Source organism: Vulpes lagopus, chromosome 4, assembly GCF_018345385.1.
Source record: "Vulpes lagopus strain Blue_001 chromosome 4, ASM1834538v1, whole genome shotgun sequence".
NCBI lineage: Eukaryota > Metazoa > Chordata > Mammalia > Carnivora > Canidae > Vulpes > Vulpes lagopus.
The window spans coordinates 83,912,892-84,201,249 of record NC_054827.1 but is presented as its reverse complement, the minus strand read 5'-3'; the positions used below and the strand labels follow the sequence as shown (position 1 = coordinate 84,201,249).

The 288,358-nt window shown below is 39.0% G+C and overlaps 2 protein-coding genes and 1 pseudogene across 5 annotated transcripts in view; 2 read left to right on the top strand and 1 right to left on the bottom strand.

Moving 5' to 3' along the window:
* The window catches only part of VCAN (versican), a 112,596-nt gene extending 7,520 nt beyond the window's left edge, over window positions 1–105,076 (top strand). For 2 of the 4 annotated variants that reach the window (XM_041752019.1, XM_041752018.1), the window contains exons 2-15: window positions 5,615–5,690; window positions 11,302–11,679; window positions 15,201–15,375; window positions 15,461–15,588; window positions 32,886–33,179; window positions 39,785–42,796; window positions 60,835–66,060; window positions 69,388–69,501; window positions 71,775–71,888; window positions 77,362–77,520; window positions 78,832–78,914; window positions 96,164–96,308; window positions 103,086–103,268; window positions 103,414–105,076. In XM_041752019.1, the coding sequence (XP_041607953.1) occupies window positions 5,621–5,690; window positions 11,302–11,679; window positions 15,201–15,375; window positions 15,461–15,588; window positions 32,886–33,179; window positions 39,785–42,796; window positions 60,835–66,060; window positions 69,388–69,501; window positions 71,775–71,888; window positions 77,362–77,520; window positions 78,832–78,914; window positions 96,164–96,308; window positions 103,086–103,268; window positions 103,414–103,541 (10,209 nt within the window). In that variant the 5' untranslated portion in view covers window positions 5,615–5,620 and the 3' untranslated portion in view covers window positions 103,542–105,076. Of the gene's footprint in view, window positions 1–5,614; window positions 5,691–11,301; window positions 11,680–15,200; window positions 15,376–15,460; window positions 15,589–32,885; window positions 33,180–39,784; window positions 42,797–60,834; window positions 66,061–69,387; window positions 69,502–71,774; window positions 71,889–77,361; window positions 77,521–78,831; window positions 78,915–96,163; window positions 96,309–103,085; window positions 103,269–103,413 lie in introns of those variants that run through there. The other 2 variants (XM_041752020.1, XM_041752022.1) reach the window with 2 other exon arrangements.
* A 51,279-nt stretch (window positions 105,077–156,355) lies between these two features.
* Window positions 156,356–232,764, bottom strand: HAPLN1 (hyaluronan and proteoglycan link protein 1). Its single transcript, XM_041751407.1, has 6 exons — window positions 232,698–232,764; window positions 232,083–232,279; window positions 189,535–189,660; window positions 168,617–168,988; window positions 160,330–160,632; window positions 156,356–158,270 (listed from the first exon to the last, which is right to left on the bottom strand). Exons 3-6 carry the CDS (start codon window positions 189,632–189,634, stop codon window positions 157,981–157,983), a joined length of 1,065 nt encoding a protein of 354 aa, XP_041607341.1. The 5' UTR covers window positions 189,635–189,660; window positions 232,083–232,279; window positions 232,698–232,764; the 3' UTR covers window positions 156,356–157,980.
* A 2,720-nt stretch (window positions 232,765–235,484) lies between these two features.
* LOC121488808 lies at window positions 235,485–275,737 on the top strand (annotated as a pseudogene).
* The last annotated feature ends 12,621 nt before the right edge of the window (window positions 275,738–288,358 follow it).

Here is a 288,358-nt window from a genome sequence, read left to right as displayed (position 1 = left end):
AACAAATATGTTTTTAATCATATGAGAAATTGCTCAGCCTCATTCATAATTAAAGAAATAGTAATTAAAAAGCAATGATGTATTGCACTATTACTGTTTTGTCATCTATCACAGCAGTCCATTTAAAAAAGTTTGATGAGAGTTTGTTTCAGCCAGGTTGTGGGGAAAGTGGATCTCTCACATACTACTGTGGCAAATATAAATGGGCTCATCTTTTTTACAAAATGATTTGGTAATAACTACCAGAAAAATTTTAAAATGCTTATACTCTTTGACCCAGCAAATCTCTTCTGGATATTGTCATATACATGCTGGTACAAGTGTCACCCAAGACAAATGGACAAGATGCTCTTTGCAGCATTGTTTCTAATAGCAAAATCTGGAGCCAGCTTAAAGGCTTATCATAGGAAGTGGTGAAATAAAAGATGCTGCATTCATCAAATGGAAAACTATACAGCTGTTAAAAACAATGCAAAAAAACCTATATTTGCCGATTTGGAACATTTTCCGAAGTACAGTGTATTTTAAACAAAGAAAGGAATGTACCAAACAGTGTTTATAATATGCAACTTATTAGGTAAAAAAAAAAAAAATTAAGCATATTCATTCATTCATTCATTCAGCAAACACTTACTGAGTATCCTGAGCATGAACAAAACATCATAGATTGCTCTTCTGGAGCTTATATTATGGTGTGTAGAGAAAGGCAATCCTTCACCCCTCCCCCCCCCAATAAAATATATAAAATGATATACACTATGATGAAAATAGAGCATGGTAAAGGGAATAGAGAGTGCAGTGTTTTAGAAAGAGTAATGAGGAAGAGGTTAGCCAGGCAGAGAAAAGAGCAGTACTAAAGGACAATGACGTGAAAAAGCTTAGCTCAGTCCCAGTTCAGGAATCTAGTTGCAGATTAGTGATAAATTCACATGGCACAGTTACTCCTGTGAAGTAAATATATAAGATTACCTGTTTAAACCATGAAATTTCTCTCTGCGTTGCAGTGATTCTTTTGTGAGAAAGCACAAAGAGCAAAATGGTAGATAATACCAATAATGGAAGGTAGTTGAGGTGTCCTAGACAACTGGTTGTCTAGGGTAACGATTTTGAAGACTAGAAAACAAAATCGCTAATTCTGTGTCCTTAAGTCACCCTTTGCTCAGCAGATCTTCCCCAAGATTAGTCAAGGCAGCCCATCCTTGGCATGACGCTTACCGTCTTTGCAGACATTTCTCATGGATAGGTGTCCTGTTAACCTTGTCTCTTGTGTCTCCCAGGCAATTAAACAGCCTCAACCAACTGTGTCTTGATTGTTCGATGACTTTCTCCTCTTCTTACTGACTTCACTAGAGTGAAGGCTAAATATAGACACTGGCTTTCCTATCTCCCAGGTCTTTCTATGCAGACAAACTTGTTATCACTAGCAGATTATGCTTACAAGACTGACATGGAAGAGGAAAGAATATAAGTGGGGGTTAGAGTGGTGCTAAAAAAAAAAAAAAAAAAAAGGAGGTTTTAGAAAGTTTCCTATTTAGTAAGGCCTAAATGCAGAAGGTAGATAGTATGTCTTGACAAACATGAACGTGAACATAGCCTTAAGAGAATTGGAGAAATGGAATGAGTGCCCCCAGACTCCAAGGAAGAGTCTACAGAAATGTAATTCTAAGGCAGTTAAGATCAATAAAAGCATTCTGAGATATTTACTAAAGAAATAAATGACCATTGTTTAAAGCAAGTGTTGCAAACTTAGGTTCTCTACAGGGAACAGGCAAGGAGTAGCAATGGATGAGAAGCCCAGTGGGGCCAGTGATCACCTTGAGCACACGGAGCCAAGGTGAGAGCCTGCTCCTTGCCTAGTGCTGATGACTGGCCAGCAAGAATATGGATGTAGACTTGTTTGATCTGATTTTTTTTAAAAGATTTATTTATTTATGATAGAAAGAGGGGGGGGGGGGGAAGACACAGGAGGAAGGAGAAGCAGGCTCCATGCCAGGAGCCCGACGTGGGACTCGACCCCAGGACTCCAGGATCGCGCCCTGGACCAAAGGCAGGCACCAAACCGCTAAGCCACCCAGGGATCCCTGATCTGATTTTTCAAAGTGATCTGAGGCTTATGACAACTCCAATTTTTAAATGTTGGGAATTTATTCAAATATACTTATGTAAATATATTTAAAACATGATTGATCTCTCCCTTGTATTTTTAATGCACTGGATTCCTTCCCTAGCCTTGTCTTGAGGCAGTTTTAAGGCAAGTGATGAATATATTCGTGATGTAGATGAAAGACCATTTTCCTCCCTCTCTTAAAAAAAAAAAGAAAAAAAAAAGGAAAGACACTTTTATAAGAATGAGCAAGGCAGAAAAAGTTAGACTTTGAATATCAGCCTTAGATCGGAAATTAGGATGCAGAAGACCCATTCCTGGGTCAAGGTCTCTGATTTTATTATGAGATCCAACACTCCAAATACTGATAAACATCAGATATCATTGTGACATGATGAATAGTCAACTGTACTGTTTTAAATGTATTTCAGGTATAATTAGCTTACTTGCCCATATTCAAGAGGTTGGCACTTTGCTCTAAAGCATGTTTTAGAATAAGAAATGGAGGCAGTGATCCTGCATTCAGTCTATAAACCTTCCACAAGGGTCTACTCTGAAGCTGACCCTGTGGAAATATTACAGGAATTAGTAAATTGAATGTGATATTAGGTCCGTTCTACAGAGCCTACTGTTCTACAGAGGGGATAAAATATGTTTATAAGTAATGACTCAAAGCACATAGCAAAAGTTATAGGGGATTGTCTTATAAGCATAAACTTACCCACTGCTTCTATAGTGGTAACCCAAGTGATAACTTTCAAATCCAAGAGCTTCAAATACTTTTCTTTTTACTATTAGTGATATGAAAGCAGGAAGAGAACATCTGTAAAAAATCCTGAATTAGCTAGTAATTTTATTGAATACTGAATACACTGTGTATTCTTGAGCTATATTTCATATGCATTATTTTATCAATCCTCACATTCAACAGTTAAGTACTACTTTTCACAATAAAGAAGCTACTGAAAATGAGAGAGCTAGTAATTTACCCGAAATCACAGAGTATTGGTAGAGGATTCAGAACTTAAATTCAGGTTGAGACCGGACTTAACATTATGCTTAGAAAATAAAAGTTTCCTGAAGAAAAGAAAAAAAAAATGAGGACAATTTTTTCTCTAATGATGATAGGAAATTATTGTTTATATTTATAAAAAGGTTTCTTAGTCTTAGATTCAGTTAATACTGAAAGAATGCATTTTCTTTAATAGATTTTTTTATGATACAACCTGAAATTTCACCTTGGCAACTTTAAACTACAGAATATGTGGAATTGAGATCTTTATTTTTTTCTGAAATACTGTAATAACATTGAAATATAGGTGTATACTTCCTAGTTGCTGTAGTATTTGTAAGAAAGACAGAAATGGGGCACCTGGGTGGCTCAGTCAGTTAAGCATCTGCCTTCGGCTCAGATCATGATCCCAGGGCTCTGGGATCGAGCCTCATGTGGGGCTCCCTGCTCAGCAGGGAATCTGCTTCTTCCTTTCCCCCTCCCCCTGGCTCATGCTCTCTCTCTCTCTCTCTCTCTCTCTGTCTCTTTCAAAATAAATAAATAGAATCTAAAAAAAAGAAGGAATGTAAAAACCAAAATTTCCGGTTTGTGTTTAATAGTGTCTACTATATATCCCAGTAATGTTATGATAAATAATAAACTTAATTTTCAAGGTTAATCTGTATCAAGGATTATCAACTGTGTGCTTTTCATTGTGAGTTGTCAATGGCTTAGAGATGGAAAATAGATACATAATTTATTAAGTTTAAAAGATGCTCTTTAGGATTTTGTTGTAGAGAACTTCTAACACTTATTCCAAGATAAATAAAATAAAAGCAATCAAATGGAGAATATCATGGAAAAAAAGAGTAATGTCATAATAATGAAATCAAACTTGAACCCAAACTGGACTTGATTTTTATAGCATTTACTTCTTTTCAATCTAGATTTCCTAAATCATCCAGAATTTATATACTTTCTAAGGAAGATATTAGGAAGTTATTTAGGACACCATTTCAAATGTGTCAGTACCTTCAGCTACAAGTAACAAGAATCCCTCATTTTATTGGGTATAAATAACAAATTTATATTGGGTTTATTATTTCATAGAAAAAGTTCAGACGTACAGCCTACTCCAGGCTGAATGGTTGAGGGCTTAAGCCCCAGCTCTCCTGATTCTTTCTTAACCTCATCCCCAGCAGGTATCTTACACACTCATGGATGCAAGATGACATAACAGTAGGCGAAGAAATACCCTATTGTGTCAATGAAGAAAAGTAACCATCTCTTCCTTTCTTTCTATTCGATGAATGTACCTTTCCCAGGAGCATCCCCTCCACCCTGCGGAGATCCCCTCACATCTCATCAGTTAAAACTGCATCATCTACTCATCCAAAACCAATCATTGGCCAAAGGAATGGGAGAGTGTGACTGACTTAGGATAATCAGGATCATTCTCTTGGGCTGGGTTTGACTTAGGCTCCTCTAAAGGGTATGGCTGGGTGAAGGAGGGTAGACAGGAGAGTGGAATCAGAGTTTGGTTAGAAGGGAGAAAGAGGAATGGTTACCGGATAGCCAACCAACAATGGCTGTTACAGAATAGTTCTAAATGTAACAGAGAAGGGAACAAGCGTGGGGATCAAATAATCTGCAGTTCTTCTGAGATTGGCTCTTTGCTTTCCAAATGGTCCCTGACACTGGTACTTATCCGCCTTATAATTACAGCTCCGTAGAAACTCGAGCTGGAAGGGACCATTCTGAGACCCAGACTGTTAAATGTCTTCCCCAAAGGCACACAATAAATTAATGGCAAAGCCAGGGCAGGGTTTCTTGACTCTCAGAACAGAGTGTTTTCTTTCTTTTTTCATCCTTCAGACCTTAGAACTGTTGGAACTGCTTTAAAACTCATGGCAAGCACTGGTCTTTTTGTAATTAACAGCTCCTTATAATACATCTGTTTTGTTTGTTCAGCCTCCTAGAAACTAAATTGAGTCTGTGCTTTAAAAAGCCTGCTGAAGCCCTTATTCCCTGTTTTGATACCAAATGCGGGAACCACCACCATGTTCCTTCACCTCACGTTAGATATGAATCCCCTTCTTTCAACATCTCTCCCTATTGTTCCTTCGTCTTCTTGTACCCTGTGACCAGCTTCCTGTTTCTAAATTGACACTGTGGTCACCCTTCCCTCTTTGTGCCAGTTCCTAGCCACTAGTTCCTTGGCTGTGGTTAATTGTTCTTTCTATAGCCTACCCAGTTGTGGCCGCCCCGCACATCCATATTGTTATATGTTCCCAAAGTGGGTTCTGGGATTATTTTAGTAGCTAAAATGGGTGAGAGTCAAACTAATAATTAAAGTGTCAGGATGACTTTTCCTATTACAAATTCTCTCTTGTTTTTACAATCTAGGAGGAGCTACTCTTTGTACTCTTATTACATACGCTGCACAAATAGCATGTGATCTCTGGCCTGCCACAAACCTGAATGCTTATGATTTCCTTTGTGTTTTTCTTCATTCCTAGGACAAGATGTTGATAAATATAAAGGGCATCTTATGGATGTGTTCTACCTTAATAGCAGCCCATGCGCTACATAAAGGTGAGTGTGATAATTTCTTTGGTGCTTAGTGAAATAAAAATTTAAGTATCAGGGCATGGAATGGCAATATGGTGTCACCAAAGTAATTTTTTATCTGTTCATTGTCTTAGAGTGCTGAACACTTTCAGCTAAAATATTTTTTATTTAATAAATGGTTTTCAATCAATCAATCAAAATGAAATAATGAACAGGATGCTAAAGAGGCAAGTAGGTTTTCAGTAAATTCCCCGATTACTTTCAAGCTGCAAAAAGGCTCATATATGGCATTGGGCATTTATTTAAAATCCATCTTCTTCAATATACTCAAGGACTTTCCTATAAAGAAAAGAAAGCCTATCAAACCCTCAGGAGGCTAGAGTACAAGAAGAGTCAAAAAGACAAAGACCAGGCTAAGAGCCAAGTTTTTACCCACACCTACATTTCTTTGCTTTGCTTCACTTTTCTCAAAGTAACTGGGTAAGTGCACATGCACTGTTTTTTCTCAGCTTTAAATTATATATCTACCTAATGAAGGTTCTATAATTCCAAATTCCTGGACCATAATCCATGAGGTAAGATACTGCCCTGAATTTCAATGATCTGTTCCTCTCTAGACTCAGCCTCCACTTCTTTCTCACCCTTACTCTATACTTCAGACTTTCTGAACTAATTTGCAATTCCACACATAGACTTCAATGTTCCTTGGTTTTCTACTTGTAATTCCCGCTTGGCAGTCCCTTCTCCTATTCTCTACAGTTCCTCTTTAATTCACTCTTTTTTTTTTTTAATTTTTATTTATTTATGATAGTCACACACAGAGAGAGAGAGAGAGGCAGAGACACAGGCAGAGGGAGAAGCAGGCTCCATGCACCGGGAGCCTGACGTGGGATTCGATCCCGGGTCTCCAGGATCGCGCCCTGGGCCAAAGGCAGGCGCCAAACCGCTGCGCCACCCAGGGATCCCTTTAATTCACTCTTGAAGACACAAAACTTAAGTATCATTTCATTTATCCATCCATTCCCCTATCCATTCATTTATCTACTCGCTAACAATATTGTTTGAGTACCTTCTATATGCCAGGTTACATTATGGGTGCCCAGGGATATACCAGTGGACAAGCCATACATTGTCCTAGATTTCATTAAACTCAATCTCCTACTTACATGATGCAAGCAATAAACAAGTAAACTAACAGTCCAAGTACTTTCAGATTGATGAAAATAAAACTGAGTGATATAATAAAGAATGGCCTGGGTCAGGGGAAGGTGGGAAGACCTCTTTGAATAAGTAACATTTAAACCAAGATGTGAATGACCAAGATGGCTGTCAGAATTTAGACTCCACCAATCTGTGAACAGCCCAGGTGGTATCTTCTTCAGTGTTTTCAAGAAGTAAAGTGAAGGTCACAGACAGGGAAGGATAATAGCCTCCAGGGACAACAGAGAACACAGAAGGGAAATATGGAAAATGGAGTTGGTTTAGATGGGTAGTAACAGAAGGGGAATAATAGAAGAGTGGGAGAACCTTGAGGGACACTTAAAACAGAGTTCAGACTTTCTGCTTAAAATAAAGAACTCACACAAACAATAGGGGAAAAAACACTTACGATACCTTGGCGGTATTTTAAAAAAGTAATAGTAGGTAGCAATACTGAATAATTTCTCCATGTCAGGCCTTCTTCTGAATATTTTGCCTAATTTATTGAATCTCAACTCTTCAATGAGACAGATGCTTCTCTTCTCCCCATTTGGCAGATGAGGAAAGTGTACCATCAAAAGGTTTGGAGGCATAGCTATAGAAGATTAGTCATGGAGGCTGGAGTTGAACCCAGGCAGTCAGGCTCCATAGTCCATGCTCTTAACCACTGTATGATACTTTATGCCAAGAATCAAGTTCTTTGTAAATCTGTGATCATGATTAAGAGATGTAATTGGTTGGGGGCTGATTTCAGAAGAGCTTAAGTTTTTCATATGATGGGTAAAAATTGAAATATAAGATTCATATAAATCAGATTTGCCAAGTTCATAGTGGGATACACTGCAGTAACTTGTTATGAGTCAACACAAGTATTTTCATCTTAAGCCTTTATCTGTTTATTCCTAGGCACTCAAAAGATCAATAACTAGTAACATTAATGAATGCCTTGTCCCCTGGTTATTGGCTTTATTTTAATGCATGAAGAGCTCTGCATTTTAACAATACCTATTATATTGATTATCTAGTGTTGACTTGGTTGCTTGGATATTCCTCTAATATAAGTGAATGAGTGATGCACAGTTATGAGTAAATGAATGAACAAGAGAGTGATATTTATCATGTGAGAGAGTAATAAATTCCCATATTCTCAATCTGACATTTATTTGGCCAAGGTGTGTGTGTGTGTGTGTGTGTGTGTGTGTGTATGTGTTTGGTCAAATTGTGTAGATGGAATTTACATCATTCTCCACACAATTTAGTGACAGAGAATGAAAGATAATTGATTATTCAGAGTTTTATCCCTTACTCTACTCATTTTGACCACAAACTATCCAGTGGAAACAGTGAACTTTTTGTTAACATTCATTTTTATTACTTGCATTGTTCATAATTTCAGACTAGTTCTTGCAGGTAGCATTTTTTAAAAAACATGCATGATCTACAAACATTATCTTCTGAACTACTAAATTTCTTCCTTAAAATATTTAGATTCAGTGAACTTAGTTCTTGTGACCCATGCATTAAGACTCAAGATTTTATACACAAAAGACTTGACCACACAGCTTCTTGTTAATCCTGTTGTTAAGACTGAATTCTACATGAATATATATTTATATCCAACCGAAGCTTTTAATTTTCTTGTATCTATAAACATCTAGCACAATAAATAACCCTTGGGAAATTTGCCTTTTGACATCATTTTGTTCCAATATATTTTTTTTCATAACAGCACAGTTATTGAGCAATGCTCTGAGTTTCAAAAGCCACCCAACTGGATAGATTGGACTGAATCTTGTTTCTGCCTTTACACATCTAAAATTGTGAAAAGAATTATAATTTAGTAATACATATTATGGGATTGGACGTTAGTTTATCTTAAGCTCATTTTTAAGGAGATGATAAAGAATCTCATCATTTTTATCATAATTGAGGTTGATGGTAAAGCTGCTTATGCTGCATTAAAAGAGCGATACTTTGTTCATGGTGCAGTAAATCATCTAAATAATTCTCCAGGAAGGAAGAAGAGATTTCCTAGGACATATGATAAATGTAAATTAGGAGAATTTAGATCACAGAATTCTCACCCCTTCCCTTCTCAGAACCCCTATTCTTGGCAAACAAAACAAAACAAAACAAAACAAAACAACTTTGTTTTCATTTCCCTAATGGGGCCCAAATTAAAGGATTATGAATCAGGTAGGGAGTACCCTGTGGAGTTTATAGATTTATTTAAAAGATCATGAAATTACTAACAGCTGTCAGTGTAGATAGCAATTAAAGAAATAGGATGGGATAGAAATAGAATGGGTCTAGACTTTGCAAAGGAACTAGGGACAGGGGAAGAAACCAATAAATACCAAAGCTGAAAGATGCCTTGATTAGTTTTGAGGAGACTTGCCTTCTCACCCAGGTCTGTCACCAGGCAGCTGGGAGGTTGAATGTCACTTCCTCTCAGGGGAGAATCCTTAGTAAGGGATTGGACTAGCTTTAGTCTGAGGGTCAGCTTTATTTAAGAGAATCTATTTTGTAAGCCAAGGATTAAACAGAATGGAATTGTTCCCTTGATATTATATTCCAAGAAGAGGGTGATCTTAATAACTTAGTGCAGTTAATAGTATACTTTATTTTTATTTAATTTTAAGTGCCTTCGATCCTGTTTTGGGACAGGTTATATATAGATTAGTAAGATGATAAACAAGTGCATGACAGCAATAACCATAATAAATAAGAAATATGTGAGAGATTTCTGTCAGAAATACTATATATACAATACTGTATTGATTATTTTAGATTTATTTGTATCATATGAAAGGTTTTATAGACCAGTCTTTTTGAAGTTAAATATCAGTCTTTAACAATAGAGATGATTTTTTTCTTAAACTCCACAGTATCTCCTTATCGTCCTGCAATTTTCAAAATAACTTATATCCCACTGAATCCTCAGTGCATGTTGACAGCTAAATAATTTCCAATGAATGGCTATATTCAGATGTGTGTTACCGATACCTTGACTACTAATACACTAATTGTTAGGCACACATCACTTTAATTAGGAATTATTATTTCACTCCATCTGCAGGCTACTATTAACTTGTTCATCATATTTTCATGAAGATTGCTTATGTGTCAACATAATTTCTATTGTTTTGGGGTTGTTTTTAAAGATTTTATTTATTTATTTATTTATTTATTTATTTATTTATTTATTTATTCATGAGAGACACACAGAGAGAGGGACAGAGACACAGGCAAAGGGAGAAACAGTCTCCCTGCAGGGACCCCAACGTGCGACTCGATCCCAGGACTCCAGGCTCATGCCCTGGGCCACAGGCAGATGCTCAACAGCTGAGCCCCCCTGGCATCCCCGTAATTTCTATTGTTATTGCCAACACATTATCTAGCCAATTAGCAGGAACTGGAAGATGGTGAGGAAAGAAGAGAAAGAGGGATGGATTCCTGTAAAAAAACATTTCTTTTACATGTGATAGTGTTAAATTGCAGTCGAGGTGTTCTTTCTCATTAAAAGTTTAGGGCTTAAACAGAAGGACATTGTTCAGATTAATACTTCAGGTGGGTTAGGTGAACAGACCAAAATTCTACCCCCCAGGATACAACTGAGGGTCAGTGTTTCACTGCAAAGTGTTTGCAGCTGGGTTTGTCATTATGATGAAAGCCTTTGGTTCAAACACTGAACCAAATGAAGGTCCTTCAACTATTAGACTTCCTCCTGCTTCAGTCTACTGAGGGACTTTTTAAAATTTTCACTTCCTATTTGCATTTTATTTTCATTTGCTCTAAGGTAATATGGCAGTTATCTTAAATGATTTTCCTCTCCTGACCCCATAGATGTAAATTTGTCCTTCAACTGCTCTTCCTAACATTGGTCCAGTCTTTCAAATCTGCATTACTGATTTTAGTCTCCTTTTGCCCTTGATTGCTTGCCTCCCTATATATGCCTTATTCTATCGCATGTTTTTTCCTGTTGAACACTAAGTTACAAATACTTCAAAGTAAATGCCATATTTTTAGTACATAAACATGACCATTATCAATCCCTGTCTTCATTGTAAAATGTTCGTAAAATCGTATACTATTCTTGGGACATCTGGGTGGCTCAGCGGTTGAGTGTCTGCTTCTAGCCCAGAGTGTGATCCCGGATTCTCGGGATCAAGTCCCACATTGGGCTCCCTGCATGGAGCCCGCTTCTCCCTCTACCTGTGTCTCTGCCTCTCTCCCTGTGTGTCTCTCATGAATGAATAAATAAAATATTTTTTAAAACTTGTGTACTCTTCTTTGTATATATAATCATTCTAATTATCTCATATATTGAAGATGCAACCAAAGGAAGGTAAGGTTTCTGATCCATTCACTTATTGAATAGACTCAGTTGAGGTTTTTTAAGGACTGATAATTTGGTATTTTTTCTTTCTTCTAGCCAAAGTGGAAAAAAGCCCACCTGTTAAGGGCTCCCTGTCTGGAAAAGTCAACCTACCTTGCCATTTTCCCACTATGCCTACCTTACCGCCCAGTTACAACACCTCCAGTGAATTTCTCAGAATCAAATGGTCTAAGATTGAATTGGACAAGAATGGAAAGGATTTGAAGGAGACTACCGTCCTTGTAGCCCAAAATGGGAATGTCAAGATTGGTCAGGGCTATCAAGGAAGGGTGTCCGTGCCTACACATGCTGAGGTGGTGGGGGATGCCTCCCTCACCGTGGTCAAACTGCATGCCAGTGACGCGGGCCTGTACCGCTGCGACGTCATGTACGGGATTGAAGACACACAAGACACGGTATCGTTGGCGGTGGACGGTAAGGCTTTCCAAACTGTGACAGTAGTGTAACATGACACCTGGTCCAGAAGTGTTGTGAAACAGCACCCGAAGTAACTGTAGTTCACACTTAGACAAGTGCAAGAAACAGTCGTTTCAACAGTTTGTGCCTTTCACCAGACATGAGCTGTTATTTCTTCAAGGGTCAAGGAAGGTGACCTTTTGGCACAGCAATGTCACTGATTCAATACAGTGAAGTGCAGTATCGTGGAAATGATGACTACCTCAAGCCATGAGAAATAGCTCAGGAATTATTACTTCATTATTGAGACCTGTCAGTGATCATTTTTAATACCATGAAGGCTGACCGACAGTTTAATATTTACAGTGTGTGTGTATGCACATATACACACACACACCCTTTTCTTCTTTTTTTCTCACTGTCCTAACGTGATTATAAAAATCTTTGAGTTTGTTTTTTAAGAAATATAAATTGTCTTACTTACATTGGAGAATTAAGGTGCCTAATAAGTATCATGGTGCCTTAGAAAGGCCAGGACTTGATAAACATTTGAATTGGATCAAAATAAAACTCAGTGAAAATTTTTTTAAAGGTCAATACGCTAGCTCTTATATATTAAGTCTTGCGATGAGGCATTTTCATTTTAGCCCTCTTTCAGTGGTGGTTTATATGTCATTTGAATTTAAGTTAGGAAACAAAGCAAAGAAAAATCGCTTTAATTGGGTACACACATAATACCATAGCTCTTGGAAACAGAATATTTTGGCAAGTTATTAAGCACAATTCTAATACCCAGACATGATGAAACAGATTTTTCTTCCATCCCTCCATTCCCTATAAAATATTTACCTTTCAGAAATATATACAAAGGGTTTTATTTAAACTTTCTTGTGTAGCCAAAAGGAAATACTTTGAATTTCAGATGCAATGAATTAATTTTCTGTACATCCTTTTATGTACAGATTCTGTTACTCTCTCCTACCAATCTATTTTTATGTTGTCCATGCATTCACTAAGTAACCTGGGCTTTTCATTCTTTTAGCGTTTTTTATTATTTATCTTAGTTAGCCTAGGACTGTTTTGCTCTACTGATGTTCTCCTATTTCTCTTTGTGTGTGTGTGTTTCTATGTGTGTGTGTTATATTTATATCTTGTATAAGCATATAGATTATTAATGAATTATAAATAAATATATATATGGTAGTGGTAGGTACTCACTATGTATAAATTTATATTTATGTTTTTAAAATCCCAAAAGGAGTTTAACAACTTCTTACTATTTTCATCGTTAAAGAATTAGCAATGGATTTGCCCCTTGCCCCTCTGAAACAATGAAAATCCTCTACTTAATCTCCTTAGCCCCATGAGGTCTTCAAATTATCCCAACAATTGCAGATACTTACACCCGCTGATATGCCCTGCCCTGCTCTTGGAGGCCCTCTTATGCCCCCTTACTGCCAGTCTTCAGTGCACAGGGAAGATTTTTAATTACCAAGAGGACTATTTGAAGCTTTGATCAACATAAGACTAATTTAAAACCATTCAAATTCTTGCTAATCCTTAGAGATCATCATAAACTACCTCATACTTACCAGATAGCACAATATATACTTCCTGACAGTTTTAACGTAGTTCTGTAGAGGTACAAATTTTCTGAAAGGCGTTCGATGAATTTTCCATTGCAATATCAGAAATGGGAAAGTTAATGTTAATTATCAGTGCATCTACTTGGTGCCTGTGCTGGTCTTCTTGTGTTGACACTTTTCAGAAGTGCTCATCTACGACATGGCTAGTCTGACCCCTGTAGTTATTTTATTGGCATATACCTGTCTTGGGAGGAGATAATGGGCATGTGGAAGACAGTCTCGTCTGGCTGTGGGATATAGATTGTCATCAACCTCAATGAATTATTAAGAATAAAATGAGAGTGGGAGGTATCTTGGAAACCAAAGTTCATTCTGGATAACAACAACAACAACAAAAAAGTAGTCACAGACAATCCTTTTTTTTTTTTTTTAAGTTTGTTTGTTTATGAGAGACAGAATGCATACAAGTGAGGGGAGAGACGGAGGGAGAAGGAGAGAAGCCCAAGCACTAAGCATGGAACCCGGAGTGGGACTCCATCTCACCATCCTGGGATTATGACCTGACCCCAAATCAAGAGTCAGAATCCTAACCCAGGTGCCCTTGTGATAAGACTCTTAATAAAATCTTAATCCGGGATGTCTGGGTGGCTCAGCGGTTGAGCATCTGCCTTTGGCTCAGGGTGTGATCCTGGAGTCCCGGGACTGAGTCCCGCATCAGGCTCCCTGCATGGAGCCTGCTTCTCTCTCTGCCTATGTCTCGCCTGTGAATAAATAAATAAAATCTTTAAAAAAAAAATCATGAATAAATAAATAAAATCTTAAAAAAAAAATCTCAATCATAAGACCCAGTTGCCCCAATTTCTATTTCTTAGTGACTTCCCAGGCACTTTACCCTGACTTACTTTGCAGTGTTATAAAAATGAGTCACCATGTTTTCTCCAATTAAAAATGGAGATGCTCTTGTTGAAGTTGGGGGAGGGGACCAACCCCCCTACCATCCTTCCCTCAGCCCATTGACAATTCCCTGAGCCCCAGAGCACAGTTCAAGAACCACTAGATTATGCGACTCCTAACATACAGTAAAGTGGAATTTGAGACAAGTGCCAAGATGCCTAGCTTCAACTCAGGAGAGTCTCGGGAACTTTATTTCAGGCCTTCTTCAGGACAAAAATCGATGGTATATTTTATCTGTCTTAGTGGAAGCCCCCAGTTATGCTAGTCAGATGGTGAATAAGTAACTACTAGCCTATCCAACATTTTTAAAGCCTTTACATAATTTGACTTTCATATCAGATAACATAAGCAACATTTGTTATACTTTATGGTGGGGAGAGATTAACAAACTAGGGATTGGAACAAGCCTTCTCACTCATACATAGGCCATTGTCTTTTCCATCTTTTCCATTGTTTTTACAAGTAGATATCTTCATGTTTTATGTTTGGAGGAAGTGGCATTAGTGAATGTTCCATGTGCTTCTATTGAGTCACTCCGAGGCTGACTCAATAGAAGGTGGGTCACCTCAATAGGTGCCCATGAAGTAGGGCAAATTGATCTGTGGCTGTCTTAACTCTTTGTGTCTCCTGCGGCACCGACTCCCTTTAGTTGTCCAATGTTCTCATGGTAGTGTGAATACTATCTGTGATCAGAACAACTGTCCACCACTTGGGATTTAATGGCTTAAATCTTTTTCTTAGATTGTTTTCATGAGAACATAAAATTCCTGGCTAGAAAACTTTCTAATGGAACAGAATGTGACACCTGGGTGAACGGCATTTCTGGGGCTCCTCACATCCCCATAATTTTGTGTAATGCTTCATCAAGTGAAAATAAAGAATCACCATGGTGTTACTACCATGTGAGCGATTAATTTGATATATTGCTCCATAGGAAACTTTGCAAAGTATGGTGGGATATTTGAACATGCCCATGATTGTTCACTGCTCTCTTTGCAGGGGTTGTGTTTCACTACAGAGCGGCAACCAGCAGGTATACACTGAATTTTGAGGCTGCACAGAAGGCTTGTTTGGATATTGGAGCAGTCATAGCAACCCCAGAGCAGCTCTATGCCGCCTATGAAGATGGATTTGAGCAGTGTGATGCAGGCTGGCTGTCTGATCAGACCGTCAGGTGAGAGGTCTGGGGCCACAGGCTGTCAATTTATTAATTTGAGAATAAGAATAAAGTGCTACTTAATAGTCCTTTATTTCCCCAGGTATCCCATCCGGGCTCCCCGAGTAGGCTGTTATGGAGATATGATGGGGAAGGAAGGAGTCAGGACCTACGGATTCCGTTCGCCTCACGAGACTTACGACGTGTACTGCTACGTGGACCACCTGGATGGTATGATGTTTACATTTCTCAAGCTTCATTCGAACTAAGAAAATTGAAGAAAGACTGGAAACACGTAGGAGTTGAGCAAGTTTTCATGCTTGTTTGGATTCCAGACAAGAGCATTTAGTCTAAATGACCGTATGATTGTGGTGAAATAAGCTTAAATTAAAGTGGAAAGAGAAGGAGGAGTGTACAAATGGTTATGCAGGTTAGAAATGTCTTCAGTTAATGGCAGGTTTTCTCTCAGGCATGCTGCTGTTGGACTGTTTCCAATACGCTTTTAGAGCATTAAGAATAGAAAGCTGTAAGGGTGGTACCTATTCTTGTGAGAACTTCAGGTAAAATCCTGTGATGACAAACCACTGTCCATCCAAGTGCTGATAAACACCCTGAAGCTCAACTAAATAGCCTCAACTAGCCCAGGAGGGAGTCTCAGGTTTTACTTCTTCTCCTGTTAACTTTGCTATGCTACCATTCAGAGCATTCATTCGTTCATTCTTTCATTCAAGAAATCACCGACTGGATGCTTGGTACTCTGCTACTTGTTAGGGATGTGAAGCCAGAAAAGATGCTTCAAGCCTGATTGATTTTGGCACTGTCATTTCTCACTTGGCTTGAGTAAGAGGCTCTAAAGACAAGTATGAGTTCAAGAGTGGCATCAAAGGGACACGATGCAGTTTTATTATAGACACATGGAACAGAAGTGTCTGGGGGTTTTGAACTGGAGTGTCATTTCTATTAGCAGGCAGCTTAAAGTCTAAATATATAAAGAGGAGTATTGAATTGAGTTATATTTTCAGTTTTGGCTCGGTACATAGCGGAAGGATAATCTCAATTTTCTTATGTGTAAAATAAAAAGATTAGATTAGATAATTTCCACAGTGCCTTTCAACATTAAAATTCTATGATTCTGTGAATTGAATAACAACCTCAGAGACTAAAAACTACAAACTAAGCAGCTTATATTTTCCTAATGCCCTGATTAAATTTGAATAAGAAGGCTGGCTTACCAGAGGGCTCCCTAAGTGTGGTTCCCTAACATCTTAACATTCTTATTATAACTATCCTTTAGCACTGTAAATGTATTTTCTAAATTAGAATTTCAGATACTAATCATTTCCATTTTTGTACAAAGGGAAAATATACAAAATCCAACCTATGATATATATGTGATACATATATATAGAATTTTGAATATAAAATATACGTATACATACAGAATTTGAATGTTTTTGTTTGGGTGCATAAAAGTTGAAAGAGAAAGAAAAATCAGTATAAATACTAATTGAAGCACACTGAAATTTCTGGTGAGCAGAGTAACAAGGCTTTATTAGTTTTATAGAAGGAATTTGACAGTTCTGAAGGATATTCAGTATGTTTACAGTGACATTATTCTGGAAATGTTTTCTTCCTTGTTTGTTGTCCCTTGGAATAATTTGCAAATCTTTGGATACTGATTTTTTTCTCTGTTGACCTGAAATTGGACTGATGTTGTTGAAGAGATTAAAGAGGCCCTTATGGACTGGGGATATATGAGGAAGATTGCAAGATCTTGTAAAGGTCTCTCTCCTTCCTTTACTGAAGCATGCCTCTCTTGGAAGTAAAGACCATTGGCTAAACTTTGAATTGATACAAATTCTTGGGGAAAGTTGACTATATAAAGTTGCATCTGATGTTTCAATTGCCACGTTGATAACAGATTATTTGAAATTAAGCCAGATTTCCTCATAAGAGAGCTTTATTACCATATTCATGGGTATCGTAATTACCACCTATATTTTATTGTTTTTGACAGCCGTGTGTGTGTGTGTGAGAGAGAGAGAGAGAGAGAGAGAGAGAGACAGTAAAAAACTAGAGATATTCATGCATTCAGAATGCCTTTGATGGAACACACAACCAGTTATGAACTAAGGTACAATAACATTAAATCAGAAGCCAAATGATTCCAGATGGTCTAATGAAGAAGTCAATTAAGTATAAAATGAAGCGTAGTTTACAAGATAATTAATTTTGTTTTAATTTAGTCATTTAAAATGGAAGATATTTAGTGGATGGAATATCAACCCTCTTTTTTTTCTTCTTCCTTGTTTTATAATGTCATATTCATTCTGAGGTATGAATTTCTTTATAAAACTCAAATAATTATACTCTATTAAATCCAGCTAGTTTAGGGAAGGAAAAAGTGCTAATCTGGTTCTTATTCTAAGATGACGATTATAGCACAGTTATACATATGAATATAGTATTCAGTTCTATTAAAAAAAACCCTAGTAAATGTACAACAACAATTGTATTAGCTATATCCACGAGCCAGGATTCCAGTATTAGCCTGTGTTCTTGGAAATGGTCTAGACATTGTGGTGGCTTATTAGCCATGTTTCAGTAACAGGACACTGTTACCAAGAAATTAATGGAATTAAGATTCTGAAATAGGAAATCTAAAAATTAAGATAATATAATCACAAAATAATCCGTATTAGAAAGTTTAATCTGTATTTCCTGGTGAGGTAGTTTTGGAAAGCATTAAGAGTGTTCCTTATTAGGAAATTTAATTTGGGTTTCCTGGAAACATAGGTTTGGAAAACTTTGAAAGCATTTAGAATAGGGTTGAGATGATCATAGAGTTCAGAAAATTGAGTCAAGGATTGGAGTTATTTTGGATTGGTAAGGACAATGCTGAGAGAGCAGTCTTGGGAGGCAGTTAAGATCCCCGTAATTAAGAACGGGAAGGATATCAACTGAATCCCAGCTCTGTCACTTACTAGTTGTGAGATCCTGAGCAAGGCTTTACCTCTGTTTCAGTTCCTTCTTTGAAATAGAGACAATTGAATACTTATTTTTTAATCATGGTATGAAGATGAAGTAAGTTAATGTATAAAGCTTTTATCACAGTGCTCAGAGTAGGTGCTCAGTAAATAATAGCTTATGGATAGTGGAAAGGTTCTTTATTTCTACTGAATTCATAAAAAGAAGAAATGAGTTAGTTGGGGTGACTGCGTGACGGGCACTGAGGGGGACACTTGACGGGATGAGCACTGGGTGATATGCTATATGTTGGCAAGTTGAACTCCAATAAAAAAATAAAAAATAAATTTTAAAAAATGACTTAAAGTTGCAACCTTGTGAATTAGGTTCAATATAAGGAAAATTTTTCTGACAATGAATACTGCAAAATGTAGAAATAATCCTGACAGACTGTAAAATTTCTTCTCTGGAATTTTCTTAAAACTTGAATTTTTCTGAGATGTTCTGATTGCAGTATTCTGTCAAGGTCTGAGTTTAGTACTTTGAAATATATAGAAAATAACTGGAGATGTCTCACTTTTTTTTTCATGTCAAGGCATTTTGAATACCATAAATTGCTTGAATATTACTGAAGAATTAAAATTAATACAGTGGCAAAAACAGAATTCTTGTGTTATCCCTCCTAAATTGTTTAATCAGTTTATTATCTGATTAGAACATTATATTCTTGAGTAACAATGTTCAGGAATTAATCTGGTATCCAATTCCCCATAGGAGGTCATGCAAGTGGGAGATTTAAATAATCCTGGAAGTGCTTTGTGAATTAATGCATTTCTGTGCTAAAACCTGGCAATTTGATAGAAAGTATGTGTGTCATAGCAAAAAAAAAAAAAAAAAGATATCCTAAATAAGTTAGATAAGAGAATGTTGGAAAGAAGGGAATACAATGTAAATATTTTGTCTAAAAACCCCACTCAAACATTTTAGGAATCTTCATTTGTTTCTTTAATAAAACTAATAAATTGACCATTTGATTTCTTTATGGTAGCAGGTACTTGTAAGAAAACAGTTTCCTTTATAAAGGGGTTTAATCCTCTCTGAAGATGAATCATGGGGTGGTAGGTGAGGTCAGACTGCTTTCATTTTCACAGGTGACCTGCCTAGTTTCCTTGCAAATGAGTCCATACTTCCAGGCTCATCCCTAGACCTGACAAATGATTGATCTAGTAGCTCTGATATGGGCAACGTGGGGACTTACATCTCATCCTTCTATGGCCCGCATTTTCTCTGTAACCCTACCCTTTGGCTATTACTTCACCTGAAATAACCACTACCCTCTTATTCTGATTTCCTGGCTTTCACGTAAGGCTCCCAGCACTTTGATGTGTCTGTACTATGGGCTTTTTCCTTTTCATCTCCTGTATTCTTCCTAAGTCCTAGTTGTCTTTCTCACCTTTACATCTCTGAACCTTGAATATATGACCTTAACCACCCCCAAATGTTTGCTTAAGCCTCTCTCCCTCTCTCTTTCTCCCTTAAGACTTTGGCTTCTGGGAGGGAAGGAGTCATGTATATCCCCATGATGCTCTTGGCACATAGTAAGCGCTCCACAGATAGAGTTGAAGAAATGTGTGAATTCCTGAATTAACCTCCAGACTAGAAGTGCCCACTCTATTCACCTTGCTTTGCGCTTGCCCTCAGGATAACTTCACCTCTCTCCAGACTTAATCACCATTCTGCTTACTTCCCAGATTTTGATTACTCCAATTTCCTTATCAGTTTGTTTAATTTAAACTTGTTCCTTGTAGGTAAACCATAAGTCAAATGCCTTGTAGGAGGAATGGGGCACACAAGTATACCAAAATAACGAATGAGTGAAAATGGACATGTTTCTAGTTTTGCATGGAATTCTCTTCTGAATGCCATACCCGTGTTTCTAGTTTGTGAGTTCTTTCTGTGTCTCACCTCAGGTTTTGATTCTCACAGATAATGCCTATGCCTTTAACACACCTTCAAGGGGCCTGTTTTACAACCATCAAAGCGCTCAACTACTGTGTCCATGTTCTTCTCCTACTCAACATCTTGTAGTAAATTTTCTTTAAGACTTTTATTTATTCATGAAAGACAGAGAGAGAGGCAGAGACAGAGACAGAGGGAGAAGCAGGCTTCATGCAGGGACCCTGATGTGGGACTTGATCCCCGAACCCAGGATCACACCCTGAGCCGAAGGCAGACACTCAACCACTGAGCCACTCAGGTGTCTCATCTTGTAGTGAATTTTTTGTCATCTTTCTCCTCAAGCATAAACTCTGCATGATCTTTGAAGCCCCTCAAACCTGATTAGAGAATAACCACTTCAACCCTGTTTCTGTCTTTCTAACACGATCCGTGTACCAGCCCTCCACAGACCCTGTGCTTGCTCTTACCTGCAGTTCTGCTTTGGTCCTCTCAGAGAACATACACGCGCCCCCTCGCCCCAGCTTTCCAACACTGCTCATCCCTGTGCCTGAAGATTTACTGCTTCCAAGAGCCCATTTTTGGCTCTTCCAGCTCAAGCAGAGATTTCCTTACTCTGAACTCTCATTTTTCATAGAGATAGTTCCACATACTTGGTGTTTAACTGTCCTTTCCTTGCTTCATAGTCACCAAATACAAAATGTGATCTGTTAGTTTTGTTTTGCAAAACTTCTGTAACCGCTGGTAGAGATAAGGCCGTAGACATCTCTACCTCTCTCAATCGCAATGAAGGACCTATCCCATTAATACAATCCTAATAGTTACTCAAGAAATACTTGGTGGCAATTGCATTATTTCTTCAAACTTTGTCTCTTTTGGGGTACAATTACCACTACCCTTCCATTTCTATAATATTTGAAAAAATGCTTCACTTTTTCACCAAGTTTACTAAGAATCTATTTTTTTTTTCCATCTTTATTGGATCACCATGATACTAATTTTTCTCTTTGAATTGCTCCTCTCACTCTTCCCCATGGTGTCTCTTAGAAAGAACTCCTTCCTAGAGATACTTTTTTTCTCTTTTCCAGCTTCTCACAGTAATTTCCCTTTCCTGCCACCCTAGCTAATCATCCCTCCCTGGGATTGGTTCCTTTGTACCTATTCACAATTTACAGGTTAATTTTTATACTGCTTCTTCATGTCAAAATCCAGGATGATTCTATCACTTCCATGATTTGTGTAATACTTCTGTGTCCTCCTTGTGTCTGGCCTAGAACCAAAAAATAACCTTTCCTTTTTGCTATCATATGATCTCCTTTAGATATGCAAAACTAAAACTTTAGGTAAAGGCTCAGATGTCATTAAACAGGTCTTAAGCAGGGCTTGAAGGGTCAGGCTTTTTTTGGAGGCTCCGACTGGACAAAAATCAGATATCAAATCTAGAAACTCCATGATTTCGCTCCTGTAGATTCTCAGATTGACTTTTAATTTTAGTGGAATCTACAGTATATAATCTACAAAATACTTCACTGGCAGGAGTTATCTAAGAATTAGTGATACTGGTCTTACGTAGTTAAGAAGTCCCATGTCAGCTAGAAGAGCTTCCTGCTGGGTCCATGGATCAGCGGATGATTCAAATATTGATTCTAGATTATAGAACCTCTTCACTTTGGTTCACTTTGGTTTGGTGCCTTCTAGAAGATGCTAAAAACTTCTCATTTATTCTCCACAGAACTGCTGGAACTACAGATCATAGCTGTGGCTGTGGCTTCTTATGTAGGCCTTGCAAATTAACGTGTCTTGCTAGGGACCTGAAACTGTACTTGGAAGATATTCCAGCGTAAGTGTTAGAGTAGCGTAGCTAAGAGTCAGTGAGGAAAGCCACCAGGCATGGCACAATGGCAGCACCTCTGCAAATGATGTCCTCATTCAGTCCAGTGATTTTCATAGACTGACCATGAAGCAGCTCCATGGGTAAGATAAGGAAGGAAACTATTTATTGTTTGGTTGTTATTATTGGTTAACTTAATCCTCATGAAAACCTTGTCAAGTATTTCTTTTTCTTTTTCTTCTTTTTTTACCCTGCTTTTTGCCATAAGGAAAGGCTACATAATTGGATATGTGCTTTTTCCTATTCCACTGCAGTAGACTCCTGTGGCCACCATGGATTTCCCAGCAAAGCAACAGACAGTCTTACTAGCCAGGAAGAGATAAAGTTCTCTCCAGGCTCCCCCAAATCTCTGATTTCTCGCATTAGAATATCTTAATTCTTATCTGAGTAATGATTGCCTTGTAATGATTAGAATTGCTGGATTAAATGGTAACTCTATTTTTTAACTTTTTCAGGAGCTGCTAGCCTGTTTTCCAATGTGGCCACACCATTTTAAATTCTGACCTGCACTCTCTTAGGATCTGATTCTTTCGCTTTTTTTGCCAACACTTGTTTTTTATCTGAGTTTTGATTATAGCCATCCTAGTGTGTATGCAATGATATCTCATTGTGGCTTTAATTTGTATTTCTTTTATGGCTTATGATGTTAAGCAACTTTTTATGTGCTTATTGGCCATTTATATATTTTCTGGAGAAATGTTTATTCAGTGCGGCTACCAGATGAATAAGTCATGGAGATGTAACGTACTGCATGGAAACCATAGTTAATAATATTATATTGCATATCTGAAAGTTGCTAAGAGAGTAATATTAAATATTAAAATATTCTCATCATAAGAAAATATATCTGTAACTATGTATGGTGATGGGTATTTTTTTTTTTAATTTTTTTTTTCATTTATTTATGATAGTCACAGAGAGAGAGAGAGAGAGAGAGAGGCAGAGACACAGGCAGAGGGAGAAGCAGGCTCCATGCACCAGGAGCCTGATGTGGGATTCGATCCCGGGTCTCCAGGATCGCACCCTGGGCCAAAGGCAGGCGCCAAACCGCTGCGCCACCCAGGGATCCCTATGGTGATGGATATTAACTAGACTTAGTGTGGTGGTCATTTTGCAATATATACAAATATCGAATCATTATGTTGTATACCTAGAATGAATATTATGTATGCCCCTTAAACTTCAATTTAAAAAATAATGAAATCTTGGGGCACCTGGGTGGCTCAGTCAGTTAGTTTCTGACTTTTTTAAAAAATATTTTATTATTTATATATTTATTCATGAGAGACTCAGAGAGAGGCAGAGACCCAGGCAGAGGGAGGAGCAGGCAGGGAGCCCAATGGGGAGCCAATCGGGACACTTGCAGGGAGCCCGACGGGGTACTTGATCCGGGGTCCCCAGGACCACACCCCGGGCCAAAGGCAGAGCCAAACCGCTGAGCCACCAGGCTGCCCTAGTGTCTGCCTTTGGCTCAGGTCATGATCTCAGGGTCCTGGAATCGAGCCTCATGTCGAATGAACTCCCTGCTTAGTGGGGAGCCTGCTGTTCTGTCTCCCCACCCCCCCACTTGTGCACCCTCTCTCTCTATCTCAAATAAACAAATAAAATCTTTTTTTTTTTTTTTTTTTAAAGAAAGAAATGTCTATTCAGAACCTTTGCCCATTTTTAACTGGGGTGTCTTTTTGTTGTTGAGTGGAAAGAATTCTTTATATACTCTAGATTTTAAAGTGTCTTTTCAGAAGATTTGTACATATTTTTTTTTCATTTCATGAGTTGTCTTTATTACTTTCTCAGTAGGGTCCTTTGACATACAATTTTTAAAAACTTTAAGGAAGTCTAGTTTTTATTTGTTCTTTGGTTGTTTCTGCTTTTGGTGTCATATCTAAGAAAACACTGCCAAATCCCCAGTCATGAAGGCCTGCTTCTGTGTTTTCTTCTACAAGTTTTATAAGTTTTAAGTTTCACTTTTATTTTGATTGGTTTTGAGTTAATTTTTGTATGTGGTATGAGGTAAGAGTCCAAATTCATTCCTTTGCATGTGGATATCCAGTTATCCCAGCATCACTTGTTGAAAAGACTATTCTTTCCCCCATTTAATGGCCATGGCACCTTTTTGAGAATCAACTGATCATAGATATATGGGTTTGTTTCTGGACTCTCCATTCTATTCCATAAATCTATGTGTCTGTACTTTATGTCAGTACCACATTGTCTTGATTACTGTTGCTTTGCAGTAAATTTGAAATTGGGAAGTATAAGACCTCTGTGTTCTTTTTCAAAATTATTTTAGTTATTCTGGGTCCTTTGAGTTCTCATATGAATTTTAGGATCAGCTTATCGATTTCTACAAAGAAGCCAGCTGGGATTCTGATAAGGATTGCATCGACTCTCTAGATAAATTTGAGGCATATTGGGATCCCTGGGTGGCGCGGTGGTTTGGCGCCTGCCTTTGGCCCAGGGCGCGATCCTGGAGACCCGGGATCGAATCCTACGTTGGGCTCCTGGTGCATGGAGCCTGCTTCTCCCTCTGCCTATGTCTCTGCCTATCTCTCTCTCTCTCTCTCTCTGTGTGACTATCATAAATAAATAAAAAATTAAAAAAAAATTTGAGGCATATTGCCATCTTAGCCATATTCAACCTTCTGATCCATGAATATGGTATGTTTTTCCATTTCTTAAGACCTTCTTTAATTTCTGTCATCAGTGTTTTATAGCTTTTAGAGTATAAGTTTTGCAGTACTTTTGTCAAATTTCATCCTAAATATTTTGTTCTTTTTGATGCAAATCAAAATGGAGGGTTTTTTTAAATTTCTTTTTCTGATTAGTTGTGGGAAGTGTGTGGAAAGGCAATTGATTTTTATATGTTGGTCTTGTATCATGTATTCTGCAACTCTGCTGAACTTGTTTATTAGTTCTAATAGCTTTTTAATGGCATCCTTAGGATTTTCTATATATATAGTTCCTTGCATTTATAATCTTACTGTACGTAAGTAGACTTGTCCTGACATATGCCCCTTGAGACATGTGATAGTCGTTTGCTGTAAGGTTTTGATGTCAAGATCTCTTAGAGTTCTGAATTGAAAGTGCTTCTTTGTAAATACAGTGGCCATTTACGTTTCAGCTGTGAAAAGTAAAAAAAAAAAAAAAAGCTAAACTAGGCTGATCGTCCTGTGTTGACCTGCAGCCATACTGTGCCTGTCAAATCAAATAACACGTTCAATCTCGTATATTTTGAAGACTCAGACACCCAGAAATTTTTTAGAGCCTCCTTCTCACTCTAATTAAAGTCTTACTGCTCTGTCAGTGGGAAAGAATGAGATCTGACACCCTGAAAAACCATTAAATATATTTAAATTTTAGTGGGGCTTCCTGTCTCTGAAGCCTTTCAAATCAACATACAGGAGATCTTATATAATAACATACTTACAATCCTGTGGATTCCTTTTCTCATGCATTGTTATCTGACTTAGAGCATGTTAACGGACTATCAGAGCCAACTGATGACAGGTCTTTACTAATTAATTAGAAGTTAAAAATGCAAAGTTCTATCTATGCTACAAGCCACATCATGCTTCTCCTTCAGCCTAAGACAAGTAAGAAATCTGAAAAGTGCTGATCTCTCTTTCCAATCTCATTACCCCTAAATTGGAAACAATGCCAGCCTAGCTCTAGAGATGAAGTGAAGTTACGTTGGCGGCCCCTGAGGCTTTCTAGTCCCCACGAACAGAAGGCTGGCCTCTGTGCGGGTTAAAGGATCAAATCTTAGGGGAACTGACATGCTTTTGAATTATCTTCAAATATCGGCCCTCAAAAGATTATATAGCAGCGTATGTTAGCTGTTAATCAAACATGTACAGCTGATGGATTTTGTGATCCAGAGTATAATGAGCATTAGTCTTCAATGCTTTGATTGTGTGTGTATATAGACACAGTCAAAAAAGAGCAAGAGTGAAAGAGTGAGAGAAGACAAGAGAGACAGAGAGGGGGAGAAAGAAAAAAAAAAGAAACCTCCTTTGAAACTTAAAAGTTTAAAACTTCAAAGCTAATAATAATTATGCTGAATTGCTTTTATCACCAGGCTACTTGCCATAAGTGGTTTTATTATATCAGCATTTAGAAGCTCATTTTACGTGACTACTTCCAGCTCATACACTCTAGCTACTTTTACATAATTTATTGCTTATTTTAACTTACATAGCAAGGAAATGTAGTCACATTTATACATCTTGAACTTCCTTAAAGTGAAAGAAAATCAGAGAATTCTTTTTTCCAAATGGGTAAAGGGAATCATCATTAGTTTAGAACTTATTTTCAGACCAGACAGTTCATTATAGAAGGGATATGAGGACAAATAAACATTAAAAAAACAACAACAACAAGTACTTAACATACTGCCCAGCAAATATACTCAGCAAGAAAACAATGGTGGGATCCCAGCTTTGGCCACCTGTCTGCTGAGTCCAGGAGAGATTGCAATAATTATGTATGACCTGCTCCTGCCAATTCCCCCTTTCTCCTTGGTGTTTACAGGGAATTGTCGGCAGGAGAGGAAGATCTTATCCTAGCTTTGCCCTAGAACTAAGCTCCTTAATAATTGTGTCAAGTTACTCCTGGCTATAAACTCCAGCTTTTGAACAGTGTGGGTCATTTTTAATGTTTGATTTGTTTTCATCATTGCTCGCCTTTTCAGTATGTGTCATTTTTTTTAGTCTGCCAAGAAGCCACTTTTCCATTTAGCAATCAGAAGTGTGGAAAAAAAAGAACATGCATGGTCCAATTTTCAGGGAGTCTTGTAGCAGATAGTTGTCAGATTTAGTATTTTTTTTTTGTCAGTATTTTTTTCCTAATATTTCTGATGATGTTAATTCCCATGATTAAGGTAAATTTAGTTTGTGGGATGTTACCAGCTATTAAAGTCTCGCCAGCAGTGTCTTCCAGTTTCTTCTAGGACATCCCTAGAAAGCTGAAACAAGAGGAATACCCCAAACCAACAACATTTAACTTGAGATTTTAGAAAAAATATGCATTAAGATACTGCATATATGTTTTTCACAAGAATATGCAAGTTATCCTATGTGTGAAATCCTCTGTTCTGCATTACTACCTATCATGTGTGTACATATGTGAGCACGTATGTATACACCTCAACAAATTCTTACTTATGCTAACTTAAATTAACTTGGCCTTTTATGTTAAGTAATGTGTTATTTTATACATGTGAATCATTTTCTGTATTTCTTTCCTGACATTTCATTTGTTTTCTTTAGAGAAAAAATTAAGTATTCTCTCATAGGTAGATAACATCTACAAACATGTTCCAAATCTATACTCTAGTTACAAATTAGATGATAAGTGTCTTATACATGTGGCTGCCCTGAAGAGGCTACTTCTAGAACTAAGACTCGACTCATCCTCATCGACTCATTGTCAACTTGTGAAAGTAATGTTTGCCTTCCAGGAAGGCAACTATCCAATAAATCTGAAATACACGAAATGGCTCAGTTACAAGTATTCAAGGGTAGAAACACAACACAGCCTTGTCCTATGCTAATGAAATAGGCATTTTCTCTCGCAAAAGGTTTTGCTTTCTCTCCCTTTCTAAAGGCAGTACTGTGATTCAGAAGGAACTTTCATTACCTAACCTACATCAGAGGCAAGGAGGTACCTTTAGGATACCTTAGGGGCAGGAACTTACAAAACCTGACCAATGGAGACCTGTTGTAGAGAGAGAAACTAAGCAAATGCGCGGAGTTGCTTTGTTTGATTTCCTATGTTTGTTTTCTCTTTCTCTTGATTCTTTGGTGCCTGATTTGCCCTTGCCTCTGGACTTTAGACTCCAAAGTTTTGATGCATCCTCTTAGGATCATCCATTTTTGGACCAAGGCTGGAGCTACATTACTGTCACTGGCCCAGACTTCATAGCAGTCTCATTTCACTCCGCTTCACTATAGTTTAGGACATACAATTTGACCTAGAAATAATTTCTGACTATGGTTTTAAAATTTGAAAGTAGGAATGCTTGGGTAGCTCAGCTGTGGAGCGTCTGCCTCAGGCTCAGGGCGTGATCCTGGGATCTGGGATCGAGTCCCACATTGGGCTCCCTGCCTGGAGCCTGCTTCTCCCTCTGTCTGTGTCTCTGGCTCTCTCTCTGTCTCTCATGAATAAATAAATAAATAATGAAAAAAAATTGAAAGTAGATCAGTGGAAACATTGAAAATCTTAACATCTTGACTGCTTTCTCATTGTGAAAGTGGACAGTGTTTAGCTTAAAATCTGCATTTTTTTTTTTCCTGTGGGATAAGCTTTTATTCTCTGGGAAAGCTTTGTGTCTACAATTTTTTATTGAGGAGAAAGCCTGTTTTTATATGTTGTTGTTTGGTTTACTTTTTTCAAAAAGATCTTATTTTAAGAGATGGACTTCTTGGGACGCCTGGGTGGCTCAGCAGTTAAGCCTCTGCCTTTGGCTCGGCATGATCCGGGATCCCGGATCAAGTCTCATATCGGGCTCCCTGCAGGGAGCCTGCTTCTCCCTATGCCAATGTCTCTGCCTCTCTCTCTCTGTGTCTCATGAATAAATAAATAAAATCTTTTAAAAAAGAAATGAACTTCTTCTGTGGTCAGCTTAAATACCATCCTAGATGCTGCATCAAGGCCCTCTGCTTTTCCCAGTTCTCTGTGCTCACGGGCAGTCTTTGAGGCAACCCTGGGAGGCAATGGACTTCATAGGCCCTTTGCTTTGTACTCTAGTGTTTTGGCTCTTGCCTCGATGCTGTTTGGTTCCCTGGTCCACTTTGCTTCTATCTTAAGCAGGTTGACACGTAGGCAAGCAGAAACTTAATACTAAATTATACTTCCTATGGATCCATTGAGTTTGGAAAACTATTCCATGAGACAGGTCCATGGACTGACTATTAATTGTATTCTATGGGGAAGGAGAGTTCTCTGGTCAAATGCTTTACAAATCATAACTTCCTTGTGGGGACTCTCAATAAATAACCTCTAATATCAAATGCTCTGAGAAGTCTTACAGAAACTTGCCGGAAGACTTGCATTTGTTCTCCAACTGCAGTTGTCCGTGGAATCTCTTTTCTGTAGAATACTATGGACATCTCAAGGATCACCAGTGTTCTGTAGAAGACATTTTTGGAAATTATGTTCTTTGAACTTGGACCATAAGTTAACAGTCTTTCTGATTTACATCTTCAACAATAAGCTTTTAATAATTAATTCTGATTTAAGCAATAGGTCACCTACATTTGTATTATGTTAGATAAAAGATATATAGTGTTAAAGGATTATCTAATTAAAACCAGGCATCTAATGGATAAAATAATACAAGACAAGAGGTCATAAGTTAGTTCAATTACTGCTGTGTGTTACCTATTTTTTTTTAAATATTTTGTTTATTCATGAGAGAGAAAGAGAGAGAGAGGCAGAGACACAGGCAGAGGGAGAAGCAGGCTCCATGCAGGGAACCTGATGTGGGATTTGATCCCGGGCCCCCAGGATCAAACCTTGGGCTGAGGGCGGCGCTAAACCGCTGAGCCACCCAGGGATCCCCTGTGTGTTACCTATTGACTTACCTTTTCTATTTTCTGGGTTGGGTATCAGTATAAAACTGATGCAAGGCTATTCTGGCGTATGTTAGAAAAGTATAAGATGTCCTGGCCTTGATATTCTGAGGTGGATACGTAGGAAGGGCAAAGTTTGGATGTTTAACTTCTCATTTTTGGTATGGATTGAGTATTAATTGTAACAGCTTCGAGATACAGTAAGATAATTCTATACTGCAGGATGCTTTACTATATTATTAGATTTTCAAAGTGGGCAAAGTCATGTTCGTGTTAAACAATCATGATTTAGGAGGTCTTAGATAGGTACTTTTTGGAACAGAGTTAAAATGAGTATTTTTCTTTTCTTTTCCTCATCTTGAAATAAAATTATTTGCCATATATAGCTTTATAAATAAATTATTTTGATTCTCGCCTTAAACTCAGTGCCAGTTAATATATTTCAAATCTGAGTTGAATGAAGCCCAATGGTGATATCAATCTTCTTCAATTTTTTTTTTTTTTTTTGCAGTGTTTGAAAAGTTCCTATATATAAAGGAAAATAGGTGGCCTTGGGGGACAATAGAGTTTAATCAAATAAGTAATATGATCATTTTATGGGTATTGGATAGCTGGATGGAAATTATATCCTCCAAAAAATGAATTAAATAATTGACTGCAATGTAAAGTCAGATTTAACAAGAGTTTCTATATGAAAACTTTTATAAGTAGATCTTCATCGACTTTTTAAAAAAAATATTTTATTTATTTATTCATGAGAGACAGAGAGAGAGGCAGAGACACACAGGTAGAGGGAGAAGCAGGCTCCCTGTGGGGATCCCAGTGTGGGACACCATCACTGGAATCATTCCCCGAGCCCAAGGCAGACCCTCAACCACTGAACCACCCAGATGTCCCAATCTTCATCAATTTAATAATAATAATAATAAGGGAATTCTCTTTTTTAACCTACCAGCATCTTCTGAAACCATTCTTCAACACCCCAAACATGTTTGCTGTTTCAAAGAGGGAAACCAGTTACCCATGAAGCCATGCAGTCAGTCTTCTGCCTTAGCTCTTTGGCCACACTAGGAGAAGTACATTTCCCCCAACACACAGCCCAGCATCACTGCCTGGAGCAGCAGACTTTTACTAGATCAATTATATGTCTCTTCCTGCCCTGGTTGGCTGATGGCTCTTCTTAGTGTAAAGGAACAGTAGTTTGGCCTCAGAGCTGAAGTACTTCAGGAGGCAGGGAACTAAGGCAGCAGAAGGATCTTCCAGCTGTAATAACAAATGCAAGTGTTCCACCTTGGAGGGAAGCATCTTGGCCTGCTGCCCTCTTTCACACTTGCATTCCTTTGAAGTGACTGAGTCAGGAGGACACAGCAGCAGCCTCTCTCTGCCCCCCACCCCCACCCTGGGTTGCTCTAAGCCACATCCACAGGTGAGATGGGTTGGCTGTCTGGCCAGCGGCTCCCCAAAGCTCTGCTGCAGCAGCTTCCTCCAGTGCACTGCCTGGGAAGGGAAGGATGGAGGAAAAAGAGCACCTGTTTCTTACCAGGAACTTGAAATGTCACTCACTTAGCAAAAATGTGTACTAAGGAAGTGGTGGTTTTAAAGCTTCTCAGGGAAGGAGGTGGCTCCCCAGGAATGGGGAGCAGGAACTTACATTCTTAGAGTGTACTTCTGGCTTTGAGGTCACAGTCTTTGCCGGCCTCCACAGTTAAGGACAGAAACCCATCATCCCCTCTCCCTTTTTAAAATTTTTTTCAGGCCAGTAAAAGTCATTTCGCTGTCTCTTCTTCAAATAGCTCTTATAGGGATTTGGCCTGGTTTTGTCACCAGCGTTAGAGTCATAGTGACAAAAGCAGACGTGTGTGATCTGGCCATTTTTCCCATGACTGGCTTTTTCTGCTCTATAAAGCTCTCCCACACTGCGAGAGAGTAATGGCTCTCTTCATTTTAAATAATTGCTTGTTGCATCTGGCTTTAGTTAGGTGAAGAGCCAGATCCAGAGAGCTGGAGTCCCCCTTGCCCGGTAGATCGGAGAGTCAGAGAGCGGCCTTGGTGAGGTGCATGCAGGACTTGCAGCTGCTGCAGTAATTGGCCATCAATATTTCTGCTGCCTCACAGCCTCATTTTCTATTCCCCCTGCCTACTGTGTTCGCTTAGGTATCCTCTAATTCTGCCCCTTTGAGCCACTTGTGCTCACATGTAAGAAGCATCCTTCAATTTGCATTGAATTTACTGCAGTGGGTTGTCGTGTTAGCTACCCAAGTACCAATTAACGAACCCCAGCACTTCCAGAATATTTTACTGTGACATGTTAAGTCATTACGAACATACTCTCTGCTCATTGGGCCACGTGACGAGTAAAGAAAAGGTTCAGCCTTTCTTTGTTAATGCACAAGTGCATGTAAGAGCCTCTCCAATCTAGTTAGAGCCCCTGCTAGCACTTATGGTGTCTTTGTGAGACCTGGAAAAAGGTGCCCCCCCCCTTTGGGCAGACGGACTGCAAGAGGTATGCACCCTAGGGGGCAAATAAAAAGGTGCCCCTTCCTCCCTGGGGCCCTGGGTCACTTTGGCCAGATGAGTGGGAGCTAATGTTGGTTGGCCTCCACGCACTCTCACCCCGGCTGACGTAACCATCCAGGCAGTCTCGGGCCTCACACGGAATCTGATGGTGGTCTGTCCATTTTGATGGCTGTGATATGTGAGGAGGAGAGTCCGAGAACTACTGTGGGATTTCAGGTGAAGCGAAGTGAAATGACCTCGGTGACTTTTCGGTACAGTTTTCCTTTCCAGCCTGATCTTTCACTGAAGAGAAAACTCGTTTCCTAGATAGTAATGCAAAGAATCCATTGGAAAGGTTTGTTCATTTTTAAAGAATTAATCGTGACTTTATTATCAGATGGTGGCTTCTATATACCCATAGGCCATAGACATTTGACAATATAAAGTTAATATATGGGAACTTTTCTGTTATGTGTCACACTAATGGTAACAAAATTGAGTAACCGCTGTGTTTCCTGCTTTAAAGTATCAGCAGCAGCTGCCTTGCCATGAAAAAAGTATTATAGACGACCACCTACCCCCCTGCCCCTGCACCCATAAAGTGGAAAGGAATGAATAACATTTTTTTCTCATTTTTCTTCTTTCAGGTGATGTGTTCCATATCACTGCTCCCAATAAATTTACCTTTGAGGAGGCTGAAGAAGAGTGTGAGAACCAGGACGCCCGGCTGGCGACAGTGGGGGAACTCCAAGCAGCTTGGAGGAATGGCTTTGACCAGTGCGATTATGGGTGGCTGTCCGACGCCAGCGTTCGCCACCCTGTGACTGTGGCCAGGGCCCAGTGTGGAGGTGGTTTGCTTGGGGTGAGAACCCTGTATCGTTTTGAGAACCAGACAGGCTTCCCTCCCCCTGATAGCAGATTTGATGCCTACTGCTTTAAACGTAAGTGTTTGATACCTTTATAAAAATTATAGAGTTTTAAAAAATACTTCGAAGACATGCATTGGTGTTCACCTAGCGATGGGAATGGATTCCATGTCTTGCAGTGTATGCACAGAACGGAAACAGTTGAGTGACTTTCAAAAGCAGATAAACAGAATGGCAGTGATACGGTTAACATAACAGGAGGTTTGACAGATGTTCTTTCAGAGGCGATGAGGAAAGGAATCAAGTTCAGGTCTCAACTGTGCTCCATCGCATCTAGAACCACCGAACATATTTCTGATTATTTTTTTTTAACGTTAATTGTGGTCCTTAAATGTAATTCAATTGTTGGTGCTCTAGTGTTGAGGCCAGCTGTGGCTAAGTTGAATCCTTGAGTTCTGCTTATTTTGTCTTTGTTTGGTATGTCTTTCTTTGAAATGGCAGAGAATTGGAATTTCAGTAATTGCAGGTGAGTACTTGGAACAGCGATGGATAATCCTAACATTTCAGTTAATACCTAAGAAGTCACGCCATAAGTAAATATCTCCATTTATCTTATTTTATTTCAAGTGATGGAAATGTGTGCCTTCTAATCATTGATTCTCTAGTATCATATTGAAGTACAGTCTATGTTCTTTGAAAGATGTGATGTAGGCTATCTTCAGTTAGGTCTGCTACTTAAAATTGGACTTAAGTAACAATCTCTCCACATTCGTGATTTAATTTAAATTTTTCAGATGTCCTTAAATTATTTTAGCAATAGTAGTCACATGATATAGTATCACGTTTGTCCAAGACCTGATCAAAGAAGCAAGTAATCCAGAGTCTCATTGTGCGTTTTTACTGAAAGGTCTGTATTGTTGTGCCAGCTAAGCAAAGATTTCCTAGAATATGGGGTGTGTTCCAAGTAGAACCATGTCATGTTGAAATACAGCGAAAGGATTTTACTAAGTTTCCATGACATCTTGTTTTAGCAATATGTAACTGAAACGAGGAGAAAATATTCTAGCTTATTATGTAATTGGTTTCTAAAGTGCAATACACAGGCGGTCTTTATTCACAAAAAAGTCACAGCTAGGATGTCTGAGTGGTCAGCAGAAGAGCCGTTAGTGCAGGGAAAGGCGTGAGTTCACATGCTACTACTTCCCTGTCGAGGTGTCTCTGCCCACATCTCCCATAGACTCAACTTTCTGGGTGTGAAAGCCATGTGTTGTGTGTCAGTGCAATACAAGCCGGCCATAAAAAGCCACTGGAAATACTAACTTTTGTCCTAGACCCTGAAACAACAGAAAAGTTCTTCGTTATTTTCAGGAAAAGAAACGACGATAAAAAGGAAAGCCTATCTCCAAAAGCAGAAAGATGCACATTCTTTTAACAGTGACTTTCAAGTAGTTGAAGCTCTCAAATCAGTTTTACATTAAGTGACTCTGATTAAGAACTGAAATCAGATTGGTGTCAGAAGGCAGGTTAGAGAGGTTTAATTAGGAAAGGAGTGGAATTACCCTGCTTGACTACCTTGCTCAATTGTATTTTCATGTGCTTTATAAAACCGGCTAGAGAAAACTTTTAAAGAAGTTTTTTTTTTTTTTTTTTCCCTCCCTCAGGGTAAAACTTAAACTAAAGGCTGTCTGTAGCCCCAAAGAACTCATCCTGGTTATGTTTTAAATTATTTATTTAAATGAGGAATTCACATGAACACATGAAATGACAAGATATTTAGAATAAATACAATAACCACCTACTAAAAATCTACATAAAATCTGAGAAAAGTTAGAAAATTTAGGTCCAGTTTCTTCTTTCTAACTCATTTGAATCTGTATAACTTGGAAATATATAACTTTCAAATATCATAGTTCAAATTTTGGGTTTTTTTTCCCAAACCAAAGGGCAATCTAAACTAATCCAAGTCTAATCTAAGGGTTAGGTTCTTGTTTATTTCTTCCCTAAGACCTATTATATTCAAAATGTATTCAGCACCTAAAAGATTTAGAAGGCTTAGTCATAACACAAAAATCTTTCTTGAACGACACACAAAGCCAACAGCTTCCTCAAATTTCTAATTCACTTTTCAAGGATTCCTTAATGTATATATTTTAAAGAATTTCAAAAATATTCTCAAAATGACTTGACTGCTGTCACTCAGCAGTGTCACTCAACTGAGTGGTGAGTGGCTGGCTAAATACTTAAGGTGAAGTATATAAGAGTCGTGACCTTAGCAATCGTTCTGAAAGCCATTTCCGAGATGCACAGCTGGTTGGTTAAGTAGAGGAATTTAGAAATATAACCATATTTTCCTTGCTTGCTTTTTACCAAATGTAGAAAGAGTTTTTAAAGACACTTCTTGGTGAATGAGCAATACCAAACCTCACTTTGCTATAATTCTCTTTTCCTTCTGACATCACTGAATAGAAAATTAACAATGGCTGATGACCATAATTAGAATGTATTCATGTCAAGTAGATTTGAAAAATAAGGAAATTTGTATATTTGTGAAACAAAATTTTCCTGTGTGTTTCCCTGTGCTCATTAAACTAAATTGTGCATTTTTTATTTTTCTTTGACCTCAGAGTTAAGTAAGTTCTGTGCAAGTTAGAGACTTAGGGCTTTGAAAAATCACCCATGCATCCCCAAATTTAAGTGAATCAAAGCCACTCAAGACTCATGATAATCTTTCATGTTATGTTATTAATGATCTCTGATATAGGGAGATAGAGCATGCTCCCTAAAAAATCCATTCTAATATCTTATTACCATCATCCTTGGGTAGTTTTTCTAATTATCTAAATTCACTGCATTGGACGTTGAGCCCATTTTTCCTTTGTAAGTTGGAGACCAAACTCTAACAGCCATGTCTACTATTGAATATAATTGTTCAGTTGTCCCTCCAGCATCTTCCTCACCTGAAGCAATTTCCTTGTTTTGAAAGTTTAATTTCTAAGCATCTGGTCATCTATGTGATCTAGCTTTGAACCCTCATTTTTTATATCCCTCTGTTTGATTAAGCTAGGAACTAGAAATTGTGATTTAGAGAAGGCCAAATAAGTTCCCACCACTTCATATGCTACACTGCTTACATATTTGTTCACTTTTAAAGTTGGCCTCCCCTTCTAACCTGAGGGATGCTTATTGTTCTTTTTATGCCCTCGATCATAATCTGACCATAGGCACCAACAGTAATCCTTCCCTAAATGGTATTTTAAATATGTCTTCTGTTTATTGAATTTCAATCTGTTAGCTTTCCATCACTCCTAAAACTTTTTAAAAATAGTTTGTATTCTAATGTCATTGCTCCAGCCATTACTCTTTATTTAACAATAAGATCAGAATCAACTTATTTGAATATTTTCTATCTTTGTGAATTCTCATGCTTATAGTCATTTATGTATAAAACATTTTAATATAGAAGAAACTAATTTGAAATTAGTCATATTCATATAATGGAGGTAGTATGGGTGGGTGTTAAATTGACTTATCATGCTGCTAATAGGGTCTTTTTATTTTATTGGGAAAATCTGCCTTGTGTCTTAGAGGCACAGAGACCATAGGACATAAAATACCATAAGTACAGTGATGCAAAACATCTGTGTGGCAGACAGCTGCAGAGGTTGGAAGGGAGCTTTTGTGGGAAAAGAAATATGCTGATTTCTGTTGGCTTCCTCAGTAATGAAGCTAAAAGGACACTAGTAGTTTTCCAATTCAAAATTTTCTCCATGTGAATTCTTCTGGAAGGACCCTTTTGGAATAATTTGGAGTTGCATTTTCACCTTTAGAATAGTCATCATTAACATAGTAGCATTTATTCTTAAGATATCTCTTTGTGGATATTTGTGGTTTTTAAAATCATTTCCTCTTTTTGGAATGGTTGAAACAAATGGCACAAATGATCAGATACTCTGAGTTATGATGGAAATCAGCTGTTAAGTTGACGAAAAAGCCACCCAACCCCAAAGGAAGTCTGAGGTTCTCTATTCCAAATAGTAGAATTAATTAACTTAATTATAAGCAGATTTTTAAACAGAGCTCTAAAATTATCAAAAAGCCTTGTTTTTGAAAACAAAGTCACGTAAATCCTGGCTTTGTAAGGGAGATTCTCTGAGACATATCGCTGTCAATTTATTATGCTCCAGGACTGGAGGAAGGCAACACAAATGGTACGGTAATAATTGGCAATGACGTACAATTCAGTTTTTTAAATCTGAATCCTTCATTTTTAAAACACTATAAAAGTATTTCCATTGCATTGTAGAAAGCTGCTAGCCCAGAACGTGGGTTAGAACATGGGACAACCCGATCCCTAAGCCTTCTGTTGGGCCCTAATGCCAAAATCATCTCCTTTTAAGTTAATTTCATCAGCCATGGAAAGAAATACTCAGAGGAAAAAAGTAAAATAAGCTCTTTTACTGTTATTAACAATAATGTGATTAATTTTTCTCTAATATGCAGTGTGATAAGTGATTATGCTAGGTTCCATGGGAACTTTCTCTGAATGTACATTTTACTGTTTCCCCCAAAGAAAGCTGTTATAAGACAACCATGATATTTGGCAGTGAAATGAGGTAACAGCTATGGAATTTCAGAGGATAGAGAATTGAATTAAAAGATAGTCAACCACATTTTGGCTTCTTAAGTTGTTCATGTCAATCAAAATAGACCCAATCTTCCTCCAGGAAATAAATATAGGAAAAGCTTTTCTTACAAGGGGAAAAAGAATTATTTAATGTCTTCAAAGAATCCAATTATTCTTTCTTAATTTTGTTCCAGCATAAGATAGTAATAGGCAAATAGTGACAGACTTTGAAGAATATTTAAATGTTACCATAATGTAAATGGCCACCAAGTTTTCATTATAAAATTAGTGAATCTGGGCTTTAGAATAATCTGGGGAATGACCACAGCTAACAAGAGCTCATCCCAGACAAAAATAAAGAACCTGTTACAACTCAAGTCTGATTTATAACAAAAGCACATTGCTTCAGCCTCAAAGGTTTTTGGTAGACTTTAGTTTTTAGACCAGTTTTAGGGTCACAGTAAAATTAGGGGAAAGTGCAGCAATTTCCTATGTACCCCTGCCCCCTCTCATGTATAGCCTCCCCCGTTATCAGCACTGCCCACCAAAGTGGTACGTTTGTTGCAATTGATGAACGCATGTGGACGTACCATAATCAAAGTTCATAGTTTACATAAAGGTTCATCCTTTGTGTTGCACATTCTGTGGGTTTGGCCCAATACGTAACGACATATGTTTATGATTCTTGTACACAGCAGTTTCACTGGCCTAATATCATTACATTTTGACAGAGTAGAGGGAGTTCAAAGAAGCCAGTTTAGTTTTCCAAGGACTCCTGTTTTGGGACCATTGGGAGCTGGACACGGATATTACAGATACCACAGATCTTACAGCTCGTATCAGGGAGATCACGCATTTAGCTAGTTTTAAGTCATACAGGACGTGGCAAGACAATGCCGACAGGTTTCCTTAGAACAGCTCCTTCTGTGTTTAGTGGTGACTAGTTTCTGACTTTTGAAAAAATCTATTTTTTTCTTAACAAACAAAATCTTTGTGTCCTGCTGCATTTTCCCTGCATTGAAAAGGAATCTTGTCTATATACACTGTCACTTTTATACTCAATTTGAATTTCTTTAAAAAGGCCTGGCCATTCTCTGTAAATCTGGAGGCATTATAATGTAGCATTTTTTGATGACATGTTACTTTTTATTGCCTGAGCCCATTCTTTCTGATGCTCAGAGTTGTTTCCAGTGATTTGTAATTAGAGACTGAAAATACATCATGTGGGTACTTTACTTCCTGTTCTACTTTTGCGTTTCATGCTAAAGTAAGCCTGGAACCAGGACCCTTGTAAGAGTTGCAAACATAGTGTGTAGAACATAGAACAAAACGTAGAACTATTACAAGTGCCAAACAGCCTCTGCCAGAAACGTCTTATTGTTTGTTAGAAACCCAAGGCTACACTACAGAGTTGAAACGAAGATGAAGACAAACGTCCCAACACCTGGAACCAAGAGAAGAGTGGTATTAAAAGGTTTAATATCCTGTTTTTATGAAACCCTCTGCATTATGGACAATGTAATAGTTGATATGTAATTCGGGCACATTTGATGTGGCTTTTTTGTTGTTTTGCAATCTGAGGCCCTCCCTCTCCCCTGAGACACAGTGCAGCTTGAGAAGGAGGGAGAAAGCTAGAGGCAGGGTACAGAAGAAGCCTTCAGAATAGCCTTACCATGTTTTCCTACTAGGCTTCAAGCTGCTGCTGGAGTTTCTGATAAGTAACCTACCTCCTGTTTCCAAACTCTGCATTTATATTGTTTTGGACTTTTCCTTATCTTAAAACAAAACGAAAATATTCGTTTTCCTTAACCAAAAGTAGTCATCCATCCTAATGGGTAAAAGCAGTGATAACCCTTACAATACAAAACGAGTGATCAGTCTGACCGTGAAATGTTCGATTGTCTGCTTTTGCATTAATTTAATTAGTTTCTAGACACCCTTCATCACAAAACACTTCTGGGTCACCCCAAAATTCACAGCAGCACTTAACAAACACTGGACGTACAACTTTTTATTAGTGACTTGTCTAATCAACTCTTTGAAATTATTTTTCTAGCTAAACAGAATATATCAGAGGCTACAACCATCGAACTGAATATCCTTGCAGAAACTGCATCATCCAGTTTTTCTGAAGAACTACACATGGTACCCGACAGAACAACACCAGTCATCCCTCTAATCACCGAATTACCTATCATTACAACCAAGTTCCCTCCTGTAGGAAATATAGTCAATTTTGAGCAGAAAACCACAGTTCAGGCTCAAGCTATCACACATGGAGTAGCCACTGAATCGTCCACCCCTGCTGGTAGTACCATGAAGCCTGGGGATATGGACTACTACTCACCTTCTGGTTCAGGACCACTTGGAAAGGCAGACATACCTGAAATTCAGAAAGAAGTGCCCCAGAGTACAACTGTTGTCTCCCATCATGCTACAGAGTCATGGGATGATGTCTGGGAAGACATACAAACACAAGAATCAGTTACACAAGTTGAACAAATAGAAGTGGGTCCCTTGGTAACATCTATGGAAGTCTTCAAGCACATTCCTTCCAAGGAATTGTCTATAACTGAAACACCATTTGTGTCTACAACAATGACCCTGGAATCCAAAACTGAAAAGAAAACAGTAATCACTGTTTCTGAATCTGTGACCACAAGCCGCTATGGATTCACGTTGGGAGAAGATGACAGTGAAGACAGCACAGTTACAGTTAGATCTACTCAGAGCACCTTGGCCTTTAGCCAAGTACCTGAAGTCGTGACAGTGTCAAAGACTTCAGAAGATACCGCCTCCACTCCACCAGAGGACAGGGAGCAAGTCTCAGCATCAACAATTCTTTCACCTGTAACTGTGCCTGACAGTGATGGATCATCCACAGACACCTGGGAAGAGAGACAAACTAATGGGAGGAAAACTGAAGATGTTTTTGGCCCTTATGCGTCCACTACACCTTTCCCATCACAGCATCATACAGAAGTAGAATTGTTTCCTTATTCTGGTGATAAGAAATTAGTTGAGGGAATCCCCACAGTTATTTATCCCTCTCCACGAACAGAAATGGCGCAAGGAAGAGAAAGAACAGAAACATTAAGTCCAGAGATGAGAACAGACACTTATACCGATGATGAGATACAGGAAAAGATCACCAAAGACCCATTTATAGGAAAAATAGAGGAAGAAGGCTTCTCTGGAATGAAGTTCTCTACAGCTTCATCAGAGGAAATTCATCTTACAGAGTCTTCAGTGGAAATGACCAAATCTTTTGATTCCCCAACACCAACGACGGCCAAGTTAAGCGTAGTGCCAACAGAGGCAAGAGATATAGAGGAAGACTTAACAACAACACCGGCTGAATTAGAAACCGATGGCTATCAAGATACTACGAAGTATGATGAGGGTGTTACAACAGTGCCTTTGAGCCACAGCACTGTAAGTGTGGAGGTGGTCACTGTATCAAAATGGGCATGGGATGAAGATGATACAACAGTAAAGCCTTTAGAGTCCACAGAAGATGCAGGCCCTCCAAAATTGCCCCCTGCCTTACTCACCACTACAGAAGTGAGTGGGAAGGATAAAGAGATCCCAAGTTTCACTGAAGATGTAGGGGATGAGTTTACTCTTGTCCCAGATAGTACTCAAAAGCCATTAGAGGAGTTCACTGAGGAAGACTCCACAGACCATGGGAAGTTCACAGTTGGATTTCAGCCAACTACATTAATTGGTATTTCAGAAAAGCCAACTTTGAGAGATTCTACACCTGAGGAAAGAGTTCCACCTGTCACAAGTGTGGAAGGCCAAGTTATATATGCCACCACAGAAGGAAGTGCTTTGGATGAAGAAGCTATGGATGTCTCTGAGCCAGTATCTACTATCTCCCAATTTGTACACACTTCAGATGTGGAAGGATTGGCATTTGTTAATTATAGTAGCACCCAAGAACCTACAACTTATGTAGACAGTTCCCATACTATTCCTCTGTCTGTAATTCCCAAGACCGAATGGGGAGTGTTGGTACCTTCCGTTCCGCCAGAAGATGAAGTTCTAGGTGAGCCCTCTCAAGACATACGTGTCATTAATCAGACTCAGCTTGAAGCAACTCTTTTCCCTGAAACTATAAGAACAGCGACAGAAGCTACACAGGGAACAAGTCCGGAAGAATTCCCTTGGAAAGAACAGACTACAGAGAAACCAGTTCCTGCCCTCAGTTCTACAGCTGCCACCGCCAAGGAGGCAGCAACACTCATGGGTAAAGAGGAGAGTGACAGGACAGCGTATACAGTCTCTGAAGACAGGTTGGTGACAGCTTCAGAGAGAGCCCCAGGTTTAGAAACAACGCCAGTTGGAAAAATTGAGCATGCTATGTCTCATCCACCTGGTGCTGTCACTGAGCACAAAGCAGAAACAGATGAAATGGTAACGCGAACACCAAGCATAGGGCCAACAGTGTCTTTAAGTCCAGAACCTGAACAGAAGCATGAAACAGAAAGTGCTAGTCCAGGGGGATTTGTATCACCTTACAGCACCCACGTTACCCAACTAACAGAGGAAACCACTACTGAGAAAAGAGAGAAAACATCCTTAGATTATACTGATTTAGGCTCAGGATTATTCGAAAGGCCCATAGCCACAGAACTCCCAGAATTTTCAACAGCTAAAGCCACAGTTCCAAGTGATTTCACAGCTGCCTTCAGCTCAGTAGAAAGACTCCACACAACTTCAGCATCCAAGCCATCCTCAGCACCCACTGAGAAACCACCTTTGATTGACAGGGAGCCTGGAGAAGAAACAACCAGTGACATGGTAATCATCGGAGAATCAACATCCCGTGTTCCTCCCACCACCCTTGAGGATGTCGTGGGAAAGGAAACAGAAACGGATATCGATAGAGAGTATTTCACAACTTCAAGTACTCCATCTGCTACACAGCCAGCAAGACCACCCACTGTGGAAGGCCAAGAGGCCTTGGGACCTCAGGCACTTTCCACTCCAGAACCCCCAGCAGGGACAAAATTCCGCCCTGACATAAATGTTTTTGTTATTGAGGTCAGAGAAAACAAGACAGGTAAGTCTTTGCTTTCTAGACATACAAGTCAAGGCAATCAGCATTTTATCTTGAAAATTACTTTTGGAAAAAAAAAATCAACATACCAAATGCTGCCATTAGAAGATAACTGGAGTGTGACAAAATTCTGTATTTTAGCTTCGTATATTTTTACAAGAATTGGAAGAATATGTTATTTGGAAGAATGTTAGATACGATTGTATGTTAAAAGCCCTAAGAAGCCCTGCTTTGTCATCTAATATAACCAATCATCACTGTTGCATCACTTCAGAACATGCAGAACAAAGTGTTTTAATTTCAGTGTCTTTCCATGCATCACTACTCAAGCGTAGTACTAGACTGTGTTAACATTCCATTGGTCTTTAACTATTAACCTTCAGCACTTACATCGTGGACAGCTAAAACCGTATTGCACATCTCTAGGGCTTTAGGAAGACGTCTAAAGGTTTGCCGTGGTTTTTCTCTCCTGGGATTTTATAGGTTTGTTGAATAGCTTGTGGGGTGGGTCCCAGGTCCGTAGTTGAAATGTTCTTTCAATGCAAGTTCAACATACTGTTAAGCTGTTGTCCTGGGGTATTTTAATGAGGCTTTAAATATTTAGAACAAATATAATCTAGCTCAGTTCTAGGAAATGCTAGAATTCATTGCACCACATATAATTTCAGAGATGGGTATGTCATCATTACCTCTGTTCCCTAAAAACCAGGCTGTAATGTTATTTACTTTGTGATTTCATTGTTTCATCTCTAGGAATTTTTCTGATGCCTTCTATTCGGCCCAAATATTTTCTTTTTCTCTCCAGCAAAAGTCTCAAAAACTGTTTCTTTACATTGACTAATACTTGAATTTTCATTATTGAACATGACTTATTCCTTCCTAAAGGTCAGACCACACCACCTTTTGACTTTGGTAAGCTGAAATGAGAACATAGTGTATACAGTTTAGTAGATCAATTCAGGTTTGTATCTTTTTAATTTAGAAGTTAAGATCACTGATTTTAATGAAGTTGCTGTATTCTAGTTTAAATACGTGAATTGAAATAATAAATAGTTCTTTTTTTCCTTGGCTGGGCTCTGAAAGGGTGGGCTAGAAGATTTTTTTTTCTTTTCTTATCTTTTTTTTAAAGCATGTTTTCTCTCTTACTGTTGGGATAGTCCCCTCAGGGTGTCATTTTCTTAAGAGTGATGCTATCCTCATTAGAGTGCTCAGGAATGCACCTGTTGGGAACAAACAGGTAGTTCCATTGTCGGGTCAGCTGGCTTCTGGTGTTGTGGGTGGAAACTTTACACTTAAGTATCCAGAATGCTCGGTGTAAAAGCTCTTGTGGAGCAGTGACTAGAAAAAAATACATTCCCAGAGTACTGCAGTTAATCTCCACCTTTAGAAGGGTTGAAAGAGGCCAGGCATGGACATCATTGTTCTGCTAATGATGCTGCTTCTTGGAAACTATATCATGCTTCCTGTTTCTTAACAGTCCTTTTCCACCTCTTGAAACTGGGCTCAGAGAGAGAAGATGAATTGCCAAGTAGTGAAAATGAAGATTGCTGTTAGTAGGGTTGGAAAAGTAACGAGATGATATTACTATGAAAAAAAAAAAAACAGAAGTGAAAAGGAATTACAACTAGTGGTTAATTTGAGAAATTTTAAAAGTGCTTGAGTGATTGACTATGCAGAAGTTTTTCCCAATTTAGATGACTCTCATGTTAGTGTGGATGCTAAGTTGACTCAAAGAGTATAGAAAACAGGAAAAACTACTCTACTTAAAAACTCTTCCAAATGGGAAACTGATAAGATTAGGGTGATCAAATTACAAAATAGAAAATCTGAAACTTGATCACCCTGGAAGCACTGACAGTCATCAGAAAAAAAAAAAAATTGAAGTTTTGTAAATGGTGACTCAAAACAGAGGGTCTGAGTAACCTGACTCAGAAACCACTTATACAAAGGTGTGTGTTTATATTCAAGTTGTTAACTTAATTCAGCTGGGGCTGAGAGACATGCCTCAGTGTGTCCTCTTCCTTCTTCCACTTTTAAAACATGGGGCTGTGATTTGCTTTCAAGCCAGTTTTTCTTCAGCGTTGATAGCAATAGGTCCAAAAACTCTGTGGAAAGGGAATGGTTGAGTATCTCCATCAGGCCAAGATTCCAGTGCTGGTGTGGTTGGGCGGTGGGGGATGTCGCAGGGTAGAGCTATAGCCTGTTTCTATCTAGTCCCCCCCCCCACCCTTTCACTCTCATTTTTGTATACTTTACATATGTCATTCTCCTTAAGACTAAAAGCATTTTTTATTGTCTTGATAAGATGAAGTTCACTCAGATCCAACTGCTTACTCTTAGTAATTTTACTTGTTTTCTATGCGAAATTTAATTTTTCAAGCATCTTGAACTTTGGCAAGGGAAAACCTTAAAGCAGATGTTAAGTTAATGGGTTCTAAGGCAGGTGTACCTTAATAAGGAAAATACATGTGTGCCTGGAAACCAACTTCTTTATGTATCAGGGCACATTTTTCCAAATTGGAAAATCCTTGGTTCATGTAAGAACTTATATAAATCTATTCAAAAACACAGAACCAACCTCTACCTGTATTGTATGTCCAAGTAAGCAAAAATGCCACCCATGCTACACTAAACCAAGGCATTCATAATTTTTTGCTGAGCTCAGCAAGTCATATAAATCTTGATTGTTTTTTCTTTCTTTTAACTACTATGAAACAAAACATGCTACTCAAGATACGTTTATGTTATATTTGCTGAAATGGATCTTAATAGCAACTTAAGGTGCTGTTGCTGGAGGGCAACTGTAGTTAGCAGTTAAAAAAAATCTGAAGGAACTTTTCAGCTCATAAAAGTTTTATGAGCTGAAAAACGCTATGGGGTGTGTTTAACAGTGGTTCAGGGGATACTGAAAACATGACTCCTGTCTACTTCAGGAGTAATTTGCACACCTGCATTTTGAAAAATTATTGAAAGGTTTTCTTTGTGAACATGTATGAAGTCTACAGGATTTAATGGTGTGGGAGGAGTTTCTTCAATTCTGTACTTTTTTTTTTTTTTTTTTTAAGAACACTCCTCTAAATCATCTGAAATGTCACAAGTTGGTGTGACATAACTGAATGAATTTAAAAACTGGTATGCTGTTATCTTTGAACCAAGGAATTATTGGGAAATGTACAGATATTAAGTGCAAGCACTATTATGCAAATGCTCATAGTTATAACCTTAAAATAGATGGCTTATTAGTTGTTTTTTTTTTTTAAAACAAGTTCATATGTACTACATACCACTTGTCAGGCCAACTGGATGTTATTTGTTTTGTCAAGTATTCTTTTTTTTTTTTTTTGCTAGTTTTATCATTTATATCTAAGTATAGGCAGGTGTAAAGCCAAGATTTTAAAAAATGATACAAATATTAAGATATTGATAAAATTATTAATGCAATGGTATTAAAGATTAATGAGATTTTGAGCAAGAGAATTTTGGCCTCTACCTTAGAATTCATTTTACTCAGTTTCTGTATTGAAAATTATGGTACCTTATTGCTTTCATCATTGAGAACTAACTCTCAGATGATTAATTCCTCCTGTATTTTTTTTTTTTTTTTTTTTTTGTACTTTGGAGAAATGCACACAAAGCTAAAGGTGTTGAGGAGAGGATGAGGATTAAGAGACGGGATGGTTCTGAGAACGGGAGATAGACATTTAGGCAAATGTCTCATTGAATGCACAGTCATTTTATAAAAGGCAATATTCATATAATATTGCTTCATATAACTTTTCAAAATCATATTTTTCATTTCTATGGAGTTGATTATGTAGAAAAATTACTTTCAGATTTTTTATTATAGGAGTAGATTCCTTTATTCAAACAAAATCTTATTAGGGACACTATATCTTGAGCAGATAAAAGGGTGGCTATTCTGGTTAATATTTGATGGGCAGCTCTGCTCACCACTATACCAGCAATGCTGCACTGTTGTGGTTAAAATTTGAGAAGGAAGATCGGGAGCCCCAATTTCTTGGGACCTCCCTCTTACCTTGTGGAGTTTCTAAAATAGCACGTGCCTCAGACCACAGCTAGAAGAAGAATAATAGGATCCAGCTAATTCAAAAGAAAGCAGTAACAATTATTCATTCCTGAATGAGTTGATTTTTTTTTAACGTAAACGCTTTTTTAAGTTGGTCTGATTATCAATACTTTATCTCACTATCATAATACACAGTCAACGATAGTTATCTTTGAGTAACTCTGTGTGATGCTGAAGAAAGCAAATTAACAAATCTAGTTTGTCTTTTTGACTGAAGCTCACACTTAGAGCTTGATGCTTTCAGGGCACAGTTTACATATATATTCATGTATAAACTTCAGAGATCATTTGTGAGACAACAAGAGCGAGTACTGCATATGGGCACGCGTGTAGGTTGAGTTTCCTGCTGACATGGGGCACTATGTATGCTATTCAGATTCCTGCCATGGCAAGAGAACAGCATTCTGAAATTGGTAGCTCTGGGTCTGAGCTGCTTCTTTCCTGCAGAATTTTGGAGCACATCCCTGAAATTGGAAGGGGTTGGCGCTTGCACACATGAGTGGTTCCCTTTGCGGGGCTCCCCCTGTGGCTCCCTGCCACAGAAGCACATTTTTTTCCGCAGGGAGTTAGGGTGGTTTCTCCCATCCCTCCTTGGCTGCCTGAAATCTAGAAAAGGATTGAGTTTTTCTTCTATTAGTCAAAATATGAAAAGGGAAGAGGCTATCTTCCCTTTGTTTCTATACTTTGAAGAAGAGAATTGACCTTAGTGTTTCTAAATGCTTAGTGCAGCAGATCAGATGATTAGTACTGCAGATCAGAGGTCACCTTTTTAAAAAGTCTTTCTAAGTGAAACATTTTGTATGTGTAGCAACTACCTGCGCATGCCACTCACCTATAGACACACCTACACAAGCTCATGATAGACCCTCAATTTTTAAGATGCTCTATGAATGTTTTTTTAACCCTCTCACTTCAAGGAAATATTTAAGAAACTGAATTTGCTTCTTCACAGGCTGAAGTTTAATAAAAGACCTATTCCACACATAGCTAAAAGGAGCTTTATTATCTTCCCGACACAAGCCAATTCTTTCTGAAAATAGCATTTGCAGTTGCAACTTAGAGTTATCCAGACTAGTACTGAGGTGGGGCATTTATCTAAAGACAAATGCCACTTAGTTGTCACTGGCAATGAACTCGAGAGAAAGGCCTACACTGTCTTCCGGCCCAGCCCAGTCAAGCAAGACTTATCTTCAGTTCTAGCTACAGTGTGCATCGTCCTTTGACATATATTAAAAGAGCACAAAATAAGCATAAGCCATAGGCCTTGCTCCCAAGGACTGTAAATGCGTTCTGGGGAGCCAGCATTAACACAAATATAATGGCAGTAACAGAAACACACAGCTCCACACCAGATAAGGTGGTACCAACTATAAATGGCACTCGAGGTCAGCAAAGGAGAGAATCGATGAAGACAGGGAAGTCAGAGGATATTTCATGAGAAGGGAGACCCTTAAGCTGGTCCTTGTTGGAGAGGAAGATCAAAAACAAATGACTGGAAACCAGTTATTAGCCTCTTGCTGCCCAATAGAGACTCAGCAGTAGAGCTAAGGGGCCACAAGCGTAATCAGGCATTTTTCTAAAAATGGATCTTTAATCATTAAATGGTTAATGGATGGCTCAGAGGTTAAGCATCTGCCTTCAGCCCAGGGCCTGATCCTGGAGACCCAGGATCGAGTCCCACGTCGGGCTCCCAGCATGGAGCTTGCTTCTCCCTCTGCCTGTGTCTCTGCCCCATCCCCCATCTCTCTCTCTCTCTCTCTCTCTCTCTCTTCTCTCTGTGTGTGTCTCTCATGAGTAAATAAATAAAATCTTTAAAATTAAAAAAAAAAAAAAAAAACTCTGGGACGACAGAGAGGCAGGGCCCACTTCGGAAGATGAATGCCTTCTTAGCGTTCACCAAAAACCTATACTGGTTGCTGGAAACCAAATATTCAGCCAACTTCTTCAGGAGGGAGTGTTCTCATACACTTTCCTATTCTTCTTTCCTGAAAAACTTTCCTGTTCTTCAGTGATTCATGCTGTTTGACAAAGAGAGCATCTTCTGTAGGTTAAGTATGTTTAACTTCTCAAAATGCATTCCTGTGAACCATCGTGGTTCAGAGTTTCACACTTGTAAAGTTAAATGGCATGAAACTACTTTTTAAAGAGTGGGCTGCATACTCTAACAAGCGAGTTAAAGGTTTATACCATCTTAATTCAAGTGATTTTTGACTCAGAAATATTACAGATGCGAGTGCTGCAAGCTGGAGAGTCTGGAGTTGGTCTCTCCTTTGCTTATCTGCAGTGTGGACCTAGAAATTTCTTAATTTCTCTGTCAGAATTTTTTGCCAGTAAAATAGACATAATGGCTATTATTGTAGAGAAAAACAATTCCTAAACTTTGACCCCTACTCTTTTTCTAATCACAGGGATTATGAAAAAAGGAAGATGATCACATGTGTATACACAGGTGTACACACCTATACATGTGATATATAAATATCTGTTTTCCCATTTATTCAACAAGTTAGTCAACCAATTACCATGAACAAGATACTACACCAGAACTGGATTTTTGAAGCATGCTTTGTGATGTTCCCAATGAACGTGGGGGGATAGGTCAGTTAGTTCCATAAGATACATGGCAGTTGATGCAGTAGAAGGAGCCTTTGGAAACAGTCCTGGGTTCATTGTCAGCATTGTGATTTCAGCCTGTTTAGTCTTCAAAATTGCTTTATCTCGATAGGCCTCAGTTGTTATAACATTTAAAATGTATAATAATACTACAAACTCACCAGGTTGCTTAGAGGAGAAAGGGATCTATCTCTTCAAGGGCTTGCCCGTGGCTGTGGTAGGCACATCACACAGTTAATACTCCATGACAACAAAGCAGTATGCATAGTGCCTGGCACATGGGAACTACTTAGTACAAATTAGTCCCCTCTCTGCTTTAGTAGTTATTTTATTCTGGACTTCTAATTGTAGGAACACTTAGATTGTTTTGTACTGTAAATAGGTAAAAAATTGAGTTATCTTAAAATTCAACTTTTATACCACAGGAAACCAAATATAATTATACTATAGTATCTGCGTGAGTGTAAGAGCTTGTTAAAATTTTAATCCTCCATGAACTGTGTTTGTCTAGGATGATGCCATTTTGGGTGCAAATCAGAAGCAGCTGCAACCCTTATTTAAAATTTAAATACAGTATTGATTCTACAGCACCTATATGTAGAGTTCATTAGCTTTCGGCTCTTTTTTTCATGTGTGAGAATTGGGCTTATGATTTTGATAAGTACCAATTTATTTTTTTTTCCAAAGAAAAAGATCTTTTTACAAATTCTTTATAAATTTTTCCAGGTACTAGGCTTAGTCTCTTCTTGCATATTCATGGAATGCATGGGCATTCCCTGCTGTCTTTTTGTTGTTGTCAAGGAAACCCCCAGCTCTCTACACAGGGATTACATTCTTCCTTCTTAATAGCTCTTAGATCATTCATTTGTGCAATGAATAAAAAATGTATTCATGGGCCCAGACGGTGTTCAGAACGTTTTTGAGGGAAGGGATGTAGCCAAGGGGAGAGACGTGCATCGTGAGAGGAGCAGTAGGGATAAAAGAAAAGGAAAAAGAAATGCTCTCTGAGGTTTCATTTTAATGAGGTAAAGCTGACAGTTGTATGTTTTTAATAAGGCATTGCCTATTTTCATCAAAATTTATAACATTACACCTCAGTGAGGTCAGTTTGTCAGGTACAAGAAGAGTTGGTGATTCAGTCGCTTCATTGGTAGCAAAATTCTAAGAATGGGAACCTGGCTGGGGGGTAGGGATAAGGATGTGTTTTGGTAAAAGCTGTTGTATATTTTTTTCATTTGTATCAAAGTAATTTGAAGTTTTGACAACATAACTGAGGTGATAGAAATTATAAAAGAGTCTTTCATCCTAGGGCATCGTGTGAATAACCGAGGACCTGTTTTATTGTATGAAAAAAACAGTGTTTCTTAGAAAGATATGCCAGTGTTTAGACTTTTTGAATATGAATCAGGAGGAAAACACCGGTCTATTGGCAAGAAGGTGGTAGTTGTTCTGAAAGAGAATGATTTGATTCTTGGGAGGAAAATTAACTATGGTGAACCTTCTAAATACTTGCTGGAACTATTGTGATAACGGATAAAGTATTTCTCCATAAATAAAGTCTAAGTAGGAAAGAAAGAATGTGGAATGAGAGGAAAAGTTTAATGGTATTTCAGTATCTGAGTCTATGAAAATTTGACCTCTCGTGCCATGTTATTATACCGAGATTTGTTTGCACGCGTGTATAATCAGTACACACTACCTTGACTGCCTTCTATGGCTTCGTCTTTTGGCTCTGTGCCATAGTCTTCTTGGCTTCTCATAGGGTGACAATGTGTGCTACGTATAGAAAGTTTCTGAAGGTTTTGGTTTTTCTAAGTTGAGAAAGGAAAAAGGAAATATCCTAAGGTGTGTTTCTGTAGAGTATAATGGGATATAGTATGGTTATCATTTTTTGCTATGCTGCAATCTTACCTTGCTTTGGTCTGTAGAGAAGCCATTTTACTATCTGCAGATGAAACGTTCTCTTCCCATCTCTTCACACTCGCTTCCAGGAAATAATTGGAGATGTTGAAATAAAGTCATTCAATCAAGCAATTGTGTGGCTGGAGAAAAGGAGATAATACAATCTATTGCTTAACAGGGAAGCCAACTTGAAACAATAAGTGAGCAAAAACACATAATAAAGGCTATTTGCGTTCTTTAGTAAAAAGAAAAAAATGAAGTAATATGAAATAGGGGCGCCTGGGTGGCTCAGTCGGTTAAGCATCTGCCTTCAGCTCAGGGCATGGTCTTGGGATCAAGTCCTGCACTGGGCTCCATGCTCAGTGGGGAGTCTGCTTCTTCCTTTCTTTCTGTGCTCACTTACATTCTCTCAAATAAGTAAATAAAAATATTTTATAAAAAAAATGAAGTAATATGAAATAATATAAGAAGCATCTTTATTTTTTATTTTTTTTATTTTTTATTTTTAAATTTTATTTATTTATGATAGGCACACAGTGAGAGAGAGAGAAGCAGAGACATAGGCAGAGGGAGAAGCAGGCTCCATGCACCGGGAGCCCGACATGGGATTCGATCCCGGGTCTCCAGGATCGCGCCCCGGGCCAAAGGCAGGCGCCAAATCGCTGCGCCACCCAGGGATCCCAAGAAGCATCTTTAGATTTGGCTTCACAGGAAACTCTGGGCACTCATTCCCTCCCCGAGCGACCACCCAGCTTTTCTGGAAGAGTCCAAAGCTACACTAAACCAGGCACCAAGCAGCTTACAGATAGTGACGCCATTCTGAGCATGGAGGTTTGAGAAGATATCAGAATATGGCTCATTGTATAAATATTGCCATCTTAGTTTCTCAACCCTGGCTGTCTTGTTAGAATGACCAGGGGGCCTCCAACTAAAAATACCCACTACCCCATCCCTCATCAGACAACTTGTATCTGGATTTCTAGCTGGGGGATGTGGGCAGCTCAGGCATTTGTACTTTCTGTTAGTTTCTTTTCTTAAATTCACTTCACTTATTTTCCATTACTAGGTATCTGTACTTTTAAATGCATCTCACGTGATTTTGATATATAGTGAGTATTGGATATTACTGGTAAAGTAAAAGCTTTCTGCCCTGCAGACAGCTGGCTGATACAGACACTCCTGGGGAAGGGGACGCTTTAAGTCTCTACTAGTGAAGCTGTACTTTACCAGTTTTAAGGAGAAAAAGAGTATGTCTGATTCAGTCTCCTCTGAGTGAAATGGTGCTCTTTCACCATATTTTGGGAAGCGTATCTTTTGTCACAAGTCTTGGCAACTGTACATAGGGAAGAAAATAGAATTAAATATCATTAAAATATATGTGTTTAAAAGTTTCAGGAATAATTATAAGTGAATCAGAAGTAATGGTAAGAGGTAGAAAATATATCTAGAATTATTCAGGCTGAATATTTCATGTTACTGTATCTGTGTTACCTTCTCCATATCAACATGGAAACTAGAAGCAAATACATATGTTTATGTCTGAAGGATTCTTTTGACTCTACTACCAAAGTGGCTTTGTTCATTATATATTCACATTGAGAAAAACAGTGATTACCACCCTGATATAAGCCCTATGGAATGCTGGATTTGGAAAGAAGGTGAATGATGAAAGAAAGAAAGAAAGAAAGAAAGAAAGAAAGAAAGAAAGAAGAAAAGAAATTGAAACTGTGTCTGCACATTTCGATTATCTGGATTTTTATATCCAGAAGAGTCTTTAGTGTTTGTATTATCTCTATAGTTCTCTAGTTGTATCTTAGAGTTCAAGTGCTACTGCAGTCAAAGGACAACGGTTTCTTCAGCCCAAAATTCCCACATATTTCAAAGGAAATATCAAACTCTAGTAAAATGTAAACATTTTTGTTCTTGATGATAAAAAACCAAGCAGACGTTCTTTCAACTAAACTCTTGAAGAGGGGCTGCGTGGCAAGAGTATGAAGAGCGTTCATGTTTAAAGGATCCCTTCACTCACTTTAATTATGGAACACAGAATTTAGAAAGAGAGGTGACACAAAAATATAAACACAGCTAAGGGATTTATAAATCAGAAACAAATCTGATGGCATACAAATCAAAGACACAAGCAGTTTGGGCTGAGGAGTTTTAGAGAAGATGTCCTGGAGAACTGAGGGCATTAGCTGGATCATTCATAAATGCATGGGTGAAGTTCAAAGGAGGATTTAAGAAGCATTCCAAGTTAGGATGGGAGGGCTCTTCTTGAACAGAAGTCGAGCTGGGAGTGAGGATAATTAGGGACAGGGACAGGGAGTTGCCGGGCTCCCAGGCAGAGAAGCAGAGGATTCTAACAGAGAACTGAAGGAAGAGGATACATATGGGGATAGTTAATGGGACCGTTCAAATGCCCTGTTGAAGAGGTCAGGTGGAGGAGGTGAGCAGAAACTGCTATTGACTTTTGGAGAAAGGAGTAACATAATTAAAAATAAAATGGTGTGTGGTGAAGTTTTTCTTACCAGCTATAATTTAGAGGCCTTAAAAAGGAAGTATAAACATATTTATTTATGAGAGTCATTTGTTTTACTTTACTCAAAGCTTTTACTTAAATTTTAAACCCTTGATTCTGACCAAAGCATTTTCTGGTGTTGAGATATTTGTTTGCTATCTATCATCTATCTCTCTATCCATCTCTCTATCCATCTATCTATCATCTATCATCTATCATCTAAAGCTTTGACGGAGAAGTAAAGTGAAAAAGATGATAAATGTACTGCCTATGGTTGGTTTTTGTTTGTTTGTTGTATCTTAGGGAACTCTGAAATCTAAATAAACCTGGCTTACTTCTCTTTGGCATAGCTCTTTATGCTATTGTGCAGAAATGCTTGAAGGTCCCAAACTTAAGTTATGAAGTCCCCTGCGCCTTTTCTGTAAGTAAGAAGAGCCCACACTTGGTGATATCTCCTTGAGCACACTTAGACCAGATGACTGTATCTAAACACATTCTTTCCACTTGAAGGAACAGCATTATTAGCGGATTATCTCAAGTTGGGGAAAAGAAATGATTCCCATTTATCATCCTTATAGCATGTCTGCCTCTTAAAAGTGAGGCCATCAGAAACGCTTATGTTGTTTATATACATATATTACCCTTTCTGGGTGTAAAATTCATGAATTGAGAAATATCGAGTTCTTGCTCAGCAAGAGGAGGCTGTCAGTGTAAGATAGCATGCTCGGTAGGTGTACCAAGTGAACCTCGGCTGGCAGAGCGAATAGAGGGGTATGGGTCACAGAATCTAATGCTGGTCTCCCAACCTTTATATTAATCTCTCTCATCTCTGGAGAGTTTGAGTATTGATATAAATATCACTTGATTTTTCAGTTATTAAGGTAATTAAAGATGCAGAATTATCTGGAGAGATTTGGGGAGGGTGTTTATATCTTCATTACTAATGTCAATTTTTCTTAACATACTGAGTTGGCACCATTTTTAACGTCTCAAAATTTGAGAATATTGAGAATTTAGGAGGTCTGAAACAATATGATTGAAATATATATTAGGTGGGAGCACCTGGGTGGCTCAGTCAATTAAGGTCTGACTTTGGCTCAGGTCATGATCTCAGGGTCCCAGGATCCAGCCCCCTGTGGGACTCCCTGCTCAGTGGGGGGAGTCACCCTCTCCCACTCCCCCTCCCCCTGCTTGTGCACTCTCTCTCTCTCTCTCTCTCTCTCCCCCCTTCAAATAAATACATAAAATCTTTTTTTAAAAATTTATGTTAGGTGATTTTTCTTTGCTTCCTGAGGTGCCAGCATTTTATTTTAATTAAGAACATATCAAACATGAATGAAATTGAGACATTTTCTATCTGGTTATTGGACCCATAGATATGTATCAAAAGATATAAACATCTTAGAGAACTTCAAACTTTCTATTTAAATCCTGTAAGTATTGCTCAGCCACTTCAGTATGATTGCCTATTGTGTTTTTAAAATTAGGAAACAAAATATTTTTTGTTGCACATTAAAATGAAATCCATTTTACTAAAGAAATGTGATCCTAATATCTCTCTGCTGAGTAAATTGGTATATAGTTATATTTAATTAAAAGCTCCTAAACTTAAATCGTAAAATTTCCCAAAGAGAACGTGAACTTTAGCCAGCTGCTTGTGCATCTTAGCGACTATGTTTTGTGTCTGCTAACAGCATGACTGGAAGACTTGTGCTGTGTGCACAAAGCTCTGCCATGAAGTACTTAAAAATACTTGGTGAATAATTTGGGGTCAGCTTGCAATTAAGCTTTGTGTGAAATGCCATTAAAAAAATCTATTAACTGTGGTACTAGTATATTCAGGTCAAGCTGTTAAAATACATTTGTATAAACATAGAACAGATTATACATACACTGTGTAGAGTTCTGTGGTTTGACTCTTGAAATCCAAATAAAGTTATATTATCCCTAGAATAAAATTCTAAAATAGAGAGTCTTTTATAAGGACTTGTTCATCTAAGAGCTGGGGAAGTTAATTGCCCCATTAGGTTGTACTGTTAGTACAAAATAGAGCAGATCATAATTTTGGAATGAGATACTGGCTTTTACAATAGCACAGGTGTCCCCGCCCCCACCACACCCCACAAAGAAACTTTTATGGTTTGCAATAATTATAGTACTTATAACTCTCAAATAACATGTGTGGTAGGTGTGGGTAGTAACAAGAAAGGGATGAAGAAGTAATTTTAAAGACTGAATAACAAAAAAGGAGCAAATAAGAATATGGGTGAGAAGTAAGGTAGCAATGATAGGAATATGGGGTGGTAGGAAAGAACTCACCCATCTGTACTGGATAGATTTCATAGCATTCACACCCCCTGTGAGTTTTTAAAAGTATGGGAATAAACTAGCTGCACTTGACAGACTACAGTGTAGATTGATCTGTAGAGAATCTGTTGGTAGAAAAAAAATTACCACTAGGGCCTTAAGCCCTAGACAATGAACTTTTCCCTCACTCCCGAATGATATTAAGAAATCTGATAAGGACGGCTGGGTGGCTCAGCGGTTGAGGGTCTGCCTTAAGGTGGAGGATCTGCCTTTAGCTTAAGGAGTGATCCTGGAATCCCGGGATCAAGTCCCATGTAGGGCTCCCCTCGAGGAGCCTGCTTCCCCCTCTACCTGTGTCTCTGCCCCCTCTCTCTCTCTCTCTCTCTCATGAATAAATAAATAAAATCTTTTTTTTTTTTTAAAAGGAAAGAAATCCGATGAAACCATTTGGAAGCTGGCACAGCTTATTTAAAAGATGGGTATTAGTTACTTAATTGTGAGGATAAGGAAAAAGGAAACAAAATAATCTCAACTCTTATTTTGTATCTGTTTAAGAATTCTCCTTTGGTAGAATATTTTTGTAATGCATATCAAATGAGAGCTTTTTAAAATGTATCTTTTCTCAGTCACTGTTGAGTGTGATGTGCTGATAGTTCTTTGGTGGTTGCCAGCTTCAGGGTATAATGAGAAGCTTAAGACAAACAGTTTAAGATGTTTCTACCTTTTCTACTATCCTAAAAGCAAGTCAGAACAGATACTTGGGAGGCAGGTGCAAGAAGGAATCCTAGATTAAACGTAATGATTGGTGCATTTACAATATGTACACTCAAAAATTTTCCTTTTCAAATAAAGAGCAAAAGAGTTTAGTAAGGCCATTTTTCTAACCTATTGGCAAGAGCATTTGTTTAAAAGAGAGAAAGAGGCAGGCAGAGAGGACCAGACTGGGAAGATGTTCTTGGAGGTCCTAGGTCTCTGTATGGAGTTGGTAAGCAAGCATCTGCAATATAGTCTGATACGTAATAGGTAGTACATTCGGTACAATCAGTGGGCTTCTGGGAAGATGGTACAGTGGGGTGGTATGCATGGTGTGGTAGTGAATTTAATTCTGTGTCCAAAAACCAATATGTTTGTTGGGAATATGCAAAGGACATCTCTGCTATGTTTGAATTGCTGTGAGTGAGATATTGCGATATCATTATTTAGGGTAGAAAATGGAAGATATTGCATCTCACAGTTGAATCTTTTGGTAAAATACTGTGATATAATGGTCTAAAATGCTAAGGGAAGTCGCCGTAGATCCATGTGCAATAAGAAATCTTGAGGTTCCTTATCCAAGTGGAAAATGGACTAAAACAATGGAATACTTTGTTCATTGGAACTAAAATTAGAGACCATAAAGTGAATGCCAGGGTCTTTTATTAATTGAATTAAGTAGATTTAGTAAGAATTGATAGTCAATGAAATTAGCATATAAAGTTACAATTATAGTTCTTTGTTTTCTTTCCTGGAGGAAAAAAAAAATCATTTTATTTTAAATTATTCATTCCTTTGTAAAACATTTAAGTGAACATCATGTCATGTCAGTTCCTTTGACACACTGACAGTTGGCACACTGACATACCTTAGCGTTCTCTTTCTTTCTACTTTTCTTCACTCCACTTATTTTTTTTAATAATAAATTTATTTTTTATTGGTGTTCAATTTGCCATCATACAGAATAACACCCAGTGCTCATCCTGTCAAGTGCCCCCCTCAGTGCCCGTCACCCATTCACCCCCACCCCCCACCGTCCTCCCCTTCCACCACCCCTAGTTCGTTTCCCAGAGTTAGGAGTCTCCCTTTCTGATATTAGAAAGGGAGACAGAACACTCCACTTATTTTTAGAGCTACCAACAACATACATTGATGGGACCTCCATTTATATTCACTAAGAAGGTCATGGGATATGTTTTTATCAGTTTTTTTTTTTCTATTTTTTAAGTAAGGAATTTATTTAGAAACCTATATAAACCTATGATGGTGAAGAGTGTTATTTACCCTGTTCCTGGCCTAGGAGTTTATATATAAACAATATCATGCAGTTATTTCCTTATTTATTTTATGTTTGTTTGGAGAAGCTTGGCTGAATGATTGGTTTTATCTCCATTATTTATAAAACAGTACAAATGGGATGGGGCTCCTTTATATGCTTTACACAGACCTATGTTTCCTATTTAAAGTTCTTCTGTATTTAAATGAAAAAATGTGTGAATTTAGTGTTCACGCGTGTGATACTTCTTAATGTGAATTATAGTTTTATTTACACCTCATGAAACCTAGTGCAAAGGGTTGAATATAAAACGAGAGTATTAGCAACTTAAGAGAGGCATGTTTGTGAAGCTCCAGTTAAATGCTGTTAAAGTCGTACAAAATAGTTAAACTGAGTCTGGCTTACCTCAACTATGTTAAGATAGTATTAGCAATGAGAGACTACTTAATTTGGTGATTCGATAAAATTACTGATGTGATATTTCAAAAGATTTATTTGTACAAAGGCATTCTCTTATACATGTATGTACATGTATATTATCTCCCATTTTTTTCATAGCAAAAAAGTGGGCTTCACTGCAAGCCATATTAAGAGGTGTCATTATGTGAAGATTTGTGTCCTCTTTTAAAACGTATATGCCACGAGTCACTGAAAGATCATAGTAACAACTTCAGTGAACAAACTTATGCTTTTAATTATATTTTTTGAAAAAAACATAAGGCATTTAGTCATTTTCTTGTTTGCAGTTAAGAGTTGTTGCAGCATCTGTGGCAGAAATCATTTGTATTTATGTTTTTGTAATATACTAGAGTTATGCGCTGATCTCACTTCCCTTATGGTGGTATTTTTTATTCATTTGAATACGTATAAGCCTTTGTTTACATAGCTGAAAGGCTGAATGTATGAGGTGGAATGGGAGGGAGACTTGGTTTTGGACATATGATCAGGGTAAGAATAACTCAGCCCTATGCAAGTAATAGTTTATGGAGATTATGCGGTGAAGATGTGATGGGATATACAGAAGAGTTTTCTTTTTTGCTTTTATTAGGGTGCAAGGGATAAAGGTAAATATAGTATGTGTCTTCCAGTTACATAAAGGTCTTGTGGTCTTTGATTTTCTAGCAAACCATAGTTAGAAACATAGAGGGGCTTCTTTGACTTCTTATCGATGGTTCATATACTTCTGAATGTATGTTGATGCATAACGACTACAAGACTGGTTCCTTCTCAATAGAGTTTTTTCTCTTCTGACTTATCGGCAAATGCTGGATGTGGATCCTTTCATACATGGAAGGGAGTGGCTTCTTGCTACAGGAACAGGCTCCCTACTGATGGGGGGAAGGGATGGCTCCGTCATAATTATTCCTTCTGTAAGCTTCTTGGGTTTAGCCTGAGCACATGTGGCATGAATGGGGCTGGGCTGAAAATTATTAATTCTACAGTGGTATTAATTCTACAGAGGTATTCCTGGGGTGGGAGAGGGGGATGCCGTATGTCCTCTGTGCTGCTCTCTGTCTTCTTCATGGGTCTTTGGGCCCATGGGCACCTTCTCACAGGGTCGCGACACTGGGACTAGAACACCTGCACCATAGTGGCAAAGCCCTCTCCTGGGACACTTGACTTCCACTCTGATGAAAGTCGGAGCCCCGAATTTCTTCCTTCCTGGTGCCCAAACGGGGAGTTTTGCTGGCCTATTTCTGGAAACAGAGGAGTCCCTTGAGCTTAGTAGTTTGTACCTTATAGCAATTTACAATCTAGGGAGTGCTCAGAGGGTGTGTGTGATTTAAAGTTTGCTAGTTCAGATATTTAGATGTGACTCCTCAACTTCCGATGGAGAACATGTTAATAAAAAGCACTATAACTGACCCGTTCCAGATCATTCCTCACGAAGGACAATGGTGTAAAGTGTGGTGGGCTCTTCCTTCCTGGTGATGGCAGTGAGCTGTCCCTGCGCGGTGCTCCCCCCCCCCCCCCAGGCCTTCCAGCCCTCGCGTCCGGCCTGTGGCTGCAGCCTAGCCTCTAGATCTTGTCTCACTGTTACACTGGGGAGGGGCTGCTGTTGCCCTGTGGAAGGACCATAAAGAAGCCTCTCTTGAACTTCTCAAGATAGATTATGGCAAGAGAAGAAATCTCTTCTCGTTTCCTTGTTGACTAGAGGGCGTCTCAGCCTCCCCTTACCTAAACCGACAGTCACTCAGCTTTTCTGTATGATCTGGTGAGATGGTCTTAATTTTTCTTTTTCTTTTTTTCACTTCACACACATTCAAATTCCCACATTTCACGATTATAATGTGCATATGTGACTCCTTGTTTCATTTGAAGGCTGTAGCTTTGTTAAACATGTTGAGGAGTTTCCATAACGTGTTTCTATGACCTTGTATTGGATTTACTTCTCCTATTGTTCATGTGAATCCGCAGACTTGGAGACTGAGAACCATGTGTTGAAGGGTGATTGTACTTTATGTGAAAAGATTTGAATCCTCTGTGTGCGTGAGTGTGATCAGCCAGGCTTGCTATCGATTTCTTCTGTTCAACACTGCCAAATCTTCTATTCAAGTATTGTGAAAACTCTTTGTTTCTTTCAGGTCGAATGAGTGATTTGAGTGTAATTGGTCATCCAATAGATTCAGAGTCTAAAGAAGATGAACCTTGTAGTGAAGAAACAGATCCAGAGCACGTTCTAAGTTTACCTGAGTTAATTGAAATAACACTGTACCACAGTGAAGAGGATGAAGAGGAAGACGAAGAGTGTACCAACGCCACCGACGTAACGACCACCCCATCAGTGCAGTACATTAATGGGAAACAGCTAGTCACCACCGTGCCCAAGGACCCAGAAGCAGCAGAGGCAAGGCGTGGCCAGTTTGAGAGTGTGGCACCTTCTCAAAATTTTTCACACAGCAGTGAAAGTGAAACGCATCCATTTGTGGTAGCCGAGAATGGATTGTCTACTGCCGTGCAGCCTAATGAATCAAAAGAAACAACTGAGTCGCTTGAACTGACCTGGAGGCCTGAGACTTACCCTGAAACGCCAGAACACTTTTCAGGTGGTGAGCCTGATGTTTTCCCCACAGTCCCATTCCATGAAGGAGAAGCCACAGATGGGCCAGAGTCAGCCCCAGAGAGAGGCCTTGAGCTTGATAATCTGGTCCATGAACCTATAGAACATGTACCTCTGTTTTCTGAAGAGTCCTCAGGAGATGCTGCTACTGATCAGGAGTCTCAAAAAATGATCTCTTCAAAGGCTACTGAGGTGACATTTGGTGAAGAGGCAGAAAAAAGTACTTCGGTCACGCCTGCTCCAAATGTAGTCCCAAGTTCTGTGTCGGCAGATGTTTCAGAGGAGGTATCAGTCACCTTCACACGAAATGTCCTCCCTCATGGTCCATTGTCCACTGTAGAAAGCTGGGTAGAAATAGCCCCTCAAGAAAATGTAGAGCTCTCGGGGAGTCCTTCAATTCCATTCCCGGAAGGCTCTGGGGAAACAGAAGAAGATACAAATACAATGTTCACTGTGGCAACTGATTTATCACAGAGAAATATTACAGATACGCTGGTTTCTTTAGCCACTAGCAAGACCATGATCACAGAGAGTCTTTCTGATATTCCTGCAACCACCTTTCATTCCAGTTCTCAACAACCTTCCACAGAAGTAGCACCTACGAAATTTGTAGGGGAAACAGACACACCTGAGTGGGTCTTCAGGCCACCTCTTGAGGGAAAGAGAAGGAAAGAGGAGGAGGAAGAGGGCACCACAGGCACAGCTTCTACAGTGCAGGTACATGTATCCACACAGAGATCAGATCAATTGATTTTACCCTCTGATTTAGAAAGCTCGAGTGAAGTGACAACTAGCCATTCAGCCTCTGCTACCAGGAACAGTCTTATGTCCTCCACAAAACCCACACAGCCTGAAAAGGCAATGACAAGTTCTGCTCTTGTCTCCACGGAAACAAGTGTTTTAGACCATCTAGGGGCACAGACTGCTAAGCCCAGCAGTAGCAGTCAACCTGGGTTTCAGGAAGGGCTGTCCACTCTTCCGGGTAGGCCTATCTCTTTCTCTCTGGAGCCAGGCTCTGGAGAAGCTGCTGCTGACCCAGAAACAGCCACTGTTGCTTCATTTTCATTAAATTTAGAGTCTGGAATTCCAACCGAAAAGGAAGCAGCTGGCACTTTGTCTCCCCATGTGGAAACTATATTCCCTTTTGAGCCGACAGGATTAGTTTTGAGTACTGTAATAGACAGAGAGGTTGCTGACATTACAAGCCAAACATTAAAAGAAAACTTGATTTCAGAAGTCTCGGGAGAACAAAATCACGGGCCAGAAATAAAGGGCTTTTCTACAGATTTTCCCTTGGAAGAAGATTTCAGTGGTGACTTTAGAGAGTACTCAACGGTAACTTATCCTACAGAAGAAGAAACAGTAATGATGGAAGGCTCTGGGGATGCAGCATCTAAAGATACCCAGATTTCATCATCTGTAGTACCTGCTTCAGATCACAGCAACCACAGAGCTGACCCGGAAGGACCTAGTAGCACCTCCGTCAGCACTTCCGCCTTCCCTTGGGAAGAGTTGACAGCCTCGGCTGAGGGCTCAGGTGAGGAGTTGGTCTCAGCAAGCACTTCTGTGGACCAAGTGTTTCCCAGTACCATGGGAAATGCTTCTGGTACAGATTCCCCATTTATTGACCAAGGATTGGGAGAAGAAGGTGCTATTAATGATGCCAATAAAAGGTCCACCGTTTTACCAACCGCAGAAGCTGAAGGTACTGAAGCAGCCACAACCGAAGGGGAAGTCAGAGTAGATGGCACGGTTTCAGTGACCTTTCCTCAGACTATGGAGCCAGCCAAATTATGGTCCCTGCAAGAAATCAACCCTGTACAGCAGGGAACTGAAAGTGAGACAGCATCAGAGGAAGAGATTGAAGAACCAAACTCTTCTGAATCCCCTCAAAGCTCTGTTGCACCAGGACAAATAAATTTTGATTCACAAACCTTTACTGAAACTGGACTCCGAACCACAGATTATTCTGCATTAACAATGAAGAGAACTGACAGTATTGGTGAGGAAATGGAGAAGGAAGGCATTTCCTTCACTGATGTGTCTAGTCCAGATCCAGATGCAACAGGCTTGGGACCCTATACTGCTCTCCCCGAAGTTACTGAAAAATCCCATCTTTTCTTAGCTACTACCTCAGTGACTGAATCTGTATCAGCTGAAAGTGTAGTCACAGATTCTCCAGTCGAAAAGGAGGAAACTATAAAACCTTTTCCCAAAGTTGTGACGCCAGTAATTAAAGAGGCAGACACTGATCTTTTATTCTCTGGACTGGGATCAGGAGAAGAAGTTTTGGCCACTACAGTGCCAGTGAATTTTACTGAAATGGAACAAATCATTAGCACATTATATCCCCAGGTTTCTCAAATGGAGAGTTCAGAAACCAGCCACATAAGCAATACAACCGAAGACTATGAGGGAATGGAAAATGTAGCACACGAAGTTGGACCACCCATCTCCAAAGCAGACAGCCTCTCTGAAGATAGCGAGACAGCATCCAGCACAACCTTACTAGAAATTGTAAGTGACACCACAACTGCAGGACCTTCTACGGCACCTCTCACTTTCTCCACAGATGCTGAACATCCTCAACATGAGACTCACGGTTGGGCAGAAGAAATCCAGACTAGTAGACCACAACCGATGACCGAACCAGTCTCTAACGAGAATTCTCCAACGGCAGAAACAAAAGAAACAGCAACCCCTCCCTCCGACTTTCTGGCTAGAACTTACGGTCTTGAAATGGCCAAAGGATTTGTTACATCAGCACCTAAACCGTCTGACTTGCTTTATGAACATTCTGGAGAGGGATCTGGGGAACTGGATATGGTTGATTTAGTCCACACTTCTGGAACTACTCAGGCAAGCAGGCAAGGAAGCACCACATTTGTTTCTGATAGATCCCTGGAAAAACATCCCGAGGTTCCAAGTGCTAAAGCTGTTACTGTTGATGGATTCCCAACAGTTTCAGTGATGCTGCCTCTTCATGTAGAGCAGAATGAAAGCTCCCCTGCTCCAACTAGCACACTGTCAAGCACAAGGTCATATGAGAGGTCCACAGAAGGTGCTGCAGATAGCTTCCAAGACCATGTCAGAGGGTTTGAGGATTCCACTGTCAAGCCTAACAGAAGAAAAACCACTGAAAACATTATTATAGATCTGGACAAAGAGGACAAGGATTTAATACTGACAATTACAGAGAGCACCATCCTTGAACATCTCCCTGAGTTGACATCAGATAAAAATACTATCATAGATATCGATCACACTAAACCTATATATGTAGACATCCTTGGGATGCAGACGGACATAGATCCAGAGGTACTAGCCGGACCCCATGGCAGCAGTGAAGAAAGCGCCCAAGTTCAAGAGAAGTATGAGGCAGCTGTTAACCTTTCTTTAACTGAAGAAAACTTCGAGGGCTCTGGTGACACTCTTCTGGCTAATGACACTCAGACAACGCATAGTGAATCGATGCCTTCGGAAGACAGAAGCCGCTTAGACCATACGGGCTTTATCTTCACAACCAGGATCCCTGTTCCCAGCACAGAAACAGAATTAGATATGTTGCTTCCCACAGCGACCTCCCTGCCCATCCCTAGTCCATCTGCCACAGTTACTCCAGAGACCGAGGAACCAAAAAGCGAAGCAAAAGCCCTGGATGACACCTTCGAATCAAGTACTTTGTCTGACGGTCAAGCTATTGCAGACCAAAGTGAAGTTATATCAACATTGGGCCACTTGGAGCCACGGGATGAGTATGAAGAAAAGAAATACGTAGCTCCTTCTTTCCAGCCAGAATTCTCATCAGGAGCCGAGGAGGCACTGATCGATCCTACACCCTACGTAAGTATTGGTACTATCCACCATATGGCTCAGAGTTTGACAGAGGCACCTAACGTGATAGAAGGATCCAATCCCTCGGATGACACTGATACAACATCGGCAGCTTCAGCTTTTGCCAAGTTGTCCTTCCAAACACCATCATCTCCGCTCACCGGCTACGTAGGCGGCGGAGCCTCTGAACAGGCAGAGGGCCCCCAGGCCGGTGCTGTGCCTGGTACAGATGCTGGCATAGCTCACAGGTCTCCAGGAAAACTTGCAGACACTGAAGTGACTTTCACATCATCGAGCGAAGAGCCCTTTCACATAACCGAGCCTCCATCCTTATCTCCTGACACTGGATTAGAGCCTTCAGAAGATGAAAGTAATCCTAAGTTATTAGAACCAACAGAAGCTTCTCCCACAAAGCCGACTGCTGAAGAAGGAACTGAGATTCTCCGAGGTTCTCAAACCCAAACCAATATTCAACTGTCTGGAGAGACAATGAAGAACCATGTTAGAACACCCCAGGCTGGAACTGTGGTCACAACTGCAGGTGAAATTAAGTTAGAAGGTGCTACACTGTGGCCACATTCTACTTCTGCTTCTGCAGTTTATGGAGTTGAGGCAGATGTCATGCCTCAGCCCAGCCCACAGACTTCTGAGAGGCCCACCGTTCCTTCCTCTCTGGAAATAAACCCTGAAACACAAGCAGCCTTGATCGGAGGGGAGGATTACACAGTAGCAGCATCTGACCAGCAAGTATCAGCGAGAATTCTTGATCCCAATAATCAGGCCACAGTAAGCATTGCAGAGTTACATACTGAGCTCGCAACACCGTCGTTTTCCCTTCTGGAAACTTCTAATGAAACCGGTTTCCTGATTGGCATTAATGAAGAGTCAGTGGAAGGCACAGCAGTCTATTTACCAGGTAAGGTCACAACATTGATAAATCTGTTTCCAAACTTGGAAACAGTCCCTTGGTCCTAACACATATATGCATATGGTTTTTATTGTGATATTAAGTCAGTGGAGATTTCTATATTATGCACATGACCACAGCACAGGCCACATTATTGAGTCCATAATTGGATGCAGAGAAAGTAAGTGTAGATTATTTCTGGGCTTCATAGATATTCTTTGTATTTTTCTGGGTTTTAGAAACAACGTACAATTGCAGCATAGGAAAAGTGAAATTGTTAATAGTGTAAAAATTCAATTTGGTTTTATTTATTTATTTATTTGTTTGTTTATTTTTTTCAATTTGGTTTTACTCATTAGTAAAATATTGCTTTGCCATATGCCCCTTATTATACATCTTGTTTTAAAAACAGGAAAAAAAAAACACTCCAATTTTTAAAAAGCTCCCAATGATGGGTGCTATTACAGCAATATCAAAATCTGTTAGGCCTTTAAAACTTTTTGAACAGTAAATAATTCAAATAAACATTCATATAGTTTGTACAATACCAGTTATCAGTTCATACTTTTATGTAATTTCCTTGTTCCAGATAGTCTGCGTAATGCTTCTAACACAGTGCTTAGCCAGAGTGGGTATGTATTTGCGCCCTGCCTGTCAAAAGACGATTTCCGTTTTCTTTTCTTTTTTCTTTTTTTTTACTGAATGGACAGAAAGCACGAATTTGATACTTGTTCGTACAGACTCTCTTATACGATCTTCATAAAATTGCTGTTTTTTAATATCATCATCCCCATATTATTATCCCTACTTAAAAGGGTGGGATGTGGATTTTTAGAGAAGTTCTGTAATATGCCCAGGCTTGCATAGCCACACACACCATAGCATTGGTGGGATTTGAACCCAGATCAGCTCCCCTCCAAAGCCATGGTCTTTTCATTGCTCTTTACTGGTTTCCAATTAATATAGTATTAAAATGAATAATTGATATTTAATGATTTGTAAACCTTTTAATCTGTCTCAATAATGTGGAGAAGTCTATTTTAATGGTGTTTTCTAGTAATGTTAATTAAATAGCAATGTCAGGGAAATCCACAAAAAGCCATTACCACCTAGCCACTACTTAGAAAAAGAGAAAAAAAAAAAAAATCCGTACTTCAAGGGCTGTGTTGTTGAAAATATGTTTTATATTAATGAATATGTTTTACAGCATGGCTATACCTAGAATTATTCTCCCGATCGTTTCAACATTATCTTTTGTGCCATTAATGCTTCTGTTTGTTGTGCTTCAGATAAAGTAAAATAATCAATCATAAAGTGCAACTTTTATAAATGACTTGAAGTATTTTATAAATAAAATTAATCAGAGGTGGTTGATGGATTTTGTTGTTGTTGTCACTCTATATTTAATCTGTAAATGATAGCCTAGTAATCTGGCCAATATTTATTTTTTTATAATTTAGTTGAAAATACTTCAGGTTGGTGAAAATACAATACAGAAATCACTAGTAAGTCATAGAGAGTTAGGTTTGACAGGTGGATGAGAAATGTGTACCAGTAATCCAGACCACAATTTATTTCTCCAGAATGAGAGCTTGCGTCTTCATTGCAAAGCAAATTGTGACTTTAGGTGAATTCGGTAAACAGCAGCTCACTCTGGATTGCCTGGTTTCTCTGTCGCAGGTTCAGCTTTCAGAGAGTAATACAAACTGTTTAGGGAAGAACAAAATTCGTCAAAACAAAACTTTTCTCCTAATCTAAACTATTTTAGGTTCACAGAAAGATCCACTTTCTTGCCAAGTCCTTGTCCCATACTCTCAGCATGGTGTTTCGGAGTCTGTGGTGGGAATTATAATAGCACTTCACATTCGTGTGGCACATCACAGTTTTATCAAGCACTGTCACATAAGTGTCATTTTGGTTTTGCACTGAGGGCAGCCTGTAGATGTGTTGTTGACGGCATCCTTGACATATAAGCAGTGTACGTTCAAAGGCAGAAGGCTAAAATGGCTAGGGAGATTTTACATATTTTTAGAACTATAGGAGAAAGAGTCTTCAAAAAATTGGGGTCCTTTCTGAAGAGTAGGTGTAGGCATCTGAATTAACCTGATTATAATGTTGAACCCGCACATGTGAACTTTCTATCAAGTTTTTCTCCTAGTCCAGAATTTACTTAACACTCATAAAGTTTGAGTTTGACTCTCTTGTGTAGAAAGGCTCAGTTACCTTCTAGAGCAGTGCCTGCATATTCGAATATTCCTTAAGTTCGTGTTTCAAAAGTAGATATCTTTTTTCATGTGTAATTATTTCAGGGTTTTGGGACTGAAGATTCTCGGAAATATGGTTTTTGTTCCATATGTAGCCTATTTATTTCAGTTATTTTGTAACACCTTCCACAACTCTCATCTGGACTTTTAAACATTTAAAAGCATAGGCAATTCTGAAAAAGTACTCAAACAATAAATATAAGTGACTCACGTAAATACAGTTATCTAAGCAGTATTACAGACTTAATATATGTGCTTGAAATATTGTAAAAGTATCTGCGTCTAGGAAACATATTTTAAAGTGTTTCTCCTCAGAAATTTGTGTCTCTGGCCTTTACATTTATCTTCTGGGAGTGTCGATTTTATTTGTGTTTAAATAAGAAAACTGTAATAAAGATTGGGGGTTTCAAAAAATTGGGGGTTTCATTTTAGGTGAGATCTTTGTCTTTGGGTTTGTTTTTATACAGTAGAGTTTAATTTGTGTGTTGCTTTTCTTCAAGTATAGTTTAAAGGAGTACATTTGGAACGTGTTTTTGGAAAAAGCATATTAATGTAGCAGAAGAGACTTCAGTGCACACTTTCGAAGAAAAACAGTTTCTGAGCATTAAGTGGTAAAAGGCAATAATAATTCAAATGATGATAACAAGCCAAACTGCTAAACAGAATGCATGTTTTGTGTATCCAGCCATTTCACATGAACTAACCTCGTTTAAAAGAATACATTTTCCATTCACTGTGCACATATGTGTAATCATTTTTGACTAAAATCAATTGCCATTATCATGCCAACTAAATCTGCAGTAGAATATATTAGTTGCCAGATACTGTACAAAATATTGTTTAAAAATAATGATGACTGAATCCCAGAAATGAATAGATGCATTTTGTAACAATTAGTTATAATGCCAAGAAACACTCCAGAGAGTAAAGTTAATGTTAATTTTTATGCGTAGTATCTAAATTGCTATGGTAAAGCTTGTATTTTGGTAGCAATAAGTGGCAATTTATGCTAAAAAACATTGAAACCTGGATATGAGCCTAATTGCCTTTCTTACTTTCCTGCACATGGTAGGACCCGATCGTTGTAAAACGAACCCGTGCCTTAATGGAGGCACCTGTTATCCTACTGAAACTTCCTACGTATGTACCTGTGTGCCAGGATTCAGTGGCGACCAGTGTGAGCTTGGTAAGATGTTCTTGTCTAAAATAGTGCAATGCTTTTCCAGAAGATGTACTGGGGCAGAACTCATATGCTCAAAGGATTTCAGAGAAACCCATGCGTATATGAATTATTTCTTAAATGACATTAAAATCATAAAGTAATTTAAGTAGAGTCTGGTGACAGGTGTTTACTGAATTTTGTTAAGATACCCAAAACTCAGTGAAGCTTACTGAGGTAAACTGTGTCTTTTATAGTTTTTGCAGATAGGCTTTACAAGTGTAAAGTTGCATCAATAGCAGGGAAATATTTTGCTCTCTTTCCCAACATCTACAAATTAATAATTTAAATACAAATTTTTTTTAAGAGGTTGTATTTTAAAAATGAGGGAGTTCAGTTTTTGTGTTGTGAGCTCATTTGTTCCTCTGAGGTGGGATGGACAAGATCCTTCTCTGGCTGTCTCCAGAGGCCAGCCTAACCCACCTTAAGAAGTTTTGAGGTTGTTGTCCTGTCCTCTTTTTTTTTTGGAAATATTATTATTTATTTATTTATTTATTTATTTATTTATTTATTTATTTATTTATTTTTACTGAATCAGTTCCCTTCACTCTCACTTTTATTTAGGTTTCATTTTCTTAAAAAAAAAGACCCCAGTTCAGATTTGGCTAAATGTAGATAGACCTGTCCTCTGAGAAAACAGAGGGTGGGAATACATTGGCCAGGTGGTCCTTTTAGAGGTACCATAATGGTTTTCTCCTATGATTAAGGAAAGAAGGCCCATGGATAACACTTTAGATTGCACAGAAATACTGAGATAAAATCCTCAACATTCATATTAAAAGAGTGCTCATCTTTAAAAAAAAGAAAAGACCAGGTCAATAGAGCTAGTAAATTCTATCTGTGTGCTAATTAGTAGGGATAGAGAGAGCGCAATAGATAACATTTGAGATTAAAAATCATATTTACATATATATGTATAAAAGCATCTCTTTGGCCCCATTCTGTTTTACATTCGAACCCATTTAAAATAATTTAATGAATTAATATATGTGAAACGGTTAGAACAGTGGCTGGCATCATAAAAGTGTTTGGTATCACTACTATATAATATCATCATTACCTAGGTCATTTCTTTAGGTAGTAATACATTATATACCTCTTGGAAATGTATTTTACTATATATATTTATATATTTTAACTTTCTTCTAAATTATGAGCATAAATTTTTAGTGGAATTGTAATATGCTATGAGAATAGAGCATCAATTTCATCAGAGATCATGGAGGTCTGGGTCAAAAGGTGGCTTTTACTATAGATCTTGAAATTGGGAGGACTTTGATAGCTGGTGGTTGGAGACTCAGGCACAGCAAACAAAAGCACAGACACCACAAATCGCAGAACATATTTGGGCGACTGCAAGTATTCAGGTATGCCTATCAATGGGTTTGGGGGAAAAAAGCATATTGGGAGAAAATCCTTGAAAGCAGCCTCGATCTGCATAGGTCTGAGAAGGTTCTGAATCCAGTATACCAACAAGTTTACCTCCTCCTCTAGTAGAGTGATTTTGAGACTTTAGGGTCTATCAAAGTCATGTGCAAGACTTCTACAGGACCAGTTGTTATTCCCATCCCCCACGGGGCCTCATTCTGTAGGTCTGGGGTGGGCCTAGGAATATGCATCTGACATTCTCAGGTGATGCTGATGCTGCTGGTCCAGGGACTACACTTGGAAGATCTCTGTCCTGGGCAGTTGGGATCTATTGAAGGTTTGGAAGCAAAAGAGTAAATTGTCATGACCATGTTTGATGGAGATGACAATCAGCAGAATGAAGGATGTACTGGAAAGGGAAAGGCCCAAAGGCAGTCAGGCCAGTGACATATTTTCAGTATTGCACAGGTGAGGTAATCAGAACATGAGCCGGGATCTATTGAGGGTGGGAAGACCAGGGAATTCTTTGTCCGTGTCCATGTTAGAACTCATGTGACCATCTAAAAGCAATGGAGACAATGATCCTCCTCTGAATAATTCCAGAATTTTCTTAGGGCAGCCAGATTTAGGAAATCCAGTGCAAGGAAGGTCAGTTAAGTTTGAATTTCAGATTTTAAAAAAGAATTATTTTTTAGTGTAATTAACCCTATATGTACCATGGGATATAGTTGTAGTGAAAAATTAATATTTTTTAAAATCCGAAATTCATATATAACTGGTTGTTCTGTTCTTTATCTGGCAACCTTACACTAAATAGGATCCTTTGACCTTTTCTGAAAGTACTCTTGTGGCCTTTTCTGATTTGATTTCAGATTTTGATGAATGTCACTCTAACCCCTGTCGCAATGGAGCCACGTGTGTGGATGGTTTTAATACATTCAGGTGCCTCTGCCTTCCAAGCTACGTTGGTGCACTTTGTGAACAAGGTAAGAACTGTTGCAACATCTGTAGGACGAACAGTACGGATTTCATTTCAAATGTTATTTTAGACAGCTTTTCGTCATCATTATTTGGATGGCTTTAGCCATGCTGGCCATACTGCATGTTTGTTCCTACAGGGGATATTCACAAGTTACCTAAGTGTGCTCGGTTTCCTTACGTGTCCATAGCCCCTGCCCCCTGAGAGATAGCATTGCCTTAATCACTACTGTTCTGCTGATAAAACAGAATTGCACACAGGCACGCTGAGCAGAATTTAAGGGCATCTAGCCAACAAAAGGAACGTGTTGTAAGTATTCTTCCTGAAGACAAACTAGGCATTGACCTTAATCCACCTGGGTGGCTTGTAGTATACAAGGTGTAGTGTACACCTTGATACAAGGAGTATCAAGTTCAATGCTAGTTGCCTTTATTTTCTCCTCCCAAGCATTTGAGAGTCAATGGGCCCATTTTTCCTAGTCAGTCATCTCTAGAAAGTGCACTGCTTTAGTTGTTAGAACACATTAGCTTTGGCTTAGCAAATGTCATGTAAAAGGTATGGTACATCTGGTCAACAGGCAATTTTCCTATGACACAAGCATCTACTTTTTCTGAATGAAACAAAGGCCTGTGTTCATGACTGCTTGAATCTCATGATCCCTGTAATTTGTATTTTATGGCCAACGTGAGAGTGTATTTTAGGTGGTTAATGGTAACATTTCCTAGTCATCAATCAGAAACAGATTGCACATTCAGCATACTCAGCTTTGAAATGTCGATTTCCTTTACTTAAAGTCATGCGGTGGTTTGGCTTTGACAAAAGCGCCCAGTGCCAAACTCCCGTTCCACCAGACAGAATGAAAACGTATTAGACACTCAGACACATTGTTCTGGCTGCGCATTCTGCTTTACAATGTTAATCCAGACATCACCACAATTAGAACAAAACCTAAAGCAGCATGTATTGAATTGCCAATCAAAGAGAGTGAGTGATGGCTCCATTTGTAGGTTTTTCTTTCTCTCTGTTGTGTAGAATGAGTCTGTTTAGAATTTAAAAGGTAAATATGAAAATTGACTGGGCAAGATCTTCTTAAGGAAAACAGTAAGAAAGAGGCCATTTGTTGAAGAAAACGAAATGGTGAGATACTTGAAATGTCACATGTGCTTAAGTGATTCTGGCTTCCAAGTTCCAAGTCCTAGGAGCAGTTCCAAAAAATCATTCATTCAACAAATGTTTACTGAGCACCTACTACTGTCTTCTGAGTGCTATCCTGGGTACTGGAGGTGGAACTTGGAGCAAACTAGATAACGTCCTGAGTCTTGGTGACTCAGCGTCATTCTTGGCAGGGAATAAAAAGAGATGCTATTTGTTGAATGCCTCATAGTTTACCAAATATTCCCAGGTACATCATTTTGTTTAGTTGACAGTGTTTCTATGTGGTAAGTGGGCCAGAAATTGAGGCTCCAAAAGGAAAAATGATATGTTCAAGATCACACAGCTAGTAAATTGGAGAGTGGGAAAAATGAACCTAGGCTGCCTTATAAAGCCGTTTTTCTAAATATCTTAATAACACACTTTTTAAGTAACTCTCACAGATAAGCATTTTACTTATGTGTAAATTAAAAAGGTTTTGCTTTTGGGCACTTGGGTGGCTCAGTGGTTGAGGGTCTGCCATTGGCTCAGGGTGTGATCCTGGAGTCCTGGGATCCTGCAGGGAGCCTGCTTCTCCCTCTGTCTGTGTCTCTGCCTCTCTCTCTGTGTCTCTCATGAATAAAGAAATAACATCTTAAAAAACAAAAAAACAGTTTTCCTTTTTTCCCCTCTCATTCATGGTACCACTTAGTTTTCAGGTACATTCTATTTTGTCTTAAAGCAAGTTACTTTCATCCACATTATTTGCTAAGAAACAGCTATCCCAGGCTGTTTACCCGATGCAGCTGTGCTTCTGTGATTTATTGCCAGGACCCTGAAAGATTTTTTTCCCCTCTTTTCAGGTTGCCTAAGAACAAATGTTTTTTTCATTACCAGCAGCATTGTTGTCTAAACAGTTTTCTATCCAAATTTCAGTGATGACTGTGTTGTTTCTTCAGCTGACCTTTTCTTCTCTGCATTAGTAACTTCCCAACTCCCAGCAGCTCTGGAGTAAGGGACCTATTTGGGTAGAATGATAACTGATATGAAACTGATAGAAGGGGATCTTAGAACAGTATGGGGACAATTCTGTACACACAGGTTGCCCCAAACCAAAGTCAGTGATGCAGATTGCCAGCAAGAAGTGCCTAAGTGTTGACAGTTTCTTAGGGTTTGACAGCTGTATGTCCTAGATATTGACAACATTACCTGCATGACATAAAGAGAATACATTTTTAGTAAAATTGTTTTTTTTTTTTTTATAGTAAAGTTGTTTAAAAGTGATAGTTTTGGCTTCTGTAGTGGGGACAATTCTGTACACACAGGTTGCCCCAAACCAAAGTCAGTGATGCAGATTGCCAGCAAGAAGTGCCTAAGTGTTGACAGTTTCTTAGGGTTTGACAGCTGTATGTCCTAGATATTGACAACAATACCTGCATGACATAAAGAGAATACATTTTTAGTAAAATTGTTTTTTTTTTATAGTAAAGTTGTTTAAAAGTTATAGTTTTGGCTTCTGTAGTGATGAACAGGAGGCGTCATACCATCCCTCACCACAGCCAACACACACAGGCAGCCAGCACACACACAAAACTAAATCTGGGTCTTTGTAATGTAACCTATGCACTGTAGTAGTCTTCAAGCATAAGTATTTCAATATGTCGGATGATTTTTACAAAAATATCATCCAAATGTGTTGCTTTTAATAAATGAAATGTGTGTCACATTATTTTTAGGTGAGATTGGAAAAACAGACTTCTGATAACTCCTATCAGAATAGCATCCTAGAAGATGCTGCTTGATATCTAGGCCATCATTATGCATTTAGTGAATTCATGAATTATAAAAGTTAAGTAAGTTCACGTGCATATTTGGCTTTTTCTTTCAATAAACAGTCAGTTAAGTGGGATTTGCACATGTATTGATAACCATTAGTAACATAAATCTATGTTTCAGTAGCACAGATGAATAAACAAACAAGCAGTCCCATTTGGGACCTGTGTTCTGATAGCAATACACACCCTTTTTGACTGAGAAAAACACTGTAGCAGTGGTGTGGCCGTGCATCTAAATTTTATGATCATTTGGGGTTTTTTTGGTTTAAGAGAAAAGTACTTAACTATCATCTGTTTTAATGATAAAACACAAAGAAAGATGACCGAACTGAAACTATTGGGTTAACAGAAGATATGAGTGCATAGAATTTTTTTCTAATGCCTTATTCAATATGTTAGGGATCCTCTAGGATTTTAAGCGGTGTATTAAAATAAATATTAATCTCTATGGTTAGGGCAAGCTATGCTAGCATAATAACACATGATTGACTTTGGCAGTAAGAGTTTTCTGAAAATCTTTCCAATTCTCCTCCCCTATAAACTAACTCCCTGATATATGAAGATCGCTCTTCTCACCACCCCTCCTACCTCACCTCTAAATTCTTCCACAGGAACATCGCAAAAGGATAATTACTGCATCCAAGTAGCCAGATTGCACTTCATCCTTGGGGGCTGAATGCTACTTTTATGCTAAACCGTCTAGCTGCGCCTTGGTTCTTTTCCTATGGGATTTGGTGGTCTCCACCAACACTTTAATAAAAGTCAAAACTTCCAGTGCACAGTCTTTAAACCAATTAGTCAGCTGGCTGTAACTAAACAACACGCCCAGTAGACTAAACTGAAATAAAGCCTGCTCTCTGAGATAAGCTGCATCTGTTGTATGACGATGGTTGAAATCCCTGGAGCCAGGAAAACATGAAAATCTCTCCGAATACATACTTTCCCACAATTATAGAAAGAGGAGTGAATGGTGTGAGAGTCAGGAGATGATGTGGCTATCAGTTTGGCCACCAGGTCTGACGTATGAAGCAAGCATTTATTTCATCTAGAAGGTTTTTGTGTCCTTCAGCAACCAGTAAGATTAGGGGAAGGGAGGGTGGTTCTTAGGTAGTTTGGAAAGTTTTCTGGGTGCCTAAAATTCTATAAACGTTGCAGCTTTGTCAGTGTTTGCATGTAACTAGCTTGGTACTTTTGTGAGGTGTGTTTGTGATAGTCAAAATCATTTCCACTGATCATCACTGAATACATACTGTTGACCCCACCTGTGCGTGGATGACTCTGTGGGAAGGTTGTTAGCAAGAGTATGGGACGATGAGCCAGGCTGCTTTCCTATGAAAATATATATACTTTAAAATATTTTTTAATTTGTTTATTCATGAGAGAGAGAGAGAGAGAGAGAGAGAGAGAGGCAGAGACACAGGCAGAGGGAGAAGCAGGCTCCCTACAGGGAGCCCGATGTGGGACTAGATCCCGGGTCTCCAGGATCACACCCTGGGCTGAAGGCAGGTACCCAACTGCTGAGCCACCCAGGTGTCACCCTTTTTTTTTTAAAGATAGATTTATTTATTTATTTATTTATTTATTTATTTATTTATTCATTCATTCATTCATTCATTCATGAGAGACACAGAAAGTCCTGTGAAAATTTTTAAAAGCAGACAACCTAGAATCTAGATAGTACAGCTGAAACTTCCTGACAGTGTAAAATTTGGGAGGATTTAAAAAATGCTCTCATCCCCCACCGGGATAGTGGTTATAGTGTGCTCATTACAGGAGAGAAAATACACACGTACGTACATAAACACAGACACGTGTGCGCTGGGCCTAGTGGAGCGTGGGGCATGCCGTTCAAGAACTGAGGCTGTTTCATTCTTAAGAAACTTCACATACTGGTGCCTTTGCGCGGGGAGTCCCCTCTCCTTCCTCTCCTTTGGGGGAAGGAGGCCTGCAGTCGCAGCGACATCCCAGATGCTGACTACCCGTGAAGGATTCTTGGGCTCTCTTTGTAAATCTTGACAAGAGCCTGTGGCCACCCAGCTCTCTCTCTGGGAAGTAGTAGAGGAACTACTCACAGAGCCTTTGAAGTCCTTATTCAAATAGAGCATTCATAATCCTATTAGCTGGAATTCTTATCTTATCACTTGAATGATTCTCTTCAGAAAAGTTGTGTTGTGAGGACTTCGCCCTGGGTCCTTCACCCGGGAGTCAGTAGACACTGGGCCTGAGAAGTTTGGTCTGGCCCCTCTCTGCATTTGCTTTCCTGCTGAAACTGGCTCTAATCAAGGAAACTGCAGTTAGCTCCTTGCCTTTTTGGTCCAGAGACGTAGAGCCACCCACTCGGCAGGAGTCAGCTGTCTTTGTCATCCTTTGTCATCGCCACCAAATTGCATTAATACATAACTTCAGGGTCATTGCGTTGATGCCAGCTTAGGCCTTCTTCCTCACGCTTAGATCCATGAGGCCAGAGTGAGTGACGTGGGTGAGATTAAGGAGACCCTGCCTTGTCTCTTCCAGACACAGAGACGTGTGACTACGGCTGGCACAAATTCCAAGGCCAGTGCTACAAATACTTCGCCCATCGGCGCACGTGGGACGCAGCTGAACGGGAATGCCGTCTGCAGGGCGCGCATCTCACAAGCATCCTGTCTCACGAGGAACAGATGTTTGTGAACCGTACGTACCAAACACACGCAGGCTTCCTGAAGCTTCGCTGGGCCTCCCCATCTTCCTAGTGTTCTCCGTATCCTATTCTATAGATGTAGTCTTCTCCATTGTGGTTCAATTTCTCAAATCTCTCAACTACATAAAGTCACCCCCCCCCCAGGTGAGTCCCCCCACTTTGAGAAACACTCAGCGTAACAGAGGAAGGCGTTTCCTGGTCTGCCAGCAGTCCTGGGTGAGACGGCATGCGATAGCTTGAGTCCCATGACCCTGCCACTTGGTCATTCTCTGTCTTCTGGAAATGGCCCCTTCTTGTGGTTCCTTCCATCTCATTCTTCTCATAGCTGCCTTTGTAGTTCTAGTTCCAAGATGTGCATATGTTGTCTGGCCTTAAAGAGAAAATTGCTTTCATTATTTGTATTTTCATTATTACTTATTTTTATTTCAGTTATTTTTATCTGACTAATTAAAATTGTAATTGTTGGCAGCACCCCAATCCTACCCTCTGCACAAAACTGGTTCTCATCCAAGGTGCTAATGGTTTTAGGCCATAGAAAGTGGGCTTTCTATTAAGAACATGAAAAAAATGGGAGACTGGAAGCCAGTGAAACTTACTACCAGAGCTGTTGAAGAACTCCTTCAACTAGAGCAAAGAGGAAGGCGGCTACCTTTTATGTAGTGGATATCTACAAGTTTTTTGCTTATCAAGTATTGTTTGATGCTCTATTAAATATGTTCCCATAGTGCCTGCCATCTTTTAGAAGTCTGAGTGTTAATTTGCAATCTGTATGGAGGCTCATTGTGACTTTTTGCATGATATTCTTGCCAGCGACTCATCTCATGATGAAAGTAATTATTTTTGAAGATAATTTGGTAGAACTGTCTCATCTAGGTGTTCACTGTTTAAAGTGCTTTGAGAAGAAACATGTGGTTTCCAAAGCCAGACTAGCATGGGAATGATCTGTGACATTTTATTGGGTCACTGAATTTTTGCCAATGGCATAGCTTAATAATAATAATATAGGAAAGTTTTTATCATGAGTAAGGATGGAAAATATTAATTATAGTAAACTGCAAGAGAATTGTTTTCTTATGTCTGATATTTTACTGTTTCTCAGTCTTTGTGAATTAGTTTTTTAGTTTAAAGCACATTGGGCAGAAGAACAAAAGATAGTTAGACTATGAGAGATTTTTATGAGCAACTAAACAAAAATCCAGCCAGAAAAGAGGATGCATGATTCACTCTGAAAATAATTTTCTTTGCTACATTTCATCCATATATGGGAAAGGTAGTAAAAATATCTGTTATTTCCCTTCTCCTAGGTGTGGGGCATGATTATCAGTGGATAGGCCTCAATGACAAGATGTTTGAACATGACTTCCGTTGGACCGATGGCAGCACACTGGTAAGTGGCTCATGAAAAATGATACGGTTCCCGGAACCTGGGAGGGTGTACTGATTGCATGTTGAGGGTGTATTTGCTTTGCCTGGAGGCCAGTTAAATGACTTGCTCAGGGTCACTCGGTAAGGTAAATGAGTGTTAGAATAGGGTCCATGTGAACTGATCCACTACCAGCGCTCCAATCACGGTGACTCTGAACTGGAAAACCAAGTAATCAGGAGAAATGCCTCAGGTTTGTCTTTCAGATGGTTGTCTTTGCTTTTTATAGCTTAAAAAAAAAAAAAAAAAAAAAAAGGTGGGGGGAGAGAATAAATGCAAGAGAAAAGGCCTTAAAAAAAATACTTTTCCCTCTTACATGATTGCATGGGAAATCTATGTGGCATGGCTCATTTTTATCCAAACCAAAGGGCTCATTTTTTCAATCTTAAAAAAGATTGCTGAATTTTGATCTGTGGATTTTCTTCCATTCAAACTCTGCTGACTAAATATGTAGTTTTTTAAGCTTTTTCTCTTTCTTAAAAAAAGGAGTGCATTGGTAATACTGGCCACAAACTTGAGTAGGCTGAAATAAGATTCTTCGGACAGCTGAACCTGTTCTGAGTCACCGCTCTGAATACATATGAGTGTAATTTTTTAGAAATAGTCCAAGTGTGGTTAGCTATACTAGTGGTTCTAGGCACTGGCTGTTCATTAGAATCACCTGGGGAACATGATTTAACAACTGGTGCCTAGCCATCAACTCAAGCTCATTAAAGCAAAACCTTTGGCAGCTGGCTATATTTTCCATGTGTTCTCCAGGTGATTCTAAAACGCAGACAAGTCGGGATCCCCTGGGCTGGACAGTAAGTTAAGTTTAATTCTAAATTAGATAAATAACAGGAAAAATTGAAAATAGTGTTTAAGCTCTTTTTGTGTCTGAGTTATTTAGGTGCCTAAATTTCATTTATTACTTGCCACTCATCTGGATTTAATGAGTTTGGCACAATGTTAAGTTCATCCTAGAACAGAGGCCAAAGGACTCTCAGCTTTTGGAAGTTCCACTCTGTGCTTAAGAAAGCTATTCCGTGTCTTTATGGACATACTCTTTGGTTCATCTTTGTGTCAGTTGCTATACTCAGCACTTTCATTTGTTAATTCCCCATGACGACCTTTAAGGGAATATGAAGTGTTTCACAGGTAAAGAAAGGGAAGGTAAGTTGGGTTGAGATTTTTGCCTGGAGTCACAATACTATTAGGTGGTGAAGCCAGTCTCCAAAGCCATGCTTTATTCTGGCTGGCACCTCCTTGACTTGAAAAGATTTCCCTTATTACATTTTGCCTTGAGCAACCCTAAAATAAAGCCTGGCCTGCTCTCTCTCTGTCATCACTCCTTATGTTTAATCAGCACTATTTGTCATTCAGTTTCATAAGTAGGTCCTTTGGCAAGATGCAGAAAGAATAGCGAAGGTAGATTGTCCATAAAATATATTCCCAGTAAGATACATGAGCCACAGCCTCTGGATCAATACTCATTGTTTCCTAATTGTCCTAACTGGATGGTGTATCTGCAGTTGTTGCATCTGTAAATTTTTATTTTGCAAAAATAAATAATGATTTCAGGGCAGATTATTTTGGTCAGTTAGATCATAGTGACTGGTAAGGGCATGAGTCCTTCTAGATGAATTTCAGTGGAAAATGAACTATTTTGATTCTATTCATTTAATTTATATTTGAACATAAAAGTTAAAGGATTTTTTCTGTTAAAACTGTTTTTATAATTTTGTTAATATGTTTTACATAGTATAGGCATTTATCGAGTTTTCTTTTGTTGAATGAAAACTTCGTTTCTATGGAATAAATTGGGTCTGAAGACCCACTCTTAATCCTCCTCCCACACACTTTCCCTTACACATAGCCCGCTGAGAAGTGCAGGTCCTGTGAGGTCCCCACTGTATTACAGAAGCTAGAATGCCAGGAACTCAGGTGGGGTTTGGTTGGTACTTACTTGTGCCTTGCAGACCTTGACCATGACTTATCTCAAAATGTACTGGTATGTTCCTGCCCTGAACCTAGAATAGCTGTATTTGGCCAGGTGTGCTGTGTATTAAGTGTCATTTTTTACATACACACCAACCTGATTGGGTCAAGTCCCCAACTTCCAATCTGTTGTTGATTATATAGAATTGATCTGTTTTTGTTCATAGAGTCTTTGTGTGTTTCTAGATATTTATTCTGGTCATTAGGAGTTCAGCTTTTCAAAGAAGTGGTTCTCTTGCTTGCTTTATATTTCTTATGGTGTCTAGGACAAGGCCCTGTACCACCTATGAGCTTGGTTAACGACACTGAATATCGGCTTATAGCTGGCAGCTGTGTGAGGCCTGTAAAAATATCTTAGGGAGCTTTTCTTTCCTGCCAGGTTGCCATTCAGGTGAGCTTCACTCATCAGATGTCATTATTCCACTATGCCAAAGCAAGCCAGTGCAACTATTTTTTTGTTCATGTCCATTAACTTTTAATGGGCTGTGAAAAATACTGTAAAAAAAAATTACTTAATTGTCATTTCCATGGTCTACACTGGTCCTAAAGTTGGTCAATAAATGAGCATTGCACTTTGCAAAAAACGAATCTTGATCTTCCCAGGAAATTTTCAGAGGAAGATGACATATCTCATGAAGATAACAGTACAAGGCAAACAAGAGCCCTACTTTAGTTTACATGTTTACATTTTTACGTTAAAACCTGAGGGTTATGAAGAGAGCATCCAGTGAGGGCTTTAGTTGGAAGAAGGCAGCAGACGAATTATATAAACAAGCAAAGTGTATCAAAGAAATGACACGAGCAAATCCAGAAAGCAATCTGACAGACCTTTGGTTTCTTCTTAATTCCCTCTTTGTGTAAAATAAAAGTGTGCTAAGGAGTGTCCCTAACTTTGAACATTTTGGAACAGAAAAGACCATCTGCCCCACAGCCTGTCTCCCTCCCATTTGACTGATCTCTGGCCCACTCTGCTTTTGTAACCACCCTCGCCTCTTTCCCTTCCTTTCCGAGACAGCCTAGGTGTCTCTTAAACTCGTTTGTAGTTCTTTCTGCAGCCACCAGCCCCCTAACAGGTTCCATATGTTTGCAGGCTTTGAATAAAATAGTTCTTCTTGTTGCGCTGTTTACCCCAAGTGTCTTGCCTTTGAAAATATCCCCGATAGTAAACTCTGCATCGGGGAAGGCAGTGTCTGCTTACACTTGGAAATGGTGTTACCTTGACTGTGTGCAATTTGAAGGCCTTTGTTTATGTTTTAGAGTGATTTCCCCTCTCTCCTCTTTGCTCCCATTTTTTTTTTTTTTGGTTTGAAAGATTTATTAGGGCTTATTCTTCTTGGGAGGTAGAGCAGCATTAAAACCAAAAGAACCTCTGCTGTTTACCGTATGTTATCTTTTGTTATTCAGCCTTACGAGTCAGTAAAAACAAACACGTTTATGTTAGGTTTTTCAGTCTCAATAATGTCTTTTCTTGATGTAATGAAACTATGCTTCCGGTGAACTTGTGGTATAATTATATCATATTTAACATGATTACGCTGTACAGCTAGACTAAGTCAATTTGTATGCTTGTACCAAATGATGTTATTAGGCTGAGTTATCTAATTGCCCTTACTCTTCAGATTCTGATCGACTCCTTCCACGTTATTGGCCCCAATAATACGGCAGCGATCACGCGCCAAATTCTGGATTTTGTTATATATTCAAAATCTTTTTTATTATCACTTGGGGTCTTGACCCATAAGTTTCACTAAAGTGTACTCATGCAGAGATTGAGTCTAGCCTTAACCTTATGATTTCTATTAAGGTTATTTTCTCCTGACACATTTCAGTTTTTATTTTGTCACTTGGTTTTCGAATAACTAGTCACATTTCAGTTTGTCCCTGGGCTTTCTACTAATGAGTTATCCTTTAACTGGACTATTCATCTCTTGAGAGCGAAATGTCCCAAGTACTTTATTAGAAACTCTGACAAATAACTGCAATAATGAATTACTTTACTTGCCACCCAAGTAATGTCTTCAAAGACACTAAGTTAAACCATCCAAGTTAAATACACATTAAAGCTGGCAAACTTAAACAAACATTTCTTATCTAGCTTCTCTACTTTTAGCTGACTTTTAAGTTCTTTCTTTAACCTAATTGTTAAATGAATGACTAGTCTGAAGTGTTTCCCCCAGGTCTGTTTTCCAGGGCCTGTGGCCTGCCTCTCCCTCTGCTCTGAACTCTTGTTACTCTCTTCTTGAAATTCTGCAACACCTTCCCCTTGCCTGCAGTGCACAATTCTAATTATTAGCGTGGCATGCCAAGCCCACCAGCTCTACCTACCACTTCCTAAGCTGTATCATCTCAAAATACTCACAGTTCCTGGGATAAATAAGCCATGGCATCTAAGTCCTGAAGGTCTTCGCATACTCTTGCCCTAGTGCTTAGAATGTTCTCATCTCTTGTCGGACTATATTTAATTAATGTTGAAATGCCTTTTTCCCTCCAAGAGTCTCCTTCTTCCAGGAAGCCTTCCCCTTTGGGTATGACTAGACTTCCTCCACTGTGTTCCAGAAGCCCCTGGTGTCCTTTTTCCATTCTACCACTGACCCTTGTGGGGCTGATTTCCTGACACTGAGCTTTCTGAGGCAGGGATTACCTTTCAGCTCTGTTTTTTCAGCACCTAGCAGAGTTGTTGACAAAAATAGGTACTTAATAAATGTTTTTGAATGATAACATTTAATACATTGCTCCATCAACTTACTCTGTTATCTTTTGAACCATGAAATGACCAAATGAAGTCTTTTGGCCAAACCTCTTTGTGACAATGCATGTTCACCTAAGTTAAATAGTTTATTTAATGTTGTATCAGTGCGAAAAACTTAAAACATAATACGTGAGATTTCAAAAATGGTGAAAAGAAACAAAAACGTTCCCCCAAAACAGATATATATAGCTGAACATAATGCATCTTACAAAAGTTATTAACCCAGAAGAAAACAGATGTGCCTACTGGAAATGATGACAGTGTTGTCCATGGTTGTCCCAAGAATACATTTACAATAAACGCTGGGAAGAAAAAATGGAAAGCAAACTTTTCAGCCTCTGCCTCCCCTGCAGGTTTGAGTTATATCAGGGCAGATTTTCCATGAAGCTTGAGGAAACCACCAATTACTCAGAACTTAGAAGGAAGATTTTTTTTTTCAAGATAGGCACATATTAAACTTTCCGAAGAAAAATGACTTAAAAAAAAAAACCCTTATTATCCAAATCCAAAATGTAGTAAAACAAGCAAAAGAAAATCTTACTCCTGAATGTTATCAGATCGTTTTATTTTTTTATAGATCAGTTGACCACGGGTGAATTGGTTGCCTAAGGCTGGACAGACCTTCATTTATTCACCTTCTGTCCGAGTCTGGTCTTTCAAGCACAGAGGGAGTCAGACATGAGGGAAAACTCTGGAATCATTTTTACGGCCCCATCTATGGGCTTCCTGTCTGAGCAAAGTCATTTTCACAACTTTCTTTTCAACTACAGACCATAGAGTGTCCATGGATAGCACAATTAGGGATTGGAAACTGTTAGGTGCCTTCGTGACACTACTTTGTATAGCGTATCTCCCCAGCCAGATGGTTTAAAATCAACCTGTGGACCTCAGAGATTGAACCTGTTACAGTCTTGCTCCCTCCTCTCTCTGACCCTCAGAAATAAAGTCTCCCAAGGGGAGAATTTGGACCTTTCTCTCTTCTCTTTAGTGAGTTTGTGTAGCACCATCAAAGCTTACTCCTCACCACTGGGGACTGGATGCTTCAGCGGATCAGAAGCAGCCACTTCAAAGAAAAATGTCACCTTAGATAGTGTTGGCCAGAGGTTGAGGATTGAACGGAACTGACAACCCAGTTCCCTTTTAAAATGTTGAGGAACTTTTAGAGAATTTGATTTGTTTGGGGGAGGGGGGGGAGAAAGGGTCCTTGACATTACTCATAGGCATTTAAAAAAAAAACATTTTCTACGTGTCTTTCACATTTTCCTTCAGTCATCCCTACTCTGTGGGCACCTTGCTGCTCCCTGAGAGGCTGCGGCTTGTCAGCTTCCTGGGAGGTAGTCATGGCCTCCTTGACTGTCAGCTTCTGCTGGGGAAGACAGGAAGACTTCTTCTCCCCTGCATTTGTCTGAATCTAACCAGGAAGTTCTCAAGCAAGTTACTAATACACAGAACCAGAAATATCTTATTTTCTAGCTCTGACCAACTCATCTTACCCCTTGACTGTCGTGAAAGAGGTTGCAGAAGGCTAATTGGTAGCCTTCCACGCTTAAAAAAATCCTACTTGAAAAATATTTCTGGAAGATAACTGAATTTTGCGTTTTTTTTTAATTGTCATTTTGATAAGCATGGTTCAGCCCTGGCAAGCTGGCACACCTAGAACTTGGGCCACCGCACCAGGTTACCCTCCTGGTTCCAGTCAATGCATGAGAATAGCCAGGTTTGTGGATCGACTTCAAATACAGAGGCCCCTTTACTTTTTTTCATAAATAAACATGTCAGGCTGTCACGCAAAGTAATGTGAGAAAACCCAGCTTTGAAAAAGAGGTAGGAACCATAAAGGAATAGCCCTTAACTCAGGAAGAGACACTTGAAAGGGGCAGAGAAAACGAGTAACAAGTTGCAGGCCATAAACCATTATTTTTTTCCTGCAGGAATGCATCATTATTTCCCTTTTATAAACACGGAGGTCCCTATCCTCCTCCCTCTCCCAGATGGCTTGGACATGGAAAAGAGAATCAAGAGAAAGAATTAGTTCCCAGTGTTTTCCAAGCTTGTCTGTAGGTTTCTGGTCATTTGAAAGGATTGCCCATGATTTGGCAGAGAACAATGCAAAATGACACCCCCCAGCCAAAAACTTCCAAGTTTTACTTTTTTCTGCCTGAAAACATCAGAAGACTTTCTGCCAGGGATTTGCAGACGGGTGTGTGTCAGCTGTGGTGCAGCCCGAGCTCCCAGTCAAATGCCACTTGTCTGTGAACAAGTCACACTGCATATCAGCAGTAATTTAATTATGTCGAACCTCACAGCTTCACTATATGAACCTACAAGCCAAGGAAAACATATGCTCTTTCCTCCTCCTTCAGAACATTACTCACGAGTGGAAGGGTTCACAGTTTCTGTTCTGCAAAAGACCACTGAGCTCCCAATAAGCATCTTTACTCGTGTTGCAGTTCAATCTGATTTGACACAAAGGACTGGTTGTTGGGGTCCTACGTGTGAATTTTAGCAGGTCCTAGAGTAGTTCTGGGACGTGAAGCCCGCACCCCGGCCTTGCCTTGACTTGAATGCGGTGAGCCCGGGGTGCATCACACAGCTGGAGGGACGGACACTTAGCCATGGCTGCAAAATCACTCCATAATCGACAGGATTATCCTTAAAAAAAAAATCAGTGCAGTAGTTCCTTCTCACTGATGCTTTTCTAGCAGTGCTCTACGCAACTCCCAAATCCCGTACAGATATGGTTAAATGTGATCGCTAGTTACTCTAAGGCAATTCGTGGAAAAGGCAAACAGAAATGTGGAATGGGTCTTGGCAGTCTCCCACTGCCTGGGATGGTTAGCACTTCCTGACCGAAGACCTGTGCAGAGGAGCTTGGGCTGAGGGAGCCACGGGCACCATCTGACGGGGGCAGTGCAAAGGGCTCTGCAGGGCTCTGGCTCCCACTCCAAGGGCTCTCACAGTGGGGGGAACTCACATCCTTTGGAAAATTTGGAACTGCAGCCCTGTAGGGCAGTGAGCTCACACTATTACACGAGACTAGTGCTGGACTCCAGAGCTGCCAGATTGTCTGTCCCGCACAGAGATTTGCCAGCTAGGAAAATAACGGGCATATTGCCACTTTTACAACCATCAGGAGACCCCAAGTTAGCTTTTCTGGCCTTTATATTCATGTTTGTAGGTCCAGCTCCAGCCTGCCAGCCCAGGGCAGTGCCACCAAAACAAATGTCCCTTTCTCCGTTAAAACAAAGCTGTTCTTTAAATTTTTACCTTGTGGTCTTTGACTAAAAGACAACAGCAAGACCATAACCTCCCTTAAAACACATATAAAGAAGGACCCAGACCAGGCTAACCGTAAGCAAGCACAAGGATCAGAAGACCACTCTCTATCTCTCCTGGAAGGCAGGTCTTTTGCCCCTAGGAGTTAAGTAAAACAGAGTTCAATATGCCCCCCACAGACTGGAAACAAATGCCTATTGTGTACCACAACCATCTGGGGGTGGGGGGGGAGGCATTTTAAAGTCACCAAATGTTTTGATTTCTTTAATAAGTAGTCCTCCTAACTTCCTCACAGATAACCGTTTGACCTATGTTCTGAAAGGCTGTGGGTAACCCAGAGTGATTATTCGGAGCTCTTTATTTGGTGAAAAGGTGGTTTTCTTATCAGCATATGTTTCAAATGGGGAGGCAGTCCTCTCAGAAAAGTGTTTTCTATTTGTGGAGGTTGCTTTTGTACTTGGTGGTTGGTTATCTGTTTCCCCTTGGCGTCCACTGCCTTGGGTATGACTTGTAGCTGTGAGAGTCCGGGGCGACACTGACCGTTCCAGGAGACGAGAGGGGTTTGCACACACAGAAATCAGCTTTTAGTACAGGTGCCACTTTTTATGGCTAGTCTAGACTGGGTTTTTACTTAAAAAAAACAACAACAAACCTACATGTGAATCACACTGTAGACACTGATTTGCATGCATGGGTGTTTGCTTACCACCTGCCCTGTTGCGAGGATATGGGGTGGATATTACACATATGGCTTTGCTTTTGATGTGATGTCACCATTGATGTAAATATAAATAATCTGATCATTTCAAAAGACAAAATGGAGAAAACTATTGTGGATGAACTTCCCCGTCAGAAAAATTCAGATTATAGCTGCTGTGACCTGTCATAAAAGAGAAGGCAACCAGTCTGGTTTAGCAGAGGGTCCATCCAGCAAAGTATTCTCTTCATACTTTCCCTCACAAACTCAGAGGACATATTACAGATAACCCTTTAATCCAGCCACATGAAGTGAATAGTCATGATTTGGGAGGTGGTGTAAATTCTGCTAAGTGACTTAGGTGGTCATTCCTCATATAATCGTGGGTGGAGAGTGTCACCTAGTGGCCATATTGTGTTTTGTGTTTCAAGACTTCGCCTCTGCGTTGCTCTGCTTAGATCTAGGAAGAGTAGTATTCCCCATGAAGTAAGTTCCTGCAGTTTTGAGCTTAAAGATTCTAGTATGGCTTGCATTATATTGTGAGCCGGAAAGCTGAATGTGAAATTAGATGATTTTTCAAATGCAGTGTGAAGCTAACACATGGAGTCACGTGCTAAGTCCTAGCAACCAAGGCAAATAGTAGATCCAGTCCTTCCCATATCTTCACTTCATACACAGTCATAGGACACAGTGGAAAGTTTTCCTTGGCCAGTTCCACTGATCGGTGAACCTAGAGAACTTGTTTAGCTTTCTTATGAAACCTTTTCACAATGAATTAAATTTGCAGTGTTTGTGGGGAGGGGGAGCAGTTAGAAAGCAGTGACTGGCCTGCTCATGGAAAAAGATTCTGAATTATAGCTGGAGGACTTAGTAAGTCTTCCCAACAATTACAATAATATATTATGTCATAGGACAGCTTCACTGGACAAATGTCAAGAATGTTTTTTTATCAATGGAATGTGTGTGTTTAATTGTTTCAGTGTCCTTGGCAAAATCCATAAGAGTTCTAAAATATAGAGGCTTGATTGGCCATTGAAGGTGATCTGCATTATAGTGAGTTTTAAGAATAAAAAGTGACTCCATCTAAGCTGAAAAACCACAACCAAATATGTGGATAAGTAGCTGATACATAAATAAATAGATGATAGAGTAAGGCCCTTGGCAGCTGCAGACTCAAGAATTGCAGTTTCAGTTACACATGAGAGACTCTGCAGATCCACAATATGAAGTAATATGTATTTTTTTCTCAGGCACAAATTCAAACTGTACTCAGTGGTCGGCTAGTGTGTAAGAATTGTTCAGTGAGCTATCAAATCTAACGGACAGCTCAGTTTTAGCATCTCAAGAGTCCTATTGCTATTTATTTCTCTATTTAACCATTTTGAATCTTCTGTGTTGTATTTATGGTGAGAACCTATCTGTGGAAATAGGGGCATCTCTAAAGATCTTGGATAATTCTTCCCTAGGGCCAAGAAGTATTATACTTGTGTGTGTGTGTGTGTGTGTGTGTGTGTGTGTGTGTGTGAGAGAGAGAGGTCAATCTTATATCTCAAAAAGATGAACTTCAGTTTCGTCTAGTGTCTGTGAAAATTCTGTTTTCTCTTCAGTGGAGAGGAAGGGAAATCAAGAGATTCTAAAGAGTATCTTAACTTTTTAGGGAAGTAGTTAGTGCCAGTGATTATTCTTTGTAGTTATTTGAACAAGTTAAGAAATTGTAAAAACTCAATGAAAAGACTTGGAAATGGGTCAAATATTATGGAGAAGGAATAATTGTCAATTAAGTTTTGATAGGATAGGTTGCTTTGGAGTCTTCTTCATTTTAAGATGCTGATAAAAGGGAATCAAAAATAAGAGCTTAATGTTCTGGAGTTTCTTTCTCCACTAGAGGTTGAAACATGATCTTGTACCTGCAAAGTTTTGATTTTTGAAGTGACATTCTCTTGTAAAGACTTTTTTTTTTTAACTTGATACAGGAAGACATACTATTTGGAATGTTGCATGGAGGGATAAGACTAAGTCATTGTGTGCTTCAAGAACCTTCCTTGCTCCAGTCTTTCCTTTTCACCACCTAGCTATTTGCATTTTTCTTCATAAATGGATTTGTTTGTATGTGTATTCAATAAAGGACCAGCTGGGATGGGGCTGTCACAGCAGCAACTGATTAATACTGGATATCTTGTTTCATTTCTCTCACTGAGAGCCATGCTCAAAGCTGAACTCAAGAAACTCCTTTTTTAAAGCAAAGCAACTGGTTTATTTCTAGACCTTCTATATTTCTGAAATGATTTTTTTTAACCTCAGAAAAAAGACAGTTATCCATCTTTGCATAAGGAAAAGGTCAGTTAGTCACATTACATTTTTATCATGACTGTTTTGCTCATGCTTGTGACACTAGTTATCTGCTGAGATTTTAGGGCCATTGATCATGGCCGTGTGGTGTGTATTTTAAAGATAAAAGATCGTCTGGTATCTCTGAATGATACTTGGGACTAGACACTACATAATCCGAGATTTAACTTGAAAGGACTTAAACCTTGTCTAACTTTAGTAGATTGCTAATAACCTTCAAAAACAGAGACCCCCACCTCCACCCCCTGCCCACCCCAAAATGCTCACACACTTTACCCTCCTCGGTGTGTTTATGGAATGAAGTTGGAGACTTGCAAAGAGCTGAAAGGAGAGAATAGCTCTTCAGCCATGCTGCTTGAGAAAAATTAGTCGAGTCCCTTGTAGGTCTGTGGAATTGAGGTCACTCTCTGAGAGTGAAGAATTTTGGCAGGCAGGGAAGTCCTGTGTGCTCCAGAAGACCTGCGGATTAATTCTTCGCTTTTATATTAATGTGAGACAGAAACAAATTTTTGACAATGAAATACAGATTATTTGGAAGAAAATAAGCTAAACATATATAAAGTTTCATAGACTTTTGGATCTATTATGAGTTTTTCCTCTCAGTATTAGGATTGGTTCAAAATGAATTCTCTGGTTTGGAGAGACAATTTTCATATGAGAGAAGCATGCATGCTTAGCTGTTGGATTTTGGCCAGGGTGTGTGTGTGTGTGTGTGTGTGTGTGTGTGTGTGTGTGTTAAATATTGTATTTACTTATTTGAGCATGAGCAGGGTAGGGGGTGCAAAGGGAGAGGGACAAGCAGTCTCCCTGCTGAGTAGGGAGATCTTGATCTGAGCCCAAGGCAGATGCTTAACCTACTGAGCCACCCAGGCACCCTGGCCAAGATATTTTGAATCATTTTATGCTTTTGGCAGCCAACTTGTTTGAACCCATTTGGGGGAAAAAAGAAAGAGAAAACAATAACTGAAAAGTTACTAAGTCCAACTTAATTGAATTGGTTGTCTTTTTCGGCACTTTTGTTTTTTACAGAGACAGAGAAGGGTCATCTAACTGGAGCTCTAAGAGTAACTTTTGTCATGTGATATATAACATTAAGGAATTTCACACTGATATAAAATAATTATCTCTTAATAACGTGCAAGTCTGTTGTAGAATATGTAGAAAATTGTATACCTTGAGCCGGCTTTCCTCTATATCAACTAGTTGAGTTTTATGTCATGATTTTCTCTGCCATCGAAGAGAGTGAAAATGCAAAGTAATTTAGAATTCTCTTTTTAGACAGTCTTGACTTTTTTTTCTGGTTTCTGGGGGAGGCAGTGAGAGTTTGGGGTTTGGGTTGAGGAACATGAGTCTCCGAGACACAGACAAACGTGCAGAGGTCTGATCAGCATTTGACTTTGTCAATGGTGTTGAAATGAATTCTCTGCAAACCATGCTGGCTTTTTGGAATAATTCTTGGTTTGTCCATCCAGCCCTAGAAGAGGGTTGATCTAGGGTAGACTACCAAGGGCGTTTGCTTATAATCCCAAAGGAAGAGAAAAATGACAAAATGGGAGTGGGGCATATTTCTCTGCTCATTCCAAGGATCTACATTTCTGTGTGTATAAGACACTGCCTGTATGAGAGAGGCTCTATTACATTCTTATAACTCCGAATTGATTTCCTGAGGAGAGATCTCTTTCTAACGTTTAACTTTAGTGAAAAAAATACATTATTAAACCTGAACTCAACGATTTATTTTTTATACCCTTTCCCTCGCAAGTGATATTAAAAATAAAGCTGTAAAGAATTCAAGAGGAAACAAAGAAAGTTATTCAGAACACTGAAGTTTCCTTTGCTAAGCTAGTTAGGCAATAACATGGAGCAAAATCAAAGCATCCTAGCCAAAATAAATCTGCACAATGGAGCTATCAGATATGAGGTAATAGTGTGACATGCCTGTGGGTATCAGACATTCTTGTAAAAACCACAGGCCCAAAGTTTGGTCCCGCACCATTAAGCCACAGTTCAGCCAAGCAACAACACAGAACGCAGGTTTTAAATCACTGTTGCAAGCCAAATGTAATTCCCACCAAAAACAATTAAATCTTTTACCAGAGGTCTGAGTCTGGGCAGCTTAAGCCCTGAGAATCACTTTAGTGGCATGGAATCTGAATCTCATTTCACTGTGAAAATGAGACGGTCATTGTTCGGATCAGGAGGGAACGTCAGCTGCAGTGGCAGTCAAGTAACTGGTCAGTTGAAGTGCTGTTTGTTGAGGTTAGATTAGAAAAAGGTTAGCTAAGAAATTTATGTTTCTTCCTGAGAGCTGCATAGATCCTTTTACCATGTTCATTTTTACTGATTAGAAAAATAATTCATGCTCACTCTAGGGAGGTGGAGAGCATATAAGAAGGTATAGACTAAAATATCATCTCTGGGGATCCCTGGGTGGCTCGGCGGTTTGGTGCCTGCCTTTGGCCCAGGGCACGATCCTGGAGTCCCGGGATCGAGTCCCGTGTCGGGCTCCTGGCATGGAGCCTGCTTCTCCGTCTGCCTGTGTCTCTGCCTCTCTCTCTCTATCATGAATAAATAAAAAAATAAATAAAATCTTAGAAAAAAATAAATAAAATATCTCTGTCTCATATAACTCAGATATGAACTTTGTCATATTTCACCTCATTTCCTTTGGTTTTTCACAGACATGCACATGGGTACACACACGCGCGCTGCTGTATCTGAGAGTGTGTAGAATTTGGATCACTGTGTATTTTTAGTATTTTGCTTTTTAATTTTAACTTAACACTTCTTTTAGTATTTTGCATCTCCTTGTATATTTTTCACAGACAAGATATTTAATGGTTATATAATATGCCACTTGTCTGACCATACCCATGCCATAATTTATTGAGTACATATTAACTGCAAAAGATTTTTACCCATTTACTGCTAGTATAAATAATATTTTAGATAAACTATTGTTTACATCTCTGATTACTCTTTAGGATAGAATTTTAGAAGTGGAATTTGGGGGTCTAAGGGTTGGAACTTTTTGAGGCTCCTGATAGGTATTACCAACTGTTTTCCAGAATGGTTATTGCCTGTCTCACCATTATTGCCATCTGGGAGCAGCAAACATCTTCAATTAGAAGTAGAAATGGATAAGGAAGACTGCAACACAGGCTGTTGTTCACTATTCCCAAATATCTAATTATTTATTAAATATTACCAGTGTGTGCCAAGCATAGTTCCTGGCCTTGAGGATATACTAGTAAACAAAAGAACCCCAAATTCGTGTCTTCAATGAGCTTACATTCTACTAAGGAGAAGATAATACAATACATAAATTATAAAGGACATTAGAAGTTATTAGTTGTTAAGACAAATAAAGCAAGGAAGAGAAATGAGCAGTGTGAGTAGGGACAAGGAAGCGGGGAGCGTTGTACGTTTGTACATTCTATGGAGATGTTGGAAAATTTTCCATCTTTGAGGACTTTTTACTCATTTCCTATAAGAGGTTAGTTAGAAAGTAACCTAGAAATTATTGAGCTCCAAAATCCATAAGTGTTTGGGGAACTCTAGAACCTTTGGCCATTAAAAATATTAAATACAGATATTTGTTAGTTTCAAGGAATTCCTATTCCTTTATTACTTTAGTTTAGTTTCAAGGAATTCCTATTCCTTTATTAATTTAATTTAGTTTAGTTTAATCATTTTTATTTTGATCCTGCTTTACTTTGTCTGTTAAAGACGACTTAGTTATGTATCAGCAACAGGCTGAATATGATTTATATCCCTGCTTTCTTGTTCCATTTCCTTATTATCTATTTAAAAAGAATAGCAAAACCACACACACACACACACACACACAAGAAAGGCTTCATGGGTGGAGGGTGAGAGATGATAAGGCAAGGGAAGTTCACAAGGAAAAGGAAAATAGAGAATTAATTAGAAACTCATTTTAGAGCAAATATCAGTTCCTGGTTGCAGGGAGACCTGCCAGTCAAAGATGCTTTGGTGAGTATGGTCCTGTGAACATCCTACCCAAGGCTTTCTGGGCAGTAAGTCTGCGGTACCATTGAGGCTATTAGAATTGGATTTCAGTCCATATAATTCCTGGATTTCTACCAGAAAAATAAAAACACTTTTCATTCTGTGTTTTGCCAAAAACAAACAAACCCCAACACCCCCACCCCAACAAAACAAAACAAAACACCACAATATCTTTATTAAGCTTATCTTGGTTCTGTGCATTTTATTACTTTCCAAAGACTTTTTTTTACATAGCAGGGATCTCTTATCTCCTATCTTAATTTTGTCATGATTCAGGAGGATTTTAAAGCAAAGCTAGGCAGAGAGATTGAAGGAAAAGTAGGTAAGTCTCTTAATTTGTAGGCTTTCCAACTTTAGATCTTCTCACAAGTGATTTTATCAAAGATTAAGGTTTTTTTGTTTGTTTTGTTTTTTGCCACACTTTTAGTTTTAAAAGCTATTTGTTTTTCTGAGAAGAAAGAAAAATTACAAATATTTTCTAATCTATATACTATATGGTTTTAAAAGACATAAGAGTAGCCATGATGTTATGTTTTTTCTTTCTTTCTTTTTTTGGGGTGTAGGGGGGCATGCCCTGAATTGGAAACAGTTGCCTTCGTCTTACATACAGTTCTTTCCTCTTGGACTTTATCATTCCCAAATAAAATCTCTTAATTCATTGTTTTAAGCAACAGACTTATTTTAAATATAATTCAAGGAAAGACTTACAAATCTGTAGGCATGGAAAAGATAGTCATATTAGCCATCTTCACATAAATCTGAACCTGTCCTTCTACTAAGTGAAGGCAGTTTGTCCCACCAGTGCTGTCAGTGTTAGATGTGATACACAACATGATAGTAGGCAAAGCGTATTGAAAAAGTGATTCTCAAGTTGAGCCAGAAAGGTAGAAAGACACTGAATAAACGTGTCCCATATCACATTCTAGTTACAAGGAACCCAAAACTAGAAGGTCACTCTCTCATAGTCCAAAGTTTATTATTTTTGAATAGGCATAGGGCCTGTGTTTTTCATATACTTACTAGTTATGGAAAAGCATTTTAAAGTATTAAGAAATTGAATATAAACCTCAGAGTCCTGAGTGCTTTGCATCTCAGAGGCCCAAGTTACCCCAATCCTGTTGGATTCTTGTAAGAGATAATACATACCAAGCACCTAGTAGAGAGCTTCATCCATTATAGGTGCTAAATAAATGACAGGTGTTACTTTGGTGGAAGAGAGCACGTGCTGCACACCTGTGAGTGGGGGGAAGGGCCAGAGGGAGAGACTCTCAAGCACACTTCCCACTGGGCGTGGAGCCCATGAGATCATGACTTGAGCCGAAACCAAGAGTCAGATGCTTAACTGACTGAGCTGCCCAGTGCCCTAAAGTAAGATATATTTTTAAAACCTTATCGTTTATATCAATATACTTAAATGTGATAAATGTTTTTATTAAGAGAATACAACTTCCAGTTTAGATTGTAAACCAAAACTTAACTGTATGGTGTACATAGGAATCACATCTACGACCTTACTCAGGAAGGTTAAATATAAAATGATGGGTATGTGTATATTGGGTAACTATAAAAAATAGAGCAAACATCTCAATTTTTTTAACCAAATTCACGAACTTAGATAAAAACAATCACACAATAAGGCAAGAAAAGGTACATTATAGTGATAAAGATGTTAAAGGAAAAATGAAGATCCTATTGCACTATAATCACAACTACATAACATTACACATGCACTTAAGGCCTAGGAGGAAACATGACAGGGTCACAAGATTAGGGATTCTTTTCTCTACTTCCACTACTATTGTTACATTTAATAATAATAACATGATTAAATTTCTTAAATTGAGCATTGATTATATATTTAGAAATCTAGGATAACTAGAACAAAATTTCTCAGATGTATCTCACTGCTAAACGGGGGCAAATACATATTTGTTGAAGAGAGACTTTGAGATACATAATATATTTTCCACTCAGTGTAAAAATCTCTTTCTTTACCATTAGAATGATTTCAGTTAGATAGTTCATAAGAAGTTGTTGTTGTTCTAATTCCATTGTGACGTCGAGACTTGTCACCTTATCATTTGCTCCTTTTTACGACTCAAGTTAAGCTCTGTTCTTCCTCCATTTTCACAGCAATATGAGAACTGGAGGCCCAACCAGCCGGACAGCTTCTTTTCTGCTGGAGAGGACTGTGTTGTAATCATTTGGCATGAGAATGGCCAGTGGAATGATGTTCCCTGCAATTATCATCTCACTTATACCTGCAAGAAAGGAACAGGTAATGATTAATTAATAATGCACACTTAATCTGCATTATTATCAAGCGAATTCAGGAAAAAATCCACTTTATTACTTCAATACATGAACTGGATGTCACTACAGCATCTCTTGCTGCCCCTGGAATATTTCGCTCTTCCAATACATTTGAAGTTTGTTTTCAGTAATGTCTTTACCTTAGATTTCAGATGCTAAGATAACAATGTAGCATTTATATTAAAAAAAACAAAACAAACAACCAAAAAAAAAAAAAAAAAAAAAAAACTACCTGGCAGTAGCTTTAAGAAAAACAAAGTGTCAGTCCAAGAGCCTATCCACCTGCTTATTCTGATGAGGAGAACATTTAAAAAAATTAGTTGTCAACATTTAAAAACTGGGATATATTATAAAATGATCTGAATTTTTTACTTTTCAAAAAAAAAATTAGAACTGGTACCATTTGGTCCATGTTCAAATTTATCAGTGCTCTGAAGTGCTGGAGCTGAAAACCACTGCTCTCCTTCAGTGGGAACTATAGTCTCTAGCTTTGTTCCTTCTCTCCTTGTGGCAAAATGCCTGGTCTTTGTAGGCATTTGAATTTTTTAACCATTCCCTTAGGAGCTCCTAGCACGGAAACAACATTACTGTATCTCTGGTTGATACCTTCAACACATGATAAAATAATAACATTTGAAATGTAAGCTCTGTCATGAGATTTGCTTAGTCGACATCAAACAGATAAAATGAAGAATGCTGACTTTAAAAAGTGTTCATTACTGACCAATCTGTTTGAATTTCCAAGACACGCTGTGTAGACTTCTTCCTTTAAAAAATAGGAATTCCATCAAAATCTTTTAACCTGCTTACAATTGATAATGGTGTTAGAACATGAAAATTTAGCCTCTAAATGTACCCAGACCTTTTCATCAAGTATGAGTACAAATGCAAAATATGAAATCCACTTGATTTATTTGTCTTTGGATAAAAAAAAAAATAATCAACTAAAAGTACACACTCTGTAGATGTTTTGGCAAAGACTTAAACTCTAATAGTAAGACATTCTATCAGAAGAAAGAAAACACTGAGATGCAGAGAGCTCGGATGAAACTCAGCTGTGAGCCGGGTCACTCTCTCTGCTGTTCTCTTACCTAAAGCAGAAATGATTGTGAACAGCCTTTCTGTGTGAGCGGCTTCCCTGGCTCTGTGCATCACTCGGGCACTTTTGCCACAAGACTTGTGAAAATAGCAAATCAAGTATTTGCTGTTTTCCCTGCTTCTAGCATCAGAAATCTTTAATGAACTGTTTGTCTCAATCTGAGAGTGGCGTTTGCCTGGTTAGATCTCCAGATGTTCCCTGGAGTCATGCTTTCCCCTTTGTGGTCAAACATTCTTCTATTTCCCCTGGGTGTTTTGTTTTGTTTTGTTTTCACCCTAAAGTAGGGTTTCTCAATAGTAGCACTCTTCATCTTTTGGTCCAGAAAAATGCTTACTTGTGGGGGCTGTCCTGTGCACTGTAGACGGTTTCCGCAGCATTTCTGCCCTCGAGGCACTGAATGCCAGTAACAGTCTTCTCCATCCACATCCACCTTCTCTGCCTTGGAATAAGCGTCAGTGTCTCTCAACTTTACCGCCATCCCTGGGGGGGGGGGGGGGGTGAGGAAGAGAACTGCCCCCAGGGTGACCATCACAGCCTACAGCCACAGACGTTTCACAAAAACAGCACGTTGGTTTACATTTCCTGAAGGGGAAAGAGATTTAGAAAACATCAGCTCCACCTCACTAAAGGGAAAACCAAACCAAACAAAATGATTATTTTATTTTATCTTCCTACCATCTGATTTTTAGTCATAGAGACTTAACTTTTTGGTAATCAATACTCTGGGGAATTTTATGAATGCCTATAGACTTTTATAAAAGACTCGTTTCTTTTTTCAGATTATCTTAGACACCTTCAACCAGACAGACCTAAGTAATTCTTTCAATTAAATACTTGGAAAGAGGGTTACAGTATATGTAAAAGGCATTTTTCCCAGTTTTAAGAAGACATAATTGACATTAAGTTTAAGGCATACCACGTGGCAGCTTGACTTACATGTGTTGTGACATGATTACCGCAGGTTGGCTGACATCCATCTTCTCACATAGATAAAAAGAAGAGAAAGAAGAAAAGAAGAAAGGGGAAAAATTTTTCTCCTTGTGATGAGAACTGTTAGGATTTATTATTTTATTCCTGCACATCATACAGCAGTGTTAGCCACAGTCATCATGTTACATTGCGTCCTTAGTCCTTATTTATCATATAACTGGAATTTGTTGTACCTTTGACCACTTACAAATCCCCCACCTCATTCCCCCACCCCCCGCCCCCAACTAGTAACCATGTGTCTGATCTTCTTTTCTGAGTCTGTTTGGGTTTTTTTTTCTCCTCTTCCTGTTTTTTTGTTTGTTTTAGATTATACATATTTAGATTTTTAGATTTGCTTTAGATCCCACATGGAAAGGAAACCATATAGTATGTCTCTTTCTCTGACATACTTCACATGGCTAATGCCCTCCAGGCCCATCCGTGTGGTCACAAATGATGGAATTCCACTTTTTATGGCTGAGCAATATTCCATCGGACGCCTGTGTATATATAGCACAGCTGATTTACGCACTCACTCATTGGTGGGCACTTAGGTTGACTCCCTGTCTTGGCTGTAGTAAGCAGTGCTGCAGTGAACACGGGCATGCGGGTATCTTTTTGAGTTAGGATTTTTGTTACCTCTGGATATGTTCCCAGAAGCAGAATTACTGGATATATGGCAGTTCTATTTTAATTTTTTGAGGATTCCCCCAAACTTCCTCCGACTTTCCTAGTAGCTGTACCAATTTACAGTCCTGCATGGGTTCCCTTTTCTCCTCATCCTCACCAGCATCTGTTACCTCTTGTCTTTTTAATAATAGGCATTCTAACAGGTATGAGTGATAGGTGATTATGGTTTTGATTTGCATTTCCCTAGTGACTAGTGATGTGATGTTGAACATCTTTTCATATCCCTCTTGGCCTGTTATGTGTCTCTGGAGAAATGTCTATTCAGGCCCTTTGCCCCTTTTTTAATTGGGTTTTTTGGAGTTGTCATCAGCCCCACTGGTCAGAGTTGCTGGAAAACTCTCCACAGCAGGTGGGGCTGTGACCCAGCACCTTGCCGGGTTGTGAGCAAACCAGGCTTGAGGGGGGCAAAACTCCTCATTTGAGGATCTGAATCAGGCAGCCAAGTTCCTGATCAGAGTGTGCCTCTGCCTTGGCTCTGCAGGTGAGCAAAGCTGCTGCCTGGGGTTACGGCTGGGGTTACGACTTAGGCACTGCAGGTATGAATCTGCTCTGCCTAGACCCATGTGCTGGTTGTTGCCAGCCCCTCCCCACTTCACCATCACAGTCCGAGCCCCAGTAGCTGGGCCCCAAAGATGCCCCCATCATCCCTGTGGTACAGTGCGTGGTAGGCCTCCAACAAAGCATCCCACGGTGCCGGGGGAGGCTGGTGGTCTTCCCAGGGGAAGCTGGGACTCAGGGAAGACCTCTCCACATGGTGCTGCAGGGTCCTGGAGGAGGAGCAAAGTAGTCCGCGTGTAACCCCTACGTTAAGCCCACTGATGTGGTTTGTCTTGTTCTCAGGTGTAGGGGAGGGCCTCAGCCTCACTTCCATGTTCTAGGTTGCTCTCAGTCACGTCTTGTTCTTGAGTAGTTGCTAGTTGTTCTTGGTAACATCGTATTCAGAGGCATATATATATATATATATATATATATATATATTAAGAACACAGTGAATACCAGCCACGTACCTTTGGAGCATCCTGCAGGTTCCTTACAATCCCATCTATTTATTTCCCAATTCCAACCATACATAATGACTTAATTCCCTTACTTTTCTCTTTAACATTATCACACAAGCTTGTAATTGTAAATAACAGATCACTTAGTTTTGCACATTCTTGAACTTCAGGTAAAGTCATACTGTACGCATTTTGTGACTTGCTTTTTTTTTTTTTTCACTTTTTGTGAGATTTATCTATGTTGATACATTTAGCTGTATTTCTTCATTTTGCTGCTTGCAGTATTTTATGTATAACTAACTATATAATATTTTATTTACCACTTCTCCTGTCAGTAGACATTTGGGTTATCTTGAGTGTTTTTGCTATTACAGTGTTTCTAAGAACATTCTTGAACTTGTTCCTAGTAACTCTTTGTGAGCCTCCCTGGGGGATTTTTCCAGGAGTGACATTGCTGACTCATAGGCTATATGTACCATCAAATTTACTAGAAAATGCCTATTTTTTTCCAAACTAGTTGTACCAATTTACACTCCCACCAGCAATATGTGAGAGTTCCTGTTACTCCACATCTTCTCTAACATTTGATATTATTGGACTTTGAGAGTTTTGCCATCTAGTGGATATAAAATGTTATCTTGTGTGATTTAATTTGCATTTTCTTGGCTGCTTTTCCCTGATTATCATTTTATATACGTCATTCACTTATAACTCTTGTGATGTTTCTGTTTGTATCTGTTCCTTATTTTTTTTAATTGATTGCTTTTCTTTTATATGATGATTAATTGGCATCCTTTTTATATCCTGGTTAGTAATCCCTTGACAATTATATATGTTGCAAATATCTTCTCCCAGTTTATAGATTGTTTACTTTTACCCTGCGGTATTTAGTGATGAACCGAATTCTTCACTTTGTTTTATTTTTCCTTTATGGTTCAAACCTTTTTGTAGCCGAAGAAATCTTTACCTACTCTAGGTCAGAAAGATATTCTATATTGTTTTGTAAATGTCTTATAGTTTTTGCCTTTTATATTTTCTATATTTTTAACTATCTAGAATTGATTTCCTATGTACTCTTTGGAGTATTAGCCAAACTAATACCCACCTGTCCAAGTGAAAAAATTACCTTTCCCTCACTATTTTTGCCATGTTACTTCTGTCAAGTGTCAAGCATATATATGTGTGGGTCTATTTCTGGTCTATTTGCCTGTCCTTTCCAATGCCACACTCATTGAATTATTTTAGCTTTATTATAAGTCTTCATATATAAATAGACTTGGAAAAAATCTGTACATTGATAATGACAACTTTTAATTTGTTGGCAAAGCACATAATCAAGTATAACGAATTATCTAACTGATAGTTTTTTTAACCTTCTATATCTCTTTGGTTTCATTCTATCTGATACTTGCTAGTATCTGGACTAGTATAGGCTACAGATATTTCAGATTGGGGTTATCATTGATCCATATACATAGTGTGGTTCACTAATTGAAAATGACATATTTTTATAGAAATTTCAGCTTATACGAATTTCTGATGATCAAATATTCATATGCACAATTACTTCTAATCTGTTAGTTATAGATAGCATGACTTTATAATTTATTTTTTGGTTATGTCTCAGTAACAATCTCGTATGTGAATTAAAAGATATGCTTGGATTGTGTTTCATGCGGTCAGTAGGTTCCAAGCTGTTTTGTCAGGCAGAAATAAATTAGAGGAACAAAATATTTAAGTGAAACCACATTTGTCATTGCAAAAGAATATAGTTGTAAACAGCCTTCTGAACATGTAAATAAATTTAATATTTGTAAACTTTTGATATTAGGATGTTGACATCCAAACATCTTGGTACCAAAGTTTCTGGTAATCATTCTCCCATTGAAGATTTAAATTATTTCATGAGAGCATATAACATGTTCTGTGGGCTTTGTGATATCAGAATCCTCAAAGTAAACTATTGGAAAGGGAATGCCATTTAGGGAAATTACATTGAAGTTGTTATATTTTTATTAGATATTTAACAAAACATAATCACTTAATAAAAACTAATTTTTGAAGTATATAATTTGAAACAAGCATACTAATGTTGAATTAAACTGTAAGTTAATACAAATTCAGTTGAATCAATTTTCCCATTGATTCAAATTTTCAAAGAATTGAAAATTCAATTTTTGAATTTCAAAAATGCAAGGTTTCTTTTGCTGCTGTTTCTTTTTTATTATTTCTGCATTGCTAGGCTTGTTGATATTCAGAATTTTTCATTGCGAATGAAATCATTTTTAATGATTAATTAATGATTTTTAATCATGGTTATATACTCCAAGATTTATCTTCATTTACCCTTTTCAAGAGCTGATATTTATGAGTTAATTACAAAAATGAGGCATGAATGCTATGCCCTGACTTTCCCCGTTTCTAGGCAGAAGACAGAGCAAATAAACATAAAGGGAACCAGAGATATTTTCTTTACACTGAGGAGTCCATATGTTGTCCATATTTGGTCTGTATTTTAAAACTATGATGTTATTATAGATTGTTTTTTCAGAGAGGTGACTGTGATAGTTAATTGTCACAAATCCATTATTGTTCCAGTTGAAGGCGGGTAGTAAATGCAAACTTTAGGATGCTGATGGAGACAATACCAACAAGCCACATGTTGGCATGAGACACATGCTTTTTAATTTGCAATTTTTCAGAAAATGACCTTTGCAGATGGATAGTTGGATAAATGATCATTTAGCCCAGTGGTTCTTTAGTAAAACACATGGAAGGTGATATGATCTGAGATTCAAACAAGGCCCAGAGCCTCAGTATTTAGTTTTTCTCTTGAAGCATTTCAATTCTTTAATTCTAAATGATTACCTTTGATGAGGGTGCTTTGTTGGATAGCAGAAAAAGGGAAAGAGGGGGAAAAAAAAGAGTTTTATACTAATAGAAATATTTAGATTATTTGGCAATAACTCAATTTACTTTTCTTTAGTTGCTTGCGGCCAGCCCCCTGTTGTAGAAAATGCCAAGACCTTTGGAAAGATGAAACCTCGTTATGAAATCAACTCCCTGATTAGATATCACTGCAAAGATGGTTTCATTCAACGCCACCTTCCAACTATCCGTTGCCTAGGAAATGGAAGATGGGCTATGCCTAAAATTACCTGCATGAACCGTAAGTGGTCCTTTAGAAAGAATGGACAACCGTGCTATAGCAACTACTAAACACCCTCATTTTACGGCTACGGTATTGGTAGTTTAGGGTATGGAGCAAGTAATATTGTTGTGTTTTCTTTCTTTCTTTCTTTCCTTCCATGTAGCGTCTGCATACCAAAGGACTTACTCTAAGAAATACTTTAAAAATTCTTCATCAGCAAAGGACAATTCAATAAATACATCAAAACATGATCACCGTTGGAGCCGAAGGTGGCAGGAGTCCAGGCGCTGATCCCTAAAATGGCGAACATGTGTTTTCATCATTTCAGCCAAAGTCCTAACTTCCTGTGCCTTTCCTATCACCTCGAGAAGTATTATCAGTTGGTTTGGATTTTTGGACCACCGTCCAGTCATTTGGGGTTGCTATGCTCCCAAAACGTTTTAAATGAAAGTATTGGCATTCAAAAAGAAAGCTAACAAAATGAAAGAAAATGAGGGCAGGAGGTAACCATTTCCAGCCTACCTAATTTCTTTAGTTTTCTATTTTCCTCCAGTGCGGACCATTTTATAATGTATACCAGCCTACTGTACTATTTAAAAAGCTCAATTTCAGCCCCAATGGCAATGTAAATAAGATGATTTAATGTTGATTTTAATCCTGTATATAAAATAAAAAGTCACACTGAGTTTGGGCATATTTAATGATGATTATGGAGCCTCAGAGGTCTTTAATCATTGGTTCGGCTGCTTTTTGTAGTTTGTTTAGGCTGGAAATGGTTTCACTTGCCCTTTGTCAGCAAGACTGAGGACGGCTTTTCCTGGACAACTAACACACACACACACACACACACACACACACACACACACACGGTCTTGCAGGTCACTGCGCCAGGTCAGCCGTAGGCGCAGTGTGCTTCCGTGTGATGCTGAAGCCTGGCTAACAGGATCCCAACGGAGCAAGGGACCGCACCATGGAACTCTTCTTTGCTGCATTCCTTTTCCTTCACTTACGAGAAAGGCCTGAATGGAGGACTTTTCTAGGACCAGGAGCATTTTTTAGGGGTCAAAGTGCTAATTATTAACTCAACCAGGTCTCCTTTTTAATGGCTTTCATAACACTAACTTGCAAGGTTGCAGATCAACACATTTCAAATGGATATAGACCTAAGGGTTCTGGAGGGTGGGGGATTGTTAAAACAACAACACACATTCAAAGAAAGAAATTTTGTATATATAACCATTTTAATCTTTTATAAAGTCTTGAATGTTCATGTATGAATGCTGCAGCTGTGAAGCATACATAAATAAATGAAGTAAGCCATACTGATTTAATTTATTGGATGTTATTTTTCCCCCAAACCTGAAAATGGACATAGTATGCTAGTTGTTTTTCAGTGTTAGCTTTTATGCTTCCCCCACACAGTTTGGGACCTTATAATCTAGGTATTTTGTCCCTGATTAAATAATGTGATGGCTAGAACACATCCAGTGTTTATAATGAGAAGAGTGGAAAATGTATAGCTTCCAGCAAATGGTGTTTGCCCATTCTAAACAAGGAGTTATAGGTAGAGTGTGGGCATTTCTTCCTGTTAGGTGGAGTGTACGTGTTGACATTTCTCCCTATCTCTTCCTACTGTGTTTTCTCCCCTTTATTTGAATAAAGTGACTGCTGAAGATGAATTTGAATCATTATCCACTTAATTTAATGTCTAAAGAGAAAACCTGTGATGGAAAGAAGGCATTTAGGAGTCTTTCCCTAATTTCAGTTAAATTTCAGTTAGAGCAACCTTGAGAATAGTAGACAACAAATAAAATACAAAAAGAGCAGACCCAGCATGGATTCTTTTTCATGAAACCTCCTTTGGCTTAGAAGGAACAAAAGTAGCTGCCATCATCTTCAGTGTCTCTGAGCAAGTTTCCTTGGTTGCTGCACTAAGTGTAATCCACCTTTGGGAGTTCCATAGCACAGAACAACACTGTGGTAACCTCTATTAGGGTTTAATTTTCTCTTTCATTACAATGCACATAATATGTTCCTGTATTTATATTATAACGTGTATAGTGTAAAATGTGAATGACTGTCGGTTTTTTTTTTTTTTTTTTTTTTTTTTTTGTGAATGAAAATCTAAAACCTTTGTAACTTTTTATACCTGCTTTTGTTTCACCAAAGAAACCTAAAATCCTTCTTTTACTATACTGTGACTGGTCTGGTTATTTACAACTTGAAATGCTAATGTGCACCAACATTTTTATGGTCTAGTTCCATCACAAAGTTAAGCTGCTAGCTTGGATGAAATGATTTTGTGGCTGGCAGAGAAGTGATTTTCTAGGTACCTGCAAAAACTGAAAAAGTAATTCTGATAGTGTTTATATCTACACAGTTATGCATTAATCTCAAACATGAAAAAAACACGCAATAGGAAGAGAGATACTTCACATTTACAGAATGTTTCCTATGAACCAGGCCAAGTGCTTTATGTGTATCATCTCCCAGCAGAGCCTGTGAAGGAGATGCTGTTACTGTCTAATTAATGGGAGATCAGCTGTAGAAAACCCAAGTCCTTCATCCAAAGTCATATAATTAGTTTGTAGTGAATGCAGGTAATCTCCAGAACGTGCGTGATATCCTCAAGAAAAATACAAAATATTATGTTCAAACTGTTATACATTTAGGAGGTTAATTTACTGGCTAGAAGATTCTATCTAAAAAGTGATCAGAAGATGTCAAAAACATCAAGTTTCTGTCCACACAGATTTTCCTCCATTCCCTCATTTTTCATTCCCTCGCTATTTGTTGAGAACTTCCTATGTGTCAGGCACTGTCCTAGACCCTGGATTCAGCAGTGAATGACCGAGACAGGTCTCTGCCACATAAAGTTTTTATACTGGGTGCATCCCATGGGGATTATTTTACACCCCATTCTATCCAATATACTTCTGGATAATTTGGTCCATGATATGTTCTAATAAGATATCTGAAAGGACAAAAGTGAATTGAAAATTATTTTGAAGTTTCTTTCTTGGAATGCCAAAAATATATGGGAAGTTGGTCATGACTAGGTGTAGAGGAAGAGATTCTTTCCCTTGCTGAGCTTGTCCTTATAATGTGCAATCAATGCACATATAATGTATATGTACATATAATGTATATGCACAGTATGTCATATCTTTTACCCAGAACTTTAAATAGAAATTACTCAAGGGAGTAGATAAGAATTTTCATTACTTGTGCATGTACATTCTTATTTGATGTTTATAAACCCATCAAGTAAATTTTTTATCAACCTAGATGCAAATAAGAGAGTCGTGCGATGCTCCAATACCCAGAATATTGGGACAAAGTGAGAAATTTAAGGAGGCTTGTCGCAGTCCAAGTCAGCCAGAGGTGGTTTTCTGTTTCTAAAGGCTAGGTTGCATATTAGGACGAAGGATGTGCCCCTCCCACTGGGGGCTACTGAGAACAGGTGGTCTTTCCAGAGTAGCTGAAATGGAAAAGAGATAAGAGATTGTATAGGGAGGGATATATCATTTTAATGTGATAGCAAGTAGACCTTTGCTGATCTTAAGTGAATTTTCAATACAGTACAGGAAATAGGAGCTGGGTTAGCTTTGAGCTAATTGTCCAGAAGTCATATATCATGTAAAACCGAGTTAGGGGGTTTGGAAATGGACAAAAAAAAATTTAATAGGTTGCAAAAAGGCTCAAAATACATTTTGGGCATAACCTGAGCATGAATACCTCCCAAGAAAATAATCTACAAGAGAACATATATTTAAGAAAAAGGCAAAGAAGTTATTATCAAGTGGCTAAAGACTCGATGATGTCGAAGTGTTTTAATGTGTTTCTTTTTGTGTTTCCTAATATTACAAATGCAGTGAAATGGTTTTGGGGGGAAAAAAAGTCCCAACAGCAACGTTTTTGTACTGATATTTGGGATTTCTTTTTCTTTTTTTTATGGTGCTGCAATTTCCATTTGCTAAACAAACCAGAATTCAGGAAAATTATTCTTTTCTAAAACAAGTCTAAATAGAAAGTTTATAAAGGTCTTTGAGTGAGTCATTCAAGATTGTATAATCTTTTCCCATTATTACTCATTTCTGTATGTTTGGATCCCAGCTGGACAAGAAAGAGCGAATGCCAAACAAGAACAGAAATGGTTTTTGTTGAGGTGTTTACAGAATAAGCAAAGCTTGAGTTTTAATTAAAATTTCATACAGAGTTCTGTCTGAGTCTATCAAATGATCCCTCCTGAAGATTAAAAATTTGCTGCCTTAAAGCAGGAAGTCTTAAATGATTTTTGACAATGTTTATTCTAATATAGAATTTAAAAACTTCTATGCCCATCACATTATAAGTTGTCAACAAAAACATCTTTCATCAAAAAGTCAGTTGTAAAGGATGTTATATTTGACATATTTTAAATATTGCCATTCTAAAATAAACAAGTAACATTACTCTTTTAAATATATTCAGTGGAATCTAAATACCATAGTGGTTTCCTACCTACTATTACACATTTTAAAAAATGCTTGAAGAAAAACACTCTTTTAACAGCCATTTTCTGTTTCTTTTCTTACTTTTAAATTTGTTTTTATTTCTATTTCCCCCTTGGAATTTTCTACAAATATTATACATTTATTTTTACCTGAAAATCTTCTATTGATTTAGCTATCAAACATCCATACATTAAAATTTACATTTAAAAGTTGGAAATTAATTTTTCTTGTGAACATAAAGGTGTAAAAAGTTTAAAATCTTCTCCCATATTGAAATATCATTGTAATTTGCTGATTTACAATTAATCAAAACAGTATTACGCTCTTAGAAAACTTGAAAGGTAATTATACAAATTGTAAAATTTTCTTAGAAATCTATCTCAGGGGCTGCTGGGTGGCTCAGTCAGTTCAGGGTCTGCCTTCTGCTCAAGTCATGATCCCAGAGTTCCCTGCTCAGCAGGGAGTCTCCTCTTCCCTCTCCCTCTCTTTTGCCCCTCTCCCTGCTCATGCTCTCTTGCGCTCTCTCTCATTCTCTCTCAAATAAATAAAATCTTAAAAAAAGAGAACTATATCTCAGTGAGATGATTAGGGCTCTTTTTCCCAAGTCACATTTCTGCGAGTAAATATTACTTAAAAACTACAATGTGTCATGGCTTAGCATCAGTTCTGTTCCTATTTTGTTTTGACATATTTAAACACTGAGAAAACTTGTTCACCATCAAGAAAATGATGGAAATCATGGTTTTATTATACGTTGCTACTCAATTTTTTTTACCTCTTTCTGAATTATATGTCAAAAATCCCACAGCATTTTATCAAAAGTTATTTTCAATTACCTTTCAGCTGACATCTTAATGAAGTCTTTAATTTTTTTGCAAACACCTGCCTTAAAAATGATTTTATTTGTACACTATCATCAGAATAATTCATTTTGTTTGCCCTTCCATTTGCTCACTGTTTTCACCTTGCATGGAAATGCATCCTAGGACTCAGGATGGATTACAAGTGTGTTTGATGTGGTGGTTGTTTTGCATATAGTGGGAAAAGGCTAATTGTCTGAAGCCTTTGGTTCTCAAGGTTTGTTTCCGGAAACAACACCTTTAGCACCACCTTGAAACTCATAAGAAGTGCAAGACCCCTACTCTATCCTGCTGAATTAGAAATTTTGGTAATGGGAGAGTGACCTGGGTTTTCGAGCATTCCAGATGATTCTGATCCATCCTGAAGTTTATGAGAACTGGTGAAGAAGATGCAAAAGCAGAACCAATAGCCTCCACCACAGACACCTTCAAGAGGCCAGATAAGAATTGAAGTTCTGGAAATCGCTTCCCTTTGTGTGCCCATGTACCTCTTAGGAAGTCTTGAGTTACTTCCAGCGTAAGCAACCCTGGTATGGTGTCCACCGCTCTAAGATACACCATCCTTAAAGTACTTGAAGATTTTTGGTACCTTATCTATCCATGTTTATGAGTGTGTGTCCTATCAGTCTGGTGATGATCACTATCCAAACTTTGAGTAGACCTCTGGTTTTACAAGAAAAAAATGACATCATTTTTCTCTATAGAAAAAAGAAAATAAAGAATAAAGCAGAATGATTAAAACTACTTTTTTCTTAAAGGATAGACCTGCAACAAAGTCTGAAATGAAATGCAGGAATTAAAAACTACATTGTTAGCCAATGAATCATTCTGATGACAAATTTAAAAACTGAGAAATAAAACAAAGAAGATATATTGTGGCTTCCCAGCAACAGTCAGTCAGGAAAAGGAAGTTCACCTTCAGTGGGGAGCCCTAAAAGAGGCATAGATGAGGATAATCCCTGGGAGTGAATTGATCTTTGAGTAATTCCAGTTCCTGAACCAGAGCACCCTCTCCAGTTCCCAATAGCCAAACCAAAGTGAGCGCTTCACCATGTGCCAGGCACTGTGGTAGGTATTGGGGATAAACAAGACAGGCCAAGTCTCTGTCCTGTACAGGGCTTACAGTCATGGGAAAGATTCGCAATGGCGCTAAAACTAGAAGAGGTTTCTCGAAATGTTATCAGAGCCTCCATTCTTGGCCAACTCTTTGTTCTGTCCTCCATCTTTACCTGATTCTACTCATAACCATGGCCTTAACTACTGCCTACGTTATGGTAACTTCCATATCTCTTTCTTTCATGTGATATGTATGTATGCAGTTGGTTGGATTTTGTAGGCACATGAACCTCCATATGTCCCAAACTGAATCAGTATCCACCTCTTCCACTAACCATCTACCCATTTTTTTAAACTAGGAGTTGAAGAGTCCTTCTGCACTCATAATTTAATGCTCATATCCAATCAAGGATGAAATTCTATTAATGTTACCTCTGAAAGTTTCTCACATCCATCTCTTTCTCTTTCTCCCAACTGTCCTCAGTATCTCATATAGTATTGCAATCACTATATGCATCACCTTCAAAATAATCTTTTAAATACTATATTCTTTCAAACATGCAGATCAGAGCTCAGCATTCTCCAGCTCAAAATTCTTTGAAACCTCTGAGCCACAAAATAAAATCTAATCTCCTATGCAGAGCAAAACACTTTGGGAAAAACAAAACAAAATAAAACCTGATCTAGGAGTTATGTGCCTAAGAAGAATGGAGGAATTAATTAAAAAATCTTAAGCAAATCAATCATTAATATTTTTTTTCTGTTAGATCAGTGTGGCTTCCTGTTCAGTCTCTGATCAAAAGTCAACCTCCCCTTGTACCAATTGTGTAAAGGCAGAAATGGAAGACCAGACATGCTGTTAGACTTAGCTGGGAGATAGGTTTGCCCCTCCAGATACACTCTGTACTCTTCTCCTCCTTTGTGCCCCATGAGACTCACTGTACAGATTGTTACTCTGGGGTTCAACCATGGGGAGCAATGGTAGGTGATCACAGGGAAAGAGAAGGCTGACATCAGTGTGTGTTCTCTTTTGGTTTCCTCCCACAGGGTTGGGAAGAAGCCATAGGCTGCCTCTGTCCGTACAATAAAGCCATTAGCCTCTATAGGACCCCATCTCCACATTGCCCTCTCTGCCTCCTAGTTCCCAACTGTTCCATCTTCTCGACACACCAGGACCGAGGTAGTAAGACCTCACCACTATCGGCCCTGGAGTACTGCACTACAAACCGTGAGCCACCCACCTTTATAAATAGTTCCTTTATTAAACTGTCTTTAACTTATCCAAGTTGACTGTGCCATCTGTTTCCTACTGGATTCCTGACTGGCAGAGTGTGTTAGATGCATGGAAGTAACCCAGTTCATATCGGTCATAGGATGGGCACGCTACCTTATGGTCTGGAAGACCACACATCAGTTCCTTTGGGTTTGTTCCACTGCATCTGATTGTGGGCTTTTACACGGCTGTATCTTTAGTGCCTTCCTTACCACCACTAAACACTAGTCATGCAATTGTTGCAACTGCCATTTTTGTGCGTCAGCTGTGCATAAACATAGCCACATGGCAACTGGTTGGTCCTGAGGTGATGTTCTCTGCCTTAAATTTCCAAAATAAAGTATGACACTCCTCAGCTTGAAATCATAAACAGGTTTGGTTTTCAATGCTTGTGACAGAATTAGGAGTGAAGAAAAGAGTAGGAGTCAAGTTACACATGCGCATAACAACTTTCTCTGAGAAAAAAAAAAACCAATATTTTTGAAGCGTTATGGCCATATATGGGGGAAGTGAAAAGAGTAGGGAAGGGAGATTATTTTAAAGCTGCCGGCCCCCTCTGTTTCTCTGAATAGAGGCATGCCTTTATTTTTAAGAGAAGACCTTTTCCCCTTTATTTTTGGGAGACCCATTCCAGTGGGTCTTTGATTTCTACAAGTTTCAGGACACGCTCCTACTTTGGAATGAATTGGTAAAAAGGAGGAGCTGAGCTGTTCTTCATTAAAAAGTTGATGTCATTTTCTTCTTCTACAAAAGGTTTTATTTTTATTTTTTTATTTAAAGATTTTATTCATGAGAGATACACAGAGAGAGGCAGAGACACAGGCAGAGAGAGAAGCAGGCTCTTTGCAGGGACCTCAATTCAGGACTCAATCCCAGAACCCTGGGATCACGCCCTGAGCCAAAGGCAGACGCTCAACCACTGAGCACCCAGGCATCCCAACAAAAGGCTGTATTTTTTTTTTTTAAAGGCTGTATTTTTAATGTAAACTTTTACTTTAAGAAAAATTCCATTTGTTTTCTCTGGGGTCTTAATTCCAAAAAGTGAAAAATTATTGGCAGAAGGGCTTCCCTCTTCAATAGAGGGAAGCAATCTGGTGGTAGATGTGCTGAAAGTAAGAGAAACCTCTGGTAGAGGTGGGTGGAGGAGTCGATAAACTCTGGAAGTAGTCCAGTAGAGTATGCACAGTTTTAAGTGTTGCTTCACTGTATTAGAAATCTTTCTTTCCTCAAATCCTCAGGGTTGTTTGTTAAGGCTTGACTGACCTTTTCAGGAGTAAAGAATGAGCCCTTCCCTTGCTGGGGATAGGGAGGGAGAAATCAGCTCCAGCCCTACTTGGCCACCTACGGATGGTGCAATGTGGTCTGCCATCACATGTTTGTATCAGACTTGTTGGGGTCAGGGTAGCATGCGAGGTGGATTTATGAAACAGACCAATGTGCCAGGAATGTTTGGGGGAAAGGAGACTGCTAAAATTTTTATATATATTTCCTAAGTATCATGTGGTCTTAGGAATATTGTTTTAGCACCAAAGGGAAGTGTAATTTTTTAACACTACCTTTAGGAAAATCTGTATTACGGAGGCTTCCTTATAAGAAATATCTTCAATGCTTACCACGTGGCAATACTTTTGACTTTTAACTTTGAGTCTTTTCTCCTTAAAATATGGTGGAAATTAAGATACTTTGATTACTTTGATTTCGTATAAGGATATATAGGACAAAAGAGTAATTTGGGAGTTTAAAAATGAACGTCATAAGCAAGGAAAACAGGTAACCCAGCAAAAATAAATAGTCAAGTAATTCCTACAGAATGAGAGTAACACAACAATATCATGGTTTCGGGAAAGGACTTAGAAAAGAAAGACCATTTGCTGGGATTTTAGAGGTTGCACTAATTTCGGTAGAGCCAAAACATGTCATTAAATGCAGGTGTTGGGATTTGGTGAGGCTCTGATCATGAATGGTAGAAAGAAGAAAAATATTGATTATAACACCTAGCATCCACAGTTAGGTAAAACAGAAATACTAGAAAGCATTCATACTAAAGAGAGAAAACAGCCCCCCCACCCCCCACCCCCCGGAAAAACAAGAAATAGTTGAAGCTAACTAGCAATTATTGGGCAAATAGTTGTTTGGGAGTTTCTGGTTGTAGAAGGACGGAAACATTTTGGAGTGATTTTTTTTTTTTTTTTATTAAATGCAGGTTTGAAAACACATAAATAACAGTCCTGTCCATCCACAAAGGAGGGGTTCAGGATAGAGACTAGACCAAAGGATGAGAGATGCTGAAGTAACAGAATGAATGAGCTGGAAAGTTCGCATCTGGTCTGAAAAGAGCCTGGGCGATGAACGTTCATGGAATTATTACCAGAATCATAATAACTCTCCCCAGTAGACACCATGAGGTATTTGTTAAATGATGTCATTGCTCTTTTGTTGCTGTTGTTAATTTACTACCTAAGTAACCAGTGTTCATTATAAATATGTTGGAAAATACAGAAAAGCATAACTAAGAAAGGGAATGTTCAAGAGAATATTTGCTTGAGATCACTATTTTTAACCCTCATGACCCCAAAGAGTACTCAATAATTAAGTGCAGAAGGTACTACTTATTGGATGCCATTCTCCTAAGCATATTTCCAATGTTTCTTTTTTTAAAAAAGATTTTATTTATTTATCCATGAGAGACAGAGAGAGAGAGAAGCAGAGACATAGGCAGAGGGGGAGGTAGGCTCCCTCTGGGGGCCCGATGAAGGACTTGATCCCAGGACCCCGGGATCACAACCTGAGCCAAAGGCAGATGCTCAAGCACTGAGCCACTGAGGTGCCCCTGCATCTGTCTCTTCTCACAGGAACGTAAGCTCCATGAGCATAGGGACTTTCTTTTCTGTCTTGATTATCAACTATCTCCCAAACACCTGCAGTACTGCCTGGCATGCAGCGGGCCCTCGATAAGCATTTGTTAAATGAATAACTAAACCACCTTCCTTAATATTCTCCATCGATTTTATTGTCATTCCTATTTACTGATGGAGAAACAGGCACAGGGAGGTTACGGTGACAGCCCCAAGTCACTTAGTGCAGAAGTTAGAATGTGCACCCAGAAAGTCTGACTCTGGAGCTCATTAATACATTTGGTTGTCACTCCTTAGGCAGAGGGGGAGCCTACTGAAATTAAGGTCAGTGGGATGATGTAAATAACACCACACTGAAACTAAGACAGAAACTCATTACCTCCTTGCCACAGGTGCCATCAAGGACTTATGTTTTATTCATTGAGCGGTTCTATTAACCAGTAGCTTCAGGAGCTGGGGACAAAAGAAGAAAAATGTGAAGCTATTGGACTCTCTGTCTCTCACCATTCTGCTCCAGAAATATGTCACCTAAGGTTAGTGACTGAATGGTTTCATAGATGAGGATTATATGGACTGTTGGGATTCCTAGAGTATTACAGAAGTGAATGTTTAGAAAAATCCTGGTGCAATTCTACATACAGGTGCAGGTCTCCAAACGCCTATGTTGTCAGAGTGAGCGTCGGTGTCATTTCATGTCGAGGTCAGTACGTTGGGACTTTCCCTCTTGCCTATTTAACCAAAGTAAGCCTTTGTCGCTAGAATAGGACCGGGATATGCTTTCCTGGGAGATGTGGGCAAATCTCCATAGAGCCAGTTCACTGGGTGCCAGGGATCGAGAAAGCATCGCAGGAAATCTGCAAGTATAGCCCCGTCACAGCCTGCGCAAGAGGGGGGCAGGGATGTACTTTCACCACGTGTCCTGAGAATGTTTGTGTCAGTATGTGAAAACGCACATTTGTGGAGTAAAAATACGAGATCAAATAAAACATCCAACTTCTTGCTTTGTAGCAAAAATAATTATGGATATAATGTGCTTCATGTGTTCATGACCCTTAGAAATCCCTTAAGGTTTAAGCTCCCAATGTAAAAGTACCAATTGGTTAGGTTGTACAGCAATTTTTTTCATTCATTCAACGAATATTTTTTGAGCAGGAACTATATCCCAGGAACTATTCTATTGAACTTCTTGGATTCCTTTCAGGCTTTATTACATCATTATGACAATAGAACCAGGTACTTCTGATTTTCAGTAGTTGCTCCTGAAAAGTTTGAAAGTTTTCAGCTTCCCAGAAAGGATTTCAGAACATCCTACATCTGTGCCAATACTCTGAAAATATGTATTATCTCCTTCAGGATTAAAGACATTTGGGAGCAAGGCAAATTTTGCTGGAAACTAGAAATAGCCTGTGAGTTCAAAATGAAAATAAATGTTTGAGGGTAGGAAGGAGGAGTTGTTTTCAAGGAACACGTAGTTTGTAATAATCCTGCAGTAAGTAAGGACCTTCTTGAAAACATTGCCTCAGATATTTCTTTTAAAGTCATGTCGTCTGCCATCTTGTAAGTTGATTTACAATGTCCTGACGTGGTGCCAAACTATTTTTGGCCAAACTTTCTGTATTTACCGTCTGCCAGTTCCTTGCTTAGGAGTTGGGAACCGTGCACTTAGGCTCCACGTGGGTGGGAAAGCTCCCTTCATATCTGGAACACCACTGAACGATCCTGAGGTGCCCTGGGGTGGGGGCGGGGGGCAGACCATAGGCAGTAGTGGCAGGAAGCAGATGGGCCCCAAATCAGCACGTGTAACATCTTGGGCACCAGCATCTCTATCGGTTATGGAAGGGGCTTCTGGAGCCTTGGTTCCCCCAGGACTCAGTTTGCTCATGTAACATACCTGGCCCCTACGGGGACCTGAGCTGGTGTGGAGGCTCTGGTGGTGCAGAAACACCCTAAAGGGACAATTCCTGGAAATCATGTCCACTTGGATGGGGGATTTTCATTTCACTGAAAACCAAAGGGGAAGGTTTCTGCCTTCTGGTCCCCAGTGAGGAAGTGGGAGGGCAAGGACCTACACCAGCTATTCATTTTTATTTGATTTTATTTTATGTTTTTTTTTTTTTTTTAGAGAATCTGAAACCAAGGCTTACGCAGTGCTGTGGCTTTAGACCAAAAGGGACAAAAATGGGACCCATAGTTGGGGGACAAAGGCAGGGCAAGTTGAGTGGTTCTGGCACAGTGTAAGCTTCAGGGAACATAACACGGCAATAGTGAGAATGTTAAGACACCCAAAAAGAACCAGAGCCTGCATCAGAAACTAGGGATACTGTGAAGCCCTTGGAGGGTAGAAAAAGCAAGAATTGTACTAATTTAGCTCTTTCAGCCCTTGTGAGGCTGTTCTAGTGAAAAGGGGGCAGATGAGGCCCAAAGCATTTGGTTGTAGTAGAGCCCTTCTTACAAGCAGAGCTTATTCCAAAATGACAAAAGCAGAGATTTCTGTATTGAAATGGGAGAACCAGGAACTCCCCGCCCAGCTTACCGGGCACCTGCGGCTTTTACAGCTCCTCCAATGCTTCCGATTTGCAGCCAAGGTTGAGAACATGGTCTCAGAGTAGTGCTTCTCAAACTGTAGTGTGCCTACATGTGGCCTGGGGATTTTGTCAAAATGCAGATTGGGCTTCAGGAGGTCTGGGCTAGGCCCGAGATGCCGCGGGTCTAACAAACCTCCAAGAGGTGCTGATGTTGCCCGAAGGTAAAACCCTCTTCCAACAGCAAGATTGCAGAGTACTGGTTCTCACCCTTCGGTGCTTATCAAGATCTGCTGGAGTGTTTATTAAGACCCGATCATTGAGTCCCACTCTCAGCTTCTGATTCAGTAGGTCTGGTGTGGGGCCTGACAATTTGCATTTCTTGCAGGTTTGCAGGCAAAGTAGCTCCGGACATGATCACATAGGATAAGAGGTCTGCAGCCTGCCCATGCCTGGCATACTCAGAAAGCCTACCCGGTTAGGTACCTCCACTCCTCTCCAGCCCTCCCACCTCCCAGACCCTGCTCTCACCGAATCTGACCCAACACACCCCTGGTCGATCCTCTTGTGCAGTCAGGTTTGAGAACCCTTGCTAAAAGATCTCACAAGTCACATGAGGACTTCAGATCTTATTCTAAATATAAGACTATATACTGGAGCTGATGAACTCCTGGCAGCTAAACTGCAAGCCTTTCCCTGGGTAGATGAGTAAGTAATCCCTAGGAGGCAGATACCATCTTCATTATAATCTCTTTTATTACAAATGAGGTTAGACTCGGAAAGGTTAGCCAGGCAGCTTTTTAATTCCTGCAGAGAAATACATTAAAAGGTACACAAATTGGTTCATTTTGAAACCTACTCATGCCAAACTGACTATATAGTTTTGCTCCTACTTTCTATTAACTTCATTCTGTTCCATTATGGGTTTTGTGGCAGAAGCTAATTACTGGGAGCCTGTGATTTGAAGTGGTAGGTAATTGAAACTTGGGTTCTCTGTGAATATCCCTGTAATGCCTAATACATTATTAAATACTAATTATTTAAAACACAAATGAAGCCAATTGAAGTCAGCCCCAGCAGTTAGTGGTTAAAAATAAAAATTGAGACTACAGATAATTAACACAGGTCCAAAAAAGCTCATTTCCAGTTAGCCTGCAAAAATTATTTTTTGTCATTTGGTATTAATTAGGGCATGCTAATATAGCTATTTTCATTTATTTTAAATTAATTTTGTTTAAAATTATGTTTAATTTTATTTTATCTGCACTTACCTCATGTACTCGGAATAAAAAGCAGAACAAAGCTCTGAATCCAAGAAATAAAGGAAATGATCTATCACACACTTGTATTAATATTTAATCTCCTTTACTGGATTAATACCCTGATGTTGCCAACACAAACCTCAGTGGAAATGGTGACTCTTTTTAGGAGAATATGGAATCGGATTTTAGTTTCAAATGGGATGTTATTATCTTATAAAATTTGATCACTTGATTGTTTTTGAAAATTTGGGGGAACGGACAGACGGAGAGAAAGAATCTTAAGAAGGCTCTGTACCCAGCACGAAGCCCAGCCTGGGGCTCGATCTCACAACACTGAGGGCCTGACCTGAGCTGAAATCAAGAGCTCAGATGCTTAACTGACTGAGCCACCCAGGTCCCCGGCACTTGATTGTTTTCTTAAATGGAAAAATGTCTAATTAGGACAATGGGATGTACACATTGAAGTAAATATCATAAAAATGTAACTATAAATAATATACATTTACATGTAATATAAGCTATCTATCTGTGTCTATATCTGTATCTATAAATTTCCTTCCTGGATTTTTGCTTCTGAAATTGTTCATCTGAAACCTTGGATCCTGCGTGGTGTGGTGTATAATGATGCATCTTGCACAAGAGCAGAAAAAATAAATGTGCAGATTTCTAAAAGTATAGTCAACGTAATTGCTATTGCTAAACATATGTCTATGAAGTACAGAAAAGATTCCAGAATTCTGTAGTGTGCACTTCTCCAGTACAAATCTGCCATCCTGCTATGAAAATAACAGCCTGAACTTCCTCTGACACCTATCTGCGTTGGGGGGTTGGTAGCAAAATCTAATTCTAGGTCATTAACATCCTTATGGAGGCCTTAGAACCCTAACTTCTGGCGTCTAATTTCCTACAAGAGCAACCATGTATAATGCTCGTTATAGTTGTAATGAAAACAAACCTACCAGAGTTGTGAACATTCCTGGCTATAAATACAGGTAGAAACAGTATGTCTTTCTGCCCCTTGTCTGTCTTATTGGCTCTCCTAGATCAATTGATGGATTGATAGTCTTTCTAGGATTTAAAAACAAAACGAAAAATTGATAAAGAGAAGGTTTTCCAAAGGAGCCCCGGCCAAAGAGGGCGCAATGGTTGTGTTTTATGCCGGTAACATTTGACCCAGTTGACCATTCATTTAAACTTTGCTGTAAACACTGTCCATATTGGACTTCCAGGAATCACATTCTCTTGTTTTTTCTTCTACTCCTTGGGCATCTCCCTTCCTTATTGGTGCATCTACATATTTCTTGTGTTAATCTCATCCAGTAGATGTCAGGCATATATGTATGACTCAGCCTGGGTGTCCTCCTTGAACTCCAGACTCACATAGACCATTGCACCTCCTATATCTCCACTTGAATGTTAATATGGGTTTCAAACCTAACACGTCCAAACGCAAACTCCTGCTCTTCCCTTCTATCTCCTCTCTCTATTGTCTTTCCTATCTCAGGGCCTCCATTGCTACCAGGCTGGCCCAAGCCACTGTGCTCTCTTGCCTGGATTAAGCAATAGCCTACTATCTGGACTCACAGGTCCATCCTGGCTCCACTTTGGTTTAATCTTATCAGAGCAGCTAGAGTGACCCTGTAAAAACCTACACCAGATTATGTCATTCCACTATTGAATGCCCTCCAATGGTTCCCCATGTCTTTCAGAATGGATGCCACAGATGGGCTAGATTTGTGTAGGGTTTTTGTACACCTGGCTGATAGTACCTCTCTAATTCCTTTTTCTACTGCTCTCCATCATGTTCAGTCGGCTCCAGTCATACTGATCTCCTTGTTGTTCCTTAAGCATACTGAGCCCACTCCCACCATAGTGCTTTACACTTGGATTTTTTTGTTTGCTTGGACCTCTCAGCCTCCAGATACTTGCTTGGTTTATTCTCTCACCTCCTTCAGATTTGTATTAAAGTGTCACTTTTTCAGTGAAGACTTCACTGAACATCTATTTAAAATTCCAGCTCTCTTGTCCAACACTTCTTGCCCCCTTTGATTTATTTTTCATTTTTAGCCTATTATTTGTTTGTTAATTTCATTTATTACCTACCCCTAATTTGTATGCTCCACGGGGGCAGATATGTTTGTCTGCTTTGTTTACTACTGCATTCATCCCCAGTGGCTCAAGAACACCTGGCCTTTATTAATTAGTAGCCAATAATATTTGTTGAATGAAAGAATGACTATCTCCTTGCATGTGGTTCTTCTGAACACGTGAGCAATGTGTGACTTGTTTTCCAGAACTGTTTTTTAATATGCTTTCTCCCTACTCCTCATTACCTGTATGTTCAAAAAGCTAGGATTCTGTTTTCTTTTCTTTTTTTCATTCAATGCTTACTGAGTGACTGTTATGTTTCAGACCCTATGTTAGGTGCTGAAAAATGCTATAATGAAATGAACATTGTCCCTAGTGTCATGGAGTCTGTCATATGGTTGTTGGAGAAAGATGCTGGATGATTAATAACACAAATCCATGCCAGCTGTAGATTGTAGTGAAAGATTATGAAGGCAGAAACAGAGTAGTATAATAAGAAGGACAATACAGGGCACCTGGGTGGCTCAGTGATTAAGCGTCTACCTTTGGCTCAGGTTGTGATCCCAGAGTCCTGGAATCCAGTCTCACCTCAGGCTCCCTGTGGGGGGCCTGTTTCTACCCTGCCTCTCTATGTGTGTGTCTCACAAATAAATAAATCTTAAAAAAAAAAAAAAAAAAGGGACACCTGGGTGGCTCAGTGGTTGAGCGTCTGCCTTCTGCTCATGGCATGACACCCAGATTGGGGATCGAGTCTGGCATTGTGCTCCCTACAGGGAGCCTGCTTCTGCCTCTGCCTATGTCTCTGCCTCTCTCTGTGTCTCTCATGAAAACAAAAATCTTTCAAAAAAATAAAAAATAAAAAGGAAAACAGAGGAAGTAGGGAACTCTAGATAGCATGAAAAGTCCACCCTAAGGAGGTGACATTAAAGCTGAGGGAAGGTGTGAAGGATAAGGAACAAGTAAAGCAGAACATAAAGTCTGGTGGGGGTGCATTTCTGGGGGAGAAAACAATCCCATGTGAAAGCTCCAAAGGAATGAAGAGAAATATGACATCTTTGAGAAACCAAAAGAAAGCCAATGTGATTGAGGTGAGAGAGACTGGCAGTTCCTGTAGGTTCTACAACATCATATAATGGTAAAGAGATTGGAACTCTAGAGCCAGACCCCTGAGGTCAAATCCAGGCTTCATGGCTTAATTAGCCTATAATATCTGACAGGTTACTTAACTACTCTGTGACTTAGTTTCCTCATCTGTAAAATGGGGATATTTACAGTGCCCACATCATATGGTCGTTGTAGTATCAAATGAGCTGTTGCATGATAGTACTTAGGACAGTATCTGCAGTGTAGTAAACATTATTAAAATCTTTAATAAATTGAAACATGCATTCTGAATTCAATTGCTTCTCACCACATCTACAGCTGCCATTCTGATCCACCAGCATTTCTTGCTCTGTTCTTCAAATCGCCTTCTATTTTTGCTCTTGGTATTCACTCCTGACCCAGTATAATCCATTCTCCATCCAGAAGTCAGGGTGGATTGTTTTCTTATTGAAATTTAATCATGTCATTCACCTGCTCAAAACATGTTTAGATTTAAAGTAAACCCACTTAGAATTAAATACCAAGCTTTTTCCAGGGGCCTTAAGGCCCTCTGTGATCTGGCTTTTGCCCGCCATTCTGGACTCATTTTCTACCAGGTTCCTTTCACTCACTGTGCTCTTCTGTCTCAATCTCATTCTCATCTCATGGGCTTTCAATGTCATGTTTTCTGTATCCAGGATGTCTGTTCTCTGGCTCTCTCCTCCTCGCTTTACAGGTCTATGAGCTCAAATGACATCTTAAAAATAACTTTTAGGCTTATCACATCTAAATAGACACACACTTTGTCTTTGGTCCCTATAAATCATTAACTGTTTATTGTTTACTTTAGACTCTTTCTCAGCTGAAATTATGTGACTGCTTTCATTGTTTACTTGTTTCTTGCTTCTCTTCCTTACTGGCTGTGACAGTCTATAACTGTTGTATACTAGAGATTCAATGCCTATTTGTTCAATAAATGGATTCTTTTACATATCTGAAAACTGAAAGAAAAATAATTGAAGACATTTTCCTAGAAGTTGTGAATTATTTCCACTTTTCAGCCATATGGGTGGAAAGGCATCTTTTTAGTTGTCTCATTTGTTTCTTTTCTCCCAGTGACTGTTGTCTGGTGCTGCCCATCGTTCAGTATCTGAAAACTGTTGTTTTATGTATTTTATCTGTTTTGTTGTTGTTTAAAACCAAGGAGTAAATCTGGTCCTCATTTCTCTGTCTTCGTGGAAACTAAATAATTCCACATATATGATTTCTATGGCTCCAAATGATTGTACTTTGTATGGACTTTAACAAATGGAAAGCATCTCGACAAAGGCAATTCCTGCAGATTATTGTGTTTCATTTCCATTTGTATCAGGTCCCTGATACTAAGTGAATATGCTCCCATCTTGGGATATCATGCGTGGTATTGGGAGTTGTAGGGATACAAATGTAGAAGGGTCTATTTAGCATTTCCTTGCTCTTTTCCTAGGACTCATCTCTGTTATTTCGATCTGGTTGGTTGATGAACCAGGGCAGATCTCAGAGTAGATGCTTCTTGGAGGCCCCAAATCCAACATGTGACTAGATCTTATATGGTTCTTTAAACAGTTCTTGCTAATCTTTCCCTAAACCAGATAGGCTGTTTCTAATTTCAGTGCTAGAAATAGGAACGCACTAAGTGAATATCTGCAAGAATTGAATTGTTCTGAGAGTCAACATAAAGTTTTTGATGTAAGAAGGGTGCCCCTACCTCCAACCCTGGAAATGTACTTAAATGCTAAAATTGAATAGATGTGGAAATTTACCCAATGAATCTAGATTTGGAATATAGAATGTAGTTCGAAATGAAAAGATGTATTTTCTATAGAAAATCAGGCTTCTATTTGATTTCTAAGCAAACTATTTCAACTTAACTATCCTGGAATTGCCTTTCTACAAACTAAGATGTGGATAATTAGACATGAATTCACCCACTAACACTTATACTTTCTATTTTCACTTAGAACTAAATAAATTTTCTCCATCAGTTAAAGGACTGAAAATGGATAATTTTGTTATATCATTTAGCATTATTTGTTATTTAATCCTTTGTGTCATCAAAGGGAAACTCATAAAGAACTCCGATAAAGACTTTGCTATTGGTAATTGTTCTGATGTGTGATGCCAGTTTCTGCATTCAGACCTAATCCAGCTCCAAGAAGTTATGTATGGATACTTTAAATGTATTATTATTATTATATTTATAGAAATAAAGCATGAAGAACATAATGACACCCTGGAAGGAGGGAAAAAACTAATTTAGACTGAACAACTAGTTCTAATACAGAGTGGAGGATATTAAGTAGGGAGGTTTTTATAACATAATTTGAATTTTAGATGTAAATAGAATATCAAAACTTACTCTTCCATACTCCTAGGTTAACCACAATGGCCTGACAGCAGCAGCATCTAGCATTTAGGTGCTAACCTGAACTAAAAGTTTCATTAGAATATTTTGGTTAATAAGTTGCTTGGAAGACATGACTTGTGAAAATCTCATTCATCAGATATCTCTGGGAGACACTTGCCAGAAACAGAGGGAGAATTATGGCAAAGAAGGAAAGGAACATTAATTTTCTCAGTCAAGCTTATGTGGGTCAATCCTAAAATGATAATTTTAAATTGACCTGGGGTGCCAGGATGGCTCAGTTGGTTAAGTGTTCAACTCTATTTCAGCTCAGATCATGAACTCTGGATCCTGAGATAGAGCCCTGCATCAGGCTCTATGCTGGGAATGAAACCTGCTTAAGATCTCTCTCCCTCTCCCCCTTTCCCTTCTCTGTCTCTCACACTTTGTCTCTCTCCCTCTTAAAAACAAACAACAAACAGATAAATAAATCTATCTTTTTTTTTAATATGACATAAAAATATTTCTTGGACCTTGGAACAAAATGCAAATGTACACTCATCCATTCAAGATATATGTAAATACATGATAGGTAAGCATGATGTTTCAATCACTGTTGTAGGGCAGCCCGGGTGGCTCAGCGGTTTAGCGCCTGCCTTTGGCCCAGGGTGTGATCCTGGAGACCCTGGATCGAGTCCCACATTGGGCTCCCTGCGTGGAGCCTGCTTCTCCCTCTGCCTGTGTCTCTGCCTCTCTCTCTCTGTGTCTCTCATGAATAAATAAATAACATCTTTAAAAAAAAAATCACTGTTGTAGGTAATTTTGGGAACAGCAGTAGACAAAAAGAAAAATCCTTGCCCTGATAGAGCTTAGGTCCTATTAGAAGGTAGACACACAATAAAATAAACATAATAACTGAGTATATGACGAAGGAGAGGAAGTGATAACTTTGGGGAAAATCAAAAATCAGTGGGAATAGCAAGCTGGCTGCTGTGTCAATGACGTCTGGGTGAATCACATGTAAGAAGCCTGGTTTGATAAAAAATTTGAAGGAGATGAGGTCCTTAGCTAAAATAGTATCAGAAGAAATAGTGTTGCAAGCTGAGGGAGTGGTCAGAGCAAAGGCTCTAAGATGGGAGACTCCTTGAAGACAGAGGGGAGCAGCCAGGCCTGTGTGCACATAGTAGAAGGAGCAAGTGGGGGTGTAGGGGATTAGGAAAAGATCAGAGATAATACAGAATTAGACCTTTGGGTTTTACTCTGAGAGATATGGTGATTCACCGTGTCACTCCAATCACCTCCCTATTCTTAAAGGATTCTATCCTTGGACACCCTTTTTGCTCTACAGACCTGAAATTAATTACGTACATTGATCATTATGGCTAAAACTGTGCTACTTCTGATCCCAAGTGCCGACCACTAACTTCTCTCCCAGAGCAGCAGCATAGCATCATCACTTACTTTATATTAAGGAATGATAAGTTTATGGTACTTAGGCAGTTAATGAAGAAATTAATAGCAGTAATAGTTTCATAAATTACCTTTTACAATGAGCCAGGACATGAGTCAGCAAGCATTTCTTCCGTAAAGGAGCAGAGAGGAAAAACCGTTTGCCTCTCTGGCCATATGCTGTCTGTTGCAGATCCTCAACACTGCCATGGTGGGGTGAAGCAGCAATAGGCACAGCGTCAACAGATATGCACGGTGGGGTCTAGTAAAGATGCACTTCCAACACCAAGTGGCAGGCTTGATTTAGGCCACAGGCTGTACTTTGCTTACCTTTATCACACGATGTAGGCGATCTATCGGCTTTAGAGTAGGAACCAGGGGGTGAGGAGGAGCAGGGCACGGTGCAGGCAGGGAGCAAGCCTTCGACCCTAGTGTCAGCCAGACCTGTCCTTCAGGCTCCACTCTTCTATTTGCACAGTGCACACAGCAGGTGTTATGGGCTGGATGTCTCTGCCCTCCCCCTGCCTCAAATTCGTATGTTGAAGCTCTAACTCTCAGTGCAATGGTGTATGAGGATGGGGCCCTTTGGAGGTAAGCAGGTTTAGATGAGGTCATGAAGGTGGGGCCTTGTGATGAGACTAGTGTCCTTATAAGAAGAGAAAGAGAGACCAGAGTTTTCTCTATCTCTCTCCATCATATGAGGACGCGGCACAGAGGCAGCAATGGACAAGCCAGGGAAAAGATCATTGGTAGGAACTGGGTCTACAGGCACCTTGATTTTGAACTTTCCAGCCCCCAGAACTGTGAGAAAAAAATGTGTGCTGTTGAAGCCACTCAATCATGACATTTTTTTATAGCTGCCCAAGCTGACTAAGACAGCAGGCATTCAAGAATACGAGAGAATGTTTACCACATAGCAGGCTTTGAGCAAAAATTGTCACTTCAGGATACAATGACGACTTAGAAATAAGGGAGCAAATGTTGCAGGATAGACTGTTCTCTCTCTAAATATTGCCTCTGTCCCCTTCCCTCACGCTTGTCTTCCTGGTTCTCCAGTTACACAGATTTACACCTCCTGACGATGTGGTACATGTCTCTTACTTTGTTTTCGTTCTTCTTAGCTCTTTTTATGCCTCTCTTTTGCATATTCGTATGTACCCGTCTTCCAGTTCGCCAACCCTGGCTTGCATTGTGTTCAGTCTGCTGTAAAACCTACCCGATGATTTCCTAATTTCAAATATTATATTTTTCTATTCTAGAGTGTCCATTTGATTTTGCATGTATTCCAATTTTGTGCTTCATTTAGTCTTTTCTAATATTTAACCAATTTTCTCCTCTCATATGTGAATCACCTGTGAATCTTCTTTGCCCTCCGCTGGTTTTTAGCAAACCTACTGTGTCCTATGGATTAGCATGCCTCATAAGTTTGGATACTGTGGTTTAAAGAAAAGGACTGTAGAGGCCCTGTGATTTCTTTCAAAAAGAGCTAGTTTTTTTTTTTTTGTTTTTGGCAGGCAGACGGATCCTGCTGAGGTGTGATTTTAGGCTTTCTTAGGGCTAAACTGTTCAATTATTTTTACCTTATTTGACCTTATTTCTTGTGGGTTCCCCTTGCTACTAAGGCATGCCCCTTCTGAAGTCTTGACTAAAATTGTGTAATGTTTACAGATGCGTCTCCTCTTTGGTAAGGCTTAAATTCTAACCTCTATTTTCTCAGTATGGCATGCTGCTGAAATCCGTGATCAGATTTTGATCTTTCCAGCTGCTGTCTTCATCTGGTTTGGCGGACTCTCGCCCGACTCGTGCATGGCTTAAACACTGTCCGCCAGCTTGTTGGGCTTGTTGGGTGTACATGAGTTTCTGGGCTCCTTTTCTGAATTCCTCTCACTGTCCAGAAATTTGCCTCTGGCGTGCCTCACCCCTGTGAGACAGCCACTTCCTACGTGGGCCCTATTTCCCCGTGTTTGAATGTGGAACACGACCTCGGAGAAAAAGCCAGGGCAATGTGGAGCTCACCCTCTAGGCCTTCCTCCCTCAAGGCTCACAGCACCTGTATTGCTGGCTCCCTCCAGCAGTCATTTTATATATTTTATCCAGTTCTTATTACAGTTCCCATCATAGCATGAATCCAATACCAGACACTCTGTCATGGCGGGAACTAGCTCCCTGCTACTCTTCAACTCACCGTGACATAATTTCCATCCCACTCCTCCCGTGGAACTGCTCCTGCTGGATTCACGCATGACTTCCACGGTGCTACTCCGGTGGATTGTCTCAGTCCTTATTCTGCTCTCTTAAGAACATTGGATGCAGCTGACTGATTTCTGTCTTTGGCTCTCTCTCACTCTTTCCCTCTCTTTTAAAGATTTCATTTATTTATTCATGAGAGACACAGAGAGAGAGAGGCAGGGCCACAGGCAGAGGGGGAACCAGGTCCCCGAGGGAAGCCCGATGAGGGACTCAATCCCAGGACTCCGGGATCACCACCTGTGCCAAAGGCAGACGCTCAACTACTGAGCCACCTGGGCGTCCCCGTCTTTGGCTCTCTTGCCATACACTTCCTTCTACCTCTGTGACTGTTTTTCCTCAGTCTTCTTGTTGAAGAAACTCTCCTTTACCCAACCTTTAATGTTGGGGCCCCCCAGGCCCTCTGATAGGCTCTCCGTTCTCCTCTCGCCACAGCCCCTTCACAGGTGATCTCATCCAAATCTGATGACTACCACAATATGCTGGAAATTTTCAGGTTTATATTCCCATTTCTAAGCTCCACAACTTAGTTCTAATGGCCTACTAAAGATCTCCCCTTGGATGACTCACAGGATTTCCAAATTTAGTATGTCTAGAGCTGAACTATTTTTGTGCTGTAGGCTGACCTCTCCCTCTTCCCAAGTTCTTTCTCTCAGTACAGGGCATGCTCCTCCTCACCCTCCCTGCCCCACCTGTAGCTGTTGCCAGACACTTGGGAATAACCTGGATTCTTCCCTTGAGGTACATGAGGTTTCTGTAGCTTACCTTTTGCTTAGTCTTTCAACTTCATGAGATTCCATCTCTCTGCTGGCTGATGACCTTACTTTGCCCTGCTCTCGGCCAAGTACACATTTCTGGAGCCCATCAGAGTCTTTTATGTTAGGGTATTTGAGGGTCCAGGGGCTGTGAACCTTGAAATCACAGCATAGGACAGATACAGAAAGTCATAGGGAGACCAAGGTCATCCAATATAGATTCATTTATGTTTGCTATGCTTTGTTTTGCATGTTTGGAACATTTGTGATTAATTTTTAAGTAATTTCTAAGGAACTTCACAAATTTGGAGGCTAACAATGTGGATCCTAAAGTAAATTCTGTAAGGCTTGTCTTATAGAAGATAGGCCGTCTCACAGAACTGCTTTACAAATTGTGGAACTGCTACTAGCAGGGTGGACTAACAATTTATGTTCCACAGACTGAAATTTTAGGCTTATTTTTACTCATGGATAAATGGATGTTTTAGATTTATGTATGCCATGCAGTCTACTAAATGTCTTAAAAAATTAAAATACTTTTTAAAAAGAACAATATATTTTAGTTAATGAGTTTCTAGAGAAATGGTCTACATATAATGATACTCTTTTTTTTTTTTTTTTTTGTTAAGTTTGCCTCAGATCCCTAAGAAGCAGCACAGTATCCGCCAACCCTCGGGGACCTCAGGCAAGTCACTTACCCTCTCTGTCTTTATTGTCCTCATTTATAGCTTGGTGATAATAGTGCCTGCCTCATTGGTTATTATGAGGCTTAAATTATTCAGTATTTATAAAGCACCTACAATAACGCCTGGTGCAGCATAAACACGATGATTGCTATTAGATAAATGAAGTATGCCTGACTTTTTTTTTTTTTAATTTCTGTAATATTTTGTGGAAGAACGATGGAGTCAGCAACTCTGGATTCTCACCTTGGAGGTATTTGTTTAGCCTTGTGGCCTTAGTACACTTGATTTTTAGTATCCCATAGTTTTGGTTCTGTGTCTGTAATGTAAATAACCCTAATTGATGACTTCCCTTGTGCTTCTATGAAGCACTTGACCCACATCATGTCACAACTACATGTCTAGTTAGGCCGTAGGGTAATAATCTGTATTTTATCTGATGTCTAAAGAAGACAATCACTTGCCTGAAGTCACACAGCTAATAAACATGGTATCCAGGCAGCCTCTTTGATTCCAGAACTCAAAGCTCTTGGCCTCCGCTCTCAGATGCTTCATTCTTTCTCAGAGCTGCTTGTTTCTTCCTTACAGAGCTTTTAGGCATTGAAAAGCAGCCCAGATTTCAGCCAGGCCTCTGCCTCCGAAAACGTCTGCTTTGGCTGTAGAAATCCTTGAGATTGTCTCCTTAGAACAGAGTGAGACATCTGCCTCTTGGTGTAGGCTGGGGTCCAGCCCACTTGAGCAGCTCACTAGCTCTCCCCAGAGGTGAGTAGTGCAGCCTGGGCTGGCCTTCCTTCCTTAGCTTTTGGCTCTCTTCTGTCATTGCTTTCTTTCTAGAAGGCATTTGCAATTGTAACAAGGAAATCATGCAGACCCTAAGCCCAGCGTTCTTTCTGAATCATGTCCTAGTTTTCCTTGGCAACCATGTAGCTTGACCCCCACAAAGCAGGTCTCCTGTTGTTTCAGCATTTCGAAACTGAATCCTATTGTCAGTAGAATTGTTGGTTTTCCAGAATCTAGATTAGATTGCAGTGGACCTCAATTGACAATGTATTTGTTTGTCATCAATACCTCTGTGACCCTAATGGTGAGAAAAGCAGGCCAGGAAGGATCATAAGGTGGCAGGGTACTGTTCTCAGACCAGTAGAGTCTTCTGATATCTTTTAAGCCACACTGTGTCTGGGGCGTGGAGGCAGGATTCATCTCCTCCTCCACCCTGGACCAGTCTAGTCATTAACAGTCAGCGCTAGAAAGACTCTCCACTGTAGAAATAAGAAACTCAAGACCACTACAGGCTAATTGCCTTGCTCAAAGTCCTGTGTTACTTCAACATTTGGCCAGGACCAGCCTCCCTGATACCAATGCTCTTGACTCTGCATGGTGTCACCTCTTTCACACCAAACTCATGCGTGTAGCAGGTATAAATCCCAAACCACAGAATCAGGCGCGCAGCCTATTGAAGTGTGCCCCTCTACAAGATATGTTCAAGCCCTAACCCCTGGAATCTGTGAATATGAATAATCAGAAATGGGGCTCTTTCAGATGTGATCAATTTAAGGTAAAGTCATCCTGGATTAGGGTGGGCCCTAAATCTGATGACTGGTGTCCTTATGAGAAGAGAGGACACAAAGGGACACAGAGAAGGGGAAGGCTGTGTGAATGCAGAGATGGAATAGAATACACCACCTTCCTGAGCACTAAGGATTATTTTAGGCTGATTACTTTTAAGAAATGACGGAGGAATGCTCTGAAGTCTGAGTAGAAGTTACCCTTTTGTAAGAGACAGTTACATTTATAAGGGCAATCTTCATTTTGGGGGTGTCTTCCTCTCTAGACAAATCCATAGATTTGTCTATAGTTATCCTCTCTAGCAAGAGGAGGATAACTAAATCTCCAGAGACTCTTACCAGTGGAGAAAGCAAGGACTTTAATCCTCATAGCCACGCTCCCCTTGTTTACTGTGTTTTGCCTGGTGACCTCTCATAACTGCCCTCCCCCCAAATTTCTTTTGTCTTGAGCTGAAGATGGTATTTAAGAGGGTGGCTTTGGCCATTTGGGGAAATTGATTATAGCAGTCCTAGGAAGCTATTATAAGGTGGCTAGTAAATATAATTTTATTTCTCTGTAATCCAACACGAAGTTTCTTTTGTCCTTTTTCCAGGGGGTAAACACTTAAACCCAGTCCATTTAGGTTACCCCCACCTCCCAGGGCTGTGTGTAGACTGCACTGCGTATGTGTCTGTGCAACCCAGTTGTCTGAGGACATGCCTTGTTTCTGCACCCGTGGCCTCTAGAGATGGAATGGCTCTAGCAGCTTCTAACCTACCACAGGGTGTGAGATTCCCGGACAGGTGGCGTACATTCATGCATACTCACTTGAGGTGTTATGGATATTCCCAAAGTGAGTGCTTCTTTGTCATGATGGCTCTGCCGGGAAAGCCTTGGGGCCTCACTTTCCAACACAGACCTGTCTTCTCTCGAATTTATCCCACCTCTGCAGTGGAAAAAAGAAATAGACCCAGTTCCTTCTACCTCAATTTTTGGGACTCTTCCTACACTCGTCGTCTATGACCTGAATCCTCTAACTTCCTAACTTAGACTTTTGGAATATAAAACCCCAAATATTTGCAGGGGTTCAGAGCTTCCTGTCTCTCCACATCCCTCCCCCAGCCAATAAACCCAGAATATTTGTTACAGGGGAGTGGGGGAAGAAAAGTGGAAAATGCTGGTGGAAAAAACAACGAATATTAGTTTATGAAAACTATAATCTGGATGCATGTGATATAGAAGAAAAATGTACTCCTGAAGCCAAAGAGACCTGGAATCAGGTGTCAACAGTGCTCCTTTCTAGCTGTAACTAGGGCAAGTTATAGATGCTCTGAGACTTTGTGTTCTCACTTACCAAAACAAGGAAGCAAAACACCTACCCTCTAGAATTGTTGTGGGTTCTAAATATAGAGAGATAATATATGTAAAGGCACAAAGAGGATACCAACTAGCCAAGTCAACATGGTCGCACCAACGATTGAAGACTGGGTCAATTTCCCAGTTCTTTCTGAAGGAGCCAGCATCCAAGGAGACACCAGCCATTTAGCCTGAAGACCCAATCCACATATTGTGCCCTCCACTCCTATGCAAGATGCTGCTTTGAGGATAGATGGCTCTTTAATGGCCTTTCTTGTGCTAAGGAAGAGTTTGAGGATTGGAACCAGGTTTTCCACTCTTCCCTATCATCATTATTTTCTAGCTTTGGTGCACTTTGGCTTTTGTGCTTTCTTAAATCCAAATAAATACTCAGCAAATAGACAAATGCCTTATATTTTAATCTACTTGGCTGTTAAACTAGAACACTGCTGAACTTTTCTGGGGAATTAGGAGCTGGCGAAACCCAGGCAGAGCCACTGTTGACTTTGCCAGGTTTTCCTTCTCTGAGAAGGAAAATGTCATTCAGATGCAGAGCCACTAGATGTCACAAATGGGGAAGTGTTCTGCTCTGCTCCCTGTGTTTATCCTGCAAAGAGAGATGGCAATGTGCTTTAAGCCTTCTTTAAGAAACAAAAAATAAAACATACATTTTAAACTGACTTAATATTTTTAGAACACTTTTAGGTTTATAGCAAAGTTGAGAGGAAGGTACAAAATTTTTCAAATATCCCTTCTCCCACACGGACAAAGTCTCCCCCTGCATCAACATCAGAATGGTACATTACTGTACCATGTAATGGTACCAGAATGGTACATGTACTCATCAGAATGGTACATTATTTTTTTTTAACCAGGGATGAACCTACATCGACACATGATTATCACCAAATGTCCATTGTTTACTTTAGGGTTTACTCTTGTTGTTGTATATTCTATGGATTTGAACAAATATATGGTGACTTATCTCCATCATTATGCTATTTGCCATCTGTATATATCTTCTTTGGTGAGGAGTCTGTTAAGGAATTTGGTCCATTTTTAAGTCAGGTTGTTTGGTTTCTTAATGAGTTGTAGGTGTTCTTGTATATTTTAAGTAAAAGTCCTTTATCAGTTGTGTCTTTTGTAAATAGTTTTCCAGTCTGTGGCTTGTCTTCTCATTCTCTTGACATTGTCTTTCACAAACTAAAGTTTTATGTTGTAATAAAATCCAGCCAAGCGATTATTTCTTTCATAGATCATGTCTTTGGTGTTGTATCTAAAAGGGCATCAATATTCCAAAGGTCATCTAAGTTTTCTCCTGTATGATCTAATAGGAATTTTATAGTTTTGCATTTTACATTCAGGACTGTGATCCATTTTGAGTGAATTTTTGTAAAGGCAGTAATGTCTGTGTCTAATTCATTTTTTGCTTGTCCAATGGTTCCAGCACCATTTGTTGAAGAAACTACCTTTGCTATACTGTACAGTAGTCCCCTTCCCCATGGTTTCACAGTCTGTGGTTTTATTCAACCCGTGGTCAAACACAGTCTGGAAGCAGATGATCTTCCTTCTGATGTCAGGAGGTCATTAGAAGCCTAACACTTTGCCACAATACCTATGTCATTCACCTACTTCATCTCATCACGAAGGCATTTTATGACCTCACATATCACCGGAAGATGATGAGTAAGTATAATATGATATTTAGAGAGAGAGAGAGACCACATTCACATACCTTTTATTACAATATATAGTTATAATTGTTCTTTTTCATTTGTTATTGTTAATTTCTTACTGTTGCCTAATTTATAAATTAAACTTTATCACAGGTATGCATGTACAGGAAAAAACATAGCATGTATAGCGTTTGGTATTTTCTGTAGTTTTGGGCATGCACTGGGGGTCTTGGAATGTATCCCCAGCAGATCAAAGGGGACTGTTGTACTGACTTTGCTCCTCAATCAAAGATCAGTTGACTATATTTACTGATGTCTATTTCTGGGTTCTCTAGACAGTTTCATGAGTCTATCTTTCCATTCTTTGGCCAACACCTCATTGTCTTGATTACTGTAACTGTATAGTGAGTGTTGATGTTGGGTGACATCAGTCTAGCTTTGTTTTTCTCCTTCAATATTGCATTGGGTGTTTTGGATCTTTTACCTTCCATATAAACTTTAGAATCAGTTTGTCAATATCCATAAAATCACTTTTGGGATTTTGACTGGGATTGCACTGAATCTCTAGGTCAACTTGGAAAGAATTGACATGTGTTTTATGCCAGTCTCAGCCTATCAATAAGCAATGTTGTGGAGGGCCCCACTCCTGCGGTTCTCATTGTGATTGCAAGACACGCTGAGCAATAACTATCAGGAAACTTATTTATTTATTTATTTTAGAGAAAGAGAGAGAGTGTGAGAGAGTGTAGGGGAAGGAGTAGAGGGAGAGAGAAAAGAGAATCTACTGGGTGTGGAGCCTGACATGGGGCTTGATCTTATGATCCTAAGACCAGGATCCGAGCTAAAATAAAAAGTCAGACATTTAGCTGACTGAGCCACCAGGAGGAACTTTTTTTTAAAGGTATGTTACCTATTAGTTCTAGAAATTACATGGCACACTTGCAGGCACAAGGCAGTGGATAGAGAAAGACTGTGGTCTACTTTTGTGGGGGGTGGGAGCAGTAGAGAATTGAAGCTTAGGGTTTTAAGAGCTCACTTGTATTTGTGAATTTTAAAACATTGGAGAGGGAATTCAAAGCACAGGAAGAGAAAAAAACAAAATAAAACAAAACAAAACAAACAAACAAAAAAACACAAGCAGTCCAAACAGTCAGTTATCTACACCAACCAAGATCTCTAAAACAAAGGAGCCATAGGGAGTAGGGGATAGGTGTCCTGGCTCTTTATCTATTGTGGTTCTTACTGGGAACAAATGGTGAAGAGAAGCCAAGAATATGATTAAAGGAGAGCAAATGGCCCTTTTCTCTAGATTGGTGGGGCAGAAAGTGGAAAAGGACTGATCATTTCAGGGCAGGTACTGGCTACTGGTAGGTGTTGCTGCCTTGCCCAAGGGCATATTTTCCTGAGGTGGCTCCCATCCAACAACCACCTGGAATATAAAGGCTCAGTCATTTGCAATGAAAGGCCATTTTAACTTGAGAATTTCCTGCAGGATCACCTGGAGCTGTTTATTAGGCCAGCTTCACAGCTTGTCTTCTCCCTCAACAAACCCCACTTCTTTCTCCCCCTTTCTACAGCACTTTCTCATACCTACCACACATGAACCTCTGCCTCAGAGACAGCTTCTTAGAGAACACATGCATCAGTGTGAATGGAAAAGAGTTTCTTTCTCCCTCTGGAGCAAAACTAGGTATTCCCAGGAGTGAGGAAGTCGAGTGAGCAAAATAATTGAATTGGTATTAAAGAATAGCAGTGGTACTTCTCCTTCTTTTTCTTTTTTAAGATTTAAACATTTGAGAGAGAGTGAGAGAGGACATGGGGGAGAGAGTATCAAGCAGACTCTCTGAAGATGCAGGGCTCGATCCCAGAACCACAAGATCATGACCTAAGCTGAAACCAAGAGTTGGACACTCAACCAACTGCGCTACGCAGACACCCCAGCAGTGGTACTTCTCAGCTGACTATGGCGAAAGGTAGTACTGGTCCGTGAATTACGGTACGCCACACAGAACAATGGGCTCCACAATCCAGCAGGGAATTAATATTTTATAACATTTAATTCTAGATAACTAGATGAACTCTTAGTTCTTTTCAAAATCCAGTTTAAATGCCACTGGCCTTGTTATTCTTTCTATAGCTTTCCCAGAAAAATTAAATCTCTTCTATCACTTTGCTCACACAGCAGTTAGAATCCGTGTCATACCTACCAAAGATGGGAGATGGGAGAGGGGGAGAGCAGTCTGCCCTGGGAACAAGCAGAAAGGGGATACATTGTCTGTGGAAACTTGAAAAACAATTCTAGAACTGACTAGAGGTTAGCTGCTTTTTATTATCACCATGCATTGGCAACTCTAAACAATGTCAGCAACAGAATATTCCTTCCTTCTGTGAGGCGTGCTCCACTGTAACTCATACACTCCTTTCCACCTTGGCCTACATGACTCAGTCTATACCTTAATTATGGCACCCATCACCTCGTATTATACTGTTCACCCCAGACCGTGCATTCTTTATGGCTAATTTAAATATGGCTGATTTTGCTGCCTCTTTGTCATCTCTATATGATGCCTGTTATAATTCCTGACCAAAGTAGTCACCAATAATATTTAGTTGACTAAATAAAGGATAGTAGTTCGATTCTTCATCTACGGGTGGGAGTGTCAGGTTATTACAAGATAATAAAGTCTTCCGGCCCTAAAATTCAACCAACACCCTAAAGCAATGTCATTATTACCCCCTCAAACTTGATTTTCTTTTAATTTTTCACAATCATTAAATCAAAACTCCGCCTAACCTGGAACCACCAATCTATTGGAAGAGATGAAGTTATGCTATTGTAATAGCTTAAATGTCCCTGTCCGTGTCTCTACCTGCCTTCTCAGGACCACCAAACCCATGTATTCATGCATGCACTCCTGCAATGGAAAATTGGCTACACAATGAGTAAATATTGACTACCATGTGCCAGACACAGGACTAGCACCCCTGAAATCTCATCCAAGTATGTCTGACAGTTCCAAGGAAGTGTGTTAGCCATAACTACCAACAGCATAGAACTAAAACACACATTTCTCTTGCTAAGAGTGACTTCCTCCACAATGCAACAGTAATGCATTATTTCCTAACAAGTGTCTGGTGTAATATGAGTCTTTGCAAAGAGTCCTTCCAGGGGTTAGGATTAGAGGGCTAAAGGGAAAGGAAATTCTCTTTTGCCATTTATTACTCTTCATTTCTTCATTCTATCCTTTACCTTTCAGTCAGATTATCTTGTATGTATATGGATAAATTTAAGCCATTTTCTTCACCAAATCTCATCAGTGGTTTCCTATTACCATAAAGTAAACCCAGATCTCATGACATTCAAGCTTAGTTGAAGGAAAAAAAACATACAAATAAATGTCACTGAACCAAAATGACTCACATATGGGAACTCTCAAATTTTGTCTTCTCCCTGTCAACTGAAGAGTGACCTGGCTTTGCCCTGTTTGGGGTTTTCTTTCCCTTTTTCTTTTGAGGAGAGTCCTTCTGGTCTCCTGTGCACAGCCCCTGGCTGGTGGTAGAGTTTGGCGGCTCCCCAAGGGCACCTGGGGCAATGGGGAGTGGCCAGCCATGACAGGTTTGTCCTATTTGCACAGTCCTGCATAATTGGCTTTTGTGATTTAAAATTGGGAGAACATAAGAAATCTGGGCAAGAGAAGAGAAGAAGAGGGGACACAGAGAGAATGGCTAGAGTGGGGAAGGAGGTTTTTAGGGTAGTTAGTGGGAGAAAGGATCAGAGAAGCTGTGGGTCAGTAAGGAAATAGGGAAGAAATGAGATTTTAGGAAGCATTGCTCTTATAAAGAATCAGAGCTAATTGGAAATTTCTTTTGGTCGCTGGACTGTGCTTTCTTTGTCTGCCATAGTGTTAGAAAAATCAGGGCAGGCTGGGTGGATCAGTGGTTTAGCACTGCCTTCAGCCTTGGGTGTGATCCTGGAGACCCAGGATTGAGTCCCACGTCGGGTTCCCTGCATGGAGCCTGCTTCTCCCTCTGCCTCTGCCTCTGCCTGTGTCTCTGCCTCTCTCTCTCTCTCTCTCTCTGTGTGTCTCTCATGAATAAATAAATTAAATTTTTTTTTTAAAAATCATTTTACACTCCAGACTCCATGTCTCGGTCTAACTAGCTAACTGGTTAATTAAGGTCTACAACTGCCTCCCAGGAAAATGAATGTTGGAAGAAGAAATCCTTTTGCATTTATCAGTTGTGTGACTTTAAGAGAGTTAACATTTTTCTGAGCTTCCTTTTTTTTTTCCATCTACAAACTAGGGTAGTAACAGCACCTGCCTCATAGAATAGACACAAGGATGAAGTAAAATCGTATTTATGGAAAGCTCTCTGCTCACTGCATGGCCCAGTGTGAGTGCTAAATAAATGATCATATCTCGTTATTGTTTATGTTGTTAGAAGGGGAAAATAAAACAGAATCTTCAGAAGTCTCTGGGAGGAAATTAGGTCTCCTTGCAAGCTAGATGGGACCAAGAAGAGACCCTGGGGCCTGCTGACTTACGGTGATGAGAATCAAATCATCCTACTCCTGCAGTGGTTCTCTAGTCTGTAGACAAGGCATATTTTTATTTCTAACTGCTAACATGTCATCCTTCCCCGAAGTGGTAGTTTCTTTTGTAAGCTTTTCATGTAATTTTAACATTTTTCTGCATCTCATTTACTAAGTTTGTTTGTTTTTCTTTTCCATATTCCATCTTGTTTACTTGCTCCCTTTCAATCCTATTTCTACTAAGAAGATTTGAGGACTGCACAGCTTCTCTGAACTTGGATTTAAATGGTGAAAATAAGCCTACCACCCCATCCCTCTTCTCTCCAAGCCATCTGCCTTGTCCCTTCCTGGGGCCTACCCCCACCCCCTTCTCTGTTTCTCCCAAGAATCACTTGCTCCTCTAGATCTCAGCTCTCACCTCCAGAGGTAAAAAGGATAGAGGCCTTTAGTCAGTGGGATCTTTTTGTTTCTTATGGAATCAAAAACAATAACATCAAATCCATACTCCTTCAGCAGCTAGATGTAATTATAAGACAGATGCAACTTGCAATTCAGATAAACGTTGAGGCAAAACTCTGAGCTAGAGTGGTCCAAGGGGACTTTGCCTGTCTTCCTTGGAGTTTTCTTTCACTTTCTCCTAAAGCTTGCTCTTTGCTTGTTGTCTTTTGGGTTCCACCCTCCCACATCATTTTCAAAGGCTCAATGTTCTTAATCTGTGGCCTGAGGATACTATGAAAAAGCTCACCACTGGAATCCACAGATGATTCAAGGGGAAAAGACCCTTTAAGACTATCTTAGGGGCTCCTGGTGGCTCAGTCAGTTAAGCATCCAACACTAGGTTTTGGCCCAGGTAGTTACAATCTCAGGTAGTTAGATGGAGCCCTGACCCAGGCTCTGCACTCAGTGGGAGTCTTGCAGATTCTCTCTCCCCCTTCCTCCTCCTCTGCCCCTCCTTGTGCATGCACACTCTCTCTAAAATAAATAAAAATAAAATATTTTTTAAAACTATCTTAAAGGTGTGTGTGTGTGTGTGTCTATCTGTCCATTTAGCTGTTTGTATTTATGTGTTCATGTGCACTTTGTTGGAAAAGGATCATGTGTATTAGTAAAATCCCAAATATCCATCCAAAATTAGTCAAAATATATAGGACTTTAATGGTTTATTTAAATACTTAATTCCATTTATTTCGGTTTTGTTCCTACTTCTGTCATTGCATTTATATTATTTTTATACACTAATAACTCTTTCCAGGCATTGCAGATATCCAAGCCGAAATATTTCTTCCTTATTCATTATCAATTGAGAAGATTAACTCCCTGTTTAGGCCTAAGCATAGACATTTCAATTAAAATGATGGTTTCAAACAATAAGGATGCATGGTGACACAAAAGAGAATTTGGACTCTTGCTCTCCAGGACTTTCTAATATAACAGAAAGGCAGATGTATATTTAAAAAAGAAAAGAAGAAGAAGCACCACAACACCACCATCACAACAGTGCAGAATCATTATATATGGATATATGAGGAGTTAGGGAGGAAAAAAAAAACTGAGAAGGTTTTCTTTCTTTCTTTCTTTCTTTTTTTTTTCTGGATGTTTCTGTATCTTTCTGAGAGAGTGAGGATAGATCTGTTGAAATAGGTGATGTTCAAATGCATCTTGAGGGATGCCTGGCTGGCTCAGTAGGGCAGGCAACTCTTGATTTTGGGATTGTAAGTTCAAGCCTCACATTGGGTGTAGAGATTACTTAAAGATAAAATCTTTTTTAAAAAATGTATCTTGAAAGGCTTTGGGGAATTTTTACAGACAGAACAAGTGGGAATGAACTTTTTTGGCAGGAATAGAAGCATGGTTAGTTTGGGTGTATCTGAGGCCTGAGGTGAATTAGCAGGTGTGGGATCTGTGGCTGGTAAGTTAGGTGAACCATTCCAGGTGAATGACTCGGGATTTCAGGTAGACTCCTGCATGTGTGTGTCCTTATACGTACGCCCATCTAAAGAAAATGGACCTCTGCTCAGTGCCAAGAACTTCCAGGGTGTGGGAGATGAGGAGGCAGAGAATGAGGACAAAGACACCATTTGGGAACTGAGTGATCCAGCATCTGAGCCCTAGAAAGGCTCAGGTCTGAGGGAGAGCTAGGGGACAGGTCCCTGAGCTATGAAAAAGGATCCAAATCTGTCAAAAGGGAAGGGAGACAAAGCTGCTGTGAACACTATTTAATACTATGAGCACTTTAAAAGGCATCCATGAATATAGACCCTTAAAGGCTTCTCAGTTTGCTTATTTAAACTGGGAACTTCCAGCTTATTTTATCAAGAAGCATCTTGGGTTTTGTGAGGCGCATTGTGCAGACTGCACATGGTTTAGGTCATGCAATTATGTTCCAAATGAAACTCTATTATTCCCTTGTAAAGGTCAGAAGCAAAATGACTATTTTTGAAAAGGTGACTTTCACATAATTCTTTTGCATTTTAATAGCACGTTCGTGGACACTTTATTCTGAGCACATCTTTAGTGCCTTGGCAAACAGGCCTACCCAGTATTTTCACTGATAAACACATTACTGATGGCAGGGCCTATAGACCAAAGAATGTAAGACTAAACATTGTGAAGTTGTTTGTAAGTTATGGCTCTCCTTGAAAGAACCAGACATTTGTATCCTTTGCCTAAGGCGGCTTAGAGACAGTTCAGATGTCAAATAAAGTCACTAAATGGGCTTTTAATTTACTGTATATATCAGAACCTGAGGATAATGTTGCAAGTATCTGAGAATTGGCTTATGGAAGAGGCTACGTTTGGCTGTTTCAGGTTAAAGGGCCACATGTGATTCCTTGTTTTAGTTTGCAGAACTTCAGTATTTTTAAGGAGGTGCTGAGATAATATATTTGAATTAAATATGGTGGGCAGAGTAACTATGGGAAAGATTTTTGCTCTGAAAATGGCTTTAAATCAGATAAAAGGACTTAGGCCCCCCCTTTTTTTTAAGATTTTATTTATTTATTCACAAGAGACACACACACACACACACACAGAGAGAGAGAGAGAGAGGCAGAGACACAGGCAGAGGGAGAAGCAGGCTCCACGCAGGGAGCCCGACGTGGGACTTGATCCCGGGTCTCCAGGATCACACCCTGGGCTGAAGGCGACGCTAAACCACTGAGCCACCCCGGGCTGCCCAAAGGCCCTTTTTCCGTGAGGAAAAAAAGGAAAGAAAAGAAAATGCATACGCTGTTTTTTGTTTTTGTTTTTGTTTTGTTTTGTTTTCCCCACTAACTAATATCTACCCTCTATCTTTCTTAGTGACACAGGCCTTCTTTCTTCCCATTGTTACCATTGATGATTTTGGCTAGGCATGCTGCAATGTAAAGGTTTAAATCAAGAAACACTAGGGATTTGCAGGCGGGAGGATGCATAATCACATATTACAGGTACAGTCACAGAGCAGAGAATTTGCTAGAAGTGCACTTGTTTGAACCTCACTTAGGTAGATCTATCTATGGGCTGTAGATACTTGCTTGGGTAGTGGCTTGAGAAAAAGATCTTAACCACCCACAGTGGAATTTCTGTTAAAGGGAGAAGTGTCTTTATGTAGGGAAAGCATTTGTGCAATGGACTAGGGTTAGAGATGAGAGCATGGAGGCAAATGAAGAGATGCGGAGTGGTTGTGCGTTGGGAATAATGCACAGAGACGTGGTTGAAGCGTGCACATACCAAACAGCCGTTCAATTTAGGTACTCCTGATGCTCAATTTAAAATGTTATGTTGCGTGCTGCACATCTCATCCTTGCTCACGAAGACAGTTGAGGTAGTCAGCTGGGTACCTCCAAGGCTTTGTGTAGTTGCTAAGACAGCTCTTTTTTTTTTTTTTTTAACTTTTATTGGTGTTTAATTTACCAACATACAGAAAAACACCCAGTGCTCATCCCGTCAAGTGTCCACCTCAGTGCCCGTCACCCATTCCCCTCCAACATGCACATGAGAAAATGCTCTGCATCACTTGCCATCAGGGAAATACAAATCAAAACCACAATGAGATACCACCTCACACCAGTGAGAATGGGGAAAATTAACAAGGCAGGAAACAACAAATGTTGGAGAGGATGCGGAGAAAAGGGAACCCTCTTACACTGTTGGTGGGAATGTGAACTGGTGCAGCCACTCTAAGACAGCTCTTTTTATGGCCATCGGAGTCATATGCAAATAATAGAAGAATAAAAATATGTGCAAGTGTTTGACATCTGTTCTTCACCCCTTTAAACACAGTTTTAAGATGTTAAAATGTTAATCAGAATGTTAATATACGTATTGTGTTTAGGACCTTTGCAGAATTAAGCAATAGCTAGAAGTTATTTGCAACTGTGCTTTTCCATTTGTTTTCATTTTTTGATAACTCACTTGAAATTGTGTCTAGATTCTTCGAAAAGTAATTTTACCTGGGGGTTTAAAGTATCTTTATCTTACTTCTTTTTTTTTTATCCTACTTCTTATATGGTAAGTTATGACGGTTATTATTTAGAAAGCAATTTCTTATTTCAATTTGTCAAGTTGTCATAACCAAATCATTTTGGATGCTGGTACTCTACTATGATTTCTAAAGCCTTACATACCCTTTGCATATACATTGTTAGCTAAAAATATTTTGTCCAGAAATGTTACCAATCAGCAATTTAATTCTTCCCAAAGGTTTCTCTTAAGTATGAAATCACAACTTAAAGTTGTATTTAAGCACTATTTATCCAAAAACAGAGTTATTTTAAATTGTGGAGAAACTTAGTCACATAAAATTATAGGATATTATATAGTTCAAAATATTACCACCTTTTCCTAACAAACTTAGTATCAGCAGTGTATTGCCCTGTATGTTAGAAGAACCCTAGTTGCTTATTTAGAAAACTTTCCTCTAAAGCCAGAGATGCTGTCAATGCTAGTTCGAAAGGATGTTAATTAGCATTTGGTGTGTGGCATGGGATGCCTGAACACTTTTTAAACATGACATGAGCTAACAGATACAAATAATCCAAATAGTAATTTTTAAAATGAAATTAAATCAATGCATCTAGGTATATATATATATATATATATATATATATATATATATATATGATTTTAATTCTTTTTTCTTTCTAAGTCCAGGCTTGAATTGCTTGAACATGTTTGCTTTGTATCTCTGCCAACCTTAATCCCATTTCTCCAGCCTTTGGCTCAGCAGTAGTCCTATACTATCATGAGGTTGTCACCAATATTAGTTTAAAATTCGCTTTGCATTCACAAAGTTTCCCTGCTCTCAACACTTAAAAAAAAGGTCTATATGTGAAAAAAAAAGTAAGTTCCTTTTTAATGTCTATAGGGAAACTGCGTAAAATGTTTATTTCCATAATTATCATTCTATGATGTTATTTGTGCACTTCCATAGCTTTAGATTTTTATTGGAACAGAATGCATAACAAAAGAGCTGTTAAAAACAAACATTTTATTGACAAGGCCAATGTACATCAAAATCTTGAAAAGCAGTCATTTGACCTATCAGATAACAAATGAAGGTAAATTAGCTATGGAAGCCATAGAAAGCCTCTTTTGGACAGATTGTTTCTGGTAAATAGCGATGGTGCAGACGTGCCCCCTCCATACTGCGGCACCGACCCAGAGTCCCTTCTAGCAGGAGTGCTGCTGCAGCCTGGCTGCTCCCAAGTGCTCTGCAAGGCTACAAAGGAAAAAAAAAAAAAAAAAAAAAAGAGCTGGAATTTTAAAATATTGGCTCAAGGTATGGTCAGAGGATCAGGATTATTTTAGAATAATTTATCTTTTGTTACTACAGGGTTGTCAGGGTTGAAAGAAGACCAGAGACTTGCCAATGATGGAGGAAGTTAAACTTGAAGCCTGCTGGATCTCTTGTCTGTGGTTGGGGAGGAGGAAACCATGAGGAGGACTGGGAAGGGAGCATTTGTACAGTTTGAATGACACTGAGCGTGGTCCCCACAGGGCTTCCTTGCACAGTGACCCCCCTTCCATGTCTGGGAAGCTGGCTCTGCCTCACGTGGAAACCTGCAAAGGTGACGCTGCCTCTTAAGTCGTGGGCCCAGCATGCCATTGGAGACAAATGATACTAATGGTTGCAGGCAGGGTGGACAGAACCCGATTTGGAGAGGCGCTCGTGCTCCCAGGGAATGGGCACATTGTGGAAAACTCCCATCTGAAGCCTTCCCTTGGAGTTGGTCCCTGCTGGGGGCTCCTTGGAGCAGCCTGCACCCAAGGCCTGGTCAGTTCAAGGACATAGGGACCTTGCGCCTTTCTTAGTTCAGGACCAGCATTAACTCAGGGAAGTGCATGCTAGCTAGTGAGTGCCTGGGGGTGGGCCAAGGCCTCTGAGCACACGCCTCACAGTGGAACAGTTCCCTCTGCTGGCTCTGCTCCTGGGGCACCCCCTCGCTTTGTGATTCTGAGAGCACCGCTCTCCCAACTTCCTGCATGCAGATCTGCCCCTTAGAATCTGGATGGTTCTAGAAGTAGACCTGAGACAGTTGCTGCCAGCACTAAGCCACAGAAACGGACTCTAAAATAAAATATTGGCCCTGAATGCTGGGCTGCTGGCTGGGGGTAAAACCCCACCTCTCCGCTCACAGGGAGAGATTGGAGAGCCCTTGGCTGATGGGGGTATTGCAATTGTGAAGACTCCCCAGCGGTGAATTGCTACGGATTTGGGGGGAAGGAAATGCACTCATGTGTACAATATCTCAAAAGTTCCAGAGATCCAGGGAAAAATAATCATCATCAAGGCTGTGGAACAGGGGTAACTCCTGCTAGTGACCCTGGTACATTAGCGAAAGACCAAGAGAAGCTGGGGGTGATTAATCACCACCTAAAGGCAAAGTGTGAGTCCGCAGGTGGTCTCGGACGCATGTGAAGCAACTCAACCTTCTGTTCCTGCGAGGCAGGGAAAGCTAAGGATCGGGCTCAGGACTTAACTGGAAGAGTAGCTAAGCTGCGGAGAAGCAACGTGGAAATCCCATCCCCAGCAAGTCTCTGTCTCAGGGTGTGGGCTGCCGGGGGGAAAGTATGGGACCCTGGCACTGGTGTTCGGTGCACTGAGGCACCTTGGATCTGTGAACCCTCTGAGTCTGCAGAAAGGACCCACTCCTCCCCGTAATGGGCCAGTGCTCGGCCCTCGTTCTAAAGGTGACGTGCAGGCCTCTGCCCTGGGAGGCCACCAGCACCCCATTTAGGACACAACCCACCTCTGCTACCAGCAAGCAGCTGGGTCGGTAGAGCTGACTCACAATATAACCCGGCCAGAAAGTGCCAGGCCCCCTAAGGGAGGAAAGCCACTGTACTTTGAAGAAGCTGTGGGACTTGGCCAACATGTGCCACCGGAGGCTGGGAGTCCATGGATTGGACCAGATTCTAAGGGTGCTGGATCAGGGGAATAGAATTCAAAGTAGGGTAAGAGGTAGTTTTTCACCATGTGGCACAGGAGTGACTCTGACAAGCACCTGGGAGTCTGGAGATGGTTCTTAGAAGCTTGGAAAAAGGGATCCCTGGGTGGCGCAGCGGTTTGGCGCCTGCCTTTGGCCCAGGGCGCGATCCTGGAGACCCGGGATCGAATCCCACGTCGGGCTCCCGGTGCATGGAGCCTGCTTCTCCCTCTGCCTGTGTCTCTGCCTCTCTCTATCTCTCTGTGACTATCATAAATAAATAAAAATTAAAAAAAAAAAAAAGAAGCTTGGAAAAAGTAATGGCCCACGCCAAGGGCAGCAGGAATGTGAGAGCAGCTGAGACAAATGAAGGGAAAAGAGGAAATACAAGCTTGAGGTGAGTGTGTCCGATGGGCATAGCATTTAAAAGCAGAAAACCCTGGCTTGATTGAATTTGTAAAGAAAGACAAAGCTTGTCCTGTATCCTACAATTCCAGGTGGGTGTCATTCACCGTCAGTGCCTCTATCTGTCACATTCTGAGCCGCCCTTATTAGTAGGTGGTTAATAGGCCATTTCTGTTGCCATTGGCTTTATCTCACCACATGTGCATCCTGAGAGAGAGCGTGGCAGGGCCGGGCCTTCCGTCTGCCGCAAGCTGTACACATCTGCTCAGGGGTGGGTGGGTGGGCAGGCAGGGTCTTGGGGTGCAAACCCCAGGGACGGTCGATGCGAGGCAGTGGGCTGAACCCTGGAGATGGATGGCATCAGTTCTTCCTGGCACAGGCCCAGACCAGTCCTCCTGGTTTTCTTGACCCCCTCTCCTGCATCATTTCTTCTGACCCAGGGGAGCTGCAAACACCTCTGCAGGCATTCATCTGAGGCTCTCAGCTCTTTTAGGCCAGAGTGTTGTTGAAGAGTTGGGTATCGTGGATCTCTTTTTTGGCTCTGTGTAGGTGACCTGTGTCTGCCTCTGAACACTTGAGGGTGGGGGGAGAAGGCCTCGGGGTGCAAGTGAACAAACTCAGTACTTGGAAGGAAGGACGGAAACTGTTACTTCAAAATATTACTGCACCGGGGCACAAAACTGTGTGTTGTTCGTGGCGTGTGAGGTGACAGAGATAGTTGGAGAACAGTTGAAATGCGTTGCATTGACCAGACCGATCAGGAAATGTTTCAGTCAAGTCAAAAAGTTGGTCTGCTTTTAAGACTTGTGGGCTCTTCTACGTTCCACTGGCACAAGTTACATACGTGTCCACTCATTCATTTGCCAAGCTCAGGGGCATCTTGCAGACTTAGAAATTTATTTTAGGACCCTAATTTCTTCCCATCATTACCAAGATTAACTCACATTAAATCACCCAGCAGAACCTGGACAAGCATCAATAACTTTTTTCCCCTTATATGATTTGCTTTTCATTAAGGGCTACGTGAAGAGGAGAGACTCAATTATTTTTAGATAAAAAGTTCGATTAGCTGGAACTCTGTATATTTGCCAGCCATCTGGTTCAGTCACAAACACCCTGGGGATCCTGAACATATTTGCAATGGAAAAGAATTTGAACTTGAACGACTTTTAAATTGGGACATAAAATGTGGCAACCAAGACTGTACACAGATACTTAGCAAGGACTAATGAATACATCTATTTTGAGCCTTATGCTCCATGATGTTGTTTTTTTCTTCAGAGGGATTGCAAACACTTGTGAATATTGAGTTAAAACCTCATTGCCTAAAATTAAACCGTACCTGCAAAATAGATTTTGAATTAATCCGTTCACTAACCAAACTGCACTTATCTCCACTGAGGGACTGAGCCTTTCCTCACACAGGCCCAGACAACAAGGTCTCAGGATTGTCATTTAATGATATCGCAGAACTTTCATGCATATAACTGACAGTGAACGTTAAAGGTTCTATACTTCAAACAATCAATTCCAAAAACCATCATAGATAATAACGGATATAAAGCCTTTGAATATTTCCCCAAGTTAAGAGGGTGTCTGCAGTTTTTGTTCTACTGTATTCTTGTATGTTTTTATTTGTACCTCACGGTTTGAAGACCATTCATTACAGTTTTCCATCCCTGTTAAAATATCAACTCTTCAAGTGGAAATGCTAATTAAATTGAATTGGATCCATCACATTGGATTATGTATAAAATGACAAAGTTTGGTTATTTAAAATTAAAAAGTTAAATCCAGTGCTTTGGTTTTGTTAAAGATTTTACTTAGCGTTCAGTTTTTTGTTACTGTTTTTAAAAAATAATGAACTATCAAAGTTTGACCACAGGCTGGAGCCCGGGATAACAGTGCTGTAATTGAAAATGGCTTTACTCTGAAAATTAGGTTAGTGGGTTGGTGTAAATTATTTATTTTTGCTTATGTACTTTTGTTTTAAAGCTTATTTACCCTAAGGTTTATTATTAATTTTGAATACAGCAATTTTTTAAATGTTAAAAAAAAAACAGTGAACAGTTTTGAGACAGTTGGCTCTAATTCTAAACCCCAGAGGGAGGATCTTTGATCAATGAGAAAAAAGCTTCCCTTGCTACAGGAGGCTATGCTAAGCCAGGAAAAAAAAAAAAAAATTTTGGTTTGGGTGTCACTCATCTTATATTTTGCGGAACTTCAGTCAGTTCAGCCCATGAGAAAATTTGCAGAGCACATGGATGCATACATTTTACATTGTATTTGACTTTACAATTCAATAATTGTTTGTAAAAACGTATTTGTTAAGAATTTTGGTAATCTTTTTTGAAAAATACATTGTCAAGGACAAAAATCATTGTATCTATTAGAAATATGGGTACAACTTACAGGGCTCAAATTTTGACTGTGAGGCAAGAACTGTTTAAGCCTTAAGCTAATCATCACCAGACTAGAGAAGGAATGACTTGCTTCGTACAGAGCATGGCATATAGTAGACTAAAGGGTAACCATTATATGCTTTAGGCTCGGGCCTTTGGACAAAATTGCTATTTGATAGACTGAGCTTGCAAAAGAAATCACAATTGATGAGTGTGATTTTACTGATGATGAATATAGCATTTTTTGATCACTTAGTAATGCCAGAGTATAGCATTTATTGAACACTTAGAAGCGCTTACCCACATGAACTGGTTTAATTAACAAATAATCTTATCCAATGGGATAAATGCTGAGATGAGTTTATTTCTTTCATAATTGAAGGCACTCTGAAAAAGACTGCAACAGATTAAAGATTAGGGTTGGGTAAAATATCCAGGGACTTCTTGACTGAGGCCCATGGCGGTGGCTGGCTTAGGGAGGAGCATCCCCATCCAGCTCTGGTGGACGTTAAGGTAGGAACTTGGTTGCGGCCATCTAGCAGAAATAATGAAGGTCCACTGGGGAACCTTTCCTTCCCCTTCTACTCAGACCTTCCACATTGTAATAAAAAAAGTCAGGCAGTTCTCAAAAAAGCCACTACTGCCTATGTTGGGGATGTAGGGAAATGTGTGATGTGTTTTGAGTTGTTATGATGATTAGAAGGGAGTAAGTAATCTCTAGCAATGAGTGTCTTGAAGGGTGAGGGATGTTAAGTGTCCTGAGAGGTGAGATAATCCCATAGAGTAAAGAATTACTTTATCTGAAATGCCCATGACACTTCTCGAGCAACATTGGAGGTAATTCGGGTCCTCAACAAGAAATATCAAAGGTGGCTTGATAGTGGCAAAACTGGAGTAGAGGATGACATGGGGGCTGGGGGTGGGTAGGAGTGTTTAGAATTAAATATGAAATGTTTATTCCATTTTTTTGGGGGGGGAAATTGTGATGCTCCAATGCAGTAACATTGTGGCACATTGTTTTGTTAAATAACCTTTGTGTAATATACCTTTGCTGTGGAGACTCGAGAAGTAGGCCTTTTACTAGGCCTGTGAACTGATTGATCACAGATAGTTGAGATCATCAAGACAACAGACTTTTTAAAATTGATGTTTTTGATAATTTGCATAGAAGTGAAGAACTTTGGTAGCCTCAGATCAATACCGTATGCTTGTAAATGTTAGAGTTTTTTGAAGGCTTCTGTATATGAAGAGTCATTAAATATTTACATTTCAGATAAGAGTAAGATTTAATCATATTTGCTGTGTTTTATTTATCCTTGTATCAGTTCAAACAAGATTGGAGGGAATTTATTTACATTACCTGTCAAAACTGACTGGTGCAATAAAGCTTTAGCCAGTAAGATGCAGGCATTTCTCTAGACTACTTGTCACCTGAGAGCTTTCTTCCATGGACTCTATAAAACATAGGCCGCAGTCTCTAGACACTCTTAAGCAGTTTACTGGCTCAGTATTTCTGTTTCCAAAGTACATCCTAAATAGTGTTCTCGCACCAAACCCTCTGAACTCTGATACCTCGACTTTCCTCCACAGAGGCTTTAATGTGGAGTCAGTTCTCAATGTTTTGTCATACTTCGGTGACTTCCTGTGTCTTTTTTGGTATGAAGTAACTGCAGTTATATGGTTAGTGCACCTTTCTAATGAATGCTTATTCTTTTTAATCCAGCCAGCCAACTGGTTATCATTCTTTTTTAAAATTTAGAATTAGTATTTCCACTAGAGAGGATGCAAAATAGAACTTTCTTTTGCATAGGAAGTATTCTGATAGGAAGTCTTTATGTCTTTAGCCCCTAATCTTTCCTTTGTTTTGTCTAAAGTTAAGGATGGAAGGGGTAGGCCTTTATCACTTTTGTCAATACCTGGCCGCTGGCCTCAAGTAGCTATACCAGACCCATAAGCCAATTAGGAAATCACGTGTAGTTTTATTAATAGCATAGCTTTTACATTTTATAATTTGTAGAATTAATGAATTAGTGTATTAAGCATCTAAATAAAATCTATAATCTGATTTTTTTAAAGATTTTATTTATTTATTCATGAGCCACACAGTGAGAGGGGAGGGGTGCAGAGACACAAGCAGAGGGAGAAGCAGGCTCCATGCAGGGAGCCTGACATGGGACTCAAACCCAGGACTGCAGAATCAGGCCCTGGGCTGAAGATGGTGCTAAACTGCGAGCCACCTGGGCTCCCCCTATAATCTAATTTTTAGTTAGAAATTTGACCTATGCAGATCTATAATAGAAAATATGATATGATAAAACAAAATTTAACAGTGATTCCACCTTCTCTGAGTAGTTAGGTTATGAGCGAGTTTCACTTTTTGAGTGCTTGTCTGTATTTTCTGGTGTTTTTACTACAAATATGTATTAGTTTATGATAAAAGCATTACTTTTCACTTTGCATCTGTAACACTATGTTAGACTTTGAGGTGAAGTATTATTAAAATAATATTGTCTGTGCTTTTGGAAAAGTATACTTTTGCATATTGACCAAGAGATTATGCAGATAAAAATTTAAATAGTTATGTATTAAAGATTTACATAGTGACAACGTGAACAATAAAGATACTTCAAGGTAGTATGTAATGATGAGTGATAATGAACTTTATGCCTTTAAGTAATCTCATTTAATTACGAGAAAAATGAAGTTGTAATGTTGGAATCGTGATTCCTTTTTTCAGATGAGGAAACAAAGGCCTGTTTCTCTGCTTGACTTGTGAGACTATGTATAGACGCTAATATAAGAAGAGCTAATACTTAGAGTGCTTACTATGTGCCAGGAGCTGTTTCATCATTTTCCATGAGGTTAAATATGGTGCCGTGGTTACAAGGGCAGCTCTTTGAACCATCTGCTTTATTTAAATCTTTATTTTGCTACTTCTAAGAAGCTTTGTGATGTTGGCAAGTCATTTAACCTCTCTGGACCTTTTTCTCCTTGTAAAAATGTAGGTAATGATACATATAGGGCTAAGTGGATTAAACAAATTGTATATGTAAAGTACTTCCAATATAATATGGTATACTGTGTTAGCTAGTACCAAAATATATTAACTCAATCAAATTCTATAACCCTATGAGGCAGGGCTTGATGAAATCATTAATATTAATATCTCTACTTTTAGATGGGAGGAAACCAAGACCAAGAAATATTATATGATTTCCCCAGAAACATCTATGGCAGAGCTAGGGTCAAACTGCTGTAACGTGCCTCTGGTATCAGTGCTCTTACCTACTGTATGGATCTCTGTCTTTAGACTATAAATAGACCAATATCTTTCATTTGGTGAGTGAATTAGTGATAAAGTATGAAGGAATGCATGCCATGGAATAAGCATGCTTTTGGAAAATGGCAGTATTTCTATATTTTAATGGATACTCTTAGAAGTTTGAAAAGTGGACAGTTGTCTCTGGTACTCTATTTTAAGTGAACCATATGTCCTTACTCAGGGCAGGGATAGAATTCTTTCTCTTCTCTTCATTTCCTTTTTCTCTTATTCTTTGTATCCCCTCCATCTCTGTACCCCCAATCCTCTTATCTTTCTTACTGGCAATGTGTTGGCTTTTTTTTTTTTTTTTGGTCTGCATGTCCATGTTTGTAAAGTAAAGCTCATGGTGGACATAGGAATAGGACTTTTTTCTGAGATATAACTGGAATCTCAGAGGCCATTGACTTCAACATGTAGTTTCTTGTCCCCAAAATGTTCTCCACAGTTACTGTTGTAATTCTTGAATATCAGTACTTTAGATAGGATAGAGTTTAATTTCAGGAGTACATATAAATGGCTTCAAGTAATTTTTATAGAAGGAGTGACAATAATAGGTCAGGCAGGTGGAAAAATAGCCTATTAGTTACACATATGCTGACATGATAGGGACCATCACTAGAAGAAAAAGCAAATCGAATGAATTAAATATCTATATTTGAAGTATATTGTAAGGTCAATACATTAAAATGAATTATATTGGCCTAAAATTAATTTTAATTGTGAGGTATAAATATCAAATGAATCATGCGTTGATTGAATGGCTTCAGTTTTTCATCTTAAATCTCTTAAGGCAGGTTATCAGGAGCACCTGGGTGGGTGAGTTGGTTGGGTGTCTTGTCTCTTTGTTTCAGCTCAGGTCATGGGGTTGGGCTGGCATTGGGCTCTGTGCTTGGTGCCGGGGTCTGCTTGGGACTCCCTCTCCTCCCACATTTCTCTCTCTTCCTTCCTCAAATAAATGAATAAATCTTTAAAAGAAAAGAAAGGGCTGGTGGTTCTCAACCTGGGCTGCATATTAGCATTGACTGGGGTTGAGAGAGTGGTTTAAAAATTCCCAAAGTCCATATTGCACCTGTCACCATAATCTGCTGGGGACAGAGCTCAGTGTTTTTCTAAAGTTCCCCAGTTGATTGCAATATGCTGAATACAGTTCCCTTAACAGATTACTAAATTTTCATGTACATTGAACTTAAAGGTTGGCTTTTAAAACATTTTTTGACATTTTAAAATTTTTTAACAGATTTTATTTCTTTATTTGAGAGAGAGAGAAAGAGAGAGTGAGAGCACAAGCAGGGGGAGAGGCAGAGGGACAAGCAGACTCGAGGGACAAGCAGACTCCTGAGACAAGCAGAGTGTAGAGCCCCACTCAGGACTTGATCCCAAGACACTGAGATCATGACCTGAGCCAAAGTCAGACACTTAACCAACTGAGCCATCCAGGCGCCCCTAAAAACATTATTTCTATCAGAATGACAGAGTTTGCTTCTCAGTCACTTGAAATTTGGCTCTCATCAGAAGATTAAGTATCTTCCCATGGAATAAGGATCTTCCTTTTGGTGGAACTCAAACACAGGAAGAACCGTAAAGGACTTTATTTGTCTTTTCTCTGGGCTCACGGCAATCATCACACATGAATGTGTTTATTTATCAGAATAATAAATGAGTGGTTCTGCAAGCTTCATTTTAGATTCACATGCAAGATTCTCAGCATCTTCAAAAAAGAGCCTTTCAGAGACTCTAAAACCTCAAACTCAATTGCTTTTTATCTTTTTCTGCTCTCTACATACATGAGTTTTGACAGGCCGAATTTTCATTGACCAAAATCAAAAGGAGAAACATTTTAAAACAAATTTTTAAAACCCAGATATTTCAAGCAGGATAAAGAGCTGATGATTGGGCCCATTCCTTAGCAAGAAAAGAATGAGAATAAAATACTCTTAGAATCCTTTTGCCATCCAAGAATCTCACGTTTGTTATTAAACGTGAATAGGTTTTCATTGTTAGGTAATGAAGAATCTGAGCTTTCTCTCCACCTTGTAAGTATTTCCCTAAATAAACAGAGCTCAGCCTGTAGTCAGATACCAAATAAATAAAGAGCCATCTTTTAATAGCCGAAGCATGTGATGCTCCACAACCCCAGTGGACAGAGAAGAGCTGAGAAGGAAAATTGGTTGATTTCAAGAAAGACACGGAATCACCCTCTGGGATGACCCAAGTTGTTTCAGATGATGAGTGGCTATGGAGGTGACAAACTTTATTGGCCAAAAAGAAATATAGAGAAAATAAGTAAGCTTTGTTTGCTTCTTAGTGGAAAAAAAAAATGTGTGTCATGAATTTCCTCCTTAAGATTGGGGTGTGTAGCCTGCTGACAGTTTCCTAAAATACCACCTCCAGAGAAAGAAGTAAAGGCTACAGAGCCATCTTAAGCTGTGCCTCTCGAGAATTCTAAATAGAGAGCTCAAGAAATCAAGACACAAAAGGAAATATCCTTTTCTTACACTTTTGATATCATCTCCTTCTTAGTCCATACTTAATTTCCTCCTACTACCTTATAATCCTTGACTATTTCTAGTTTCCTTGCATATCTGGCCATCCCGGACAGGGGCCATTCTACTCAAGAATGGTCTCAGTATTAGGTATTATCACTTGGTAGGGAACTAAGGGCATCACGTGCAAACAGTTTAATTTATTTTTACTTAACCACTTTGAAATTCCATAGGACCCTTTGATAGTTGTACCAAACGGGCTTTGTATTTGGTCGGGCAATAGTCACATGTAAAATTTGCTGGCAAACCCGAAGATGGTATTCTTCATCTCTGTCAGAACTTAAACGCTGATTATTTTAGAGATTATTTAGTTTCATATTTACTCTAGGGCTTTCTTCTCCAAGGTTGTGTACTGTATTCCAAATAAGTATGGGAAAAAAATTTATTATTTTATTTTTTATTTTTATTTTTTAAAGATTTTATTTATTCATGAGAGACACACAGAGAGGGGCAGAGACACAGGCAGAGGGAGAAGCAGGCTCCATACAGGGAGCCTGATGCGGGACCCGATCCCAGGACCCCATGATCACGCCCTGAGCCAAAAGCAGATGCTCAACTGCTGAGCCACCCAGGCGTCCTGGGAAAATTTTAAAGTGTACTTTTCTGTTTGAATGTCAATGACTCAAACTGTTTTGAGTGTGTTTGCATTCAAGTCATTATACCAGCATTGACTCTTGTAACCTAAGAATTGCTTTCTATATGCCAGCGATCTCCAGAAAGCATTCTCCATGTGGAAAATTCAGGGAAGGTATATTCCTTGTTTTGGGGGTATAGGGACTTTACTCTGAAAATAAGCATCTTTCTTTTAGTTCAGTGCTAATAATTGAATTCATAATGCATGTCAAGCATATTAATTTGATCACCAGTACCACAGATTTCTGGGATTACTAACCTGCTGAGCAAAATAAATTAAGATTTGAAGCTTATAAAAAGGAAAAAAGCCAATAGATTTTGCAATATACTATTACTGATTTAGCATTACCAAAGACATGCACCTTTTTCTCCCTTAACTTTGCAAAAATAATAGGAAATGGAAATTTTGTTATGTTGTTTGCAGTTTGAACTGAAATGTATCAAAACAAGGATGGGTTAAATGTCTTTTCTTGAAATAATGTATTTGTAGAGTTTGACCAAAGAATAATAGCTAAGATTCTACAACTCAGACGAATCAAGATACTGCGGTAACACAAAATTGACTTTTAATGTTTGTTTACCAGTTCATTGTATCTTACAGAAAATGAAAACATTTTTTTTTTTTTGGTAATACAGATTGGTTCTCCTCAGATTTGTATTCAGTAGGTATTAAATATTGGTTTTTCTTTTAATCAGGTGGTTGAATGACTTTTGAATTTTTCATTTCCTTTGTTGTACATCGTTGCCTCTCTGGCAGTAGTGAGCTATGATACAGTTCACTTCTAAACAAAACTATATCAGTTATCCATTGATTGTTCTTGATGCATTCTACGCTGAAAACTGATAGGTAATTCCCTTTTACTCCTCCCCTCCTTAGTGGTCAGCTATTCCATGAGACCACCCTATTCTGAGCACTGAAATCAAGAAACCCAGTATGGCTGCCAGCAACCAAATTGGAATCTCCTTTGAGACTACTTCTAATTGCCAAAATAATAAGCGATTATATTATTGCATAAAATAAAGCTTAAACAGGTACCGGCCCCCTTCCTATGACAGAAAGTTTAAATTTACAAATACCATATTTGACTAAAATTTACCGTGATAAAATATGGCAGCAGTCATTTAAAGATGGTTTCCAGTGTTAATATGACTTCTTTTCATTCCTATTCCTCCTTTTCATGTGAACCATTTCTTTTTGTCTGTGTTCTCAGATGTTGGTATCTCAGTGAAATTTGCAAGTCAACTTCGTTCCTTAAGTGGGCCTCAGTTGTTAGTTATGGACAAAATGATTAAAACAAAATTTTCTAACCCAGACTCCCATCTCATCCCTCTGATGCTCTTGGAACCCAAGTCTGAGGAGCACTTTCTGAATTCGATAGTGTTGTTACTGAGTTTCTTTTAGGAATTGTGTGTATTGGGATAGCTTCTCTTTTTTAGAAATACTCAGTGAGATATGTTGGAAAATGAAGTAGGAAAATAGATATTGGTGGAAAAATGGCAAAATAAGAACATTAAAAATACCCTTACTCAGATAGGAGTCCAAAGGGGCAAGGGGATTCTGATCCTTTGGGGGAAGTCAGAAGATAAAAATTCTGCCCAGCAGTATTCATTCTGTTAATTTTTTTGTTTTTGTGTTTTTTTTTTTCCTTTTACAAGCATGGAAAAATGGCGTGCAATCAGAATAGGTTTTAATTAGCTAACAGTCACTCCAGAGATTTTGAACAGCACCAATTCCAATACTAGTAAGTATTCAAAAGTTAAGAAATGCTACGATGCTTAAAATATTATAAAGGTAGAGTTCTGCAGCAATAACTGAAATTTACATATCTGCTTCAATAGAAATGTGTTCCCACTTGCATTCCCGATACAATTCTTATAATGTGGGGCATAATCATTCAAGTATGGGCTTCCTCCAACATGCTAACCCCCATATCTGAGGTGTTAAAGTTGCTATTTTGGAGATAGTCCCCTCTTTAAATAATATATTCATCTTATCCTAGACCATTCAGGTATTTTTAGGTTAGTAGTTTGAGTTCTAGTTGTATCAGCAGTGTCTGAGTTAAACTTTACAATCTCTTTGGATTTATATTTTTGTACAATTTGCATATCCAGCCTAATGTAAAAATGTGCATGCATACATTGTCCTCTTTCAATATTAAAGCATCTGAAATTTCCCAGATACGCTTCAATAAAAGAAATGATCAACTCTTATTTACAATATTTTGTCTAGATAATATATGGATATAATTATGGTTTCATGGGCTTCCAATTGTTCTATACCTTCTACACATGTTAACTCTATATTTATAGAGTAAATTTATTAGAATTATTACAGAGCTTTAAATGCAACCACAATCAATTCAGGAAACAGATTTATTTACTCATGTTCATGGGAGGGAAATCTACATAAAAACATTCATGAAAGCATACCAGCTATGTCATACTTGGATTATTATACTAAATCCCATTTATTAGAACTCATTGTGAAACAATGGGAAACCATGAAATGTAAATTGAATACAAATATTGGTCCCTGCGGGGTCTCAACAGTCATAAAAATATAGGAAAACAGAGCTTTATTTAATATTGGAGCTGCTAATGTCTAAAGTTGTTTTTCTGAAACTGGCCTTACCCTTTCATTTAAAGCCCTGAAGATTTTAGTGTAAACTCTTTGATGGGAGCTTCTGCATTTCATTTAAGCCTAATGATGACCAGCAAGGAAAGTGACATCACTGACCACATTTTCTATATGGAGGAAGGTTTAGAACTACTTTGTTCACTTGTTTCCCCCCACTCACAGGTACCGGTTGGGCTTTCTAGTATGTATACAAAGTAGAATAATAGAAATTTTGAAAGTTGGGTCTATATTTCTTGGTTAGGCAAGTGTATAGTTACTCATTCCTTTTGTGATTTAAACTTTTTTCGTGTAAGGTAAAGAAGGAAATATTAAATAGTTTAAAGTTATTTTTATAGGACAATATATTTCATAGGCTAACATAAAATCAAGCTGCTAAATTTTACAATTTTTCTGTCCAGCAGTTTATCTATATAACTGCCCTGAGTAGATGCTAATGGCTGCTTAGCAGACGGCCTTTAGAATTTAAATATAACTCAGTAAAGCTACTCAAAAGATTTAACAATTTTTCTCAGGTACATGTCATTTTAATTAAAAGAATATAGGAGTCTCTCATTGGTTAAATATTATCTGCTTATTTACGTTTCATACTTCATATAAATGGGGTTATTAAGGAGTTTTAACTGTGCTTGTTATTATGCATTGGAGTCCATATGAATTTTTTTTTTTTTGGTCAAAAAGGCAGGATTTTATAGACTAAAACATTCTGTTTATTGCAGACTTGAAATATTATCTTTTAGAAAAGTGTAGCTTGTTCCCTTGTGAAACTGAGTTTTGTGCAACCTCTCGGAATCTCAGTTTATGTAAAGAAGCCTGTATTTCAAATCTGTTGCTCTAATTTGTATATTGTAGTGCATTTCAAAATTGTACAAATGTGTAAAATTTGTGCTTGTGGAAGCTGCTGCTCCAAGTAGCTGTACTTTCCTCAATTTAATCCTAGCAAACCTCAAGCTATTGCATGCCCCGTTCATGAAAGGATACTTCACTGGGATGATGTAGCCTAAACAGTTGAGCTCTAAAGCCTCCTTAATATAGCGCTTCCCTTAAAATTATATTAATTTATAATATATATTGAATGATAGCTTTACAAAAACAAATCAATGAATTGGTCTTTATGAAAATGACTCTTTACAGTAAGTAAAAAAGGGTTATCACAGTTTTGGTAACTTGCATGAGTTCATATTGAAAAAAAAAAAAACAACAACAACCTTTCACATGTTCTTAATGACTTTAAAACTGATGTGCTCCAGGGGCACGCTCAGTTATATGCTCTGAAGCAGTAGACACCGTACAGCTTATGCTTTTTATCTGGGAAACCCACGAAGCGCACCGCAGCCTCTGTAGGACTGCAGCGCCTTCTTGGCCTAGAGATGGGGTAGCGGACGCTGCCATCTGCCAACCAGCCCGCATCGCAGCGGTCATATCCCAGAAGTTTCCAGGCAGCGAATATCTGGCCCACTTTGGCGATCTGAGCACCATCGTTGAGACAAGCCTGCACTGCTTCATCATAGGTCAGCTTGGTGGGGTGGATAAGGTAGTAAAACCGGCCTGTGGAGAGAAGGGGAGAGAGTCAATGGGCCTGTCTGCAGCTGAGCTCCACAGACATGGAAGGAGCCCAAACCCAAGTGCTTTTCCATGAAGGGGGGGGGGGGCGGGGGGAGATAGAGCAATGGCTGTCAGGTTTGGGACCATGGGGTTGTCCATTAAACATAGCACCCCTCAGTCATTCTCTGCTAGATGAGTTTTTTCCTTGCCCCTTGCTATGCGTTCAGACATGCCATTTTACAGCTTTGAAACAGAGAAGGGAAATGACAGATGCAGTTTCTGTTAGCTAATTAGGGACTAAAAGGGCCCTTCTGTAGCACTAGAGAAGACAAAATTCCACGTTAAAAGCAAGAGCTATTTAAATTCTAGCTGTAGCAAGACTGAACCCTCGCACAAGTTTCTGGAGAGGCAAAATTTGAATGTGAAAAGATCAAAACACATTCCTGACATAAAAGTCCATTTAAAAAAAATCAAAAGCCCTCAAGTCCTTTTCACTACAGGTATCAATAAGACATTATTCTGATTCAAAGACTACAGTATGAAAATGCAAAAAATACAGGAAGTCACTTGCCATAAATAATGCAGACTCAGAATGTGAACCCCAGCCTGTTCAGTTCCTAGCAAAGAGGGTGCATTTATTTATTTTTTTTTTCAGCTTTGCTCCGTGGGAGCCCTGACACCTAACCATTTCTTGATTTCACAAGGAAGAGCGTGTTAGTCTTAACCACTCACTGAATAAAGTTAATTACTGAACTGCCTTTAATGTATATTAAATATGCCTACAACGTATAAAGTGCGACATCCATTGGCTGACGTGCTACATTGATTGAAGATTTTCCCAGACTTTGAGGCTCATGTGGAGTGTAATCAGACTCTCTAGTCTGATCACAGATTGTTATGGGCTGCCTCTTTGCCCTCCATCACATACGGGTTATGGAAGTATACATTCGAGCTTGCCAAGTCTTTCTAGACTAAGACAATGTGATTTGAAGGAAAGGCCGAGGCCCCTGCAACATTAGTTAGAGGTCGGCTCTATCATCCGTACCACAGGGAGGTCCGCAAAGTCTACAGCACAGGAGGAGTCAACAGAAGTTTTGTTGGAACACAGCCACAGCCATCGCTTTAATACTGCTTGTGGCTGTTTTGCATGACAGTGTATGGAGCTACATTGAGTAGTTGCAACAAAGACTGTGTGGCCCACAAAGCCAAAAGTATTTATCACCTGGCCCTTTACAGAAAGTTCGGCCATCCCCTGTCCCTTGCTATTTTTCCCAAAGCATGTCCCCAGGGAACTAGAATATAAAACGACAGGGCCAGGGTTTGCTTTAGGAGTGTGCGACCTGTGCAGTTACATGGGGCCCCACGCTTGTTTAATATGCTGCTGTCACCATCTTAAAATCCTTGATTTTTGGTCATGGAACCCACATTTTCATTCTGCACTGGGCCTCACAAATTACACAGCTGATTCTGGACAGAGCAAGACAAGGTTGGGAGTTATGGTGAAGGTGACAGATCAAGTCATCAACACGGAGGCCACCTGGATCTCTCTTCTTCCACTTTTGCCTCCAGTCCTATTGCTACTTATTTATTTTTTGCAAAGTTCTCTTTACTCTGAGCTCTCTCTTTATTGTGCATTTGGTTGATCAACTATGAACATACTTGACTTTGTAATTTAGAGCAAGAGAGCGTGACATAGAGGCTGGTCTCACTTTAGTTGAGAACTCTGTAGCCCAGGGCCTACGTGTCTATCACACGCAGTGGCGGCAAGGTGTTTGTCAATAAGAAAGAGACCCCGTAACAAGTTTGCAATTTAAACTGTTTTATAATTACAATCGGATGCCACGAACCTAGGAGTAGTGGAAATACGCATTTTTGCTTAGGGGGATTTTTTAAAAATTATGAATGTTACAGAACTTTGCATCTTTTCAAACTGAGGGCAACACGTCAAGGCCACATTCTGTTCTTTTTTTCCTTAAGTAGGTAGGATTAAAAATTGAGTGTTTCATTACAATACGTATTGATCCCCTGGACAGGAAAGAAGGCAGTGCAGTTAGTGGCTTACCATTGAAGTTAGATGTAAAACAGAAAACATCGTATCTGCTCTTGTCTTTATCCCAAAACCCGTAGTTCCGGACGCCGGGCACCGTGTTCTGGCCTCCGCACGGCTCTCTGGGCTTGGTGATGGGGTACTGCACGGAGCCGTCACTCAGCCAGCCAGCGTTGCACCAGTCCAGCCCGCCCCGCCAGGCCTCGTACAGCTGGTCGAAGGAGGCGATCACAGCATCCTGGTCCAGGCAAGCCTGCTGCGCCTCGTGAAAATTGAGATTGTAGCGCCCCAGTCGTGGAAAGTAGGGGAACACCACACCTGTCCAAAGGAGAGGCCAAGGGGTTAGTGGTGCAGTCAGTAAGGACCAGGAGCAAATGCCACTTGACTGGTGAAAAGGCAATAAAATCTCCATCAGGTCAAGTTAGAGTTTATGGTCACCTTACGGTGGTTTCTCATGGTCCCTTTCACCTACGAACAGCCTCTCAGCTCCAAGCATCTCACAGTTAGCTATGGGGTTTATCTCAGTGATTGGTCCTTTTGCCAAGAGCTCAGTTCAAGCCTTACAACTCTCCTTTCTGGAATGATTCATCCACAGGTTATCTTTTTTAAGGAGCTTCCTTGAGAATCTCCCTTCTGCTACTTCTGTTATTAACCCTAAAATGGATTACTACTGAGTCCTTTTCAGTGAGGAAAAAGTCAATATTGAATACTAATGGCGGCAGAGGATATAGAAATCATGCTCAGAGAGAAGTTATTTATTAAAATTCTCCATGTTTTTATTAGTAAGTATTCTAATATAATTAGTAATTAGCTTAGGATAGCCCTTTATATTTCATTTTTTTAAAGATTTTATTTATTTATTTATTTATTTATTTATTTATTTATTTATTTATTGAGTGCCCCTGAGCAGGGGAGGGAGGGGAGGGGGAGAGCGAGAGGGAGAGAGAATCTCAAGCAGATTCTGCCCGTGCTGAGCGCAGAACAGACTCAGGGCTTGATTCCACGCTTCTGAGATCATGACCTCAGCCAAAATCAAGAGTCAAATACTTAACCAACTGAGGCACCTAGGTGCCTGGCTTCCTATAGCCTTTTAAATGTATAAACATATGTGGTAACAAATGAATCAAGTGTAGCTATATACTTCCTTTTACATATGCTCCTAAAAACTGATCTAAGGACTTTTCACTCAGGAGGCTTCCTATTTGGAGAAACTCTAAAGTGAGTTTATCTAAGTAACAGAAACCTAGTTAAGCAGCCTTAGTTCATATTAATAAGAATTGTTTACAGTGAGGCATACCTCACTCCATACTCCATAAAGAGTACTCTGTTAATCTATTTCAACTTCTAGCGTGGTGGCCCTTCTTCTTATTTTTTTTCTGTTCTTGAACAGCACAACTGAAATGAGAACTTTCATTTAAAAATAACTTTTCAGCTTCCATATTCATATGTCGCAAATTGAAACTAGCTTTTGAAAACATTTCTATTGCAAATAGAAAAAAAAAAACAAAAACAAAAAGCAACCTTCCCAAAGCTTGTCCTGTGCAAGGTAGATACAGAATAAACATTGATTTAGTTAATGCCAAAGAATTGAGTTAAGTATGTGAGAGGGCAAAAACCCTTAACTAATGTGAACATTGTGATTTGGCGCTTGACTTTGCCTGGGAAGATGCAATGGCTTCCCTAAAGCATTCTTTTTGGTCAAATAATCCCTGGAGGTGATTGAGCCATCTCCTGACTTTCTGTGCATTTCCCTTAAAGGATGAGAATTATGTCATAAGAAAGCAATGTTGTATCATTTGCTGACTTTAACAGGGACCACTGCCTCAAAACATCTCCCCAGAAAAGACAGTTAATTCAGAGTGGTTATTTAAGGTCCTGCCTTGGATTTTTTTTTATTGTAATTAGTAATATTTAATACTTTAGCATGTGGAGGGGCACCTGGGTGGCTCAGTCAGTTAAGCATCTGCCTTTGACTCAGGTCATGATCCTGGGGTGAAGCCCTGCATTGGGCTCCCAGCTTCTCTTTTTCTCTCCCTCTGCCCCACCCTTGCTCATTCTCTCTCTCTCTCTCTCTCTCAATAATAAATAAAATAAAATAAAATAAAATAAAATAAACAAATGAAATCTTTAAAAGAATACTTGGAATATAAAAGTTGTCCCACTGACACAGTAATTTGGTGGGTTATATCACAAGTGTTATTTTATGAGACTGCAGACCCTATGCAAGATGAATGTACAATTCACTAATAGTGTAACCAGGACACAGGAAATGTTTTCCTTTTATAAATTGTCCTGGAAGACTCTACAAGAAGAAATTTCAATAGCCTAAATCAAGTCATGTCCACCCAAGGACTCTGCAGGACACGTTTGTCCCTCCAGGGCAGTCCAGCTGGCACCATTCACTAGAGGCAGGGATCCAGGAAGGCTTCCTGATTTCATCCTGCCTTCTCAGGTTCTTGGCTGAAGGATCTGTAAGTTGAATCAGAGCCAAAAGGAAGGAGGAAAAGACTCTCTCAGTTGTCACTGCCCCCTGCAGTGGTGGGGGTGGAGGGGAGCCCGAGATGGTTCTATCTAAGAAGAGCTATTTCCAGGCATCCAGCTAAGAACCCAGTTAGCGCTGGGAAGGAGCTGCTAGAGCTCTCACTGTCCTCTCATGCCTTTCATCCTCATTCCTCAGAACCCCAGCAATGCCAATGAAAAGAAACATATTTAATTTATCCGGAAGAGATTTCTTTGGCAGCTAGACCCGAAGTGAAAGAAAATTCTCAAAGTCTGGAGAGAGAAGCCATTTGGGTAGGATCCTGTTTCCCAAACGTCTCAAGAAGGGAACAGTGGGGAATGTAGGATATTTTAATTTACAATAATTTTCAAGACCTAGACAACATTTCTGGCTTAAATTCACTGTGGTGTTATTTGGTGGACTCTCATGAGCATTAGGAAAAAATTTTCCTGAGTTGTTTGTTCTTGATTAAGCATTGAACGTTCCTGAACCATGGTTGACTCAGTTCCAAATTCAGTGTAATGTATTTTTATTTAAGTTCCTTTCAAATTTAACATAACTTCATGCAAACATTTCTTAAAGTCATAACAAGACCCGATATCGAAACTTCATTATTTTTCAGTTGTAGGAAAAAGTGGTCAACTTATTGTTATATTAATTCAAAACATTTACTTGAATTTTAATTAATGTTTGATGATCACGGAAACACTACATTCCTAGTAAATCAAGATCTATTTCTGAGTCTTAGCCAAGGTTGTAAAAGTTTCACTGTACTGTGCACATTTGGTGTACATATTTCAATAATTAAATGTTTCTTACCAGCAGGGGCATTTCTGGAACTACATGTTTGTTAGTATTTTATTTATTTACTTATTTTACTTCCAGCATGTTAAGATTTCAACATCTAAGGCTGTAATTGCAGAAACCTGTCTCTGTGGAAAAATGTGTACTTCCTGCAGCTGAATTATGGGGAGAATGGTTATTGCTTTCATCCAGCATTACAAAAATACAAGCTAAACTTCCTTCGGTGAAAACGAAGGGCGTGTGATTATTTTCCAAGTATGATTATTTTATACTCATCTGTCAAAATGTAATCAAAAGTTGTTTCTTTTCCTATGAAGGGCTGGTATGCATCACAACAAAGGGAATTAATAAGGATGATCTATTGTATGGAAAAGAATGTGAGTAGTTTAGTCAGTAGAAATATGTTTTGAAAACACATTATTTAATATTTATAACTGCACAGTCCAATTCATCCTAGTTGTGGGCAAATATCAATTTGTTAGACATCTGAAACATGTTCATACCATGGCCCATATGAGAGCTAATATAAATTTCAGTAGCTTTAATAATAGAAGGACAGAAACCATGGAGTATAATTTTGCCTTCCTCAGTACTCCTTACAGGGCCTATCAGTACTACACATATCTGAAATTATTTTTCAATTTCTAATAGCTCTCAGACTATATTTTTGTGTATCTGGCCCCATTTTCAATAGCAGAAAACCAATACAATGGGAGATTGGAAGAAAAAGTATTGTTTTTCATATTTTTTATTTATTTGTTGATTGCTGAGATGAATTGTATAGACCAAGTTACTCATTAATTTCTAGTGAGTGGAATCTCTCCGTTATATTCACATAAGGCTAGTCTTGCTGAGTACTGTTCCTGGCAATGTGGGTAATTGGTAGAAATCAGAAGGTATTACCCAATCAAAGCTTTTATATGAAAAAATTATCCACAGCTAACTCCAGCTCACATGTAGTTTAGTCTTTCAAAAAAGGTTATATTTTTTTTATCAATATTATTCATAAAAGCAATTCTTAAGTCACAGCTAAGAGCAAGGCACTGGGCTCAGTCCTCTAGAATACAGGTTTGGGGAATGGTCTGTTCCTTCAAAGTGCGTATGGTTTGATATGCATTTTATAGATACGTAATACAAAAAAATATATATATACGTATATTCTGTCTTGAATCCAAGACAGAATAAAATCTTGTAATATATAAATACAAGCCATATAATTTGGACATCTTAAAGAAGAATGATTTCTTTCTAATTGGAAAAATTCTTTGGAGCACACAGCATTTGGTATATATTAAAGGACTAATATAATTTAAAATATTGTACAATTACAGTTGAAAAGGCAGCATAATCATGACATTTAAAATGATATGCTTCCTTGGCCTTATTTATGTACGTCGTAAGATTGACGAGGCCTGATGGTCATATATAAGAATGTAACTCATAATGAAAAAAGTCAAAAACTGGGTTTGAGCTAATAAGGAATAACCACAAGATCTCTTTTGCCACATAGCCCTTAAACTCTTAGGTATATAATCGCTGCACCTTGCTCATCTATCCCAGACTATGTGGAAATTATCAAGTCACTTTTCATGTCTATCCTCAGGTTAGCAACTAAGCTTCTTCAAATTTTATTCTACAATGACTATCTTAAATATTTTTTGTAATTTCATTTTACAATAGGAGTTCTTATTGTATATTGCAGCATATGTAGACAAAATAATATGCTGAGGTTTTCTTGAAAATTATTCAGTGGAAGTGGGATTATATAAAATAAGATAAAATAAGGTGTCTTTATCATGATAATTTTTGAAGCTGGACAATGGCATATAGGGATTCAATATACTAGTCTTTCTAATTTTTCCAAATGTTTGAAATTGGCTATAATAAAGACTTTTATCTCACCCTATTGCCAAAGCTGGGAGCCTTAAACCAGTCCATGTGGATGCAGACTGTCTGTGGCATCTGTTTTTCAGTTTTCCCTTTGGGGAAAGATCCTCTCCCTTGCTTTTTCATGCTCTCTACCCTTTGGAAGGACCAGGTTCACCTTTCGGGGTCCAAATCAAATGTTGCTTCCTTTGCAGTACTTCCCACGGCCTCCTCTCCATGGCATGCACATTTTGTTTTAGTATTTGAATAGTTTAAACCCATTGTGTCTAACATTCAATCACTTGTAAACTATTTACTGAGCACTAACTGCATTCTTGGCACTTGACTGCCCTCAAGCAGATAGTGGTTAACAGGTGGAGACAGGCAATCTTTACAAAACAAAGTGTGATTAGAGCTACAATGTGGAAGGTGCTGTGAGAATGTCACTGCTGCGGAGTGGAAGAGAAGACACGGGGTAGAACTCTGACCTTATTCTTTGAAGATTTATATTTTTTTCAGTTGTTCAGAAATGGTTTCCTGTGTATAATGCTCACTGTTAAGATGTTAGCTCTTTCAAGGCATGGCCTCTGGTTAATGACTGTTCCTACCCTTGCTGCAGCACATAAGAAAGATGGAGAAACACTATCTGCAGGGACAGGAATTTAACAGCTCCCATGAGTACCTCAGTTAATGCAGTGGGAACCAAAGACAGTCTGTAGGTTATCACCCAAATAACTTTGGAGCCTCTAAGAATCTCTTGAAGCCAGAAGCTGCCAAAGACTGCTGCCTTTTTGAAGCCTCTGGTCTTCTCCCCATCAGAGAATTTCTCCTTCCTGTAAACCCCTTGATCATAGTGGATAAAAACATATCCAGTGTTCGTCCAATGTTCTTGGTATCAAATTCCAGTTTTAGCTCTGACCACTCGCCATGTTACCTTAGAAAAGGAGTTCTTCCTAAGTCTCATCTGTCAAGGGGCATTACTGAAAGTGAGCGAAACACACAGCACACATGATTACAGCAACCAAGATTTGGAAATCTTCACATCTCCTGGCACCAAAAAGGCACTTATAAAAATATTTATCAGTTAAATTGGTTTCTTGGACACATTTACTTGGCTCATGTGCTAATGGGTCATATGGTCGGGAAGCGTTCCAATAGCAGGGAAAACGTAATGCTTTGGGATGGTGCGGGGCCTAGGCAGGAAAAGTTACCCTTTTTACAGTTTCTACTTCAACATCTCTAATTATGTCTTCAGTACAGTCGTAGAGTACATCCTCCTCTGACATATTGTAAATCTCCTTTTCAAACAAAGCTACAGGAGGCTTTATGCCAAAGCTATTAGCAAGCAGGTATCCAGATGGAATATGGAAGTATCTTATATTCATTGTATATATATTTTTATGGTTTCCTCCTACTTCTGGCAAATTATACTGGTCAATTCGCTTGAAGTTTTCTTTTAAAATAAACAGAGAGAGATAAGAAATATGGCAGGTGTACTACATGGGTTTAGGAAATACATAGTCTGTAAACAGAATTTTAGAAGAAAAACTAACCGAACAGATAATATAGTTCAACTTGTTATTCATAGTTGTGAGGAAGCCAGGTGCAACAAGGTAGGTAACTTGCCCCAGTTATGAAACTCATACTGGCAGAGTTGGGACTAACCTAAGAGTCTTGGTTGGTACTACTGGCTCGAGGCTTTGTCCACTGCCTGATGCCCCTTCGATAAAGAAAGTGGGCTGTCATTAACATTTGATTAACTCTTCTCTCTAAGCCAATTACTTTTTTCATCTTGAATAATGCCAGTGATTGTAGATATTAATGTGAGTCAATAAAAACTGGAAGTACAAGGTGACATGTAATCAGGAGCCAAGAACTACAACTAAGAGAGACAAGAGAAAAAAGAGAGACAAGAGAAAGCCACAAGAATGTACTTTGATACTGCAATTTATTAGATACATAAAGCTAATAAATCTCTATGTGATGGGACTCTGTGGGATTCAAAAGGTCAATTTTTCAGTGATAGGCTAGTGGACCAAACAGATTCTTTTCCAAAGGCACAATTTTATTCTAGGACGTGAAAGGATCTTCTAGCAAATACCCAACTATAGTCTATGTGCATAAGGAAGGAAAGTATTCCATCACCACAGCCATAACTCATCCTTCAGTGTAAAGAAACACTGAAATTCATGAATATGAGATGTTTTGAGATACATGAGAAATAAAGAAGAATTTCCCTACTGGTGGGACATATAGAGGGTGGGCTTTGGGCAGTGAGGATGTCTCCATCCTTCCAATCAACCGTTTAGCGTTCTCTACATTTTGGCTTTGGGACCTATTGAGATTACATACTTAAGAAATAAAATTCCGGGATCCCTGGGTGGCGCAGAGGTTTGGCGCCTGCCTTTGGCCCAGGGCGCGATCCTGGAGACCTGGGATCGAATCCCACGTGGGCTCCCAGTGCATGGAGCCTGCTTCTCCCTCTGCCTATGTCTCTGCCTCTCTCTCCCTCTGTGTGACTATCATAAATAAATGAAAAATTAAAAAAAAATATTTAAAAAAGATAAAAAATAAAAAAAAGAAATAAAATTCCCCCAGAATGCCTAAAATGTTTGGTATTTGGTGTCTAAAAGACTTTGGACCATTAAAAAAGTTTACTTCTTATTTAAATAAATCTGGAGGGCACTTTTTTGTTAAATTAAGATTTCACAGTTACTTTCTAGAATACAATTACATGTATTTTAGTTAGCAGATGTCCTTCACAAAAGTTGCCATTATTTTGAAACGAGATAATTTTAGAAGCATAATAAAAATGCATTCAATCTGAATTTCTCAGTAACCATGTCATGAGATTTAAATTTTGAATAGCATAAGGCAGTTTCCAAATATTAATTCAGTTCCACTGCACGTTTCTCCTACTTGCAAATAGCTTCAATTTTGTGTATAACCATTGTGTGTACATTTCAAGTATGAAAGCTGGAACCACTGACAGACTGCAAAATACAAAAGAAAAGAAACAGGCTACGCATGGACTTTTGATTTCTTGCATTATCACTATGGTAACCAGTAGATACTACTCATCATGAAAAATGATTATCATTTCCGAGTTTAACATGATTTAGAGATACCTACCTTGTAACTCTAATGCTACCACAGCAGTATCATCTTCTAATCCTTCAATCACCTCACACTTATATTTCCCATAATCCTCCAGGGTGAGGTCTGCAATCACCAGAGAAGCATCATTTTCACTGCCTCCCTTCAGAAACACTCTACCCTGGTAGCCTCCATAGGCTTTCCTGTGATATCCCATGGAAACAAAAACGTCCACTTCCTTGAGGTAATCTGAAGTTAGCTTGGTCCACTTAATTCGGATCTTGTGGGTTCCTGAGCCAAATGCTGTAGGGTCTCGATAAAATTTACATGGCAGTGTAACATTGCCACCTCTGTGTGAGAACACCTTGGCTTGTTCTGCTTCCACGAGTAGACGAGGGCCATTTTCTGCTATAATTAAAAAAGAAAAAGAGCCATTAATATGCTTTTAGGCTTTGTTTTTTAAATAAAATGAGATAGGCTACCTATACAGGGCATCTGACAAAGAGTATCATCGGGTGATGAGCTTCTCTGTGTTCCTGGACAGTAATCTTTTTTGAACCACATATAAAGGTACCTCTACTAGCTAGAGGGCACCTACAAGGCAGTCATATCTCTTAAACCGCTGAAAAAAAAAAGAAGTTTGTTAATTACGATAATTGAAAATTATTGAACATAAAACTCCACAGTCATTGAAGTTTGATAATTTAACAACATTCTATTTTTTCCTACATTTAAATATCAAAAATATAGAAAGACCAAGCAAAATGACAGAGTTTTATGACTCATTTCATCAGTACAGACTAAAAAATTTCAAGGTAGGCAAATTTCTTTTCCCACCTGAGCTTTCTAATACTTAGAAAGCAGTGAGATTATAAAGCAGTGAGATTATAAAGCAACGTGATCAATTTTCCTCGTACTATTCTAGTCAAAGGACTTAGAATATCCTCACATTCGTAGTTTCCATTCAGATATACACCTGTGATTTGTCATTCTGGAGCATTTCAAGCAGTGTGTGTATGTTTTATTTATTTTCACACAAAGACTAGACATCAGAAAGGTATTTTTAGTCAGTGCTTAAAAAAAAAAAAAAAAACTCCAAGTTTTGAAATCTATTCCTCAAAACTTAATTGCTGAAAACATATCCAAAGTTATATTTATTTCCTGATTAACCAAATAATTATTTGTTTCTTTGTTCCCATAAATCTCCTACTCCTTGTCTTTGCTTTCTGCTGCATCTTGTTTTATAGTATATCTTATGGCTCCCACTTCTCTTTACCTTGCCCTTTGGTTTCCTCCCTCCCTCCTCCAAAAACGAGATGGCCTTCCAGAGAGCACCGCAATAGCCCAAGACTGCCAAGTCAGTAGGGCTGCGTTCTCCAGGGAGCCAGCTGTTCTTGGCTTTCTCTGGGGCTTCCCCTGGTTAGCTTATTATGCTTTTGACCTTGACAAGGTCTCTTGAGGACATGCAAGATTTGAACATGAAAAAGCAATATAAAAACTCCTGGACACACACACACACACCTTCTCATCTATGCACGGTTTCCAAAGCTTGCCAAAAGCTGCTTTTTGTGGAGCTCTGCAGCCCTTCCAGCCTGAGGTAGGTAGGTACTGAGTGAATCTTGGCCACGAATCATTGAGGATTAACAGGTTATGAAGAGCACCCACTCACCTCCAGACAGATCCCATAAGTTACTTATTTAATGGCATACACAGGATTCAGATTTTAAAGAGTATCCAAAAACAGATACCGTGGTTTTATTTTTCACCTACAATGATCAGAATGAGTATTTTAAAATGGCCCCAATTTATGTCAGCTTCAATCCTTAAAAACTGAAAAGTTTAACAAAGCCATTAATGCTCCCACTTGGAATAGATAATAAAATAAGAGGATAATGGCTTCATTAAAATGAATCATAAATCCAGTTCATTAAGCATTTCCTTTAGATTTTATTCTTTACCTTTTTATTTGGGATCATAGAATCATAAGGGATGCAAGACAAATCTGTCCAACTCTATCCTACCTGTAATCTTCCCTCTACAATACCGCTAATGACTGCATCCAAGTATCCTCTTTCCAGGCGGAGGAAAGTTGCTGTAGTGAAGGGTGCTTGGCAGGTGAGCTTCCCATGCCAAGGCGTGAACTGAGACCTGACACAGAGCTACAGGAGGTTGAATTTTCATGACTCTTGCAAGATTTTTACCATAAAATCAAAACTAATTTGTCCAAATTCATAAGGGATAAGTGGTATTATAGTAATTAGGAACGAAGGTTGCAATGTGATACCTTGTTATAATCTCACCACCTCCATTTACTAGCTCTGTAGCCTTGAGCAAGTTGGGCAGCCTCTAAGTTCTAATTTCTTTATATATGAATTAGGGATAGCATATCTGTCATACATAGCTGATCTAATAGACACATAAGGCACTTAGAACCATGTGTGATCAAAAATAAGTATGCACTCACTGCTAACTCTTTCTACTGCATAGATTTTTTTACACAGTCTTTCTTAAATATGATACTACCTGATAGCATGATTTTGGCATATTATTAACTATCTACTTAGAAAATTTTGAACCCAGTGTGTAAAAAAATACATAAAATGCCACCTGTGTTACAAAGGAGACATAGAAATTATTCTGTGGTTTCACATAATCATAAGGTGTTCCAGAATGACTACAGGGTCTGAGTGCTTCATAAATTAAAGAGTTAAAGCAAAGATCAAAACTCTTGTACAGGGGGCTGAGACTTCTAATTTTTTTCTGTGGTTAACTGTACATCATCTTGTAGTATTTTAAAAGTGTAGGCTTCTGATTTCTCTTTAGGTACTATTTGCTTCTAATCCAAAACTGTGAGTAGATGGTGATTTATGTGGTATAATATTGAGAATAGAGCAGATACCAAAGATTCACTGATTTCCCACAAAATAATTTTTCTAACAAGTCTGCCAAAATGTATAAAATTCTACTGTTCTTATTTTTTTTGTGTGGTGGTGGGTGGGGAGGCTGCAGTGTTGAAGTAATCAGTCTAGAAGTCCATGGCTGAAACTCTAAGAAAGATGTGTCATATGTGACACATTGGGTGACTGAGGGATATCAGTGTTCATTAGTCTAAACCCCCAGCATGACGTTGAGAACAATATTTTTTTGTCGGTTTGCTTGTTTTTAGAAGTTTGGCACTGCAGATTATACAGCGCTGAGCATGGTTGGCGAGAGCGGCCTGTTGCGGAACAAATGAGATACAGGAAGGAGCACTGGCCAGGGAGTCAGGAACGCTGGGTGTTTGACCAGCTCGCCTGCCTCGTGAAAACATTGAGTTTAAGATTTTTGTCAGGCTCCCCATGGCAGGTAATCATGATAGGGATGAGCCAGGAAACACATCAGCTGGAGAGGGTAGGGACTACGAGCAGATGAGGGAAGCAAATGGATGGCAAAATCTGTGCCTGTCTTGCCTCGAAGTGTTGAATCTCATCATTGGATGCAAGAATGTAAGCGGTGCAAAATTAATGTTTAAATCAACCTGTTTGATCAATAGGATTTGCAAAGCAAATAAAATGCAAAAGGTAAACCTAAACCTCAATCATCAAAATGAGCATTGCTTGTTTTCCTTTTTGTTTTCTTCTTTAATAAAAAGTATGAAAGGATAAACTAGGCAGCAGACATATGCTCATTTTGGAAGGATTAAAGTTTTTATAAGTTTAATTTGTAAGTCACAGAAATTTCATATTTCTATTAGTGAGTGTCAATGACAGCGAGCAACTTGAAAGATTTGATGCCCTTCAAAGACCACAGTTGTCTCCAGGGGAAACAGCAGGGCCTCATTATTATTTTACAAATTCTGCTGTGAAATCCAGAGGACGTCATTCAATTTCACCAAATTATGAAGGCAGTGGCATGACCAAACACCTGATCTTTGTATTGCTGTGTAATTTCAATGAAGCCTTTCAAACAATAGGACAAAAGCAATTAGTCGCAGAGAAACAATTTAGAAGTATGGCATTGGATTATTACCTGTTGTTCTTAGTTCTTTTAAAAGTATAATCATTTTTTAATGGCAGTTCGTTGCCAAAGAAATACACATGACAGAAAAAAAGAGAAGGTGTCAGAGATCGAAGTTTGTCTTTTTACAGTGAATTGTGGATGGTGCCAAAGAACCAGTCTTAGCGTTGGTTACCTTCTCATTGAAGTAGCTCCAGACTTTAGAATTTCCTAGACATAAAATGTAAAACACAAAAAACTGATGCCTGGGTGGCTCAGCGGTTTAGCGCCGCCTTTGGCCCAGGGTGTGATCCGGGGGTCCTGGGATCGAGTCCCGCATTGGGCTCCCTGCGGAGCCCCTCCCTGAGGGGCCTGCGTCTCCCTCTGCCTGTGTCTCTGCCTCTCTCTCTGTCTCTCATGAATAAAGAAATCTTTTAAATAACAACTGGGGAATATATTTAAGATGGCTAAACAAGGACATTAAAAGTACTCCTCTCCCAATATCATTGAATTCTTTTTATTGTGAAATGTACATAACATAAAATTTGACATTTTAACCATTTTTACATATACAATTTCGTGATATTAATTTCTTTCACCGTGTTGTGCAACCACCATCACTACCCCCTGCAATTTCCAAAACGTTTTCATCACTCTAAAGAAAAAGTGAATTCCTTCTGACATTCCAAACTGGTAGGCAGAGACTTACTTGTCAGCTCCATGATGAGTCATTTGAGAAAACTGCACAAGGACTTAAAAATGAGTCCTTATTTTTGTGGTATTTGTTGTCACCTGGCAGGTTTGGATGTGTAAGACTCACACTGTGGAAGGTGTTAGGTTCCTGTGGGTAGACAGACTGGTGCTGGGGAGTTTCACCGGGGCCTGGGGGGCCACAGGCATTTTTGCTGCAAATCTTAAGCTGCATAAATAATTGGCCATAAGGCAATTTTGCCATAAAAGATAAGACAAAATGCAACAAAACAACTGGTTGCCCATTTGGTGTGATAGTTTGTTGGTTTCATCAGTGGGGGGACAGTTGGGTTTCATTTCTCCACTCCTGCAATACTATCATTTTATGGTATATGGATCTTAACCTTCATTCAGTGGCACAGAATTTGAATACATGTTCCCCATAGAACTTTGGAATGTCTGTCAAGGGATACGTGACAATATGCCAAGAACAAACAACCATGTGGCAGGTTTTTACAATGCCATACAAAACTCAATTACAGGGGCACCTGGGTGGCTCAGTTGGTTAAGCAGCCGACTCTCAATTTTGACCCAGGTCATGATCCCAGGGTCCTGAGACTGAGCGTCTTATGGGGTTGCCTGCTCAGCAAGGAGTCTGCTCATGTACTATCTCTGTATATATAAAAAATAATTTTTTTTAAAAAAAAGCTCCCTTACAAATATACATCCTAGTATTTGGAAACTGGTAAGTCTCTTAATGAAGGAAGAAATTTTATCAAAGGAAGAAAAAGTGAGATGCTGAACAAGGAGATGAACCAACACCAAAAAATAAAAATAAATAAAAAATATAACCCCCCCCCCCATACACACACAAAGGCATAATACTATGAATGAAAGACTTTGAAGACAAGTGCTTAGGTGTAATCCAGAAAATAAAATCAGTTCTTTGCTTAGATTTGCAAAGAGTCTATGCACATTCTAAATATACTCAATTATTTTGTATTTTATAATAAAGTCTTTTTACTTTTGTCTTTCATATTTCATGTTTCAGTATGTCCTTCTAAATGAATGTCCCCTTTTTAAAAGATTTATTTATCTGACACAGAGAAAGAGTGAGCGAGTGAACAAACACAAGCAGAGGGAGAGGGAGAAGCAGACTCCGCACTGAGTAGGGAGCCCGATGACCTAAGCCAAAGGCAGACATTTAACTGACTGAGCCACCCAGGTGTCCCCAAATGAATGTTTCTTTTTAAAAATTTTTTGTGATTTTATCTTTTGTGGCACAATTGCCTTACTGCCAGTTATGCCATGAAAATGCAGCAAAAAATGCTTCTGGTGAAGACACTCATGATGAAAATACTGGATATGAGCCAAACCTGCTGGAGGATGAATGACCTAGATGAGTTTATATCCTTATGGCTTTGCTTACCCGAATCTTCTGAAAACGATGGCTCTGGGCCATGCCTTGTTAACATTGTTCCTCCAGCGTCAGTGTAGTGGCTGGCAATGCCACGAGTGTCTGTGAGTGACGTGGGCTGGTGTCGCTTGGAGCCTGAGCTAGCTATGAGAGGAGACATGGGTGCGGCTGCATTCGCTTTCTATCATAATGTAGCTCTAAGATGAAAATATTTCATAGAAACAGTTGTATATACATATTAAAAACACAGTAAGCAGACACATAATTTGTTTCTCACTGTACCTTATGCCTCACGCTTGAGTAGAATACATAACTTAGGGAGAAATTAAGGAGCATCTTATTCATTCACCTTTAACTTTAAAAAAAAAAAAGATTTTATTTATTTATTCATGAGACACAGAGGGAGAGGCAGAGACACAGGCAGAGAGAGAAGCAGGCTCCATGTAGGGAGCCTGATACGGGACTCGATCCCAGGACCCAAGGATCACGCCCTGAGCCCAAGGAAGACACTCAACCACTGAGCCACCCAGTTGGCCTGCACCTTTAACTTTGAATAGTTATTTTGCTTCCTTCAGACTGGAATGAACCTGGTTTGGGCCTGAAGCTGCTCATCAGGGCTCCAAAGGTCTCATTGTTTGGACATGATTCTGTTGTGTCCAGTCAGAAACTTCTGTGAGGGCTCTTTCCACTGTCCTAGCTGTCCCCACTTCACCCCACCCAGCCTTCAGTGTCCTTTTGGAGGTCTGGTTGCCTTTAATGTTGCCCCTTTCCCATGTGTCCTTTCAGTAAGACCCACTGATTTGGGTTTGAGACCTCCTTGGATTTGTCTGTGGCCCACCTTTGCTCTCATCTGGAGTTTAAAGTCAGAGCTGAAGACACATAAGGGCGTGTGTGCCTCTTACCATTTGTATAAATTCAAAAGAAATAATTACATTTGCCTAAACTCTGGAAGAAAGGATTTAACGAGAAACACAAGAAACTAATAACTTCGGTAGCCTGTGGGAAGGTGAGGTAGATATCTGGGGGAGGAATCTTGAGAGATTTTCATTGTGTACACTTACATGTTTAAGGCCTTTTGAACTGTGCAAGTATATCACCTACACTCACACTGCATAAAATAGTTGAGGGAATTTAATTGACAAATAAATAAACCCAAAGCTTTGACAAAAGTATCTCTGGAAGCAGGTAGCCTCAACCACAGTAGATTGTGGTGATCGCAGGATTATATTTTTGCAGACCTATGGCTCTGTCAATAAACATGTTATCTTCAAGCATGTCTTCAAAGCATGCAAGTATTACCTCATTTTCCCTAGTCTTTTAAAAGAACGTTGACCAAAGTGCTGATTGTTGTCTAGCTTTGACTATAAAGGAAGAATCCAGTGCTAAAAATATGGTAAGTGAAAACTGCTCTTTGCCGCAAAGCAATGGCTGCTGTTCCTCACCATCTGTGACCCTGCCTTTTGGACTCACTCCTCCCCGTACCGCCCCCAACCCCCTGCCAGGGGTCACCTTCTCTCTAACTATTGTATAATCTGTGCCCTGCTAGCTTCTCTCAATCTGCAGCTGAACCAAATTGCCTGGAACTGTGGCCCTTAAATGGCACGTGTCCTTTCTGTCAAGACCTGCGTTATCTGATGTGATGGGCTATGGGGCCTTCGCTTAAATATTGACCATCCCCGTGTTCCTTCCTTGTCTTAGAGCTAAATTGATTCTGTAATGGGAAACAGCCTAACCCCAAATAGAGTATTGTTTTGAGGGATGCTTATCAGGAATGTGTATCATCTTATTGTCTTATCCAAGTTTCATAGTAAATAATAAGGGTAAATGTTAACATTGTTTTAGAGCCTAGAGGTACTATTGAAAAAAAAAAGATTTTTTTTTTTTTGAGACAGTGGAACTTTTTCTCCCTGCAGGATATCTTACACATAACTTTTCCACATAGATCTGATAAAAGGTGAACTTCTATGCTTGAAATGGGCGTCAAGAACCTCCAGGTTGGGGATCTTTGGGTGGCTCAGCAGTTTAGCGCCTGCCTTTGACCTGGGGCATGATCCTGGAGTCCCAGGATCGAGTCCCACCTCGGGCTCCCTGCAGGGAGCCTGCTTCTCCCTCTGCCATGTCTCTGCCTCTCTCTCTCTGTGTCTCTCATGAATAAACAAATAAAATCTTAAAAAAAAAAAAAAAAAAAGAACCTCCAGGTAGCTGTAGGAATCCATTTAACACTTTAAAAATCTTTTTTCTCAGAGGTAAACCTGAAGGAGCTATGCTAATATCCTGAACACTACTCTATCTCTTCTTTTTTTTTTTTCTAGTGGGAAAAAGTAAAGTGCGATGAGGGTGTTTAGCTGTGTTCACTGACCAAGTCCTTTGCGGGCTTTGTTTTCCCACATTCATGATTCTTTCATCTGTTTTTTGGATAGTCATGGTTTATTGGTTAAGCTTATGGACTCTCATACTGTGTTATTTAACCTTTCTGTGACTCAGTTTCCTCATGAGTAAAATGGAGTTAAGCCACCAGCTTCCTGGGTTTCCTGTGAGAGTTAAGTGAGATAATTTATTGAGAACTTAGCTTCGTGCCTGGCACACCGTGAGCGCCCCGGCTCTTACTGACCAACATTTACTGAGGTCCAAAGTGTGCCAGGTGTGCAAACTGGCTTCTTCTATCTTCGACCTTGGCTTCTTTCCTGTGCTCTTTCAGAAGATACTTCCTAGAAAGCATTGGTTCCTGAGAAATTCACATCTCGTCAACTTTCGATGATTCTTCTAATCAGTTCTTAACAGGAGTGCATTCAGGGCCACCACCTTGAAGCTTTTCCAAAAATCTCCCCAAATCTATATATAACCCAACTTTTCCCTGTCTCCTCAATTTCCCTGGAGGTTCTGGACAGCCTTCATCTGGGGGTAGGGATGGCATGTATTCATTTGTGTATGTTGCCCTGCCTTCCTCCTCTGACTCCTTAAGAACCACCATGGTGGCCAGGTTTCTCCAAGAAATAGAACAGTTCTGGGGTCACCTGGCTGCCTCGGTCGGTTAGGCATCTGCCTTCAACCATGTATCTTCACCCGTGACACAAAAACCAGGCAAACTGCCTCACTTGATTTTTAAGACAGACCACTCACAAAGCAGCACAAGAAAGGCGCTGTGTAGAGCGCTAAAAGACAACAGAACTCAGGGGCACCTGGGTGGCTCAGTTGGTTAAGTGTCTGCCTTGGGCTCAGGTCATGATCTCCGGTCCTGGGCCCAAGCCCCACATCAGGCTCCCTGCTCAGTGAGGAGTCTGCCTCTCTGTCTCCCTCTGCCCCTTCGCCCATGGCTTGTGTGCTCACAATTGCTCTCTCATAATTCTCATAAGAATGGTTTCTTCATGGTCCAAGACCAAACTTTCTTTCACAGTGATTTGGCTTCTTCTGAGACAAGTTATATCAATTGAATGGAATAAAATGAGAGCCATCTTTGCCCACAGATTGACTCAACAGTCTCTAAGAAAAGGCTTAGATGGAAGCTATGTGGTTCCTGTTTGGTGTAGGAACATGAGAATCAGCGTTCCTGAGTCTGTACCTCAGCTTTCCACTTGTGACTTTCCACATATGACTAGGGGCAAGCTTTGAACCTCTCTCAACTTCAGTGGGGATAACCACCTTCATAAAGGGCTGCAGTGGGGACTGAAGGAGATGACCTAGGTAGTGCATTTCCTCTTGTGCATCACACATGGTGGTTTTTTTTTTTAAGATTTTATTTATTTATTGATGACAGACACATGCAGAGAGAGAGGCAGAGACATAGGCAGAGGGAGAGCAGGCTCCATGCAGGGAGCCCGATGTGGGACTCTGGGATCACGCCCTGAGCCAAAGGCAAACGCTCAACCACTGAGCCACCCAGGCTTCCCCCACATAGTGATTTTAAATGTTATTATTATTGCCATTGCTAAGTCCAATATAACTCACCCAGAACTGGAGACAATCTTATTTTTGTCAACCCAGGGTTATCTGCTCTGGTTAATTATTTTCAGAATTTAAACTTCTCTGTGTTATCATAGATTTATGCATAAAGAAATAATATTTAATTCCTATCATTTTAGGCTGCAAAACCAAACTGGGTTATCCCAGTAATAGAGAGATTAAGAGGTACATTATAGGAAAATAAAATGAAAAATAAACTGAATATTTCACTAATATGGCAGATGGCATTCTTAATATAAACACACTTTCTAAGATTTTAATTGTAATACAGATTTCTTTCAAAGGGTACGGGGAAACCAAGACATTAGCATGAATCATTCTTCTTCATTTGGCTGTAATTAACCACATACTCTTTAATTATTGGAAATGTGTCTTTATGTGGTCAAGGGCTAGAGCTCAAATCTACTTGTCTCCACTCAGACCACTTCCACTCTGTGGTGGGATGTAAGGTCAAGTTATCCATAATTTGCAGAAAAGACATTGTTGGCTTTATACACTGGTATGCTTAGTGTCTTCGCTTAGTATGCAAGGCATCGAGATAATACTGTCACAAAGTCAGTCCTGGAGGCAAAGGGGATCTTTTGCTTCTTACTTAACAAACGAGGTAAATTGATAACCTATCATGTGTCAAGTATTAAATTGAGTGGTGAAACAAATGAAAGGCAAATGGAACACAAATACCCAGGTGGGCAAGGCTGAGGGAAGTGATGGGAGCACCACGGTGCTGAGAACTACAGGAGTGGAACGGACCATGCCTTGCTGTGCACACATGCTCCACTCTGAAGGGGAGTGAGGTACTGGTTCCCGCTGATGTTGTCCAATGAGAATGCAGGTTGAAAACCAGTAGGCCTTTGGACTTTTCAAAAGGTACCAGAAATGCAGATTTTCATGCAAATGTCTTGTATTTTTAAATGCTTCCAATTAATTTAGATTAAAAAAAATACATGAGGGATCCCTGGGTGGCGCAGTGGTTTGGCGCTTGCCTTTGGCCCAGGGCGCGATCCTGGAGACCCGGGATCGAATCCCACGTCAGGCTCCCGGTGCATGGAGCCTGCTTCTCCCTCTGCCTATGTCTCTGCCTCTCTCTCTCTCTCTCTCTGTGACTATCATAAATAAATAAAAATTAAAAAAAAAATTTAAAAAAAAATAAAAAAAAATAAAAAAAATACATGAGAAAAAATAAGCGTGTGGCCTCTGCATCCTCTTTTCACCTTACATGTTGGTGCTGAGGGTCTCTAAAGCAGGCCCAGCCAGCTCCTTATCTCTACCTGCATTTCCTCCATCTCCAGGTGTTCTCGGCTGGTCCATGATAAAAATAGCACTTTGTGCTGATGATTCCATAGCTTTCTAGCAGTGTACTTTTCCCTGAGCACCAAGTAAGTACATACAACTACCTGCTGGGCATATATCGGATGCTGAAGACGCAACTTGAGTCCCTCTTTCCCTGCCCAAACCTGTCCTTCAATTTATTTATGTCTCAACTGTCCATTCATTTGTTTGTTTAAGGCAAAATCTAGAAGGTGTGTTTGATAATTCTCTTTCTCTTAATCTCTATATCTAATCTATCATTAAATGTTGCCTCTCTACCTCTCCCCCCCTCCCCCCCCGCAATTGGTTCATCTCCGTCTTTCTCTACCACCCATCTCCACTGCTAGCATCCTGGTTTGCACCACTATGATTTCTCGCCTATGCTACCTCAACACCCTCTTAACGAACTCACCTTTACTTGGCACACCATAATCCAGTATTTGTAAATCATATTACATCACTCTCCTGCTCAAAACCTTTAACCATTTTTAAATGCTTTTAGAATAAAATCTGACCTCCGTACCCTAGATGGAATATAAAGTGCTATGGTCTCGCTCCTGCCTACTCTTCCAATCATCTTAAACTACTCTCTTCACTGTGAGGCTGCAGTCCCTCCAGCTTCTTTCCAGCTTGAAAACACCATGTTTACTCCCATCTCAGAGAATTTACATTGCTCACTCTTTCTACCTGTAGAGCTCTGTCCCTGGCTTTTGATGCAACTGGTTCCTACTTACTATTTAGATCTCAACTCACAGAACCCCTCCTGACTCCCCTCTAAAGCGATTCATCCCACAGGCCCATGGGATATATTTATTGTCGATGAGTTCATTTGTTTTTCACTTATTTAATTACATAGGCAGACCAATATTAAATACATAGAAGAAAAGAGGCTAAAGTTTAAGAAGCTTGTTTTGAAGCAGTGTTGATCTTAATATATTGTGGGGAGTCTATAAAAATAAGATATTCTGTTTACATGAAAACAAACTCAGTGAAGTACAGTATTAACCAGCTAATCAGCGTTTTCAGTATTTTCAGCTATATAAGACCCTTTGTTAATGATTGTGTGATAAAAGACAAAGCATTGAAATAATCATCTGCAGATTTTGGAGATTTAAAGCCTGTCAGCATAATTTATGATGCTTTTCAAGAGAAAGTAAGAATTACTCATAACCCACAGTACACTAGAAAACTTTAAAATTTACCTCTCTTAAAGAAAGCAAAAACAAAAACAAAAAAAGACCCTTGTGTGAAAATATTAATTATTTTTTCCTAGCAACATTATTAGCCACAGATAACCATAAATCCATAGTGAAAAATATGTAACTAAGAACATAAGAAATTTACATAATGCCTATTGTGACTTACAAAGAAGCCTACCTGTCTTTAACTGCCACATCTCTTGTTCACCTGTGCTTTCACTACCACTCAGTAACTCTGAGCCAAATACACAAACATCATTCCCAATGCTTTCTAGGAACAAGCGAAAGCAAGCACCATTACAGATAGAATCATCTAGAACTGGGAATCTCCTCACTTCAAGAACATGTTTTTGGAGGCCTGAGTGGCTCAATCAGTTAAGTGTCTGCCTTCGGCTCAGGTCATGATCCTGGAGTCCTGGGATTGAGTCCTGCATTGGGCTCCCTGCCCCTACCATGCTCATGCGCTCACTCGCTCTCTCTCTCTCTCTCTCTTTCTCTCTCTCACACACACACACACACATACACACTCACACAAATAGGTAAACAAAAAATTTTTAAAAAGAATACATTTTCAATGGTTTTCTTATTTTTATATTTTTTATTTAATTTTTTATTTATTTATTTATTTATTTATGATAGTCACAGAGAGAGAGAGAGAGAGGCAGAGACACAGGCAGAGGGAGAAGCAGGCTCCATGCACCGGGAGCCCGATGTGGGATTCGATCCCGGGTCTCCAGGATCACACCCTGGGCCAAAGGCAGGTGCCAAACCGCTGCGCCACCCAGGGATCCCCCTTGTTGATTTCTAATGTGATGGACTATGGACTTTCTGCGTTTTTATCTGCAGTGTCCCTGTCCCTTTTGAGTGGACAGTGTTTGGAAAAGATAGAGATAATTCTTGTTTAACTTAAGTTGTTCAATACACTTCACAGAATGATCAGTAAGTGTGTGAAAACATATTGCTCCTAAGTGAAATGCGATAATCTGAGTGAGCACTGAAGTAACCAACTTGTGTAATTAAAACAAGATGAAAATGGCTAGTATTTATATTGACTACTTGATAATCATTTTTGAGGGCACACATGTTAGTGCTGCTATAACATACACAAACTGTTTTTGAAGAAATTTTATTGAACTTTTAGATTTCTTATGCTTTTGATGTCTTTGTTTTGAAATAAAATATTTCTGTAACAAAGATTTATCCCCCCTAGTTATTATCACCTTGCTAATCTCTTAGTTGAATATTTTTTTTAACATCTTAGCACTTCGGTAGATTTTTCTATTCCAAAAGAGTTTCCTAACACAGTAATTTTCCACTTTATGTTTAAAAAAGGAGCCCAAGCAATAAAGAAATCTTAATCTATTTTTTCTTTGATATCTAGTAAAGTCAGAGAAACACAGCATGTTGAAATTACTTTAACACTAAGCCATTAAGCTGTAAGTCAGTGCTTTAGCTGAGTCAACATTTGTTCTTGCAAAGTTGCAACCAGAAGGGAAGGCTTCTCTATTTAATGGATTTTCTGGGTACTTGGGAAAGTTTCCAAATAATTATTGGCTTCTTGTGTGATTTGCGCATTTCAGCACCCAGAATGGAACAGAGATAGCAATGGCTGGTAGTGTGAATTTGTCGTTAACCTGAAGAAATTATGAAATGTAGATTTTTATACCTGGAAATACCCTAAAATGTGTTGCTTTAATATGCTTTATTAGAATAGCATAGAATCAGCATTCTAGGTTACTCAGTAACAAGTCTAGAAATATTCTTAAGATGCATTTTATGAGTTTATATATTAAGTGATAAAAAGCATCAGTGAATATGGATACAAAGTTCAAAATAGTAAGAGTTTTTTTAAAAATAGCTAATTACTCTTTTCTCTGTATTTCCACTTCTGTTTAATACTTATTTTATTCCTTCTTGTTACCTTTCGTTGCCCTGAAACCCTTGTTATTAAGCTCACTGAGGAGATGATCTGTCCTTCCTCAGAAAATAACTCAGTACTTTGCATGAAAGAGGCTAATGTTTATTAAGTGACTGCCAATTTTCTCAAAAGGACACACAAATCCAGAGAAGACTAGAACAGGGCTAGCAGATGCAGGTTGGTAAGAAAATATATACACATTTTTGAATCCAGATCAGATAATTTATGGAAATTATATATTAATTTATAATCATTTCATTCCTTGCCTTTTCTATTTATAACCATTGTGTATGCATGTATATGTGTTTAACTATACACGGGTGTGTGTCTAGTATAGCAACTATGTAGTTGAAGAAGGGTACTGACATGTTTGACTTATATCCTTAGTTTAAAGAAACTACTTTTTTGAATGCTTCTGTTTAAATAAAATGACAGATAACGCTGTCTTCTCTCTGTAGCATTCCATGGTTTTCCATCAGTTATCATAGTCTGTAGTTCCATATTCATAGTAATGTCTGTCTCTCACTAGATTAAAAGCTGCATGAAGACAAAGACCATGTGTTTTGTTCATCATTCCATCCCCAATACCTAATGGAGTAGATGTTTGCTATGGACTGAATGTTTGTATCCCTTGAAAATTCCTATGTTGAATAGTGATCTCCATGTAACGGTTTTTAGAGGTAGAGCTGTTGGTATGTGATTACATCATGAGGGTGGAGCCCTCGTGAATGGTATTAGTGCCCTTATAAAATGGACTCAGGAGGGGTCCCTTGTTCTTTTCCATTATGTGAGTTCACAGAGAAAAGACAGCCAGCCATCTGTGAACCAGGAAGCTAGCTCTCATCAGACACCAAATCTGTCAGTGCTCTGATTCTGAACTTCTTAGCCTCCAGAACTGTGAGAAATAAATTTGTGTTGTTTATAAGCCATCCCAGTCTATGGTACTGTATTTTTTTAAATTATTTATTTATTTACTTATTCATGAGAGATACACACAGAGAGAGAGAGGCAGAGACACAGAGGGAGAAGCAGGCTCTACGCAGGGAGCCCGATGTGGGACTCGATCCTGGGTCTCCGGGATCACGTCCTGGGCTGAAGGCAGGTGCTAAACCGCTGAGCCACCCGGGCTGCCCTATGGTACTGTATTATAGCAGCCCAAATAAGTGTGTATATATATGGGTGTAGTATATGAGTATTTTTATGCACGTATTTATATGCCTATATATACATTTCCTTTTTGGGAGGACTCATTTATTATATTCTTATGGTGATATTCTTAGTTTGATCAAATGATAAGCCTGTGTTTAATGTATTTAGTTCTTATTATCGTATTTAGTTTTATGGCCTGTCATAAACTAGTAGATTTTAGGTCATCTAATACTCATGACGCTGCTAATTTTTATAATTTTATGATTAAATTAGCTGATATTTTATAGCCAATAATTTCTAGATAGAATTATTATTAATGTATATGTTTATCTAAATGCAATTTGGAAAATATAATTGATATTTGTGAATTTTGCATTTGTGACAAGTAGCATTACTCTGCCTCAGAAATACAAAAATGAATTAATTTAACTTTTCAAAATAGACTCAGAGTCCAAATGAGTTTTAAGTGGAAGAGAGAAAATTAAGCTGGAGTAACACTTATCTAGTTCTCACATGAAACTTTGGCTCTGTGGATGGTTTGCGATCATACATTATTAAATTCATTCCATCCTCTTTGATCCACTCTGCACCACCAGATCACAACTCTGCAGATATTACATAAGGAACAGGATAGCATCTCAGTGGCCAATTGTAAATCCAATACTTTGCAAAGCTCCACGCACACATTAGGAAGATTGCCGCCTCCTGCCCCTTACGCTCCTCTCATGGAGCGTAAGATGCTGTGTGCAATGTGGGAGCCATGCATCGAGACCAAATCAAATTTGCTGCCAAACTCATAATCCTCTTCCTCATCTGATACCTGTCATTCCATGAACTAAAAAGACATCTCTGAGCTTTGGAAAGACTAACTAGGACTGATTAGGAAAAGTATCTGGATTTTGGTCCTGGATTTATTTAACAAACATGTATTGATTACCTACTAGGTGCCAGGTAGTGGTTTAGTTGACTGGGATACATCACACAAAGATCCCTACCTACCTTCGTGGAGCTGATGGACACGTGTGGCAGAGATGGATGCAATTACATAAAAATAAGTAGACAACTAGTGCTATAGAGAAAAGGAAAGGAAGCTATGAGAGAGTTCAGGATGCCAGAGGAGGCCCAGAATGCAGTTGACAGGGAAAGTTCATCAAGAAATTGGGAAATGATCCCAGATTTGAAGAAGGGGAGGGGATTAGCTAAGGGAAACTTCCCCTCATCCGCCATGCAACCTGGGACAAGCAACATAAAAGCTGTGAGTCTTGATTTCCTCATTTGTACAATGAGATATTGATCTAGATGATCTACACTAGTTCTTTTAAGTTTTTAAATTCTATACACTGTGATTTAACTTATGCCAACATTAAAGAATGGAAGCAATCATATAGTTAATGTTCATTAAGCCCACACAATGTGTCATGTGTTGCTGAATGCTGAGGATGCCACAGGATTTCAGGAATTCTCATTATGATAGTAGTAATTTGGAAGCATCTCATTACACTCATTTATTTTTCAGCCAACACATTAAGCACCTACTATGTGCCAAGCACTACTCTACAGTTGAGGTGTTCCAAAGCTCACAATGTGATGAGGCAAGGGAGGCATGTTAGCAAAAAGGAACACATGTTAACCTGGAACAGAGCAGTTGTTTGGGACACACACCAGATGGAGGGGCCAGCCTCACTGAGTGGGAGTGTCCACTTCCCGCAGGGGTTCCAGTTAGACATTATTTTTTTTCCTCTTATTATTCTTTAAAAAAATTTAGAGTAGCTTATCTGTGTTCAGCTTAAATATTACTTAAGTTTGGAAAGCTTCAGTTTCCACAAAGAGAGTAAAAATGATCAGATGATGTTTAATACTACTGAGGAAATCTTAAATTGTGAAATTCATATAACACCTGGTACTCACCACAAGTGCCCTCCTAAATCCCCATCACTCATTTCACTCCCCCCACCAAGTCCATAAAATTAAGTTCCCATGAAGGTTAGGAGGTAATAACCATAATAGCAACTATTATCTATTGGGAGTTTACTGTGTGCCAGGCTCAGGACCAGACATTTCCCATGTATTATCTAATTTAATTCTCAAAGCTCTATAGAATCTGTGATTATGGCCAGTTTTCTAGATGTGGTAACTGAGACTTGAAGAGATTAAGTAAATTGTCCACGGTCTAAAGCCAGTAGGGCTAAAACTCTTGAACTTGCCATCAGAAGACCTTTCTTGAACATCAGGTTATAGAAAGTGCTGGCTCTCTGACCTGGATTAGGTTAAGCACTTACATCTTCAGTGTAACTGTAGCTACTTTGCTTTTCACATTTGTTAATGGGCAAGTGGTCATAACATTTCTCTGCTGTCTTAAGACTTGTATTTTTAAAAGTATATTCATCATTCTGAACTTCTATTGAAAGTAATTGAAGTAATTGAAAGTCTACACAGAGAGTTTTTGGACCTAATCCAAATATTTTAAAAATTGTGCTTCTGTGTGATTTGGTATCCCACACAAAATTCTTCCTAATGATCTCAAGTTTCAAAGGATTTTGAAGTTGTTTAGGCATCTTATGAAATGAGGAATATGGTCCATTAGTTCCGAGTGTTATGGAGAAGGCATTAACAAAAGCTATTTCTTCCCATAGAATTGAGGAAATTACCCTCCCTTTCGTTGAGGACAGTATATGATATACAAATGAATATCTTGACTATGCATTTTCAGCGGACTTCATGGAAAGTGGAATTTGCTTTCTCATGTAACCAAACTGATTCAACAAAAAAATTAAAGGGAATGAATCGTGCAATTTTATTTAAAGCTGTGTTTCTCCCCATGGGAAGTTGGGAGAGTTTCCATCCTGAGAAAATACCTTTCACTGGAAACACTTTGCACGGGGGTCTGCACTTGCTATTTTTTTTTCCATGGTAATCTGACTTTTTTTTTTTTAAACCCGCATTGGTTTTTGGTGCCTATATCTCTATGGAAGCTTGGAAGCTTCCACAACAAAACTGGGAGGAAACCTTCAGAAAAATAACTAAACTCTTACGCGTGAGATTTAAGTATGTATTAAAGCATTGAGTGTCTTTACCATGGCGGCCAAGGAGAATTCAAGGATGATGTGCATTATTCCTCTGGTATTATTTAGGCCTGGAGAACTTAGAGTGCAGAAATAAAATGGGAGACAGTAAAGGTGTTTTGGTAGTAACACGAATTTTGAACAATTTTTTATTGCTGAGAGAAGCTCATACTGCTTATCAGTCCAATTCAGGAATTTGAGATTTAGATTACTAATTTAATCTTCTGACTAAAATTAATATACAATTTTATGAGGATTTCAGGTCCTTTAAATTCCTTCCAGGCCGAGTTTGATAAATAACAGTTTTAAATGTGAGAAAATAATATAGTATTTCAGTAAGTAGTAAAGATTGTCTGCTTTAATGATTATCTACTATGCACTATGGTTCATTTTTCTGTTGTAAAAGACAACTGAAAGTACGGCAGGCCCCTTGGAAGTGTTTCTCTGAATGCCTGAAGATTTTGAAAGCTCAATATGAATACAATCATAAAGAAAAAAAACTTTTTATTGAATACAAATAACGATAATGGATATTTAGAACAATTTTCAAATAAATTCCAACCTGAAATTATTGGACAGAGCATTATAATCCTGTCCCAAATCACATTTCAGTATCAACTTCCCCAAGCAAGGGCCTTGTAGTTTTATTACTTGAAAGCTGTGAGTAACTTTCTAAGAATATGGATTTACAATTAAAATGAAGTGGACTATCACGTCACTTAAAAAAAAATTGGGTAGTGTATGCACATGACCTGGATGATTCTGATCACTTGTGTCAGAAATTCCTTTGCACTAAATCTCAGCAGAGTATATAGGGTTGGAAAGGCTGGAGCAACAGAAGTTCTCCTCACTGAGAGAACTTGAGCCTGACTGATAGACTCCCCAGGATTATTTTAAAAACAGTATTTTCATACTCTGGGTCCAATTTAGACTAAATGCTTTGTACATAGTTAATAATGTAACAGGAATTTAATAATTACTTGAAACCACAGCTAAAATTCATTTTACATAGGATTTAAAACTACTATTGTTAATGACTAGATATTACTATTTTGGCTGAATGGAGTTCTGTGATTGCATGTGAAAAGATGTTATCCCTCATCAAGAAATCTTTATGTGTAAATGCTGTAGTCTTTGGGAGACAGCGCTGAGTCTACTATACACATTTAAAGAAACAGCTGAGTCAGCAACTTGCATAGTAAAATTTATGATTATATAATTCCTTTTCACAGTCCAACATTGGAAAACATAAAGCTGTAGGAAGCAAAGAGAACTGAAACTGAAACATTTAGAGATGTCTAAAATAGCCAGACATTGTCAAATTCAGAATTCTATTTATGTAGACTTAATACATGCAGGAAAATACTTCTAGCCAGACTTACACTATCATTTGACCTTCATAAACCATACTTTCCAACAGTGGATGCAGTTTTCTGAGTCTATGCTTTTGACCTTGAAGATGTAACTTAATGTTTTACATCTCATGGCAAACTTATAATGCCTCTGGTCCCTGGACTGAGTTCATCTAAAATTAATATCATCATATGTTTAAGCCGTTAAGGTCTATAATTCTTATTTTAATTATTCAGCATTCAAGGGCAAAGAGAGATGCTACAGCTCCTTTAAAACTCTCTTTTTCTTATTGCATAAGTCTCTTAGCTTTCTTAATGCAGGATGTCCCTCATCTGAAGCTGGAACTGAGGAAACAGCTGCATTGTACTGCAGCCTCAAATCTTCCACAGCTCTCAGGCTTAGGATTCAGCTGAGCTGAAAAGAAATATGCAGGAGCAATATATTGGTCTATGGGAACTAAAGCTTTACCAGAGGAGATTGTCTTAAGGTGAGTTACTCTCTCCTGAACCTTAGCTTGTCCGACTTTCATTTTCACATTGTTTTTCCTAATGATTAGTCTAACAGAATGACCTTATATCATGAAGTTTTACTTCCTGTCTCTCCCCTTTCACTTGCATTTAAATGAACTTTATGCCCTCCATCCTACTTCGAAGATAGCAACTGTCCTAAAAAGCCTTGAACAATGCCAATCACCCCCCTGCAGTTGGACATTCTTAAGCCATTCCGCTTTAATTGTCCTCAATTCTTAACCCTACCCGATGCAATAGCATTCAAAAGCCAGAGAGCATGTTCACCAATTAACAGAAAGGAAAAGAAAAAGTCAATGCAGCAGAGCTAAAATTCAGAAACACCAACCAAAGCATCCCAACTCCAAGTAACTTGAAATTAATTTGACTTTCATAAGAGAAACTGGGGTTTCTTACCTTGGATGTGAATAACTCTGTCATAATTTAGAGTATAGTTGTCGGAATGATGATCAGCCCAGCAGATTGAAATCAGCACCAGAAGAAGTAGACTCTTCATCTTTATAACCCAGAGAATCTTCTTCACTGTGAGAGCATCACATACAAAGAGGCTTGTGAGTGAGATTTGGAACCCTTTGGAGTGTTGCACTGCACTACTTATTACCGCCTTATCATCATAGAATGGGTCTGTAAAAATATTTAACCCAATCTGTTCAGAAAGTTACTGTAGTAGCTGTCTTTGGGAGCTGATGACTGCAGCTTTGAACAATTCCAGTTTCCCTCATGTAGCCAGAGTCCAAATAGTGTTTAACTCTATCTTTGCAGAATTGTAAATCCAGAAATTCACATCAGTATAGTTTTGATATAAAGAGTTATGGTTAGTTACAAAAAGATGTGGCAATGATATCAAAAGGCTTTACAAATATTTAAATCCCTGAATTTGAAGTATTATTTAACAAAGCAACAATTTGATATATCTGTATATGAGGAACACCCGGTCTCCTTAGGAACTGAATCTTAAACCAGGGCAAATGAAGAATATTCACAATGAAAGTTGACATCATCATTCAGTTTACATGTGGCTTCCTAAGCAGGTTAGATTTGCTTGTTCTGGATAAAAAAGAAGACCAAAAAAAAAAAAAAAAGAAAGAAAAAGAAAAAAAATCCCTGGCTAAGCCAAAGCAGCACATTTATTTACAGATTCACTTACCATCTTAAACATTGCTTGGGTCGATGGTGAATTGTTGAAAATTGTGGACAAACTGGGTTAGAGTTGTGCCTGCTACCACTGCAGTCATCCTAATTGATTTTTCATTCATTTCTACCTAAAATGCTGACGCACCAACTTGGAGTGCCAGGTAGGGGCTCTGCAGTCAGCAGAGAGACAGCTGCAAGGGACGTCCCTGCAGCCTCCCCGGGCCGGTTAGGCCGACGAAGAGCTGAACTGGACAGCGAAGCACAGCTCTGGTCCTAAGTGAGAGAGGCAGAGCCATCACCTGGCTGGCCGTCCTTGCAAGACCAATTTGATAAAAGGGGACACCCTTCCCCCCCCCCCAACTTTGTCATCTGAAGGACTGAAAAGTGACTCTAGTGATGCGAACCTTAGGACCTTGGCAGTACCTGCCAGGCAAGCATTTCAGGGTAGCTTCTCTGTTTTAATGTGAAAGCTGAGGCACATATTAACAAGGGCTTTCTTTTTCTCCCATGCACAGAGCAACCTTAACAACACTTGGCTATTTTTAAAACTGAAATTGCACAGTACTGGCTCCTCACACTAATTTGTTTTTTCCAGGAAAGCCTGACTCCCTGGAATACTTATTAAAGAGCCCCGAGTCTGTTCCTGGAGGTGCTTGCGGGCCAGCCTTGACTCCCGAGCCTGATGAGGACAGGAGTCACGGGCATCCCTCGCCTCTCCTGGGACAGAGCCGCCTCCCCGTTCTCCCTCCCAGAGCTTGGCATCGCTGGGATGCCTGTGGCTTCAGTCTTTCTTGTTAGTGTTACTACTCCTTTTCCTTCTCTTCCTTATGTCACAGAAAGACAGTAGATGAGCAAATTAAGAAACTTAGTTTTCCAGGAAGCTGAGAGGGTCACCTTCAAAATTCTACTTGATTTGCTAATCCTATTCTCTGAAGTGCACTTGCTTGTTCCTCTGAGGGTTTGGGGGGAAATGTTGATTTTTTTCTTTGAAACTACTGACTTTTGTCCATAAAACTATTACTAACAAATATTACCAGTTTTCAGCCCAGAATTGCACTGTGGGTAAATAAACATGACAGAGGGGATCTTTTGGGATTTGGAATGTAATTGAAGCAATTAGATACACAAACATAAAACAATGGGCAAACCAGCTAAGAGGTACAGTGGGCTCTCTGCTTGCCCCAGGAATCAAAGGAGAGGGAAATGTGGGAGAGATTGTGAAGAAAGCATGCAATTTCAGCACTGAAAGAAAGGAAGAATTCTAAGAGATCAGATGACCAGAGGTGGAGAATTTGCTATATTAATTTTGCCATTTGTGTGGTCATTTACAGCATAATTTATAAACACATGTGCATATATGCCCACTGTGAGAATTGTACATCCTACCCCTACAGTCATCCTGATTTTTATTCACTTTTACCTAAAATATATTACGCACAAATTTAGATATCTCCTTTAGTTCCATACCATGGTATTAAAAATCCTATCAGTAAGTGTTCATCCCATTGAATTAACATAGTAATTGTCCAAGGACTCCGTTTTTTTTAAAGATTTTAAAAATTTATTTATTTTTTATAAATTTATTTTTTATTGGTGTTCAATTTGCCAACATATAGAATAACACCCAGTGCTCATCCCATCAAGTGCCCACTTCAGTGCCCATCACCCAGTCACCCCCACCCCCGCCCACCTCCCCTCCCACCACCCCTAGTTCGTTTCCCAGAGTTAGGAGTCTCTCATGTTCTGTCTCCCTTTCTGATATTTCCCACTCATTTTTTCTCCTTTCCCCTTTATTCCCTTTCACTATTTTTTATATTCCCCAAATGAATGAGACCATATAATGTTTGTCCTTCTCCGATTGACTTACTTCACTCAGCATAATACCCTCCAGTTCCATCCACATCGAAGCAAATGGTGGGTATTTGTCATTTCTAATGGCTGAGTAATATTCCATTGTATACATAGACCACATCTTCATTACCCATTCATCTTTTGATGGACACCGAGGCTCCTTCCACAGTTTGGCTATTGTGGACATTGCTGCTAGAAACATCGGGGTGCAGGTGTCCCGGCATTTCATTGCATCTGTATCTTTGGGGTAAATCCCCAACAGTGCAATTGCTGGTTCGTAGGGCAGGTCTATTTTTAACTCTTTGAGGAACCTCCACACAGTTTTCCAGAGTGGCTGCACCAGTTCACATTAATTCATGAGAGAGGCAGAGACAGGCTGAGGGAGAAGCAGGCTCCCTGTGGGGAGCCCGATGTGGGACTTATCCCAGGACCCTGGGATCACGACCAGAGCCCAAGGCAGAGGCTCAACCGCTGAGCTACCCAGGTGCCCTCCAAGGACTCAGTTTTTAAATGCAAACATCTCCGGTGGGGTAGGGAAATAAATAATAATACTAACAGCAATTCCTTTTAACCGAATGTCTACTCTTTGTCAAGTGCTGTGCTAAGCATGTGCCTACAATGGCTCATGCTTCTTGAGACCATGAGGCCAAAAACTTCCATTTTTCCTGCTATAGGTACCTTGCTGCAGATCACCTATCTAGTGAGCAGTAAATGCTTTCAAGCAAAAGCAACGCCTACTTTAATTTGCACTTATTTTTCTGAAAGTGAAACTTAATTTGTTCTTTGTTTACTTGCCTTGTTTATTTAGACTAAATTTGAACCTACTCTGATCTTAAAACCTTAACTTGTGTCATATGCAAATATATACACTTTTCCCCCCCAAGACTTACATGTGAGAATTCAGATGGCACTTTCTTACCATGACTGTGTCCTGCCTCATTTCTACTTATGTACTATACCATCTAGTGCCATGAACACTGCCTTGGTGGCTCACGTGTGCATGCTCACACACACACACACACACACACACACACACACACACTCTCCATCATCGTCATCATCATCATCATCATCCTCAATTTAAAAATGATATTGCACACTTCCAGTGATTTGTGATTAGAACAGAGGAGCACATCAGGGAATACTTTCAAGCACCCCACACTGGCATCAGTGCGGTCCAGGTAGGAGAGGGTGGGACTTCTTTTTGTGACCTTGGCAGCATAACAACTGTCTTACCCAAAGAGGTGGAATTAGGAACACAAACTTCCAAGGACTCCGTCTTCATGTGTTTAAGCAAACAGCAATACCACAGGAGGTGCCACACCCGGATGGAGGTCCCTGAGGACAAAGGGGTGGGCCCTGGGCCAGAGGTGTGCTGGTAGGTCCTCAGTGAATGATGCTTCAGGCATAGCAGGGGGTCACATGAGTGAGTGAATTGAATCCTGCTTATTTGCATTTTGTAACAGCATTTTCTCTGGGTAACCAGCTACCTTAGGTAAAAAATTTTAGTTTTTTTTTTTTTTTTTTTTTTTTAAATTTTTAGTTTTTGATATGAGTAAAATTTGGGAAATGTGGGGGACTTTTATGTGACCAGTGATTATCAGCTTTCAACAAGCACACAGTTCAACTGCAATGCACACATGGGTGATCTTTTTTTACAGCCTAGAAGCCTTGCTGTGTTATGCCACAGCCAGCTTCTAGAGGAGCTTGTGTTGAAATGTCCTTGTTCTTGGACAAAGACCTATGACAGGACTGTAATATTACAGTTCTGCTGTGGTGATAATTAAACCACGATTCAGAAGCAAGATACAGTTTGATACAGTAAAAGTATCAAATAGTTGTAAAAGTCTAATAGTTGGATAGAAATAAAGATACACTGATCCCAAGAATCTAATACCAAAGTGGCCAATTGCTATTCCTTAAACACCTACTATGTTGAGTGTTAGAATGGTAGCTACATTTGTGAGCATGAGGTGATGTATAGACTTGTCAAATCGCAACACTGTACACCTGAAGCTAATGTGACACTGTCAACCAGAATTTTAAAAAATAATAAAAAATAAAATTACTGTATTAGTGGGAAAATGAGCCAACTGGAAGGCACTGCATGCTGTTTTCTGTGCCTTGAGAGCTATGCCACGTATTTCCTGAACAACTACTGCATGCGAGGCACTGCCCCTTGGAGCTTCACACATTTAATTACTATTTCTCAAAACAACCCATTGAAGCAGTATACTATTATACACATTTCACAGTTCCAGAAGCAGAGTCAGAGTGGTGGAGTCCCAAGCATGCAAAGCAAGGTGCCGGGAACCTGGGCCATCTGATCCCAGAGTTTGCAGCCGCTGTCACCATCCATGGGGTCCCGTGGGCCCTGAGGAATGCCATCAGCTGTCCTAGCTGGTTCCCTCAAGTCTCTTACAGTTCACACTAGTTGGAATGCTGTCTCTCATCCCCTCCTCACTGGGTTACAGGAGTAGCGCTTATCACAGCCCTTGTGGCACAAGACATGTCTGATTCCAATGTCTCAAAGTCTTTCCTCACTGTGTGCCCAGGACCCAGGACTTCCCTGTGCCAAGAGGAAGAATGAATGGAAAACTGGACCCGGGAAATACAGCTACAAACATGAAAGCAACCAAGACCGAGGACAGTTTAGCACTTTCAAGACTTCCATGTACCATTATATGGAAGATGGTAAGAGTTCATTTTTTTCCCTCCGTGGACCACATAATGAAATAAACCAGGTTTCAATTTAGCACTTGAAATTTAGTTTAAAAAATTATAAGGACCAATGTAAAGGTTGCTAAAGACTGAATTAGGATCCCATTTAACAGAATTACTTTGAAATAAACAATCTTTCCCTCGTTGGGTTCTTTTGTGTCTGATGTAGTTATAGGCAGAAGAGGGTTCATGATCAGTGTTTCTTAAAAATTGGCCATCAGTGCAGTGAAATGAAAACAAAAATACAAAAGAAAGGAAGGAAAGAAGAGGGACTGCAGATGTGTACTTCTTTATTAGATTACATGAATTCATTTTTAAAATTTGGGTATTTTTGAAATAACTTTTTAAAAATCTTTTCTTTTTAAATCTTTTTTGCTGTTAGAATGGCCTTTATTTCATGGAATTAAAAATTGTAGGTTTCTCAAATTATATATTTTTTCATGTTTAGCGTTTAAAAAAAAATGACAACCTTATACTTGCTTCTCAGTTGCTTTGCTGTTGTCGGTTGGCTTTGTTTTCTGCTTTGACTCTCTAGGTATGTGCAATCCAGAAGCCAGACCTCTGACCTAAATGATAGCTAAAGAATTCAGACTAACAGTGCATTTGCATTGTTAGTTTGTGGAGGGACAATTGCTTCTTTACCTAAACCCCAGGATTTATTGCACACCATGGGGTAATGCAGAACTGATTAGAATATACTCAGTGCTCAAGAGAGAAGCCATAACTGGAAAAAAATCTTGGTTCAATGATACAACTTCCCTCCGGGAGTGAGTCTATATAAACTTCAAATGAAAGAGTATTTTTCCCTATCATCTTGCATTGTTCTATGAAAGCACAAGCTCCCGAAGAAGCTAAAGAGCATTTTTGATGCCCTGAATTAGAGGGTTGGCCATGGTCCCTTTCTAGTCTGGTCAAGGGCAAGCTATTGCTTCCTAGGATCCTCATGACTCTCAGAATAATCTGCATCTTAAAATTTATGAGTTATTTCTTTTTCTTTTCTTTCTCTGTATTTTGAAATCACCTACTTCCTTTCCATTTTTCCTCTATATTGTCCGTCATTGTTTTATCTTTTTTCATTTTTCTTCTCTCTCTCTCTATTTCTCCATTTATTGTGTATGGATCTTACCCAACCTCTATATTCTTCTCTCCACTATTCTCTTCTTCCTATATCTTTTTATATTTATCACATTATTTGACATCTGACACAATCATATGATTTATCATCCAAACCAGGGCATGGAGTGAAGAGGAGAACTATTTCTAGCTAGATGGAGAGCCAGTGGCATGTACATTGGAGCTCTCCTAGGCAGATGGGGAGATGCAGTGTGAGTGTAAAGGAGGAAAGGGAGAATTTAGTGTTAGTTACTACTTTCCAGTTGTGTGACCCTGACAGAGTCATTCAGCTGCTTTTGGGTCAAGTTTTTTTAGCCATCAATTGGAATAGTCAATGACAAATGTCAATGCCTTATGCACATTAGTTCATTAGTCCTTATTGTTATTATGTAATTTTTTCTTACTGGAGAGTTCAGGCCCACCATTCTGCTTATATTACATTTTAGGACCGTCCTCAGCAAATAAATATATGGATTCTTAAAGGGATAATATCAATAATGCCTGTTTAAATAGCAGTTCAATTTGGCTGGTTATTGGCCAGTTATTCTTTGCCAGCTCTCTCTTAGAGAACATTGATGGAGTTTGGGGCAAACTCAGCACCCCTTCACTTAATCAGAGTGCTTTTACTTAAGCTGGCCACTAACTCATCTGAGTCTGCTTTAAATAATTCTTCAGCTAAGAGTTAGACTTCCCCCAAACCAGTTTTATGAAAGGGTTCTGCAGTGGTTTTGCTTATGGGTTTTCCAAAACAAACTGAAAAAAAAAAAAAAAAGGCATACATGGATAAAATTACAAATTGTATTTGGTATTTACAGTGTTCAATTCTTTTGTTGAATACGTAGGGTAGGGGTGGGGGAAGCAGTGTATACACGTATTAATAAGTCTAGGGATATTTTCTTGTTTTCAAGGAACTAACAGTCTGGCATTGCTAGATGAATAAATGAATGAAGCACATACAGCAGGATTCTGTCCCTTCCGGGTTATAAAATACATTAAACCCTAACCTTAAAGTGATGCTTAAAAGTTGTGAACATTTCACTCAAAATTTGTTTGCATATAATATCTTCCCTTGGCATTGTGTTCATTAGCCAGCTCATACTGAGGTTGGAGGTGGATTTCTACGTATGATAAAGAGAGCATTATATATTTATTTTACATCTTATTTGACTCATTTTTCTATTATGAAAAGAGTAAGCAGAGTAAAGAAGCTCTCCAATTTTGTGGTGTGTCCTCTTTAGCCAGGAATCTCCTTAAATGAGATAATACCACTGGACAGGTAGTTGTCAAAATTCACTCGCAAGACAGGAAGGAAAGAATGTAAGTTACAACTCTAGTAAAAGGGAATTTCCTTGTCATTGTGTGTTCTTAGTGACTTTTGCATGTGTAGCCACATCATACAGGTGGGATGGCATGTGTACACGGACACACCAAGTCATTCTGACATTACATGCTTAAAAATGTCTGTTTCCCTGTGCGTTTACATGGGCAGTCAGTAACACTCTCCTTTCTGGTCGCTCAGAGGAAATCACAGACTTGCTCTCCATATACTCTGATATTCTAGTTCTAACTCTAAAGGATAATTCAAAATTTGTTGGAGAAAAAAACTGGTACAATATGTGGACAAGAAAAAAAAAATATGTGGACAAGAAGTCTTGTGGTTTCAAGGTTCTAGAGTGTGGTAGAAATTACTACAAGAGCTTTGGCATATTTCCGCTAGCTCTGTGTGCATACTATCTGCAGGGCTTCTCACCATCTACTCAAAAGCTTTTCAGTTACATGAGATTGCTAGGTTTTCAGGGCTGGGTGGGAACATTTTTTCTATAATTAATAGTTTGTTTTTTAACCAAATAGTTGTTAGTAGAGGAAGTCAATAAATGCACTGTTAATGTATTACAAAAATACATTTTGATGAGGACAGTGATATTTAAAGAAAATCAACCTCTTCCTTTCTATTTATCTGTGGAGACTGTATCCTACCTTTGCTATCCTGGAAACCATAATTTTACCATAGGACATTAAAAATTAGACTATAATCGATATGAATATTATATTGCTGTGCTCTTAAAAGTACATCCTTCGTGGAATACAGAAGAAAACATGCATTTTTCTATCATTACACATAAAGAAAATGGTCAAAAAAATCAAATCACATTATGAAAAGGTTTTAAAAGATAATTAAATCTGTCAGAATGGGAATTAACATTGCTGATAATTTCAGGGAGTCTCAGAGTTTCTTTATAGTTTTAATATGCTAAATACCACCACAGCATGTTGGCATTATAATAATGATTGGATTATGGGACTAATAAGTCCACATGCTAGAGGTAATTTTGACTAAAATAAAAATTTTACTAAAATTTTCTTTGTTTATGGCCTGGAGTAATTTCCCCCCAAACCAACATTAAAGAACGTACATATGTTAGCATATTTCTAGAAAAAAAATTTTTTCTCTAAAAAGTGAATAAGCATACTCTAAAGACTACTTTTGCTAGGCATACTTGTGCAAGAAAGGCCTTATTTTAGAATTCATTCTTCTTTGATTCTGTGATCAAAAATCTCAGTAGTGGCAATAACAAAGCATATTTTGAATAATATAAAATTAAACTTCAAAATGTTTTTCTTAATGTATAAAATCAAAAGACTTATTGTCATTATCAGTAATAGTAAATGATTTCTGGACACTGAGTAAGGAATTTGGCACTAAATTAAGAACTCTGCAAAGGTGGACATAGCCCATAGTGAATTACATTTCGTATAGAACTTAAGCACAGGTATTTAAAAGAGAATAAAGGCCTCTTTTAACCAGAAATGTATAGTAACAAAGTTTTTCTGAAACACATAAAAGAATGAATATATATATTCATATATATATATATATATATGAATATTAAGAGCTTAGATTGTTACTTCATTCTTTCCTTACAAATAACAAATCCAAAAACAGACAATAGCAAAAAAGCAAAACAACTTCCATTTTTTATTACTCATTGCCATCATTTTAAAACCATGGAAAATAACTCCCTTATATCTTAATGTGCATATATGAATAAAATTGACAAGTGAGAGGACTGCTTTTAAATGTGTGAGTTTATAATCAAGCTCCCATGCATTCAACTAAATGAATGCAAACCTCTACAGGCCTTATACTTTATAACAAAAGTATGGGTTTTTTAAAAAAGATTTTATTTATTTATTCACAAGAGACACAGAGAGAGAGAGAGAAGCAGAGACACAGGCAGAGGGAGAAGCAGGCTCCCCACAAGGAACCCAATGCAAGACTTGATCCCAGACCCGGGGATCACATCCTGAGCCAAAGGCAGATGCTCAACCACTGAGCTACCCAGGTGTCCCATATAACAAAAGGTTTTTTTTTTTTTTTTTTTTTTTTTTTTTTTTAACAAAAGTTTTTAAATAAAATATTTAGAAGTAGGGTTTCTAGGCGTAGAAAATTGATCATAACATCACTTTTAATTTAACTGTTTTCAAAAATTTTTCTCATTGAGCTAGCAAAACAGTATTCTAAAACTCCATTTATAATTTTAGCATTTCTTAAAAAGTTCAAAATTTCAACAGCTCTCAGGCAAACATTATATCAACACTGGATCTAAACACACAACTGCAAATCATCTACAAGACAGCTTTAATGGCATCACAGACTCAGCAGCAACAAACTTTCTACATAATGCAAAATCCAACTCTAAACTCACCACTGTACCCTCCCCATGTAATTCTAAACTAGTTGATAAACAATAAGAATCCGGCAACTCACATATATTTTATACGGTGATCACACTCTGAGAAGGTGTAGGAAGATTTTAAATATATGTCAATTCTGATCTGTTTATGAAATACAAGGAAGAGTTTTATGATCGATGAAAATTTACTGAGGTACCTGATTGTACTAAGTCAAGATAAAAACAAAAAAAAAAATCCATCAATGTTCGTTAGCAGCAGAAACTTCTGTTTCCTCTGGGCTTGGTGCAGTCACCACCTCTTTTGGCTGCCACTTTTAAGGTCTCTTCCAAGACCCCGAAGAAGGTTTACTATTGGTTCACATCCTACGTCAAAGCATGATCCTCATCAGAATTCAGTTCATTGACTTATGAGTAACAAAGCCTGTTCCAGCCCAAAAGGCTGTGTCTACATAGCACAAAAAGGGAGAATACAATACTCTCCAATTAACTTGGCAAATATCAACAGCTGAGCTCATTAAATTAAGTTTCCGAATTGGTTTTATGAAGGAGATACAGCCAGAGAATTCACCTTGGTAGGCTTTTAAGTTATAGTGATCTTTGAAAGTGTTTTATAAGCTTTTAAAACTAAATAACCCTCATTTACATCTCCTTTAGCTGATGAATTTGTTCATTCTGAAAACAACGGAAAACCATTTAACCAACCTTCTTTATAGGCACTGAAGCCCTGATTTACTTGGTCACTTAGAACTGACAACTCTAGACACCAAAGATTTCTACATAATTTGTCCCTTTCTCTTACAAATCACAATGTCATTTAAAACTTTAGAGGTACATAAGTATCAAGCTTGTCTTTGCCTCAAAACCAAATAACTATGAGTATAAAACGTAGAAATATGGGCAGTGTTCTTACAAGAAGTAGGGAAAATATGTACCCCTAAATCTCAAAGGTTTTTCAGTCCTTGAACACCATAAAATTACCACCCCCACCGTTCCCACAGACTCTTCCTTTCAACCTGGCTCCAAATTCCCACCACTAGCGTTATCAACTCTAAGTCCCTCAAGATCTTTTCCATTTCAAATGTGACCATGGCTTTGTGAATTTTCAAGGAGAGTGTCAAGTCCATGCTAGTGAGAGCAGTTCCTGGTTGGGTCCTGTCAAAATTCAGAGGAAAAGAGCAACCATAAAAACTACCTTTTTTCTCTTCCATAATTTTCATAGAAAGCAACGGTCCTTCCATGAACATAGAAGACCCAAATTCTCATCAATGTTGAGCAAATGACAGTTGAGAACTATTTGTGTGCTCATGACCTTTGCATAATCTCTTTCACCTTGTGAACTTTAGGAGGTATGCAGAGGCATTTATACCTAGGTGATGAAATGTAATCCTGAGAGTATAGGACCTAGAAAGCAAGAGAAATGGTGACATTGCACAACTCTTCAGAAAAGAAACTGCTGTCCAAGAACAGCACATACACATCTTACACACGCACAGCTCTCAGACATTGCATTCAGACGTTGGGCATAACTGCACACCTGAACATAATTTGTAGTACATACAGTGCAGCAAATACCAGAGAACCCTAAAGATACAAACGTCGTGGGAAATAAAATGTCAGTGGTTGATTCAGAGATTGGCTTCTAAAAAAGCGTGCTTTGGTAAGCAATTATTTAAAGGGCAAAAGCTCCTACTGCTGAGAAGCACTCTGAGGAGAAAGGAACAAGAGAACAAAGAGGAGGAGGAGCAGGAGGGGAATGGGGAGTCGGGGAGAGGGGTGAGGGAGGGAAGAAGAGGGAAAGGTGGAGGGGCGGAGGAGGAAGGGGAGGAGAAGGGAGAAGAAAAACAGCAGCTGGGAAGAGGAGAAAGAGCAGTGTTCCTTTGTGCTAATGGACACCTGAAAGAGGCAGCGGCTGCAGCCACAGCTCCTGAAAATAGGAGAAATGACTGGAAGGGCAGAAATCACAACAAAGTGATTAGGCCTAAGTTACCAATCTGAGCAGATAGATGGGGGAAGGGAAACCCCAGCCTTCTCTAGTTCAAGGGCCCCTAAATTGTGTCCTGTGCCATATTTAGCCACAATTCGAGTAATTATCCACTGAGCACCACTCTATGCCAGTGGAAATAAGGCCTCAGATCCCAAAGCAATCACTCTTCAGGGTGGCTGCGAAGGATTGGAACAGAGCAGAAGGCCAAGGGCAGAGAGGCATACTCAGGATACTACTGGAGAAAGAGGAGGGGTTCCCCAGCAGGCAGAGGGAATGGTACCCCCCGGAGCTGTGCAGTGCAGCAGCCTTGGCAGGCACCTACGCAGGCCTGGAAGAGGACAGGAATGATTCTACAAAGAAGATGATGGTTCAGCTGCACCTGCAAGACAAGGAGATGGCGAAGAGGGCAACGGACATTGCTACCCGTCAGAATAGTATGTGCAAAGGAAACCAGCCAGGGGAGGCCCCGGGCTGCCATGTGGCTGCACCCAGCCCCATGGGACTGCAGAGCAGGAGACTTAGAATGATGATGTGGAGAAGCTGGAGCTGGTTTGGAAAGGGACCAGAAGGCCTTGCACATCTCCCTTATTTGCATCTTTTCTGATGTGAGCAGGTCTTCTACACAAAGCTTCACCACCACCACGAGTCGTTTACCTTATGTTTACATGTCTCAAGATAATACCCTAAAAATATAACTGTTAGAACACAGGACAAGGAGGGGGTGTCTTAATCTTGTCACGTATACTCTATTTACCAAGGAAGATGCGTGCATAACACACTTTCAAAAGATTGCCAATGTTTTACAAAAATGCAATGTAAGAAGGTCAAAGTATATCGGGCTAACTTTTAGTGTTGGATTTTCACTTACTTTTGAGGAATGCCAGATTAACATAGATATTGCTATAAGTTCAGTATCAGTGTAATCACAGAACGTGCCAAAAATTTAGTACATTTCCATATCGGGTTATGTCAAAAGACTGTCAACTAAAGTAGTTCTAGGAATATTATATGAGATTCAAGAGCAGAATCCGCCCCATAGCAGCAGGTGCATACCTGCTGGAATGCAAGCTCCAAAAGGGTAGAAACTACCACAATATCCTCTGGGACCCACCAGGACCTCAGGAGCATTGGTTCTGCACTGTGCACTGAAGAATGAACGGCAACCCCCACTGTTGTGTAGTACGCAACCTGCACAACCCTATGTTGTAGCCCTCTAGATATTAGACATACCACACACATATTAGCCCTCTAGATATTAGATGTACCACACAACCTATTGAACAAATCATCACATTTCATACTAATGAAGGAAACAATCATCTAATTTTCAAATGATTAATGAAGCAACTGAAAGTGATTCCATGCTGATGTTCCAAAGGTTTAAAGCTGAGGACAAAACCCATATTTTATGAGTTTGTGATATTTTATCAAGATACTTGTAGCATCTAGTGAGTTTTCAGTGAGTGTACAATGAATGAATAAAGGAGATGGGCATCTCCGTGGTTCCAAGCACAGTTGAAGCAAGGGCAAGCCAGAGCTAACTAAATTGCTGTGACCCTTGCTAGCCTGCCTCAGCCTCAGCCTGTCATGGGCAAATCTTGCACGTTTGTTGCTCATTTGAAAAACATAATCTCCGGGGATCCCTGAGTGGCTCAGCGGTTTGGTGCCTGCCTTTGGCCCAGGGCGCGATCCTGGAGACCCGGGATTGAATCCCACGTCGGGCTCCCGGTGCATGGAGCCTGCTTCTCCCTCTGCCTGAGTCTCTGCTTCTCTCTCTCTCTCTCTCTCTCTGTGTGACTATCATAAATAAATAAAAATTTTAAAAAAAATCTCCTCTGACATAAAAAGACTGCTGTTGGCCAAGGGCATACATCTGCCTATACCTTTCCACAAGTATTTCCACACATACTTTTGTAGTCCATTTGTGGGACAACATAAAGCATAAGCATATAGAATAAAAGGCATTTACACAGGCTCTCGTTGCTAACTGTCCACCTCCTCTACCTCCATAGCCAATCCCAGTGATAGAATATTCTCATGCTGATGGAAAAGGAGAATAGCATAAGCCACTGAAGGCTTAGTGTGAGTGGGTTGATACTTCTTCAGTATTTACCATTTTATTTCTTCACCCTGGAGATTGTCTGAAGTGTTGCTGCCCCCCATGGCAGTGTCAAACAAAAATCAGATGTGTAAAATGTAGTCAAATGGGGTGGGGGGAGGACAAAGGTAAGAACAAGACTTAAGGCCAAATTATTGATCTCATTTCCTCCCACCAGTTGCTAATTTAAAATTTACTCAAGGGGGACGCCTGGGTGGCTTAGCGGTTGAGCATCTGCCTTCGGCTCAGGGCGTGATCCTGGGGTCCCGGGATCGAGTCCCATATCTGCCTCTCTCTCTCCCTTTCTGTGCCTCTCATGAATAAATAAAATACTTAAAAAATAATAAAATAAAATTTACTCAAGGATCAGGCCCTTGCATGATTATCTGACCTCAGTCTAAAAAGGGAAAGGCATGACAGGCAAAACAAAGACACAGCTGCTACCGATGGTGAAAAGGTAGGAGAGGGAACGAGGCAAGAGTGTCTAATATAATCCTCATAGCAAGGCTTTCTGAACTCTGCTTGGCTCTTCCTACACAGCTTATAGAAACCTCCCTTGGCTGGTAGGAGAGGCAAAGATAGTGAAATCTCTATACTTTAATTCTTATCCGAGTTGATGATGTCAAGAGCAGCAATGAAATGAAAAGGCTCAATATCATGGTAATTTCTAGCAATGAATTCTGCGGCAACCACGTCACCTCTTCATTCTGCTAACGCTGGCTGAAGATGTTAATACAGCACATCCAGTGCCACCACAGACACGTGCCCCACCCCCTACCTCCCACCCCCACCCCAGCCCTTTTAGAGACTCAGCAAGTGAATTTAGGAAAGTCTTTGTATCTACAATGCAGGGCCAAAGGGTGTGAGGAGAGTAGAGCGGGTGGGGTGCAAAGTGACACAAAACAAAAGAAGGTCATTTAAATTTTAGGAAGTTCAAAGCAGGATAAGGCTAATTTTCTCCACATCTGGAAGGGTGTGTTGTTTTCTGCCATTCCTGAATTTCAAGGGAAGAATTTCATTCTGTAAGAATGCCATTGGGAAAAAAAATTAGGTTAAGTTGGCTTTTTGTAAGTTAAGGTGACAGGTATTTAAAAATATACACAAAAGAGGAAATGTACTTAAAAATAATGAAAGGCCTATAACAGAACTTATATAGAAAGGGCAACTGGTTATTTAAAAAAAAATTTAAACACAGGAAAAGAGGAAAAGACAATGATCTCATTGAATCATTAACCTCAATGATCTAGTCAAGTGAAAATCAATTTTTAAAAACTGTAAAATTGGCAAATATTTTCTCAGTAAGTAGTGAATGGCCTGAGGACGCATCTGCTGTTTCTCCCAGTGAGAGGAGTAGCATGGCCCTCAGTTAAGAAACCCTTGACCACAATTTGCATTTTTAGCGATAGTTTAGGCAGGTCTTTGCAAAATAACTCGTTCAGCAAAAGCATAAATTTCTGTTTAGTCATCTGCATAGTCAGAATAAATACTACTTACTGGTATCGTATTCAAGGCATTTATTCAACAATATTTCAGAGGCAAATATATAAAATGCAATCCGCATCTCCAAATATCTCTCACCATTGTGGAATCCAAACCAGGAATGAGGTCTTTAAATGCCATTGGATTGCATTTGGCGTCATACTAATATGAGTAGATACTCATTTTCCCAAGTAGAATGCAACTGCCTTGCCCACGTGTGTTGTCAGTCTTGAATCTCCAGCATGCAGGCTGAAAGAATGCCCTCATACTATTTCGCAACTTATCTGTCACTTTTAATGTTTTAGACCATCCTATTCTTTAATCTGGATAATGGGGGGAAAAGAAAGTATCCGGAGAATTGATTAGCTTTTTATTTTTGTTCTTTCTTGTTACAATATCTAAATTATGGAAATGCATTTACGAGAACATTTCCAGTTACTTCTCTTCAACTGACACATCAAAAGACTGTTTTTACCCCCCTTGATTTTCATTAGGTACAAATACTGGATAGACAAGAATTTCTAAATCACAAAGTAGGTCAAATGGGATGAAGGGAATTTGCTCTCATATCTCTACGTTCTTTCCCTTGTTTCCATTTTTTCTTCTTTCTCTTTTTAGGACACCTGGATGTCTAGGATGCTTTAACTACTCCTAGTTCTACATTTCTAGGCTTTCTCTTCAGACTTGCTGTCTTGACCCAAGTAATAGCTCCTTTCTGACCCTCTCTGCTGTTGAATCCAGCATTTCTTTTTTAGTCTTCTGTTGGTCTTTTGCTTCTCTAACAATACCTTTGATTTTTCCCTTCCATAGTGAACATTTTAGGCAGTGGGAGACATATTTTGCTCAAGAAGTCATCCCAGTGACCACTAAATTACACCATCCACCTTGGCTGCCTGTTCTGAGGCACAGGCTACGTTTATCTCCATGTGGCAGAGTAGTTCCTGCCATTCTTTATTTGGTTCTCTTTCCAAGTTAAACTTTTCAGTATCCACAATGGATCTGGCATGAAATCACTGGCATAATCCCCACTTTAGGAAGCCTTCATTCTCAATTGTAAAATGAAGTTGCTTCAAAATACTACCATAATTGGCAAATCAAATTCTCTCCAATAATTAAATGCACATGAAAAGCAAATGGTTGTTGACCTCTTTTGTGGGCGCCCACGATTGTGGATAATTTCCTGGGATAGTATTTGCCAAATGCAGGCAGCTTTGAGTCTTTTTTTTAACTGTGGATAATGGGTATTTGAGGAAAGCTTATTTAAATGGGATGCATTAATATAGATTGGGGAGATAATAACACTGGAAAATGATGCATTCAGAGTATGGTGGACAGAGGCAGAAAACTTCTATCACTTTCTGCTTATGTACAGTGAGAAATAGTTACTAACAATTCCACTAATAAAGCCATAGACCAGGAAAACCAAGCTGAAGGCCGTGGCCATATTCATTTGCCAACCAATGCCCATTTGGCCAATAGCTGATGAAGCTCAGCAGCGCCATGGGGAACTTATTCAGGCTTATGCACAATTCTTCGTACAGATATTGCATTAGTAAAGCCAAAAATGCCATTTGGAATGAGCTTGCCTGGAGGATTTGCAAAGTCTACAATGGCTACGTGGTCTACTTTATTTGAATTTTCTCAGTCCATTAGCCAATTATCCCAACCATTAGACCCCTGTTTGTAGAAGACTTTCTCTTTTCATGACAAAATTAATTTGATCATCCTTCCTGTTTGAGGGGGATGGTGAGGAGGGTTTGTAGTCACTGGATTTAGCCAAGGCCCAAACTGAACATTCTGAGCTTAAATGGCGACTGTTTTCATTGTCTACCTCTTAGGTAGACACAGCCGGCGTAGTAATGTAAACCACAGTTATGGGTATTTGAGTAGTGAAGATTACTAATAATATCAGCCTGTCCTTGTTTCTCTGGAAGGGATAGATGCCTAAATGGTTATTTTTCCAAGCAATAAATGGCTTTCCAACTGAAATACAATTGTTTTTCACTGACCAGCCAAGGAGTGTAAAAAGGAGAAAGGAATCTTTGGAAGAATGGAGTGCTGAGAAAAACAACTTCAATACTTTAGTATTTTGCCTAAGGCAGACTGTAACTGGCAGGGGTTGGGGGGTGGGAGATATCTGAGAGCACACAGGGGTGATTTCAGTCTTGAAACTGGAATAAATATGCAGACTAAGACCAAATGATGGACAATTTTTCAGAAGTGGAGGGAGTTCTTTATTTACTACAAGTCCTTATTTTAATTTATCATATACTGACTTTAATACAGAATGTAGTATGTGTATAGGAATCTATTTACATTTAAAAATAAGTAAACCAGGTGATGTGGGAAACAAAGGCAAAAGAATAATTAAATTTGCTTATTACCTACAGCCCACTGAAAGGTCCTTGAAACAGGCAGAGTGACATTCCTCTGGGAACTCAAATCTTAATACTTTGCTAAGGGCAAAAAGCAACCTAAGCCTGACCCCCAGGATCCTGTAAATCTACTTTAACATATAAAAATTCCTTTGGAGACTTACTTTATCTCTACCCCTCAAGGTAAATGTTGGCAATCATCCCCCAAGTATATGGCCCACCAGTATAGATCTTAAAGGTCTCATGACTAAGGTTTTATTAGATGATAATAAATGACTTTTCCCACCAATAGCTAGCCCCCTCAAGGTCTTGGAAATCATGCTTCCAGAATTCCTTAGAGACTTACTCTATCCCTAACCCTCTCCCAACTTGAAAGTATATAATGGCCACCTTCATGAACCCCAGTGCAGCCCTTTCTGCCCATAGGTCCTGTCCCCATGCTTTAATAAAACTACCATTTTGCCCCAAAGACATCTCAAGAATTCTTTCTTGGCTGTCGGCTCTGAACCCCAATTATCTTCCCTACATCATTTGGCAGCCACAAAGGGACAGTCTTCTCCTCTGGATTGTGAGCTTTGGTGCAGATTTGGTGAGTACTTTCTCTTCTCTCCCTTTACCTTCATTTCAGGGGCTTTGCAAGGAGTATATTGTTTTATTGGAACACTTTCATGTCGATTACTCAGGCTACAGTCCTCTAACCCAAGGCTACTTTATGAGGCAGAGAAAGCTTGCCTTTTGGCTAGAAGTTAGTACCACAGCAGGAACAGTATTAGATCCAGAAGCTTGCTGCCATATTTTTTTTCCCCGTTCTTATACAAAGCTGTCTGTCTTGGGCACAGGATGACCACCTAAGTCACCAAGCAGCTGCCAATCATAACACTCCCGTGAGACCTCATTGGTCCCATATGATCCCCTTCACCTCCCTGGCCTAACTGCTTCTGACCACCAGACTCTGCTCCAAGCTGGCGGAAACCAGTACCTCAATTGAATTAAAAGTCAACCAGGGACATTTCCTGGAGAAGATGGCTGTAAAGACTACGTGTGTTGAAATATCTCTTAGATCATGATGGACTTCTATCTTTACTGTTTTTCATCAGTGTCCTCTACTAACTCCTTAAGCTACAAAATTGGTAATTTCCCCTTGTAAAACTTTTCTAGTATTCTCTATGAGTTAAAAATGGCAGGCAAGCTCAAATAAGGCACGACTCACAGGGCAGGGCAATAGCACGGCCTTTAAGGGCATGGGGTGCACAGTGTTATATTTCCTAAGCACCCATCTGTAGCCTAGGATGCAATGGAGAAGTGGGGGCAGACTAACATCCCTTCTACAGGGCCTTTAATGGCAGGAATGCCTTCATGGTAAGGCAGGATGGTGATCAATAGTGATTTTTGCTACAGGGATGCCTCTGATCGCTTTTGACACCTGGAATCTCTGACATATCCTGTGTGCAGTGCCACCCAGGAGTCAGGGGTGGGGATTTTTGGTAAAGGACTTTCTCTACTTTTCTAGGAGTATGGCTTCAGTAGGCTTCTTCAGTCCCCAAGGACTCTCCCTGGGGATGCCTTTTAATCACTGGAAACAATTCAAATTGCAAACTTTAGGAAATGACTGATATCCTCTAACACTGCATGGCCTCAGTGGGATCTGTCGGTTTGATCTCTGCTTCAGGAAACAGGGAAGAAAATGTTTGGTCAGTAACCAGATTAGTCAACTCCCTCCTGATACACTGGATGATAATGATCTTAATAGGCCTCCTCCCGATAGAACCCAGGTTGGAAGAAACACCGGTCATCTGAAATGAAGGGAACGCTGACTCTCTCTCACTGTTCTTCCTCCTGATAGACGTGGGGACTTCTCCCTCATTTCCCATGTTAATGGTTATATTTGGAGCCAACTGTGGTTAGTCTACCTCGGGACTGGGACTTCAAGGAATATTCCCAAGCAGCTGACGACTTTCCCTTTGTTCTGGGGACGTTCCCTGTCATCTCCAGCCTGACATGGACTGCATATTTCCACATTGGTGGAAACAAGCATGGCATCTGCTCATCTGTCTCAGCTGACAGGTTTAGAACCCGGAAACTTCTTCCTCTGCCACCAGGCAGCAATCTGCCTCCTGCCGCCCCCTGCTTCCCCTCCTGTTTTGCACCATCTTGGGTGTGATGTGGCCTGCATACATCACCCACTTATGATTTCCCCACTGGTGGCCCAGGTAAAAATTGACAATTGACAACTTGATTGAGTTGTTTTTTTTTTTTTTTTTTTTAAAGATGTTATTTATTTGAGAGAGCATAAGCAAGAGAGAGAGCACCGGCGGGGACAGGGACCGAGGGAGAAGGAGAAGCAGACTTCCTGCTTCCAAGCCACCACAGGGCTTGATCCCAGGACTCTGGGATCATGACCTGAGCCAAGGCAGACACTTACCTGACTGTGTCACCCAGGTGCCCCCAAATTGATTGACTTTTAAGTGACCCCAGGTAAAACATAATTCAGTATTTAAAGTCATTTAAGTTCATTGGTTTAATAAAAATAGACATGTTTTCAGGGTTATCAGCATTAAATATGAAACTTTTATTCTATATAGGTTTGTTGAAGGTCAAACTTGTGTTACCTCTGTTGCAAATTGTTAGCAAAATCATGACTTAAAATGATGGCTATTCTTGTCTGTCTCAAAGTTTTCATGAAGAATTGTTAGGATAGCTTTCAAAGTCTTTGGTAACCTGAAACTTTAAAGTTTGCTTGGATAATAAATGGGGTTAAATTCTTTGGACATCTAGGTCTTTTCCAAATAGGGTAAAGTGCTAAGGCACTGATTACTGGACAGAGGTTTGTGTTTTTTTATTTTCCTTTTGCAAAGAAACTAAGGCTATTTGGGTCTCTTGGTAAACATGCTTTGTACTTCACTGATTCATAAATTTGCCATCTAAAGAGTTCTGGTGTAGCAGTTCACAATTGGTTACTATTTAGTCTTCACTGGAGACTAAGGTTTCTATGAGTACAAAATTTTGCTAAATGTGATTAAGATGGATGGAAATAAGGGAAGCAAGTCTGTATCTTAGAAAGATCTAAGGAATGGAGATACATTTTTATTGAAGGTAAAAGAAAATGATTTTGTCCTAAATGAGACTGGTTGTTTGGAGAAAAGTGGGTTGGTACAAACTCTGAATACAAAGGAAAGTTGTAGAAGGTTTGTGAAGGGAAATCTTTTGAAAGATATTTTATGTATGGACAGAATGGACTAAGTTTGAAAATGAGTGGATTTTAAAAGTACACTGACATAAGATGGAAAGTCTGCTTTCTCTCTGGTAAAAAGACCAAGTCTTCGTGAATTGTTGTCATAAATAGTTTACACAAACACACACACAATTAATTAAACTCGACTAATTCTAAGCCCAAATATATACACATCTTTAAAATAGTTGTTTCTCTTCCATTGGAGTTTTGAAGAATTTTTCCCTCTTAAAAGTTAGAGATATGAAATTCTATATTAATAAACAAAACCCACAAAATTGCAATTTATTCTTCCTCTGCTTCAAAGTTAAAGAACTAATACTACTTTAAATATAAAGTAGTATTAGTTTGCTATTTTCTTCAAAGAGCCTTTTTTTTTTTTTAAAGACCACCCAGTAGTTTGAAATAATTGAAGAGGCAATCTTCAGCTTACTTAAAAAGAAAGACTGCATGGGACACATTCCTGGCACTAGTTCTCTGTATATCTATTTGGATATAATGCAAAGGACAATCATGTTGAAAATGCATTGGTCTTTTCTTTTTACCCTTAAAAACTCAAAGCAGAGTTAAGAATCTCTGATACTTTTTTTTCAGAGAAATTGTTTCATAATTTGAGGTTTAGAAATGCCAGGAATAAACGAGCCACCCAAGGAGATCATAAAAGCCAAAGTCACAGATGTAGAAACAGGTTTTCAGTAGTGTGATGAATCTGAGTTTGGGGAAAGTGCAAGATGTTATTCAAAGTAGAGTTATTTAGGCCATGGAATTCTCATTAGCTGTTTGGTCATGAGAGAAACATCTGTAAATGGTAACTAAAAGGTTTTATGAAAAAATAGTGAGAGAACACGTTGGAACCTAGAATAAGAAAAATGTTGAATAATTTATATTTAGAGACAAGTTAATATTATTTTCCCAAGTACTATTGTAGCATTTTAGGGTTTTTAAATATGAGTTTTATATATCTAAAGAGCCACATATTTTTTTTAAAGACTTTTTTCCCCATTTTTCTCTCTTAAATGATGATATTTGTGTGCCTTTGATTATCTTGTCTCTGGGAAAATGTATATGATATAATTTGGATGTTGGTAAAAAAGTTGAAAACTATATCATTTTTTGTTAGCTATTCAAGCATGTTAATTAATTCCCAAATAAATTTTAACTTTAGTACTATCCTATCTAGTTTATTAAAGTAAGTCACATATTTTTATTTTACAAATTTCTATGTATGTGTATTAATTAGTTTAGAAGAACTACAATAATGAAGAAGAGCAAAAATGTGAAAATAAAACCATATAGAACTTCTTCTTCTGATTAAGATGGAGTAAGAGGGACAAGATTTACCCTCCTGTCTAAAATAAGTAAAAGGAAAGTGGACAAAACATCAAAAAAAAAAACAAAACACAGCACTCAAAGTACTGAGGTGAGCTGTGTGATTGTCTCATGTTATTGCCTAAAGGAAGTTTCTATGCTTCAGTGCAGGATAATGGAATCTACATCTATGCCATTGGAAAGCTTGAGTTGAGCAGATGGAGCCCAGTGTTCTAGAAATCCGAGGAAGCCAGAGATCACAGGTCAGAAGTATGGAGAGGAAAGAAGAGAGGAGAGAAGAGAAAAGAAGAGGTAAGAAGAAGGGAGGAAGGGAGGAGCGAGGAGGAGAAGAGTGGCTCAAAGAAAGAATTTAAGTAATCTCTATACACAACCCAGGGCTTAAACTCCAACCCCTAGATCAAGAGTCACATGCTCTACCGACTAAATCATCCTGGCACACTGAAAACTTTTTTGTTGTTAAAATTGATCCAAAAAAGGAAAAAAGGGGCAGGAGATGAAATGAAAAATGGAAGAAGCAAATAGAAAAATTAGCAAACTGATAGGTTCATAACCAATCACATCAATATTTATGTTAAGTGTAAATGACCCAAGAAAAACTATTAAAAGGCAGAGATTGTCTATTGAATTTAAAAGAAAGATTTAACCATATATTACCTAAAAGGTACTCATTTAAATGAAAAAACAAAAATATATTAAAAATTAGAGTATGGAAAAGTTATATAACATGCTAATGCTGATAAAAAGGAACCTGGGGAAACTACATTAAAATCAAACAAAGTAGATTTCAGAACAAAAAGTATCAGCAAAGAAAAGAGGATGATCTCAAAATGATAACGTATTAAAATCATTAGTAAGATGTTACTGTCTGAAAAATGTAGGCCCCTAATAACAGAGTTTCAAAATACATGAAGATTTTAACCTGATACAACTGTAAGGAAAGATTAGAATATCTCTTTATCAAAAATTTATAGAATAAATAGTTAGAAAAATCAGTAAATATGTAGAAGACTGGGACACCCTAAATCAATCTGATCTCATTGCTATGTATACAACATTCTTTCAAGAACAGCAGAATATACATTCCTTTCAGGTGTAGACCAGGCGTCTACCAGGATTCTACTAGATATTACATTCTAGGCCATAAAATAATCCTTAGTGAATGTAGAAAGATCCAACTCATGTAAATATACTCTATGACCATAGCAGAATTAAGTTAGAAATCAATGGCAAAAGAATAGTTGGATACATAGATCAATAGAACAGGATAAAGAGCCCAGAAATAAACCTTAACTTTTACGGTTAATTAATCTACAACAAATGAGGCAAGAATATATAATGGAGAAAAGACATTCTTTTCAATAAAAGCTATTGGGAAAACTGGACAGCTACATGCAAAGAAAGGATAAAAGAAAGAAACAAACAAACTGGATCACTTTCTGACACCACACACAAAAATTTGAGTAAATTCATTCAAAATGAATTAATGACCTGTTAGACCTGAAAACATAAAATTCCGAAAAGAGAGTATAGGCAGCAATCTCTTGGACATTGCCCTTAGCAACATATTTATGAATATATCTCCTCAGTGAAGGGAAACAATAGCAAAAACAAATTATTGGGACTGCATCAAAATTAAAAGCTTTTGCAGCAAAAGAAATCACCAACAAATTGAAAAGGTAACCTACTGAATGGGCAGAGATATTTGCAAATGATATATCTGATAAGGGGTTAATATCTAAAACAGATAAAGAACTTATACAATACAACACCAAAACCCCAAATCATATGATTAAAAAATGGGAGATGATCTGAATAGACATTTTTCCAAAGAAGACATACAGGTGCTCAGCATCACACACCATCAGGGAAATGCAAACCAAAACCACAATGCGATATCACCTCAGGATGGCCAATCTCAGAAAGACTAGAAATAAGTTTCCAGTCAGGATGACTAGTCAGGATGACCAGTCTCAGAAAGACCAGAAATAAGTTTCCCCGAGGATGTAGAGAAAAGGGAACCCTTGTGCACTGTTGGTGGTAAAGTAAATTGGTGCATCCACTATGGAAAATAGTATGGAGACTCCTCCAAAAGTTAAAAATAAAACCACTGTATGATCCAGTAATTCCACTAGTGGGTATTTACCCAAAGAAAACAATAATACTAACTCAAAACGATGTATGTAGCACTATGTATTGCAGCATTATTTACAATAAAGTTATTTGTTGCATACCTATCCAAAGGTTTTAGCCAAATACAAATGCTCTTTTTATTTTTACTGCAATAAAACCAAATTATATGGTGTTTCAGAAAGTGATTTTTAAAATTGAATATATTATGGGCATCTTTCCATTTCATTAAATCTTCTTTTACATGGATGCCAAAATTTATGTGTATAAAATGTATATGCCAAAAATATTTTAAGCGATAACCTATTTTTGGATATTTAAGTGTATCTTTATTGTTTTTCTCATAAAACATTGCAATAACATAACTATAAATAAATTTTTAGCAGTCTAAATTTATTTTCTCGATTCTACAATGTGAGATTACTAAATTAAAGATATACATCTACAAAGTTGTGCCATCATTACCACTATCTAATTCTGGAACATTTCATTACTCCTAAAAGGAACCTTATACCCATGATGATCACTCTCCATTCTCTGACAACCACAAATCTATTTTCTGTCTGTATGAATTACCTATTCTAGACATTGCATATAAATGGAATAATATAGCAGGTGGTCCTTTTATGACTGGCTTCCTTCATTTAGCATCATGTTTTCAAGGTTCATCCATTCTGTAACATGTGTAAGTATTTCATTCTTTTTAATAATATTTTTCATGAATATATCACATTTTGCTTATCCGTTTAGAAGTTGATAGATATTAAGGTTATTTTTTTACTTTTTGCCTCTGATGAATAATGCTGATGTGAACTAGTAGTGGAATGGCTCTTCATCCACTTTATGTTCCTACAAACATTGCATGAGGGTTTCAATTTCTCCCTGTCCTCACCAGGACATGTTTTAATCAAACAAATTATTGTCTGTCTGGCATCTCATTTTGTTTTTGTTTTTAAAGATTTTATTTATTTATTTGAGAGACAGCATGTGCATAGGGGAGGGGTAGAGGAATTAGGGAGAGGAAGAGGGAGAGGAAGATGGAAAGAATCCCAAGCAGACTCCACACTGAGCCTTCTGGGACATGGAGTTTGATCCTGAGATCATGACCTGAGCTGAAACCAAGAGCTGGCTGCCCAACTGACTGAGACACCAGGTGCCCCTCATTTTGGTTTTTATTTGCATTTTCCCAGTGATTAATGACGTTGACCAACTTCTCATGTGTTTATTGCTCAGTAGTATATCTTCTTGGGAGAAAGATCTATCCTAGTTCATTTCCCATTTTTTAATTAAGTTGTCTTTTTATTGTTGAGTGGTAAGTATTCTTTATATATTCTAGATACTAGACACTTAATAGATATATGATTTGCAAAAAATTTTTCCAATGTATGTGTTGTCTTTTCATTTTCTTGACATTGTCCTTTGGAGCACAAAGATTTTAATTTTAATGAAGCCTAATTTATTTATTTTTTTTCTTTGGTTGCTTTGCTTTTACTGTCATATCTCAAAAACCATTGCCTAATCCAAAGTCATGAATATCCATTCCTCTGTTGTTTTCTATGAATTTTAGCTCTTAAATTTAGGTATTTGATGGTTTGAGGTAGAGGTCCAATTTAATTCTTCTGTCTGTGGCTGTTTAGTTGTCCCAGCATCATTTGTTGAAGAGTATACTTTTTCCATTGAATTCTCTTGGCAGTCTTGTTTTAACTATGCTATTGATTTTTTAAAACTTTCTGCATATTAAGTTACTGCTCTTTTTGTCTTCAGTGCATATTGAAAACATTTGCCTTCATTTTGATTTATAGTATTTTTTTATGAACAGAATTATAAACATTCATGTTAACTAAGTATTTTTCTCAATGATTTCTCTCTGCCAGTATTGGACAAATATTTACTTAGATGTCCCCCAGTAGTTGTTTATGAAAATAATATAAAAAGTCATCAACCTTTTATTATTTTATATGGTACTTTACATATATTTTCTTGTTGGATTCTCAAAACTACAAACACTGTGAGGCAAATACTATTAATAATTCTATTTTAAAATGGATAATGAAACTCAAGACTTGTGTAATTTGCACAAGGCATGCAGCAGCTGGTACATAGTAAAATGTGAGTTGGGATTTAAATCCAGGTCTACCTGAATCCATAGTACAAGTTCCAAAATAACTGAAATAACTTAAATTTGAACTTCATCAGCATGTATATATAAGTTTCCCCAAAACTATTCTAACTTTTCTAATCCACGATGTTCAATTTTATTCAAGGATCAGAATCTTTTGATTAAATGAAAATACTTTAGTACAGAATATGGTATTTCAATTTTTAAAAACACGTTAAATTAATTCCCATGTAATATGTTGGATAAGAAAAATTAAATTCACTGTTGTGTATAAATTATTATCAATGATTAAAAATTAGAATGGTAAGTCAATAAAATATAAACTTTGTCAGAATATATAAAATAAAGTTGAGGTTTTGAAATAGTTCAAGTAGTAAGTTATCAAGGCCCAGGATGCCTTTTTTTACTTCAGAGGGAAATCCTATGGGCTGTGTAGAAAGAACCATGAAGTAACCAAACAAATGTAAAATACTCAGTGTGATGTAGCTAACCATCAAGAAACTACTGAAAGAGTTTTTTGTTTGTTTTTGGGGTTGGGGGGTTTTGGGTAGAATTATTCCTCTGTTCTTATCTCCTTCCATACTGCCCCTTAAAATAAGCCTCCGATCCCTGTTACATTTTTTATCTCAGTCAACAAGCAAAGGCTTTACAGCATCCAAACATAAAGATCTGGTCTTATAAATAAAGGTATAGTTTGTTTTTAAGTCCCTTCCCATTTCAGTTTGGTATTTAACCAGTTAGCAATCTTCCAAAAGCAGAGAATCTTGAAGGAGATTATTCTTTATCAAATGTGTCCAAAATATTTTAGGTGACTTTATATGATGATTACAGTCATTAGGGTAACATATGTAGAGCCTAGTCATGCTAAATGAGACTCCTCTGGTTGTCCTTAAGGAGCAAATCTATAGTTCAAATTGTAAATTATCAAGGTCCAGGATGCTTTTGTTTTACTTCAAGAGAAATCCTATGGGTTTCTCGTGTAGAAAGTTGCTCTGTTCCAGAACAGTCATCATTAATCAAAGGATTGTAAGCATTACACAGAGCACAATTGCAATGATCAAAATCTCAACTTCACTGGCAGTCAATACACTGTAAGACATTTTGTGTATGCTTAAATAATTTTCAATTGTGTATCAGGGCACAGATAGTCCATTCAAACTTGAATTTCCTATAGTGTTCACCCATGTACCAAAAATTTGGATTTGCAATTCATGATACATAAATGAAATGTGTAAACAAAGAAAGAACTGATTCCTGATATATTTAATAGGAAATCAGTCCTGTTCAATAATTTAGGATAATAGGCTTAATTAACATCCAGTTAAAATGTTGATAATAACAGGAGCATAATTCAATCTACACATCTACTTTAACATTAAGAGCAGAACACCGGAATCCCTTCCGTTGGTAGGTTACAAACATACTTTATTTAAAACTATAGTTATTGAGGTGCCTGGGTGGCCTACTGACTTGGCATCCGACTCTTGATTTTGGCTCAGGTCATGATCTCCGGGTCTTGAGATAAAGTTCATGTAGGGCTCCACACTGGGGGTGAAGCCTGTTTAAGATTCTTTCTCCCTCCCCCACTGCCCTCCTCTCTCTCTTCTTCTCAAAAATTTTTTTTAAATAAGTAAATAAAATAAAACCATACTGATCTACTGTTATACTGCATAGAGATGAAGAGTTTTAAAAATTGGGAACCTTGGCATTCTAGGTACTGCAGATGTCTCAACTTTGAATGACCTCCTCTCTTATCAGTTTGAAGTGGCAGTTGCTAGCCTAGAGCATGGAATAATTGGTATGTAGGAGTCATAGATTGTCTACTTCTAATCCGTAGTATGGATATTTCCCTGCGGGTGCAGCCAAAGAGGAATGAGGGGAGACACTGTTTTTTTTTTTTTCCCACAGAATGTGTAATGCAAATGAAGATCACATTTCGCTTTATACCAATTATAGTAAATCAGTATTTTCCTTTTAAGTTTAGATCTCAAACTCTTTGAACTATTTTGGTTTACCTTTGGGCAATTAATACATTACCACTAATGGTAACTATTAGACCAAGCTAGGTTTTAATTTTTGATATGGCCTAACATTTCACAGATGCACATATTTAAATGATGATGCATTGCTCTTCTCATTCTGCTATCTCAAGATTAATTTGAAATAGTAACAATATGTAATGAGATAAAGTCACAATAAAGGAGTGCAGATGATCAATGCCTTCTATTTTGAAAATAAAGGTTTTCAACTCTGCACTGACATTTATTTTCCATTTCTCTGGTACACCAGCTATTTGTTTAATAAAAGGAGACCTTTCCAGTGACAAGGACATTATCTTATTCATTTCTATAATTCTGTGAGCACTATCAATCAGGAGGTTTGCTTTCAAGTCATGTTAATATAAATTACGTTTTTCCTTTTAGTCATAAGAGTTTCAAGACTCAAAGCCTATACATGAGCTGGAAAGCTAATGCCAGAGAGTAATTGCAATGTGACTTGGAAGCTAGAAGAAAGAAAACGATCTGCAGAGTTTGGAAAGATGTGCCCCAAATAACAAACTTTTACAGAACAAAACATACTATTTTGCATTTAGAAGTAAATTGCCCAAATATGATGTAGGAAGACAGTAAACTTATTCAAGGTAGCCTCACAGGACAGAACTAGAACAAATGGATGAAAGTGAATGAAGTCCATTTTGCACAGCGTCAGGGAGAACTTTCTGGTAAGTCCTCTAATAGGGTGATGAGTTGCCCTGCAAAAGACATAGCACTTTCTGCCACTGCAGGTGTTGAAGTAGATCAACAAGTTATAACACACATGGGATTCCTGCAGTGGGTGGAATATTGGAACAGATCAGGTCTCCTGGACTCTGATTCAAATCTAAACTTTGAGGTCAAAACTCTTATGAACATCAGGTGGATAAAGTGATCCAACATGGGGGCTCTAAATTAGTGTAAGACATATCAATGATGAATTACAGCATAAAAAAAGTATGCTAAGGGGAATAATGATGGTGCAAAGAAAACACTAACAGGGGACCTCGCAAAAAGTGACTTATTTTGGTGAGCAGTACAATGCAAGGTTCTCCAGAGGAAGTGTTTTCTATTAATGATCCTGGCAGGAGCCGTAGTGCAGGTGGGAGGGATCAAGTGTAAGGGATGCCACAAATGAGCAAAAAATTAGAGTAGAACTGTGTAAATGTTTGGAAGAGACAAGTGATATTCTGAAGACTTTAATTATCATCATCTTTGTGATATATTTGCATTTACTTTACTTACCAAGACCTGACTTTTGGTGCCTCAAAGAGTCATGACATTGTAAAAATCCTGTATAAATCAAACTTTGCAATCATCACATTGATTTCTTTTTTGTATTTTAAAATGACATTTGATAGTGATAAATTACAAAGTTAGGAAGCTTCTTCCCTCACAAGGAAAAAAAAATAAAATAAAAGTAATGTTTAAAGTCCCATACTTAGTGTGAGTTTGCTCACAAGATTCACTGGGCCTGTGCTTCAGTTCAAGTAACTGTAAAATGCATGTGGCCATTTGTTTATAGCATGACTCTATTTATTGAGGTCCATCTTTCAGTTATTCTCTCGAGAATTTTTTCTGGGTAACTGATATCTGCACTGTCCACTTCTTCAACAGCGGGGCATCCCAGATAATGAAAATAAATACATCGAGAACATTAGATAGTGATGCAGATGGCTCTGAACCTCCCAAACTGTTGTCCAGAATTTTCCCTAGACAGCAGTAGGACCACACAACATCTGAAGACCGAGTGCAGGAACTGAGCCAGCACTAAAATGTGTCAATCCAGCTCCTTCTGGGAGCCAGGGACACTGACATCCCTGAGGGCTGGAAGACTGGGCTCTCTCAGAGAAAGTAGGGCAATCAGATAAGAGCTACCCAGAATACGGTCCGGCTCACCTGCTGACTTGGGGCATTTTCTCATGTGGAAGGAAAAGCAAAATTTCGAGCTGGCTAATTTTGCTATCTGTTCGTCTACCTGAAGACCTTTGTTTCCAGAAGCTCTTAGTAGTCTCTCTTTGCTTTCATCAGCAGTTTTTCTGTGCCATGCCTGGGTGTAGGTATTTTCTTTTTATTTTGGCATTTACCCTGTTGTGGCTTTGTAGTGTTTGAAGCTGTGACCTGGACAGTCACAAGCTATTATTTCTAAAAAAATTGCTTCTGCCCCATTTGCAGTTTTTCCTTCTGAGATTCTGATGTCCATATCCCATAGATCTTTTACCCCCCTCTCCCCGTGCGCCCCGCACCCCACACCTCAGTACCCTTTATCCTCCCTTTTTCTCTTAGGTTTCATTCTGATTTTTCTTGTTGCTGTTGTTGTTGCTTTTCAGACCTATTTTCCATTTACTAATGATCTCTTCAATGTGTCTTGACTTTTTATAAACTCATGTATCGAGTTCTTAGTTATTACAGTTTCTTACTTTTAGAATTTCCATTTGAATCTTTTTTTTTTTTTTTTGGTAGTTTCCAGTTCTTTGGTAAAATTCTCTTAGAGTCTAATTTCTTAAACATATTACTCCCATGAAATCTGTATCTGGTAACTCTGACAGATCTCCTACTGATCTGTTTCTATTTTCTGTTTCATTATCTTGATTTTTTTTGTTGTTGTTCGTTTGTGTGTTTCTTTGGGCCCTTTGGTCCTGTCAGCTGGTATGCTGGCTAATTTTAGTTGAGGAGAGGTGAAGCTGGAAAGGTAAACTAGAGCTGGTCACTGAGAACCTTGAAAATGAAATTAAATAATTTGAACTTAATTTTCACAGCAATAGAAAGGTGTTGCAGGGCTTAAGAAGGCAACTGTTTTCAGATTTGTACTTGAGAAGCATTACTCTAGCCTCAATGTGGGGAATGCATTAGAAAGCAGAAGATAAGGGTGGGAGAAACCAGTAGGTAACATCTGCAGGAATTTGGGCAAGACAGGATGCTCATAGATGCCAAGAGAGATAGAAAAGAATATATACATTTAAGAGATACATATGGGATACAATCAATCAACACAGTGACTCCTGTCTTTCATATTTTGGAAAGAGTGGAGAAAAATGGTGTCATTTACCACACTAGATGAAATTGGGAGCAGTTCAAGTTCAGGAGAAAGAGAACATATCGAGAACAAATCATTGGTGACCCCAATGAGCAGCATTCCGTTGGAGTAGTTGAGGGAGAAAGCACATTGCCGTGAGTTGAGGAGTGGATGGGGTGAAGAGGTAGAGAGTGAGCACAGGTAATTCATGAAGTTTGGCTCTGATGGGAAGGAGAAAGACTGATAGATTGTATGTGAAACTAGGGAGATTATATATCTTGAAGACAAAAGACTCTGACCATGATTAAATACCATTAGGAAGAAATAACCAGAGCGGGAGAGGCTGAAGATATGAGAGAAAAAGCTTTATTAGTAGGGACTATCCCTGAGAAGACTCTGGAGGACATGGCACCTGAAGCTCGGCATGCAGTATCTGCCTTAGACTCTCAGAGCTAAAGGATACTTTTTTCTCCTAATAGGAAAAAAAAAAGAATATGGGGGTGCTGGTGGTCAAGGACTCATTTTGGTGGCAGGATGGTGACTGAATTCTTTGTAGGTGGCTTCTGTTTTCAGTATGAGATAGGGAGGCTTGGACATCTGCTACAGGGGACTCAAGAAACTAAAAACTTTTAAGAATTTGGGTAGAACTGCCACACAGCACCAAAGATCTAGCTGAAGTCAGATATGATGAATTTATACAGTGGCCCCATTCTGCAGGGTGTTATGAGTTGTTCCTTGCAGTTCCCAGCAATTGAGAGCAAGTGTGGAAGAAGCAGTGGGGCAGTTAGGTTTTCCTGAAAAAGGATTTTTGGCTGGTGGGATGGCTGGTGGGGCTCTCTGAAGAAAACAGGACAAAGAGTGAGAACATTGGCAAGCTGATGGACCCTGGAGGAGAAAGTAAAATAAAAGGTAGAAGGATGAGAAGTAGAAGGATGAGAAGACATCAAGGATGGAGGTTCCAGGTCATTTTTTTAAGATTTTATTTATTTATTCATGAGACACAGAGAGGGGGGTGCGCAGAGACACAGGCAGACTCCATGCAGGGAGCCCAGTTGGAACTCGATCCCAGGACTCCAGAATCATGCCCTGGGCAGAAGGCAGGGGCTAAACTGCTGAGCTACCCAGGAATCCCCAGGTCATTTTTTTAAAAAAGATTTTATTTATTTCTTCATGAGAGACACACAGAAAGAGGCAGAGACACAGGCAGAGGGAGAAGCAGGATCCCTGCAGGGGAGCCCGATGCAGGACACGATCCCAGGACCCCGGGATCACACCCTGAGCCAAAGGCAGACGCTCAACCACTGAGCCAGCCAGGTGCCTGTTTCCAGGTCATTTTGATGGTCATTTGATGGACTCCATAAGTCCAAGTATTCTAGTTTGGATGACTGGGATTATGATGATTTTTAACTTATATAAGACAATCAGTTTGCTTAAGAGAGTCTTGGTTTATACCACTTTGCTGGAATAATTAGTAGGGTGTTCCATTTAACTTTCAAAGTGTTCTGGTTTAGCTAATAAATTATATGGCCTTGGTATCTATATGGAGATGGCATGGACCAGGCTTGATAGAAGGAAGATGATGAGTTCAACTGTGGACATGTTAAGTTCGAGTAGTTTATGGGAAATTCAGATTGAAAGGTCAAGTAAACTTAACAGACACATGCAGATACAACCTAAATTCAGTCATAAAACATAAAACAGTACTAAATGACTTATAATTTACTATCTTAGGAATCATTTACTAATTTGCAGACAATACATTAAACTTCTAGAAAATGTTCTCATTAAATACTCAAGAGCCCTTTCTAAGTATAAATTGTATGGCCATTCTTTGATAGAATGAAAAATATTAATCACCTGAGGAATAATTTTAACATTGAGCAAATGGTCAATCTGGGAAAACATGTCAATGGATTGGTTAAGTTGAATCATACCTCAAAACATCACAAGGTGGCAGCACAACTACAATACGACATAATTAAGGGAAAAGCTTCCTTTCAGATATTTCTGCAGTCAGAATATTTGGGAATTTATACCCATTGTACATGTATGCATGAATATAGGCTTTTTTCATTTAAAAGTAATTGCTTCTTTTTTATTATTGCCCACTTGAAAAAGTGAAAATTAAAAAGTTTTATTTTTTAACATGTACGTTATTTTAAAACATTTTAGATAGACTAAAACACAGGATCACTAATATACATTTACGGCATTCCTAATATGGTCATTAGTTATAGGCGATATATATATAAAACACCATAGTTACAAATGTTTTGTAAATTGCATCGATTGGTGTATTGTAGATAGTTTTATTTCAATTATCTTTTTAATACATTTAACTAGTGAAGATGGATTCAGTAACTTCATTTGTTGACTTTTATAAGGCGAATGTTCAGAAGTCTCATGGAGAAATTCTTGTTTGCCATATTCTAGTAAAAGTAATTTTAGTGTAGGCTAGGGTTATCCAGCTAGGCCACTAAAAATTACAGGACACCCAGCTAAACTTCGGGTGAATAACAAATAATCTCATTAGCATAAGTATGTACCATGAGGTATCTGAGATATACTTGTAGTAAATATTATTCAATTATCCTTTGGATTTTATATGGCAATCATAGTATGGAGGGTAGAGAGGAGAACTGGGGAGAAAAAGGAAGTTGCTGGGAAAACCAGAGAAACCCAGGATTTTGGACTCCAAATCTGCTCTAAGGTTTAGAGGTCTTTAGGAAAAGAATTATAAATGGACCTGAACTAGGCTGCATTCTGTGGCGAACTCATTTGTATGCTAAGCTAAACAACGTGGGCTCAGGTTAATCAAGTACTCTGGTGAATTACCATCTACACCACACATTGATTACTGATTTTTAAACAACAAAATGCAACAACATATATTTAAAGCTGGCTTGGTATTGGACAAAATTGAATAAATAACTACAATTCAGACATTTTGGGGTCTTACCCAGGTTCAGAGTTATCATTATGAAAATCTGTCATTAGAGTATCAAGGCTCGGAAATGCCACTTTAATTTCATTTAATTCAACAAACATGTCTGGCACCTTCAATATGCAGAGGACTACGACTCTGTGATAGAAAGATTAATAACACACTGGTGTTATCCAACTCAGTGGACATTTACAGTTGATAAAATAAAAATTAAGATCAAGTACAAACAATGGAAAAACTCATTTTTATCAATTTTTTTTTTCCTGGATTTCAGTTCATGGTCAGCTGTTTTCCCCTTTGTTCTTTCCTGGGATGATTTCCCTCTTCCATATGATTTTCAACAACCATTTTAATAGCAAAGACTTCCGAATGTCTCTTTTCATCCACGACTTCTCCCCTGTGCTGAAGATTATATGCATTCAACTCACATGGGTCCTTGACTGTCCCATCGGTCCTTCCTAAATTAGATTCACTATATTTACCCAGAAACTTTTATTTTTCCTTCATTTCAGTCTTAATCAGTCACATCTCTCTTTGTGTTATTGTCTATCCTTGAAACCCTCACACTATTCTTGATGTCTCTCTTTCATCCGATAAATGCGTCCTTATTAGATGATGCCTACAGTGTTCCAAGCCTCTCTCAAGTCATGTCCAGCCTCTAGTCTTCTTTTCCTTAAATGTAGAGTTTTATTGAAATGATCAATTCTATTTACATTATTCGTTTTTTACCAATTATTATTATTTAAGTCTGGGAAGATTTCATGCATTTAGCAACACTGAAAAATCAGAAGACTAAACAGGAAACAAAGGCTGAGTGAGGAAATGGCCTGAGGTTGGAAAGTGTTCAAACATCTAGAATATAGGCACTGGGGATAAAAGGACAGGAGACCCCGAAAGCCCTACATTCTACCCTGTACTGGGCACTGACAACAGTTAGCATTTGTAGGGCACCAACTGAGTGTCTAGCATCTTGATATCCTTGCTAGGTGAATAATGCAGACCCATGATCCTTCTTCTCCTGGTACTAGGAAAGAAGCGGAAGGAAAGTATCTAAATCTGGGTTATCAGTCCTGGCAATTTAAAAGGTGGTGAGAACATCTTTATATAAGAACAGATCAGTATCTTACTGGAGTACTAGACTGTGGTGGTACAATCAAGGGGATGTAATCAATGAGAACATAAATCTGAAAAAACTAATAAAATGTGGCTATCATTATACTGTTAATTAAGCATAAAATGGGAAGAAATTTACACAAAGGACTCTGATTAGTGTTCCTTATATAAAGGCAAGGCAAAGCTTCATTTTTGCCCCTGCAGTTAGTTTACCAGAACCTATAATCAATATCAATGTCAAAATTTCTCTATAACTAATTGTAGTGAACTATCTGAGCATTTATTTTAAAAGATGTTGACTTTGACCCATATTTGCAACATGATGGCTCATTCCTACACTTGCCCTATGCAGATGTCATCTTATTCCCTCAGCCTCTTCATGCAGAGGAGTCCTTGGGCCAAATATGTGCATTCTGTTGCTCCCTCCCTCTAGACCTGGACATTGAGGGTGGCCTAAGGGATCAAACGGTAGGACCTAAGAAGCTCTGGGCATTACACCTGTCCAGGGGCAGCAACCCAAGCATGGCAATGAAGGGCTGAGAGCACTGAGAGCAAGTTTTGGCAAAGTAAATGGAAGGGTTCAAAAGGATGGGCTCTGGATGCCCCTCCTGGTGGGAGGGAGGAAACTTGGTTCAGGCAAAAGCTCCGGGGAGAGGGTGAAAGGACAGGTTGATCAGGCTCAGCTGAAAGGAGCCACTCATTAATAGGACCCAAGGTCCTTTGAGTTTCTAGAAACGAGCCTCGAGGGAGTCCTTCCAGCCTCACATATGGAGTGGGGTAACTGAGAGATTGAAGACCTTGGAGGACTCAATCAGCTTAATTACACCCTTTGGTGGAAGGATAGGAAGGCCCCCAAATGTTTGAAATTCTTTTTACAGAAAACAAAACATTTACTTTAGAGACATAAAAGGCTTGCAATGTAAATGCATGAGTGAAACTCATTCACACTGAAGTGTAATCAGTCAGTCAAGAAATCAATAAACCAGAGAAGTATCAGATCCTCCAAGGTGGGGGGTAGAGCGCAGGAGCCTCACTTTATGAGATAGAGGCAGGGTGGAAGGTTTGAATAAAGGCAAAGCAAAGAGCCCCAGGAGACTATGAAGGCAAACTTCACCTACGTGGCAAATTTGACTAGTGATTCACGATGTGCATCCATCTGTCTTCTCCATCAGCTTGTGAACTCCTTGAGCCAATTACTCTGCAACACCTAGCATGGTGCCTGGTGCAAATGGTAGGCACTAAATCATTCTGTGTTCAATCTGAATTTTAGATGCAAACTGGCAGACAGCAACTGTGTGCAAATGAATTTTTGCTTTTCCTGTCCATCCAAGCAGACAGATTATTGGAAGCCTCACCCTCCTGGAGTTCTGCAGTGTCAGAGCTGCCCTCCCAGGCCCATCTGTGCCCACACAACCAAAACCCAAAGCTCTTATCCACTCAGCTAGAGACCAAACAAGGAAAATGATTTTAAAGATGCATGCTCAAAATTCTCTTAATACAGAAACCAGGAGGCTAGAACTTTTTGTGTGTTTCTGTTACTCTGTGTACCTCAGGGTCTTGCAGCATTTTACATTCATATCAATCAACTTCGACTTTCTGATTTTTTCTTTTTTAATTTTATTTATTCATTTGTTTGACACAGAGAGCCCTCTGTCAAGCAGGGGAGCAGAGGAGGAAAAGGGAGACGCAGGCCCCCCGGCTGAGCAGAAAGCCTGACCCAGGGATCCATCTCAGGACCCGGGGATCATGACCTGAGTCAAAGGCAGATGCTCAACCCACTGAGCCACCCAGGAGCCCTGACTTTATGATTTTTTTAGAATGAATTTTCATGGCATAAAGTGAGGGTCCTAGCACATTGTGCTAGCGCTAGCGTGGTGCCTGGCAAATAGCAAGTATTTAATTTTTTTGTTGAATGAGCAAATGAATGCATGAATGATCAAGAGAGGTGATCCACAATTCAAAATAAGAGAGCCAACAAGAGAAAAATTCACACAGTATAAGTGGAGGAGACTGATCCAAGATACTATTCATGAAACTTTATGATAAGTTTGGGAAAATCCAGATTTACCATAAAAATAATTTGAATTTTTTCTTAATTTCGTTGGATTTTATTTAATACAGTAAATGTAACTGGAGTATAGTAATTGGAGTTCAGTAACAAATCAAATGATTTGTGTTCTCTTTGGGTTAAGCAAGGTTGAAGAAAAGGGAAATTTCTGTTGCCCTTACAAGTCTGAGAACCAGTCCCTGAACTGTAGTTGGTTTTCTGTGACTTTTATTTTGTGAGTTTGCTTTGTTTGTTTTTGTTTTGCCTTGTTTTGCAAATAGCCTCCTGGCTTCTGGCAATCCCCCCACTCAAGTGTTCCTCTCACCCCCCCCCCCCCCCCCCCCCCCCCCCCCCCTTACACTGTAAAACAATGAATATGGGCTCACAATAGTCCAGCTCCCTTTGCTATTTTCAACAAATCCTGGCTCTCTCTGTGGCTAAGAACTCTTCACCTCCAGGTCTCCACCACCGGGAGAAGCCAACCTGTGGACCTACTACGTACAACATAACCGAGAACCCACTTAGCAACAGACCATTTCAGAGAGCTTGGCTGGTTCTCTCACAAATTTGTTCTTGTCTGGTATCACTGAGCCATCTGAAATCATTAATGACAAAGTTCTAATCCACGTCTGAAGTCCTGCTTTTTCACGGCCTCTGGCTTTTAGGTACTCCAACTACAAGTATGGGATTCATTCTAAATCACGAGGATGGTCAGATGAAATTGTTAACAGAATGGTTTGTTTCTGGTGGATGATAACTTATTGGAAATAAGAATTAAGATAATATGTTTTATTTTACATGATTGATAGTGTTTCCAGCCACCACCTCTGTTCAACTCAGGCTATAATTTTGTGGCATTAATGAAAAAGGACTTAATGAGAGGCTCTCCATGTTTCACAGTGTAGGTCTTACTGTCATACACAAAACCCAAGTCCCCTAAGTAGTAGGAAGCTTCCATTCCACACTAGCAGGCCTAACTCGATTTGTGGAGCTCTAGAGCTCACTCAGCAAGTAACCAATTAATCATTTTTTTCTTACCTAGGCATTTTACCTTCTAATATGAATTTCAGAACTTGTCTTGATTAATGCTGATGTGCTGAACACTGTTGCCATTAAGTCATAGATCTTGCAAAAAGTCACTCAGAATAATAATTCACATACTCCCTGGAGAAAAGTTTTTCAAAATTCTCAAAGTAATATTCTGATGGATTAATCCATGACATCCTGACGCTTCTTTCAAACAGTGGCTTTCCTTGGAATAGTTGTTTCCTAGGATTTTTTTTTCCTGTTATGTCATTTTAATAAAAGCAGTGTTCCTGCTTCAAAACTGCATTATGAATGACATTTATTGAAGAAGCTGTTATACCTGCTACTTATTAGTGTTTGAGGGCAGTACTCTGTGCAATATACCTCTAGGGCCCCCAGACAAATTTTGCTACTATCCTTTCACATTTAGTAAAAAAATATCTAGAGAATATATAATATGTGCTGGTATCTGTGTAATAGCCTCCCTTTTAAGCTAGTAACTATTTCCCCATTTAAACTCGGCAACACTGAACTTTACAGAAATGTATTTCCGTTTGAGAAATAGTGGTTCAAGATTCAAAGTCTCCCCATCCTTTCTTGAGCTAGGTCATGACATCGCTGTAAAAAAAACACATCCTCTATTAGAAGCGAGTTACGGTTATTAAACTATATCCTCATGGAGGCAGAAAGTTGATGGTAAATTACCCAGTAAAGAGTAAACTGATTTTAAATGCAACTACCAGGAATTGAATCAACAGTTAAGTGGTGCCTTGATTTTTAAATTATATAAAAGTCACTTGCTGTATTTTTTCTTTCTTTCCTTTCTTTTCTTTCCTTTTCTCTTCTTTTCTTTTTTCTTTTCTTTTCTTTCCTTTCCTTTTTTCTTCTTCTCTTCTCTTCTCTTCTCTTCTCTTCTCTTCTCTTCTCTTCTCTTCTCTTCTCTTCTCTTCTCTTCTCTTCTTTCTCTTTTCTCTTCTCTTCTTTCTCTTCTCTTTTTTTCTCGCTGTATTTCTACTGTGAGCACCTACACCGACGCCTGGCACACAGCGTTCAACTTCAGCAGAAGTCTCAGAAGTTTTTAGAGGCTGGTGCAAAAGCCTTCTTTGACTCAACCACTAGGTGGCACCCAGGGACCGTACTTGACACGCGGACCCGGCCCAGACCCTACCTTTCTGGGTGTAAATAAAGAGCTGCATTATTAATTTATGCCATCAGGGCCACTCTACACCTAATATTTGTTTAACCAGCTGTTTCCTCTAATTCTCCTTAAACACTATTGATTAAAATCCTAAGTATGTTCAGGTTTCATCCCTCCCCATTTTCCTCCAACAATATTTTGTTATTTTAAATAACAGACTAAGTACATTTAACTAACACAGACCAAGTATCACGGTTGGTTACTAACAGTGAATCCAGGATGTTGGAAAGTTAACGAAAGGCAACAGAAGACTGTGATTGTAAAAATCATTTGCAAATTTGTAGTGCATTTTGTTGGAATTTTAATTGGTGGAATACCATTTTTCTTAAAAAAAAAAAAAAGTAGTCTGGAAAATAAAATATGCATGGGAAACAAGTAAAAGGAAATGAAAAGAAAACCAGCACCAGTGTTTTCTGGAAAAGGGAATTATTTTCTCAAAGGGATTCGTGTTCCTTTTTCCAGAAACTTAGGACAGTGCTACCTTAAGATTTAAAGACTTCTTCCACTGTTCAGAAAATACCAGTGTTCTAGAGCGCAGATGTTAAAAAGCAGGACTTTGGTAAACCATCTACTCATAAAGTATCTTTCTGCGAATACTGCCAAAAGTATTTATCCTGGATGTGTTACTTGCTCCCAAAGGAAGGAAGGGGAAGTGAAACCACTAGGGATATAATGAATTGATTCTTCTCTGTGAAAGTCTCTTCAGCACTTCTAAATTACAGTGTCAGTCATTCCTCTGAGAGACAGGGCCTGCTGACAATAAATAAATGGTTCACTTTATAAGGACATGATGGTCTCCGCTGTCTTGTTTCTCATAGAAAGCCCAGATCCACAGGACACTTCTGGAATATTGGCCTCTGGGTACATTCTCCCCTGGAGCCGGGTGATCTTTTGAGGCTGTTGGTTTTCTCGGGCTCATTTAATTAAGTTTAAGGAAAATGACTGCTACTTATCTAGTTTTTCCATTTTAAAAGCCGTTTCCAATTTTGTGAAGAGGTTACCAGAAATGTAACATCATTGTCTCAGCTTAAACAATTAAATTATTGAGAACGGACAGCCCCTAAATGACTAAAGACTCATGAATGCTCAATAGACCTCTGGCATGCATTCTGTTTTCCTGAATGGAATTGAAAACTTCTTTAGTAGTGGAAATAAATGGAACTGAAGTTAAACACAGATGTAAGAATTAAAAGTTACCCAAAGAGAACTACTATGATGTATTTTTGGTAGAACAGTATTCCCATTTTATGATCCCATTAAAATATTGAGGTCTTGGAAGTATGTATAAAATTACCACGAATTTAGTACACTGAAATGATCAAATAGAATGATTACCAGAAACTACATTTGTAATGAATAGATACTACATTTCACTTAGGAATTAATTCACAGGCTTTATTTCTTAAGAACCGTTAGCTTCAAGAAGCCAGCCAGTATGTTTGATTTTATGACATCACGCTGGAACATGTACAGGAACACTTTCCATCCTAAAAATTCCCAAATGTACCGGTCACTCTGTGTATTTTTCCAGTGATAAATGAAAATAAAATAACTTATTTTCAAAATAATAAGCCATCGCATTTTGAACACAACAGTCAAATTCAGTGGAAGAAAACAACTTCATTTGAGTCCAAATGCTCAGATCTGCTTAGAGTGGTCAACAGTGTGAACACGTAAATCCTTTAAGCAACTTTTAACAGTAATCTTAACAACTGCGACTATAAAATATTTTTCATTACCTTAAAATTAATTATCCATCAACATCATTCAGTGTATGAAACACATCATAATTCTATTATCTTAATTTCAAAATTAACTGGCGGAGCTGGGACCAAACTTGGTAACATCTCCAAGACTATCAATCTCACAGGTATTACCTATGATTACAGCGACTTTCTTTTCCACACAAACCTATATATTCTCGAGAACAAAACTCATAAATCTGGAATGGACATTCCCATTTCTCAGCATTTCCTTCAACGTATACAATCTTTTTTTTTTTCCATCTCAGGTGCTATAAAAATACTTGTTGAAATACAGATGGAAAAGCCACCACTTGGAAACCACGCGCCTACCAGATTTACAGCAGCACTAGCAAAAGCCAGGCTACTAGGGTTAATCCTTACCCCCAATCTAGTATTTTATCTGACAATTAAAAAAAAAAAAAGTTGAGATGTCTTGTTAAACTCAGAGGAAAATTAAAGAAAATAAGAAAATGTGTTTTCATGTATAGATATATACATCATAATATGTATGAAATCTTAAAGGCCCTAAGGTTTGAGAGGAAGAGTGAAAAATGTAGGGAAGTTTTACCTTGTCCTGAAATCCAGAAGTTCAGATGCTCTCAAGTGCTGCTGAGGTTGGAGCCTGGAGATCAAGTGAAGCGAGTGCTCTCTCTCCTCACCTTAAGTTTGTCTCTGGGCAAGTGTGTGTGTGTGTGCGTGTGTGAGTGTGTGTGAGTGTGTGTGCAGAATGTCTCTTTGTGGCGCTGGATGGCAGAGGTCCTGGTCCTGGGAAGAAGGAGGCACTTTCTCACCAAGAGCAGAAGAAAAGCAAAGCGTCACCAGGAAAGTTCTCCTCCCAGATCCCCTAATTACAGCCCAACGTGCACTTCATGCAAACTTCAGGGAGGAAGGGAGGGGCCGCTCTGTGCCCAGATCTGGGGAAACAGCGGCTCCTCAGATGACTCCCCCTCTGCGCAGGGCGCGGGCATCCGTCCGGGGCGCGGGGAGCAGGAGCGGGGCCCTGCGCCCTCGCCCTCGCCCTCGCTCCCGGGCGGGACGGTCCCCTGCTAGCCTCTGCCGAGGAAGATCCAAAGGTGGGAGATGTCCTGGCTTCCCCGGGTCCCTCCCCCAGTCGACCCAGGGTGACTGGGGGGAGAGGCAATTAGGGCAAAGCTCCCTGAGCTGGAGGCGCCCTTCCACCCACCTTGCCAGGCGTGTGCTTTCTTGTGTACTGGACCCGGTGCCGGGACTGGGTTTGACTCTGCGCTGCTGTTGTGTCCCGGGGTGCGGAGCCCCAAGACCCTGGAGTTATTTATAGAGCGAGGAATGCGCGGGGCAGCCGAGGTGGGTGGGGTTGGCTTCTGGATCCCGACCCGGGATGAGAACCAGATGGGCGCGGGGCGCGCGGGGCGCACACACACGCACACGCATTCACACACACATGCACACGCGCACATACATGCACACGCACATGCACACGCACACACACATGCACACACGCGCACACACATGCACACGCGCGCACACACATGCACACGCGCGCGCACACACATGCACACGCGCACACACATGCACACGCGCGCACACACACATGCACACGAAAATAACCCCCGGGGAAGAGGCAGGGACGCGCGGGAAAACGCCTCCTGAACAAACAGACGTGTATTTATAACTCCTGGGAGAGTATATGGGCCCATTGATTCCCGCCTTGAGTAACCAAGGGTTTTGGAGAGGAAACGGCTTCATATTTCAATAACAGAGCCACCTTTGATGGAGCCCAGGAGGGGAAAAAAGAAACACACCGCAGGAAGCGAACGGCAGTTGGGGCGGCCGGGAGGGAGCGGGGCTGGCCCGGGGCGAGGACAAGCAAACAAGCCCCCGGGGCCCCGAGCCAGGAGGAGGCGAGCGCGGGCTGGGCGGCCTGGGAGCCGGGGTGCCGGGCGCCGGGGCGCGGGGCGCTGGGCGGCGTCCAGGGGCTCGCGGCAGCGCTCCCGTGGGCCCCCGAGGCCTGGGGGTCGGGGTGGGGGGCAGGCGGGACTGCGGGCTCCGCGGGGGCGCTGCTGGGGCGGGGGGACCCCCGGGGCAGGGGAGCCCCCGGGACAGGGGGCTGATGGGTTGGGGCAGGGGGTCACCCGGGGCAGGGGGCTGATGGCTGGGGCAGGGGGACCCCGGATCAAGTAGCTGATGGACTGGGTTAGGGGAGCTCCCGGGGAAGGGGGCTGATGGGCTGGGGCAGGGGGACCCCGGATCAAGTAGCTGATGGACTGGGTTAGGGGAGCTCCCGGGGCAGGGGGCTGATGGGCTGGGGCAGGGGGACCCCGGGTCAGAGGGCTAATGGTCTGGGGCAGGGAGACCCCGGGTCAAGGAGCTGATGGACTGGGGCAGGGGAGCTCCCGGGGCAGGGGGCTGATGGGCTGGGGCAGGGGGACCCCGGGGCAGGGGGCTAATGGTCTGGGGCAGGGAGACCCCGGGTCAAGGAGCTGATGGACTGGGGCAGGGGAGCTCCCGGGGCAGGGGGCTGATGGGCTGGGGCAGGGGGGGCCCGGGGCAGGGGGCTGATGGGCTGGGGCAGGGGGACCCCGGGGCAGGGGGCTGATGGGCTGGGGCAGGGGGACCCCGGGGCAGGGGGCTGATGGGCTGGGGCAGGGGGACCCCGGGGCAGGGGGCTGATGGGCTGGGGCAGGGGGACCCCGGGGCAGGGGGCTGATGGGCTGGGGCAGGGGGGACCCCGGGGCAGGGGGCTGATGGGCTGGGGCAGGGGGACCCCGGGGCAGGGGGCTGATGGGCTGGGGCAGGGGGGCCCCGGGGCAGGGGGCTGATGGGCTGGGGCAGGGGGACCCCGGGGCAAGGAGCTGATGGGCTGGGGCAGGGGTCCCCCGGGGCGGAGGCTGATGGGCTGGGGCGGGTCCCCCGGGGCGCGGGCTGATGCGCAGAGCGGGGACCGCGGGCGGGCGAGCGGGTGAGCAGTGGCGTCAGGGGGGCGGAGGCGCAGGTGTCCCGGGGACCCGCGCGGCGGTGCCGTGGGTGGGGACGGGGGCCGCGGCCAGGAGGCAGCAGGCGGGGACCGGCGGGCGGCGAGAGGCGCTATTGTCCTAGGGATGGAGCCTAAGCCTGCGCCCGGGGGTGGCTTCTCCCGCGAGAGGCGGGAAAGGGATCTTAAAATAAATTCAAAAAAAAAAAAAAAAAAAAAACAACCTCCTTGCTAGCTAGCATTTCCTTGACTGACGCATTTCACCGGCTCTTGCCCCAGACCCCGGTCCCTGCCATCCCGGGGCTGGGTGAATGATCACGTGCCTCTTGGAAAGATGTTGTCAGGAAGGCTCACCAGACACCCACAAATCCTACTAAATGAAGACAGTTATATTCAAACTGCAGTACTCAGAAGCGAATCCCCCAACAGTCAGCTCAACACCTTCCTCGTGCAGTCATCCCGAAACCTGGGCAGGACGCCTCGTTAGTCATTTTTTCTATTTCTCCCCGCAGAAAACAGGCAGCTAAAGCTTTCGCAATGTTATGCCGTTAATTTAAGGGCTATTGAGGCAGCTGTTGTACCGTAGGCCCCCGCAGTAACTGCCAATAAAAAGAAGATACATCTCTGCTTTTCAGCTACGAGGGGTGTTTTTGCTATTTCTTGTAAACGTTGAGGATGGTATGTGTTTGGAGGAGCATAAAGGAATTAGGCTTAAAAACAAATATACTACAATTTTTATATCAAAGCTTCATAAAGATGGTGAGGCTGGTGGTGTCTGTTGGTTATGAAATCATAAAAAGATAGGTTAAACGCTAATCTTGTTCCTGCAGCTTAAAAACCTAATTTCTGGGAGCTGCCTGGGGAGTAGTCAGATCAATAGGCCCATGGATGGCACTTGTTGCCTGTATTTTGTGCTCTGCTCCATACATTTATTCCAGCGGAGCATTAGGACAATGTACTGCGTTCTCTTCGGAAATTGTCAGCCACACAAGACCATCTGTTTTGCAATTTTTTCGGACCATGGTGAGTTACTCTAGGATTTTTGTTTGTTTCAATTTCAGGTATAACCCCAGCAATGGAGATAAACTTCCAGAAATAATGGCAGCTACTTACCACTGCCATTCCAGACAAGAGTTATCTGGTCAGTCCTTTCCTACCCCTATTTCCTAGCTCCCTTTCCCAGGTACCTAGTTACTAGTTTCTATCAAAAGATATCTAGTTTGCAAAAAAAAAAAAAAAAAAAAAAAAGATATCTAGTATTTTTAATCAAAAGTACTTAACCTACCAATAGTGTGTGCTTTAAGTGTTATTCAGAATAATTTAATTGACATTATATATATACACATTTCCAAACTGTCAGTTTTAGTTTCACATCTTTTAGTAATTATTTAAAGTTTACATTGGAATCCCTTCAAGAGTCTTAATATTTTTTTGTTTTGTCTAAATTAATTAACATTCACCTAAATAATGCTTTATAGAGATAGATGTGACTTTGATGGGTTATTACAATTATCTATCAGGGCAAAGTCATATTAGTAAGCTTTGGTTAAAAAAATCAAGTCACTAAATAATTACAAACCTATTTCATGACCAAATATTTTACAAAGGTGTACATTTGTAAAAAAAAAAAAATTAGAAGACCCAAATATCTGTATTTTGTATATGAAGTTTCCAATTCTTAATATGGTAATGCACATGGACGCTCAGGTCTTTCATGGCATATGAGGTATTTTTAGTTTTGTTTTGGGGAAGGCAGGGCAACCAGCTTTTTTAAGTTTTAAGAAAAAACAAATATTTTCTTCAACATTAGTTTTTTTTTTTTAATTTTTATTTATTTATGATAGTCAGAGAGAGAGAGAGGCAGAGACACAGGCAGAGGGAGAAGCAGGCTCCATGCACCGGGAGCCCGACGTGGGACTCGATCCCGGGTCTCCAGGATCGCGCCCTGGGCCAAAGGCAGGCGCCAAACCGCTGCGCCACCCAGGGATCCTCAACATTAGTTTTTAAAACAACTTCTGTGCTTAAAATGTACGGCAAGTTCTACCTTAGCCAGTTACCTTGCTAAGTGCTAGAGATACAAAATCTAAAAATCAAAGTTGAAAATCAAGACCAGTGCAAGGAAAAATGAACACAAATTTAGAGCAAATGGGTGTCTCTATAGCTACGTATAGATATATACATATCAGCACATTTTGAAAAGATCTTTGGCATAATGCGAAAATATTTCTTAAGAATGAAAATCAGGTCAGGATGGTGTTATAAAATAGAACTTTCCGTCCTTTTGCTAATTGTAAGAAAACGTGAGTAGTCGGGTTGAACCAGGTAAAATGGAATACTCAACCATTTCTGACCTACCCACAGAGGCTATTTCATCCGGCTTAACCTAATACAAACTTCAATATGTGCATAGTATAAACATAGCAGAAACATTCTCAACATTTAAAAAATATCAATCTAAAATATCATGAATCTTTAATATGTGATACATTTGCGAGCCAATGGTATGCCTCCTGGCATATTACACCTCCGATGAAATATGCATTTATATTCAAGCAGTGATCATCTGAATTCATCTGCTCTTCAGACTCTTAAAGAGGCTGCTCTATTATCCACTGAATTCCAAAGACCCCCTACCCTGTGAGTTCATGTTTCCTGGAATTTTCGCCTCAGGCCAACATTATACCTGGTTGAACATCTGTGAGGATAAAGGTGCAGCTAATGTGCACTTTGAGGTACCCGGGGAGGAAAGCCATTTGACCTTTCCTGTCTGAGGGCTCAGAACTTCATTAAAGCATCCCTTGGGATTGCGGGCATAACCATGAGAAAGACATCATTTGTAATTAAGTCCTTCCCACTGGCTATATTCCTGTTGAACTCCATGATTAAAATACAAATTCAATATTCGAAATGGTCACAAAGCATTTGATAAAAGGTTATTTTGCTTTTAATGCAATGGGGGGAGGATAACTTTCCAAGGGCCCACTTTTTGTGCTCTCACTCTCAGAAAGTGTCCTGCAGAGAGACTCTTCAAAAGGGCAAACGAAATAATTAGGCAATAAATTGTTCAAATGTTAAGAGCAGAGCTGTTCCAGAAGCTAGTGAGCCCATATGAATATCATATCAAGTGATAAATATCTTGAGAAGTAAGCGCCTACATGTTCCCCTGCTTGCCTGTTGGACTGGTTTTGGTTTCATAGCACTTTTTTGTGACCTATTGTTCTCTCAGTGTGTTTCTTTTGTCCAGGATGCCCAAACCTTTCCGTCATTTTTTACAATAAATTGCTATCTATGTCATCATTAACCAGATTCGATCCCATGACCTTTGTCATGTTGTCTTTGATTGCCCTAGCATCAGAGACTTCTTCCTCCTTCAAATCCCACATTACTGTTAAGAGCACCCACATGCCACTTTTATGCTGCCTTGTGTTTTATTTGTATTTTCATAGTTTTTTTTAATCAGCTATATTGTAAACTTCCCGAGAGACAATATTATATCTTTGCATGTTCAGTTTCTAGCACACAGCCTTGCTGTTAGAAGCTGATCAAAGAATGTTTATTGCTATTGTTGAAGATAATGAGGAGATTCTCTATATTCAGGAGAGAAAGTAAAAACAAATGAGGGGAGCTAGTTATTGAACAAGCTAATTCATAGTATTTTGTGTCTAGTAGCCAACGGCATAAATAATAAATCACCAAAGGTTGATTAATAATTTGTGTCATTGTTGTTGATCTCAAAAAATTGAAAGAAATATAATACATATTTTTCTTCCATGCCTGGCTGATGAGTGATTGTATAAATGATAATAAATAAACTATCTTAACTCTTTCAAGAAACTAGGTTAAGGTTAGTGACAAATAAGGTTATTGTCTTAGAATGACAATATCAGCCCCCTGAATATTGATTTCTTCCCTTGCATTTACATAGCTATTTTAAATTTGAACCAATTGTAAGTACCAGTAAATGTAGTCTTCATTCTATTTTCTTCTTATTACCTTCAAGTCTAATCAGAGTGGTGATTCTTAGGGTAAAATGGGTGAATTAGCTCATGCACCAAGGTTGGTATAGAGAAAACTGCTCAAGAGAGACTGAATTGTGGGGTTTTGTTGATTTGAAAGTGAAGGAAATGGTCTACAGTTGTCATAAAGATGAAGAGAAAGAATTATATTGTATCAAAAGCCTATGAACATTTCAAAAAGAGAGATTAGTCAAATTCTAAGTTTAGGGATGTTTCCACCAGAAGGCTAGAAGAGAATATTAGCATGAGTCCTTAGAACCACATACCTCTTAGTAAATTTTGAGTTAAGCTTGGTTTGGAATAGACATCGAAATGTTTTGAAATTTTATGTATAAAATAAATTTTATGTATAAAATTTTATGTATAAAATGCTGACTTTGATAGGTAAAATCTAATTTTTTTTCTAATATCACCAGAAACACAGAATCAATTCTCTCCTAACATTCAAGTTTGAGGCAGGCACTAGGCAGTGTTTAAAAGAAGAGCTAAGACTTAACATATATACATATGCATACACACACACACACACACACACACACATGTATATATATATGTGTATATATACTTTTTTTGCATTAGGTCATTAGAAAGCTCACTTGTGGTTTATTTTCAGCACTGAGGAGGTAAAAGGATTTTAGATGGAGCCTTTGAACAGTGCAAGTAGAACTAGCTTTACATGCATTTATCTTCAATATTTCCTTTCACACACTAGCTCAGTGACTTCATTCTACTGTAAATAGGAAATCTGAGCTTCTTTCTTAAGCATAATCTAGTTGTTCCAGCATATGGTTCAATTAAAGCAGAAAAGGTTAAACTGGAAGAAAGACCCCATGAGTAAATGAAGAAAAGAAAAAGAGGAAGTATTTTTCCATTTTGTGTCTAATTGCTTACTAGCCTTGTTGCCGAATATGCCGTAATTCTTCAGTAATCCTGCCCTAAATGTCAACTAGAAAGTGCTTGCTGGTGCAAATACCCAGGGTCAGATCTCTTCTGAGCTTAAAGGCAGGTAATTTGGGAACATGAAAACTTTGAACATCGGCAAAGGTGAGGTGACTATCTCTCAGCTTGTACATGGAAAGCCTTATTAGTAACTGAAGAATCTGGCGATCTCTAGAACGTTTTTCCTTTACTATAAGCTCGCCTTACCTCCCTCCCCCCACCCGTAACACTTAAATAGAAGTAGAAAGTTTTATAATTAAAAGTAAGTGAAAATGATTTAACTCAAAACTTTGCTTTCTGGATATGTAAACCAAATCTCCTGAGATTAAAGATTTGTCCCCAAATCACCCTGGTATCCTTGAATATTGCCAGCCACCTATTTCTGTAAATCCAAGTACTTAGAATACGGTTGTAATTAATGTATTTCTTCTAGAACGTAGCTAGGAATTAATTATTTCTTCTCTCCATTCCTTACCTTAAATCTCTATTACAGAATTTTGCATACTTCAACGCATTAGTTAGGCATAAACCTATGTCTCTCTACTATTAGCACGTGGACTGTTTATGTCAAATTTATTCTTAAATCTTTCAGTGTTATCTGGGAACCCATCCCAAAAACAATGCCTTGTCCATGTAGGGATAAAGAAAAGTTTGCTGAATTGAGTCACATCAAAGGCACAGAGGAAGTATGTTAGCAGGAAGAAATTGGGAAGTGATTTCTGCTTGAACTTTTAGGTTTATTTTCTATAAAAAAAAATAACAATATGGTTTGATTTGGGATTCAACCCGGCTCATTTGTTGGCCTTGTCCCTCTTAGTTTCTCCCTGTGGCATCTGAGTGCCTTGCCACACCAACGTTTGATCATTCTTACAAGTTGAAAATTACCAAGTCAGGATTCTGTTGCCCCTCCGAGGAGGTCTGAAGTGTTTCCCACACCTGTCACCTCTTTTTCATTTTGAATATCCCTTTCTTATTTGAACTCCACTCTTGTAGTAGCATCTTGGTTGCCTTCCTGACTCTTAGTTCTCTTCAGGAGCCCATTTCTACATGTCCATAACACTATTTCCTTCTCTCATAGCTCTGACTATAGCACTTCCTTCATCAAAACCTTTTTGACAAAGCCTCCTGGATAATTAAACTCTGAAAACCTGAAATGCATATTTGATTTTGCGACCTAGATGTTAAAATCTACGTTGCTTTACTATACTTGGCCTGAGTGTGGCATTCTTTACTCTTTGAATTAATTAAGTTGTTTGGAGGATGTAGGAACTATCTTTGGATAAAGTCTAGTGAATGTAATTGTTCATCAGACTCTGGCAACTCCAAATATAGTTTTTGATTATCTAAATTACCATACATGAAACTTAAACAAATAGGTCACTGCTGAACAGAATTTTGTACTCCAATCTCATAGACAGTCACTATACTCAAAACAATCGAGAAATATTGTAAACCAAAAAGACTTGATCATTTTATATTATGGTTTGATCCCTTTGTGGATTTTCTTGTGACTTGATAGGCTTGAGCTATTTGAGTATTACTTATTACTTGAGTCCCACTATTAGAATTGTGTGTGCAGGGAGTCCAGAAGCTACTACCCTCAAATGGAATATCTGTAAGAAGTAAAAGCAAAACTATATTACCTTAATGACTCTCTATTTAAAAAATAATAATAATAACTTTTTTAGAGCAGTTTTAGGTTCACAGAAAAATTAAGAGGAAGATTGTAGAGATTCGCCAAATACTCCTTTCCCACACACATGCATAGCCTCTCCCATTATCAACACCCCACTGGAGTGATTCATTTATTACAAATGATGAACTTAACTACATTGGCACATACTTATCCTCCAAAGTCTTCAGTCACTGTTGCTGGTGTATGTTCTGTGGGTTTGGATCAAAGTACAATGACATGTATCCACTAGTACAGTATCATACAAAATATTTTCACTGCCTTAAAAATCCTTTGTGGTCCACTTATTCATCCCACCTTCCACCTAACCCCTGGCAGTCACTGACTGAGCTTCCATTTTTGATGCTCCCAGATAATTGAAGGAGCTAACAGTGAGCTTCTATGAGATCCCATCCTGAATTAAAATGTATAGTCCTACCAACTACTTAGAAAGTACAATAAAGAACAAATTTGGGAGCTTAAAATACATGGTATTTATTTCAAAATACATCCTACTATTGCCCTGCTTCTATATAGGAGAGGGTAAATAAAAGCTTTTAGGTAAAAACAGTGCAGTACGAGTATATTCCTGACCCTTTAATAAGAGTAAAGTTTCTTTCTACCTGGTGGGTTGTCATGAAGGCTGCTTCACTAATTAATTTAATAATTAACCTTTGACTCTTTATTCATAGTGGTATTATTTTCTGTTTTATAATTTTACTATTAAAAATCATGAATTTAAAAAATCATGATTTTTTATCAACCACATAATTGAAAGTAAAATAAAAGTTCATAGTCTTATTTTCATTTCAATGCAAGATATGCATGTCATTTTGTGACTACTCTTTTAAAAGTTAACTGTGAAAATGATTTCTTTCTACCATTTTTCAAAATAATTGAATTTGAAGCATATTTTGTCTCACTGATTCTTCAAAGTTCTGGCTGTCAGAAGGTATCTTTTTTTCCTTAGGGTTTAGAGAAAAAAGATGACTCTTAAATAATAAAACATTTAAATTTAATGCCTATAATCTTTCTGATATTATGTATTCTGGTATTATCAAATAATAAGAAAAACAATAGACCCATGGCTATAATTTCTATGCTTTACTTGATCTCTTAAAAGGGGGTTATTTGATACAATCCATCTTTGTTGTTTTGATGCAGTGACTATTGCAAGATTTTTGTGGTCAAGATTTTTGTGTTTTTGGGGTGCCTGGGTGGCTCAGGGGTTGTGTCTGCCTTTGGCTCAGGTCATGATTCCGGGGACCTGGGATCAAGTCCCTCATTGAGCTCCTCATGGGTAGCCTGATTCTCCCTCTGCCTGTGTCTCTACCTCTCTCTCTGTGTCTCTCGTGAATAAATAAATAAAATCTTAAAAAAAAAAAAAAGATTTTTGTTGTTTTCATTCTGAAGTGGAAACAGATTTTACTCCAAACCGTGGATTGGTCGATGACCTTAATTGACTGATCAATAAAATAAAATGACTATAATCTGTTCTTTATGCATTGAGTCATCTAGCTTGTGTTCTTGTGTCAAAATATTCATCAGCAATTGTTGAGGCTGTTTGGATTATTCATACAATTAAAACAATAATTTGTAGAATAAAAGACATATAAATATATGTATGTCAGACAAGTGAGCGTTACAGTACCTTCATATAGTTTTGAGGCCTTCATATAGTTTTGTGCCTAGAGGGAACTTCTACTTTGTATATTGGTAAAATCATTCTCTATGGAAGCCTTTGTGTTCTCCTATTCAACAGAATACATGCTCGGTCAAGGAAGGGTTTATACCTGTGAATATTTGATGTCTGGAAAAGTTGTAATGAGCCATAATTTTAGAACCCCAATGCCTTGCCAGATAAATTTCTGTTGGTTTTTCTCGGAGACATTGTATGATTTTTCTGTTTACAGGCACATTGGTAGAAAGGACTGTAATCACTTCTATTTTTATTTGTACTTGAGGAATAGCTTTTGGGAAAAACCACCCACTCGATGTGTCAGAAAACTGGAAGACTTCTGCTTCTGCTCTCTTTGAATTTCAATCTCTGTAAAATTTTACTTTAAACTGTATTAAATTGTTGTAGTTAGAATATATAAGTTCACTACCTACCAAGTTCTAACCATATTTAGAAATTTAGAGAGCAGTTATATAGGAATGGGAATCCAAAAAGGACCTCAATTAAGTTCTGTTTTGCTCTCATTTATTTTCTTATGGTATTTTTCACATGAGGAAAGATAAACTATGGAAACAGTTATAGACTTGGAAGTAAATGATATCTAGATTTTTCTTCTTAAGAATTATAGCTTCAGGGGCACCTGGGTAGCTCAGTGGTTGAGCGTCTGCCTTTGGCTCAGGTCATGATCCCAGGGTCCTGGGATGGAGTCCTGCATTGGGCTCCCTGCGTGGAGCCTGCTCCTCCCTCTGCCTGTGTCTCTGACTCTCTCTGTGTGACTCTCATGAATAGATAAATAAAAATCTTTTAAAAAATTATAGCTTCATTATCTAGAATTCTAATGTTTATTAATATTTCTGTAGATATAGTGGCTTAGATAGCTTTCATTTGAATGGGACACTGTGATACAGTGGATACCAATAAATTTTGGAACCAAAACACACACATGCATACACACACACACACACACACAAAGCAGGATAGTTTCAGCTTCCCTGTCATAGATTTCCTTAGCTTCCTGAACCCCTTTACAGCATAATTTTATGGCTTATTTGATATTTATCTTCCTTGGTTTGAGCTACCCTAGGGCAGCAACTAAGTGCATTTTGTTCACCACTTTATCTTCAGTGACCAGCATGTGGCAAGTTATTGACAAATATTTGACAAATGTTTTAAAAATGAAGTTTATTTTAAAAGCAAAAAATAAAAAAAAGACTAAAACTCCATAACTAAAATTAGATTTCATGTCCAGAGTGTCCTCAACTGAATCTTTGAATGACATTGACAGTTGAGAGAAAAATGTTTTCCTACTCTAATTTGCTTGTTCCTCATTACAAATCTTTTCCCAGATCTATTAATAAGAAACAGTATTGAAATCGTTGGAGCTAGGGTGATCCCACTTATAAACAGAGTGGGAGGCAATGCCAGTGGTATAATTTGAGGGACAGCAAACGGTCTGTCTGTTTAAAAATAGCCCCCACCTGGCTACCACAGTATTTGGAATCTCCATCATTGGAGTTGTGTGTTGTTGTCGTTAAAGTGTCTCCACTCAGCCCATTTTAAACTTACTTATTCTGCTTATTGTGCAAACAGAAGGACATACTACCTCCTTTATTTGGAAAGGTAGCTTTTTGATCAGTAAAATGACATCATATGTGCTATCATTTTGCTGAATACACAGAGATTTTTCACCTGAAAATTTGGAAAAAACAAACAAACAAACAAACAAACAAACAAACAAACCCAAAACCTCTAAAATGACCTGGTAAGCTTCAGGGAAGGCTTAGAAGGTATTCCTCTAAGGAGGGTAAACGGATAAGAGATTAAACAATATTGGGTACAAGATTATTAATGCAAAATTTTAGAAAAAAAAAACAACCCTGAGAATACTCTTGAGGTATGGAAGGACCTTGAAATGTGGAAATTCGATGTATTATTCATGTATTTGGCTTCTGGGATGAGCAGGATGACAGGGCCATGAAATCTTGCCATTTTCAGTGATGTGGATGGAACTAGAGAGGATACTACTAAGTGAAATAAGTCAGAGAAAGACAAATATCGTATGATTTCATGCATATGTGGAATTTAAGAAACAAACAAACAGGAGAAAAAAGAGAGGGAGGCAAATCAAGCTACAGACTCTTACCTATAGAAAACAAAACTGCTGGTTACCAGAGAGAAGGTGGTGGGAAGATAGTTGAAATAGGTGATGGGAGGCAGCCCGGGTGGCTCAGCGGTTTAGTGCTGCCTTCAGCCCAGGGCATGATCCTGGAGACCAGGGATGGAGTCCCACATAGGGCTCCCTGCATGGGGCCTGCTTCTCCCTCTGCCTGTGTCTCTGCCTCTCTGTATCTCATGAATAAATAAATAAAATCTTAAAAAAAGAAATAGGTGATGGGGATTAAGGAGGGTGCGTGCTGTGATGTGAACCAGGTGTTGTCTAGAAGTGTGAATCACTATATGGTACACTGGAAACTAATAACATACTATATGTTAATTGGAATTCAAATACCATCCCCCCCCAAATTTAAAAGAAGCAGGTGATCAGGTAAGTAAACTTTCTCAATTCTGTGAGCTGCTCTAGAAAATTAATCAAACCCAAGAAGGGAAATGGGAGACCCTCTGATTTGTAGACGGTTGGTACAGTTGGTCAGAGCACAGGCACCAACCTACACTTGACTCTTGTCTGAAGTTGGGGGTTAAACAGGGGGCCATTGGTGAACTCTTAAGCCTGTGGGATCGAATGCTCTCCCGAGGTAGAAAATGTCAGAATCGAGTTCAATTGAAGGACAGTCATTTGGTCTCCTGAGCATTGCTTGGTGCTTTGGGGGAACCTCAGCCCCCACCCCCCCATATTGGAATTGAGTGCTATTTGGTGGTATGGGGAAAACCTTCACACACTGGGTGGCTAGGAGTGAAGTGCACTGTATGTGTCCGGTAGCAATGTGAGAACAAAAGAAATAGGAAGGACTGGGTTTTTCCTTCCACCCGTAGACTGAACTGAGGTTTTCCTATTTACGTTTTCCTATTTCCTTGTTTTGAGTTTACCCTTTTTTTGTTTGTTTGTTTTCCTCTGTACCATCAGGAACAAGACAGGAATGTCTACTCTCCCCATTACTATTTAACGTAGCACTGGAAGTCCTAGCCACAGCAATCAGAAACAACAAAAAGAAATAACAGGCATCCAAATTGACAAGGGAGAGGTCAAATCTCACTATTTGCAGATGGCATGATATTCAATATAGAAAACCTAGAAGACTCCACTAAAAAAATTGATAGAACTGATACATGAATTCAGCAAAGTCTCAGGATATAAAGTCAACATATAGAAATCGGTTGCATTTCTATCCACATTGATCTATGTGTCTATATTTGTGCCAGTATTGTACCATCTTGATCGCTACAGCTCTGTAACTTGAAATCTGGAATTGCGACACCTTTGGCTTTGCTTTTCTTTTTTAAGATTGCTTTGGCTACTTGGGGCCTTTCGTGGGTTCATACACATTTTAGGATTGCTTGTTCTAGCTCTGTGAAAAATGCTGTTGGTATTTGATAGGGATTGCATTAAGTGTGTAGATTGCTTTGGGTAGTAGTGATATTTGTTCTTCCAATCCATGAACATAGAATGTGTTTTCCATTTCTATGTGTCACCTTCAATGTTTTTCAACACTGTTTTATAGTTTTCAGATTACAGGTTTTTCACCTTTTTGGTTAGGTTTATTCCTAGGCATCTTTGTGTTTTTGGTGCCATTGCAAATAGGATGCATTCCTTAATTTCTCTTTCTGCTGTTCATTACTGAGTGTTTAGATTTTACTTAAAATACATTTAGGTAACACACAGTGTAATACTAGTTTCAGGTGTACAGTATAGTGATTCAACACTTAAATACAACACCTGGCGCTCATTGCAACACGTGTGTTCCTTAATTCCCATCTATTTACAAAAGTTAAATAACCTGTTGGGAGGACTGCCAGGGAGAGGGCATGCTCGGATTTGAATATAAATAGAATCTATACACTCTGGTTAGTTCATTCTTTGGCTTCTCCTCTACAGGTATATCATTCATTTATTCAGTGGAGAAAAAATTTGGCTGAAGAAAACAAGTAAACATTGACTCAAAATCATTATGATTCAGGAGGCTGAATATTTATTTTGGGAATAATCTGTTACTTTCCCTTTTTCTTTCCTATTTTGCTGGTAGCCACTGTAGAAGACGTTATCACCTTTAATGAAGAGAAAGCAACAAATAGAAAAGGTAAACTGAATCTACTTTGTTCAGGGTTTTTTTAAATCATGAATAGATGTTGGACTGTGTCAAATGCTCTTTCTGCATCTATCGAGAGGATCATATGGCTCTTATTCTTTTTTGTTGTTGTTGTTGTTGTTAATGTGGTTTAGCACACTAATTGATTTGCAAATATTGAACCACTCTTGAAAACCAGGAATATCCCACTTGATTGTATATCCCACTTGATTGTGGTGAATGATTTTTTTTTTAATGTATTGTTAAATTCGGTTTACTAGTATTTTATTGAAGACTTTTGCTTACATGTTCATCAGGAATATTGGCCTATTCTCTCTTTTTTTTTTAGTGCTGTCTTTATCGGGTTTTGGTATCAGGATAATGCTGGCTTCATAGAATGAATTTGGAAGTTTTCTTTCCTTTTCTATTTTTTGGAATAGTTTGAGAAGAATGGGTATTGATTCTTCTTTAAATGTTCTGTGTAATTAGCCACAAAGCTCACTGTCCATACCAAAACTTCCCTATTTCTCTTGAATAAACTCTCCTTGGATACTGGCAAGCATTAGTTAATTTTCTGAGTTCTGATTACGTTGGTTTTGTCAGTGTTTCCATTACTTTTACGGAGGAGATCCTTATCCTACCGTTCAAGAAATCTAGCTCCTAAACAATATTTTAATAGCCTCCTTTCTTCCCAACCTTGAACAAGCATGTTATTTAACATCAGTGAGCCCTAATTTCCCATCTGTAATGTGAAAACTGTAACCTAAGCCTCATCGGGTTGTTGGAGGTACTAGAAGAGAAGTTACTGACCACTGTGCCTAGACTGCAGTAGGGTGTTGAGAGGTTGTTTCTCTCTCCCCTCTTTTGTAGTTCTAGTTCATTTGGACCATTTAAATCTTCCCAAAGTCTAACTTAAAAACCAGAAGTTATTATTATTCATACTTGTTAAAAACTATTCTGCTTATCTCTCATTGCCTTTCATGTTTGTATCTCAATTCATGTTTCTATTTATAGTCCTCTCTATACTCTGACATTAATGTTTGGCTCCAGCCAACCTGTTTCGTTCTATTGTCCTTGGATTGCCTAGGAGTGGAGATTTTTTTCAGCTATTTATGTTTATTTTGTGGATTTGCTTGTGCTTTATCTCTGCTCTCTCACTGGTACCCTGCTGAGTATCCCCGCCCCCTTCCCAAACCACAGCAGAATCAATGAATCAAGACATTACATACACTTACTTGAGTGAAAAGTGAAAGAATTTGGTCCCTGCTAGCAGAGCTGTTTCTGAGTCCCCTACCCCTTATTTATACAGCCTTCAAACCTCTCTCTGTATTAATCCTATACCTTTTCAGGACCGCAGATTCCCCCATTTCCTTTTAATCTCCTTCATGCCCAGTTTGAAGCTCAGTCAATTTTTGCACGTGATTGCAATCAATTTATTTAACTACATGATCTTTGGTCTATTTGATTGCATTATGACCAAAGCTTTGGCAAGGCCTGTGTATTAGCATATCAGTGCAATGTTGAAAACATCAAAAAATACAATTTTAAAAGGTTTGAGTATAAAAATAGACACTATTTCAGAGAGGGATTTATAAAAGGAACTTTTGTGCGGTTTGCTATTGCATTAATTTTGCCCATGGCTTCGAAAATAAAAGTATCTTTTAAACAATGGCATTCAGAAAACGTTACCTTTAGACAGGATCAATTAAATACCTGCTGTAAACCATTAGGAAATCAATTGCACACGCATTTTGCTACTTCTTATCAAACAACTTCTGACTTCTTTTGTCAGGCTGCTGATATTCCTACTTTTAACATATTCAGGGTTTATAGTATACACATTCTTAAACTGGCTTTTAAACTGAGCAATATAATATCTACATCCTTTTAAGATAATAAATATTTTTTTGCATTTGTTCTACAGAAGCATAATATATTCCATTGCTGTACCACAACTGATATAACCTATGTCCTATCGTAGGACATGTATGGTATCTTCTATTTTTCTTAGATAAGCAATATTCTGATTACTCTTAGAAAATTTTGCTCACATAATTTTTTTATCCTTCTAGCTTTTGTTTGTTTCTTCATAAAGTTAAAAATCGAAGTCTGGGTAATCATTGGCTATCATGTTGACCAAGCATACAGGAATTTCAATTAACATATACTAAACCTGCCATAGTTCACCCATAAAATTAAAATGTAAATGCCTTTTACCCCAGGGTTTTGAAAGTTGCATTTAGATAAAATCTGAAAAAGATATGCTATCAAACAGTGCAGTATATTACTAATTTCATTGTTGAGGCATGTTTATGAAACCACTGCCACCACAGTACTGCTTTTGTGCTTTATTACTTTTTGACATAAATGACTACTTACAAAAACCGAAAACACTATGAAAATGTCAGAACAGTCCTGGGTTCTACACATCCCTGGCTTTATAGACTCTAGCAGATCGTGAGGTTTCAAAGTATGCTATTATTAGGAATTCCTAACACATACCTTTTGGAACAGTACCTGATAATGACTTTTTCAAATATTTCATTTACTGACTATTGTATTATAAATTATAAACCTGAAAATTTAATATGCACATTTTGTTCCTGTAATCGTAGTACAATCCCACCCATTATAGTGATGGCGTTTTGTGTACCTGATTAAAAAAAAATTGTCAGAGGCTCTGCATGTATAATATAAATATAGACATTAAAATCATTTTTAGCTAATTGGTACCTTTCATAATATTTCCAAAAATTATACTGAAACACATGACTTCACAGAATGGGTTAAGGTTAGAGGAGTTTATTTTTAAGAATCTACCTGAATATGTGCTTAGGTTAAAGGAGAGACCAAGTGCATTAATAATTCAAAATGCTACCGTTTATACTTGTCTAATTAAAAAAAGCTCTTTACTGAATCTGTCGAGTGGAGTGGAGTGTCTGTATGTTACTAAAGTCTCTGCACCATTAGCTTTCCTCTTCTGTTTAGAAGTGCTCAACAGAGAGGCAAATGCTATTGTAAATATGCTACGACTTTGCCAAGGATAGACCATTAAACGTGTCTTAAGATCCTACTACGTCGCGAGCACTACACTAGTTGCCAGAGGCCCCAAGATCAATGTTGTGTGGTTTCCATCTCTGATGAGTTTATAGTTGGGAGGGAGAAACTGACCACAGACAGGTCATCTCAATACAATTGTTTGAAATTAGTATTTAGGCAGAAGCACTACAAATTATTTTGAGGATTGACCCTGTATGGAAAGGTATGGTAGGGCTGGAACTCCATTTTTCAAGATAAAAGCTAATCCTAGAGGTCCTTGCAGCTGGGACAGGGGAGTAATTTCAGCCTGGTTTGATCAAGTCCCACCGTGGATGGTATGGTGAGTGCAGTTGTGCAGGCTTGTGTTTAAGTCTAGCCTGTGATGTTCAGACTTGCTCTCTTAGAGTGTTCTGGAATTCATCGACCTAGAGGAGGCACCTTTCTGTGATCTAGCTATTGAAAATGGTTCCTTCTTGTATTTATTCACTTAGAAAGGGGCCCTTACACATTTATACAAACTATTCCTATAAATTATGCAATTTATACAATGGGACTGTCCTTTTAGCCTTGCACTGTTGATCAGAGGGCAAGGGGCTTCTCTTCATATCCTCTCTAACATGTTGTCCAAGCATCTAACATCCCTTACTCTGTTTCCTGGAAGCTTCCAGGTATCCTGAGCCTTCTGCCTGTGGGTGGCCAAGGGCTAGCGGATGAGAAGTGGATGGAGAGGGTAGGTCTGCAGTCTGGGCTGTCTCTCTGTGGTCTAGATCAAAGTCAATACCAACTGAAGGAAACATAGGCAACTGGCTGACCACTCGAGGGAGTGGTTCTCAAAAGGTAACAGCTGCACAGTTAGTTTCCAGAACAGTTAGCTTCCAGGGACTCGTGGCTTTCCCACTTTCTTCTCCTTTCTATGTGGTGTATGCCTTCCTCCCATTGGGTTGCTTTAGAGACTGCCAGTAGAAAACTTCCTGTGCCATTGCTCTGTCTTCCTTCGTTCTCAGGCTTTGTTGAGATTTCTTCTCAATGGGTAATTCACATCTACCTGACCTGATGCAGCAGGGAAGAGGTCTTCAGGGGAAACAACTGGAAAAGTTCAGAGAAGATGTGGATATAGGGAAAAACAGGTTAAAATTTGGAAATACTCTATTACCATGTTTGTGTATGCTGGAAATCACTTGCAAAATAACGTTTTGGAAATCCTTAGGATGGTGGCCAGTCCATAGAGTCACCTGTTCTATCTGAACTCTTCATTCAATTAAACTGAGTCTCTGAGAAATAGGTCTAAAGTACTCGTAAGGAACAGTGTGCCAGAGAATATCAGAACTACAATCAGCAAAGAGATAAGCTTGGTCAGGCTTAATCTTTGAAGTTGTTAGGCAAATATTAACCCTATAGATAATAAAGGATTGATAGTAGTTTAAATTGCTGTTCTACTCCTTGAAGGAGACAAGAGGGGCCTTAAGAGTATTCAAAACCTTTGGGGCACCTGGCTGACTCAGTCAGTAGAGCATGTGAATTTTGATCTCAGGATCCTGAGTTGGAGCCTTTAAATTTCTTACTAGGTATCTCTAAGGAGCTCCAAGGAAAAGGTTGCAAGCCGGGAAGCATGACTTTGAAAAGGAGTTGTGTGATCTTTGGGAAGTCCCAACCCAGCAAAGTCTTTTTTAACTTAAAAGTTGGACACAAAAGTCTGATCCTTAGCCAAGAAACCCAGCAGTAGCTGTTCAGCAGCAATCAATTGGCAAGTAAGATATACATTTCAGAGAAGAAATGTGCTCGGATAGAATTATCTGGACAAATTGGAGGATGAGATAGTTTGATCAAGTCTCCTGGAAGAGGTGGTTATTGACCTATAAGAATGACCTAGAGATATTGAACAAATATTGCCTCTTAGAGTAGGCTGGTTCAAAGTAATTTTTGGCATGTGACCAAAATCCTGCAGACCCTCTCCTACCACCCTCTACACCACCTTACGGCAGTGCTTCATGGGTACAGGCCACTTGTAGCACAATGGGTAGTAAAATGTCTTGTTACTAGATCCTACCCCAGATTTACAGCTTTGGTATCTCTGGGAGCGAAACTGGAGAATCTGACTGTTCTTGTAACGACCCCGAGTAATCCCCAGGTCTATTAGCACTTAAGAAATCATTGGCTTAAAGATACTGTGTATTCTGCATTGTACTGAGAGAACATTTAGGATCTGTCTTCACAAAGAAGCTACAGATATAGACTTTTTAATTAATTAATTAATTAATTTGTGATAGACCTAGAGAGAGAGAGGCAGAAACACAGGAGGAGGGAGAAGCAGGCTCCATGTAGGGAGCTTGACGTGGGACTTGATGCCGGGACTCCAGGATTGTGCCCTGGGCCAAAGGCAGGCGCTAAACCACTGAGCCACCCAGGGATCCCCCAGATATAGACTTTAAGATGTAGATATTCATGGTAAGCAGATAACTCATTATGAGAAGACTACAGAAATATATTGCTATTTCAGAATAAGAGTAGATGAGAAAGAAGGGGAAAACAAACTGATATTTATGTAGTAGCCTGCCCATAATTAAAGTGATAAATGTACATAAATAAATTATACTGAATATTATGGTGGCATGCTATAAATGTGGAACCACTAGCTTTTTGGGGAAAAAGTCCTGATTTGTAGAATTTGCTGACTTTTTTGGTGTAAATACTTGCATGTTCATCAATTTTTTTAAGCTTTTATTTATTTATTCATTCATGAGAGACACATAGAAAGAGGCAGGGACACAGGCAGAGGGAAATGCAGGCTCCTGGGAGGGAGCCCAATGTGGGACTTGATCCCTGGACCCCGGGATCACGCCCTGAGCCAAAGGCAGAGGCTCAATTGCTGAGCCACCCAGGAGTCCTGCATGTTCATCACTTTCAAGTTATCAAAGAATCAATAACCTCTAGCAAAGTTCCTAAAAGTTTATTAAGTCCTAAGTTCTTATGAACCAATATTAGCCATTCCACTGATTTTATATGTAAATTACTATATTTATAACTGTAATTTCAAAGTTAACCTTGTAACTTCTTTTATTATATTGGACAGTATGTAGTTTCTTCTCTGCGTCCCGGCCAACATTCATATACCCACGCATTTTTGTGTGTGCTCACTTCGGCAGCACATATACATAGACCCATGCATTTTTCCCCCTTTTGCTGCTCTTTTTGTATCATTATGATTTTGATAAGTTAACACAGCCAAGTACACTTTTCATTTAAATTGCTTTTCTATAATTCTACATCTTCAACGTGCTTTGAAAAGGAACAAAGAGACCTTATAATAATGATGAAAAACTAACAATGACTACTAGATGAAGTTAAACTTATTTTTTAAAAGTATCTGTAAAACTAAATGGCATCAATATATCAGATACCATCTGATTCCTTTTGAAAAATTTCTTTTTTGCAAAATAATTTGGTTCATAGACTTGGAGGATAAGAGGTATCTGGCTCAATTGCTAGAAAACTCTAAATAACTGTGCTTGATATTCACTGAGAAGTGGAGGCAGATGTGCTCTGGCAGCCAATGGGTCTGGCAGGGAAGTATTTGTTGTATAATTTTCTAAAGAGAGGAAAGGCATGGGAGAAATCTGGGGAGATCTTATACCAGTATCTAAAGATAGCCACATAAAACCTTCTAGAGTTGGAGAGGTTAGTGAGAAAGACAGGTATATTTTGAGGAAGTTCCACAAGATAATTCTGACTTAACTATTATAATACCATCTGTGAGCTGCTCCCCATTTCTCTGCTCAATCCCCCCTCCTTTAGGAAGTATTTAGGTACGACATAGGCAAATACTGGATTCGAGTTATGATTAATTCAGTTCTACCTGAAAATGCTATTTTTAGGGGAAGTTAGGAACTGGGAATTTAATTTTACAATGCATCATTAAATCGTTCTTCTACTGAGTAGTTCAGCTAAACTAATGTGGGCTAATTAGTAGGGAGGAATATTTTGGTGAGATTGGTTAAAAATGGGAAATATCTAGATTATATGTTAAGGACTGAATTGTGTTTCGCTCCCCATTACCACTTGAAGCCTTAACCCCCTGTGTGCCTGTATTGGAGACTAGGGCCTTGAAGGTGGTAATCAAGGTTAAATGAGGTCATAAGGAAGGACCCCCAATGAATGGAACTGGCTTCCTTAGAAGAGGATATCCACCCCCTCCCCCCCATCCTGCTGTGTGCACAGAAGAAAGCTCCAAGAGTCCTCACCAGAGCCCAGTTTATCATGCCTTGATCTTGGACTTGGCGATGCCAGAACTGTGAGACAATAAATTCCTATTGGTTAAGCCACCCAATTTGAGGTGTTAGGGCAGCCTGAGCAGATTAATATCTGTATATTATAAAATGCATTTTAGTACTTTTAGGCACATAAAATAATTAAAAACAGGCCAAATGTTGTTTTTTGTTTTGTTTTTGTTTTTTTTTCCCACCATTATCAAAACAGTAACAGCCTACACTTAGTGGCAGCTGCTGCTGCTTCATCTTTTTTGTTTAGGCATGGTCTCCTCTGTTTCTCTGCTAGTATCAACCCATTTAATTCTCAGGGCTATTAAGGGGGTAATCCCATTCCAGTTTGTCCTGTGTTGCAAAATGAGGAAATGGAGGCACAAGAGTTTTAGGAATTTGCTCAATGCCACTGAGCAAGTTAGTGGAAGGGTCTTTGAACCCATCCTTCTGACTCAAGAGGCCAAGATCTTCCTCATTATGTTATGAGAACAATATGTGAAATAGGATAATTTTGTGTTCCTTTAAAGTTTTATTTTCCTAAATGCACGACGCTTTGACAACAAAGCTACTCCTTTTACAAATTGTTCCCAGGGGAATGTGGGTGAAGGGTGATATTAAAAATTAGGTTTTTAAAAAAATTCATCCTAAAATAAAAAATAAAAAATAAAAATAAATAAAAAATTCATCCCTCTTGACCTGTACCCTTAGTGTAGCCACAGCGAGCCTCTGCTACTGTGATAGGGATGTCTCACATATCCCGGGAGTGCAGGGAGGAAAATATCTGAGAACCACTGGTTAAGATCATTAGATTTTTTTCTTGATAATGTTGGGCCTGAATGAATCTCTAGCCCAGAAGTTCTGCTTACTTGATGACACATGCATTAGAATATGCACAAACATAATTCCTTTAACAACAGCAATGTTTTTGGATATCCCAAGTACCTACACATGTGAGCAAATCAAAAGTAAATCAAAATCTGTTTTCATTGAGTTTCCATCATACTTGGTGAGAAAAGCCTAATATGCCTTGGAGAAAAAAATGTTAATATGAAGAAACTATATTTCAAAGTTGAGCAGGGAATGGTTTAAGGCAGGACTCTGTTGTAGTATTTTATTTTAAAAAAGAAATTTTACTCTCACCAAAATAATTTAAGGTGGGCATTAAAATGAGTCCATAACTATGATAGGTTCTTGTGTATATTCCTGTGTGTGGGAGCATTAAGGATAAAAAATGAAGCCAGAAATCACATGGTAAAGGAAAAGGAGCTGTTCTCATCAGGGATAAGATGGTCTGTACAAGTGCATGTTGAATTGGCTCTGGGAGTCTTGGTGTTTTAAGGCAAATATGATCTAATAGCTTGCATAGATCTCCTTGATGGTATAACTCACTTTATCACCTTGCAGTACATTTTATTGTCCAAACTCTGCTTAACATTGTGCTGTAGAACAGTAATAGTTGACTTCTAAGAATAAATAATGATGGATCTGGAGGGTTCATCCATTTACTCGGGTGCAGCTTTTCCTTGTGGCCCTTAATGTGCCCCTACTGCCGGGTGATTGCAGTATCCCACATGTTGTGACTTCATAAAAAGGAAGAAAGGGCTGGCCAGGATTTCTTTTTTTTTTTTTTTTTTTTAAGTATCTCTATCTAATACATACACACACATTTCCTGGCTAAAACAAAGGGTGACTTTGGTATTCATCAAGAGCCTTCCTGTTTTTGCTATATTTGGTATCTTCCTGCATTCTTCCCTCTGGCTCCACAGCTCCTTTAGATCCTCTGCGTTGCCCGTTTGCTTGAACTTTGAACCTCCACTGGCACCTTCCTGTAGTAGTTCTGCTCCTGTCTCTGACTGTAATATCTTCAGGATTTTGAGGATTCTTCTTTTTTCCTAAATAACTACCTAGAGGATAACTTTTGCTTCCACTAATCAGAATTCCAAATTCATTCATAACTCAAGTTATGAGTTCTAACAGTACTTAAGAGTGAGTTTTTATATTTAGCTTACAAATCTTACTAGTATAATTTTTAAGTCAAATAACTTTCAATCATCATTAAAAATGTTTTTGGAATAATATTTGGCACCATTTCAAACTTGTTAATTAACACCTTCAAATATACATAGCTGAATTTATAGATTAAATACTCTATGTTCAATATTCTTCTTAAACATTTCAATTGTCCAGAAGGAAAGGTATGTCCCAAATAAAAAGGATCATCTTTCTCTATAGTATAAATATTTCTAACAAATATGACACATCTATAAATATCTTCAAATTTTTTTTAAGATTTTATTTATTCATTCATGAGAGACAGAGAGAGAGAGGCAGAGGCACAGGCAGAGGAAGAAGCAGGCTCATGCAGGGAGCCCAATGTGGGACTCGATCCCAGGTCTCCAGGATCACACCCCCGGCCAAAGGCAGGCACTAAACCACTTAACCACCCAAATTGAGGATCCCCTCAATTTTCTTATTAATGACACAAGATAAGGTAACTTTAATTGAACACTGTCCTGTGTCACTTCATCCTCAAAAGTCTGCAGCTTTCTTCTTGGGTTCTACTTGGTTGTCACATGCTGGTGAGACTCTCCTTTAGAGAGAAAGCCATGTAAATACCAATATCTCTCAGTGCAATTCCTTTCTTCAGTTTCTGCCTGTTTTTGATTCTCTTCCATTGCTTTGGAGAAGTTGTTTTTTAATGATTTGTTCAAAGTTTTAATCGGTTTATGTGAGAGGGATAGTCTGATACCAACTTCTTTTTTTATTACTTGAACGGGACCTTTTGAACTCGAAGCTCTTGATAACTATAAGGAGAAGGCTGAGCAAATAGTCATCACAGAAAATTACCCAACAGCAAATAATGTCATCTTTCATAGGCAAAGGTGGAAGATTTAAGTGCAGAATTCATACGTGTCTTGGGTCATGCTGAAAAAGGAAAAGGTTTGAAAAAAGGAAAAGGTTTGACTTGCTAGCGAAAATCAAGGAAGACTGCCATTTCATAGCTGTGACCGGTGGTGTTCTGGAGTTGGCAGTGGCTCAAAATGGGTCTTGCAAAACCTTGCTCTAGAACCCGGGTTGTGTTTGGTGCTTCTTTAAGTGGCTTTGATACGCAACAAATAGAAGATGACTGGTCTTTCAGCCTGCAAAAAAAAGAATGGCTATGCCATTAGCGTATGGAGATACTTACGCAGACTTTGATAACTGCAAATTCTGTGAGTTTAAACTTGTGAGAGAATTTGTTATTCCATTTGAAATTTATATTCTACTGAAATGCCTCATTAAATGCAATGGATAAAAAGTAGCAAGGAATAAGTATGGAAATGGATGGTGGAAGAGAAGATAATTTTCAACAAAACATTACACATAAAATGTATCTGACAAAAAGGAATGAAGAAAAGCAGGGAGCTGGGATAACTGGCTCAAAGAGTAACCACGTTTGTGAACGAATCTAAACTAATCTGGCTAGTAAGCAATGTCGTGTCAAATAAAGATGTGTGGGAGGCTACCTTCATGTTACTGGGTGAAAGCAAGTCTTAGCTTAACCCCCCCATTTCTGCCTAATGTACAAACACTTATTACTCAATGGGAACAAACAGTCATAGAATCTGTTCTTATTTCCTCTGGAACATTCATCTCTCTGTGTTCAGCTACTTTGACAGGTAGCTTACATGAAAGATTTAACCTGAGGTCTATGTAAGAATATTTTGATGACAGTTTCAGCCAACACTTACGGGGGTCAAATGACAGAGCTGTCCCTGAAATGGAGTGAGCCTGGACTTCAGTGTCTTGGATCTCAAATGATTCCCAATTTGGGTTTGTACAAGTTCTATGACGTCTTCCTTTAGTCTCATATATTCTCTAGCCTGTCATATATTTCAGGAACCATTCATTGTAGCAATGAAAATTTACTGCTTAGATTTCTTTGTGATTAGTCAAACTTCTTATAAAGATTTTGATAAGATATTTGAAGTGCTTAAGTGTGCTTCCTGAGTGTGGATGCCTCTTTAATCTATTTCAGATGCTAACTGAATGCCCCTGTCTTGAATATTAAAGCTAACCTATACCTGCCTACAATACCTACTTACTGATGGAGTTTTAAAAGCAATTTTCTGCACAGATAACAATTTTTTTTTTTAAGATTCTACTTAATTATTCATGAAAGACAGAGATGTAGGCAGAGAGAGAAGCAGGCTCCCTGTAGGGAGCCTGATGCAGGACTCCATCCCTGGACCCTGGGATCATGACCTCCTAAAGCCAAAGGCAGCCCCACTCAACCACTGAGACACCTAGGTGCCCCAAAATAACTCTTGATGACAGTCAGACTAGTCTGGAATCCCTTCTCTCAAATGAATAGATTGGAATCACCACCCATGCACAGAAGGCAGACACTACTAATAATAAGTAACAGTTTTCTGCTAGGGTTAGATACAGAGTCATATTCTTCAGCAGCAAGGGCAGTCCCTACCAATCAACATTTTCAGTCAATAAAACTTGTCCTGTTAGTCTTCTGATATTAGTTTAATATCAAACATTGATTTTATTTAAATTCCTAGGTAAATAAATAAATAAATAAATAAATAAATAAATAAATAAATTTATTTCTAGGTAATAACCGAAATTCCCCATTTCACAGAGTGCATGGCAGCAGCTTCAGGCAATACACATTTGACATTTGTAGTCATTAAGCATTTGGGTTTTTTTTTCTAATGGGATGTGTAAAGTGGGAGGCAGTTATGTCCTGAGTAGCACAGCTTTGAGAAGTCAGCATTGCAGATGATTGCCTAGGAGCTGTCGCAGCAAGAGACCACCTATGAGGAAAATAGAGATAATTACAAACAACAATCACAGCTGTTAACGGCAGCACTCATAACCCATCCTCAGCGCGAAAAGATTGCAACTGATGCATCAGACATTGAGCCACACTCAGTCACTGGGATGGACCCAGAGTGGAGACAATCGAGACAAAGCCAACACTAATAGCAGGAGAGGTCAAAACTGAAGTCCAGAGCTTGCCTTGCATGAGAAAGTTTTAATCATTCCAGAATTAAGGCCTACAGGCTTAACTTATTTTGCATAAGAGATTTATTATCTAAAGGTTACCTATCAATCAACTGCAAGCTTTCTTACCATATTTTAACATTTCCTATAGATGGCACTTGAATCTTTATGCTCATTTTCCCCAACTGCATAAAGAGCCATCTTTCACGCAGTTACAATACTTTGCCATTCAGGAAACATTTCGTTGCTCCTTGACAGAGACATGATTTTCAGTAGCCAGGACATAGTTATGTTTGACTCTTTTCCAGAAAAATAATGATGATTTATTTAAGAATATTCATTTTTGGAAACCCTCATCTTATTTCCTGTGAAGCATATTTAATATTGGGATTATTTAAAAAATCTTTTTTCCTCTAATTTTTTTGCATTAGTATCTTACCAAACCCTCAAAATAACCGCCAACCACGACAAGTAATACAAGAAAGTAAAACACGCATAAAAATAATAGCATAAGTTGAATAGATTAAATTCTGATAAAATCATCTACTTCCTTGAAATAAGCAGCATAATCAGAATATATAAAAACTTATAAATAAGGTAGAGGAAGATAATATTGCCATCACTGCTATTCTTTGTGTCCCAGATCTGCATATCCTATTAACATAAATTATATGCATTTGAAATGTTTATTGTCATGCATAGAAAAGATGTTTTGAATTTGGCAAAGTGTTAGTAATGTGTTTGCTTAGGGACACTGAATGCAAAAATATATTGATGAATTTAGTTTTTGTTTGAAGTGAATGTGGGTTAGCTGGCTGGTGGTGAGAGAGACTTAGCTGGAAGTTTCTATTTGAGAGACAAAAATATACAGATTAGTTGCAGCCTTGGCCATAAATGAGTTTGTGTGGAGAATGTGTAGAGGAGCATCTCTGATCCTAAGGCAAGCAAACAATGATGGGTGTAGATTTAGGTAACTTAACTAGAGGGGAGGGATTTTAAGGTAATTCCTGTATCATCCCTGCTTCTATTTGTTCTTAAAAGAAAGGCGTGGTCAGTTTCAAACCCATAGTGATAATTCCTTCTTAGAAGTCTGGAAAGTAGTCTCATTTCTTTTTCAAATTTTAGTGCTTTTCTCCCCCTCCCCAAATCTGACTTCTCTCCTGTTAATGCTGATTTTGGAAGGGAATCTACTGGAAAACATACTTTTTTTCATATCACTGTACAGATAGGTCATGAGTAAAGTGATGCCCATGGGGAAAAAACGGCACACATTCCTTTCCTGCACCTTCCATCTGTGCCAGTTAATCAACAAGCTAAGGAACTATTGAGTGTATCCAAGCGTATTCTACGTGTAAATACTTTAAGCATTGTGACATGTAATATTTTTCTTGATCTGAACAATAATCCCAAAAGAAGAAAGGGAAGTCATTCTTACTATTAACCAGACTCTAAAAGCCTCTCATATTTATAGAGCATCTTACAATATGTAAAGTGTTCTACAATTTTCTCAATCCAGCCTCAAACAAATGACGATGGTATCAGGACAATTTGCAAGAGAATAAGCATGAGTGGTTAGTATTCACAAAAGTTGTTCAAGGTCGCTTATGACCAAAGAAATACAAATTAAAATGACCAGAAAACATTTTCACCTGTCAAATAATTGAGGAAATGATAATACTCAATTTTTTCAAGGGCATGTGTTGGCAAAAGGGTACTGTTGTTATAGGCTGCTGGTGAAGTTAGAATTTGTTATAACCTTTCTGAATGATATTTTGGCACTAGGAATTCACTCGGTAAAATGAGAGATATAAACAAAGGTATGTCTTTGAATTCATTAACAGTTATTTCTAATATAGTGTATGAGAAACCACATTTATTTGGGCAAGTGTAATTTGAGGCAGTTGCTTTGGAACATGAGGAAATCTTGCAAAAGGAGACCCTATAAAGCAAAACAAAAGCTGGAAGAAGGGAGCAGAACAAAAGTAGGGAGCAGAGCAGTCCTAATCATCTGCAGTGCCCATCCCTTGAGTCTTATATAAGAAAAATAAAATACTTGTGTAAGGCACTATTCCTTTGGGATTCAGTTGTTAGAGCTCAACCTAATTTTGGCATAACCATACTTGCTGGCTTGTGTATGTCTGAATGCATCCACTTAATATTTAAAAATATTTTAGAAAATCTCAGTCCCTTTATTATAAGCACAGAAACTGTGTTATTAGGGAAAGAGTAGGCATCAACCTACATAATAATCACTGACTTGGTAACTACTGCAAAGCCCATAGATACTGAAAATCTAAAGTTATTTTTAAAACTTTAGAAATATACGTCTCTGATTTAACTGCTTAGGTAATACCCTTTATTCTGATTCTAAGACTTGATGATCCTGAGATTTCTTTTAGCTTTATGAGTCTATGGCTGATTTAGCAGCCACATTTATTATTTGAAGAAAGCGAGAAAGATGGTGTTAAATGTTCCTCAAAGTGGAATTGAGGTTTTAATTATTACAGGACATATGGAAGAAAGAGACACTGAGCAGCTCAATTCCAAGCCTGAGAATTTTTCAGTGAATATTTAAAATTACAACAGTGTGCCTATTCAATTAGGAAGCTGTCGGTGTTTATTTGCTTTCACTGGGCAAAAATTTGGCCACTCAAGTCATTGTAGCACTTCCAAATTAACAAAGAGAAAACTTTTTGTAAAGCGGTGTTTAATATTCCCTTAACTTTCACTTAAAGAGATTTTGCAGCGCTGATTTTGTGTAACCGTTTTGGCCCTGGATGTAAATCTTGTGATGTAAATTGTAAGGGCACCATAAGAGTTCATGAAATCTGCAAAATTAAATTCAGTATATTGGGCTATTGGAAATTCTCAAGTTTCTTCTGTTTCTGAAATATTAGAGTGAAGATGTCAGACTTCTTGACTATTAAAACAAAGTTAAAGAATACAGTGCTTCTCTTCCTAGGATGTCCTCTCAGAAGACTTTGTTCTTGTGTGTGTGTGTGTGTGTGTGTGTGTGTGTACGCGCGCGCGCAGCTGACAATCCTCCTATCTTTCTATGGCATCTTATTTTATATAATATTTTCCCCTTTTTCCCTGTTGGCTTGACTTTCTACGTGCTTTCCTCTTTTCCTGCTCAGTTACTGGGATCAAAATGTTGGGGTTACTATAGACAAGGACAATGGGAAATTGTGGCTTCATTTGGGCATCCAAGGGGGCCTAAAATAAATACTCCCTAGAATGAATTAAACACCCCCCCCCCGCCCCCGCCATGCTAGCATAGGTGGACCTGAGAGGGGTTGTCCCTGTAAGTGTACACAGCAGAGGGCAGAGAGTGCTCTTCTTCCTTATGCCCACTCCCTTTGGGGGTTCTTGTTATACTCGTTATTTATGAAGAAACCAAATTAATTTCTCCAGCTCTGGCTCTGGGCTCCTCACTGGACATCAGTACTAAAACTCATTTTTAAAACCAAACTCCTTCTCTTTCCCCCTATACAAACCATCCCTTTGATGTCACAGTTTTTGCTCCTGTATCACCCTTCTCTAGTCACCCAGACACAGAAAGTCTGATAGGCTTTCCTCTAATCAGACATTCCTTTGCTGTATCTCCTGCATCCATCCTTTCCTTTCCATTCCTGCTGATACCACGCTGGCTCCATCCGCTCAGAGATCAGTTGCACAGAATTTGAAAGGCCACACAAAGATTAGCCTATGCTCCCAGCGTTTTTAGCCTTTCTCTGGCCCAGCTCACCCTGCATATATCAATCTTCTTTAACGTTAATCTCCCTTGCCTTTGGGACTAAATCCCTTTATACTGCGTCTGAGAGCTCACACAATTTACCCTTTGTATACCTTGGGAGCTAATCTACGTTTCTCACACAAACCTTCCATTCCCTTCCAATTCCTTTGACATTGTTTTTACACCCCCCCCCCCCCCAACATGGTCTTTGCTGACTCAGTTCTTCCTACATACTTCAACATGTTTCTCTACCAAAATCTCACATTTCTTGAGGGCCCAACTTAAAAGTTCACCCCCTTTCACAAGCTTCTCCCAACGTGAAATTATGTGTGCTGTCTTTTAAACTCCATAGTGTTCTGTAATGTTTTTAGTTATTTCTCAGTTGTATGATTTGTCGCTTTATCTCTTTTTAATACATTTTATCTCCAGGTTTAGATTATAAACTACTTGTGGGCAAGGAGTCTATTTGTATTTTCCACAGTTAATAGTCAGGTACAACATACCAGTTTGCTGATTGCTATCTGGAGATTATGTCATTTATTATAAAAATGTTTCACCTCCCTTCTTTCCATGAGTGGTGAGTAATTCTGAAAGTTATTATTCAAAATAGCTACCTATTAGATAGGGATTGAATTTTTCCTGATCTATGTATTTAGGTTTTACCCACTTGAACACCAGTGTTGGTTTTGGTCTATCATTATTTTGTTTCACTCTTGGAGAACTCTTAGTGTATTTAGAGCCCTAGGGCTCTATTTATCATTGGTAAGTAATACCATTGTGCACAAAAAAAAGGTCAGTCTCAGGAAATTAGCAGGAAAAAACTTGTATGTCCTTGTATAACCACATGCAAAATTGCAGGTTTTCAACTATGTGAGGACTCAGGACTGCCTCATAAGGAGGCTTTATCTGTTACAATCCATAAAAATGAAGTTTCCAAGGCTAAAAGATTCCAACATGATCCAGTTGGGGCCTAACAAAACTAGTGAAAAGACTTTTCCCAGAAAGATAGTGTGGTCATCTTTGTCTAGGGAAATGATCCCCCTTTCCCTTCCATGATGTGTGTTGACAATTAAGCTAGCAGCAGGCTCCTTTTCAGCTTTTGAAAGCAAAGCTTGGAAGTTGGCAGTAAGAAAACCAGTACAATTAAAGCAACTGTCTAATAAAAAAGCCACATTGCTAGAATTTCAGCATGAATTTTAAAAAAAGTGGAATTCATGTTCTAAAAAGCAGTTCCCATAATTTGCAGTACTTACTTTTTTGCCAAAAAGCGTAGAACTTGACCAGAAAGTGATGCGGTTGCTGTGAGAGAGAGCACTTTGTTCTTAGATGTGAACTAATTTTGACTTTTTTTATATATTGAAATCATCATTGAGTTAGAGCCACCCTCTTGTAAAGATCTATAGAATCCTCTCTTTAAAATAATTTTTATTGCTTCACTTATAAGCAGACATATTAGAATCCAACTTTGTATAAACGGCTTTCATCAGGTATTCATTAACATGCCAGGAATATTTTCATAGCCTCTTTTTTGTGTTCTCTTTTTTAGGCAAACTGAACTACTAAGCATTCACTTGGTGTAATTTCCCACCTCTGAATCTCTGTTCTCATTATCTTTCCATCAGAAATCCTGAAGAACTGTGGTCTATAAGCAACCCAATCTTAAGTTACGATATAACTAACCACCCCCTTCTTGTAGCAGACAAATATGGATTCAAGTTAAATTACATCATACACCTCTGTGTGGCTACCTGATAAACCTCCTCTTAAAACTGACAAAGGGAGGACTTCTAGAAAAAATATCACTATCTAATTTTTAGATTGTAAGGTATTTGCTGAAAAGCAAGAACATAGAGTTTTTAGCATCTAGATTTCATTTTCAGGACTCTGTTCAGCATTTTAATAACACACCAAATCTGCAATCATTTCTAGAGCTCTGTACCGCCTCTGTATCCACCAGTTCAAGTGGAGGTAAAGTTGACTGCTTCAGTGGAGTTCTCTACTCTGAAGTGGGCCATTTTCTGTTTTGTTTTTTTTTTTTTTTTTTGGCAATGTGTGACTTGTAATATTACTTGCAATCTATATATTTTGATTGCTAAGGTTTTCAGACTTTGTTTTTGAAGAACTTTTGATTATTTCTTTGAAGGTTCTAGCTTTAACTAATCATGTTTAGCATGCTTAGAAATTAAAGAGACAGCATCTGATTTGATGTTGGGAGAGACTGCTGAGCAAAAGTAAAAAAATCTAACTTTCAAGAAAGTGGGTAAAATACCTGGATAGAATTGACTTATTGATAGAAGTGTGATTCTTAATAAATAATTGCTGATAGCCACTGTGTCAGTTGCTTTGCTGAAGTCCTCTCTTGTATTTGTCGTGGGAATTCTGTAAGTAAAATAGGAATGAATAGGCTATGTTGTAGACTTCTGCAATTTTTAAGTGGCTTCTGTTTTCTTTCTGGAAATACAATACACATCCATGTAATTCTGATGGCGCAGAATGTAATTGTGCTATCATTTCTATGTTACATAGATCAAATATGCCAGTTTGTATTAAGCTCAGTAACTAAATTATTGTCCCAAGAGTAAGAACAGAACTCAAAAAACAAATGAACGAACAACAACAACAACAAAAAAAAGTCATACAGAATCCATTCATGTGGCTTTTTAGGGAAAGACACCTTGCCATTTTACTGGATTTTTAAGTATTGAATATGTATACTTGGAATGGTAAGGGCCCATCTTTGCTGCTCCATGGGAATAATCTTCCTATAAGTGAAGCCAACCCAAAAGAAAGCAGAACCAATAAATTAATGGTAGTCAATACATTTTCATTCTTTACTTAAACCAACTTTAATGGGGTTTCTGACATTTCCAATAAAAAAAAGTTCTAAGATTCCTTCCCCCTTTTGTTCAGAAGAGGTTACCTGTCTATACCCAAAATACACAGCTAGTCAGTTGGTGGCAGGCCAGGTTTTGAATATAAATCTCTCTGCTTCCAGAACCATAGTCCTATAATGACACTGAGAATAGCTTGAACCTCAGGACGAGTCAAGATGTCAAGATGGTCATGGGCTCTGACTCCAAACTGTGCTAACCATCTTCTTACCAAGAGGTTTTTGTGTGTCCTAAAATGAGAGAGTTTTTGAGGGATGGATGTAGCCCAGCAGGTTCTAACATATAGCCTCTGTTTTTGTGGAGACCATTTTGAAGAATGTTTGCTTATCTTAACCTTGGTAAATGGCAATGTTCCGTAGAAATCACTTTTCTTCTTCTTTTTTTTAATCTCTATCAGTGTTGGCTTGCACTGTTTATACATTCTGTTTACTGTGGTGCAAATAGTTAATATACTCTAGTACCTACAGAAGGGGGCTGCTGCAAAAATCTCTGGATTTTGATGGGCATCATCTCCTGAGATGGATCTTCCTTCCAGGTACTTGCATAGGCTGAGCAGGGGTTGTTTGTCCTCTTTAGCCCCAACTGTGTTTTGATGACCTAGTTAGTAAGAGGTCTCTGCTTGGATGTCATTAATAACTGTCATATGGGAAAGCTGCTTCTCTGCTGTCAGAGACTTTTAGTAAAATCTTACCGGCTGGTAAATATTCATGGACCACTAAGTATATCCCTTTGGTTGAGATAAAAACAAGTATAGGAACTCTTTTCAAACAAGATTTCAAAACTTGTTCTAAAATTTCCTCAAATTAGCATATTGAAATAATTTTCAGTATTAAGATAGATGGCACAGTTCTTTGGTGTAGAGAGAAGTACATTTCTCCCTGAAATTTAAATTTCTGAACATTAATTTATGGGGATATGCTTGCAGGTATTCAATAACTTAAGTGTCTCAGATTTAGTGGATACAATCAGAACTTGTGAATGGTAGATGTTCAGGTCTCACAGATGTTCAAATTTTGTTTTATTTTTGGACACTGGTTTCCTCCAAAGAAGAAAGAAAACTTTCAGTATACTGATTCCAAAAGTTAGAATTCAAATATTCAATACTCATCAGAGTACACATTTATTTTTATCTTTATTAAAGATTTTATTTATTTGAGACAGAAGGAGAACATGAGCAGAGGGAAGAGCAGACAGAGAAGGAGAAGCAGACTTCCCACTGAGCAGAGAGCCAAATGTGGAGCTTGACCTGGGATCATGACCTGAGCCAAAGATAGATAGTTAACTGACTGAGCCACCCAGGTGCCCCAGAGTGCACATTTTAAACTCAGTTTACCCAAGTTCCAGGATGGAGGCTGAATTAAATACCTTATCAAAATGACTTTAAAGTGTATTCGTATTGCCTGATATCCATTTATATTTATTAAAAAAAAAAAAAAAAGACTCCAGCTCTGTTGCTAGAAAATCTAGTGTTTGGGGATTACAATAAACAGACATGGCTGTCTTAGTCCAAATTTTGAAATGTTTAAAAATAAAAGTATACTGTAAAATGCAAATTGGAAAGTTAAACACACTGAGTTGAACAAGCATTAGCCTGCTCCCTTCTGAAAATGCAATGAAATGACGGTAGAGATCATTTGCAAGGTTGTAAACAAATAAGGACAATGAGAGAGAAGAGGAAATGTCCTTAATGAAACGTTGGAAGCTGAAGAACAGATGGAAGAGTTACAATTGATTTAGCAGATCCCAGAAAGCTGAATCCTAATTATACAGTAGAGAAAGCCAAGGAGCCAACTGATGGATACCATGAGACCTGCAAAGGTTCCAGAATTGCTGATGCTGCAAAGTGGTGGAAGTAGAGGCAAAGTGGGCTGAAAACAAGAGTTCTCCTTGAAAGTCTTTTCGGGAAGTCAGGCACTCAGTTCTCTCTTCTCCTCTCCTCTCCTGGTCCCTGCTCCTCTCCAACACTGGCAGGTTTGTCTTCTATAGAAGGGTCTCTGTTCTGCTTCTATTTGAAAGCACATTTAGAACAGAAGGACCCACAGTAAGCAGGGAAATGAAGTGAAAATTTATATGCTCTATGTTGACTCTCCAAAATTTCCTGTTAGGATTATATCTGCAAGCAAGAATGGAATAAACTGTCTCTGGGAATGATTGGTCCCCTAAGTGAAGACACCCACTATCCCCAATGGATTAATTTAGGTAGACAACCCTAAATGAAATCCACATTCAACACCACCCATCTGTCTGCACTGCAGGTAAACCTTCTAATCAACATTTTTCTGGCTCAGTCATAACTTGTAGCAGACAGTCAAGGATCACCAGGTATTTGAGAAAGCCTCCAATATGATAGGCATAAACCAAAATAAAGGAACAAACAAATACATAAAGTAATTTGGAGTAAAGAGTTTCCTTTGTATAGAAGAGGCAAAATAATCCTGCATACCACAGCTGAAAATGAACATTGATCTAATAAAAATTATTTTGTTATCTTGCGTGAATAGGAGATGGGAAGTATGAATGATGTGTGGGAGCCGCATTCTTCACAGTGGGAAGTCAATAGTGTCTAAAACTCAAAGGTCAAGATGAAGCAATTTAAATAAATTACTTGGAATAATGAAAATTAATAAAAAATTGTTAGAGGATTCAAAAGTGGTTGCCTCTGGAAATCAGGAAATGGTGGCATATGGGAGGTCAGAGGCATGCTGTTTTTTAAAAATGAGAGCTATTAACTCTAAACCGTGTTCATGTGAAACTTTTACTAAAACAAAAGTCAAATAAAAAATATATGCTCGAAAAAATTCTCAAAAACCATAGAAGTATCTGGAATATGATTTTACAGACCCCCTTGCCATTCTATAGCCTAGTATGTAGTCATTACCAACTATTTCTGTGTATATACATATATATAATATGTTGCAAATACTTACTCATGTTTCTTTTTACTAATGAGATTAGAGCTGCAGTTAATATCTTTAATCATATAACTTTATTAATTTTTTATACATATGGCCATGTATTAGGTATATACACATACCCCAATACACGTATACAATTAACTGTCTTGTGAGTTAGAAATGAGTGTCTCCAGAAAGGAAACAGAAACTTCAAAATTGCACTAAATCCATTCTGAGACACATAAAGCTTAAAGTTCAATTCTTTTACTTGTATGTTAAGGCTCAGCTCAAATGTCACTCCTGCAAGCCTTCCTTGACCTATCCATCTGAAAGCAAAGTGGACTATCCATTCTATTACCTTTTTCTTACCTTCTGACATTTGTCACAGGCAATGTTCTTTGTTTTGTTTTGTTTTGTTTTGCTTTGCCTAATCATCTCTTGAGATTGATCATTCTCGATTTACAACTCACAGATTCAAACTCTTGGAGAGACTGCTTATTTCCTTGGTTCCTAGCCCAATACCAGCTTGAGTCAGGTACTCCTCTCTGTGGCCGGGGCTTAGGGAGAGTTCGGTTGAATGAGGTGGCTCTTCTTAAGACATCCATGTGTTTGAAGGAGAAAGGCTGTTTCCATAAAAAGGTACCGGACAGATGCTTCTTCGAGTATTTTCTACACCACTGTTTATTATTGCTTTGGGAAAGAGGATGAGTAAATATTGGTAGAATCATGTTGCGTCAAAACTACTAAAGTCAGAAGGGAACTGTGTCTTGACATTCATTAAAGAAACTGGCCTAATGCCTCTCTATTCATTGATTAATTTACCAGGTTAATTAGCATTGTATAGCATTATTTTTAACAGTCTTTGTCACATGTAACATTGGTAGTCAAAGCAATAACTTGAAGTATTAATTTCTTTACTAATGACATTTATCAAGCACTGCGGTCTTCAGATGCATGTTCCAAAGTGTTTAAGTTGGCTTAATTTCTAGAAATACCAGTGAAAGATTAGGATGGATCATGGAAAAATGATATTAAACCAGAATGGTCAATAGAGAAAGGGATGGGACTGTAGGAAACAAAACATTGGGGCAGATGTACAGTTTACCAGTTTAATGTAGCAAGAAAATTGTCCAGCGCCACTCGTTGATTTGATAATTGTCATTGCAAAGTCTGTAACTGAGCAATGAAGTAGAACAATAGAGATTTTAGAAAATCTAGGTGAGGTTTAGATTATAAATAGAAACACTGACTCATAAATATTAACTCATTTGAGGGGTACTGACCTCATTAAAAAATGACTCCTGTGAATAACTCATATTCTGATTTGTTGGCATTTCACGATTGAGCTTTCACACTGAAAATGTTGTCCTTTGTCTATACGTATGTCAGTTCATTTATCCCTGAGCAGGAAAAAAAGCATAATTTTCTTTGAAGAAATTTTTATTCCGTGAAAAAAGTCGCATTTTTTAATGTTTGATTCTTTTGTAATTAATGGATTAAGTTTTAGTTCCTCTTCCTTCTGCACAAATGGGTATCTGATTGCTTATGTATTCAGAGTACACATTCCTAATTTAGAATACAGAACCTAATCATCCTATTTCCCTTGCCTTGGGAGCCTTGGTCTCCCAGCTAACCATTCATCACTGGCCTTTAAATTGCTGTAGGCAAGCAGAAAAGGATTTCCTTCTTTACATTTTCTTAGTATAATTTTACAGAAAAGAAAATTAATAGAAGTGTAAAAGACTCCCTGAGAACTTTTGCGGCCACTGCAATTTAGAAATGTTACTCAATTGTTTTTTGTTTTTTTTTAAGGTATGAAATAAAAGAAACCATAATATTAGGCTGAAGAAATGTGCAGTTTTGCTTTTGAAAATGGTTCTGTAAGGAGGTTCAGTCTGACCACCCTAGACCTGCAAAGTCACACACTGTCTCCCCACAATTGTCACATGACGGTGACAAATGCAGGCACCCCCAATCTCTGTCATTCTGAATGAAACACAAGTAAATGACAAATGTGATGAGATACCGTTTCCAGCTACCAGACTGGCAGAGATAAAAAGATTTGCTAATTCACTTGGAGAGTGTGTGGAGAAAACAGCTCTCTGCCCTCTGACACTCTTGGAAATGTGGGTTGGTACGACCTCTGCAGAGGACAATTTGGCACTATTTACCGAAAAAAAAATGCTCATGCTCTTGACCTAGAATTCTACTTCTAAAAACTTACCCTTTAGAAAATATATCCATATGTACAAAGATACTCATTGTGACTTTTATTTTTGCAAAGAAAATAAGCCAGGGAATACTTTAAATGCCCATCAGTAGGCTGCTGGTTAAATAAATTATGGTAAATTTATGACAGGGGAAAGTCTGTACCATATGCAAGAGGTTGTATTGAGTGCAGAGCAGTGGATAAAGGCAGAACAGTACCATTTGTGTTTTTTCTCCTTGACTTTTTCTTCCCCCTTATTTTTAAAGACTTACAGAATAATTCGGAAAGGTAACCTAATAAGCTGAGTACAGAACTTGCCTTGGGAAGGGAGGCTTGAGGGGAACTGGGGTGCTCTGTTTCCACATTTCTTTTGATCCTTTGAAAAATTTTTATCCTGTCAAGCACAACATTTTCTGCTGAATTGAGAGGGGGAAAAAAAAGTGAGCATGGTTTCACAGGCTTGTATTCCTACAGACCGCTGCAGCTCTAACCTGTCATGAAGCCCTAAGTGTCCAGTGGCAGGTACCAGAACTGCCAGGACAGTGGGGCACAGTTGGAGGGAGCAAATACTGGAACATGAGGAAGAGCAGGAATCCTGATACTACTTCTCGCATCTTCTGAATACTTACGGTGTCCCTGGTATTGTAAGTATTTTACGTGCGGTGCCCTACTTAACCCTCCATCTATCCTAGAAAGTAGATGTTGTCATTTTCCTTGTCTGGGTGGACCCCGGAGATGGAGAGGTCGAGAAACCCACCCCAGACCACATAATTATTAAATGACTGCTCACAATTTCAAGGACTGCCCTCGGCAAAGTGGAGAGCTTCCTGCATTTCCACCCAGAACCCTCTTGCCCTTTGTGCTCAACTGGATTCCCAGCCCAATAAAAAGGTATTTTTCTCTGTGTGCTCATCCTCAAAAAGGGAGACCTGTTTTGGTTCATTATTTGAATTTGCAAATATTTGCAGAGACTGTGTGGGCAGCATTAAAATTATTTAGTTCCTTGGAAATTGAGAGGCTAAACAAAGAAATGAACAGAAGATCTGCCAGGCAAATGCCAACAGAGGGATAGTGGGTTGTCAATATCAGAAAATATCAGACGGACATATTCACAGAAGAAAGGCTTTTTTTTATATATTGACAAAATATTAAATATCCACAGTGAAAATATCATAACCATGAATGTTAATCATGGTTATGATAATGTTAATATCATATCCTGTTAGTGTTAATATCATGACCATGAATCATTAAATGAACTATATGAAATATGTACAACCAAAGACATTAAACATTCAAGAAGTGGACAAAACCAGTCATTGTGGCAGATTTTAACACACATTCCCATCTGTCCCTGTTACATCAAATACAACAATAATGATGATGGTATCAAGAATAACAAAGAAGTGAAAGAAAAGGAATTAAAACAAGTTTATGGACTTACATGATTTACGACTCTGCATCTCATAAAATTTGCATATGCATTACTAAAATTTTTAGTGAACTGGGATTTTGATGCTAATGTAACAGGGTAGGATTTCTTATACAATTTTTTTAAAAGACTTTATTTATTCATGAGAGAGACAGAGAGAGGGGCAGAGACACAGGCAGAGGGAGATGCAGGCTCCATGCAGGGAGCCTGATGTGGGAGTCCATCCCCCCGACTCTAGGATCATGCCCTGGGCTGAAGGCAGGTGGAAAATTGCTGAGCCATCCAGGGATCCCCATTTTCTTTTCTTTTTTTTTTAATGTAAATTTTAGTTAACATGTCGTGCAATATTGGTTTTAGGAATGGAATCCAGTGATTCATCACTTACATACAACACCCAGTGCTTATCACAAGTGCCCTCTTTAATACCCATCACCCATCTAGCCCATTCCCCACCACCTCCCTCCATCAACCTTCAATTTGTTCTTTACCATTAAGAGTCACTTATAGCTTGTTTTGTTCTCCTTATTTCTTTTCCCCCTTCCCATATCTTCATTTGTTTTCTTTCTTAAATGCCACATGAGTGAGATCATATGGTATTTGTCTTTTTCTGACTTATTTTGCTTAGCATAATATATTCTAGCTCCACCCACATCTTTGCAAATGGTAAGATTTCATTCTCTTTGGAGGCTGAGTAATACTCCAGTGTGTGCATATGCCACCTCTTCCTTATCCATTCATCAGTCAATGGACATTTGGGCTCTTTCCATAGTTTGTCTATGGTTGATTATGCTGCTATAAACACCGGGAGCATGTGCTTCTTGGAATCTGTATTTTTGTGTCCTTTGGGTAAATACCTAGTAGTACAATTGCTAGATCATAGGGTCACTCTAGTTTTAACTTTCTGAGGAACCTCCATGCTGTTAAACAGAGTGGCTGCATCAGTTTACATTCTTACCAACAGTGCAAGGGGGTTGCCCTTTCTCCACATTCTCGCCAACACCTGTTGTTTCTTGTGTTGTTAATTTTAGCCATTTTGACAAGTTGTAAGGTGGTGTCTCCTCATGGGTTTGATTTGTATTTCCTTGATGACGAGTGATGTTGAACATCTTTTCACATATCTCTCGGCCATCTGAGTGTCTTCTTGAGAGAAATGTCTATTCATGTCTTCTGCCCATTTCTTGACTGGAGTATTCATTTTTGGGGTGTTGAGTTTGGTAAGTTCTTTATAGATTTTGGGTATTAACCCTTTATCAGATTTGTCATTTGCGAATATCTTCTCCCATTCTGTACGTTGCCTTATAGTTTTGTTGATTGTTTCCTTCACTGTGCAGAACTTTTTTATCTTGATGAAATCCCAATAGTTCATTTTTGCTTTTGTTTTCTTGCCTCTGGCTATATGTCTAGGAAGAAGTTGCTACCTGAGGTCAAAGAGGTTTCTGTCTTGGTTCTGCTCTAGTATTTTAATGGTTTCCTGTTTCACATTTAGGCCTTTATCCATTTTAAATTTAGTTTTGTGTCTGATGTAAGAAAGTGGTTTGGTTTCATCCTTTTACATGTGGCTGTCCAGTTCTCCCAACACCATTTGTAGAAGAGACTGTCTTTTTTTCTATTGGATATTCCTTCCTGCTTTGTTGAAGATTAGCTGACCATACAGTTGTGGGTTCGTTTCTGGGTTCTCTGTTCTGTTCCATTGATCTATGTGTCTGTTTTTGTGCCAGTACCACACTGGCTTGATGACTACAGCTTTGTAATCTAGCTGAAAATATGAATTGTGATGCCTCCAGTTTGTTTTCTTTCTCAGGGTTACTTTGGCTATTCAGGGTCTTTTGTGGTTCTGTGCAGATTTGAGGGTTGTTTGTTCCAGCTCTGTGAAAAATGCTGGTGATATTTTGATAGGGATTGTGTTAAATGTATAGGTGATTTTGGGTAGTATAGACACAATGTTCTAATCCATGAGCATGGAATGCTTTTCCATTTCTTTGTGTCCTCTTCAATTTCTTTCACAAGTGTTCTACACTTTTCAGAGTACACATTTTTTACCTCTTGAGTTAGATTTATTCCTAGGTATCTTACTGGTTTTGGTGTAATTGAAAGTGAGATACTTTGAAATTTTTTTTTCTGTGCTTCATTATTGGCATAAAGAAATGCAACAGATTTCTGTACATTGACTTTATATCCTATGACTTTGCTGAATTCAAGTATTACTCCTAGCAACTTTGTGGTGGAGGCTTTTGGGGTTTTTTATATAGAGTATCCTGTCATCTGCAAATAATGAAGGTTTGACTTCTTACTTGCTGATTTGGATACCTTTTATTTCTTTTTGTTTTCTGATTGCTCAGGCTAAGACTCACAGTACTCACAGTACTATGTTAAATAGTAATGGGGAGAGTGGACATCCTTATCGGGAAAGTATAGTGAAGGATTTGAGGCCATTAGCATCACCAACAATGAGAGAGGGGTTGTAAAAGTTCTGAAGCCAGTGAAAAAAAAGAAGATTAAACAAGAGGTTAAGAGAACCTTCATGGTGGAACAATTATCATTAAGCTGATTGACACTGTGAAGGACACTATGTCAAAGACACCAGCTTTGGTATTTGAATATATCAATAATACAGATTTTAAGCAACTTTGCCAGATCCTGACAGATTTTGATATCCGGTTTTATATGTATGAGCTACTTAAGGCTCTGGATTACTGCCACAGCAAGGGAATCATGCACAGGGATGTGAGACTTCACAACGTCATGATAGATCACCAACAGAGAAAGCTGCAGCTTATAGACTGGGGCCCGGCAGGTTCCACCACCCTGCTCAGGAGTAATGTCCATGCAGCATTGAGGGATTTCAAGGGCCCGGAGCTCCTTGTGAAATCAGGTGTATGATCACAGCTTGGATCTGTGGAGTTCGGGCTATGTGTTGGCAAGCATGATCTTTCGAAAGGAGTCCTTCTTCATGGACAGGACAACTTTGACCAGCTTGTTCGCCTTGCCAAGGTTCTGGGTATAGAGGAGCTGTACAGGTATCTGAAGAAGTATCACATAGACCTAGATCTGCACTTCAAAGATTTCCTGTGACAACATTCACAGAAAACTTTATCCATAGTGAGCACAGATACGTCCTCAGCCCTAAGGCCCTAGATCTTCTGGACAAACTTCTGCGATACGACCATCAATAGAGACCAACTGCCAAAGAGGCCTTGGAGCATCCCTACTTCTACCTCGTGGTGAAGGAGCAGACAATGGCTGTGCTTTCCAGTGGCCACATGGCAGCCTGATGAACACCTGGAAGGTGACAGGTCTGTTGTGGTTCCTCCCACTTTTCTATAAGCAGAAACAGGAATGAAATCAAACGTCTTAACGTGTGTAGAGAGCAGACATGTGTCCCTGAGCAGACACAAAATGGTGGCAGGTTTGGCCAGCACAAGCCAGACCAACAGAAGGGCAGCCCACCACCGTATATCACACCTCACTTCCAAATGTAAAAGGTTCACATGCCTGTGGCTTCCTGTTGACTCCCTCCTGACCCCTAAAGCATGGGAAATGTGGAGGGCATGCAAAATGGTTGCTGGTTACTGTTGCTCCCCCGCGTCCCTTGACTTGGCCTGTGGCTGCCTGTTTTTCCAGTTTTCCTGTTTTTCCAGAGTGGGGGCACGGAGGCAACATATGGCACGACGGACATGTTCCTGAAGGTAGACGGAAGGCTCTCCGGTTTTCCCCGTTGAGGGTGATATTAGCTGTGGGCCTTTCCTATACACTTCTAATAATGTTGAGGTATGTTCCCCCTAGCCCTCATTAGTTGAGGGTTTTTATCAAGAATGGATTCTGTGTTTTTTCAAATCCTTTTTCTTTTTTTTTTCTTTTTCCTTTTTTTAAAAAAGATTTTGAGAGAGAGAGAGTGAATGGAGGGAGGGACAGAAGAAGAGGATCTCAGGTGGACTCCAGGTTTACCATACAGCCCAATGCAGGGTTCGATCTCACCATCTTGAGATCACGACCTGAGCCAAAATCAGGAGTTGGATGCTCAACTGACTGAGCCACCCAGGTGCCTGTCAGATGCTTTCTCTGCATGTACTGACAGGATCATATGGTTCTTATCCTTTCTTTTATTCATGTGGTATATCAAGTTGATTGATTTGTGAATATTGAATCGCTCCTGCAGCTCGGGAATAAATCCCACTTGATCATGGTGGAAAATCCTTTTAATATCCTTTTGAATTTATTTTCTGGTGTTTTACTGAAAAATTTTGTATCCATGTTCATCAGGGATATTAGCCTGCAATTCTCTTTTTTTATTGGGGTCCTTGTCTAATTCTGGAATCAAGGTAATGCTACCTAAGTAGAATGGGTTTGGAAATTTTCCTTATATCTCCATTTTTTGGAACAATCTGCGAAGAATAGGTATTAACTCTTCTTTAAATGTTTGGTAGAATTCAACTGGGAAGCCATCCAGCCCATGACTTCTGTTGGGAGCTTTTGATTATAGATTCAGTTTTTGTTGTTGTTGTTGTTGTTGGTTATGGATCTACTCAAATTTTCTATTTCTTCCTGTCTCAGTTTTGGTAGTTTGTAAGTTTATAGAAATTTGTCCATTTCTCCCAGATTGCCCAGTTGGTTGCATATAACTTTTCATAGTATTCTCTTATAATTGGTCCTATTTCTTTGGTGTTGGTTATGAACTTTCTTTTTTCGTTTGTGATTTTTATCTGTTTGAGTCCTTTCTCTTTTCTTTTTGATAAGTCTGGCTAAGGATTTATCAGTTCTATTCTTTTGAAGAACCAATTCTTCACTTTGTTACTCTGCTCTAATTTTTGTTTGCTTCTATATCATTTATTTCATCTCTAATCTTTATTATTCCTTCTCCTGCTGGCTTTAGGCTTCATTTGCTACTCCCTTTCTAGCTCCTTTAGGTATAAGGTTAAGTTGTGTATTTGAGACACGTCTTCCTTCTTGAAGTAGGCCTGTATCGCTATATACTTCTTAGGACTGCCTTTGCTTCATGCCAAAGGTTTTGAACTGTTGTGGTTTCATTTTCATTTGCTTCCATGTATTTTTTTAATTTCTTTTTTGATTTCTTGGTTTACTCATTCTTCAGTAGGATGTTCTTTAACCTCCGTGTATTTGAGGTCCTTCCAAATTTTTTCTTGTGGTTGACTTCCAGTTTTATAGCATTATAGTCTGAAAACATGTGTAGTATGATCTCAATCTTTTTGTATTTGTTAACTCCTGATTTGTGACCCAGTATGCGATCTATTCTGGAGAATGTCCCATGCACTTAGTATGTATATTCTGCTTTAGAACAAATATTCTGAATATATCTAAGTCCAGCTGGTCCATTGTGTCATTTAAAGCCATTGTTGCCTTGCTGATTTGCTCATTAGATGATGTGTCCACTGCTGTAAATGGGGTGTTAAAGTCCCCTACTACCATTGTATTATCAGTGAGTTTCTTTATATTTATTATTAATTGATTTATATAGGATATAATACCCTTCATCTCTTGTTACAGTCTTTGTTTTTAAAATCTAGTTTGTCTGATACATGTATAGCTACTCTGGGTTTCTCTTGATGTCCATTTGTATGATAAATATTTCCCTATCCCCTCACTTTCAATCTGTAGGTGACTTTAGGTCTAAAATTAGTCTCTTATAGGCAGTATTTAGGTGGATCTTGTTTTTTTTTTTTTTTAAATCAATTCTGATATCCTATGTCTTTTGATTGAAACATTTAGTCCATTTACATTCAGAGTAATTATTGGAAGATAAGAATTTAGTACTATTGTGTTACCTGTGGAGCTGGTGTTTCTGGTGATGTTCTCTGACTTTCCTAGTCTTTGCTGTTTTTGGTCTTTTTTAATTCACTCAAAGAGTCTCCCCTCAAAATTTCTTGCGGTCTGATTTAGTAGTCAAGCAATCTTTTAGCTTGTCTGGAAGACTTTCTCCTTCTATTCTGAATGACAGCCTTGCTGGATAAAGAATTCTTGGCTGCATATTTTTCCCATTCAGCATATTGAATATATCCTGCCTCTTTTATCTGGCTTGAGAAGTTTCTATGGACAGATCTGCAAATTTAGTCTGTCTTCCCTTGTAGGTTAAGGATTTTTTTTTCCCCTTGTTGCTTTCAGGATTCTTTTCTTGTCTGCCTGTCTGGTATTTTGTAAATTTGACTATGATAAGCCTTGGCGATGGTCAGCTTTTGTTGAATTTAATGGGAGTTCTCTGTGCTTCTTGGATTTTGATGGCTGTGTCCTTCTCTGGATTAAGGAAGTTTTCAGCTATAATTTGTTCAAATAAAACTTCTGCCCCCTTTTAGTCTCTTCATCTTCTGGCTCCTATGTTATGAATGTTACTACAACTTAGTAAGTTGCTGAGTTCCCTAAGTCTACATTTCTGGTGCATTTTTACCTTTATTTCCCTCTTCTTTTCAGCTTCATTATTTTCCATAATTTTATCATATTTATCCCTTATATGCTCCTCTGCTTCATCCATCCTCATTTTTCTGGCATTCATTTGGATTTGCATCTTGGTATAGCACTTTTATTTTTGGCCTGACTTGATTTTAGATCTTTTATCTCTGCAGTAAGGGATTCTGGAGCATCTTCTTTGCTTTTGTCAAGCCCAGCTACTGTCCTTGAAACTGTTCTTTTACATTCTAGTTCAGACATTTTACTTACATCTGTATAGAATAAGTCCCTGGCTGTGAGTTATACTTGATCTTCTTTCTTTTGGGGTGAATTTCTTCAACTTGTCATTTTGCACAGAAAAGAAAAGTAGAAAGGAAAAAAAAAAAAACAAAAACCTAGATCCTGGGTGTGTTTTGATTTGCTTGCTAAAAGAATCTAGATCACCCCCCCCACACACACACAAAAAAATGAAAACCATCAAATTTAAAAATATAAAATACACACAATTTTTTTAAATAATAAAGGAATTGAAAAAATAAATAAAAAAGTAGTAAAAAAAAAGTTAAAAGGAAGCAAGATCCTATCCTATAGAATCCTAGACCCCATTTTCCCTAGAGCTGAAGCTATGCAGCACCCTGTGATCACTAGACTTGGTCCCAGTGATGTGCTGGTCTTCTGGGGAGGAGCCTGTTGGGCTGATTCTCAAGTGGACTTGCTCTAGTGGAAATGCTCCTCCAGGGCACAGGGGGCAGTGCTTGGGCGTTGCTCCAGGCTCCTCCAGGTGGTGCTCTTGTGCTCCCTGAAGGCTTCCAGTGCTGATGAGCTGGATGACTAGGGTAACGCCCTGCTCTCTGGCCCTGGAGATGAAAGCTGGAGCCCCCCATTCTTCAGTGAGTCCTCCCAGAAGAGCAATCAGTCACCTCTCTTGTTTCCCTGGTTTCCATCAGAGCCCTGCCTTTACCTTGTGTCTGAGCTTTTTATCTCAGGGCTGTGAATGAGTTTCAAAACCAAATTTTTAGGGACTCCTGCAGAGTGGACCCATGCTGTTCCTCCAGGGGAGGATCATTTGCCATCTCTAGCTTATCTGAGGTAAGCAGTCACTGGATTGCCCAGTGGTTCACAGTTGATGGCAAAAAAAGAGCAGAAAGCTGGCACCAAGACTCCCTGTTCTCAGCCGGCTTCCCTGTTTGTATGCCTGGGAACAGTGCAACACATTGGCCCCACCCGTTCTTGCAACCCAGCAGGTCTTCAGACCATGCTGTCACTCCTGGCATTCCACCACACTTCACCACCTCAGCGCCTTCAAGCCCAGCATGTCCCCCATGGTAAAGGCCTTCTGAAAGTTCAGATGCTGTGCTCCACTGCTGATACTATTTTGCAGTAGCCCCCTTAAGCAGGGCTCTGTCCTCACCACTGTAACCACAGCTTTATCTCCCTTAAGGCAATACTCTACACGTCCAACCTTCCTAAAGGTGGTTAGTTTTCTACTTATAGGCATGCAGTTTTTGTTCTCTCAGACCTCCGATTGATTTCTCAGGTGTTCAGAATGATTTGATAACTTTCTGGTTGTGCTCAAGGGATGAGACAAACATAGGGTTCCCCTACTCCTCTGCCATCTTAACTCCTCCGCCTCCCTGTATAATTTCTTGATGATAGCATAGGTTATTTTAAAAGGTAGGAAAAAGATAAGAGCATATCATGGGAATTGGGCTGAGATGTAGGCGACAGTAGCGTTCTTAAGAAGGTAGAGAAAAGAGATTCTGCTAATAAAGTAACTGTAGTCATGCCATTCAAGACTGTCTTTCAGAGGTAGAAAGACACCCTTACCTTGTAGTGCTTTTACCCAGATGCTGAACCAGAAAAAGTGGGATTTTTATAATATTTTCTGTCTATAAGCAGAGTCTGATGAAATCATCAGGGGAAACAAATGACCAGGAATTTAGGGCCAGAGCTCATGCTAAAGAAGCAGCAAGATGCATGCCAAGAGACCAGAGGGGATAAAGAACCATGGAGGGAAAGGTCAGATTTTTATGTTTATTGAATACTAGGATTTCTTCTGTGAATTGTCTAGTCCCATTCTTCTATCCATTTTTAAAATTAGGTTATTTACCTTTTACTTATTGGTTTCTAGAAGCTCTTTATTATTGATATTAACTTTTTATTTTATATTCAAATTATATCTAAATATATCCACATATTTATATTTTATTCAAATAACTAAACCTATTGAAATATTTTAAGATTTCTAATTTTAAAAGTTTTTATTTAAATTCCATTGAACATAGAGTGTAATATTAGTTTTTAGGAGTAGAATTTAGTAATTCAACACTTTAATGCAACATCCAGTGTTCATCACAGCAAGTGCCCTCCTTAATCCCAATCATCAGTTTTATCCACCCCACACACATCTCCCTTCTGGTAACCATCGGTTCTCTATAGTTAAGAGTCTGTTGCTTAATTTGCCTCTCTCTCTCTCTCTTTTCTCCTCTTTGTTTCACTTCTTTCTTAAATTTCACACATGAATGAAATCATACAGTATTTCTTTCTCTACCTTATTTGACTTAGTAGCATACTCTCTAGTTCCATTCACATCACTGAAAATAGCAAGATTTCATTTTTTTACGGCTAAGGAATATTCCCTTGGAAAAAATATATATTACTTCTTATATATAAGAATATCTTTTTTTTAAAGATTTTATTTATTCATTCATGAGAGACATAGAGAGACAGAGAGGCAGAGACACAGGCAGAGGGAGAAGCAGGCTCCATGCAGGGAGCCTGCCATGGGACTCGATCCCAGGTCTCCAGGAACACACCCTGGGCTGAAGGCGGTGCTAAACCGCTAAGCCACCCAGGCTGCCCTATAAGAATATATCTTCTATATAAAAATGTTTTCATGTGTCTGTTAGCCCTCTGTATGTCTTCAGCAAAATGTCTATTCATGCTTTCTCCTTTTTAAATGAGATTATTTGTTTTTTCGGTGTTGAGTTTTTGAAGTTCTTTATATATTTTGGATACTAACTCTTTGTTGCATATGCCATTTGAAAATATCTTTTCCCACTCTGTAGGTAGCCTTTTAGCTTTGTTGATTGTTTCCTTTGCTGTGCAGAAGTTTTTCATTTTGATGAAGTATCAATAGTTTATTTTTTCTTTTGTTTCCCTCTCCCCTAGAGACATATCTAGTAAGAAGTTGCTATCCTTATGTCTAAAAAAATGACTGCCTGTGTTCTTTCTAGGATTTTGATGGTTTCAAGCCTCACATTTGAATCTTTGATCCATTTTGAATTTCTTTTTGTGTATGGTGTAGAAAAGTGGCCAAATTCAATTTTTTTTTCATGTTGCTGTCCAGTTTTCCCAACACCATTTGTTGAAGAGATTTTTTTTTCCCATTGGATATTCTTTCTTGCTTTGTCAAAGGTTAATTTACTGTGCAGTTGAGGGTCCATTTCTGGGTTTCCCATTTTGTTCTATTGATCTATGTGTCTCTTTTTGTGCCAGTATCATACTGTTTTGTTCACTACAGGTTTAAAACTTGAAGTCCAGAATTATGATGCCCCTCTAGCTTTTGGTTTTCTTTTTCAAGGTTGCTTTGGGTTTTTTTTTTTTGTTTTTGTTTTTTTTTTATGGTTCCATACAATTTTAAGATTGTTTATTCTAGCTCTGTGAAAAATGCTTCTAAAACATTGATAGGGATTGTATTAAATGTGTTGATTGTTTTTGGGTAGTAGAAATATTTTTAAAATACTTGTTTCAATCCATGACAATGGAATGTTTTCTGTTTCTTCGTGTTTTCTTCAATTTCTCACATCAGTGTTTTATAGTTTCTAGAGTACAGGTCTTTCATCTTTTTGGTTAGGTTTATTCTTAGGTATCTTAGGGATTTTGATGCAATTATAAATGGGATTGATTCTTTACTGTCTCTTTCTGCTGCTTCATTATTGCTGTATAGAAATGCAAGAGATGTTTGTACATTGACTTTTGTAGCCTGTGACTTTACTGAATTTGTGTATCAGTTCTAGCAGTTTTTTGGTGGAGTCTTCTGGGTTTTATATATATATATATATATATATATATATATATATATATATATATATATATTGCACAGATAGTGAAAGTTTGACTTCTTCCTTGCTGATGTGGATGCCTTTTAATCTCTTTGTATTGTCTGATTGCTGTGGCTAGGACTTCGAGTACTTACTACATTAAATAACAGTGGTGAGAGTGGATGTCCCTATCTTGTTCCTGAACATAGAGGAAAAGCTCTCCTTTTTCATTCCCATTGAGGGTGATATTAGCTGTGTGGTTTTTCTGTAGATGGTCTTTATTATGGTGAGCTATATTTCCTCTACCCCTATTTTGTTGAGGGTTTTTAGCAAGAATAAATGTTGAACTTTGTTGGATGCCTTTTCTGCATTTATTAAGAGGATCATATGGTTCTTATCCTTTCTTTTATTGATGTGGTGTATCACACTGATTGATTTGGGAATACTGAACTACACTTACAGGCCAGGCATAAATCCTGATTGTAGTGACTGATTCTATTGTTGGATTTGGCTTGCAAGTATTTTATTGAGAAGTTTTGCATCCATGTTCATCAGGGATATTGGCTTGTATTTTTTTTTTAATGGGGTCTTGGTCTTTGGTGTCAGGGTAATGCTGGCCTCATAGAATGAATTTAGAAGTTTTCTTATCTTTCCTTTTCTAGTTTGAGAGGAATAGGTATTGAGTCTTCTGTAAAGGTTTGGTAAAATTTGCCTGTGAAGCCTTCTGACCCTGGACTGTTGTTTTGGGGGAAATTTTTGATTACTGATTCAATTTCTTTGCTGGTTATGGTCTTTTCCCATTGTCTATTTCTTCCTGTTTCAGTTTTGGTAGTTTATATGTTTCTAGGAATTTCTCTTTTTCTTCCACATTGTTGGCATACCATTTTTCATAATATTCTCTTGTAATTGTTTATATTTCTGCAGTGTTGGTTGCTATTTCTTTCTCCTCTCTGATTTGTGATTTTATTTATTTGGTTCCTTTCTCTTATTTTTGATAAGTCTGGCTAAGAATTTGTCCTTCTACTATTTTTTTCACAGAACGAGCTCCTGGTTTCATTGATCTGTTCTATTGTTTTTTTGTTTTGTGTTTTACTTTTTATATCATTTCTTTTTTTTTTTTTTTTTTTTTTTATGATAGTCACAGAGAGAGAGAGAGGCAGAGACACAGGCAGAGGGAGAAGCAGGCTCCATGCACCGGGAGCCCGATGTGGGATTCGATCCCGGGTCTCCAGGATCGCGCCCTGGGCCAAAGGCAGGCGCCAAACCGCTGCGCCACCCAGGGATCCCCTTATATCATTTATTTCTGTTTTAATATTTATTATTTCCTTCCTTCTGCTGGCTTTGGGCTTCTTTTGTTATTTTTCTAGCTCCTTTGGTATAAGATTAGGTTCTTTGAGATTTTTCTTCTTGATCTATTATATTAAAAAAATAACTCTATTTTATATACAATGTATTCAAATATTTTCCAGTGCATTTTTTTGGTTTATTTTTTTTGTATAGTTTTTTTGGTCTATACATGTTTGTATGTGATATAGTAAAATGTGTTTATTATCATCTCCTTTATGGCTTTCGGTTCTTGTTTTATTATGTAAAATATAACAATTCAAGTCAGTAATATTTTCTCCAAAATTGGAATTTCTAACCCAGTCCTAGTAGCTCACTTAATTAAAATACCTAAAAAAGTAATAATCACATGGACCTCATTTAACTTCCTGCATATCTGTTCCTTATATTAACTTTGGAATTAATCCCCCCACCCGGGGCTCAGTTTGGAGAATTCTCTTGGTGCTGTCCTTAAGAGAACTTTCTTAGTCCTCTACTTGGGTGCTTTTTCAATTCTCATTCAGTATGTGCTTTGCTCTGATATTCATTTCCTAATACCTGCCAGCAGGAAAGGAATAACTATAATTGTTTTATTTATTTTGAGATATGAAGTATCTTCATTTCTGTGTCAGATTTTATTTCTCCCTATTACTATTTATAATTTCAGAATGTCCACTACCTAAGCAACCCATTGGTAAAAATACAATCACATTAACATCCTCTTTATCACTCTCCCCTTATAAGATGTCCACCCTTCTATTCTTCACTGCTTTGCACTTTCAGTTTATACTTAAACACTCCTTGCACCATCAATGCAAATATGTTTTCTCTGAGCTATGTTGACCATGAATGCTGCTGTTCTTTGTAGAGTTCACTTGCTGCTGGCAAGCTCTGTACCCTTCTCTTCCTGTGATACTCTGTCAGCCTGTCCAGTTTTTCAGGCAGACCTGGGGTTATCTAAACCCCATTATTGGATATAAGCTCAGTTATTCCCTAGGAGCCCCAGTAGACTTCCATTCAAAAAGATTTCCCATTAGTTCACAAGCTGTGCCTCCAACACACTTGACTGGTGGACACAGTAGCCCTCCAGCTGAGAATCACACCACTACCATCTCAAAATAAAATTTTATCTTTTATGTCTTGTTTTTCTTCTGACCTCTGCTGACTGGTACTTATTCTATATAATGTTATGATTTACTTAGAGTTTTAACAGTTGTCCCTAGAAACTGTTAGCAACGGGCTTCTTAAAACTTGCCTTAAGTGCAGAGTTAAAGTGACAGCATTCCTTGACAAAGGAAAGAAAATTGGTTCGATCATGTTTGGAATGCCACATAACTGTTGTCCCTTCTTGGCTATATACAGCTGGCTCCATTTATATGATGATTTAGAGGGAAATACCTCAAAGTTTAACTTTGGCAAGTGACATTCTCCCAGAACCATCCATGGACACAAGAGAATGATGAGGACTCAGATGATTACTGAAGGACTGCCTCTATTCGTTGATGCTGAAGCTCCAGACATAGGCCAGTGCCTCTGTGTTGCATTTCCCTGTTTTAGTATGGAAATACTTGTGTATTTCTCTGGGACTCTCTGGGGAAGGAAAACTGGAAGTCTAAGATGAATTGTCCAAGGCAGAATGGTAAATGGAACCACTTGACAGAGGGATAGCATAGTAGTTGAGTCTGCAGACTCCTATTAGCAATAGACATCAGGTGAGATGAACTTGGGTTGGGGATACCTTCCCAATTAGCAATGCTAATTGCTAATCTGTAGTAGTTCTTGTCAGGCTTAAGCATTTGTTGTTTGGGTGGCCTGAGCTCTAATATTGTTTTTTTATGGCTTGGTGTCTCTCTGAAATACTTAGTTTAGCACTCTGTGCTTGGTCTACTTACTGAATGCCAAGCAATGTATTGCCGTACATTGAAGGTATATTAAACAGCTTCAAACTCCTGTCTAATATTCTCCATATTCAGGGGAGGGGTGTGATAAATTTGTGGAGAAATACAGAAGTTGTTCTATACTATAGCTGTAGAACTGGGGGGAAGGCCAAGCAATCAATCCCTGTTTTTATTTCTCTCTAGTTCACATATGTATCTCTTTTTCTACTCATCTCTTTATTTCACACACATGCAAACTTGTGCCTATACACACACACTACTTAGATTTTCTCTTCCCTGACAAGGATGTTCCCTACACTTAAAGTTAGTCTTGACCTGTTCCTTTGAGACCCATTAGGGAGGCAGTGTGGGATAGTGTAAAAAGCAGATGTTTTGGGTTTCCTGGGTGGCTTAATCAGTTAAACCTACAACCCTTGATTTCAGCTCAGATCTTGATCTCAGGGTCGTGGGTTCCAGTCCCACACTGGGCTCTATGCTGGACATGGAGCCTACTTAAAAAAAACAAAACAAAAAACAAACAAACAAAAAAGGTTTTGACAATGAACAAACCATTTTTGAACTCTGCCTATGCCACTCATCTATATGGCCTACAAGTTACACAAACTTCTCAAACTTAGTTTTCCGAAGTTCCAAATATTTGCTACCCCTCCATAGTGAAAGAACGACATATTTCTTCCCATGGCATGTGGCTCATGGTAGATTTTCTTGAGAGGATTGGACTTCCTATCTTGCTTTGAGAGCCATATTGTGGTTCTACTATTGGTCTTTTTCTCCATTACATGATTGGTATGTACCAGATAGTTGTTTCTTCAGCTGCGGTCTTGAAAAACAGAAGACACGGGCGTAGACACAATGCATCCACAATGAAGACCTATAATGTGAGCCGGAAATAAACCCTATTGCTATAATCACCAGACTGCATAGTACCTTAGCCTAACATGATTGACACATTTTCTCACCTATAAAATGGGGGTAACATTATCCATTCTGCAAAGCTAATGTAAGAGTGAGGTATCCTGCATTAGAACTCAGTAACTGGTAATCAACACAAGGTTGGAGATGACAGCTGAAGAAAAGGAGGAATTTTTGAAGGTGCTTCTAACCAAGAAAAGACACTTCCTTCTGAAATGAGCTCTTTCTTCCCTTTCAGGAAAATACCTGTATTTAATTCAAGTCACAGTTCTCATTTCACATCTTCTCTAAAGCTTCACCTGACCCTCTCTGCCCCTATGCAAGATCAATTGCCTCGCTGTAGCCACAACAGTGTTGCATCATAAATGTTCACTTGTTGACCTTGTGGACCTTTAGGGTAGAAGCTAACTTTTATATCAAACATCCAGAAAGCAATAGAATAGGTAGAAATTAGAATGGAGTCTCATCATAGAAATTGTTTTAATTTCTGCCAGCAAACACAACAAAGTTTGAAATGATCCTGGTATTTGTACAGTAACAAACACATCTAGTAAGGTGCACTCAGATGGTCAGGTTTATATCCTAACTGAATGTAGTAAACACTGTGCATGAGAAGAATGTTTTAAAAAATTTCACCCTAGTCTTCATCACTGGTGTTAGACTGGTTTGCAAGTCCTAATATCTATATGCACGCTCTCCTTGTGTCCTTTTTTTTTTATTCTACTGTAGTGGTTCACACAGTGGTTCTCTATTAGGTAATAAATGTATGTTTATTATAGTGTAGGGGTAAGTTAATGGGTTTTCAAAGGACATTTTTAAATTATAAATTACATGTTTTCAAAGGACCTTTTTAAGAGTTGTACTGAGGTAAAATATGCGATAAACTGCACAGACTTAAAATGTACAATTCAAAAAAGTTTTGATAGATCCTAACACCTGTAAAACGATCACCACAATCAAGAGAGTGAACCTATCTGTTACATCTAGAAGTCTTCTTGTTTCCCTTGGTAATCTCATCCCCACATTCCTCCTCAGTGGTCCTCCCATCCGTGGATGACCACTGACCTGGTTTCTGTACTATAAATTAGCTTGCCTTCACTAAAGCTTTATATAAATGGAATCATACAGTGTGTACTCCTTGTTTGGCTTCTTTCACTCAGTGTAATTATTTCGAGATGAACATTTGGGTTGTTCCCAGTTTGGGGCCATAGCAAATAAAGCCTCTTTTGAACATTCATGTACATGTCTTTGTGTAGACATATGTTTTTATTTATCTTGGGTAAATAGCTAGAACTGAAATAGCTAGATCACATTATAAGTT

Coding starts and splice junctions, on each gene's coding strand:
- HAPLN1 (XM_041751407.1), bottom strand. CDS start 189,634: ATGAAGAGTCTACTTCTTCTGGTGCTGATTTCAATCTGCTGGGCTGAT. Junction 160,633..168,616: donor GGTAGCATTAGAGTTACAAG/GTAGGTATCTCT, acceptor TCCTTTGGACAG/GTGTGGTGTTCCCCTACTTT. Junction 158,271..160,329: donor TTTTACATCTAACTTCAATG/GTAAGCCACTAA, acceptor TTCTCTCCACAG/GCCGGTTTTACTACCTTATC.